Source organism: Besnoitia besnoiti, chromosome IV (genome assembly GCF_002563875.1).
Source record: "Besnoitia besnoiti strain Bb-Ger1 chromosome IV, whole genome shotgun sequence".
Classification (NCBI taxonomy): Eukaryota; Apicomplexa; class Conoidasida; order Eucoccidiorida; family Sarcocystidae; genus Besnoitia; species Besnoitia besnoiti.
The window spans coordinates 2,228,985-2,499,434 of record NC_042359.1 but is presented as its reverse complement, the minus strand read 5'-3'; the positions used below and the strand labels follow the sequence as shown (position 1 = coordinate 2,499,434).

At 57.8% G+C, this 270,450-nt stretch overlaps 42 protein-coding genes and 6 non-coding genes across 48 annotated transcripts in view; 31 read left to right on the top strand and 17 right to left on the bottom strand.

Moving 5' to 3' along the window:
• BESB_054770 (uncharacterized protein) overlaps positions 1-1,602 on the bottom strand; it is a gene marked incomplete at both ends in the record, with an annotated part of 9,550 nt that extends 7,948 nt beyond the window's left edge. Inside the window, 2 exons of the mRNA XM_029363912.1 lie at positions 1-605; positions 1,483-1,602. The exon at positions 1-605 is cut by the window's left edge and continues 7,948 nt beyond it. Of these exons, the coding sequence (XP_029219835.1) occupies positions 1-605; positions 1,483-1,602 (725 nt within the window). The remainder of the gene's footprint in view (positions 606-1,482) is intronic.
• Positions 1,603-5,272: 3,670 nt separating this feature from the next.
• On the top strand, positions 5,273-7,301 carry BESB_054760 (uncharacterized protein; the record flags this gene model as incomplete). Its single annotated transcript, XM_029363911.1, has 5 exons — positions 5,273-5,539; positions 5,903-5,932; positions 6,367-6,498; positions 6,819-6,868; positions 7,187-7,301. 5 exons carry the CDS (start codon positions 5,273-5,275, stop codon positions 7,299-7,301), a joined length of 594 nt encoding a protein of 197 aa, XP_029219834.1.
• A 174-nt stretch (positions 7,302-7,475) lies between these two features.
• BESB_054750 (uncharacterized protein) lies at positions 7,476-7,931 on the bottom strand (the record flags this gene model as incomplete). The annotated part of the gene is made up of 1 exon (XM_029363910.1): positions 7,476-7,931. The coding sequence occupies one exon, from the start codon at positions 7,929-7,931 to the stop codon at positions 7,476-7,478; it is 456 nt and encodes a 151-aa protein (XP_029219833.1).
• A 1,627-nt stretch (positions 7,932-9,558) lies between these two features.
• BESB_054740 (uncharacterized protein) lies at positions 9,559-11,619 on the bottom strand (the record flags this gene model as incomplete). Its single annotated transcript, XM_029363909.1, has 1 exon — positions 9,559-11,619. One exon carries the CDS (start codon positions 11,617-11,619, stop codon positions 9,559-9,561), a length of 2,061 nt encoding a protein of 686 aa, XP_029219832.1.
• Positions 11,620-16,151: 4,532 nt separating this feature from the next.
• Positions 16,152-24,991, top strand: BESB_054730 (putative DNA topoisomerase I; the record flags this gene model as incomplete). Its single annotated transcript, XM_029363908.1, has 17 exons — positions 16,152-16,175; positions 16,677-17,399; positions 17,975-18,099; positions 18,373-18,625; positions 19,183-19,329; positions 19,726-19,875; positions 20,084-20,167; positions 20,498-20,543; positions 20,972-21,058; positions 21,503-21,630; positions 21,733-21,813; positions 22,355-22,600; positions 22,640-22,761; positions 23,196-23,382; positions 23,921-24,003; positions 24,436-24,589; positions 24,935-24,991. 17 exons carry the CDS (start codon positions 16,152-16,154, stop codon positions 24,989-24,991), a joined length of 2,697 nt encoding a protein of 898 aa, XP_029219831.1.
• Positions 24,992-31,842: 6,851 nt separating this feature from the next.
• On the bottom strand, positions 31,843-32,391 carry BESB_054720 (SAG-related sequence SRS42; the record flags this gene model as incomplete). The annotated part of the gene is made up of 1 exon (XM_029363907.1): positions 31,843-32,391. The coding sequence occupies one exon, from the start codon at positions 32,389-32,391 to the stop codon at positions 31,843-31,845; it is 549 nt and encodes a 182-aa protein (XP_029219830.1).
• Positions 32,392-34,795: 2,404 nt separating this feature from the next.
• On the top strand, positions 34,796-35,905 carry BESB_054710 (uncharacterized protein; the record flags this gene model as incomplete). Its single annotated transcript, XM_029363906.1, has 1 exon — positions 34,796-35,905. One exon carries the CDS (start codon positions 34,796-34,798, stop codon positions 35,903-35,905), a length of 1,110 nt encoding a protein of 369 aa, XP_029219829.1.
• A 3,131-nt stretch (positions 35,906-39,036) lies between these two features.
• Positions 39,037-41,102, top strand: BESB_054700 (uncharacterized protein; the record flags this gene model as incomplete). The annotated part of the gene is made up of 3 exons (XM_029363905.1): positions 39,037-39,681; positions 40,163-40,377; positions 40,676-41,102. The coding sequence occupies 3 exons, from the start codon at positions 39,037-39,039 to the stop codon at positions 41,100-41,102; spliced, it is 1,287 nt and encodes a 428-aa protein (XP_029219828.1).
• Positions 41,103-42,697: 1,595 nt separating this feature from the next.
• On the bottom strand, positions 42,698-43,312 carry BESB_054690 (uncharacterized protein; the record flags this gene model as incomplete). Its single annotated transcript, XM_029363904.1, has 1 exon — positions 42,698-43,312. The coding sequence occupies one exon, from the start codon at positions 43,310-43,312 to the stop codon at positions 42,698-42,700; it is 615 nt and encodes a 204-aa protein (XP_029219827.1).
• A 2,857-nt stretch (positions 43,313-46,169) lies between these two features.
• Positions 46,170-51,214, top strand: BESB_054680 (uncharacterized protein; the record flags this gene model as incomplete). Its single annotated transcript, XM_029363903.1, has 2 exons — positions 46,170-50,525; positions 51,149-51,214. 2 exons carry the CDS (start codon positions 46,170-46,172, stop codon positions 51,212-51,214), a joined length of 4,422 nt encoding a protein of 1,473 aa, XP_029219826.1.
• A 2,778-nt stretch (positions 51,215-53,992) lies between these two features.
• BESB_054670 (uncharacterized protein) lies at positions 53,993-67,099 on the top strand (the record flags this gene model as incomplete). Its single annotated transcript, XM_029363902.1, has 18 exons — positions 53,993-54,160; positions 54,659-55,066; positions 55,446-55,549; positions 55,982-56,127; positions 56,470-56,788; positions 57,325-57,627; positions 57,923-58,137; positions 58,524-58,826; positions 59,117-59,752; positions 60,131-60,276; positions 60,882-62,403; positions 62,752-62,837; positions 63,411-63,564; positions 64,023-64,180; positions 64,725-64,952; positions 65,435-65,699; positions 66,093-66,960; positions 67,015-67,099. 18 exons carry the CDS (start codon positions 53,993-53,995, stop codon positions 67,097-67,099), a joined length of 6,114 nt encoding a protein of 2,037 aa, XP_029219825.1.
• A 2,888-nt stretch (positions 67,100-69,987) lies between these two features.
• BESB_054660 (ATPase, AAA family protein) lies at positions 69,988-75,850 on the bottom strand (the record flags this gene model as incomplete). Its single annotated transcript, XM_029363901.1, has 11 exons — positions 69,988-70,146; positions 70,502-70,711; positions 71,157-71,454; positions 71,854-72,059; positions 72,392-72,448; positions 72,707-72,781; positions 73,025-73,148; positions 73,639-73,884; positions 74,397-74,524; positions 74,830-74,966; positions 75,757-75,850. 11 exons carry the CDS (start codon positions 75,848-75,850, stop codon positions 69,988-69,990), a joined length of 1,734 nt encoding a protein of 577 aa, XP_029219824.1.
• A 2,068-nt stretch (positions 75,851-77,918) lies between these two features.
• On the top strand, positions 77,919-78,568 carry BESB_054650 (uncharacterized protein; the record flags this gene model as incomplete). Its single annotated transcript, XM_029363900.1, has 2 exons — positions 77,919-78,035; positions 78,137-78,568. The coding sequence occupies 2 exons, from the start codon at positions 77,919-77,921 to the stop codon at positions 78,566-78,568; spliced, it is 549 nt and encodes a 182-aa protein (XP_029219823.1).
• A 221-nt stretch (positions 78,569-78,789) lies between these two features.
• BESB_054640 (uncharacterized protein) lies at positions 78,790-88,032 on the bottom strand (the record flags this gene model as incomplete). The annotated part of the gene is made up of 1 exon (XM_029363899.1): positions 78,790-88,032. The coding sequence occupies one exon, from the start codon at positions 88,030-88,032 to the stop codon at positions 78,790-78,792; it is 9,243 nt and encodes a 3,080-aa protein (XP_029219822.1).
• A 4,240-nt stretch (positions 88,033-92,272) lies between these two features.
• Positions 92,273-97,208, top strand: BESB_054630 (putative aminotransferase; the record flags this gene model as incomplete). Its single annotated transcript, XM_029363898.1, has 11 exons — positions 92,273-92,362; positions 93,043-93,119; positions 93,579-93,708; positions 94,170-94,259; positions 94,827-94,914; positions 95,050-95,165; positions 95,446-95,502; positions 95,842-95,955; positions 96,259-96,342; positions 96,760-96,840; positions 97,086-97,208. The coding sequence occupies 11 exons, from the start codon at positions 92,273-92,275 to the stop codon at positions 97,206-97,208; spliced, it is 1,050 nt and encodes a 349-aa protein (XP_029219821.1).
• A 2,833-nt stretch (positions 97,209-100,041) lies between these two features.
• BESB_054620 (ribosomal protein RPS15A) lies at positions 100,042-100,797 on the top strand (the record flags this gene model as incomplete). Its single annotated transcript, XM_029363897.1, has 2 exons — positions 100,042-100,274; positions 100,638-100,797. 2 exons carry the CDS (start codon positions 100,042-100,044, stop codon positions 100,795-100,797), a joined length of 393 nt encoding a protein of 130 aa, XP_029219820.1.
• A 4,878-nt stretch (positions 100,798-105,675) lies between these two features.
• On the top strand, positions 105,676-106,662 carry BESB_054610 (uncharacterized protein; the record flags this gene model as incomplete). Its single annotated transcript, XM_029363896.1, has 1 exon — positions 105,676-106,662. The coding sequence occupies one exon, from the start codon at positions 105,676-105,678 to the stop codon at positions 106,660-106,662; it is 987 nt and encodes a 328-aa protein (XP_029219819.1).
• A 2,779-nt stretch (positions 106,663-109,441) lies between these two features.
• BESB_054600 (uncharacterized protein) lies at positions 109,442-111,362 on the bottom strand (the record flags this gene model as incomplete). The annotated part of the gene is made up of 4 exons (XM_029363895.1): positions 109,442-109,610; positions 109,750-109,897; positions 110,226-110,464; positions 110,587-111,362. 4 exons carry the CDS (start codon positions 111,360-111,362, stop codon positions 109,442-109,444), a joined length of 1,332 nt encoding a protein of 443 aa, XP_029219818.1.
• A 4,017-nt stretch (positions 111,363-115,379) lies between these two features.
• On the top strand, positions 115,380-122,793 carry BESB_054590 (uncharacterized protein; the record flags this gene model as incomplete). The annotated part of the gene is made up of 13 exons (XM_029363894.1): positions 115,380-116,636; positions 116,789-116,960; positions 117,192-117,693; positions 118,026-118,200; positions 118,473-118,571; positions 119,348-119,683; positions 119,854-119,984; positions 120,247-120,566; positions 120,678-120,999; positions 121,253-121,373; positions 121,573-121,682; positions 121,786-121,951; positions 122,131-122,793. The coding sequence occupies 13 exons, from the start codon at positions 115,380-115,382 to the stop codon at positions 122,791-122,793; spliced, it is 4,374 nt and encodes a 1,457-aa protein (XP_029219817.1).
• Positions 122,794-124,369: 1,576 nt separating this feature from the next.
• On the top strand, positions 124,370-128,671 carry BESB_054580 (putative phenylalanyl-tRNA synthetase alpha chain A; the record flags this gene model as incomplete). The annotated part of the gene is made up of 12 exons (XM_029363893.1): positions 124,370-124,669; positions 124,980-125,276; positions 125,492-125,636; positions 125,893-126,008; positions 126,184-126,291; positions 126,780-126,886; positions 127,086-127,179; positions 127,439-127,531; positions 127,686-127,780; positions 128,072-128,143; positions 128,296-128,400; positions 128,596-128,671. The coding sequence occupies 12 exons, from the start codon at positions 124,370-124,372 to the stop codon at positions 128,669-128,671; spliced, it is 1,608 nt and encodes a 535-aa protein (XP_029219816.1).
• Positions 128,672-129,858: 1,187 nt separating this feature from the next.
• On the top strand, positions 129,859-131,358 carry BESB_054570 (uncharacterized protein; the record flags this gene model as incomplete). The annotated part of the gene is made up of 9 exons (XM_029363892.1): positions 129,859-130,114; positions 130,176-130,344; positions 130,407-130,467; positions 130,525-130,574; positions 130,632-130,732; positions 130,790-130,834; positions 130,994-131,106; positions 131,164-131,222; positions 131,286-131,358. The coding sequence occupies 9 exons, from the start codon at positions 129,859-129,861 to the stop codon at positions 131,356-131,358; spliced, it is 927 nt and encodes a 308-aa protein (XP_029219815.1).
• Positions 131,359-131,562: 204 nt separating this feature from the next.
• BESB_054560 (ankyrin repeat-containing protein) lies at positions 131,563-133,518 on the bottom strand (the record flags this gene model as incomplete). Its single annotated transcript, XM_029363891.1, has 8 exons — positions 131,563-131,771; positions 131,885-131,922; positions 132,014-132,080; positions 132,170-132,240; positions 132,481-132,536; positions 132,629-132,767; positions 132,873-132,951; positions 133,236-133,518. 8 exons carry the CDS (start codon positions 133,516-133,518, stop codon positions 131,563-131,565), a joined length of 942 nt encoding a protein of 313 aa, XP_029219814.1.
• Positions 133,519-134,961: 1,443 nt separating this feature from the next.
• BESB_054550 (U2 snRNP auxilliary factor, large subunit, splicing factor subfamily protein) lies at positions 134,962-139,100 on the top strand (the record flags this gene model as incomplete). Its single annotated transcript, XM_029363890.1, has 10 exons — positions 134,962-135,080; positions 135,360-135,769; positions 136,120-136,332; positions 136,552-136,666; positions 136,772-136,871; positions 137,376-137,507; positions 137,854-138,015; positions 138,346-138,423; positions 138,595-138,723; positions 138,957-139,100. The coding sequence occupies 10 exons, from the start codon at positions 134,962-134,964 to the stop codon at positions 139,098-139,100; spliced, it is 1,602 nt and encodes a 533-aa protein (XP_029219813.1).
• A 2,070-nt stretch (positions 139,101-141,170) lies between these two features.
• Positions 141,171-142,199, top strand: BESB_054540 (uncharacterized protein; the record flags this gene model as incomplete). Its single annotated transcript, XM_029363889.1, has 1 exon — positions 141,171-142,199. One exon carries the CDS (start codon positions 141,171-141,173, stop codon positions 142,197-142,199), a length of 1,029 nt encoding a protein of 342 aa, XP_029219812.1.
• Positions 142,200-143,118: 919 nt separating this feature from the next.
• Positions 143,119-146,773, bottom strand: BESB_054530 (uncharacterized protein; the record flags this gene model as incomplete). Its single annotated transcript, XM_029363888.1, has 7 exons — positions 143,119-143,214; positions 143,606-143,695; positions 143,959-144,173; positions 144,317-144,414; positions 145,004-145,216; positions 145,517-145,554; positions 145,916-146,773. 7 exons carry the CDS (start codon positions 146,771-146,773, stop codon positions 143,119-143,121), a joined length of 1,608 nt encoding a protein of 535 aa, XP_029219811.1.
• A 2,386-nt stretch (positions 146,774-149,159) lies between these two features.
• Positions 149,160-150,475, bottom strand: BESB_054520 (ribosomal protein RPL29; the record flags this gene model as incomplete). Its single annotated transcript, XM_029363887.1, has 3 exons — positions 149,160-149,222; positions 149,895-149,960; positions 150,440-150,475. The coding sequence occupies 3 exons, from the start codon at positions 150,473-150,475 to the stop codon at positions 149,160-149,162; spliced, it is 165 nt and encodes a 54-aa protein (XP_029219810.1).
• Positions 150,476-154,292: 3,817 nt separating this feature from the next.
• BESB_054510 (uncharacterized protein) lies at positions 154,293-166,297 on the top strand (the record flags this gene model as incomplete). Its single annotated transcript, XM_029363886.1, has 4 exons — positions 154,293-162,134; positions 162,394-163,442; positions 163,976-164,918; positions 165,311-166,297. 4 exons carry the CDS (start codon positions 154,293-154,295, stop codon positions 166,295-166,297), a joined length of 10,821 nt encoding a protein of 3,606 aa, XP_029219809.1.
• Positions 166,298-167,709: 1,412 nt separating this feature from the next.
• BESB_054500 (uncharacterized protein) lies at positions 167,710-175,295 on the bottom strand (the record flags this gene model as incomplete). The annotated part of the gene is made up of 11 exons (XM_029363885.1): positions 167,710-167,831; positions 168,365-168,434; positions 168,737-168,853; positions 169,274-169,539; positions 169,948-170,017; positions 170,330-170,451; positions 170,803-172,422; positions 172,722-172,912; positions 173,671-174,142; positions 174,591-174,677; positions 175,094-175,295. The coding sequence occupies 11 exons, from the start codon at positions 175,293-175,295 to the stop codon at positions 167,710-167,712; spliced, it is 3,339 nt and encodes a 1,112-aa protein (XP_029219808.1).
• Positions 175,296-177,843: 2,548 nt separating this feature from the next.
• Positions 177,844-182,766, bottom strand: BESB_054490 (sterol carrier protein-2 HAD-2SCP-2; the record flags this gene model as incomplete). The annotated part of the gene is made up of 9 exons (XM_029363884.1): positions 177,844-178,134; positions 178,516-178,949; positions 179,205-179,493; positions 179,981-180,151; positions 180,301-180,416; positions 180,746-180,851; positions 181,391-181,710; positions 181,962-182,078; positions 182,727-182,766. 9 exons carry the CDS (start codon positions 182,764-182,766, stop codon positions 177,844-177,846), a joined length of 1,884 nt encoding a protein of 627 aa, XP_029219807.1.
• A 2,358-nt stretch (positions 182,767-185,124) lies between these two features.
• On the bottom strand, positions 185,125-191,634 carry BESB_054480 (ImpB/MucB/SamB family protein; the record flags this gene model as incomplete). The annotated part of the gene is made up of 8 exons (XM_029363883.1): positions 185,125-187,112; positions 187,407-187,618; positions 188,042-188,292; positions 188,597-189,502; positions 189,723-189,785; positions 190,426-190,743; positions 190,983-191,054; positions 191,578-191,634. 8 exons carry the CDS (start codon positions 191,632-191,634, stop codon positions 185,125-185,127), a joined length of 3,867 nt encoding a protein of 1,288 aa, XP_029219806.1.
• Positions 191,635-192,911: 1,277 nt separating this feature from the next.
• On the top strand, positions 192,912-195,419 carry BESB_054470 (uncharacterized protein; the record flags this gene model as incomplete). The annotated part of the gene is made up of 1 exon (XM_029363882.1): positions 192,912-195,419. The coding sequence occupies one exon, from the start codon at positions 192,912-192,914 to the stop codon at positions 195,417-195,419; it is 2,508 nt and encodes an 835-aa protein (XP_029219805.1).
• Positions 195,420-196,578: 1,159 nt separating this feature from the next.
• BESB_054460 (uncharacterized protein) lies at positions 196,579-196,797 on the bottom strand (the record flags this gene model as incomplete). The annotated part of the gene is made up of 1 exon (XM_029363881.1): positions 196,579-196,797. The coding sequence occupies one exon, from the start codon at positions 196,795-196,797 to the stop codon at positions 196,579-196,581; it is 219 nt and encodes a 72-aa protein (XP_029219804.1).
• A 1,337-nt stretch (positions 196,798-198,134) lies between these two features.
• Positions 198,135-204,362, top strand: BESB_054450 (WD-40 repeat protein; the record flags this gene model as incomplete). Its single annotated transcript, XM_029363880.1, has 12 exons — positions 198,135-199,009; positions 199,293-199,532; positions 199,809-199,893; positions 200,289-200,440; positions 201,042-201,188; positions 201,519-201,588; positions 202,008-202,064; positions 202,404-202,542; positions 202,911-202,981; positions 203,423-203,524; positions 203,906-203,988; positions 204,287-204,362. The coding sequence occupies 12 exons, from the start codon at positions 198,135-198,137 to the stop codon at positions 204,360-204,362; spliced, it is 2,097 nt and encodes a 698-aa protein (XP_029219803.1).
• Positions 204,363-204,928: 566 nt separating this feature from the next.
• On the bottom strand, positions 204,929-205,001 carry BESB_057730. The gene has a single exon. It is a non-coding gene; the product is annotated as a tRNA-Glu (tRNA).
• Positions 205,002-205,496: 495 nt separating this feature from the next.
• BESB_057700 lies at positions 205,497-205,569 on the top strand. The gene has a single exon. It is a non-coding gene; the product is annotated as a tRNA-Arg (tRNA).
• Positions 205,570-206,055: 486 nt separating this feature from the next.
• BESB_057720 lies at positions 206,056-206,127 on the top strand. Its single transcript has one exon. It is a non-coding gene; the product is annotated as a tRNA-Gln (tRNA).
• An 884-nt stretch (positions 206,128-207,011) lies between these two features.
• BESB_057740 lies at positions 207,012-207,084 on the top strand. Its single transcript has one exon. It is a non-coding gene; the product is annotated as a tRNA-Glu (tRNA).
• Positions 207,085-210,570: 3,486 nt separating this feature from the next.
• BESB_054440 (uncharacterized protein) lies at positions 210,571-218,567 on the top strand (the record flags this gene model as incomplete). The annotated part of the gene is made up of 8 exons (XM_029363879.1): positions 210,571-210,736; positions 211,030-211,164; positions 211,406-211,479; positions 211,860-212,621; positions 212,950-213,781; positions 214,288-217,054; positions 217,419-217,536; positions 218,316-218,567. The coding sequence occupies 8 exons, from the start codon at positions 210,571-210,573 to the stop codon at positions 218,565-218,567; spliced, it is 5,106 nt and encodes a 1,701-aa protein (XP_029219802.1).
• Positions 218,568-220,575: 2,008 nt separating this feature from the next.
• Positions 220,576-220,648, top strand: BESB_057890. Its single transcript has one exon. It is a non-coding gene; the product is annotated as a tRNA-Val (tRNA).
• Positions 220,649-221,820: 1,172 nt separating this feature from the next.
• BESB_054430 (actin-like family protein) lies at positions 221,821-224,423 on the top strand (the record flags this gene model as incomplete). Its single annotated transcript, XM_029363878.1, has 5 exons — positions 221,821-222,168; positions 222,709-222,760; positions 223,171-223,267; positions 223,459-223,603; positions 224,106-224,423. 5 exons carry the CDS (start codon positions 221,821-221,823, stop codon positions 224,421-224,423), a joined length of 960 nt encoding a protein of 319 aa, XP_029219801.1.
• A 512-nt stretch (positions 224,424-224,935) lies between these two features.
• Positions 224,936-228,574, top strand: BESB_054420 (actin-like family protein; the record flags this gene model as incomplete). The annotated part of the gene is made up of 7 exons (XM_029363877.1): positions 224,936-225,118; positions 225,297-225,830; positions 226,487-226,578; positions 227,241-227,322; positions 227,642-227,715; positions 228,206-228,281; positions 228,515-228,574. The coding sequence occupies 7 exons, from the start codon at positions 224,936-224,938 to the stop codon at positions 228,572-228,574; spliced, it is 1,101 nt and encodes a 366-aa protein (XP_029219800.1).
• Positions 228,575-230,191: 1,617 nt separating this feature from the next.
• On the top strand, positions 230,192-230,275 carry BESB_057880. The gene has a single exon. It is a non-coding gene; the product is annotated as a tRNA-Tyr (tRNA).
• A 3,270-nt stretch (positions 230,276-233,545) lies between these two features.
• BESB_054410 (PHD-finger domain-containing protein) lies at positions 233,546-234,295 on the top strand (the record flags this gene model as incomplete). The annotated part of the gene is made up of 1 exon (XM_029363876.1): positions 233,546-234,295. The coding sequence occupies one exon, from the start codon at positions 233,546-233,548 to the stop codon at positions 234,293-234,295; it is 750 nt and encodes a 249-aa protein (XP_029219799.1).
• Positions 234,296-234,423: 128 nt separating this feature from the next.
• On the top strand, positions 234,424-241,658 carry BESB_054400 (PHD-finger domain-containing protein; the record flags this gene model as incomplete). Its single annotated transcript, XM_029363875.1, has 2 exons — positions 234,424-237,240; positions 237,300-241,658. The coding sequence occupies 2 exons, from the start codon at positions 234,424-234,426 to the stop codon at positions 241,656-241,658; spliced, it is 7,176 nt and encodes a 2,391-aa protein (XP_029219798.1).
• A 301-nt stretch (positions 241,659-241,959) lies between these two features.
• BESB_054390 (uncharacterized protein) lies at positions 241,960-250,005 on the top strand (the record flags this gene model as incomplete). The annotated part of the gene is made up of 7 exons (XM_029363874.1): positions 241,960-243,648; positions 243,973-244,152; positions 244,457-244,668; positions 244,795-244,996; positions 245,236-247,158; positions 247,379-247,450; positions 247,840-250,005. 7 exons carry the CDS (start codon positions 241,960-241,962, stop codon positions 250,003-250,005), a joined length of 6,444 nt encoding a protein of 2,147 aa, XP_029219797.1.
• A 3,597-nt stretch (positions 250,006-253,602) lies between these two features.
• On the top strand, positions 253,603-254,697 carry BESB_054380 (uncharacterized protein; the record flags this gene model as incomplete). The annotated part of the gene is made up of 1 exon (XM_029363873.1): positions 253,603-254,697. The coding sequence occupies one exon, from the start codon at positions 253,603-253,605 to the stop codon at positions 254,695-254,697; it is 1,095 nt and encodes a 364-aa protein (XP_029219796.1).
• Positions 254,698-256,054: 1,357 nt separating this feature from the next.
• BESB_054370 (protein kinase (incomplete catalytic triad)) lies at positions 256,055-257,638 on the bottom strand (the record flags this gene model as incomplete). The annotated part of the gene is made up of 2 exons (XM_029363872.1): positions 256,055-257,123; positions 257,595-257,638. 2 exons carry the CDS (start codon positions 257,636-257,638, stop codon positions 256,055-256,057), a joined length of 1,113 nt encoding a protein of 370 aa, XP_029219795.1.
• Positions 257,639-261,488: 3,850 nt separating this feature from the next.
• BESB_054360 (Tyrosine kinase-like (TKL) protein) overlaps positions 261,489-270,450 on the top strand; it is a gene marked incomplete at both ends in the record, with an annotated part of 12,624 nt that continues 3,662 nt past the window's right edge. Inside the window, 12 exons of the mRNA XM_029363871.1 lie at positions 261,489-261,558; positions 262,253-263,559; positions 263,988-264,117; positions 264,439-264,823; positions 265,072-267,414; positions 267,870-267,936; positions 268,435-268,545; positions 268,781-268,867; positions 269,069-269,161; positions 269,503-269,646; positions 269,904-269,973; positions 270,376-270,450. The exon at positions 270,376-270,450 is cut by the window's right edge and continues 7 nt beyond it. Of these exons, the coding sequence (XP_029219794.1) occupies positions 261,489-261,558; positions 262,253-263,559; positions 263,988-264,117; positions 264,439-264,823; positions 265,072-267,414; positions 267,870-267,936; positions 268,435-268,545; positions 268,781-268,867; positions 269,069-269,161; positions 269,503-269,646; positions 269,904-269,973; positions 270,376-270,450 (4,882 nt within the window). The remainder of the gene's footprint in view (positions 261,559-262,252; positions 263,560-263,987; positions 264,118-264,438; positions 264,824-265,071; positions 267,415-267,869; positions 267,937-268,434; positions 268,546-268,780; positions 268,868-269,068; positions 269,162-269,502; positions 269,647-269,903; positions 269,974-270,375) is intronic.

Below are 270,450 nucleotides of genomic sequence, written 5' to 3'. Positions count from 1 at the left end.
ACAGGAAATCCCCCCGCGACCGCCCAAGGCGCGCGCGCAAGAGTCGCGCGCGCCGCCGTGGAGTTTACAGGCCCCGGGGCATGCGGCGAGGACTCCCCAGCGGCGGCGGAGACATGCGAAGCCAAGGGAGCAGAAGACCGGGAGAGACTCGGGTCTCCGGACGTCGGCACGCGGTCACCCTCGCCGCCTAGCCAGCGAACCGGCTGGGGCACGCGCGTAACGCAAGAGAGGACTGTGCGCTCTCCTTCGTTCGAAGAGAGAGGAGAGGCGAGTCTCTCAACTGGGCTGTCCCCGCCGGCCTCCGCATCCAAAAGCTCCCACGCAGTCTCTGCCGAGGCAGGGAGAGGCCACGCGGGAGACACGGACGGAGACCCCAGCATGCGCAGAGCCTCGCGCGCGTACTCGTTCATCTCCTCTCCTTCTCTGCGGCGCGCCGGCATCAAACGCCTCCAGTCTGCGGAGGACGCGGACGCGGAGGGAGAGGAGGAGGAAGCAGCGGACGGCGAAAACGAAGCAGGACAGGCAGGGCGTGTGCAGCCGCCGCTGCCTTCCTCAGTGCCGCGCTCGCCACTGTGTTCGCGAGCCATGCCGTCTGGTGCGGGCGCCTGCCCAAGTTCGTCCGAGAGAGCAGAAGAAAAGCCAACGAAGAAGAAAGTTCCAACGAGAGCTTGCAAAGAAGGGAGGTGAAGGCGCGAGAGAAAAGGCGAACGCATAACTGCCTTGTCTCTCCGTTCGACAAGTGGCGAGGATAATCCTCAATGACGTGGGGGAAGAGAGGACGCGAGGAATAAAGGAGAGGCACGGCGCAAGAACTAGCATGCGGGAAACAGGCGAAGAAGAAAGAAAGGAGGGAAGCTCGTCGCACCTGGTCGACGCCACAAAAAGCAAGAACTGTCCAGAAAAGAGGAAAACAAGCAGCCTGTACGACGCGCGCTTCTTTTTTTCTCAAAAAGCGAAGCAAGGCTACGCTACGCTGGACACGCCCTAGAGGCCCTTAAGCAGAAATTGCAAAAAAATGCTTTAACGCACTTTAGGGAGTCGCCGTCGTTCAGGGTGTTTGACAGCCTGCTGTCCACACACGCCTCGAGCTTACATCCTCATGAACACAGCCAGCGTCCTGGATTTCGGCACGCCAAACATGAAAAACAGGGTCGCTTCCACAAGTGCCGCAGCAGAGACGACACCGTCCGCTACCTCTGAAATCCGCTCATGCCAACACCGCACGTCTATATGCAGAAGGACAAGTATGCCATATTCTCGGATGTGGAATTCAAAAGAATACTCAGTTGTACGCGACGCTTCGAGAGAGGCTCTTCAGCCCGAACTGCTGAACCAGATCATGGAAGCGTCCCGCAGGTTGCGCGCTGCCTGTGGCAGCATTCGGCGTGGAAAGGGAGTTCATTTTGTATGACAAAAAAAAGGGAAATCAGAAGGAGAGGTTGGAAAGTGACATCGCGGTTTTTTGCTCGCTTCGTCGCACACCTCCTCATTCAGCCTCCCTGGCGCCAGCCCAGCTTGCTGTTCGAACACCAAACGGGAGTCATCGCAGAACGCAGAACTCTGATCGACGAGCCATGTCGATCTGGCGCTGCGGGCCCTCATACCCGCGCAGCACGGAAGAAGAGAGGAATCACACTTGCACAATCGAGACTGAAATCATCACCGCTGTGACGTCACTTTTTTTCCCCTCTCTCTTTCGAAAACGGCGGCACGTTCACAAGTGGCGAGGCGGTGTCCATGCGCTCGGGAAACAGCCATCGAGTGGTGTGCCAGCTGGTGAAAGACCGCGCCTAAAGCCGTTTCTTGGTAGAAATTTCACCTCCTTTTTTGATCGCTTGCTGCTGGAAAGGTCCGTGGAAGAGGGCGAATTTCGCGAAAGAGTCACCGCAGGCCCCCGGCTAGGGAAATCGTCACAGTTGCGCTGTAGCACCCTGGCGGGTGACTAGTGACCGACTCGGCGCGCCCGCAGCCGCGTCCCTTGTGAAGGCGAGGTTTTTTCACGTTTGGTTTTCCGCATTCGCGTGACAAGGGTGGCCAAAAGTCACGCATACAGAGCGACAGTTTCGGTTTTCCACCACAGTATCCCGCTGCATTACGTTCTGAGAACGACAGCCGCGCGGCGCGTCCTGAGGCTCGCGGCAGGCGCTGCGCACGGTTTGCACGATGTCTCACCTGCAGTCTGCTGCGAGCTGGCAGGCACGAAGAGTAGATCTCCATTCCCTGGGGATAGTAAGCAGCTAGTGTGACACACGAAGGCAGCTTCAAAGGTGAGGAATCCACGGCAAAGCCACGATATTCAAAGAAGCAAAACGGAGACCTGCGCGAGGTGGGCAGCGAGATACCACGACACGCGGATGGAGACAGGAGGACCGCAACCGCACAGGACGCGAGTGGACACCGGAGTCATACGGGCCCGGCTGGTGAACACCCATGGAGAAAAATCGGGAGCTTCTTTTCTTTCCCTTCCGAGGAGGTTCAAGAGGCACAGAGTTTTAGAGGAATCCGCCTGGAAGAGACGCCTTTCGCGGCCTCGTCACCACCTCGTCAAACTGGGGTGCGGCTCACCCCTGCCATGAGTCGCGTAGCTCAACGTCGCAGCGCTCCCTTTCGAGCCTGCGTGACGTTGTGTCGGCTTATATACGGGCAACACGTCAACTCAACAGTCCGGTCGACTCAGACAACGAAAACACAGCGTTTCCCGGGCATATCGAGGCGCCTGCAGCAAGCTCTCGTCTGTAAGTCTATTGTCTCTGTGTCTATGAACCATCTGTCCCTCGCACGTCTGCGTTTGTCTGGCGTGAGACTTGACTCTGCTCATCGACCGATCTGCACTCTATAAAACAGCCAAGGTGTCACGGTTGCGTTTCCTGGTGTTCGTGGTCGGGTCGCACCTGGTGTTCGTGGTCTGGTCGCACCTGGTGTCCTTCAGAAGTAGCGCCGCTACTCCTTTCTCTGGAAGACTCAGGTGCATCGACCCGCCCCAAAAAAACTGCGCACGACGCTCCACACAAAGCAAGGCGATCGTGACTCTGCGGAGGAACTGTGTTTTTTGTTCCGCGCTGGCCACCTGCTTGTCTCACCGCTAACTACGCAGTGGGATAGTTCTCTCGTCCAGCGCAGTTCCGCAGCCGCAGCATCCTGGAGTGGAGTCTTCGCCCGGCGACAGGTAGATCTACGCCGTTGACGTAGTCTACAGAACCCGCGTTCCTGATCCGGTGTGTGTGGTGAGCTCGGTGCAGCTGCTGCAGATGTGAGAGATATCATTCGCATCTAAGAAGGAGAGGCAGCCCTGAGCCTGGCTTCTTCAGGGGTGACTGGACGTGCCAAGGGCAGTCTGTTTTTTGGACTTGGGCGAGCCCGATGTCTCTGCCAGCTGGCTGGAAGAGGCGCGAGCTTATTCGAATGAGAGGCGGCCGCCTAGAGAGAAGGCATGAAGCATTTGCTAACATCAGAGCCACGGAGAAAAAAGATCTAGGTCCGTTTCCTCCATAAGTTGCTTCGGGCCGAAAATGACGCCTGCAGGATGTCGAGCCTGGCTACGATGAGACTCGTTGAGATGCCGCAGGCAGCGGCCGCAGCCGTGTGTTGTATGGAAAGGGTCACTTTTCGTCTCGTGTTTGCGATGCTCATGCGGTTTCCAGTTATTGGCATCGACGGTTCCAACTCAGGTAGAGTGCATCTCTGTGGTGTGCAGAGTAAGGCGTATCGAGTACCGTATACCAGGGGAGGGGAAGAAGAGTCACACAGCCACAGAGCGCTGGGGACACACAGCCCGCCCCGCTGGCAGCTCCCATCCGAGCTGTTTAGGCGACCTTCCAGACTTCCTTTCAGTATCGCCCTAAACCCTAAACGCCAGAGGACGCGGACAGATAGCCCGACGAGGTCACTGGCGAGGTAGATGGCGGCAGCATCTGCGTCGCTTGCTGCGTAAGAAATGATGCCTCAGGAGCCGGAAACTATCGTAGAGAGGCATCTGACGGATAAAAATCATGAAACAACCGCTAGAAGCGTGCAGCCTAAAAGGCAGAGCGGTGAAATGTCCCCTCAGGACGCACGTCAGGGAGACACAATCAAGGCCCGTTCCCAGAGTCGCAGGCGACTCTAGGGAGACTGGTACTGAGTTCTCTACGCTTTCTCCCGGCCTCGCTCTCTAAATTAAGTTTAGCCCTGGGAGTCGCGCTGCAGAGCCGACTTCGGGGATCAAAGACACCGAGCTTCGGTAGCCCGAGAAGACGTCGTCACGACCCTGAACCCGGCTGTAGCCGCAACCGTGACAGCCCGGGGGGTCGCCGAGGCGGCGGGGGCAGCGGAGGCGCGGGCCCGCAGTGATCAGAGAACAGAGTAGGGAAACTTGAGTTTCTCCGCAGACGGAAGCATTGTGTTCAATCGGGGTGTACAGGATTTACAGACAGGATGAGCCGAATTCTGTCGGCGGTCAGTTGCTCTGCTTAGAAGACACAGCTTCACGACTGTTGTTCATTCTTGAACAGATCCGTATGCGCGCTAGCGCCCGTATGCCGCCGCGTTGGTCACATATCTCTTGCACCCGTTATAGAGACAGCATTCAGCAAGTCTCTTCTGATTCATTCCATCTTAACGTGCGATGGCTTGAACCTCTTTCTTGATCGGATGTGTGTGTGGCTTCAAATTCTTATGGGAAAACCAACCCAACCGGTGTGCCCTACGCCGCTGGCCGGTGTCTCTTCGCGAGGTGTACATACCCCTCGCGGGCTGCCCTCCCCGAGCTTTCGCTGAGTCTTTTTCCCATTTCTGTACATGTACCTTTTTGACGGCATGATCTCTTTTTTTTGCGATGTTTCTTTGTGTAATCAGGCAGGAAACGCACTTTCCAGGTACCCTTCTGCGCTCTTTTTCCTCACTTTTCTGTCTTCATCTTTTGTTCTTCCCTGCACTCCGCAGGCGTAGTCGCGCTTCTCGTCGCCTTCCATCTTTTCTCGCGTTGTCTTCTCCAATTTCTTTTCTGTATGATCGATCCCCTCCATTTTCTTTCCGATTTCTCTACCGCTTCCCCCCCCTCTGGCTCTGGTTGTGTTTCTTTTGTCCGCGCTTCGTTCCCCTCTTCGGGTTCTCGCCGTTCAGTGGCCGCCCTCCTCTCCTCACAGCCCGTCCTGCTGTCACTCTGCTCCTCGTCTTTCTCTCCACTTCCCTGCGTTTCTTTCGGCTGCTCCTTGGGTCTGCCTCTCCGCCCGCTCTCTGTGTCTGTCATTGCTTGCAGTTTCGTCGCGTCCCCCTTTAACGTTATCGCCTCAAGATGAGCGGTAGAGGCCGAGGCCGCGGAGGATCTCGGGGGCGAGGCAAGCCGCGAGGCGGCCGCGGCTCGCGCCGCGTGGCGACCTTCGAGGAAGTCATAGAGCGCAACGCGATGCTTGAGCGGCACGAGCGCGACTCCGAAGAAGAAGAGGAAGAAGAGGAGGAGGAGGAAGAAGACGAGAGCCCCGGAAAGGCCAAGTTCAAGCGACCTCTTGACTTCCTCAGAGAGCAGAAAAAGAAGGAAAAGGCCGACAGCGGCAGCGACGATGTACGTGGGGCACAGCCTGAGGAGGGGAAGCACTGAGCCTCACGACTCACGCGTCTAAACGTCGCAGTCACCACACGAAGAACAGATCAGCTGTCGATGCAGATACACACGGATTGAGGTCGAGAGACAGACACACTAGCACGTGCGTACCGGATGCGCTTCGGAAATGCACGCAAAGCGCATATGACGCTCCCCAGCTCCGTGCTCATATACTCGTATACTTCTGTATACATATATATATATATATATATATATGTCCTAAAGTGTACAGCCTCGCCTCTCAGGGTTTGCGCCCAGAACCATGTACCGCTGTTAGGGGGGGTCTCATCGTCGTCGTTTGTTTTGCCTTCTGTGCTCTTGCAGGAGGACGAAGAGGAGGAGCTCACTATTAGTGTAAGCTCTTGATTCCTCGCTCTGCCGCCTGCGCGAGAGGAGAAGTGGGTGTGCGGTAGGCCGCACTCCGCGGAGTCATGCGTGCACCGCTCGACTGGCGTCCCCACGGTGGTTTGGGAGGAGGCTTGTTATATAGTTTTTTTCTATACGCGCCTGCTGAGATGATAAGGTGTCATTCGAGTGTGTTCTGGAGGAGGTGCCTGTGCTGTGTGCTTCCCCCCTCTGTGTCTCTCTCGTGCCTTCCTGCTGTCAAAACGTGCGAGGGGGGGCACGGCGTTCGTCTCAGCTCCCTAGCTCCGGCGCGTGCGCCCTCTCTGCCTGCGAGTGCCTGGCGTTCGTGGAGGTTCTGCGAGTTTTCGGGGGTGCCTGTTATTTGCCCTTGCGTGGCTTCCGCTGCGTGTGACTTCGCTCTCTCGCCTGTATGCTGCTTGCAGCTGGGGAACATGCGCCTCTCGACGGCCAACCCCAACCGCGGCCGCAAATCCGTTGAGAGGACCGGCGTAGTTGAACTGAGTCGCCGTGAGCGAGAAGAACTCGAGCGACAGCGGAGACAGCGGATTTACGAGGTAGCCCTGCATCCCTTGGCCCTGCGCGGGCTCCGGGAGTCGGCGCTTCCCCACCGGCGTCTTCTTAAGTTTTTTTTGGCTCTAAGTGTGCATGAGGGCTATTCAGCGTTCCCAAGTGCTCGCCGTCGCGGAGGCCAGTAGCGGCGCCCGCCCGGAGGCGGACTGAGGAGGAGGAATGAAAAGCTGCGAGTCGCGCCTCGGCTCTCGCGCAGCCAGGCGCGCTGGCGTTCCTTTCTGCGCAGGCTGCATGTGATGCATACGTTCTGTATGGGGGCGTAGCTCTCATGCGAGCAAGATTTGCTGTGTTGTGCGGCCTCCAGAAACTCCACGCGCAGGGGATGACGGCGGAGGCGAAGGCAGACCTGGCCCGGTGAGGATCCGCGGAATGCCCGTGTAGGCAGCTGAACGGGAGGCGGCACATGATTCAGTTGTCTGCATGCAGAGGCGCATTGGCGTGGAGGGTGAGAGATAGTCCGATGTAGGATGCAGCTGGAGATCTTTTTGGTCGGGCACCTATTTATGTGTCAATCTTTGCGCTGTTCTGACGCCGCTGGCCAAGCCCCACAGACTGTCTGAAGGGGCGCAGGGGGGAGGTAGCGGAGCATGAGGCCTTTCTACTAGGCGATTGCCTGCTGCCTGAGTCCACTTTATTTTTTCATTTTTCCTCTCTTTCTCTGCGGACTTGCAGACTCGCCGAGGTCCGGCGGCGGCGTGAGGAGGCGGCCCGACTACGAGCTGAGAACGCGGGGGGTGAGCAGAGAAAAAGGGTTGAGAACCTTTCCAGTCTGTGTACAGGCTTCTAAGGAAGCCGACAAGAGACGCGGCGCGATTCTAGGCTCAGAGGCGGATGTGGATCTTGTGTGTGGGTCGTTACTGCGCTGCAGGTGTGTTTGCTCCGAGTCCCCGGTGTCGCTGAGCAGAGCTTTTCTTCTCGTTTGTTTCGAGCCCGCTTGGTTTTCTGGGGTGGCGTTTGGCCTTCATGGTTCATTTTGATTCTTATGCTGTGTCCGCGCAGAAAAGCCTAAGCGTCGCGCTGCTCCCCATCCCCTTCGCTTCCCGCTGGCGCGGTTTTCTTTGTCGCATCGCCTCGGGCGACTGCGAGTGATGCCTCCAGGCGCGCGCCGGAGAGCAAGCAAGTGGATAATGAGCTGGGACGTGCCAGCAGCACTGCTGCATACAGACGCCGTGGAGAGGCGGTCTTCGAGACGATTTTCGAGGGTGGGGGTCCCCTTCCGTAGTCGCAGCTCAGGAGCGTGCTTCCTTCCCCGCAGCTCTGAGTTGTCTCGGTACTTCAGTTGTACTGGTACGCGGCTTTGTCTCTGCTTGTGTCTCTGCGTGGAGGCGTAAGTGTCGCACCACCTCCTCTCTTGAACAGTTTTCTGCGCTCTCAGGGGCAGCGCTGTAAGGAGCGCCAGGAGGAGGGAGGAGGTCATGGGGATTCCGCCGAAGAAGATGCGAGCGATTATGCATTTGAGCTTTGAAGATGTGCCGCCGCATTTTGTGCGTAACGCCAGGGCGGGGGGCAGGCTCTCGTGCGCGACCTGAGAGCGCGGCAGGTCGGGTGAGCACGCTTCCCGTCTCTTTGACACAGCCTTCGCAGCTCTCTGCAGACCTCGAGAGCCATATGAAAAAACCTGAGACGATTGACGGAGCCATATGCGCTTCTTGTGCCTGTCGCAACGCGCGTCCAGCGCTCCCTACAAACTCAGCGGTGTGCGGCATGCGTGCGGTCGTTTGTTTCATCATTTCATGGCTGACGCGCGAGTCGTATCTCGCGAGTGTGGAACGACGGCCTGTAGCGAACAAGGCAGACACAAGAATGGCGGTAATAGAACCGGGCAGACGTACCACGCAGAGAGAGCGAGCGAAATCCCTGTTTGCAGCTGTGAGGTCTTCCCGGTACTGCAGCGTCTACTTCGAGGTGGAAAACAAAGTGGCAAAGCCAACAGCGAATCTTGCAGAGTTTTCTCGTGTATTCTGCGCCGGTTGTTGCCAGAGCTCAAGCACATGGGTAGATGCCTCCCACCTGTCGAGCGGTGAGCTCGCAGCGGCGAACAGCACAAAGCCGTCAAGAATACGCGCGGGGGATAGCAGCCCCCACCTCGCGCTTGGTGTTGAAGTGAAGGTTGCGGAGAAGTTTCAGGACCTGCTTAACTGCGTGAGCCTTCCGCGCCTCACGTATCAACGGGGTTCACAACTCGTTGCAAGTGTTGCAGTCGCAGTTTCGACTGACTCAGGCATTCCTCAGCGTTTCCTACAGTCCGCACAAGCTCTACACACTAGGTGCGTCTACCGTGAGACACTCGGCTATCTCGTTGAAAGCGTGATTGGCAGGAGTCGGCTGGTGCGAGCCTCTCACCCGAGGCCTAGCGGACAGTCTCCGTTGCAAGGCGGCTGGAATAAGCCTCCGGCCCCCGCTCTAGCACCCGATTCATATCCGTCAGTAATTATCCTCGCTGTCACATGCAAGCGTCGTAAGTGTGCGGCGAGCACGGAAGACCGTCCACTACGCCGCTGGGCAAGAATGCCCGCATCCAAAGGAGAAGTTGTCAAACTGGTTTCTACTCTGACGGTTAACTGGTTTAAGACATTCCGTTTGCGTGCGTCAACCGCGGCACTCACCACACACAGAGAGCGGCGAGCTGAGCGACGCAGGCATTCGTTGCTGACCTACACCCACATGTACCAAAATTTCGAGTCTGTCCGCATTACACGTGTAAAACGAGACCTCCACAAAAAGACCGTCAGGATGAGGGACGCAGGGCGCCGCCCCCGGGGCCGCGCAAAGGTGCACTGCAGAGAGCGACCTCTGTGCACTTTCTATTGCGCTGTTAAGAGAGCTGGGGCCTACATGTGGCTTCGCACGTGGTGGCTAGCGCCCTTGCTCGTAGAAGGTACACATGCGTACGCACTTTTGACGCTCCTCCAGTCTGCCTGCCTCGTTATCTCCCAGGTAGCGACCCTCGCTCCCTTATCTCCCAGCTTACTCTTGACCTCGCCGACGGCATCCCTGCCGTCTCTTACCGCCTTCATTCTTGTAGGCCCTGCCCCGCTCCTCCTTCACGCGTCTGCTACGACTTCGTGCAGGAGAGCATTTATCGCCTCGGCGGTCTCCTGCGGCTGGTCTACATGGACGGCGTGACCGGCGCTTTCCAGCGTCAGCCCGCGAGCTGCAGGGAAGTAGTTTTTTATCGCGCTCCAGTGCCTCGCTGGATCCACCCAGGGCGAACAGAGTCCCCGCACAATCAGCACAGGGCCCGTATACGGGCTGGGGGGCTTATGGAAGCTCTCCACCGCCGCGTGAGCTTCGCGCGAAGTCGGCGGGGCGGAGCTGGACGGAGAAGGGCGGCGGACGCCCCCAGGCACAGCAGAAAAGGCGGTCGAAGGAGTGAGAGGCAACGAATCCGACGAAGAGTGAGGCTGCGAGGACAGGGCGGGAGCAGCCTGCGCAGAGGAGAGAGCGGCGGGGAGATCCCACCTCAGGGTTTTGTTGCGGAAACTGTCGCGCAGGACAGGCGTGTTCATTTTCCATCTCAGCTTCTTGACCGTTTTGTAGCTTCTCCGGGGACTCTTCACGCGCCGTTCTGCCTGCCCACTGTGGAGAGGCGCACAGCAGGCCCTTTCGCCTTCCTCTCCCCCGTGTGGCGTCACGTTTTCTTGGATCCGGCCGTCTGCTTCATGGCTTCTCTGCGTGGCGCTCCCTCCGTCCGCGCTGTCGCATCCGCGCTCTCCTCGCTCCTCGCTGCGCGCGTGATCCTGAGGGCAGCACGTCTCTTCTTCCTCGTCGCGGTTCGCAGGCACCTCCTCCTCTGCAAGCAGACAGAGCAGGGAGCGTGCGCCTGCGCCTTTCAGCGCCGGGGCAACCTCGCCGAGGCGCTCAAGAGCCTTTTGTTTGCTCCCGTCCCCCACGAGGAGAGGAGCCGCGACGAGTTCAACGAGGTCGCGGATGTCGTAGGGGCCTGCGCGCGGCAACGGCCAGTCGTAGTAATTCACAGGGCAGATGTCGAGCGCGACCACGCCCGAGATGAGCCCTGCAGGCGCCCGCAGCGCCGCCGCGAGCGCCACCTGCCCGCCCAGGCTGTGCCCTACCACGGTGCATCCCCGCGGGCGCTGCCACACCGAGGGGCGAGGGGGGCAGCCGGAGGAGGCGACAGGAGCAGTGGAGGAAGCAGAGTGGTGCGGAGGCGCGGCGCGTGCTCGGCTCGGTCTCGCCTGCATGCCGCAGGAACGCGCTTGGCTGGGCTCGGCTTCACAGCCTGGGAACTCTTCCGCAGCGCGGAGAGAGCTCGCCTCTGCGTCTCGGAACCCGCCCCGCGCCGGTCGCCCGCCCCTCTCGTCGAGCTCTCCCTCGGTGCCTGCGGGCCCCGGTCCTGCGCCGCGGGGCCGCGAGAGGCCCAGCTCACGCTGAATGAGCGCGATAACGTCGGCAGCCATGTCCTGAAGGAACATGGAGGAAGTGAACGGCGACGCGCCGTGGTTCCGCAGGTCGACCGCCAACACGCGCTCCGCATGCAGCTGCGAACAGAGCTCGAGCATGTCGTCTCCGCAGCGAAACATCCCATGCAGCACCAGCACCAACGGGGCCCGCCGAGCCCCGCGGCTCGCCACAGGAGACGCGCCAGGCGGACTTGCTGAGCCTGAGGGAGAGGCAGGCGACAGCAGTGACGGCCCGGAGGAAAGCGAAGCGTGATGAAGAGTCGGAAAGACTTCCTGGTAGGCGAGATCCACCGCCCTGGACAGGGGGAAGGAAGGCGCAGCGAGAGCGGGTTCACGCAGATCGCCCTCCGACTGGGGCGTCACTCCACGATTGGCAACGTCCTCCGCCGGCGGGGCATTGGATGGCGACCCAGGCGAGAGAGCCGGGACAGCCAGGCAGCCGCCAGGAGAGACTGAGCCTTCCGCAGTCCCTTGCTGACCGGCAGCCTGGATGCAGGGGCCGATTTTCTTCTCGGGGAGACCCACAGGGAAGCAGCGCGCGTTCGCGCGGGAAGCACGGCGACCCTCTACTTGGAAGGCAAGGCAAGCCGAAGACGCAGCTCTCCGCGCACACGCTCCCGTCAAGGCCGGGGTCTCCTCGGTCCCCTTCTCCTCCTCGGCGCCCACGCGTGTGGGGCCCCACATCTTCGCAGGGCGCCAGAGACACCGGCTGGCCAGAGCCCGTCGGGGATCCAGCGCCAGACGCAGAGACATGCGAGAAGCACGAGGGCAGCTAATCTGCGGAGCGAGAACGCTGCCCTTTGAGCGAGAAGAAAAAAGTCTAGGCTGCTCGAAGGCGCGGGGGGATGCGCCTGTGCCGCTCAGATTTGTGACGGAAAGTATCGATTCCAGCGGGCTCGAGGCCGCTTCCTGAGCGACGTCCCCTCCAGCTGGCGGGCGAGCACCGGCCCTGAGAGACGCTGTGAGGAGGAGTGCGGGAGACAGGACACGCCCGCGGAGAAAAGAAAGAAAGCGGCTAGGTTGCTCCACAGTCCGATTCGCAGGAGCAGCGGAGGGGAGGATAGCAACGCCGATGAGCGGACACCGGGACGGCGACCCAAGGGCAGCCGAGAAAACGAGCAAAGACGTGGCTGCTACGAACCACAGATACGGTGCTTTCGAAGACTTGGAGCGACAGACAAGCCCGCTCTGCGGGAGGCAAGCGAAAAGGTGAGCTTTTCGAGCTTCAGGCCTTCCTGTGGAGAGCCGCATCTATGCGGAACGAATGACGCGACGAGACGGAGGAATGAGTACGCGTGAAAGGTCACCGCCTTTCTTGCCGCTCTCAAACGCACACGGAACGTCAGTCCCAACAGACAGAACCCTCACGCCGCAGATCCAAGCCGTGCGCAGAAAAAGAAGTAGGCAAACAGACTCACATAGAGCGACGGGAGACTCCGGCTCTGAGGGGCCCCAGCGCGCGAAGGCGAAGCACGCAAAAGAACTCGGAGGGGGTCACCAGACGAGCGTCCAGCGAGTAAGTAGACTGTGGCAACACCCTGCAGAGTCACGGAGAGGAGCCGGGATTTTGAATTCTACTCCTCTGCAACGGTAGATAAGCGCCTCATGGACGAGTGCGCGGGAAACTGCGTTTTGGTGCCGAAAGAAGACCCGCGAAATCGCTCGACGCCTAGGGCCCGGAGCGTCGCTGAGTCGGCGCCAGTGGAAAAGCTCCTACGTGCCACCCGCTTCACAAACAAAAGAGAGCGAGAGTCAAAAAACTGATGTACACGCAGGGATGCAGAAAAATACTGGTCGCCCTCCAATTTGCATCCGCAGCATAAGTGTAGGTGTGTCTATCGATAGCTGCAGCGAGCAAAGAGACACCCCGGCGGTGAGGGGTGGACCCCGCTGCTGGCGTTCGAAGTCTACGAGGGCGGAGACTGCAGAAGTTCGGGAAGCGGCGATTTCCCCACAAGACCACGCCCGAACTCACGATATACGGAGAGAAAACTCGAGCGGGAGGGAAATGAGGCGGGAGGGCGGCGACAGGTGTCGCCGCCCCCGCAGGAGGCTCTCTGAGGAGACACGGGAAGACAAGCCTCGACTGTAAGCAGCAGCAATGCGACGAGAGGCGGAGCGGGAAACAGCGGTTTTGCGATGTGAGTGCTAACGTGGAGTTCAGGAAAGGTGCCAAGTGGGGACATGGCGTTGCGAAAGGGCAGTGATGTGCGTACGAGGACAAAAAATTCTGCGGCCGCATACAGCGGGCGGCACCGGCACCGGTGGAAGAGACAGCGACGTGGAGGTCGTGCACACGGCAAGAAGGACTTCCCCCCTCCTGGCCTCTCATACATCGCCCACTCTGCCGCTAGATGCTCACTGCTCGTGCAGAAAGAAAGCCGATATCAGCTGTATACTCGTCGCTCTGAGTTCTCGCGAGGCTTCGTTCCGCAGGGGAGAATGGCGCGCCTATGGTAAATACGCGCTTTTTCGGTCCCAGTCACATACACCTAAGAAATCCGTAGCGATCGAAATGCGGCAACTTGCACCAGGTCCTGCTGTGTTGCAGTGGTCCCACTTCGGCGCGTTCTCCTAAAGAGCGAAGCAAAATGCAGCCGGTGGACTGGGCGTCGAGCGAGGCACGGAGCGGCTCTGCTGTTGCGCACACTTGGGGAGCGTCCTCGTGTGTCCCGTCAGTGTCTGGAGGTCAGGACTCTGCACACTCGCTCAGCTGGGCTTTTCGCTTCCGCCTCCCGCCGCGCACAGGACCGGGCGGCGTGCAGCAGCACGCCGCTCGGTCCTGGACATGCTGATTTCATTAAAAAGGTGACTACTGGGGCATCGCTAGGTCGTAGTCTCGCCGCGTTTCGCAAGCCGGGGGCTCGGCGGCGTTCTAGCTGACAGGACTGCAACGGGCACCACTCTCCATCGCCCTCTCTGGAGTCGAGCGTCTACTTCCCAACCTCGCTCGACGTCTCGGTCCCCACTACTGGTTCGTACACTTCTGCAGGTGTTCGTTGGAAGCTCCGCGCGACTTCCGCGCAGGGCGGGGGGTTCTTGCAAACACTTGCAAGCGCCAGGCGAGGCGACATGTCTGTCGTGTCGCAGTTCATCAAGGCAGTCTGCAGCTGTTCATGCCTGTTCGCCTCTGCCCGCCTCTCTCTCTTGTGGTGTGGCGAACAACGCGGCAGCGGGACCACGCCCTTCACACGAGGGAGAGGACAGGGAGTCGAGGTTAACGCGCCAGAGCACAGATGCCGCGGTGAGTGCAAGCGGTTCACTGAGCTCTCCCAGGCTCCTGAGATTACGTGTCGTCTGCACCGCCTGCGTGTCAAATGGAGTGTTGCAAGGACAGCGTCAAGCGAGGTACGTGGCCTAGAAGTCTGTGAAGCACCCGTGGAGCGCGCAACAACAACGGACAGACGACGGACATCCGATGTTGCACATCATCGCCACGCTGTACGGACTCAGCCGCCTAGCAGTGAACTGCAGCAAGTATGTCTCAGTTGCCCCGTGTGTCTCGCTCCTCGCCCGCGGGATAACAAACGTGCACGCGAGGCTCGTGGTCCCCCACGGGCGACTATTTTGATGCGTTTCGCGGTGGCCTTTCGCCTCTCTCTCCCTCGCCCCCGAAAGATGGACTCAGCGATAGCCTCTGACGAGGACTGTTTTTTCCCTTTCCCGTTTTTAGCGTGAGCGGAGCGAAGCGGGCCCAAGGCAGGCCGAAAGCCGACTTCCAGTTCGTCCAATTACTGTATGTTTTCGTTCGCTGCAGGCTCTGCGGCAAAGGGGCTTGCTTACTGCCTGCCTACCTCTGTGCCGTGTTCAACGGTTGCAGCAAACTAGTAGGGCGTCGTTGTTTTCATTTTCCGCTCCTGCGTCCCCCACAACTCACGAAAGCTCTCTCAACGCTGTAAAAAAATGGGGATCAACGATCGTCTCTCCGAACTCCCGCAGGGGTTCGCGCACGCAGGAATGCCCGTGTTTGCCTGAGACACGGCAGGCCACGCACGCCCCCGAAATTCCGTTCCGCACTCTACCCCTGAGCGGCTGCTAGGCCTTGGAATTTCACAATGCCTCGCAAGAAGCGGTGAAGCTTGCCAAGCGAGATGGCTCGCGGCAGCTGCGAGGGAAATGCTCAAGCAGACGGCATAGCTCTTCCGCCGTTCGCGGCGGGAGGCCCTCCAAGGTCGACGGGAAGGCGGTGTTCGCCTGGGTTCGTTCCTTTCCCAGAGTGGCGAGCTCGGAGGCACTCCCTCTGCAGATATGCTTAAAATGAGGGTTCCCCGTTTCCAAGGCCTCGCAGAAATGACGCCGATCATTTCCGGGAGGGCAGCGCGTGGCAGAGTTTAGTTGTGTGCTAGGTTGGACGCCGACGGAATCACGCGAGGTCGGCGGGCGGGTTCCGCATGCGAGTGTTTCGTTTTCCTCTGTCTTCCTGTTAGCCGCCGCCAGTCGTCTTTTCTCTCGAGGCTCCTTGGTACCTCGCTTCTCAACGCGCCTGCTTCGGCGCCTTCGAGATCTTTGACTCTCAAATCTCGTGGGCGGTGCGCCAAACGGCCCTGGGAAATCAGATTTGCGGGGGACACCGTAGCTCGGCCAAGCTCCCTCTTCTTTTCGCGAATCGTCCCTCCTCGCAGCTCGCTGCAGGGCGCCGTCTCCCCAGTTTCGCTGCGAAAAGGGGATCGGATTTCCGGTAGTTCTGCGTTTCCTGCTCGCGGTCAACGTGAGAGATCTTTTCCACGCGGGAGCGAGCCCCTTTTCCGTGCTTGGCGCCCTCCCCGTTGCTCAGCAAGCGCGCCAGGCGCTGATTTTCCACCGTTCGAGGTTTCTCCGCCACCTCGATATCTTCTTCACGAAACGCGACTGATGCGCTTTTTCTAATACCTGCCGGCTGTCCCTACAGCTCGCGGGATCTCTCCCCGGTCCCGACGGATCTGTGCGGCGATCGCCCCTGTCGAGCCGCTCCTTCTGCACCACGCGAACGTCCCTTCAGCGTCTTTTCTGCTCCTTGTTTTGTTTCGCCGAGCGCAACGCGGGAGACGGGCACTCCTCCGTCTCCCCCTCGTCTGCAAAGCTTCTTGTTTCGCGCACCGGCTCGGTTACCGACTGTTTCCTGCTTTTTCAGGGCCGTGCTGATCTGCACGTCTTCTCCGTCCCTCTTCTCCTGTCCCCTTGTTCTGCGGCGATAGCCGCATTTCCTCATTTGTATCGTCTTCTACGCTTCGTCCAGCATGGCGCCTGGGAAACGTCGCGTGGTAAGTTCTTGATCTTCTTTGATCTTTTCTTCCACCGTGGTCCGTATCCCTCTAGTCTAAAAATGGGGGGGGGGGGGGGGGGGGCACTATGTTACTCCGCATCTTTCTCTGAGAATTTGGTTCATGTTCTTACTAATCCACTGACAGACTCGCCCCTCCTTCAGATCTAGCCGTCTTCTGTCATGTGATTCGACTCGTTCCCTCTCTCCTCGGGTCGAGATGCCCGCCTACACTCGTGTTTGTGTGTGCCTGGTTCTTCCTTTACTAGCTCCACTGCTCTTCGCTTCAGTTTTTCGCGTCCGCGTCTATTCTGTCTCCCTCTGTCCTCGGCGGCATTTTTGTCGAGCTGACTCCGAGAGATGGTGAGGATGAGTTTGCTTTTTTTTTCGTGTGGTGCGAGTTTTCTCCCTTTGTTTCGGAATTCTGCGGGCTCGGTGTTCTCCTTTTGACTTTTACCGTAATTTTTTCGTTTTTTTTTCATCCTCTGGGCGCCGTGTGCAGCTTTTGACCGACGACGAGTCCTCTGGCGAGGACGCGCCTCTCTCGCAGAAGGCGAAGCGTTCACGTCGGTCTTCGGAACTCTCTTCTTCGGTGCCGCCTTCTCCCGCGGACGAAGGCGCGGGCTCGTCGGCAGGCCTCTCTCCCCCCATCCCCGGCGTTAAAACAGAGCCTGCTCTGCGAGACGACCAGAAACAGACTTCTTCGGTGCCTTCGCCTGCGGGTGTCACCTCTTCGCCTGCGGGTGTCACCTCTTCGCCTGCGGGTGGCCGCTCGCCTGCGCCTTCGAACGGGATGCCGACAAAGGCGCGGGACGAGGGCAGGCCTTTCGCCGCGCGCCTCGCGGCGGCGGCGGGCCCTGGAGGCGCCGCGACCGCGGTCGGTGACGAGAAAGGTCAGACCCAGCGCGACGAGACAGCCACACAGCAAGTCAAGCAGGAGTTCAAGGAGGCGGGTGCCGCCGCCGCCCGTCAAGCGCAGATCAAGAGGGAAGGCAGCGACGAGGGGAAAGCGAAGTCAGAGACGCTCGCCTCGCGGGCGAGAGCCGCAGGCCCCAGCGGCGCCCCCCGGGGACCGAGTCCGTCGCCCGCCCGACTGGCTGGCTCGGTCAGTCCAGCGCCGAAGAAGAAACTCAACAAATACGTGAAAACGGAGGAGAACTTCGAGCCGATCAATCGCTGGTGGGAGCGAACTGAGGCCGAAATCGAGCGAGAGCAAGAGAAGCAGGTATGCCGCCCGAGATCTTTCGGACGGGGGGGAGGGGGGGAGAGAGAGCGGGAGAGGGGGGAGTTGCGCCATTGGCAGGACCGACTCCTCAGAACTCAAACAGAGTCTCTCCCGATGCGATTAAAACCGGCGTGACTGGCGCCACGATCAGGCCTCTGCTTCCTCCACGAAGGCGCGAAAATGCCGTCAGTTGGCTGGGAAGGCGCTTCGGGTCGCAGCACAGCTGGCGGTGGAGGCCGCTCGCGCGTGTTGCGCTGTCTGGGTTGCGGCTCGTCCCTGTTGCGGTACCTCGAAGTTTTTTTCTCGAGCTCCTGACGAGGGCGCGGGTGCGCGCGAAGAGCCGTGGCGCCCTGCCACGCGTCTTCTCGAAGTTTGCTGGGGAGCCAGGCACTCAGCGGAAGGGCGCGGAAGTCACGCATTTCCCCCAGCGCTTTAGTTCTTGCGTCGGAGCAGATGCGGGGAGACACCCCGTGGGGGAAAGGAGGGTTTGGGTTTTTTCGTTTTCTCGGGCTGCAGCAGGTCTGCTGTGTTGGGAGACTCTCTAGTGAGACGCGTGTCTGCGGTTTGTCTCGCAGTGGTCATACCTGGAGCACAACGGCTTGATGTTTGCGCCTCCATACGAGCCCCACGGCATCGCCGTAAAGTACAAGGGGGAGACAGTGGCGCTCCCGCCGGACGCGGAAGAAGTTGCGAACTTCTGGTGAGTGAGGGCACCGCGTTGGTGGAAGTGCTTTCCAGTCTATCGGTGTCCCCTTTTTCGGCATGCGTTCGTTTGTGTCGCGCGACGCAGTCCTGCGTTGGCGAGTGCCTCTCCTACGTCGTCCCGCGTGGGGGGGAGAGGTCTTCGGGTGTCAGGTGCACGCCTCTCTCCGTAGGCTTCTGGGGGGGTGTGCGAGTTGAGCACCTGCCGGCACGCGCGTGCACGTAGGTGCGGAAGTTTCAGGTCAAGACAAGCGTGTCCGTGGCTTTACAGGTGTGGAGTCTTGGAGAGCGACTACGCGACCAAGACGCGTTTCATCGAGAACTTTTGGAAGGCCTTTCTGCGGAAGCTGCCGAGAAACCATCCCATTCTGCGCGACGAGGGTCACGCGAACGCGAAGCAGGCCTCGGAGTACGCCAGCGGCGAGCCTCTCTCAGGGTTCGCGGCCTGCGACTTCTCGCCGATCAAGGAGTACCTTGACAAGCAGAAGGAACTGAAGAAGGAGATGACAAAGGAGGAAAAGGAGGTTAGACTCGCGACGCAGGAGCGTGGTGGGTAAAGGGGCCCGCGAGTGAGGCGAGGGAGAGGGAGGCGCCCGGCGGAGGAACCCGCGACTCAGCGAAAACGGAGGCGCGGTGCAGGAGACCCCAGGCAGGGCACGCCTTCGACGACAGAAGAAGGGAAAGAGAGAGACTGAAGGCGGCGAAGGAGGGGAGATACCGGGAAGAAGAACCAGAGACGGGCTTGTCTCGAGACAGACACCGCTTCCCCCGAGGGGGGTGGGAGACGAGGAAGCGGGAGGGGGGGCAGTCTGTGGATCTGCGCGCCGTGTGCGTTGGCTCCTTGATGGCAGCCGATGTTCACCGCGGGACTTTTCGGCTCGCGGTTTTGCGCGCTTGCGGTTCCGTGTGCTCTCTGCTTCCCACGGGTTTAGCGCGCGGGGTACCAGGCCCGTAGAGCGGGGAAGGGCGCCTATGTGGAGTTGACTTTCGCGTTGTAGGCCCTACAGTATGTGACTCGAGGTGGCTCCCGCGCAGCCCGTTGCACGGCGACGGCTTCGAGGCGTTTATGTTCTTGCTTCAGGTGGTGAAGCAGCAAAAACTGCAGGAAGCTGCGCCGTACGCGTACGCGCTGGTCGACTTCATTCGCGAGAAAGTTGGCAACACGAGAGTGGAGCCTCCTGGCCTCTTCCGAGGACGCGGCGAGCATCCGAAGCAAGGCATGCTGAAGGTAGGCTAGAGGAACGTGCAGAGAGGGGGTGTTCCTTGCCCTTCGCGGCCCTGTTGCTGGTCGGTCTCTAGTCGGGCGTGTCGTCTCCCCCTGCCTACGTTCCTCGCTAGCGCGTGAATTCCTCCGTGTCGCCAAGCTCGCATCTGTCTCCGCGGAAGGACTCCCACTCGTTTACCAGCCTTTCGGCACTTTTCAGCGTTCGCTTTCGCCGTCTCGTCTTCGTTAATTCGCCCCGCTCCCAGGGGTCGACGGGCGCTCGAGTCGCCCGCGGTCCGCCACGGCGGCGCGGGTCTGCGGTCAGGCGCGCACACGGCATCGGCCCGTCGCCGACCTCTCCAGGACACGAAACGGCCTAATAAGTCTTGAGTGTGATACCGAAATGTCTGCTCTCTTCAGCGCCGCATTTTCTCTGAGGACGTGATTCTGAACCTCGCCGAAGACGCGCCGGTGCCGCGGGTTGCCCTTCCGGGTCACGCGTGGAAGGACGTTTTCCACGACAACTCAGTCACCTGGCTCGCCTTCTACCGCGACTCGATTAACGACCAAGTTAGCTCCGAAGCTGCGCACGCAGAAATCGCAGGCGGAGGCCTGCGCCTCGCAGCGCAGTCTTTCCTGACTCCCCGCAAGCAAGTATACATGCATCTCCATATATATATCTGTATGTATACATGTATATATGTGTATATGTGTGTTGTACGAGGGAGTGCATGCAAGGCCTTGACTGCAACGTTTCTGCGCTGCATGTCTTTCGCAGGTGAAGTACATGTATCTGGCGGCGCAGTCGAAATTCAAGGGCCAGCAGGACTTTCTCAAATACGAGAAAGCTCGGAAACTGAAGGTACGGCAAGCGGCTGCGTGTCTGCGTACGCGCCCCCAAGGCCGCGAGGAGGCGCATGCGTCTCGTAAAACTTTCACTTACGAGCCTGTACTCAGGCTGGCAAACTTAGGTGTGGATGGGATACCGACAACATGCGTAGTGATTTGTGCGTGCAGAGGGCAAACGGTCAGAGTTGGGTTTGGGGGGGGGGGAGGCGGGGCGCCTCGACGCACGCGAATATGTGTATGCATACACAGGTGTATGGTTGACAGGAAACTCGTGTCCGGTTGACAAGAAGCGGGCAGGTGGACTGCAAATGGGGGCTTGCAGTGTCGGGTGCTCTCTCTGCAGCTCCACGTCGATCGCATCCGCCAGGACTACTTCAAGAAGATGGAATGTAAGACAGTGCGCGAGGGTGTGCATGGCGCCGTGTAGATGTCGGCGGTGACACGCGTCTCGTGTACGACTGCCGCAGGCGTGTCCAGCTTGTCACGCCTGCGGTTACCGAATTCTACGCTGCCGTCGCAACAGACTTATTTGTTCAGTCAGGTCTGCCGCTGTGCATTTGCAGTCGAGCTCCTATGTGAGTGGCGAGCACCGGTCTCTGCTAGGGGGCGCCCGTCAAGAAGCTGGCGGGTGTCCGTCGTTTTGCGTCACGTCTAGTCGCAGGTATATATACATGTATGTATGTACGTATATGTATATGCATATATATGTATATGTTTTCATGTGTATATATTCATGCGTGTACGTGGCTGAGAGGCGCAGATTTCTATCCGGTCCACGTCCAGCATGCGTCTTCCCTTTCGCTTTTCGTGTTTTCAGCTGCAAACTCCCTCGACAGGCAGCTCGGCACCGCCACGTACCTGATTGATTTCCTCGCCCTCAGAGTTGGCGGCGAAAAAGATACAGGTATATTCGGCTGCTGGCGGCGTTTTGAGAGTCTGCGCTGCCTAAAAGTCTACACCGGCCGCTCAGAGGGTCACCGTGACCCGTGTCAGTCGATCGGCGTCGCTCAGTCTCCTCCGGCAGCGAACTTTCCTTTTCTTGCGCTGCAGTTCGCTGTAGCCGAGGGAGTCCTTTCTTCTCAGCAGCAGAGTTGGCCGCCGGTTGACGCCTCCTCTCTCATTCCGGCTTGAGGCAGACTCTCGTCTCGCCTGCCGTCTCCGTGTTTGCGGCGCTGTCTCGGTTTTGGTGGGCGAGGTTAAACAGTATTCAGTCAAAGAGGAAATCAACTTCATGGAAAAGACTAACACAAAACTTATTTGTGAGATTACTGAAGATTTGATTAAATTAAAATGGGACATCGCACGCGAAGAACGCTCCTCTCTGTGTTGCGTGCGCCCGCGTGTGCAGATGAGGAGGCGGACACGGTTGGCTGCTGTTCGCTGCGCGTGGAGCATTTGACGTTCGACACGGCGAAGCAGGAAGTCACTTTTGACTTTCTTGGCAAAGACTCCATCCGGTACTTCAACACAGTCAAGGTGAGCGGGGAGGGAGGACGGCAGAGGGTCTGACGCATCGCGGGGAAGAGGCCCTTTTTTTCTCATCTTTACTTTTTTTTTGCCGTCGCTGTGCTGCGGCAGATCCACCCTCAGGCGTTCAAGAACATCGTCGGCTTCTGCAAAGGCAAGAAGCCTGAGGACGACGTCTTCGATAAAATCAACGTAAGTGCCTCGCTCCCTGCCCGGGGTTCCTGTCGCCTCCCCCTCACAGTACTAGTTCACCATCGGTTACGTCAAAGTAGCTACTTTTACAAGGAAACTCATGTTTAATATCAACTGGTTGTTTTTATTGACTTTGTTTGTCCAAAGCTTGGCGAACGCAAGACCTTTCTGTGCGTCTGTCGATCTCTCGCTCAGCGCGCGGCTGTGTGAGCGCGGCGGCGCCGTCTTTTTGTGCACTGTCTCTCACTGCGTCATGCACGTCGGGGAAAGCATCGTTGTCGGATTGCAGGGGCGGCATCAGCGCGTCGCTAGGCAGACGGCGAAGTCCAGATTTTTCCCGCGCGTCTGGGGAGCCGAAAGGAGGCATCTGTCCTCGATCGCGGGCTTCCACGGACGCGCCGGCGCCACCGCCTGTACCGTGCGCAGGGGGGTGTTTAGCGTATGTGTATCTGTATGTGTACTGGTGCCCACGTGTGTTTTCGGCGTCTTGTGGCGAGACGAGAGAGACAAACGTTTTTGCGGTCGGCTGTCTGTCGTGCAGAGTGCAGCGCTGAACAACCACCTGCGGCAGTTCATGCCTGGCTTGTCCGCGAAGGTCTTCCGCACGTATAACGCGTCGATTACGCTGCAGAATGAGCTTTACAAGTTGGACCAGGCGCTCGCTTTGCGCGCGGCGGAACTCGACGGAAAGCCCGGCGCCAAGAAAGCGAAGAAGGAGGCCGTGAAGATGCAGAAGAAGGAGCCAGAATCCGACGATGAAGACCAGCCGCTGGCGGCGGCGGCCGCTGTCAAGGAAGAAGAGGCTGGGGGCGCGCTCCTGGCAAAGAAGGAGAACCCGCAAGAAGAGACCGAGGAGGAGAGACGCAAGCGAGAGGAGCAACTGCGAAGCATCACGTGCAACATCGCCAATGTCGGCGAGCTCATTCAGTTCTACAACGACGCTAACAGGTGCGGAGGGGGGAGAGAACCCACAGAAGGCGCGGGCGCCGCTGCAGCCTGCGTCGCTCTGGCTGCGGACCGATGCACGGCACCTGCGGGCCTCTGGGGAATCCGATGCGCGGCGTTTTCCGCTTTTTAGGGACCTTTCCAGGCCTACAACAGAAGAGAGTGTTTTTTCTGATCGTGTGTCCGGCTGCGTGAATCTATACCCTCGACAGACGGGTATGTTTGATATCGATATAGATAGATACAGACAGACTGGTATACGAGATATATGCAGATGCATACCGATATATATAGATATATGTGCGGGTTTTTCGTGTTCATGTTACGCCGGCGGGCAGTCGAACGTTCGCCAGCGTTTTCGTGCCCGGGGGAGGGGGACGCCGGCAGGCTGAGGTCTCTCTGCGAGACGACGCGGGGATTGTCGAATTTTTCCGCAGGGCCGTGGCTATTCTCTGCAACCACCAAAGAAGCGTTCCTAAGCAGCACGCTGCGAGCATGCAAAAGATGGAGCACCAGCAGCTGATGCTGGAGGAGGACATTCGCGAGTGCGAGGCGTACCTCGCATACCTCAAGAAACCTGCGTCGAAGAAGAAGGAGCACTTCAGCTTCGCGTCGGACGTCAAGGTGAGGAAAACGTGGCTGCCGAATCCGCGGGGAGGTCGCCGTCAGAGCGTCAGGCGAGAGGGCATGTGGCAGTTCTCCCGAAACGTTGGGACAGATGCGCATATAAGTATATATATATATATATATATTCATATGTGTTATATTTGCGGGTGCGATATGCGTGAAGACGTGGGAGGCATGCCGCCGCGTCCGCGCTTCCAAGCAGCGAGAGAGAGGTGTGGCAGCGTGTCGCGAGGATGGTGAGGGGGCGGATCCTGGGCAGCGAGGACGCTCGTGAGGCTTCACGTGGTCTGCTGGACGGTCGTTTGGAGCCTCCGGTCACTTCTTGCAGCAGAAGCACTGCGGCTCTCGTCCCGCGGCGCTATACAGTTTTGGTTCGCGTGCGTCGGGGTGCGCATCCAGTTGTGCTGGGGAGGCATGCAAGAGGCTGAGAGGCGTGGATGACGCCGAAGACGAGCGGCGGCTGCGTTGCGGCCTGATGAAGCGGCTGAGGGCTTCCACCATGGGGTGCCTCGCGCGTTGTTCCGTGTCTCAACAGGACTTCCAGGGCAATCCGAGGAAAGCCGTTGTGAAGGACGGCATGAAAGAGGATGTTTGCGCACGGCGGCTGCAGGCGCTTCTGTAAGTTTCGAGGAGATGCAGTAGGACAGTGGACGCGCAACTCGGCTCAGGTTCACAGGAGGAACGCGAGACAGCCTGGAAACGCACACCCACCGTGCGTCTAATTAGGGAATTTTTAGAACTTGCAGATAGTCCTGGTCAGTGAGGCAGGTCACAAGACCGTAGTTTTGTTTTTGCAAGAAAAGGAAGAGTTCAAGCTTTACCTGCAATCGAGTCCAGAATCCTTCGAAGCGCTTTAGAGTCTGTAACAGTAGTAATCAAGACGGGGCGGCAAACATTGAGACAGCATAGGGGCCCGTCCTGGGACCTGCGGGAAGAAGTTCCTTTATCTTGCTTTGGTAAATCTGCATTTGCTCCGGCTGAAACTCTCTGTCTCCTCCTTCTCCGCCTCGCCCACGCAGCTCTGCCTGTTTCGAGCGTATGGGCCTTCAGAAAGCGGCGCGCAGACCATCTGTTGAAGATCAAGCTGAAGGACGACAACAAAACAGTCGCGTTAGGCACCTCGAAGATCAACTACATGGACCCGCGCATCACGGTTGCGTTCTGCAAGAAATATGAAGTCCCCATCGAGAAGCTTTTTAACAAGGTGAGGCTTTCTACATGAGCGCTGCAATGGTGCCTGCGGCGAACGCACCATAGAGTCATCCTGGTCTTTGCAAAGTCCTGCGTCTGAAAAATTTCCCCCGCCATATCAGCGCACGTACAAGGCAGGCTTTCACGGAGATAGGTAGATGTGAGAAGAAAGCTGCCTCATGTCCGTTCACGAAAACGTAAATAGTCTTCTACTTCTGTATATTGAACAGTGCGTGGTTCCCGTAGCGTGTGTAGCTATGCAGTGCAGATTCGCTTGAAACGATCTCCATAGAGCGCCGCCGCGTTCTCAGAGGAGAGCCACAGGAGGAGACGAGTCTTGGCTGTGATGTCGCTTCAGAGTTTGCGCCTCAAGTTCCCCTGGGCCATGTTCGCCAAGTCGAGTTTCGAGTTTTGAGGCTTCTTTCCTTTGGCGCCAGCCTGTCTCTTCTTGCTGAAATATGCATGTGGCATTCCTCGAGACTCAGTCACCTTCCACGCTGTGAAAAGCTAATCGACCCTCTCTCCGATACACGTAGCTGTACAGACGCACACACTACGCAGCTACGAATCTCCGCCCGCGTAGCTCCGCAGATGCATGCGAACGCGAGGTGTGGGCAGGCGGTTGCGACAGTAGGATACTAGTGTGTGAGCTCCGTATTTAGGGAAAGCTACGCTGAGCATCCATTGTAGGACCGGAAGATTTGCAAGACAGTTTCTGCCTATGTATCCACATGCAAACGACATACAATATACGTATGTCTCCGAGTCTAGTTCTACCTTCGTCAAATACGCCTCTCGACAGACGCTTGCCGTCGCGGTTGTCCATTCCTTGTGCGTCTCAACAAAAAAATTAGTGTCGTTCTGACGTGTGGTAGTACAGCGCACGACGCGTTTGCGATACATATATTTATCGAAACACGGGCAACCAGCTTCTTGGCCGGGCGTGTGGGCTTGGTCGCTTGAAATTGTGCCTACCAGCGGAGGAGCAGACGGGGAAACCGTCTATTTGTTGTTCCTGTTAGGCATCTCGTCCTGAGAGAACGAGACGTGAGAGCACTGGTGAACTGTGGAAAAGAGGAACTGTCGCGGCTGCTCTGTCCGTAATGCGGTGGCAGCACGTCAGATGGGGAGATCTGTCTTCCGCGTGTATCGGTTCCTTGAAATTGAAGCCAGTTTCGCTGGGTGGTAGTATTGGCGGTAAAGTGCGTGTGTGCTTATGTCTAGTGCTCTGTGCAAACTGATCGAAGGAATGCGGAAGTCAACGCGTCTTCCCTTTCATCTTCCTTTTGCTGGTCCACTGGTGTGTTAAAGTGGACGGATGAGGAGAGTAAAGAGAAATGTTTCAACTTCTTCTGTATTTGTTTAGAGGAAAGAGAATATCGTTCTCTCGAAGGGGTGCATACGCCGCTTTGGTCGGTTCGTGGGAGACGGTCGTGCGCATGGTCGTCTGCCTGTCTTTCTCGGTAACGGGGAGTGGGCGGTACTCCGCGCTTCTTGCAACAGTGCGTTTAATATCTAAAGGTGCGTGTTGACTTGCTGTGAAATAAACGAGTTGAATTTGCCGCGTCGCATCGTCGTCTGATCGGCGCGGATCTGGCGCGGTTGCACCCCTGTTTTCCCAGTCTCAGTTCTGGGTTTCTATGCTGTCACTGCACAGCAGTGGCGCACTGGCTCTCCGCCGTGTTCACTTCTGAGGGTGCGGCTGACGCCTGCTGCGACTTGGGTGTACCACTACCGTGAAGATATAGTCCGCTTATTCAGTAATTGTGGCCTTGGAGTGTCAGGCTCCTCGTCGTGGAACTTGTCCGCGTTGTGCAGCTGTGTGGGATGCGGCTTTTATTCCGTGGGGGTCTAGAGGAGGCAGTAGAGACTCCGTATATGAAAAAAAGCTGGAGCTCAGTCACAAATCGTGTTGAAGCTCCTCGAACCAGCAGATCTCCCACCATTGCCAGGGAGATTTAGCGGAATGTTCAAGCAGGCGGGATCGGACGTACCAGTTCTCATACTGCTTTATACAAAATGGCAAGAGGTACATACGCCGCGGGGCATGGGCGACAGGGGGGGAAGCGCTGGGACCGTGAGTAGTAGTTTTGAAGGAGGCTTGTCACTAGTTCCCATTTGTATATTATTAGAGCCTACGTCTGACGCATCTACCATTTCCGCCACGTCCCACTAATTTATTCGCAGATCATATAACCCCACTAATCCATACAAAAACATAGAATCCTATTTATTTTGATTATATTATTCCGTTGTATAAAACAAAATGAACCTCAATTAATATTTGAAAAAGTAAAATTTAACAATTGATATTTTCTTTAAAATTGCGAAACTGCAAAGTTTTTCTATATCTTGTAAACAAAAACTTCTATAGTGCTTCCAAATTCGAATAGCATTTCACAACTGTCTCCATTTCTTCTGATAGTTTGGCAATATTAATCGACTCGAACTTCTATACAGGGTTGAATACATGTTATTCTGAACGAGGCTAAGGCACACGGAAGAAAATTCTGAAGTCCCTCGAGGAATAATTATTTTATGAGTCCAACTAACAGCATTTTCATTCAAAGAATAATTACAATAATTCTTAATGTTCTTGTTTTTTATTCTAATTACAGAACCACGAGCTAATTCAGAGTATTTAAAAGAGCTCCTTTTTATTGCAATTGTGAGTTTAGATAATTTTTATAGATAAATTCGTTATAGTAGTATTACCTTCAACTTGTAAATGCTAGTTCGTTTATCCAAACATAGTTGTTTTTCCCCAATTTTGTTTATCTACGTAAATGATTAAATAGTCGCATTCTGTCCTGTGTTTTGAAGTGAATTGTCTAGAACTAGTAACATTTATAGTGTATAAGTAAAACTGAAGACAATATCCTTTAGACATAACCTTTCAGCTACAGTTAAAATATACATATATCAGCGTGGAAACCTGAATGAAGAGTGGTAGATGAAAGCTAAACAAGAGATTACAGAAGTATTAACTTATGATTAAAATATTTCTACTCCAGCATATTCAAGAGACATGTTTGAATTACCTCAAAGGATTATGTTTACAGCGTATATCATTGTTTTATTTTAGTCAAAATGTTTTCGAGCGCTAATGAGATAAAAAAGACAAACATGCTTATTAAATCGATATCTCTTGTTTTAATTTATTTGTGTTGTCGAAGAAAACAGCTCTTTATTCAACTCTAGTACTTGTTTTGTTGTTTTATAATGTCAGTAACTATGCCTGCACGTTTTATGATTTCTTATAACCTTTTTCTAAAAATCCAGAACTGACAGGTTTTTTCTGTAGCTGGCCACGTTAAATTTTAACAAGAATCCAATACCTGAGAAACCCAAGCGATTGCAATGAAAGGGCATACCGCATTGATTTAGCTGGGGTCGAAGCGTTAGCAAATTATTGTAATTGGTGGGAATAAAGCTCCTATACCCGAACCATAGTTACATTATTTCCCAGACTATATGCAGCTCACTGCCATTTCATATTATCCCTTGGCATATTTAAAGATTTTCATATGTATACAAAATGTGCGAATATCATGACCTACACTTTGGTCGCTGCCTGCGAGTACATTTGAAACCTTTAGTAAAATGAATGCGTTTTTTGTAGAGAGTAGAAATTTTTGCTGAATTTTTGCCACATACTATTTGCGTTAGGATTTTTTCTGTATATATTATCCATGTAGGTACAACTGAATTGAAAAGGTTGAATAGGAACTGCATACTACATCGTTAAGTTTGGAAAAAGCTCGAGTAACTGCCGAGTGATAGACTGCAGAACAAACGCCGCCTCAAGGAATGGTCCATGTCCCACAGAACGGAGGAATAAGTAGATGAAAAAGAGGATTTCGGCAGAACTGTAGCGTTCTTGTGCATCATCTTGTCTCTGTGGAACTTTACGTCAACAACCGTGTGTAAGACAGTACAGCTCGATCCCTTCATTTGGACCCGAACTTTGGTGGTGCGGCAGTTCGTGCGACGGAACGAGCAGTGCGTTGACTGCGAGATCCCGAGGAGAGCGTAATCTTAGTTAGCGGAGCATTTATGGCCTTTGAAGAATATATACGGGGGACCTTATAGTGCAACTGCCGTTACCGCATGTGAGCCGGGCTGTCCAAAAAAATCGGGAAGCTGGCAACCTACTCCCCCGCCATGGAATTGGTCGCGAGCTCCGAGGACAGCAGATGTCCGCGCAAGAGCCCAGGAGGGCACATTTTTTTGTCAGGAAGGTGCGTGAAACATCGTGCGACTAGCGCGGGAAGTCCACTGCTTCCAAAGATTTCGTTAGTTTCGGGTGTTCCCGGGCTGCGCTGAAAAACGATTGCGAATGAGTCGGCCTACGTCTGCGTGGCCTCGCGGCTTCTGAAAGACACGCGAACAGTAAAGAAGGCAGGAAGGCAGAAACACGTTCACGTCGAAACCATCTTGGGATAGAGCCACCCAACCCAACCAGCATGAACCCTAAACTCTAAACCCTTGCGCCCCCACCCCCCGCCTGGTCCCCCCTCAATCAGCCACCTTCGGAGACTGTGGCGGAGCCAACTGTCGTGGTTTGGGAAGCCTTGAGGTGGTGGTCCCAGTAAGGATTTTCCGTTTTGGTTCTAACTCTGTCGAAGTGGGGAGTAAATTACTCATGTGGAAAGACTATTTGCACAAGGCCTGGACCAAAGAGCTGTCTAGAGCAGTGGACTGACTTTCAGAAACAGCTCCCACTCGGCCAACCCAGGCATGTAGTGAGTATGTTAGCTAACATGTGTGGCGCTGTAAGGGATGCACGGGATGTACAGGGTATATGAGATAGTATCCGCCGTAGCGCCTGCAGACAGGAAAGATGTACAATTTGTCTAGACGGGGCGTGGCGCCATTCTGGTAGAATGCTGGCACAAGTTTAGCGCGCGTGTAGCAGATGCCGATGCATGCAGAGAGTTACCGACTGCGGCTACTTACGCAGCGGCTAATGACAATGGAATGTGGTGGGACTTCGCTGTTTTGGCTTGACAAAACTGATGAAACCGCGGTAGGGCAAGCTGACTCAGGGAAGCCGTGGGTTCCAGCCTAGAAAGTAGAGTTTCGTACAGCCGCTGGGTACGTCCGTGGGATGGTGCCACTGGTGTACGCTCGCCGTTTGTGAAAAAAAAGGATCCACGGTCGTCCGAAGCTTAATGACCGGGATCTGCACCCGCTGCATGCTCGTAGTTCAACGCTCCTGGTACACCTCAGCTCCTTTTCAATAACGTCAACGGCTGCGTTCACTTTAGCGAGATACCGCTCATGAGATACCGATGACGACACCGTACCCTGGGGGGCGTGCACATGTCGCTTGAATTCCTAGAATGTTTCGGTTTGCCTAGTCACGCAAAAGATGCAGGCAACGGGTACTATGTGTCACAAGTTACCATCTCAATAGTTGAGAGTGTGAGGCCGTTAACTTCCCACCTCTGACAGTCACAGCGGCGAGGCCGGGAAGATTGGGGCCGGCCGAGGATCGCGGCACGCGCTTGCTGGTCCGTAAATGCCCCTCGCCTGGTAAACTTTTATCACTGAGGTGCTACACTGTCCAAGATAGAAAAGAGGCAGTTGTCTCCCGACGGTTCGGCGGGCGTCCTGTTCTCCAGCTATGCCGGCGCTGCACGACGCACTACCCCGACGTAAACCGGCCGGCATCCAAATACCTTGTGCCAATACGAGCCACGAGAGCTGTAATTCCGCATACGCCCCGTTCCAGACTTATGTGAACCCCCATACTTGTTTCTGGACTGTGACGAATAGATGAGCTCGTGCCCGACGTGTGAGCAACACCACCCCCTGGACTGTGGATATGTGAATGCGACGATAGTGAGCTACTCACCTTCTCTGCGTGTAGATGGCTACCTCTGCACACCGTCTGCAGCAACCCGAGGACTACGGGGGCGACACGAATCCAGCCTGTCATCGCAGCATTAGCCTAGCTTCCTTGGCTGTTCCTGTGCTGACTACATGAACCATCAGTGCTACCCTATGGCACCATCGTTGCGTCGACCTGCGTCGCTGGATGCAAAGTCCTGAGGGTGTGTCAGCTTCTGGCCAGTGGCAGCAAGAACGCAGCAGGCGTGTAGGAACAGTGATCGGCCAGACGGCTCAATCGTGCATCATCTCGAGTTCCCTTGAGTTCTTGGCTACAGGTTTAGGCAGCCACTTCGCTACCAAATGCACGATTGAGTGCAGCTGCGGCATGCGAATTTCACGAGAAATTTAATTTACCTTTAACAGGAATGCCTTTTACGGATAACAGGACCAAAGCTGCTGCGGCGCCACACGCTCGCAGAAGCCAGTACCGCTGCAGATGAATATGTGAAGGAAAAATCTCGGGTCGCCGAAAGAGATGTGGGGGGAGGCTTGCAGATGTCAACCTGACGGAGGCCATTATGAATCAAAAAATCCGGGCACTACGGGCATCAGCCCATCTTAACAAACTTTTAATGAGGTCGTTGTTACTGCCCGAAAAGACACGGCGACCCGTTATGAGTAGTCCCATGAAGAGGCCCCCGGGACCTCTTCTTTCCACTCGCCAGCAACCAGGCCTTGGTGTTGCACTCTATTCGGGCATTCCGCGTTCCTACGAACGAGCCATCGCTCCGAGGTGCTTCGGCTGGCGTGCGTTAAGGGATACACAATGACAGCGTGAACATTTCATGCACAAGTTCGCGCAAAGAGCCACTGAATTCATATTTCGCCTACACACTACTCCCTTGACCAAAGCACTTATCCCCCCACGTCTCACCAGAGCGCGTGGATGCAGGCGGGGGGACAAACAGACGGCAATGCGCCCCTGCACCTTTCCTGGTACGGCGAGGTCAAAACAGTCCCTTCCTCGCAAAGCTGACACAGCCAACAAGGCTGCACATCTCCCCTTGAGGCGATTAAGCCTTCGCGAAACTGAAACAGGCAGCAGAAGCTCGCCACACTGCACCTAGCATCGCTTCATCTTAACTTTTCCCGACCCCAGTGACAGGCTGGACACCTCTGCATTCAAAAGATCTTCGCGTGGCCCTGTGTGGGACGACTTCGATTGCCACACGCGAGGAGACGGATAGAGTGCCGATATCACCTGAAGCCCTGACGCGTGAGGCGGCCCAGCGTCAACGTCAATTCGGCTGGTTTACGGGTTACGGTCCCTTCGTCTTCGTCTGCCGCATCCATAACAGTCGCACAAGATGCCTCCGACCACCGCAAGAAGGATTTGACAGATCGCCTTCGCCGCCAACATACCCGATTCTACGCGCTGACCAGCGTTCTGAAATTTGCGCCCGGCGGCGCCTCCTCTGTCAATAACGTTATGGTGTAGGACTGATCTCTGGCTTTACCATTTTCAGTCTTCTTGCATTGGAACGTGAATGTCTTTGAAACAGGGACGGTGGAAGGCACATTTAAAACTGCCGGTGACACCTTTCCGTCGCCACCTGTCCACCACTGATGCGATGCGGGCACGCCTGGGAAGAGGGCGGCTAGCGACGTGGCCGTGGAGCATTCAGCTTTGGTGCCCTCGCAGACCTGCTTCTTTGCACTAAAATCGCTTGGAGACCAGCTCTGTGCGTCGTTGCACTCGACTGCAACTGTCCATCCAGGATAAACGTGGGCGACGTTTTCTGTGCCCGTCCCCCGAATGGTGCTGAACCAGACAATGTTATACTTTCCAAATGGGTACTGTAGCTCCTTTCGCGCGTTCTGGTAATAGCGTTGTAAGTCGGTATGCGCAGCGTCACCAACTGATTGCCGAGCTGCAACCGTCATGGCCAGCGCCGATAGAAGGAACATGAGCACCATTTTGACGAGGGAAGGGTACGTACGTCTCGCTGCGGCTCTCCGAACGACCCGCGAACCAGACCCAGCGCACACCGTTTTGACGGGGGCACCCGGAGGGTCAGTTGCCTTGTGAGAGGAAACCATCACGTTTCTGAGACACTCGAGAGGGCTTAAATTTTATGTGCCTTGTAGACGCGGCATGGCACCAAGAACGGACTGGGGGCCCGCGCAGAGAAAACAGGGAGGGCCCTGGCATGCCCGGGATGTATGGCGGTAGTGGTGGGGAAGCATACGAGAGAAAAGGCTGCACGACTCCGGTTGGTGTGCTGAAGAATGCTGACCGTCGCAACGAACATAGCAACTGGAAGAAAGCGCAGCGGTGGAATGTGTCCATTGCAGTATGTTCAGTGCAATCTAGAAAACTACGCTCTTTCGTGCTCTTTTTCCTACCTAGCCGCAACGCGCTGGGCGGAGCTGGGCGTCACAGCTAGCCGCCGCTGCATGCAGCACCAACCCGAGCGGCTTACGGGGTCGCCAGCCTATCACGGAGGCCAAACCCGCCCGCAGCTTTCCACGTAGGTAAGGAAGAAAGGCACCAATAATGATCAATATTGGAAAAAACCTCCCACAAACTGGATGCACCACAGGCACCAACAGCATCAAACAGCAGTCAAGCGTGCCATTCAGAGACAGGAAGACGACAACCCCTGCGACAAGGCGCCCTGCTCGAAACCCAGGTGCCAGCTTTACTGCCCCCGTTATAGCACTGTGCGCAGGAGGCCCACTTCTGGTAGTTTAGGCGAGTTAGCCCAACCTTGTCTGCCTGATACGGAAAACAGCTCAAACTGTTCCAGACTAGACCCAGTGGTGCTGCCTGTTCCGCCCTGCGTCAGATAATGCTGACACCGCGCACGCTCACTACGTGCAGCTCTTTATCAGTGTGGGAAAAATAGGCCTTCTGAAACAACGTTGTCCAGCGCCGAGAATGAGTTGCGTCGAGTTTCCAGAGGCAGCACGGCACCACTGCAAAAAGCAGCAGTCTCCGCAACCGTGGGGGTCGACCCCGCTGCCTAGCCGAAGACGGGGAACATCTGCTGTGGTGCGCGGGCCTCTAGTTCACTTAGCAGCTACTCGAAAGATGCCTAAATTCTTCACTAATTCGCTTAGCAGTCACCTGAAAGACGCTTAAATTCGCATTTACCCGCTTGTGGCAGGCCCGCCCGCGCCTGCTTCCACGTTGCATCGTAGAGGTTTCAGAACCCGCCACCGACGCCGGGGGGACAGATGGTTGGCGGACGACGGGGGGACCGGGGGCCTCGGGCTGAGAGCAAAGAACCCTACATGAATCGATCCGCTGCTAAGTATGGTCTTGCGGGCGTAGACATTAGTTTGAGGTTCTCGCAAGTAACTTTGCTTTTTTTATGTTTAAGGACCAAACGGTCCACCGTATTTGCCGTGTCTTAGAGGTACTTGGCATCTTTTTACCACAGAAGCGGGGAGGAAAATCCCCGAGACGCCCCTCGTCTGGTCTGCGGTTGATATCCTAGCTGCGAACGGCCGCAAAAGGCTCTAACGTCGCCAGAAAATGACCTCCCCTGTTGATTCCGGGAGCGGTAGAAAACTCGCGTACACTGCTTGGCTGATCCCACACGCCTCCTCCTGCCCGCCCCCCTAGGGCCACAGTGCAGAAGCTTGGTTTTGGTCCCCCCCCGATTCTGAGACAAGGCACGGGTGGGACGATGCCGACTCACAGGCGGTGGGCGAAGCCGCCGGGGGCGAGGGAGACGGGGTGCACCCGCGTATCGATTTTGGACTTGCACTGCCATGCTCGGGTTGGACGCAGGTGCAAACGAGGTAGCTGTGTTCCCTCGATTGTTTCCTGCTCGTCCCGTGGCAACTGGACGCACAGGATGATCTACCGCTGCGCTGGCGTGCCAAATCTCTACGCCAGAAAAGTTTTTCTGAATAATTCGTTCAATCTCCAGGCCTGTTATCCTTGAACGTCCACCCCCGTTCAGGGAACACGTTTCCTCACCCGATTGTCTCTATCTTGAAGCGAAAAGTAAGTCGCACTGGAGCACCAACGGAGAGGGGGGGGTGTGGTCCGAAACAACCGATTAGACACGGATCACAATCGTCAGAGCCTGTACTGTACCAGCGCTTACGTAAACTTCTCCATCTGAAGGAATACTAATATGGGGGGGGAGGGGGGGCGCACTGCCTCTTTCCTCATACCGGAAAACGGAATCTGTTGTAGCCCGTCGAAAGGTGGGGCCGCGTTTTTTCTAAATCTAGCCCCTGTTAGCTACAGCCCCTCCGCGTCCTTCCGCATTCCCAGGGCTGTCGAGTGGGGCTTCTGTTTCATGAGAATGTTCCTGCTATGGTGTGCTGTTTCAGGTGGACTCCTCCCTTCTCACACCCCAAAATGAAGTCAACCTTTGTTGTCGTAAGTCTTTTCGCTTTACTCGCCTTCGAGGAGGTGGCGGCAGTAAGCCAGAATTCTTTGGTTCGCGATATTTCTCTGCACAATGGCAGCGACACAGTGGAAACCTCTATGGCGGAGGTTGGGAAGAAGAAATTGTGGGAAGCAGTGAAAGATGTGATGAAATCTTTATTCATGAAGTTGGGTCTCGTTGATCAATGTGCGGAAAAGAAGAAGAAAAATCAAATCCCAAGCGCGGCTGCGGGGGATGCACCAATCCCGACGTTCGGCTACCCTGCTTTTGACGTGACCTCGGGCGCTGCAATCTTGAGAGGTCAGGCGCCACTTTCTTTTCTCGAGGGTCACATGCAGCCGGTGAAGGTCGGTGCGAAGGACTGGCTGGTTCAGGGTACTGCCGACGACATTTTGAGACTGTTCTTCTGCTTCGAACGGTACCACGTCATAGCCGAGAAACTGCAGGCTGACGGAACATGGAAAACCGAAGGCGATGTCGGTCCCTTGTACGTCCAAATCCAATCAACGGCTAAGTACGGGGGCAGTCCTCTCGAAATCCTCGCCGCGTATTCCATTGAGAAGCTCAAGGCCCAGATTGAGACGTGGGGACCACTCGACAACGCGCTTGGGAGATGGTGGGAGGAAGGCGCGAACGCTGTGAAGAATGGCTACGACATCCTTGGAACATACAATTCATTGAAGGAACGCATCCCCAGCCTCACAAAAGACTTCTTCGGAAAGACTTGGAACGACGTTGCTAAAGCGAAAGGACCCAAGGAGAAGATGAAGGCTCTTGCTACATTTTTTACGCTGAACGACGAGACTCGCGCCCTTCGTGAGGAGTGGGAGAACCTTGACGGTGTGGACAGGGACAGAAAGATGACGGTCTACCTTACTTCCTATCCGTCACACAGCCCCACTATGGCTACTTTCGCGTTCAAATCGAATGTTGCCACGATGGGAGACGTCGCAGCTGTTTTACTGGCAGCAGTGAGGGATCCTACGGTTGACAATGTCGTTAGGGGCCTGGGTTTCGCCAGGAGAAAATTGAAGAAGATGCTGAAGAAGGAGAAGGAGGAGAAAAACGAATCAGCTTAATCTTTGGATCCAGCAGCAAAGTTCTGGCCGTTTTGCGCTGTTTTAGGGCGAGTGAACCAAATGTAGTGTCTCTCCATAATGTAGGCAGCAGCTGTAAAACTACACCGCGGCACCCGGGTTTTTTTGTCCGTCAAAGGTGGACACGCTCCTGCTCCCGTGAATCTGCTCCGGTCGATGCGGCGGGACATTTGGGCTGCAGCGCCTTCGCGTGCTGCGGCCAAGGTTTGCGGTGAGCTTCGGGTGTTGTTTCTTCGTTTTGCTTCAGTGCGTCCTGTCTGCCCCGCTACGACAAAAGTTTTGTCGTCGCTTGCACCGTCGTGTGGACCGAAATGCTTTCCATGCAGAACTCCGTCTCTTTCAAGAGTTCGCTGAATGCACGACCAACCGACCGGAGTACCGAACAGACACAGTGCTGTTCGGAGTCCACCCCTCGCGAGCGCTCTCGCATGCGGCGCGTAGTACCAGTTCACTTTACAGTTCTGCAAAAACGTAACCACGGACGTACATAGTACACTTGCGCAACAAAGGAATATCAGTGTCTGGTAGGAAGAAGCGCAGGGCGCCTGGCTGCTGAAGTTGGCTTCGACGTCTGCGGCATTCAGCGTGCTCGATGCCGCTAGTCTGATCCTCGATGCACCGGAGGTGGAGAGGGCTGCGGTAGGAATCGCTTACTTGTCAAGATAGGTAGCAACTTCAGAAGCAGACGCCACTGTCATGTGTAGTCTCAGAGGCACGTAAAAGCGCTTGTGTGAGGCTGGCTAGCGTTGAAGTACCACTTCTGCCAGTGATACATGCCGGGCGAGCTGCGGCAATGGCAGCACTGGGCTCGCGTCCGGTGGGGACAGAGATGTTCCTTACGTTGGTTCGCCCTGCACGTTTTGAATCCCTGAGCTGACGGTCAGCTTGCCATCTGTAAGCGAGCATGCACACAAGAAACTGCGAGCTGTGCTTGTCCATCCCCTCACGTAAAAAACCGAGATGGGACGGCTGTTGTTCTCTGTTGTACGCGAACCCTTTACGAGGTTAACGCACACCACACCACACCTCTTAAAAGCCCAATGGGTTAACTGGTATTATTTTTCTTCCTTTTTGAAGGCCGCGTAATGTTTCCACGTCTGCTCTCGTCCATCCCAGGGCGATTCTTCGCTGTTTGGTAAAAGACAGCTAGTATCGGCACGGAAGAAGCATCTGTTTTCCCTGTTGATGACTGCAGTTCCCTCGAGCGTCCTTGATGCTACCCACGTGATAGCGCCCGTTCTCCTCCCCTTCAGCGACTTTAAACTAAACATATGTCAACAAAAATCCGACCCGCGTATTCCGTACAGACTAAAATCTTGATGGCGCTAGGCCTAGCTGTGACCTTTAGGTCCTTAATGCCTGCTTTGTACGGAGAATCTGGCAATTCTTGCACCAATATATACATGATCTCAAGTGGCAGAAGCACGCCATGTCATATGCAAAGTCTGAGAAGACATGACCGAACCTGCGATCGAAAAATGCATCTTGATATGAGTTAATATTCGTGGTTCATCCGCATAGAGCTGGTTTCGGAGAGTAACGCCGAGCCTGGTAGGGTAACCCCGCAGAGAGATGTGTGAAGCCGGACCCCTCAAGCGGCCACTAGGGTATGCCATTCCGGCTACATTTCCTGGAGCCAAGGTGAGGAAGCTGCATAGTGATACTTTGCAGATGGACCCCTGCTGCGCTCAATGTGTCTTGAAGGAGCGATGGATGCTACGGTTAGTCAGGTGTTATGGGAGAAATTTTTCTTCTTACTCGTCATGAGACGAATCACTCGAGTAGCAAAACCGCCTTCAGCGCGACAACGCAGCCCCCTGATCTCGCCATGTTGTGTGGAGGCCAATAACGGACGACTACTACACCCCATGGAAAAGCACAGGTCGGTGGCATGACCCAGCCCTGCGGCAAAATGGAACGATGGAGCTTTGCCTTCTGAAGCCTCTCCTTCTTTTGCAGATAAAGACGGCGTGAGATCTATTTTTCCACTTGTGACAAAGAGCATGGGCGTCCTCGCCCAAGAGGCGCGAGAACGCCGTCAATCGTCGACGCGATTTTGCGCAGCGATCGGTCCCAGCAGCCATGCACGGAGTTTAACCGGAAGCGGGAATCAATTCAAAAAACTGATTCCCACTTTGAGATAGCTTATCTCGGTATTGCTCATTTTCAACGCTTTACTGGGGCGGATGAGGACTCGGCAGTCTCTGCTAGAATTGTCTAGCGGGTCCAAGCCCCCCCCTGACGTTGCTCAGTATTCCCTCTAGCGACAATTCGGAATGTTTCGCAGTCGACAGCATCTTTGCGGTCTAGTAGTAGTCTGCCATTTGTTGTGTACCTGAACAAAATTCTCGACGTGGCGCGGTTGATGCGTGACTGGGTTATTTCGCGAATCCGAAACGACCACCTCGGCTTCTATACAGTTGCTGCTGACTTCCCGCAGTTGAAGTCTGCCTTCGTTTAGTGTCTTGAAACCTCTTGAGGCTATTCTTGTCTACGGATTTGCACTCGACGGCTTGCTGCTCACTTTTGAACTGCCCCGCCGATCCGAATTTGCACCTTTTGCTCCCTTGTGTCCGCCAACACCTGCCTCATCCATCGCACAGCAGGAAGGCGAGCGAGCCCCCGCTGCGAGTATACGACTTGATTTCAGAAAAACTTTTAGCGGGGAGTCCACCCTTCGAGTTCATGGTACACCGCCCTTCCTCCGTATATCGTTTGTTGCTAAAATGCTTTAGCCTCCACGCATTTTTCCTCAGCGTGCACTGCCTGATCCCCTCTACCGGCGCAGCATAGAACGAATTGCACTACGTGGTTGTTCAGGCTGAAAAACCTCGTTCTCTGCATGCCTTCCCTCTCCTTTTCCTTCCTGCCGTTTACTGAAAGAACGTCCGATACGACCTTGAGCCAGGGTTCTGGAGTGCCTCGTCCAGCAGCACCTCTGCGCACTTTTCTTCTTGTCTCTGGACACGGCGGAATTCGCTGAGTCTGGCGATTCTCTCGCTGCAGCCGCCGTTCCGCGTTCTTTTGAGGACGCTCTAGCTCTCCAGTTCGGGAGGAGACGGCCTGGCTACCTGAAAGTCTGCAGAGGTGCAGTTTGTTGAGCACGCGGAAAGATGGCGGCGCCCAGGGCTCGCGCCGCCAGTGGGGAAACCTGCGCAGCGTCTCCTGACGCAGGTGCGGAGTCGGCGGCGAATGTGCACGAACAGTTGGAGCTTTTGAGAGCAGCGGCGCCCCGACTGTCACCGCAGCCTCTGCTGCTGTGCTGGCCGCCGTCCGCATGCAGCCGCGCCCCCCAATTCGGACTCTCTCCCGCTCCTTCCGCCCTTCCCGCTGCTGCTGTTGGCTCGTTTGAGGACGTGTTGGCTCTCGAAAAGCACGCTGCGGTGTCTCAAGTGAAACGGCAGGAGCGCGTCTCCAGCTCGCTCGCCCACGCGCTCTTTGAAGCTTTGAGCGCGAGGGGGGAGAGCGGCGAGGCCACGGACGCGACGTTTGACTCCTTTCTCCGCCGACTCGCCGCGAAGGCCGAAGCGGCACTGCAAGGTGCGCAGCGGTGCGACATCTGCGGACGGCACGGCTGCGGCGACGAGGACTCTGTGGGGGAGCAGGAGGCGGCCGCATCGGCACCCGGAGGGAAACGCAAGAAAGCGAACCCCAGCACACCGCAGAGGAGAGGCAGCAGTGGAGCAAAACACGCCGCACTGTGCGTTGTTCCGCTTCTCAATCCTGTCCGCAGAATTGTCAGCTTGACTCCTCCGAAGGTGAGAAGGAAAAACACTAACACATGAAGAGAGCCGCACAAGGGGGGGGGGGGGGGCAGGGGAGGGGGAGGAGTAGCGGAATGGGCGAAGCGGGGGTCCACCATCTGACAGAGCGTGTGCGGAGACTCAGCGGTTGGAGAGTTCTTCTTGCCTGTTTGTATGCAAACGCAAAATCGAAGCTGCGCTGCAGAAAGCAGATAACGTCTGCCCAGCTCGTGCCTGAAGCCTAAGCGGAGCCGCAGGGTTTGCGTTGACCTGTGCGCAGAGGGGGTCGCAGGGTATTCGTTTCCTGCCTCTGACTTTCATTGCGACTGCGCTTCGCTGCAGCATTTGCTCCCCGGCGTCATCGCCACTTCAACGTTCAGCTGTGCCGAACCGACGAGCCGTGGCTCGCCGCCTGTGACTGAGGCAGTGCGCAGTCTTTTGCTTCTGTCCATCTGCTGCGGTCTACGTGTGTGCGTCCCTCTCGTCTTCGCTGCAGCGCGTGTGCGAGGCGTGCTTTCGCGTCCTGCACCTTCCGCAGCTTCTCTCCGTCTCTGTGGCCTCAGTCGTCTCCGGCGCCCCGCTGACTCGCTCGGTATTCTCGGATGTGCTGGAGCACTTTGCAAGCGTGAATGGATACACAGACTTGGCTGTCGCGGGTGCCCGCCTGCAGCAGGCGGTCTCCCTCGCCTTCAGTGTCTCTCTGCTCAAAAGGTACGGAACTGAGGGCTGCTCGAGGCCTCCACGCATGCACACGCTGCGACAAGGAGAGGCTCAACCAGCGAACTGCCCAACCGCCTCACCGCTGGATGGAGTAGCGCTGTGGCGATCTCCAGTGTCTAGTACCATTCGTGGACTCTTTTGGTCTGACGCTAAGCATGCAGTGAGGGGGGGAAGAGGGGGGGGGCGGGCTGGTGAATGTGCTGCGACTCTGCATGCGAGCTGACGTGATCGCGAGCGGCTCTCGCTGAGAGCGGTTGTCTATTTTGCGTGCTGCGTGTCTGTTGCGCAGGCAGGTGAACTGGCGACTGGAGAAGCTCTCGAGCCCGTCCCTCGACAGTTTTTTCTCTTCGCTCGCCGCGTGTGCGCCCGTTATCTCGGGGACGGACGACGGCGCAGTCAGTGAGAATCGCCTCCACCGGGGGGCTGCGGAGGAGAGCAAAGCGAAGCGCACGGCGTCTTCGGAGGGCTCGACGCAGGCGAAACGACAACGATCTGCTTCGTCTGCGCGCGTTTCGATGCAGACGGATGACGGGGGAGAGAAGGCCCTGGCACAAGCACATATTAGTCAGGCCGGCAAGCGAAAGGAGACTGAGAAGAAAGCTGGAGTTCCGGCTGAACGGAAGTCTTCCTCGAGCGCCACCTCGACTCCCGCGGCTCGCCAGAAGGACGGACAGCAGCAGCGCAAGAACCCCAAAAAGAGGAAGCAGGCCACGTAGCCGCAGACAGTGGACGTCTTTCCACTGTGTCTACTCTTTATCTGTGAGAGGTCCCCGCGAGGGCGACGCGTGCGCGGTGGATGTCTTATCTGCGTGCTGATACGCTGCATGCCGGCGTCCGGAGGGCGTCGATCTGCGTGGAAGCAAAACTGGTTTTCCTACCTGCGGGAGCATCGCTTAACCCGAAGTAGCTAGCTATTCGGCTGTAGAAACTGTGAAAGTTTGTCGTAACTGCGGAACCCTACAATACTAACGCGTCCCTGGCTTCACTGCCGCAATCCGCCACGGGTCACTCCACCAGCAGTGGGTAAGGCCCTGTGTGTGCCTGCGTTTCAGTTCGGGCGTGGGTATCACAAATTCAGTTTCGGAAGTGAGTATGCGCAGCAGGGAGTCGTGCACACGGCGGAGAAACGAGCGGACTTCACGCGCATGCAGCCTGGCACAACATTGTTGGCCTCCAGGACGGCACTCCTGACACACCGTAGACACCATCACCTGCCGCCCCCCCACCTATTTAGAAGAGCGGCGAGGGCGAGGCACCTGCGCACAAAAAGCCCCTGCGTAGATTCCGAGCGGCTCGACTGCAAGCCGCTTCCCCCAGCGGCGCCGGACGTTCATTTTCGTACGCAGCCGCCAGACTGTGGAAGCTCCCGACCAGGGAGCGGCGTTGCGCCTGCAGGCGAACCCGACGCCGCGCATCAACGGGCGAGCACACACCGCGTGAGCACAGGGACGCGCCTCGGGTCTCGCGACTCCGAGCTCCAGCTGCATTTACATGCTGGAGCGACAACAAGTCGACCGTGTTGAGATTATCGCAAGCCGTAGAGTTCTCTTGGCGTGCAGGAATTGACTAGTAAACAAACGAGCTAAGGAAAGAACGCGGGAACCCAGGCAACGGGGATCTACGTGATGTCACTCGGGACACGGCGACACATGGGCGTGTAGCAAACGGCTAAGAGAAAACAGTCGTCGAGTGGAGATCTTCGGGGCGCCTCGAGGGCTGCTGAATTTGCCCACAACAGCCTCGTGTCCGCTTGACAAAAATTCCTGACATTCTTGGTCCAACCACGACGACCGCGACCCTGAAAAGTGAAGAAGCTTCCCTGAAGCCTTGCTCTCGAACTAAAAATCCTTCTCAGGGAGCGCGACGAACAACCGCGTACGCCTTAAAAACGGTTCATTAGGAAACTGAGGGGCTTCACGTTTGTGACTCGTAGACAGACGGTACGAGTCAAATGACAACTAGGAGAGCGTACGAACTATTAGGAAACATGGAGAGGAGCCCGAAACCGAGAGGACTCTCATAACGCGTCGACTGCCAGGGTAGAGCACCTGCTCGATGAAATCTCGCTTGGACGTAGCATCATATGGGGACTTCCTCGGTGGTCTGCATTCCCCTTCTGACTATGATGCGCGAGCCCTGGAGGGAGAGACTGCCTGTACTCAAGTTGCCCGTTGCCAGACCTTGAGAAGTCTCGTCACCCTCCTTCGCCGCTAAGTCCACAGCCGCCATTCCGGACTAGAAAAGGGTTGCATCCGGGGACACCGGGCGCGGAAGAAGGCACCATTTTGAGACAGACTAAGCGTTTCTTCGATTAGAGCCACGCGATCGGGCGAAGAGCCGTGACCGCTAAAACGAAGAAGGAGCCGACGAGAGAGAGGCTAGTCGCCCCACTGTACGCGGATGGGTCAGTCCCCGCCCACATTTTGGCACCTTTTTTTCCCGGGCTGACGGTGACGTTAAACTGGACTGTCGGCGATCCGTTGTTCGGGGAAACGCAAGCGAAGCTGAATACTGTCGGCAAGTTCACCTGGTCCGGAATCGTGATCTTGAGAGGCGCATCGCCAGAAACACTCTCCCCTGAGATCGCTTTAGGATTCCGGGCCAACAACGAAGCCAAACTGACAGTGCAATCAGGTCTGCAATTCACTCCAACCGCCATGCACACTTCTGGGGGGAACTTGGGTGGAGAGGTGCCCTTGGCATTTTTGCACCAGACCGAGAGCACGTCACCCGCATTCATCTGGATACTATACGAATCTGTCACGGTCTGCTGCAGTAGGTCCCCTTCGTATGAGAAAGAGCCTTTCCTGGTGAAGTCTGCGGCATCAGCTACCGAAGGCGCAGCATCTGGCTTTGCGAAGAAGACGACAGCAAACAACAGCGCGACGAATCTCCTCGCGCGGCTTACTTCCCGTTGGGAAGCCATCGTGACGCGTGTTTCTCGGAAGAGGGGGAAGAATATGCAGAGAGCGCCGCCGCTCGCATATACGACTGAAACAAGCGAGGTCGGGAAACCATACTCATGATTTTGCAGAAGAAAATTCGTTTTCATGCCCAGCTAGCAAACAGCTAGCGACACTTCGTAGAATCGACGATATGCCGCCAGCTCATCGTGGGAGCATCGCGCCGCCCTGCCGTCCCCCCTCCCCCCCCCCTCACTCCTCCGCTGCCTCTACTTCGTCCATCTCCGAGCCCCCGGGGAGATGGGCGCCCCTTCGTTGGACTCCTTCAACCCCATCTAATTCTCTGCGAGGGAAGGAAAGGAAGAGAGAGCGGACTGCCAACATCTTGTAGTGTTTGAACGGACTTTGCCTTCAACGGAAAAAACTTGGGAAGGGGGGCTTGCGTGCAGAGCAACTGGCTCTGGCCGCCGTGGGGTGCAAGGCGAGCTGTTGACAAACATTTGCGCGTAGTTGTAGTTGTCGCACAGTCCTTCCAAGATGCACGCCCATCCCGCGGGAACGCCCCGCCCTAGGAAATAGGCTCAAGCAGGAGCTGCGTCACTGCATGTCCATAACTCGCCTTCAGCCGACACTGAGGAGGAAGAGGGAACGAGCGAGGCTCCAATGGCTGCTCGAGTACAGCGGGCTCCACATCGGCGTCAAGCCTAAAGTCGCGGATCGTCTGGACACAAAAAAACTGACGCACCCTCGTCTACTGGCATAAATGGAAGGTGGCAATCAGGTCCGCTTCTCTCCCCTCACAGAAAAGGCTGCAGTCTGACTTTCGACGGAGTGGAGCCACCAGCTTAGTCTGGAGCACCCCCAGCGCCCACCGAGGTTACTGTGTGGTAATAACGTGCGTATGTCTCCCCTCGAACTCGGGATAGAAGTGCCAAGCCTGTTTATGGTGAATGCACCTTGGGGGAAAGGCTACTTTGATATGGCGCTCGCGCTTCGAGGCGCATAGGTTTGGTGGCGCGGCTACTTCTCAACATAACATGCACGGTAAAGAACAGCTGGATGACCTTTTATTAAGGCTTATGCAGAGTGTGCCACGTGCACAAACTGCACTCATGCATGTGCACATTTCCTTATCTTTTGGCCTTTCGTCTTCCCTATCGACCACGCGGAAGGACTCCTTCAAGCACCAGCTATAGTGGACAGGCTCTCCTACCTGCAAGGCGCGACAGTCCACCCAGCAAGGTCGTGAGGCGCCACACCCACGCGTGTGCTAACCCTCTGTGTTCGACAGACTCTCCTCTCCACCAAGCAAGAGGAGCACAGCGACCTCTTCTCTGATTGCAACTGACCACGACAGCCTGATGACCCCCTTGCATGAACTGACTCCTTCTGGGCAGGCCCGGAAACTCAGAGAAAACACGCATCCGACGAGGCCAGGCAGAGCCCATCTTCAGTCGACAGTGACAGCCTACTTGCCGGTATATGTGTGCAATCCTGCTTGCCACTAAGACGCAGGAAGGGACAGCTCATCTTGCCCCCCCGCCGCTCTCGCCGCATGCCAGGAAACAGATACGTCGAACAAAGCCAGTGGCACAGCCGCGGATTCAGAGAGAGGAGCGGGGAGGAGGAGAATGTCTTCTTCCGGCTTCCAGTTGTTCCCAGAGCCACCCTGCGTCATTCACCGAGTCGGCGTAGAGCCTGGCAGTGCGAGAGCATCGCACGGCTCGAATCAGAGCGGCTGCCGTCAAGACGCCGACAAGCGTACCATCTGAAATGCCTTTGTCCTATAGCATCTCTTTCCTCGCGAGGTTATTAGCGCCATCCAATCAGCCGGCAAGTTCCCCCCTGCGATGCTCCCCCCCCCCCCGGCGTCGCACCGCCGTCTCCAGTGGTACGCTGAACAAGCCGCGGGCTGCTGCTGGCAGACCAGCAGCCTAGCGGCAACCCTCCAAACAGGTCTTGGCTTCTCCCTAGAGAACTGTGCGCTTCGAGGGGGCGTTGTCAATATCCTTACTCGCCCTCTCTTGTGGAAGCATTCGCACAAATCGCATAGGCGAACTGAGACAAATAGCCCCGTTAGCGTTCCAGTTTTTGGTGACAGGGAGTCATCGAGCGTGGCGAGACTCAGCGAGCGCCGCTGCATGCACAGGAACTTTTTTCGTGTTCGCAGCGGGCATTCCTTTTCAGGCAGGGGCCTTAGTTTCAGTTTACCTTCATGTCTCGAGGCCTGGCGTGCGGCTGGTCTCGAGCGCGACCGGGAAGGACTTCAGACAGGATCGGTGTGCCTCTCTCTTGCCACCAGGCTCCTCGTCTTGCAGCGAGAATCTAGGCTGTCTCGTGTTCTTGGGACGGCGAGCCGAAATGATACATTCGTTGTCTTAGTTTTTACCCGTTATTTGCGCGTTTTTCTGTTTTCGGTGTCTTGCTTCACTGCTTCTGAGTCATGTTTTGGGGTGAGGCGGCGGCTTTGGCGCTCGTCGCGAGACGGGTACGCCGCCGTCCGATTCGAACACTCGGCTTTCAATTCATTTCGTGCTAGAGGACGCAGCAGTTTCTTTCGTTCTTGACATTGACAGTCGTTTGCTCACTCTCTTTCAGGCAAGTTGGCCCTGCTCTGCTATTGCGACAGGCGCGCGGCGTTTACGGTTTTCTCTTTTCAGCTTTTGCCTGGTATTCCTGTACAGTTCGGGCGCTTCGCGCCGTGCGTCGCGGCCACCTGCACGAGGCGTTTTTTTTTCTCTTTTCTGCGATTCCTTGCGAGGTAGTAAATCTCTTTGCGGTCCTCGCGTTCTGCCTAGAGCTCGTCTTTTTTTGCGACCATGAGCGTCGCCCGCGTATGCAGCCATCTTTCGCCCAGTACTGCGCGGGGAACCAGCCTCGATGGACGGGCACTTGAGAGGTTTCGGGGGGTCCTCTCCACCTCCAGACTCCTTCTCTTACGCCCCGTCTGACCCACTTTCAGCTAGTCATCCACCCCGTGGCGCGAGCAGAACCCCCGCTGCCAGAGTTGGCAACCCCCCGAGCCTCAGCGAGGACGCACCCGACGGCCGTCGCCTCGTATGTTCTCGTCACCGGGAGTGGTGGAGGGGGACTCCGTCGCTATGGGCATCGCGGGATGGATGCGCCAACTTTTGTGCACAGGTCTGCAGGCCGATGGCACCAGCACACAGCCAAGAGGTGCTCAGCGCTGCTGGCGACTCGTTCCTCTCTCGAGCGGCTGCGGCGTACACCGAGTCGCGCGACTCCGCTCTGCGCCGGTCAGACGACGGACAGCCCTTTTTCTCTTCTCATGGACGCAGCGGGGATCCACGAGACTTCGGCACGCGACGGGGTTTACACGACGCCACGGGGGAGAGAGATCTCGTTCGTATTTCTTCCCTGCCGTCGTCTATGCCCTCCATGCGTCTGCCGCCAGGCTGCAGACGTGGACAGAGCGGCGCCGCCACGGGCTGCTTGCCGCGCACGCCAGGAGCGGAAGGGCACGAGACACGCAAAGGCCACCCCCTGTCGGCTAGTCGAGGGCACTCTGCCGGCCTCGCACACCACCACGGGTCGATGTTCCTCTGGGGTCCGTCCCACACGACCGCAGAGCCGTGTGGAGACACCTCTGCGGCAGTCGAGGACTCACGCAGTGCAGAGCCTCTCTCCGCTACACGCCTGAGCCAACCCCGTGTGTGGTATGCTGCCTCGCAGCGTTCAGAGGTCTCTTCGCCTTCGAGCCCGCGCCTGTCTTGTCCGCGCTTCCCGTCAGCATCTTGGAAAACAGACGAAACATGCAGGGCTGCCCCCCCGGGGCCGACGCATGTGTCATCCGCCTCGAACGACCCGTCGCTGTGTGCGTCGCTCCGAGCATCTGTGTCATCTTTCCTGGAGCTCGTGTGGCTGTGCGTCTCCATCTTCCGCGCCTCGCTCGCAGTGTACGTCCATGGAGTGCTGGACTGTTTGTCAGTGCATCGCTTCCTGCTCTATTGCTTCCGGAGTCCCGTGATTTGCCAGAAGTCAGTGTCATGTCTTCTGCTCAACGGAGGCCTCTTCCTCGGGTTGATCCAGTTTTTCACACACATCTTGATGCCTGTGATCGCTGCACTTTGCTCCTTTGTCATCTGCTTCCTCGCGAGTCTCTTCTCGCTTCTCTCTTCGTACAACGCGGCGCCGGCGGAGACAGGAGCTGCGTCTTCTCCGGGGTCGCCTCTTCTGGGCTCCGCAGTTCCTCTCCTCGGCTCGCACCCGGCTCCTTCGCCTCGGTTCCCTTCTGGGTCTCTGTCTCCCGTCGGTTTCGCTTTCTTTTCGTTCGCTTCGTCGCTGGGCAGCCCGCTAGACGGCGGGGCGCCTTTCTCTGCAGGCTCCAGTCTCGACGCTGCGGCTTCTGTTGTTGGGTTCCCCCCGAGCGCGTCGACCTTCCCAGAGGCCGCTGGCCGCCCTGGGGCGGCGACTGTCGCCTGGCTGGTTCCACTTGTCGAGTGCACGCTGTGGAGCCTCTTCAGGTACCTCATCTTGTATCCACTCTACTGCTGCAACAGCCTATTCAATTCTCTGTGGTACCGAGACATAGCAGACACGGCCGCAGCGCTGCTGCTTCAGGACGAAGCGCGGCTGCGCAAAGCGAGAAAGAAGCGATCGGCTGAGAAAGCCGCTTTCCTGTCCCGACCTCCTTGCGGCGCCCGCGTGGTGGCGGATGCGGCTCTGGCTGCGGCAACGCTGGATGCCATGCACGGCGAAGAGCCAGGGGGAGCTTCTGCGAGGGGGGAGAAAAGGGGTCTTGACTCTGCGGAGAAAAGTGAGGGAGCGGGACATGGACCGGCTCTGTCGCGCGTCTACCGCGACAAAACGAGCTCCTGTTCCTCGCTTGCGGTTTCGAGCCCGCCGATTTCGTGTGGGCGAACGGTGTCTTTGTCTCCGGAGTCTTCCAGAAGGGAGCAGGAATTGCCCGTCGCGACCTGTCGCGTCTTTTCCTCGGGGCTTCTGCAGGAAGCACCAAAAGGAAACTGCGGAGCGTCACCTGCGCCTGCGGCTTCGTCGGGCTTGTATGGACCGCAAGAGGGAGAGACTCTGCCTCGGCGCGCCGTTGGATTTCTACGAAGCTTATGGACGTGGGATGCAGGAGTGAAGCAGAAGAAGGGAACAGCTGAGGAGGCGCCAGAAGCAGCAGGAAAGGGGCACCCTGAGTATGCCCTCATACACCGGGCTCCGGATTCATTTTCAGAGGGGCCTTCCGGGGGGGCTCCTGGGAGACAGGAGTTGCGAAACGGCGGGGAAGAAGAACTCGAGCCGCGGCGAGGCGTGCTCGCGGCTTCACGCTTTGACGACGGGGCGGGGGATCCTTCTCCTTCCTCGTTTTCCAGCAGAGAGAAGCCCGAGGTGACGCAGGTGGAGGCCCGCGCAGAGCGGCACGACGACATCTTCTCAAGAGTTTCTGCTTTCATGTCCCTGCCGTGCATCTGGCTCTCGCCCGCTGCCAGCATGACGTCTCCGCGACTGCCTCCCGTCTCGCCGTCTTCCTTTTACTCCTCGTCCTTTTTCTCTCCGTCCGCGCCTGCACCTCCGACCGTCGGAGGCCCTGCGGCTGGTGGCACCTCGCCGTGTGAGTTCATCCTTCGTCTGCTTCTCCACTACGTCTGGTGGATTGCGGCTTCGGTCTTTCTTCCCTTGATTCCGTTCATCGGACCCCCGCTGTCTCTGATCAATCTCTCGTGGCTCTTCGCCTTCTACTGCTTCGACTGGCACGACTATCTCCCCTACACGTCCTTCGCGCCCTGTCCTGTCTCTTCCCCTTCTGCGAATGCGTCGCCACGTGCGTCGTCTTCAGCCGCTTGCAGGGCACGCCGCGGCGGGGCTGAGAGCTTTCTGCTGATCCAGAACCAGACCGAAGAAGCTCCACGTTGGCGAGGTGGTGGCCTCTTTAGCGGCAGCGAAGACACAGAATGTCTCCAGTCGGGTGCATACGGCACGGCACTGAGGCGACGACGTGGTGCATCGAGTGACGCCCGGCACGACCTCGCTCGGCTGCGTTGCGCGTCTATTCCTGCTTCGCGGGACGAGAGAGACGCAGCTGCCGCCTGTAACGGAGGCAAGCGCCTCATTGGCGCTCCAGTCGACGCGAGTGATTCCATCCACCTTTCGTCTTGTTTCTCGTTTTCTCCGTTCGCCCAGCGGCTGCCTTCAACCCGGGCGTCCTCTCGGCCCTGTTCCGCGGCGCAGGGTCTGTGGCGGGCGACGGAGACCCGCGGAGAAGACAGTGGACCGCGGCAGGTGCTTCCTGCGCGACTGTTGGGTTCGTCTCTCGACGCGGGTGTCGCCTCGTTCCCTGGGTGCGACAGCGAGCGCAGCGAAGGCGAGGAGGTCTTTGCGAGGCGTGTGAGTGCCTGGATCGCGCGCCAGCGCAAGTCTGTGGAACCGAGAAAGCACGGGGCTAAGAGGAGCCTGTCACCTGCGATGAAGATGCGAATCCAGCGTCTTGTGACCCTCGTGTCCAGCAACCGAGGGGAGACCGAAAGGAGAGCAAAGACGACAGGAGACCAGCTGCATGCCGCTGTCTCCTATGCCTCTCGCTCCAGACGCGTGAGCCACTCCCGGGCGATTTCGTGGGGAGGCGCGTTCGCCCAGGATTGTCTTTTCGTTGATTCCGCATCCGCGGACCGCAGCAGCCATCTGCGGCGCAACGTGCGTGGCAGTGTCGCTTCTGACTCTCTCCCTGCTTTACCTTTTTGTGCACGGACGGCTGCTTCGGACGCGTCTCTCCCGGCGACAGATTCGGGCGGCGAGCGGTCGCCGCGTTCCCTGAGGAGCGGAGGAGGTGGTTTGAAGTTGTCTCGGGGACCACGATGGACTCGCGGCGAGGACGAGGGCAGGAGAGGGGCGTGGAAGGAGGACGCGGCGTGCCATCCGGAGACGCGCATTTTGTTTGTGGGCGAGATGCGGTCGCGGCTCAAGTATTTCGAAGAGCATTGGCTTTACTTCGCTGGTTTCGGCCTGCCCGTTTGCCTTGTGCAACTTGTCTGTTCGTCCTTTGTGGACTACGGCGTGCTCTCCATGCTCTTCCCCGTCTGCATCGTCACGTCGCTGCATGCGCTGCCGATTCGGTGGGTCTCCCGGGAGGACGAGTCCCTTCTGCGGCCCTATCGCCTCTTCCACCGCCTGCCGATATTCGCTCCGATTCAGCTCCTCACGCGGCACATCCTGCGCGTGTTGGCGCGCTACTTCGCCACTACCGAGGAGGAGGGCGGAGCCGGCAAACTTGTAAGGGGGTAAAGGGATGCAGTCTTGCGTCTGCGACGGACCCCTCCCGCCGCCCACAGACAGGATGGCCCGCAGGGGCCCGCACGCCTTTTTGGGAGACGCCGAGGACTCCTGCTCGGGGGCGGACTTCCCTCTCTCGCCCTCTCTCGATTCATATCTAGACATATATATATATATATATATATATATATATATATATATATATATATATATATATTTGCATATGTAGATGTGGATGCGCGTCGACGCGCGCGCTTCTCTTTTCAATACTCGAGGACGGATGCTCAAATAGCTGGCGCACAGCCGAGTCTGTGACTTCTAGAACTGTCTGCGCAGACGTTTGTACAGTTGTGTTCAAGCTCGCGTCTGCTAAAGTCCTTTCCGTGCGCAAGGGTGGAAATCTGCAGCTGCTCGTAGTCTCCGTCTCGCCTCCGTTCCAAGTTCAGCAGGGAGCTGGGCGACTTCTGTGCTGGACAGCGGGCTCCTCTCTTCTCCGGAATCGCGCACACTGCACATATACACATGCTCAAATATATATACAAATATATGCATGTGTACAGTCTGCGACTGCGGTTGCGTATGTGCGGGAAGGAGTGAGGAGTTGTGGGGCGTGCATGCTGCAGGCGCCACAAGTTCCTTCAGCTGCGGCTGAAGTCGGCGTTCTCTCGGCTGGGAGGCTGTTCATCTAGGATTACTTCGCGGCGGCATTCCGCATGCGCGCTGATTCAACGCAAAATTCGTTCGTACACCTTGGCGCCTGCGGTGTCTCCTTTTTCCGTGAGTAGACTCATCCCGCCGACATGCTGTGCGTTCTGGGTGGCCGTCGCCTGCGTGGATCTTTACGTACCCGTGTCTCTCTTTTCTTCCGCTTGCTCTCTCCAGGCAGGCTCTCGCCTGCGTGTGTAATTGGATCTCCACACATGTGCGCGTCGAGATGAATTCAGCGTCACCTACCAGGACGCAAGGGAGGGGCGTAGAGGCGAACGCGAGCCTGCTGAGCGTCGACTTGCCGGCGCACAATGCGCCTCGAGGGCGGGCACGCGGCGCGGGGGCTGAAGCGAGTTGCAGTTCTTTCGTGTATCTGGGCTCCTGAACTGCTTTATCCTTGTGAAAGAAACGAGGTGTCTACTTACCAAGTGAGGGGACTGACTTTAGAAGGAGATTCATAAGCTGCTCGCCGCCGCGAAGCCCACAGCGGGTTTTCATCTTCCCTCGCGTGATGCACGGACACTTTTGACACTGCCTCTCCCATTTCGCCTTTCAACTTTTCTGCAAAGCACTGAGCGACGGCTGCTGCGTAAGATACGATATGTCGAAAGGCGCTTGCGGCTGATGTGAAGTAAACACGTCCCTGCCTTCAAAGCGTGGAGCCAATGTAGCTGCCGCGCACTGTCACTCCCGTGTACTGTTATGTTGCCACAACTATAACTTCCTGTGCACAGTGCCCGGTGTCTCTCTCAGTTTTCGGGCCTCTCCTGCGCGTCTGCGGCTTGGAAGTGTCTCAAAAACCGTGTATCTTCTCACGCCTTCGTAGCTGACCCGCGTCCCCGTAGACAGCAGTTCTGAACGTACGCGGATGCCAGAGCAAGCACTCTCGCAAGTCTCTACTGGGGTCCACTCTGTCTGTTGAGAAGCAGCCTGGACACAGCCGCCGCTCTCATTCGCTCCGAATGCTGACGCAGCACAGCGAACCGCCGACCGACGCCATGCGGCGACGGCGCCTCTCACTCCGCTGGAACGTGGGCGCCTCCACGGTGGCACGGGAGCACCCCGGAGGCGCCGACAGCTTATGCTTATCAGTTTTTTGTTGCCAGGGTGAACCCCTCGAGCGCGCCGCTTAGCAAGGCACCACACACTGCAGTGTAGACTCGTGAGCACCCGGTTGCGCGCCCCTGACCGCAGTGACTCACCTAGACGCTCTCTGTCTCAGCAGGGAACACAGAGACGGCGATCGACTCTCCACATAGCGCGGACGGCAGACAAAAACATCACGGCGTGTGAGCAGCAGAAGGAAACATGCAGCACGCAAAGAGCGACGAAGGCGTAGCGGGACATGAAGCACAGAGTGTGGGGAGGAGCCGACGAGGAGCAGCGGAGCGGAAACGGGAAAAACCAGAGGAGGTACGAGCAAGAGAGAGAGAGTGGCGCGAAGGAGCATAACCGAGGCGAAGCGAGAGGCAAGGCCGAAGAGAAGTAAAGAGGAGGAGACTGTAGATCAGGACGCGCTGAGGCCAAGCAGCGAGGAGCGCGCAGTGGCGGCCTTGCCAACGGCGAAAAACAGAGACAGGCGGAAAACACGAGAGCAAATGAAGCCAGAGAAAAGCTGCGCGGCGCAAATAGAGCGACAGGCGAAGAGGAGGACACCAATCAAGAAAAGGAGAAGATGCGGTCCCCATGCTCTGGGGCTTCGCTTGTCACAGACGCTTGCTCGTGCGTCTTGCGAGCTGGCGCGCGGATCTTTTCTCGCGTTTTTCCCTGTGTCAACAGGTGTGTTTCGCGCTTCTGTGGTCCGTTTTTCCGCCAGGATTCTGCCTTTTTTCGGTCCCTTTACATTTGTCTTCGTTCACGTTGCGGGTGGAGAGCGAGCAATTGTTTTCAGGACTGCCCTCCTCATTCAGATCAGCCGCACGCTCGTTGTCGAGGGTAAAAGGCAAGAATTCCGGGCGTCTATCGCCCACGGGTCACAGCTAGGAAGCGAAGTGAGACGTTTGTGAGTTCTTCTCCGGTTCTTTTCGGTTTCTCCTCATTTTCAAACGGACTTTTTCCTTCTTGCGTGTCTACCCCGTCATTCTCTGCAGCGTCTTCGCAGTGACAGCTTGCCAAAGCCCCAGGGCTTGCTCGCGGCGAACTTTGCTCACCCTTCTCCGCCCTCTCGAGGACTGGAGGCTCCGGTCTTCTCTCTCTGACCCCCATTTACGTTTCCGCCCCTCTGCGGCCTGCTTCTTCCCATCTCCTGCTTCTCACGCCCTTGCTTCTCCGCGCCCTCCGGTGCGAGGGCCTTTTGGCCTCGTGAGGCTTGCGAACGAGACTCTGCGTGTCCCCCGGAATACGCTGAGGCTCTCGCGAGAAGTGCGCCTTTCCCTCCTGCTTCCTCTGTCCTCCTCGCCGTATCTCAAGTCTAGGGTTCCGGATTTCTGCTCAATCCGGCTGCTCCCTTCCTCCCTCGGTCCCCCCGGTTTCCTCCAGGTGACTTTTCTCTCCTGGTCGCCGCGTCCATCTTCTTCTGTTCTCTCTCAGTCCTGGAATGTCTCCGCCCTGCTCCTCCTCTTCTGTGCGCGGCTCGCCAAGACGTGCTCGCCAGGCGACTTTGCGAGAATGACTCAACGGGGCGGCGCCGTCGCGTCCTCCACGGATCGGCGTCCATCGATGCCTTGAGCGACTAGAGTTGCTCCGGCACCCTTCGTCTCTCCTCCGCCGCGTCTTCCATCTTCTGCTTGTTCGCTCTCCCACATCCCGTCTACGCTAAAATGGATCGCCAGTCTCAGGCTGCGCCGCAGTCGGGCGGCGGCCCTCTCAGCCGGGCAGTGGAAAAAGGCGAGCGCGCCTCGGTGCGCCTGCCACCCTACAAAGACGAAGGCCCCTTGCACGGAAGGTCTTCGGAGACGATGAAGCGAGCGTCGTTTCGGCGAGAGCAGGTGAGGCGCAGAAGAAGCAAAAAACCGCACTGAGGCGACTCCGCCAACGGTCCCCCGCCAGGGGGCTGACGGGGCGCGCGAGGCGCCTGCCTGGTAGCGCGCACCGCAGCCCTTCCCCGAAGCGATCAAATGCTGGAAAAGCGATCAAATGCTGGAAACTGCGGAGACCTTGGGGAGTCGCGACTGGAGGGGAAAGTCGTCTTCGAGACCTGTGCACCTCTGGCGCCGCGCCGATGCTGTCGTTCATGGGCTTGCGCCTCACTGGAACCCTCTCTGCTTGCGCCGTTTCATCCGCCCCTGCCTTGCGGCTTCTGGCGAACCGCTTACGATATGTGGACCTGTGGCGGCGGTGCGATATTCGCTTGAGACCCTCTCGTTCGTTTCCTCTCCGTTCGCGGCTCTCCATCTCCCGTCTGGAGGTCTGGATCCTTGTTGCACGGCACACACAAACACGCCTCTGCGCTCGCCGCCGCGTTTTCGTTTCTGCTGCTGTCGCAGGGCGAAGGCGATCACACTCGCGCGAGTTTTTCGCTGCATCCGTCCACGTCAATTTTTCGCCCCTTCGGCTCGCGCTGGACTTCGGTGCGCTTCCCCGACGGCCTCGGGAGCCACACGGGCGCGGCTCACCCGCCGCCTGACGAGGAGAAGGAGGAGCCGGACTCCGACGCAGAGGTCGACGACACACCGGCGTACGTCCGCGCGTGCTTGAAGTGGCTCAAGACGATCTTTCCCGACCCCCATCCGTTCTACTGGTTCCTCTGCGCCTTCTGCGTCTGCGGCATGACGGTCCTCATAGGCCTCGGCGACGGGACTAGTCCCGACCAGAAGGAATACAGCCTTGGCATCGCATCTCCGGGGTGGAAACCAGGAGACTCCGCCGAGGCAACCACAAAGCCGCCCGAAATCGTGAGTGAAAGTCGAAAGCCGTGCAACTCACTGCCCGCCGGCCTACTGACATACACAAGGACGCTGCGCAGGCGCCTGATGTGCCTCCCGAGATCGAGGTATATTCGCAGATACGACGCCCGAGCCATGCAGCAAACAGCGCCTGCCTCTCTTTCTCTCCCAGCTATTCCTACAACTGTCCACTTGCCTGTGGTACTCTATCTATCTATGTCTATTCATATCTATGTCTTTATGTATATGTTCATATCCGTATCTATCTATCTGTCGGCAGTGTAGGTGTCTTGGCGAGCTGTGGCAAGCGGGTTTAATGGCGAGGAGTCGCGTGTCTCTTGGTCGCTATGACGCTTCTGACCTCACTTTCAATTTTCTCTCTGAGCAGATCGAAGACGTGGATATGCCGGAGATCCTGGCGCGAGGCGGTCTCGCGTACTTCTACGTGGTCTGCACGAACATTGCCTTCTGGCTGGGCTTCATGCTCCTTCGGTGAGAAACCAGAGAGCACAGTGTGGAAAGCAGAGGGAAAACAGTATCAGGAGACAGCATACATGATCGCGAGGCGACGGAATGACATGCAACGGAAATAGGACAGAGCTGACGCGTGAGCGTCGGCACAGCTTCGCGTAGCGGGGAAATGAAGAAAGACGAAGAGAAGACTCGCGTTCAGACAGGCACAAGAGATGCACAGACGAGAGACCACATTTCCGATAAGCAGAGCCAGGATGGAGGCCAGATGGCGGGAACCAGTCGCGTGCATGCCTTTGAAGTTCCGTCTTTCGTTTGCGTCCCCTCTCTGGCTTGTTTTTGTGTCGGACCTACGGGGAATGTCCAGCGAGCCTCGCTTTTTTTCTGTTTTCGGTTTCGCGCGTCCTTGAGCTGCCGTGAAAGAAGCTCGGGTTCCGTGTGGTGTTCGCCCAGGGTGTTGGTCATATTCGGCCTGTTGAACCTCGTCTGCTACGAGATGCAACTCGCGACGGCGTTCACTGCGACAGTTGATCCGGACATTTTCAACGTTATGTGGAGCATTTTCTGCTATCTCTTTTGGCTCAACAACTCCGCAAAAAGTGAGTGACGACCCGCCTGTACGCCCGCTCTCCTCGAAAGTCCGTCTCGCGCTCCATAAGGACGGCTCTTCCGCCGCCTCCGCAAGTGTATCCATCCCTCATGTATATGTATTGATGTATATATGTATATACGTATGTGCGTACGTATCTGTACACACGTGCGCATGTGTACGTATATATATGTATATAAAAAAAAATGCAGGTGCGTATGTGTACGAATATCTGGAAAATATACCTACATGGAGGCGAAAGCGTTTTTTTTTCTCTGCCGCCGTCGCGCTACCTCTCTGAAAGGCAATGTACCTACCGAGTCCCTGCTGCTGGTATTGTTTTTTTTCTCAGCGAACCTCGTGTTGGTGGCGAAGAAGAAGGCGAATGTGCAGCCTTTATTGTATTTTCGCTTCTTTGGAAGTGACTTTTACTTCGACACGACTTCGTTGGAGATCATATACGTGAGCAACATCACCATGATCATCCTCAGCTGCCGGCGGCTCATTCTCTCGCTGATGATCTTCGTCTTCGAGCTCGGATTCCTCATGAACATGAACAACCAAGCCGTGGCCTACTTGAGCCGCTACTCGCGCCTGCGGAAATTCAACATCAAGTGGTGCGTCCCTCTGGACGCCCCAACGCAGGCGCCGTCCATCCGGCACATGACTGCGTCTAGATAGATCTTCGCGTGCGCGATACAGCTATGTATTCGCATACCACGCATGCGTGCATGCATGCCACACTCCTGTTTGTGAAGGGGAGAATAGGACTCAGATGATTTTGTCAGACGCGATGAGGAAAGGTCGCCAATGACAAGGATCTCCTGCGAAGGTCGCCAGAGACCGCGCATGCGATAGCAAGTATCACGCACAGGGACTCTGCATGCATTTGTCTCCTTACTAGTATGCGTGCTCGTATGCATATGCATTCCCGGGGGTGGAATATCAGCATCCAGGTAAAAAGTCGGTCAGCGTATTTCACTTTGTATTTCCATGTGACTGGTGCCTCTCCAGCCATCAATTGAGATGTGGCTACATGCAGAATGCACACGGGCGTCTGGTACTTTGAGATCATGTTGACGGCGACACGGGAAGTGTGTTCCAGAAAAAAGGGATGTTTAGCCAAGAACTTCTGTGTCTGCATGTATTCGTGTCAGGGATGGCTCACGTTGCGTGTCGTTGTCTGTTCGTTCGTGTCTCGCTTCAGGTGTTCCTTCTCGGCTCAGGACGCGGCAGTGTCGGAGTCGGATGGTAGCGACTTGGAGCGTTTCCCAGAGCCCGAAGAGTCCGTGCGTTTCTTCCTGGGCGGCGACAAAGGCGACGCGCACGCGAGAGGGCACTGCTCGCGCATGTCTCGACATGCTGTTTTGCGCTTTTCGCAGTCGCTGCTGACGCCTGAGGGCGACCCAGGGCAGACGCTGCAAGCGAACCACTTGAGCGACGGCTGCGACGAAGGCGCGGATGGCAAGAAAAAACTGCTGCCCGCGGGCTCCAGACGGGGCTTCCCGGAGTGAGCGAGACACAGGGCTTGAACTACGCCGGTTCGAGAGGGATTTGTGCACGCCGCCACGTTGCCCGTGACGCCGCACGCAAAGCTTCTGTGACGCCGGTGCTGACTGACACCGTAGGGGGCATCATAGGCGTCGAAGTGCACGGAAGAGGCAGTTGCTCTTTTTTCCTTTTTTTTTGCCCTTTGTGAGTCTTTCTATCCTGGTCAGATACCAAACCCCATCCGCGCTTCCCTTTCTGCTTCGCGAGTGAAGCGGCTCCGCCTTGTCGTGTATTTTCTTTCGTCTGGCATTCAGGAGGGGCATGGGGGGACGCGGCGGGGAACACCCCGCCTCCCGGCACTCACGCGCGACGCTGCGGGGGTCTGCGACGCTCCTGCGGGCTGGAACGCTGCTGAGGGCTGGAACGCTGCTGAGGGCTGGAACGCAGGCGAAGGAGACCGTGACAGGGCAGCTGTGCATTCGCCACGGGGCGACGGAGAAAAGGCTTCGGGCCGAGTTCGACACCGACAGTAAGGGCTCAGATGTCTCCGCTTCTTCAACGGGACTGCGTGTCCATACACTGCTCATATAGATCGACTCGCGCAGGTGACGTACAGAATACAGAACTGTTTCTTCGCGGCCGTACGCGTATCGAGTCAATCTGGTGCACCTCCATATCTGTGCCTGTATGTGAAATGCCAGCTCGTGCGTACGGCTGTGTGTTGCACAGAGGGCTGGGCTGCGTGCGCGACCCTTCTTGTCCCCCGATTGAGTCTTTATCTCTTCTGTCTGTCTGTTGTGTGTCGATTTGACTGTGCACGTCTGTGTGGCGGCTCAACAGAGTCTGTCTCGCCTGCATCTGCTTCGCGTGCGCCGCCTGAGTGAGAGGCTGTCTCCGTGTGCGTTTTGTTTTCAGACTTGCCTAGGCAGCTCCGCCAGGCTTACATCGAGAAGAGCCGGACGTCGAAGATTCGCAACTGGCTGCTGATTCACTACGTGTACGACTACCCGCCGTGCCTCTTTGTGGGGTCGCAGCGCATCGAGTTGACGCACAAGCCTGTGGCTAAGCAGGTGGCGGAGCATCTCTTCACGGAAATCGTTCGAGACCAGACGGAGCTCGAGGATGCCAGAAACCTGTCGAGTGAGAAACACCGCACCCTCGACGCCATGCTGAATCTCGGCGAGGGGGACAGCCCCCGATTCAATCCCGCGAGAAAAGGTACACGCATTCTCGCGCCGAGGCCTCACAGCGATGCGCAAAGCAACAAGGCCCGTCCGGAACGCCATGTGTACATTTGTACAGCTGCACCCGCGTACCTGCGCAATTCAAAACTGCGGGGCCTGCATGCGTGCTTGCCAGCGGTTATCGCCTCTCCTGTCCCAAGGTGAACTCCCGTCCAAGAGGCGCACCTCCGCGCTGTCGTGGTCGACCCCCCCCCCACACCCCCCTCCCCCACTGCCCTCCTCGTCGCGCTCACCTTTTTCTCCCTGTATGCGTGTGTTCTTCAGACGATCGAAGCGGCAGCTGCGTGTGGGCGGATCGGCCGGCGGCGTCCGCGCCATCTGCCTCGTTCTCTGGCAACTTCGCGGGGGACTCAAGTCTTATCTCAGAGGGCTTGCATGTGTCGTTTTCCCGCGAGGACTCGCTGCGCGCCGGCGACGACTCTCCAACAGGGGCTCCCACTGCAAACACAGGCCTGCCGTCGTCCGCCTTCTCCACCCTGTCGCCGACTTCGTCCGCGCCCGTGCCCTCTGCGTCGCCACCGTCTCCGCCGCTAGCATCTTCGCCTTCAGCGGCGCCGACAGAGCCCGCAGGGGTACAGCAGGAGGCGCCGCCGGCAGAGAAGGCGCCTGGAGCGGAGCAGCATGCTGCCGAGGCGCGGGTGCTTGCGCACCTGCCCACCGACCCCGCCTCGTCCTCCTCCTCCGCCTCGTCCTCGCCCATGATGGCGCCCGAGGGCGGAGACAGGCCCGCCGAGACCGTGCCTTCGCTTCCGCCTGCCCCCGCCGCGACTGTGGCTGACGCGGCCGCAGCGGCCGGACGCCCTGAGGGCGAGGACAGGGCACGAGAAGAGGAACGCAGGGTGGGCGACAGGGCGCCGCTGCTGCAGAAAACTCCATCGGAAGATTTCGAACCGCTTGAAGGTAGGAAGGACACAGCCTCTCGTGGGGAGGCGAAGGTGCAGATCTGGAAAGACGAATGTTCCACTCTGTGAATAAAGGACGCACGAGCGGCGCCTTCTGGGGGAACAGTGGCAGAAGCGGCTGAGATACTGTTTTCGCTAAACACCGACGAGGAATTTCACAGAGAGCCTTGCCTCACATGCATCAGAGTGCGCATTCACGCGTGTTGACGGCGCTGGAGAGATATGAGCCAGAGAAGGCACCTGCCTGCTTTTGAATAGTTTCTGACTTCAGCGTACTCTGGCCTTGCTGTGAGAAAGACGAAGCAGAGCTGCAAGAAGACGCCGCCTTTTTCACCCGTCGGCGCGCCTTGCCTTGCGTTTTTTCGTCTGTGCCCAGGCGACTTCGATTTCCGCGTGCTAGACGCACAAACCGCGAGACTGCCTGAGCACTTGCGGACGAAGCACTTCGATACCCACACGCAGTTTTCTATCGCGGTTCGGCCGGACCAAGCCGATGTCGACGCGCATCTCAATCGTCAAGCGGTGAGGCTCGTTTTCTGCGTTTCCTTCTTCGTCGCGCGTGTTTCCTTTTACTGTGCCTCGACCGCGCTTACTTTTGCCCCATTCTTCCTACTTTTTTTTTCTGCAGCGCCTGCAGCGCGGGCTCGTGTGCAGGTCTGTTTCCCTCTGCCTGGCACATATGGTCCTCTGGAACGCATGTCGTCAGTTTTTTGCTGTACCACCAAAGGATTCTTTTTTTCCGACTTCGTTTTTCTCTCGGTTCTTTCCACATCTCTCTGCCCTCGATGCGTTGAACCATCGCTTGCCTTCCCTGCCCTGCGGACTCACTGCCGCCGGTGAGGGCGTGGACAGCCCCTCGTCTCCTCCCGCGTCTCTGTACGTATTAGCCTATCGGTGCATGCAGTGAGCCCGACTAACCGTGACGAGGTCGGCGCGTCTGCTGCACGGGCGGTGGCGCCTGCCGCTCGCTCAAACGCGGTTTCGTGACTGCGACTTGACAACCTGTCTCGCATGTACGAATTTGAATCCCTCTTCCAGCCCCTCGCCGCGTCTCTCCGTTTCGGGAGCAGCCGCGTTCGTTGCTGGCGAAAGACCTGCCGTTGTCTTTTTTTTGCCTGTCTTTTCAGGAAAACCCTCCTCCGCCTTTGGCAGTTCCTGAGGCGCGCCGACCCCGGCGCGGGGGGGGCCGTGGCGGCGGCGCCCGGCGCGCGCGGCTGGAGGTAGGGCCTCCGCTGCTAGTCCACGAGGGACGCCCTCCTTTTCCGTCCGCTGCGGCGCCTTCTTTCTCTTCTTCGCCTTTGCATCAGCGCGTTATGGAGGAAGAAACGTCGCCCGTCGTCGCGCAGGACTCGTCGCGGTCTCGGCCGAGCCCGCAGGCGGCGCGCAGCTCTGGAGGACAGGACTGGAAGGGCACGGACGCCTCGGGAGCCTCGCACGAGGCGCGCGCCGAGCGGTGTTGCGGCTCCACCGAGAGTTCGGTTTCTGGCGACCGTGCGCAGAGAGGACGGCGCCGTCGTCTGTGGGTGGCGAGCGCCGACGCCTCTGCTGACGACGAACAAACGTGCCGCGTCGTCTGCGAGGACTTGAGCGACGCGCTGTCTTCGTCAGCATCCGAAACCGAGGACGGCGCAGAAACACGCTTTGCGAAGAGGGAGCACTCGTGGCTCGAAGACGGCGCGTGGAAGCGAAAAACATGGACGACGACACTCGGACGCAGCGCTCGGTTCACACAGTCCGAAGACAACAGCGAAACGGGTCGCGAGTCGGACGAGGAGAACAAGGCTACGAATCTCCTCCTAGCGCCCTATGTCATGGATGCGCGGCTGCGCAGTGAGCACGGCTCCTGCTCTGCGCCGTCTCAGGGCTCAGCCGGCGACTCCGCTGCGAGAGCCGCAGCGCAGGTGCAACTGGCTGGGCAGTGTGCGGCGCCCCAGAAGCGCGGTAACCTGATGAAACTGCCGCAGGAGCCGCCGCGCGGAGAGACAACTCGCACCGCCAGGCAACGCACAGTCGATTTGTCGCAGTGGTCTGCGGGAGGGAGTGAGGCTTCGCTCCCGCTGGCGGAAGACGCGTTCGCGCAAGACGAATTCGAGATGCCGCAGGCCCCTGACGGGAGGCGCGGAGACGCAGCGCGGGGCTGGAACGCGCAGGGGGGCGGGCGAACGGCAGACGTCGAGATGGTCACTCGCCGCGGCGGAGGGCAGCGACCTGAGGACGGAGGACGCCGGAAACGCTTCACAGGGGGGGCTGCATCGAGTCAGTTCGCCTACCTGCCTTCGCGGACGCACGCAGCAGAGTTTGCCGGCTCTGCCAACGCGTCCTCGGAGCCGACGAACGCTCTGGAACCGGCTGGCGCCGCGGGCCTCGAGCCCGCATCCGACGGCAGCTGCCCGGCGACGCGGGCTCCAGAGACCCTGTCTCCAGGCGTGCCGGCGGCGGGAGGAAGCTCTGGGAACTTCTTGTCGCCGAAGCTGTTGATCGGCGAAGAATTTCTCAAGCCTCGCGGGCGCGCGAACGCAGTTTTCGTCTCCGGGGGTCATGACAGCAAGAAAGAGGACCCAGAAGACGCGGCGATCAAGAGAGAGTACATCGAGCTGTTCATGCGTTCCGAAGAAGTGGACGAACTGATGAAACAAGTTGACTTGGCAGGTACCGCGCGAGACACTCCACACGCGGATCCACAGCCGAATCATGTGCCCGTTCCACCGACCTGTCTTTCAAGCAGCGTTTCCGTGATGCGCGTTTACTGTGCTTGTGCGGTCCCCCAATACCTCCCTTATCTATAGTTAAATATATATATATATATCACGGTACATAATGTCGACGTGTACAGATGTGGTGTCTGCCCGCGCACACCGAGGGACACGCCAAGTACATTTCTACAGATCGGGTTGTTTTTTACAGGTATATATGTATAGTGTGCTGTTCGCCGCTAAAGCCCGCCGCCATGCTCTGACGTCATCAAGCAGCGGGTGTGTTTGCCTTTTTGTCCTCTAGGGCATCGGAAATTCAATTTGGCCATGTTCAAGAGAGCGGTCGTCGTGCTGTATTCGATGCGCAAGAAGCTGCTGAAAGCTCTGAAGGTAGGCCGGCGGTGGTCTGTTTGTCTCTGCCGCGTCTCTTTTGCCTTCGTCCTTGCATGTCTGGTCGTGTCTAGACTATTTTCTCTTCCGCTGTTCCGATTATGCCTCGGTGGCGTGTCTCCCTTCCTGCGTCGCGTGTTTCGTGTCTCGCACCTCCGGGGATAGCAGGCTCGCGAGTATTTCTGCTCTCCCTCCTTCAGTCTCGGTGCGTCTCAACGGGACTGTGCTGCGCTCGTGTGCCGACCTTGCGCGAGCTTTCTTCTGGGGGTCTCACCTTCCGCGGTTCTCCAACGTGAGTCGCGGGTTTCGGCTCGCCCGCTTTTTTCACTCGCACGCACACGTATAATAATCGACTTATTCGCATGCAGGAAGGTGCGATCCTGCACGCGCATATATATATATATATATATACGTTTGTGTGTACATGAATCCATACGTGCATACTTACATGGATGCATACATACGTGCATTGATGCATAGATGCATACATGTGAGCATCGGTGACTTGTTGGCGACGAGTGAAGGCACTGGCGTGAATTTTGAGGCCGCGTGCTGCTTTGTTTGTCTTTTCAGAGCCAAGCGAGCATAGCTTCGACTGTGAGCCGAATGATTTCGGTCCTCCTTTGGGTCGTTTCCTTCATCATCTTCCTGCTTGTGATCGGCGTCAACATCAATACGGTCATTGTCTCTGGAGCAGCTTGCCTGTCTGCGATCATCGTCGCTCTCAGTAAGGAGTCTCCCAATGAGAAACAGGAGAGAGAGAAGTGGAAACACGTCGTGAAAAGCAGTGGAGAGAGAAGACAAGGGAACAAAGAATAAATCTGTAGCGATTTTCTTCCCTGTCTTCCTCCGGTGCTGCGTCAAGCAAATGCCTTTCTATACGCTTACAAGGAGGGAGACTGCAAATGCGCCGTCCTCCGTTTAGAAGGAGCACTCGTTCGTGCATGGGTGCGAGTGCTTGTCTGCAAAAAAAAAATTTAGACCAACTATATATATATATATATATATATATATATATATATATATATATATATATATATATATGTATATGTATATATGTATATGTATATGTCTTTTTTTGTACACCGCGAGCTGCGTGCACGTTTTCTGGTTTCGAGGATTTTTGAGAATATATCTACGTTTTTTCAACGCGACTATCTGGTGCGCACTCCATTATTTCTTCAGGCTACTTTTACCAGCACTTCGTGACTGCGGTGATCTTCATCGCCGTCTCAAACCCGTTCAACGTGGGCGACCGCGTGCGCATAGACGGCACCGAAATTCTCTACGTCCGCAAAATTCGGACCTATACCACGGAGTTCGAGACAGTCCACGGCCGTCCAGTACGTCGCTCTCTGCAAGGCAATCAGCTTCCTTTTCCGGCGTCCGCGTCTCTCGTTCCACTTCTTTCTATCTGCGTGTGTATCCGTGCCAACTTTCGCGTGGAACGCCTGCGTACACCGCCGATGACGGACTGGGGCAGCGCATGCAGCACGCTGCATCCAAAGCGCAGAAAAGCAGCCAGAATCGCTCGGGGTCCTGTATTTACGCCGTTGCATACCTATGTGAATATATATATATATATATATATATGGGCGCCTGAGTGTGTGGATACGTAGTATATATATTTATATTCATATGTCTAAACATATTTTTAGAAGTACGTTTTTACGTCTATTAAAGAGTCCTGTCAACTCCAAATCGACGGCGCGGCTCTTTGGAGGATGTGCCTGTCTTCTATTCCAGCCACGTCGGGACCCGTGCGCGCCTCATGGATGCATGCGGCTCCGAGCGTTTTGTCAGCTGTTCCTTGCTCCCCGCTTTTTTTTTCAGGACCTCGCCGTCTCACTCCCACCTGCTGTCTTTTGTTCCTGTCTTCTCGTTCAGATTTTCTACAGCAACGCTGTTCTCTTCAACCGGATGATTACCAACGAGTCGCGATCGAAGAACTCATGCTTGGAAATTCCTCTCTCGATTGACATTCGCACGCCAGAGGGCGTGATCAGGCAGCTGCAGAGCGCCATGCAGAAGTACATGGAGAGCCACGAACTCGAATTCGTGAAAGACACTTTCAGAATGTTTGTCACCAGTGTGCAGCCCGGACGCCAAATCGATGTAAGAAGACTTCCTCACTCCTGCATGCGCTGAGGCATGCGCATGCACACCTTCCAACATCCGCATGCATCTACATATATTTATCTATATCCATTCATTTCTATGGCATATTTGTATGTGCTGATGCGTGTCCGAGCTCTCGAGTTCCCTGCAGGCGCGGCGTGTATTGACGCGCGCCCGCGTGCATGCGGCTGTGCGACCGCCCATAGACGGCTGCATGCGTGTCTGTAGGTTTAGCGAACACTGCGGGTTTTCTACAGATGCGTCTGGTGACTGCGTCTCAGACTTGCTTTCAAAATTCGTGGCGTCTGGGCCTGTCGTGGTGCGCCGTTGCGCAGTGTAGAGGCGGGAGGCTGTCTGTTTTGCTCGCGTCGTCTCGTCAGCCGACGCTAGGATGTGTTTTGCGCTCTACCAACTTCCCCCGGCGGCTTCACACATTCGTGTTGCGTGGAGCTCCCCTTCGTCTGCTGTTCCCCGCTCAGATCGCCTTCTGGATGACGTGTGTGGAGGGCTGGGGCAACTTCTTGAAGGTCCTCCGCACGCGCACGGACGTCTACTTTTACCTTTTGAAGCAGCTCTCGCGGCTGCACATCTCCTTCCAGCTGCCGCTCCAACCCACGCACATTTCCTCGAACTCCTTCCTCTCGATCGGCACAGACAGCGGAGGAGGCGCCGGCGCCGCGCGCGTGCCCTTCGCCTTATCTTCTATACCGGCGCCTGCAGAGAGAAAGGTCGTCAGCGCTGCGGGTGGGAAGCCTTTCCAGACGCCTTGCAAGCGTTCGACCTGTCTGCAAGTGCCTAAGACCTGCGCATCTATCTGCCTGTCTCTATCTTTGTGTATATCTCTACTGCGATCTACGCATTTATGTGTGGCGGCTCTCGCTTCTCTCGTTTGCATGTGGACATGAGCACGTGCTACGCTAAGGTATGACTCACGTATTCCGCATGCATTTGCTCGTGCATGTGGGTGCGTGCCATCGTACTGACATGCATGCGACTTCGCCAGTGTGCTCACGCATGCCTGCACATACGTACGCCCATCTGTATTCGTATCTACGCCTCCTTCCGCCTCCGCTCCGCTCTGAAAACTGCGGCGCCTTTCCATAGTCTCTCGTCCGTCCTTCTGTTTTTTGCTCTCAGCGGCTACTCAGCAGTTCCAGAATGCGCCGACGCACGCAGCCTCGCTTCCCATGGATTTCGCGGCTCCAGAGTGGAGCCCTCAGCGTCCCTGGCAAGGTGCCTCTCCGTTGTCTACCGCAGATCTGTGCAGCTGCGAGAAGGACTGGTGCGGTGCGTCTGGCTATCCGCTTTCTCGGTGTCGCAGCCCTGGATTTCCAGCTGTGGGCGCGCACGAGGAAGACGACAGGAAGGGAAGGAGGGCATTTTGGGAACGCGCCGGAGCCCTGGCGGCCGGTGTGCTTCGGTCCGTCAACGCCTCTGCGACCGCGTCCGCGGCGCGAGCGGCGAGCTACATGGGGCTACATGGCGACAAGGGGGACACCTGCTGGCGCGAGCTGGCACGGGGTGGCGACAGCGCCTTGCGCGGCGGCGTTTCGCCACGCAGCACTGCGGGCTGGCGCGCTCACAGGCGGCGCTACGTTCCAGCGCCCACGGTGAGTTTCCTGGAAGACGCGAGACTCCCAGAGGGCCGTTCGCCAGCAGAGACGAGTCAGGACGAAAGAGCTGTCTTTTCGTCCTGTTGGGCGTCTCCGCAAGCTGCGGGAGCTGGTGGAGGCTCGAGGGCGCCTTGTTCGAGAGAGAAGGGGGTACGGAGAAGGCGCGGACAAAGAGCGCGGAGAGACGCGGAGGACGAATTCGGTTACTCGTCTTCATCCTCCCTGGCAGGGACTCGCCGTGCGGACACGCGCACAAGAGAGGTTAGGGCGGCGGCTGCCTCCGCGGACGGGACGGTCAAAAGGAGACATCGCAGCCAGCGGGAGTCAGCGCGACGCGAAGGCGAGGTGCACAGACGCAGCCGAAGATGCCTGTATCCATCGTCAGGAGAGAGGTAAAGCGTGGGCACGCGTCGCAGAGACAGCGCGTCTGGACGCGTGTTCCTCAGGAGACCGGTGAAGAACTGCGCTTGCAAAAAGCAGGAGAATGAAGACGTACTTGCAGGACGAGAGCGGGAAGTCTTCGGTAGTTAAAGGCCCCTCTTTTCGGAGCGCACGGACAATAGTGTCTGGAGCTAGGTAAACACACCAAAAACTGTAAACAGCGAAAAGCGAAAATTGCCGAGAGGCGATCACGAGGGCTTACAGAGGGAAACAAAACCCCACCTGGCTCCTCACCGTTAAGAATGAGAGAGATTAGGGTTTGGTAGAGGCATTTCTCCAGACTCGTCTCTCCCGTTTGCTCCTCGTCTCATCGTCCCCTGCATGCTGTTCCTGGGAATGGTAATGCACGTTTACATATATTCCTATATGTATACAGGCACGCGGGTGGCAGTGATGGAGAATACAGCATTCTGGATTGAAGGCCCTCTCCCCATCTTTCTTCTGTTCTTTCTACGAGTTCGCAAATGTGGTATGTAGGCAGGAAAAACATGAATACACATAAATTTTAAAAAATATCTTACGTGCGAATGTGGTACTGGAGTACGCCGATATACTTAGATTGCTGAAGAGTTTTATACAGATGATGCAGTTGCCGTGATGAAGAGAAGGAACCGTCACACATCGTCGCCCGCTTGCCGTCGTGGAATTCGAGCCACCTCCGATGACAGCGACACTCGCGTCAGCTGTCTCATGTATACATACTCGTATACTCATCTACGCATGGAACGACAGGCGATGCATACACCTTTTATGTTTGTTTCCACGAGTGTGCGCGCTGGGGAGACGCCAAAGTTGTTTGGCTCCACCGTCTGAGATCCGTTTGCACTTCCGCACACAGCCGCGCGCCGGGGCAGAGTGGTTGCGCGCCTTTTGTCACACGCTTTGCTGCGTCGCCGGAGCGACTTGCAGGCTTGTCACTTGTCTGGTGTCAGGTGGTTTTGGTTATGGGTATCTGTAGATGCATTCGTGTGTTGGATTTCTGTCCACTGGCTACGCCCAGACATCTGAACGCGTATACACGCATGCAGATCTAGCAGGCATCCCGTCATGCACAGGTGGGGTCAATATGCGTCTACATATATGTTCCTTTGCAAGCATGTCGTAGGAAGTGACTGCACTGCGTAGCTGGTCGACAAGTTTGTCGCAAAAGCATACACTCGCACCCGTCAATGAATCCGTGTTGTATGTACATGTCCCGTGTGGGTCGGCTTGCGAGTGCGTGCAGATTCTCGTGTCCAGTGTGTCTGCAACGAAGCGCAGGGTGCTGCGTCTTTCAGCGATGCACTGTTTCTCATCGTCGTCACCGTGTTTAGGCCTCGCAAGTACGCGCACGATGGGGGAGTATCCGCGTAATGTCATTAATTTGTTTTTTCGCCGATGTGACTGCGTATTATGGGCGCATATACACTCTCTTGTCACATCGGAAGCATCGCCTTCTCGTCATTTTCCGTGACCGAATTGCCTTTTCACTTAATAGCGGGCATTCTGTCCCAAAAAGCTCGTCCCTGCGCAGAAAGTGACGTATGCGCAGAGTCGGCACTACGCACATCTGCAGTGCGTCTCGTCACAATCCAGTCGGACGCGCTCAGGGAAACATTCAACGTGGCGTTTCCCTCTGTGCGACGAAACGCCGGGGATACGCTTAGGTAGAAGCATGCGTATATCGCGATACGTGCACCGCTCCACCAGCGAAGAAAGAGACGCAAGACGCTCATCGGGAGGGGGATAGATAGATTTATTGATCGCTCTGCGCACTGGTAGGGTATGTATGTTTCGGGAGTTGCACTTCAGTGCATACACCTTGGCACGCGTGCGGGCACTACGTTCCAGTGCCTCAGCATCCTGGTGCGAACGGCTAGCCGTTCTTTCACTCACCGAGGCCGTCAGGCTGACAGTGCAGAGGAGAGTTTCTCAGTGTCCGCGATTCTGTTCTTTCCTCGCAAGAGGCTGACCTTTTCAGCTGGCTAGTTTCTCGATATATGCACGCGGCTCGGAACTACTGGCGACCGCCTCCAACCGTCCCGAATCGCTTCGTTGCGCTGCTTGGCACACCAAGCTTCTGCGGGGCAATCTCTGAAGCATGACAGTATATATATATACATATATGTATGTATGTATATATGCATTTTTGTAAGGACAGAGAACCACACCCTGGCACGTTTGCAGACCGAGTATCCACACATTTACGCGCGAAGTGGCATTCACTTGCGCTTAAAAATGAGCGTATGCCGTTGACGTTGTGTGGCTGCATACACGTATCTCTGGGCCTAACTGCGGCAGAGGACAGCATGCGCAGAGACTGACCACGCACAAGTGCCGGAACGCGCGCGGAGAAGGCGGAGACACTCCCTTCTTCGTTTTTGTCGCACGGAGGAGGCGCAGAGACCCAGGACGCAAACGAACGCAAAGGCGCAATCAGGCTCTCACCAGCCACACCAGAGAAGAGCTTCTGAGACGACAGCAGAGGGAGGCGGAAAAAAACAGACGTGGCCAGAGAGGGAAACATTCTTCGGCAGACAAGCGCTTCAGCAAACGCGGAATGGAAACACACGAAAGTCCATTCAGACGACAAAAAGTTTCTTCGTTGCTTCACACCTTCAGTGGAGTTCCTTCGTCAAGGCTGCCAGGCATTCACGACGACATTCTGCGGTCCTCGTATGCCGACTCCCCCTCTTCCGACTCGCACACGCACAGACAGACAACTACCTGCACATTAACAAGCGTATGGATACGCACCTACATCCACCTAGGGTCCCTTCTGTCTATTCATCCAGGATGGATGCACTGCTACTTTGTAGTTTCGAAAGAGTTCACATCGAGGCCGCGCTCGACGTCTACGCAGCGCAGCCGTCTTGCACACCGCCCACCACACAGATGCCCGTCCTGCACATTCATCCGCGACACACTCTCGGACGTATACACATATATATCTGCAGTCGTGACCTTTGGTGGGGTTCCTTTTCTTGCTACACACTCCTCTAGGCGTCGGCGAGCTTCTGCTCGCGAGAGCGGCGCTCGATTGTGTCGATGTCCTGGTCGAAGTGCGCCAGCTTCCACGAGAGGACCGTCTCTGCCATGCCGCGGGTCAAGGTGTTGGTGCCGGAACCGAAAACTGCGGCCTGGAAGGCAATCACGAGCTGAAGAGGGGACAGAGAGACACAACTGAGACGCATGACCAGGCAGACGGCCCCCCGACAGAGGAAAGGCACAAAAGAAATGATGGAAAAACTCTGCGGCTAGAACAGTACCAGGACGAGAACGAGGACGGCGCAGCGACGAACGAGGCAGGCTCTGGAGAAGTCCCGAAAAGCGACAGAGACGCCGAGGTGGCGACACAGCTGAAGCTGGCAGCTACCAGAGGAACCGCCAGAAACCAGAAAAATAGTGCACGGCCTAACCTCAGGCTGACGACCCCCCTGACACAGCCGCGGCTTCCTCCACGGGTTTCAGCTGGGGCTACGTTTCCTCCGCCTGTTGTTTGCTGCGTCTTACCTTTGCGAGCTGCCGGCCTGAGAATCCCTCGGTTTTTTCTGCCATTTCCTGCACAAAGGCGTCGTCGATCTTCTCGTCAACGACTATTTTCCTTCCCGTCTTTGTGGTGCGGAAAATGTACTCCTCCAGAAACTGATTCAGCATGCGCTTCCGCTCCTCGACGGCGGGCAAAGGGAATTCAAACTGCTCGTCGACGCGATCTAGAACGGCCTGCGAACAAACGGATGCCTCGCGCTCCTGTGCTCCATGTTCATTCTGCCAGCCCAGTTCGCCCTCGCGCTCCATCCCTCGCTCTGTCTGCCACCCCATTCCGCATCCAGATTCTGGCTACGCACGTCAAACGCCTTCCTCGCCCTGCGTGGCATTTCGCAACGACACCTGGGGCATGGCATGCACGCCACATTCCGCGACACCTGGAACAGCGTTCGCCTCGGGCCTCTAGCGCCCTGATCTAGCATTTATCTCCGTGAGCGACTCAGTCACAGCCAGAGACCTATTAGGATTCGCACTGCACCTTTACATCGGCGATCCCCTACGGCCGACACGTTTTCTTTTTTCTGCACGCTGCGTGAATGCGCGCTCGCCACCGCCTCTGCTGGCGGAGGACGCGCCCCCTGGGCGCACTCGCTGGCGCCCGACGCGTCTGGCTGCCCACCCGATCCAGGATTTCGCGGCAGTTGGTGGCGAGGACGACGCAGAACTTGTCGCTCTCGGTGCCGGTGTGGTGCAGGAAGGCGGAGATAGCGTTCCGCGCGTCTTCAGACATCGCGCTCGCGCTGCCGCGGCCCTGGCGCAGGAAGGCGTCCGCCTCGTCGATGAAGAGCAGCAGGCCTTTGCGAGACTTGTCTGCCCACGCAAACAATTTGTTGACCTCGCTGGGGCCGTCTCGACCAAGTGGACCCACGTCGCCGCCCGTCATGATCGCGTAGTCCATTCCAGACTCGCGCGCGAGGCTGCACAGAAATCAACGCACAGCGGGCACGCAGGGAAGCACCACGCATGCGGACGCGCACGCCAACCTGCCGTAAACACAGCTACATACTGCCCTGAAAACGCATACCGCGCCCGCGCTCGCATATCAGCGCGCAGACACACAACTTCAAGCGAGACACGAAGGTACGACGGGCGCCTACAGAGAGCCGGACACGCCACCGCTTGGAGCAGCCATGCTCATACATACACGTATACATACACATATATATATATATATATATATATATATACATATATATACATGCATAGAGATGTGCCGGGGAGTAGGCGGACACGAAGGCACTTAGGTGCTGATATGCCCTAGAAGAGGAACGTGCCTCTAAACGAATGCTGCTCGAAGCAGAAGTGAATCTCATTACGTTCGAGCAAAGAGCGTCTTTCCTGTTCCGGGAGCTCCGTAGAGAAGCATGTGGCGGAAAGGAGTGCCGTTTGCCTTGGCGGAGATGAGAGAGTTAGTCGTCCACTGCAGCCTCTCTGCAAGCTCCTCTTCGAAAACGATTTTTTCCTGGAAATCCTTCTTCTGCACCTTGCCGCGGATGAAACGAAGCGGGTTGAAAAAGGATTTCTGAAACAGAGGAAAGAACGCAGCGACACCGGCAGGTCACACAAGGCTGGTGATTGCTATATCTCTGTGTATTCGAATCTATCTCCCCATATATATATATATATATATATATACGTATATGACAATTCTGGGAATACAAACACATACATATACACGCCGATGAACTGTGGTGCCCAGGTAGAGTCACCGATCGAAATATGTACACAAACGCATCGCAACATGCGTCCGCGTCACGACGCATACCTATATATACACATATGGATGTGCGCCCGAGGGTGCCTGAGACCATGGAGGGAGACAGCCAGTAGATGCCTGTCAGGCCGTTCGCTTACGGAGAAGACCCAGCGCGACGTTTCGCGAACGAGAGGTGGCTTTCCGAGGCGCGACTCCTGAGCCGACAACAAGAAAGAGTTCCTCTCCGCATGACATTCGGGGCTGCAGGCAACGTTGTTGCCGTAGGCACTGGGACCGCAGCAGGAGGCAAAAGAGAAAATAATGTCTCCCTGCGGCTGCGCATACCTCGTGAAAGCGCATCTATCTGGCTTTCCGCCCTCTTTGTCGGACACGGACACAGCGGAAAAGCAAACAGTGCCTGTGCCTGTTTGAACAGCATATCTGTTTCCCGAGGCGCTGGAAGAATCGCTCACCCAGTAGCGCCCCAAAAGGTGCGCTCCCGTCCGCGCGCCATAGACACCGCATGCCAAGGCCGTCAGACTCCCAACCTGCGAAAACAAACAACACACTCAATTCGCCGCCAGCGCTGCGCCTCCTCTCCAGCCCTTTCGCACCTTGCTGCGGGTGCCCCCCTTCTTTCTTCTCCGCTCTCGCCCGTGCGTCTCCGCGCTAGGCTGCGAAATGCGCCACGCCGCACAGGAAACGCGCGCGACCCGGTCTGTGGACTGGTTTCCCACAACGGCTGATCGAGCTGTTTTCCCCTTTCTGCTTCGTTGTTCGCAGAGGCTCACCAGAGTCGCGAGGCGACTGCGATCGCTCATGAGCTCGTTGAATGCATTGCCGACGCCTGAGAAGACAGTGTGGAGCGTGTCCATGCGCGTCTTGCGATACTCCGCGGCCTTCGCGCGCAGTTCGCTGAGTCAACGGACAAAAATCGGAAAAAGCGACATCGATGGAGGCAACAGAGAAACACGCGCCTACGGCAAACTACCCTTAGACTCTCCAGTTGCATGTCCATCAGAAAAACAAACCCCATCGCGTAGTTGAGCCGACGACACGCAGGGGGGCTGGGACACCAATGACATTCCCAGCAGGCTCAAGTCATCAAAACAGAACACGTATAATATGTATATACAATATACAAATAACTGATATAAACAAGTACAGATGTGAATATATTCAGCGGATGTGTGTCGTTCTGCGAATATGCATCCGCATAGATGCCGAGAGAGGGCAGACAAACTGCAGCCAACAGAGCGCACTCGACGCGGGAACGGTCGCTATACAGCCCCAGGCGGCGAGCCACACACCCAGCGAAAATCAGTCGTTTCCGCATTGGCCGTTTCATAAACCGCCATCCAGGGTCCTTTGAAGCCTCGTGTCCTGTTTTCTTTCGCCAACTTACCGGAGATGAATGTCGATGTTTTCTCTCTCCTGCTTGATGCGTCCCTTGGTTTCTTCCTGGATTTTCTCCCGCATGATTTCGCGCTCCATCGCCTTCTCTTCGCGCATCTGCTGCCGGCGCATCTCCAAGAGCTCTTGCTCCTGACGCTTGCGCAGCTCCTGCTGCCGCAGAAACTGCTGATGCTGCTGCTCGAGCCAGACTTCGTTCTGTTTCTGCTGGTCCTGTAGTTTCTTTTGGTAGGCCTCGCTGAACGAAATACAGAAGAAAAACCAAATCCACGCGATCTTTCTCTGACCCAGTATCTCCAAGTCTCCCACGCAAAGCACATCCCACAACAAAACGAAGCAGCCGGCGACCGAGGGTGACGCAGCCACCGTCTCAGCGCCTTTAGCCGGTTTCCGCGTCTCTTGCCGCACACAGCATCCTCTATAGGCTTTCTCCGAGAAGAGTATGTACCTCCAGGTGAACTCCGATGCTTAAATAGACGTTAAACAGAGCTCTCCCCTCTTTAGCGAGTCCGTTTTGGGGTAGCGGAGTCTCCGAGTCTAGCATAATTCGTTCTTCCTGGGCTACTGGGTTTCGGCCTCAAACGCCCCGCGTCCGCGCCGCTTCTGTCTTTATTGTTTATCTTCTCTCCACGTCTTCCGATTGTGTGTTAGCGGCTACGAGTCAGCCCAACAAGCGAGTTTTGGGTTTTCCATGAAATCTATTGGTAAGCAAAGGCTTTCTACAATTTTCTGCATTTTCTGCTTCCTTACGCCTCCAACTGCGCACGGTACTGCGCGGTGACGCGCTCCTGCTCCTGCGCGTGGTTAATTGTCTTGCGCCGCTCCTCCGCCTCAGTCCGGGCGTGCTCAGCTTGCGCGCGCATGCGAACCGCTGCCAGCTGCAAAAGAAATTTAAAAGTTTGCATAGAATCTCCCCGCACATCGGCTCCCGATGATGGCCTCCTACGAGACGTGGCGCGCGCCGCAGCGAACCTACTTCGCGGTTCTGAGATGCCGCGCCCGTTTCCGAGCTCATTTTGTTCTACTGTCGTTTTTCTCCCTCCTTCCCTGGAGACTATTCTTCCGCCTAGCCCTTTCCTTGATCGAGGCGGGCGCCGCGCTCGCCTTGATTTCCTTATCCGAGTCAAAGTCCGCTGGACTCCCTCCTGCCGCGGAGTATTGCGCCTTCGCTTTTCTTGCTTACCTCCTCCATCTCCTTCTGAAGCTGCTTCTGCTTAGTCTGCTCCTGAAGCTTCGTGACCTCGAAGGCCTTCGCTGCGTTCGGCGACGAGTCGAGCTCCTTCAGGGCCTTCGCGCCGCGCTCCAGCGCAGTGGGATCGACTGAAAGAGAAAAAAAAAACAAAATTATGAAGTTTCGGAGGCCCTGGCTACAAGCAGACAAAACATGAGGCACGAACGAAGATCCTCGGTCTTTCAGAATCGCCGCCGGGCTGCCCTCAGATTGTGGAAAATCCACGCTGACAAGTCGCGAGAAAAACGTTAGCGAGGAGACAAGAAGAAGAAGAGAAATCTACTTTGACGTGCTACCGAAAAAAAGAAAGGGAAGGCGGAGTCAATCAGAGCGAAGAGGAGACGGTAGCCCTACCGAGAGGTTAGGGGCGGCAACAGAGTAGAGAGCTATAGCCGCTTCGCAACACAAAAGTGAAAAAGGCGGATTGCACACCGGAGTTGAGTAAAGATTTGGCATTAGAAAAGCAGGCAGATAGACACATAAGCGGGCGCACACAGGAGAAGAAATCGCGGCATCCTGCGACGAAAGCAACGTGTCTGACTCAAGCAGCGGAGTGACTACACCGAGGCGGAAAAGCGACGAGCGAGGGAGGTCAAAGCAGGAAGAAAGCCAAAAGAAGTCGCGACACTCGCTTCAGAAGAGAGAAAGAACTTCAGGAGAGGTGAGGAACGCATACACAGATACAAAGAGCCTGAAACACCGCGACCTGTGTCATGCCCTGCCTAGAAGCGGACACAGAATGGGCGAGCATACAGCAACCAGAGAGCGTTGCCTGGTATGCGTTCTCCTGCTCGTAGTTTTATGCGTTGAAGCGAGAGTCAACTAAGAAAAGACACTGGAACGCAGTCCATGGGGCGCGAAAGAGGAGAAGAGACTTACACTTTCCAGTGATATCTTCATCCTTTCCCGCGCTCGGCTTGTGCGTCGGGAGGGCTGCTCCCGAGGCGCCGGCTCCAACGCTAGGGAAAAACATTTTGCGGGCGAGAGATAGCGAACAAAAGCGGCAATCGCCGAGCGAAGAGACGGATATCGGAGCCTTTACGGTGTACGCGAAGGACGGAAATGAGCAAAGAGACGGGAAGAAGACCTGGGGAGCGAAAGGCGAGGAAACAAACGGCGACAGAAGAATACGTGTGCGAAAGTAGAAGACAGAGAAAAACGGCGGGGCCTGGTAGAAAGACAAACTGAGGCAGATAGGCGACAAAGGCGGCGTTCGAGGAGGACGCTCTGGAGGAGAATCGAGGAAAGACGACGGCAGAAGAGGAACTCTGATGCTCAGAAACAAAAACGATAAGAACGACGGGAGAAGGAGACAGCCCGAGCCTTGAGCCTCAGCAGCGACCGCACGGGGAGACCGGTGCTTCTTTTCTCACATTCGCGTGAACGAAGCAGAAGAGACAAAAGAGCGCCGAAGGAGGGAAGACGAGTCTACGGAGAACGATCCCTCGAAAAGCCCGGCGAAGAAAATTCTAGCCAGGAATTCTTCATCTGCAGCGACAGCAGCAGGAAAACTTCGGGCTGAAGATTGACACTGCGAAAGAGGGGCTGGCCGGAGCAGCCGAGAAGCAGACGGGTGCGAAGAGAGAAACAAGGCAGAAAAAAGTTGACAAAACGAAAGAGAAGCGGGAAAGTGAATGCAGGCAAAGTGGCGGATGTGTCTCCGTCGCTGGCGCGGTGTCTCCTTGGAAACAGCGTACGCTTTTCTCGCCGCATCGAGCATGCACACGCGGTCAAATGTGGGGTCGAGGAGACGCAGGGCGCCGACAGTCCCAAAGAGATCCAGAAAAAGAAAAGAAGCCCTCAAGGGGGACTGAAGGAATAGCGCTGGTGTCGCCGCTGCTTTATCTCCTTTGGCGCAAGGTCGTATGCAGTAGCAATCCCCAGAACCGCTGGAGTCCCGTCTCTGCGAAAAACTCGTCGGCGCCGGAGCAGAAAACACACTGGAGCCCAACGCCCAGCGGGCATTCCATTTTAACTGCTCTAGGGAACTGTCCACGCCTAGCGAGGCACTCGAGCGAAGTCGCAGTCGATCGTAGCTCTGTACAGGGTTCACGATCGTTGCTTCGTTGCCTCTCCCACAGAGCTATTTACTTTCCGCTTCTCCAGACTTGTGACTATTTCTCGGTCTCCGGTTTCAGATCTGCAGTCCTTCTTTTGAGCCCCCCAATGACTAGAAATCGAGCATCAGCGACCATCCCTAATGTAGCGTCACAAGCCTCTTGATCCACGAGTTGTCTTCCGTTCCTGTCGATAGGCACATCTCTCTCTCGGTGATAGTCAACACCGTTTTTTCCTTCTAGTCTTCTCGATCTCTACTCGTTCTTCACGGTTCTTGTCGCTCGCGCTTCCGCTCGACTCCCACAGATCTCGTTTTTGAAGTTCCTTTCCCTTCCACGAGTGTGCTCACTTTGCTGCTAGGATAAGCACCTTTTTCTGGCTACTCTCCGCGAAATGCAACCTTCGAGGAGAGGTTGCATTTCGCGTGCGTGCGTCGATTCCAGCACCCAAAAAAGGCGGCGTGCTTTGTGAGGGCTCCACAGAGAGATATCCTGATTTCCAGGAAAGCATATGCGCATACACGAGCTATGTTCCTGACTGAACTGCTGAGGCAGACGACACTCGTCTCTCCTACGAGTTCGGTTATGCCAGCGCATGTATAAATAAGGCTGTAAGGCAGATCTTTGCACAGGATCTTCCACATAAAAAAGGAGAGTTGTCGTCGTCTGTCGACATCGTCTCTAAGAACGAGTGGCCTGTTTTACACGCTTCAGTGAGCTAAACAAGACACCGCGAAGAACCTCTGAGGCAGGCTGAAGCCAACGCTCACGGGCAGTAAGAGCCTCGAGCGTGCCTCTCTCTGCCTTTCGGTTGACAACGAGTAGCGACGAAAAAACTTTAAATAGAACGCAAGCTCCCAAAGTACAGAAACAGTTTCTGTTACAGATCAAAAACACCTATCGCCTGCAGGCATAGTGCGCGAAAGCCAAGCGATCAGAGGGAAAAAAAATAATCAAAATTGCACAACCCCTTAGACCCCATAGATGCACTTACACGGGCGGAACAAAGAACCCCAGAGCAGTGCGAGTTCACGCAAGCTCCCTCACCACAGTTCTGAAGACAGTGAAGTCCACAAGCTGCCCTCAAGCGCTGCCTACAACGTCGGCTCATTACTCCCTTGTTCTTGAACAAGATTCAGTTAGGAACGCCAGTTCACCGTCAGATGTAATACGTGAGCTGGGTTAAGAACGTCTGGAGACAGTGTGTTCCCTATCTACCATATTATCTAATTGGTTTAATTTTCTTACAAACGGCTTTTGGTTTGATTGAATTATCGCACCCAGATAACTCCATACCAGTGAACCGGTTCGTAACTCCGCGTTGGTTCCTGAAGTGGACTGATAGAAAACCACCTGTAATGACTGAAAACACAGTTCACGACTGTGCCGCGAGACGTGTGTGCGCGGCAGCCCAGCGCTATTCGCCGTTCAGACTTACTCCAGGCTCCACTCTCCGAGGTGCCACTAGTTCCCTTCAGTTTGAGTTCCCTGTCGGCGAACTCTTCTTGGTTCTTTGCCCATCGTGTTTGATCGACCTCTGTGCGAGAACGCTCTCTGTGCCTCTCCGCGCCGTCCATTGCCCTCTTCTCTCTTTCTGCCCCCCCGTCGGTCCGTCAGAGAGCTCGCTCGTGTAGTCTGGTCGTTCCTGCTTTTCCTTCTCTCACCTCTTTCCCTGCGCTTCGTTTCTTCCTCCTGAGGCCGCGAGAAGTCTACGCCGTCGGCCGCTTCCCACTCGCCCGCCCCCTTCCCCGTGTCCGTCTCCCTCAGATTTTGAGTTCGTCTTCTGCGCACTGCTCCCTGCCTGTTCTCGGCCTCTGTCTGCATGGTATCGCCGTTCCCCTTCACCTTCTCCTTGCTACGCCTCCTTCTCTCTTCCTCTTCTTCCTGCCGCGCGCCCTTGACCGCTTTCTGGCTTCTCCCTCCGCGCCCTTCTGCCCTCGGTCGCCCTCCGCCGCGTGTCGCCCGTGGCGGCGCCGCTCTCCTGCCTCGCATGCGCGCGTCCCTCCGCGTCTCGCTCGGCTTCGCCGGGCGTCTGTGTCGGCGAGCCTTCGATTTCGTCGAGAATGACGTCGAGAGCAGCCATGACGGCGACGCGCACCTGCTGACTGGCGCTGCGGGTCTGCTCCGCCCGCGGCAGGAACGGCGCGATGTCGCGTATCGCGAGAACGACGCCGCGGCGCCAGACCTCAGCCCTGGCGACGGCAAGTGCCAGCGTGTAGCGCGAGCGCAGGAGCGGAAGCAGGACGCGTCTGTAGAGCAGCGAGGTCCGCCCCAGAGAGGCGTTGATCAGCTCAGGCGCGAGATGCGAATATGCGACGCACGCCGCGGAGGGGAGGCGACCCAGAGGGTGGAAGGACGAAGACGAAGCGGAGACCCGCGCGACGGAACCGCCCCGAGGAGACGGCGACAGCCAGGAGGAAGCCACCAAGGGGACCGAGGAGGAGAGACGTGCGAGCCGAGGCGGAGACAGAGGGTCAGAAGACTCCGAGGCGAGACGAACGGCCGAAGACGGGACCGAAGAAGACGAAAAGGAGTCAGGAGACAGCTCTTCGTCTTGTGCGCCGGCGGAGAAACGCGGAGAAGAGGGGGAAACGCGCGCGACGCAGATCAGCGGCTGAGCGGTGAAGAAGCGAGGCAGAGCCGGAGGACGGCACTCCTCGTCAGCACCCGCCTTGCGATCGAGCGCAAGAAACGAGGCAGACGAGAAAACACCGACCGCCGTCAACGCTTCCTCTCCCTTCCCCAGCTCCCATTCCCTGGGCGGAGGCAACGAAAAAAAAGCTTCCTCGGGCTCCCCGCTGTTCTCTCCGCTCACTCGCGTATCCTCAGCGAAACCCAGCGCGCGCAGGAGGAAGGCAAATCGACTCTCCTCTTCAATCCTCTTTCTTTGCACACGCCACTGCGCTCGCTCATCTGAGGGCGGAGTCGAGGGAGAAGGGCAAGCAGGCGAGGCCGAGGCAATCACCGAACTTGGAGAATGGAAACAAGAGAGGGACGACGCGGCGAGCGAGCAGAGAACGAAGCGAAGCCGGGGAAGCGTGAAGCGGAGGACGCGGATAAAGGCCGTACGACATAAACTGCGGGAAGCGAAGAAGCGACAGCAAATCGCTCGAGCCTCTTCGCCGAGATGAGAAGACGCACAGGCGGAGGGAGGACAAGAAGAGAACTGGGGTTGAGGAACGAGGAGAATTTCGAGAGCCTCTACGTTGACGAAGGGGTGAAGGCGATTCAGCAGGCGCCCGCTCCGCTTGAGGCGCGTTTTGGTTGAATTTGGACCGCCTCCCCGCAGCCAGGTCGCTGCTTGCTTCTCTGGCTCCCCCCTGCCTCGCGGCGAGAAGAAAAACGGTTTCCAGCTGTTGAGAAGCGTTTCCTCGTCTGCGTCTCGGCCGCGCCGTCCAGGCAGCGTCGTCGCCGTTTCTGCGCCATCCCTCTCTTCGCCACTCCCCGGTAGGTGTTCCGTGCCTCGACGCCCGTGGAAGAGAGAGGAGGCGGAGCGCCGGAGCCCCGCGAAAGCGTTCGAGATTGACGAGGCAAGGTGGTCGACGGGAAGAGCCGAGTGCGAAAGTCTGCTCCTACTATTTGAGCGAGAAGACGAGCTGTCCCTTGTCTCCTCAGAAGACGCCCGCCCCGCCGCGTCCCTCTGTCGGCCGAGCCCGTCCCGCCTCCGTCGCTGCACCTCCGCCGGCACGTCGTCGCTTGTCTCCGTGTTCGTTTCCCTTTCGTCGCCTCCAAGCCGCCACGCACGCCCCCGAGTTGGCAGCTTTAAGAAGGACAGGGACCCAAGTCGCCAGCTGCGCGCTCCTTCTTCCTCCGAATCAGCCGCTCCCTGCCGCCTCTTCGCCAGGGCAGAGTGCGAGGCAAGCGGCCTCGGCGACACTAGGGAGCGGCTTGTCGCCGCCGCTCTCCCCCGGCGGCTGCCGCGTGCGTGCGTCTGCGCTCTTTCGCTAACTAGGAGGCGTCTTGCGTCTCGTTGCCTCGCAGCCTCGTCGCGGTTTTCATCCCCTTCGCGGCGACGCCCGCGGCGTGGAGACTGCTCTGGAAACCCTGACCCATTTGGGCTTCCACCTTGCGCGCGGCGGTCGTTTGCGTCGCCCGGCTGGAGGGGGCCTAGAAGCAGCTCCGCCTTCTGGAGCCGCTGCTCAAAGAGTGTCCTTCGCCGTCTCTTTGGCGCAGCGAGAGCTTCTCTGCGTTCGCTTCCTCCTGCGCCTTCGCGGCTCTCCGCGCCACCATCACCCCTGGGGCCGTCGTCTCGGTTTTCTTCCTCGTCGAGGAACCGCTCGCGCCGCAGGGACCCCTCCCAGCCCACGCCGTCGAGCTGCTGGCTCAGGAAGCGGAGCGAGAGCGCAGTCGGCTTGAGGCCGATCTCCTCCTTTCTGAACTGCCGCATCGTCTCCATGTTTCGTGAGCGGGAGCGCGCCAGAGAGACCCTCTCCCCCTTCCTCTCGGGCGCGTCGCCACGGCCTGAAGTCAACAAAGCAGGCGGACACGAGAGCGCGACGAACGAACTCACCCAGCAGCGAGGCGACCGGGGGGGCACCAGGTCGCCGCCTCTGTAGGGCGACGCGTCAGCCGCGGCGGGCTGCCGAAACTCCGCCCAAGCAGCAGAAGCCTCGCATGTCCCTTCCACCTCCCGAGCCCGCTCAGGCGACGGGGGAGCAGAGGCCGCGGCACGCCCTTCGCTCCCTCCGCGCAGACGAGCCCACCGGCTTCTCTGCGACAGCTCGAGGGCGTCTAGCGGACTCCACACGCCGTGCTCCACGAGTGCTGCCGCGGTCAACAGCCTGAGGAGCCCAGCGAACCGCCCCGCCTCAGTCGCCGACAGAGAGAGACAGGAAAAAGCTTCTGAGCCTCGCTCCGACCCGAAGAAAGGGCGACTCCCCGAAGGCGAGGAACGAAGAGCCGGATCAGAGAACGCGCTGCGCTCTGAATCTGCTTCCAAAGACCCAGCAGCCGCCCCGCGCCATCTCGGGTCTGAGTCAGCTTCCTTGGACGAAGAGAGAGATTTGGACAACGACGACGCAGACGCAGAGGGCCCCACGAGGCCGCTTGCTGCTCCAACCCCGCTGGCGGGCGCAGCATCCACGAAGAGAGGCAAAATGAGGCCTGCCGCGCGGTGGCGGCACAGCTGAGAGGAGAAGAGGGAAGAGGTGGCGGGGGAGAAGAGGAGCGCCAGGGTCCGAGCTGTCTGCACAGTTGAAGGCGGAAGGACGAGGGAAAAGCGCGGCAACTTCGCCACAAAAGAGTGAATGAGCTCCGTGCCGAATCGCCGGTAGGTTCGAAGGCCGCTGCACACGTCCAGATACTCATGTAGCCCTTTCCAATACGCCAGGTCCTGCCGGTGTCTCCTCCCTCCTTCCTCCCATCTCCCTGACCCCCCGCACAGGCTCCGGTCGCTCTCGCCTTCGCTCCCCGCCGCTTCGTCTTCTCCCTCCTCGCCCTCCCACAGCAGACTCAACACTAGGGGCGGCTCGCGGCAAGAAAAAAGAGACGAAGGAGTGCACGCGAGTGAAGAGGAAGATGAGCGAAAGGAGCGGGGAGAAGGTAGACGGGAGGGCGGCAGATGAGGCGAGAAACGCAGAATGGCAGACGACGGAGACGAAGGGGACGATGAGGATGAGTGAGGCGCTTCGCCTCGCCAAGCGAACGAAGCTTCTGAGAGGATCGAATGAAGCAGAGGATTGAAATTCATGACCTGGAGAGACAACAGATTCAGAAAGGCAAAGTGCACCGACAGTGTATGCGAAGCAGACGACCGCCTTTCCCGTCCTGTGGCAGGCGTCCAGTCCGGATTGGAGCCCAGAGAAAGCCCAGGCCGCCGTTTTCTCTCTCGACATGTGCGCGGTGTCTCCTCCGCGGCTGCGCTTTGCCAAAGCAAGCCTGTGGGAGCCGATGGAGGCGCGGATGAAAAAGCGAACCTGCGCCGCGCAAGGTGAAGAGGAATACGTTGAACGCCGCACGCAGAAGAGTCGCGGGAGGACGGAGAGGACCAAGACAAGCGAGCAGAAGAAGCTGAGGAAGTAGCAGGGGGAAAGCGTAGAACAAGGTGACGAAGAGAAGGCGCGCACAGCTGAAGGAAGTCCTGAATGGACGGTGAAGCGAGTGGGGTGTAGGGATCTAACAGAACAAGCGAAAAGCATGACAGCCAGCGGGCCTCCACCTCTCGTCCACGCTCTCCGTTCATCCACGACTTCAGCAGCGGACAGAGGAAGTCCAAAGGAGACGGCTCCTGACAAGAACTGAGAGGCGGAGGCGATGCGGCAGCAGACCGCTCCAGCTGCGGATCCGCCAAAGCCCTGCCGTCTCTCCCACTTTCCGCCCCTGCTGCAGCGTTCTCTCCTGCAACAGCGCCGGCGACGGCGTCGGTGTCGAACAGACAAAAGGGAGAAAGAAACGCAATCTCCCTGAGGGCTGGAAGCCTCTCGCTCCACGCTGCACTCTCTTGCCCCTGCTTTCGCCCAGCCTCTCGGCGCCCGCCAGATGAGGAGACACTTGCGCTGCGCGATAGGGCGGACGGGCAGGGAGACGACGGAGGAGCAAGAGAGGAGCTCCTCGGCGAGCACGAGAGAGCCAGGGCGGCGCCAGCAGCAACCGCGTCGCCGAGAGCCAGTTGGACGAGGCAAGGAAAAGAAAGAGACGAGAGAGAGGAGGAAGAAGAGACGCGAGAGGCGGAGGGGGACAGAATAAAACTCAACAGCGACAGATACGCCGGCAGATAGGGAGAGTGCACATGCCCTTCAGCGCCTTCAGCGCCTTCGTAGCAGTCTTCTATCGTCTGGAAGCCTCCATCCGCGTTTTCGCGTTGCAAACGTCCTCCTTCGTCCTCTCGCCCTCCCTTGTCGTCTCCCTTGCCTGCGTCTTCGCTCGTCTGCGTTCGGCACTGTCTCCCGCCTGCGCCTCCCGACCGCGCGCTGGAGCCCGCAGAGCCCCCGCGAGGCGCAGGATCGCAGAAAGAAGACGTCGAAAAGACGCGAGGAGGCAAATCAGAGGAGGCAGAAGAAGCGAGCGCGGCCTGGGCTCGGTCAGAGAGAAGAAGCTGCGCCGACAGCGTGCCACCAAGCTCTACAGTTCCTTCTTCGTGGACATCTCCCTCTCCGCCGGCAAGCTTCTCGCCCCTCGCAGGAGTCACAGAAGGCCGACAAGGCAGGAGAGAAGAAACAGACAAACGAAAAGCTGAGGGGGTGGAGACAGAGGAAGACGAAGAGAGCGAGCGGACCGCCGACAGATGTCGGTGCCAAAGAAGAGCAGGAGACAGGAAATCAAGTGTGAGAGACTGAAGAGAACTGCTGCAGCTACTGAGTAAGTACTTCACTAGGAAAAAAGAGACGCTCGTCTGGTGACGAAGGCACGCCAACACCTCCGCCGCTCCACTGCTCGCTAGTCTGCTGCGACTTCTTGCGCCGCATTGCTCATAAGAAGACGGAGGCGAAGAAGACGGCATGTCACGAGACTTGGCGCCGTTTGCTCGCTGCGCGTGATACACCAGGAAGGGAAGAAAGACAGCTGCGTCGAACCAGGGGGACCGGTCGGAGACCTCAAAGTGGGACAAAGCAGGAGCTGCCATCACCACACAACCTGCTCTTTGTTGCTTGTCTTCTGCGCCTGCATGCGGTTTCTCTCTCTCCCTCTCCCCCACCAGCAGTCCTCGCTGTCCTCTCCGGGCTTCCTCCTCCTTCTCGCCCTCGTTCGGCGGCGCGTCCGTGACCCCCCCCTCCCTCTCTCTTGCTTCATCGTCAAGCCAGCTCCGGAGTGCCCACAGGAACGATATGCGCACGCGTTCAAGCTCCCTGTCCGGTTGGTTTTTTTCCTCTGCATTTCCTGCATCTCCTTCCTCGCTGTCGTCTCCATGCGCGCCTCGCAGCCTTCGCTCTTCGCCCTTCCACGGATGCCCACCGGGAGTGAGGACTGCCTCTTCCGCGCTTAAATGGCGCTTCTTTCTCTCCCTCGCGACGCGGACTCTAGCCTCTTTGCTGGCGCCAACGTGAGAAGTTCGCTTGCAAAGGCAAGGAGAGGCGTGGGAAACGGAGTAAAAAAGAAACAAAAAGAGCGCAAAGGAACCTCGGATAGAGAAGGCGAGAAGCCGCGGAAAGCAGAGCTCCCTGCCCGCCTCTGTCGCTCCCCCGCGACCGCGTTTCTGACCCGCCCCTGACTCCGGGCAAAGAGATATTGGAGAGCGCGTAGAAACAGAAGTGGAACCTTGGAGCGAAGAACAGAAAGGAGAAACTGGGAGCGGACGAAGAGGGCGCGGAAGAAAAGACGTCAGAGGCGACGCCAAGGGACCAGAGGGTGGAGGAGGGAGAGAGCCCGCCGCGGAGACTGGCGATGACGACGCAGCGAGGAAAGTTGGGACACTACTCGAATGGAGAGACGGCAGCAAGGGCGGAGACTGGGGGAGCACAGAACTGAACAGCGAGTTCGTGTCTTCACCTTGAATCTGCAAGGAAAAGGACTCGATGGTGTGGCGGCTCGCGACGAAGCAGGAGAAAGCGCCCTCCAAGATCGCCACCAGCCTGTCAACCAGCGACGCAGGCGAAGAGGGAAGGGGCGAACGGGAGGGCAGCGAAGCGGAAGCAGGGCGACAGGACGACGACGCGGCGCCACTGCGGAGCCGAAGGAAACTTTCTCGGCGGATGCAGATCTCCAGGTGCGCGAGGCGCGTGGCTCTCGCGAAGATCGCCTTCACCAAGTTGGCGGGCAGCGCCGCCCAGGAAGCAGCCACCCGAATGTGACTGAAGGATGCCTGCGGAGAAAAGGTTTGAGGGAGTTTCAGTCCACCCTCCTCTAGTTCGTATCGAACGTCGGAGGCCGTCCTTTTTTCGATGAACTGCAAGAAGCTTCTCCATTCGTTCTCCACTGCCACTTCCCCCGCCGCGCTCTCTCGCCGCGCACCCTCCGCCCCAGCTTCCTTCTGGTCAGAGCCCTCCTCCGCTGTCCTGCCCTCGCCAGCTTGACTTCCGGCAGGGGTCGCCTCGCGATGACTGGCTTGAGCGCTACTTCGCCTGAGTCTGAGACTCTCTGAAGCCGCGGGCGACGCCGCCGCGCGCCCTTTTCGCGCAGCGCCCTCGGCATCCTCTGCGGTCAGCACGCTCATGAAGAGACGCTCTTTCTTCTCCCTCTCAGTCTCTCCCCCAGTCTGCTCCTGCTCGCGGGCCTCGTCGCGTCCAGGAGATCGCGAAGGAGAGACAGCTGCGGAAGACGCCGGCGTTGCCCGCGAGGCAGCCGGAGACGCAAGAGACGAAGACGAGCCGCAGATGAGGAGACGAAGCGCGAAAGAAGACGCGGAGAGAGCGAGAGTGTCGCGAAAATCGAGGAAGCGCGAGAGGCCCCCCAGGCAGTGAGCGACCCAGAGAAGAAAAGGGAGCGGAGACGGCGAACAAGACAAGCACCGGTCGACAGAAGACAACGCCTCAGCCGCGGCCTCAAACGGCTGTGCGTTACTCACCATAACGCCTTCCCTGCGCCCAGCTGCTTCCACCGACCTGACAGCTAGCGCGAATCCTTGCGCGTTCTTCTGATCTGCCACTCTCCGGGCACACCTCAGTTCACCGTTTTCTCGCTCTCTCTCCGCTGCCATACTTTCCGGTGGGTTCTTCTCCGTGCCCCCCGCATCTTCTGCCTTCCCTCTTCGCGCCGGTGTCACTTCTTCTCGCCCGGTGCTCGCCTCCGGATCTGCCTCGCATCCCGCTCTCTGCGTCTCTGCGCAGGGGAGCTCGTAGGGACTTCGTGGAAGGTCCTTCCGCGCGCCTACAGCTCGATCAGCCGACGTCAGCGACGAGGAGGAAGAAGACAGCGAGGAGAAGGAGCACGCAGAGAGATCCCCTTCTTTGTCATTCTCATACACCGCCGCGGAGGAGGGAGAGAGGGAGCCATCGCACGAAGACGCAGTCCGACAAGAGAAGGGCGGCGACAGCGACCAGGCAGCCGACAAGGGAGGACAGGGTGAAACGGCAGAAAGGGCCGTGAGTGCATTGTTATTGTCCGTTTGCAAGGCTGCCTCTCGTTTTCTCGAGGGGGAAAGCGACGCAGGCCGCGCCCTGATAGCGCGGGAATCGCCAGAGCGGTAAAGCGGCGCGGCTTCGTCCGACGCATCAGCGTGCGGCTCGAAGCCCGCGGAGCCAGCCCAGGGTGGCTCCCTCACTGAAGTCTTCTCGCCAAGAAATATGTCCTGCGGTTGCTGTCCGCTGCCCGCCTTTTCACGCTGCCACCTCCCGGGAAAAAGACTCGACTCAGATTCCAGCCTCCGGGCCTCTCCCGCGCCGGCATCCGCGCCTCGATCAGCGTGGTCCCCCGCCTCCGCCTCTGGTGCCGCCTGGCTACCCTCAGTCTCTTTCTCTCGGCCGAGCTGCGCTCCCCGCGTCCTCCCGTCGGGCGCCGCGTCTCTTTGTCCCCCGCCGCGCTCGCGCGCGTCTTTGGTTTTTCTCTGCTCTCGCTCGCTGCGCAGGTGGGCGCCGCCTGGACTGTCGCTGCCTCGTCCTGTCGCCGCCGTTGTGCGCGGGCCTGCGTGTGTCTCCCTCCAGGCCTGAGGCAGGCACGGCTCAGCGGATGCGCCAGTCGTCTCCCCGCCTGAGTTGCGCCCTGGCGACGACAGCGGCGCGGCTTCTGTTCTTCGCTCCAGCGAAGCCGGAGCCCTCCCGTCGTCAGCGTCACGGCCAGCCAGTCCTCGCGCGTCGCTGGCTCTGTCTTCTTCGCCCGCGCTTGGATGGGCATCGTAGTCATCCTCGGCAGCGCGGATGGACCCCAGGCGAGGCGCAGGCTGCTCCCCATCTGTTCGGCTGGGCGCCGCCTCCGCGTCTCCCGAGGAAGCTGCGGAGCGCGCAAGAGCGTCTAGGTGAGCCCCCGACGAGGCCAAAGGCTCTGGGACCAATCGGACCGACGGGCGAGGCTGTTCGCCGTAGTTCTGCCTCCACGCGTCAGAGGACGACAGCCGGCGATCGAAGCTCGTGCAACGCGACGAGGCGTACGAGGAGGCCGGCTCGGACTCCTCGGGGATGCTTTCGAGGATGTGCGCCGAGTAGCACAGCCTGCCTTCCTCGTCGAGCCACGAGGCAGGCAGCACGAAGGAGGGCGCGCGTTCAGACTCGCTCATCGTCGCGAACTGCATTGGTCAGGAGACCCGCAAAGACTTGCGTTTCGGCTACCCCTTGCCGCCTTGAAGGAGGTTTACTACGGTCACATCATCTCGCTCGGAAAAACCGGCGGAAAGCCTCTGGCGATCCACCTGGGGCACGGAACTCCTCTCGGCTCGAAAAAGCGTCGTGTACTCCCCCCATTTTCTCTTCCCAGTGGGAAGCTGAGAAAAACAAGATTCTTTTCCAGCAGGCTGCCTGTGATTCGGTCTCCTTTGCGAAGAGACCGGAAGACCTGTTCCGCCAGGGTCCTCCCTAAAAAAAGCCCGAAATTCTTGAACCCGCGGGCTGGGCAGCGCTTCTGCAGAGAGAATACAGAGGCTTCTCCTCTGAAATGTGTGTGTGTTTATTCGATTTGAGCAATTCTCCGCTCCGCCAGCACATTTACACATCTAGCGCATAGCCCCGTATGCGCGTCGATTAACATGTCCATACGTGTTTTTGTGTGTGATTCTGGGCGCGAAATCGCGTGTGAGCACGAAATTAGGAGACGTACGACTAGCAAGAGGCGTTTGCAGACAAGAACTCACATGTGTAGGTACGAGAAGCGATACAGGAGGGACTGGGTGTGAGTCTGAGGGCAGAGCGAAGTTCTTGGATTCGTGCAATCACCTAGCGCGAGCGGCGGATACACGAGTCCATACTCCTTGCGTACAGCTGCAGACACGAGAGGACAGCTCGAATCTGCCACAAGGAACTCGCGTTGATCGGGCTGTGTAATGCAGGAGCTTCACAGGCTCGGCTGACGGGAGGGCTGCAGCAACAAAATAGCACGGAAATAGCTCGCCGGCATCCAAGCACTGGCGAACCAGAGACATGGATCTCGCAGAACACAAGGAAAGTTAAAGAAGCTAAACACTACACGGGGTGAACCACGGACGGCACCGGCCGAACTTAAAAAGCGTACGCTGCCCTCCAGTCAGCGACGCTTGAGAGAACTGCCTCCCGTGTCGAGAAATAGCCACAAAGAGATGAAATTCCTCCAAGCCCGAAAGCATAGTTCCACAGCACGCATGCACACGCAAAATGGAAGTCTAAGCAAGGAAGAAGGCAGAGGGAAATGGAACAAAGAGCGTCAAATCTTCGACGTCCGTATGAGCGAGCTGCAGCGTGCGTCTTCTCATCGCTGTGCCGAGAACTAGGTCGCGTGGCGCTTGCCGCTGAGCAGATCCAGGCCCGGCTTCGTGAGCGCCTGTTAACCGGAATTAAAGCAAAAGTCGGCCTTCTAGCAGTGGCGTACGTCGACTCAGAGTGTAGTAAAAAAAATAAAAGCGAGAGACAGCAAGGGCCAAGAAGTCGTGGCATGTCTGGTCGTTCCCCCGCCCGAGCACGAAGTACGACCGGAGCGGCAGCTCACTTGCACAGTGTCTCAACAGAAAAAGAGGACTACAAATAAAAAGCTTCTAGCCACGGAGAGTGCCGGCATTATTTGGAAGCAATCGAGACTGCTGCGGTGCCGCGGCTGTGTCGCGTTGTCTTGCCCTCGAGAGATGAGAGACACAGCGGCTCTAACCGCCAAGTCATCGGCTCGCCCCGAGTCCGTTGACTGTGGCGCGATCTGCGCAGTGGAAGCGCAGCTGAGCAAGAACATGAAAAGCTGTTTTCCGTGCGTAGAAAGGAGAGGATACGGATTTAGCCGTGGTGCAGGGCTCAAAGAGAACGTAGGACGACTCCGGCACGTACCCTGACAATCACACTTCACGGGCAAGTCGCGGAAGGTGAATCTAGTTCTACGGCGCCCGCGTCCACAGAGTAGAGGGAACAGGCCTGAACGGAGTTCACCCCAGCTTGAAGTGCTGTAGTTCGCGAAAGGTACAGATACGCAAAAGTGGACATATATATGCAACTGTAGGTCTACGCACGGACACGCACAACATATATGTGAGGCTGTTTTAGTAAACTCCGCGTGGTCGTGGCTCTACCGTTTTGCGCTGCGGTTATCTTTTTACCCAGTGGTATTTTCACCCATTCCGAGTACGCACTGGCGCAGTGGAACACGCGACACTCATCAACGGAGTGTCACGTGGAGGCTGTAGAACATGCACATGACAGCCATACACACAGGATTCGTTCTTTTTCCATCAGAGCACATACCATGACTTTCACACCACGAAGGAGGGCGCTTCGCAACTCTCTCTGTCTCTACACGTTGGCTGATGTGGCAATCTAAGACTGCCAAAATGTGTTCCACGAGCAGGCACCGCCGCGCAGATCGAGCGTACCTCCACTTGCATCGGAGGCTACTGGAAGCCATTGTGAGTGGTGTGGATCTTGAGGAGCGACGAAAAGAGTCTGACGGAGGCGCACTCAGCCTAAACGTCAGCAGACGGTACACTGAGTGATGCGTCTGATTTTGAGACACCCGAATAGTAGTCTGTACGCTTCATGCTGTCGTCACTTCTGCTCCAAACAAAATAGGGAAGTACCAATGCTATAGCTTTTGGTTTTGCGCACCAATCGAAGTGCGTTCCCTGTCGGGTATCTCACTGAATCCAAGCTGCTTCTGTGTGGTGACAGGATAACAGGTCGTCTGCGGCTCAAGGTCGAGCAGTCAGCAGTGGCGTTTACATAATGAGTACATGTACCCTCGGAACAGCTTATGTGAAAGGTTCTTCTACGCTCGCCCACGTCCTCAGCCTAAATAGAACAGAGGACTCATTTCTCCTCAGAAGAGCCTGTACAGAAGAGGGCGAGAGTTGTTACCCCTTGCGTAGCTAGGTAGGGCAGACAACAACATTCTGTCGGAAAGAGTCGGGGAGGAATGCTGCCTCCCGACAACGTAGGATACCTGCATCTCCCTGGTTCGTCCGTAACTCTTTGCGGGCGTCTGCAAGCATCTACATTTTGCGCTGCAGACCTCCGGTACCTGCTGTCACGATTCCTGTCCCGCCTCTCTCCTAAACTTCAGCGACAGCGTCTACTCCTCGCTGTATTTCCCCTGCTCTCGTTTCTTTCGTTTCACCTCCTCTGGCGTTCTTGTAACTGCACACACGCGCCCTCTGGTCGATGCTCATCTAAGTCCCTGCCTCTAGGTTTTTCTGTAGCGTGTCGAGCCTTGTTCTCTCGAAGTGAAGGCGCACAATTTCGCTCCAGGAAGCAACTGTGCCTTGCAGTGTTGTTTCTTATAGAAGAGCCCCGCTCTGCTTCTCTCTCGTTATATCGAAACCTACGCGGCAGAAGGCGGAACAGGACGCAGCGCGGTCGCGCCAGTGGTTGAGATTTCGTGGGCTGGCCGCAAGTGGAGCAGGCGCATAATCAAGCTTCTTTTGATCCGCAGAGTTCGGCGGATAGCGAGTCGAAAAAGCCGGGATGCGTGGAAACCATGGAGTGGACGTTTCCTGGTATCCACAGCATGTCCTCGGCTTGGGGCAGCGAAGCGGAAGATGCCCGAAAAAGCAAACCCGAGCTTTCCATCTTTTTATACAAGCTTGGACGTTGTTTCTAACCCTTTTCTCGTCAGCAAAACGGCGCCGAAAGCTTCGGGCGCGCGTGTCGCCCAAACCACGTGCGCGGCTCTCTCTAGTTCGCAACCGCTGAGGGGGGGGTTAGTCTCTTCCCAGTCTCTCACGGCTCCCCCCAGTCGTGTGTTTTTGCAGCCCCTAGACAGCGAGGCGCGCTGCCGTTTTTCGCAGGCATTTTCCGAGGAAGCTTGCGCTCTACACGGCGCCTCTTCCTGCGTATTTCTCTTTCTCCAAAGCGCGTCCCGGAGCTCTCCTTGGCGCTCCGCTGTTGTGTGGGTCTCGCGCCTTCTCCGCTGCTAGCGCAACTGCGACAGCTCTGTGCAGGCCTCGCTCTCGCCGCTGTGCGTCTTGTCTCTTGGTACCACCCCCGTGTGCCTCCGTCGGGTTGGTCTATGGCTCTCGCGTAGTTTCTCTCGTCCAATCTTCCTTTTCCGCCTTCCGCTCGTTGCCTCTTCGAACGCGCGAGACACCCCGTCGTCGCCTTCCTCGAGTTCGCTGCATTCCGGTTCGCTGCATTCCGGATTTTACGCGCTGCATTTCTTGCTTGTTGCCCTTCGAGTCCGTCGAAGTAGCTCAAAATGGCAGGCGACCACGCCAACGGAACTTCCAAGGCCGTCGACGGCCCGCCACCAAAGAAAATCAGATACATGCAGACAAAAGGCCCCCCGCCAGCGAGCAAGTGAACCTCCGTCTCGGCTACCCGTCGCCGGAGGAGCTTCCCATTGAAGGCTTGCGCAAGGCGACAGCCGCAAAAATGGCTGAAAACGACCCGGAGTTCTTCATGTATGGCGTCCCGGAGGGATTCCTTCAGTTCCGCGAGAGTCTCGCGGGCTACCTGAGTTCGGTGAGCACCCGAAAGCCAAGGCAGCAGACACACAGGCAGTCGGCTTGTGCCTTCGAAGGCCGTTTTTGGGAAGCAGGCAAAGAGAAGGCGTGCGAGGGGCGGACGTAAAGGTTACTCCGCATGGGACTCTGTATAGTTATATATATATATATATATATATATATAAAAGTTATATATATAAGTTATATATATATACGTTTTATATATATATAGTCCAAAAGGGGGGTCCTGAAGAGGGCCAAGAGACAGCTCGTTACAAGGAGGGATATGGCAGGCCGTAGCGAGTCGCGAACAGCGCAATCAGTCGAGTGAAACTCGCAGATGGCTCTTGGGAAGTTCCTGCTTCGCCTAGCGTTTTCGAGGTAGACTGAAGGCAAAGGAGGCAACGGACCGAAAAGAGTGAATGCCGCGAGGTTCCTATCCCAGTTCTTGCCATCTGGCGCCAGCAGGTATCCCAGGCAGACTTTCCAGCCTCTTCTGGGGCATACCTGCTTCACATGGTATTTTGTCTTCTCACTTTTCGTGCCCGCAACTTTGGGCCTCGGCGGCTACGCGGTTCTTCAGGTCTCTTCGTCGCAGTTGGCTCCCCTGGTGTTCGTACGTTTTCACGGGCTCTGTGCGTCTTCTCTCGAGGGCTTTGTGGAGCCTCTCTATCTATCTCCGAACTGTCTTTTGTGCAGGAGTACGGCTTTCCCGTGGACCCTGACCATCTCATGGCGGTCAACGGATCTGCTGGGGGACTGGATCTCGTCTGCAAGTAAGGCTCCTCCTTCGAGGTTACACCGCTACCAGAAAGGTTTTCCAGTTGCCCGCACGCTGAGGCAATTGGTTTGCATTCAGCCTCCGGTGACCACCCCGCGTTCCTAGCGCTCCTGCTAGCGGCAACGTGGCTCCTGTGGTCCCCACCTTGCCCCCTGTAGTCTGCCTTTGTGTGCTGTCATTCCTCGTTTCCATCGTCCTGCTTTTCCTCGCTACGCCTGCGTTCCCTCGCCGTTCGCGCCAGTTTGGGCTCCGCGTCCCCTCTGTTTGACCTCTGCGCGCCCTTTTTGCACGTTTCGAGTCGACAAAGCATTGTCGTTCGGACTTGGCTGACTGACCTCCCCCCTGGACTTCCTAGGCGCTTCTGCGCGTCTGTGCCTCTCTCTGGATGGACTCGGCGACCTCGCCGTGCACTTCACTCTGCTTGCACCTATGGCGCTGCGTCTGCGCTCTCCAGAGTCTACACTCAAGCGGGGGACGTCGTCTTCACGGAGAACCCCACGTACTTTCTCGCCTATCCGACCTTTCGGGACTTTGGGCTCAAGCCTGTCGAGATCCCGATGGACAAAGACGGCGTCAACATCGAGGTGCGTGCCGACTGCCTTGCGAGGAACGGCGCTACGAAGGCTGCTTCACGTCCTTTTGGCAGCAGTCGCTACCAGTTCTGTGTACGCAGTACATATACGTTACACAGAGATGCATGGGCTCGATATGTGGAGGCTCTTTCGTGTTTTGGGGGGAGAAGAATGCAGAAGGGCGTAGTCGTGCGCGGAAGCAGCACTTCAGCGCAGTGAGGAGGCTCCCACGGCCGTGATAGAAGGGGTCGGATGGCTTTCTGACGAAATGTCTTCCGTGTGATCTCTGCGGATACGCACCTGAAGTGGACTCCTTGCGCGGAGTGGGTGTCCGATGAACACGCGTCTGAATACGAAGCCACACTGCCGGTCGTCTGGTGCTCTGCCCCCCTCCCCCCCCCTCCCTTCCCTCCTACCCCCTTCGTGCGAGCTTCGCTTCTGCGGGTAGAATATCGGGTGTATGCGCGCTGCAGGCCTTCGAGGAAATGCTTCTCAAGCACAAGCCCAAGTTCTTCTACACCATCCCCGTGGCGCACAACCCCACAGGGCGTACGACTTCAGTGGTGCGTAATACTCGCCTCCTCTCTCGAGCGTTGTCTCTGCCATCGCGGGCGGCGCCCAGACTCTTTAACCACTTGCCATTTCTTTATTATCTATTCCTCGCGTGCGGTAGCTCGCCGCGAGTGTGCGTGTCTGCAGAGAGAGACGGGTAACTACATTCAGGTGTGCAGTGACGCTCCCGAGTGCTTGCGGATTCGCTCGCTGTGCTGTAGTGGGCGACAGGGGCGCGCGGGGTCCGCAAAGCGTGAACGCGAAGACGTGGAGCGTTTTTTTAGAGTGCCGAGGGCGCGCGAGGAGAGGGGGACTAGTACAGGTGTAGATCTTGAAGGTCCTTGTTTACCGGATCCAAGTTCTCTTGTACTTTCATAACTGTCGTGTTAAGTGCATTAAGTGTAGTGGTATGTAGCGTATACTAGAAAAACCAACGTGAAGCTGTACGAATATCATGACGTTCACTTTGGTAGGCGCCTTCTTGACGTTAGACTGCACGGTGCTGCCTCAGCGTATAACAAATCCGACTGCCGAGTTTGCAGAACGGCGAGTCTAGGGGTGTCTGGTGATGCCTGCAGGAGAAGAGAAAGAAGATTGTGGAGCTGGCGGTCAAGCACAACTTCAAAATTGTTGCGGACGAGGTGTACCAACTGCTCTGCTTCGAGGGTAAGGATCGCAGGTGCCTTCACTGGATGCCGTAGCCCTGTGTCGCTAGGCGGGACTTCAGCGATTGCAAGTGCCTTCTTTTTGTCGTCTTGCCCGGGAACTGGAAGTTTTTTTTCGGTTTGCGTCCGTCTGCAGGCGTCGACGTGCCGCCGCCCTTCGCGGCGTTCGACCACAAAGAGGAGCACTGCGTCATCTCCATCGGGTCCTTCAGCAAAATCCTCGCTCCGGCTCTCCGCCTCGGATGGCTTCAGGTGTGTTTTCTGGCCCCCCGCCTCGGCTCTGCTTCCTCGGCGGGGTGACGCCGCGTGCGCGTAGCAGCTTCTTGGTAAAGCGAAGTTGCAGGCAGTCGTGGCTACATATTTATATGTGTAGAGCAGTTGCAGTGCGGGAGCAGTGCATTCGCAAGCTTTTTGAGGACGCGCAGGCGTCTGAACTGATATGCGGGGGGAGGGGTCGGTGCAGGTGCGCGACTAAATCTCCACGTGCGAGTGAACACTGCCTCGGGGGGTGGGTGCTCTCCGCTCTGTTCAGGCTCACCCGTCGCTGTTGAAGCGTCTCCTTATGTGCGGTCTCATCGAGTCTGGAGGTGTAAGTCGCGTGCGCAAGGTTTGCAAGCTCTTGACAGACTCTGCACTGCGCTTCAGCAGCAGAAACGTGACGCCGTAGTCGCAGGCAGGGCTAGGCAGGGGCGTGGATATGCAGGCCCCACGTCTGCGCGTACAGAATCATACGCGGACAAGTGCGCGGGAGCACTCGAGAGCAGCCACCAGGAGCCTGTGCTCATGGCAGGCGCAGGCGATGAGTGGGGAGAGGGAACGTTCGGAGACAGCGCGGGAGTCGCAAATATTTCTGCGGGCAGACTTGCCTCCGAGTTATCTTCTTCGTCTCATATTCCGGCTCTCCTGGACTGCCTGGTCGCCTCTGCAGTGCCTCAACCCCATCATCTGCGGTGTCGTCCAGAAGGCCATTGACCTGGGTATTCTCCAGGACAACGTCGTCGCCACCCGCCGCGCTCTCTTTAAGAGATGCGACAGACTCAAGGTCCGGAAGAGGGCTGCTAGTGGCGTATGCAAACGCGCGGGCAATTCCTGAGGCTAGGCATATGCATTCGTTTTCTTGACGTCTGTGCGGCCGTGTGCACGGGGTGCACGCATATTCATCTAGGCGTCTACTAGCGCAGTCAGCCCCAGACAGCGAACGAACAAGTGTCTGTGTGTCTAGAGGGACTTCTTGTCTGATACGAGCCGTACCCACCTTCATCAGAACTTGGCACGTGGGAGGAGGTGGGCAGTCGCAGAAGTTCCAGTTGTCTTCCTAGCGACTCACGTGTCGTGCCTTTTGCAGGCATCGCTTTCCAAATACATGCCGACGGAAGCGACGTTCGAGGAGCCTATTGGCGGCTATTTCCTGATTGTCAAGCTCCCGCCGGTACGTTCCAAGTGTGGCTAGAAATTGGACATTTTCATCCACTCTGAGTGAAGTCTTAGATTTGTGCGTAAACATGAAGTGCTACCCAGTGTGCAGATGCACGAGCGCCGCAGGTCCACGAGCTCAGTTGACGGCGATGGGGTGATTTGCATGTGGCGTAGACGGTCGCGGGGGGGGGGGGGGGGGGGGGGGGCGCGGGACGCAGTGCTTAGAATCTCGTCGTCTGTAGGTGTGGTTGCGTGGTTGACGTGGCAGAGTGACGTACTCAATACGCAATAAATAAATGTTCACGTTGTTCCTCCTCTGTGTTGGGAGCTGACTTCTTCGCTGTTTCGTAATGGACTGGTGATATTCGCGCGTTGACGAAATCTGTATTCAAGATTCGTGATTTCTGCGGCCTTGTCATTACTACGATAGGGAATCATGTCGTTGGATTTGCTGGAAGAAGCAAACAAGAACCACAAGGTCTCTTTCCTTCCTGGGACAACGTTCGGAAAGGTAAGCCCCGCAATCTTTCCTTGTTAATCGCGCTTTACGGTGTAGGCATCAATCCACACATCTCTGCGAGGCTGCATGTTCCTTTTCAGGTGCCTGTGGACACGATGGTGTGGGGTTATCTGTGAAGTCTTATTGAAAGGTGATGTGTAGGCCGAGCCCTTAGTCTGTCGAATTTAGACTCACCCACCGAACATCTTTGTACATCCTTGTGGACTGCGCGTTACGATGATCTTTCGTTGCCTCAGGGATTCGATGACTACATTCGCCTTTCGTTCTCGTACTACAGCGAGGACGACATTGAGACCGGCGTGCAGCGTATCGCTGAGGCTGTGAAAGTGTTGATGAAGAAGCAGAATGGATCAGCATAAACACGAAGATACGGAAAGGAGGATCACTCACGGAAAGGACCTGTATCCAAGCATCTCATGTCGCCGTGCAGATTTTTCTGCAGTACCAGGCATAGCATGGATTGTTTTTCAGGCTGGATTGTACGTTTCTATAGACGCAAAGAGACATGTGCGGCGGCTGAAGGAAAGAAGCGAAATTACTTCCCGTAACTTCTGCAGGTTGTCGGCGGTGATATGTGTACGTTAGGCTGTGTAAAATAACACCCTCATATGTCTGTAAATGTGACCGCTCTTGGTCTTGTCCCCTGTGTACAGTTACAGCAGCGGAAAGACCGTTGCCGCGCGGATGTATTTCCCGTTGTGTCTGCGCGGCGGGCAACTTTTTGTAGCTGTGTGGTTGCTATCGTTACATACTAAGCAGCAGTTGTTTACTCAGTATTGATGATAACGAACAGTACAAACTGTTCCCATTTGAGCGTACGTGCATAGACGGCAACGTGAAGTGACACCTCTGCGAGCACGCCGCACTAACCCTGAGCCTCCTCGTGTCCCTCGCCCTCTCCCCGGGGGAAGGAATAAGTCCGTTTAGAAAGGAAAGCTACGTACTGGGGATGGTTTTGACTGGGGGCTTTCTCTCTCCGGGGCAAGTCAGCAGCGACACTCCAGCAGCTCAATACCCAGAACCACCAGGTTTCAGCATGAGTGATGTTGGAACGAAGAACACTACGCATTGTAAAGGAAGCAGTGAGCATCTGTTTGGAGCTATAAGAAAAAGATACATGCGCATCTGAGAAAAGCGTATCACAAAACGATTGGCCGGGTCAGTGTTTCAGGCATCCAAAGAGAAAAGTACTGCAGCGAAAGGGCATGTGATGTCGCGCTCTCCTTCATAAGTATAGATTTCGACGTGCAATATCATTATGCGGGGCTCTTTCGTTACCCACATCAAACGCCCTGCTACGCAGACCTAGAATTTCGGTTGCCGTACTTCGTTAGCTCGCGCATGGTAATCGCGCATAACCGTGTTTGTGTTCAACATATCTTACCAGCGGATTTTCATAGTCACATAGCTCGAGACCTCATATACGCCTAGAACAGAAAGCTCTCTGCGCCTCCGGCTGCAGTTGCACGTCCCTTGGCAAGCACGTTTTTGCAAGGATGGTATATAGTTGTGGGTCATCCTCTTTTGGGCAAGCGCGAGCTCCACAGCTCTCCCCAACTCTGGGTATATATCAACTTTTGAGGACTATCTCCACGGCCGTCTATATTAAGGCATTGCGAGATAATCAGACACCTGTGATTAATGGCGGTATGCCACCTGGCACGAAAGCACACCTTCGTGTAAGTGCCACTTGGCGGAAAAACGCAACGTGCAGCTATTCCCCATTGCGTGGAATCGTGTGGCGTGGCGCACGTGCGAAGACGCCAACGGGCTGCCGTCTCGAGTCGGTTCGTGGGGGTGTGAGTAACGGTTCAGAGTCAGGAAGCAGCGGAAGGGAAGCAAAAACATCCTTATTCGGCAGCCAGTGGCTCCGGTCGTGGTGTTCTGCCTATATGGAAGATCAATGTTAAAACCGGCGACGTGATATATTCCTGTTAATCCCGGCTCTACCCCCGCCGTCACCAGGGGTTGCGGCTCACCACCACATAAGACCACTGTATATACATACTGTGTTGTCATATAACAGGCGCTGCCGCTTGGGTGATGTTTACGGCCGAAGGAAAAAAGTGAAAAGACATCTTTATGCCTACCGGCCGTTTTTTCTCTTGGCCCCCTTTTACTAGTGCTGCGCTGGGGCGCATGCAAATTGCCAGCGCACGAGTAGAGATGTCGCCTGCGCGAGCAGTGGTGGCGGGGGAAGATGACGACGATCTTGTTTCCAAACAGAGACTTTTGTTCCGGAGAGGGGCCGCTGGAAAGGGACTATCCTGTGTCACCGGGTGGTCACATCTGCTGTTAATCTGCTTCTTCTCTTTTCCAGTTGTTCCTCTCTCGTGTCGCCAAGGTAAGCACACTGCGGATTCCGTTCGTACGCTCGGGTGTTTTCATTCCTGTCACGGCCTCCCGATTGGTTCGGGCGCGAGACGTAGTGGGGTTCCTTAAGTCATGCCGAAAAAGCTGCGCGAGAGGATCTCCGATTTGAGAATGTTTTCAATCGATGAATTCCGTAAAACTTTTTTGTCCGTTGCTCGGGCCTGTTTTCCCCCGTAATTCTCAAATGGTACCCGCGAGAGACAGGGCCCCAACATGCTCCCCACAGAGTGAAAATAGAAGTCTCTGGTCGCGCTGCGCCGGCAATGTATCAAGAAAGAAGCGACAATTTCCTCATTTCTTTCGTGTTCCCACTTTTTTTTGCCTCTACGATGCGGATGGGGGTTGCTGAGGAAAGGGAAAAGGGGGGGGGGGGGGGTCGGGACAACACGGACCGGCATGCGGCCGCGCCCCGGGACGTGCATTTTCTCATAACAAACGCCGTTGCGCGACTTGTGTGATGCTGGCTACACTTAGTGTAGCTATTTCCAAGGGGATGTCGCTGTGACGGGTTTTTTCGGTTCTGGTGATGTATGAACTCGCTCTCGCCCCCCCCCCCCTCTTCCCGACCCGTATCCCGTATCCTCAGGCCAACTCTGCTACAGCGTGTTGTTCAGGGGGGGTATTTTTACTAGGTCGGTACACCTGGGCGTACACGTTTTTAGTTTACCCCGTTTAGTACCTCTTTGATGCCTACATCTCAGTTGTCTCATCATCAAGGAGGATAGCAAGTCTCCGCATCTTCGCCCAACAGTCGGCTTGTTTCTCCCGAACCAAGGTGTGTCGTCTTGTCTGTGTGGTCTGCTGTTGCCTTCGAAACAGATGGTGCGCATGAACGTTCTGGCAGATTGTCTGAAGACCCTCGTCAACGCTGAGAAGCGTGGACGCAGGCAGGTCCTGATCCGGCCTTCTTCCAAGGTCATCATCAAGTTCCTCCAGTGCATGCAGAGGAGAGGATACATCGGCGACTTCGAGATTGTGGATGACCACCGAGCGGGCAAAATCGTCATCGAGCTCCTCGGCAGAATCAACAAGTGTGGTGTAATCTCCCCCAGGTATGGACTTCATCTTTTTGGAGACAACCATGCAAGTGGCCGGGAACGGTTCTGTGACGCGTTGTCTGACCGATATTCTCTGTCTCGCGCACTCCTACGGTGTGCCGCACGTATCGATGGACGATCAGCTAGGTGAATGGGTGTGAATGATACATAGCATATGTGAGAGATTATCGCGTACAGTATCTTTGATGCCCACGTGTGCAGACCCAGGTTAACTCACTCTCCGTATGGGGTGTGTGGTTCCATTATTCAGTAGCATCTTGTTATCTGTGCATCGGGCTTGTTTCTCTCATTGTGTGAATGCGAGTTTGCGCAAGAAAACTTTCTCGGCGCCGGCGTGCTGCTTTTTTATGTCCACAGATTTGACGTGCAGGTCGACAAGATCGAGCAGTTCTGCTCTAACTTGCTGCCCTCTCGTCAGTTTGGTCACTTGGTGCTGACGACTGCGTACGGCATCATGGACCACGAGGAGGCCCGCCGCAAGCACACCGGAGGCAAGATCTTGGGCTACTTCTTCTAAGAACATAATTTGTTGATACTTGTTTCTGTCAGGGTAATGAAACTGTGGGGTGTCTGGTGTGCTCAGTGTTGATGGTGTAAAAAGACCTGAAGCAACTCGCTGCCCGCCTAACACCGTTCTTTTTTTCCCTCACTATTGTCGCCGCTGCGTCGAACTACTGGCTCCGCCCTGAAGCGCAATCGCAGTCTTCCGGAGCACAGAGTGGGGACACACTCGTTTGAACGACGCTCGCACGTCGTCTTCAAAGCGACCCGTTCAGTGAGAGGGAACTCAGGGGAACGGTCTTGAACCGGGCAGGCGTCGCGGGCCCTCAGACTATGTAGCAACGCAGGGGGGTTGCAACAGTGTTTTGTACCAATTTGTCGACGGCACAACCGACGTGGGTCGTTTCGCGGTAGAGCAGAGGTGAAATAGAGGAAAGGCCTTGCAGACCCTACTGTCTGGTGTCTGTTGTTACCACAATGTATAACAACAAAGACGTGCTACGCGGTGTCATTCGCGGTAAAGCACCAAGTGTTTAAAGCGATCAGGGCCTTCTTTTGCAGTGCTACGGGATAGGGACTGAGTGTTCATCGATACAAATTCGTCCAGGACCGCCACAAACACTACTTTCTCACACAGTACGAAGTTCCGCGCAGACAGCTACCCATTCGGTATGCAGAGCAGCTGCACAGACAGTAATAGACGTCGAAACAACGTCTGCGAATAGGCAGCTGGTTAAGTTAAAGCGCTTCTCCTTGTAGGATTTCGTGGCACCCGTCGGTCTCCAGCTTTGCATCGTTCTGAGACAATAGCTCATCAGCACCGCGATACAACGGGTGAAAGCGCGTTCTCCCCCCGTTACAACGGGAGCGCAGTGACACACGTCCGAGGCATCCATCTGCATGTAAATGGAGGCAGGTCTGTGCTTGGCGTGTCGTCCGGTCTAGGGAGGCCGCACCCCCTTTGTGCTACCAGCGTACTTTCTGCTAAAGGACAAACGCAACCGCTCTGTGAAGGACCACATGGTTTGGCAACGCTGCACTGTACGGATATTAACCGCTTGGTGGCTATTGTTGTCTGGCCTGCTCATTGGCACCGCACATATGCTCATATATTCTAGGCTTGCGAATCTCGCTTGTCGCCGTCGCTATTTCTCCATGCTACCGGGCGTCTGCTCGACGAATAAAAACCCACGAGCGAGAACTTGTCTGTCTACGAGCACAAATCACTCTCGCACGCGTGTCGACCACCGCACCGTTTCGTCAGCACATGACAGTGTTCATGCGTCCTTATGATCGCGGCAGTACGTGAAAGAGGAAAAGGTGGTTGCTCCCGCGAGCGCCACTTGTCACCCCCCGGGGAAAACGCCTATGCGGGGTGCCGGGCGTCCACTCCGACGATAAACAAGTTAACCAGGTGATTTTCGAACTTGTAAGGTGGCACAGGAACTCTGTCTACCGTTTCCGAGCACTGCTAGTGGCGCACAACCCGTAGCAGTCCCTCCTGTTCCATTAGTAAAGGTAACAGCTTGTTACAACCTGGACCGCTAGTCACATTTTGATCCTCAGTTTTGGCTCATGGCATTTCTTGCCGGAACACCCGTAATATAGGCTGCGCTCGCCTACGTTGTGAACTGAGAAACGAGTTCAGGCTGCATGTCCCGAATTCAGCGCCGAGACTGCTTTGTCCATGAGCAGCCAGAACAGAAGACATGAGTACCGTGCCGTCGTTGGAACAATCACTGGAATGAGCCATTCCTGGCGAAGTGTCTCCGCACCATGCTGATAGAACCCAGATACCGCGATGAGACTGACACAACGTTGACTGAGATAAGGTGAATACTGCTTTTCAATTTGACAACCTCGTGCACATCTGTACATGAGACCGCGTCTAAAGCGTCTTCATGTCAAACGTAGTCCTCATACATGGCAATATGAACCTTCACGCACGTTCTTGTCAGGACCACCACTGGCAGAGACCGGAAATCCAGACTCTCCAAGGAACGTACACGCAAGGGGGCGCACGTTCTCGTATATTAATGGGCAGGCGTCAAGTTTCCTGCACGACCCTGTGTGTCTTAGGCTTGTTTGCACCGGTGACACCCCAGGTGTCGGGTCAGGTTTAAGCCGACGCTGAGCAGTGGACTCCTACTTTCGCCGAACTGTAGCCACCCCAAGTGAGAAAACGCAGTACAATCACGTTCGGCGTCGGTACCGTCCCTGGAAGCCAGCTTCTGCCTTCAGCTTTCGACGATGGGGCGACAGAACGCAGCTATGTAAGTTATTCCACCTCGCCTGCGACAAAATCCATGTTCCCCTGAGGGCAGGCATTCGGTCGTGAGCAGTGGCCGAATGTGTGCGAACGCCATTGTCTGTTTCATACTTTGATTCAATAGCTGGACCGGCTACTCGATGAGCACAGCGTCTGGGAGCGTGGGCATGGAAAGCTAACTCGGAAGCTCAGAGACACCAGCTGCGGAGAGACCACACTGTTTCCCTCTCTCCAACCAGAGAACACGAGTAAAAGCCCTTTCTACCCTACGCCATTTTCGCAGCAATGAACCGCTGGTAACGCTAGGGCTGTGTCTGTCTCCTCGCCTCTCGTCTGCCCACAAGCAGTCCGAATCCAAATGTCGTTTGAAGCGGGCGACAGAACCAGAGGAGCAGGCATTTCGGGTGTGCAGGAAGGTTTTGCTACGGGTCCGAACTGAAGCTCAAAATGTGACAGATAATTCAGGTTGTGTGGAGGTATGTGCCTCGGTCGAGGGAGAGCGTCGGCCATACGAGCGGCCTGCTATTGCTTGCACACTCGATTGGCGTGCAAACAACAGATACTTCGCCGGTTTCATGCTTTCAACGTGCCACCAAATGAGATCATCTCTACTTTCTTTTTTAGTATCAGGAGACTGAGAGAGACAGAAACCTGGAAGAAGAACCATTCTCGTGCCCTCTCCTGGTAGGTCGGACCTCCTGGCGGGTGTAGGAAGACCCGAAGCGTCAGCGATCCGGTCTCACCCGCGGCCAGCTGCTAACCGGGGGTCTTCCTGCGATTCGCTATCGGGTCCCCGCGCCGACGGAGGGCGAGTGGCTGCGGAAGGGACAAGCAGTCCGGCCCGGCTCCGGGAAGCGCGACCTCGAGACTTCAACCGTACCCGAAAAGCCTGTCGCCAGCGGTCCGGACGTGGGTAGTGCTGTCTGACGGGGCTCTGCTAGCTTTTCGGGCGGTTCGTGTGAATCTGCTGACGTAAACAAATCGCGCGAAGAAGTGACGGTGATATCGATTACAAGTGCGTCTAGGGGGGTTGTGAGCGGGATTGGTCCACTGCCTGCCAAATCGATTTCGTCGGTTTCCGAGTACCTGCTGCGTGACCTGCCGAGAAGGGATGGATCGTGGTTTGTTCTGTTCCGACGCGCCGCTCTTGTGTGAGGCGGACGACTTCGGAGATGAAGTAATAGAGCGAATGATGCAAGCAGAAATGAACCAAGAACACTCCCAGGTGTTGTTTTGGGCTGCTCACTAGCAGCCGGGTGATGGCCTTAGGTGCTGAACTGTGTCATAGACCTTTCAGCATATGTCTCCTTTCGGGTCCCTTCTACTTCGTCCGTCGTCCAGCGCCGGCCCCAACAGAGACTGAGTGCGTCACTTGTGTTGCGCCTCCCATACTGGAAGCGCAAGAAGTAGTTCAGCTTACATTTGACCCATCCGGAAGTAAAGCTCTAAACGGATGCGAGTGGCTGCATACGAGAGAAACGGAAAAGACTACTTATGACTGGATGCGTCGCAACTCCGGCTTCGCATCTACACCGGTAAGCCATCGAGATCTAGTTTCGATCCACGCGGATTCCAATTCTCAGTGTTGTTGTTGCATGGGGAATCCAGCGCGTGCATATTTGCCCTAGTTGCAGTACCCTATGTCTCTAGGAATGATGCACATGTGCAGCCCAAGAGGTTCTGTCCTGTAGGCCCCTCTCCAGGAGCGCGCCACTGCGGGAATACGGGATACCGCGGCTCGGAACTAGCGGCGCCCTTAACGCTATCCAGAAAGATGCATAGTAGTACGTGTCTGTCTCCTGTGCTGTCTGCGTTTGCGGTCGTAGGCGCCGTGCACCGCTGACCGAAGGACGCCGTACTCGTACTCCGTCAAGACTTGTTTTTGGCGACTGCGCTTTCCCAAAGGCCTTCCACCGGCAGAAGTCATCGTCTGGTTTTTCCTTCAAATGCTGTAGGCCGGCCACTTACGAGTGCGCTGTCCTGGGGGATGTTCCACAAAGGTGGTCGCAGTCCATCATACGCGGTGGACCTCGGGCAGGTCAGTATTCCAGCTGGACACAAGGTGAAAGGCTCGTGTCAAAGTCGCAAGTCTAAGGCAGACTTCATTGTTTGGCAGCACAGGGTCGGCATACCCTAGTAGAAATCTTGATATGGGGCGTGGCATTTATTCTCAGAACGTGCAGCAAGTCACAGTCCTTGGACTGGTGGAATCCGCTTCAGACGTGCGAACAGAAAACGCACGGAGTGCAGAAGCTGTCGCCCCCAGCGCGGAGTCGAGTGTCTCTCTGCACCGGCTCCCATCTGCAGGCTTACTCCGGCTTCCAGCTTCCACACGCACTGCAGTTGCGACAGTGTCCGCCGGACAGCCTCTTCAGCTTGCGAGGGATCGCTCGCCGAGGCGTTCCCGCTGCGTGTTCTTCACTCGTCCACGTCAGCGAACAACAAAACGCGAACGCACGTCTTGGTGACGCGAAGAAATATCGTGATGTGTGCGTCGGGGCGGTTCAAAACCTCGGCGCATGAGAATACACGGATTGGATCGTCGGTCACCGCCCATTTCGGAATCGCATGCATTAGCCGTCCTCCAACAGTCGAAGCGCCGGACGGCGACTGTTCATAGGCGTGATGGAGAGCATTGTGTGCGAAGTGGCACAGAAAACTGTCCTTACCATCGTTGACGAGTTCATATCTCTAGGCGAGGACTCTCCTCTCGACCGTACCGCTGAGATTCTACAAATCGCGTTGCTGTCGTGCGAAGCGAAAAGAGCAGCTGCCAAAGGTTTCAGCAGTGCCCGGGTCTTGTCAGGCTCTTCCAAAGGAGGCGGTGTGATAGTAAACGGGCGAGTTCTGGAGGATGGTAGGACGACAACCGCCGATGTGGGCTCTATCTGCGCGTCAAGGAGCAGCTCTGGTGGCCAAACGTCGGGAGGGACACGCCGTGGACAGTCAGGACCGGTACTTGGTGGTGGGCTGCATTTCGCCGCACCCCGCGTGCTGGTGCCACCTGAGAACTTGAAAAATCCCTCGTCATTCTTGAAAATATACGGGGACCCCCTCTGTTTCGCAGGATCGCGTGGCTTGGTTGCCGGTTGTCGAGGGAACTGGAAATGCACCAAATGCGGTACGGTAAACTTCCCTCGGCGATTCCGTTGTAAGCAGTGCGACGCAGAAAGGGATGAAGAAGGCCACCGTATCGTGCTTGAGTATGCGAAGAGCGTTTATCAGCAGTATCTGGCAGAAGGTTTTTGGCCAGTTAATCGTGGCGACAATGACGCGCCTCCCGCGATGACTCTCTACGCAAGCCCGCGGGCGTGCCGTCGCCTCAAGAACACGGCTGGGGGAGAGCCTCACAGGTGGCGCTGGAGACGCCGTGGAGCAGGCGGCGCTTGTAGCAAAAGCCAAAATGGCGGAAGCGGGTCTGCTGCGGCCGGGACTCCAGCGAGGACTTCCAGAAGTGATCAAGACAACTCTAACTGTAGAGACGAAGAGATAATCTTAGCACCGCGCGACGGTGGAGGTAACAGATTGGAAAGCCGCAGAGACGTGCATGTAGGGGGCGAAGGAGAACGAATGCTTGCCCGTGGAGACAGCATCCAATCTCAGCGGCGATAAGAATCGAGTTTTTGTGTATTGGGACGCCAGACTCTTTAATGGACCCGCGCCACCGGTGAAGCACCTGAACGTGGCAGCACCTTCTCCACCGCCTCGGCAGGAGCAACTTGGAAGTGAGACGTGCTTAGTTGTGCTGCCGAGGATCTGAGCGAAGATGTCGGCCCTTTCTCCTGAGAAAACTGCTTCCGCCAGATGGTGGTTGCTAGGCTGCGTTCTCGAGCTGAAGTTTCCGAGGCCGTTGCAGAGTAGCACCGCCAACCGAAGTTCATGAGGAGGCATTTCGACACTTGGACAGAGTGGTCACCAGCCGAGCTTGGTAAGGCCGGATAATGGCAACATGGGCAGCATCCCTGCCCTGGATTTGCCGGTTGTTGGCGTTTCGAATCAGAAGAGCCAACTGTCCTTCACGTGTGAAACCTTATTTTTCTGTGGGAATAATACTGCGCCAGAAGCGTGCACGCGAGTTCAAGTGTTGCTGGCAAAACGACCCTGCGGCATCTCTACACAGAGTTCCCTCAAGCTCTTCTTCAGCAACGTGCGAGTTTAATTCTTTATGGTGCGGAGTAGTATCTTATGACCCTGAAGCCTGCGGAGTTCGTATTATCAGGTGCCTGCATTTGCAGACAACGCAATAATGAGCAGAGAACGAGCGGCGAGTCGTCACCTGATCTGCGAACAGCTGCTAATCCCGCGTGACATGATAAGCGAGGGACGCTCCTCGCGGAGAAGAGCGTCGCTCGCTTGAGGGATGGCTCACGGAAACAGGGGCGTTCTCGATAGGATAGCAGCTCCCCGTCGCAGCATTTTTGAAAGAAACCATGTTGAATGAGTGACGGACGGCTGCAGAACGGATGTTGTCCAAGAATGCGTCTTCACAGAAGGACAAACCAAGAAAACGTACTCGTCGAAGCTAAACGCTACATTGCCGGTTCTTTGTAACCAGCACGACGTGTGGATTGGCGGTCTGTGGAACCCATTTAACGATATTGCCGATAGCTGGCCCTTTTGGTGAATCGGGCCGCGAGATCGCAGAATATTTTTTTCATACGAGGGATGACCTGATCTCCCTTGAAGACACGCGTAATTCTTCTTTTTTCCTTTGTTTCCATTGAGTAGTGTGTTCGGCGGGATGCACTGTTGCCCCTTCACGAAGTTTTGCTCTTCATTGCACGCCGTGGTACCGACAACGCAAATGCGGCCTCATACGCCCTTACAAGGTGGGTTTGGCATAGCTTCCGTGGGAGACGGTGCTCTGTTGATCCGTTCGATGTACAATAGCGTAGGGAATGTACTGTTTCGGCGGCTTGCTAGGCGTCAGGGGCCCTGCCAGCGGCCTGAAGAGGCCATGAGAAGCTCCGCAACACGATTGTCTATAGGTTTTCCTTTTCTTAAGCTGGTGTTGGAAGCTGTCCCCTGTTTCGGGTGTGAGAACTTGTGAAATTTCTTTGGAGCCTCGTGCCCCTGTCTGGGTTTCGAATACGGTTGCAGTTTTGGCTTAATAGTTGGAAGGAATGCATGCCGAAAATAGAAACACAGCGAGGAGTTTTTTCGGATGTGCGCCAGTTCGTGAAGTGCCTGCACATAGCGCTCGACCTGTTTATCGAAAGCTTTGTTGAACGGGTGATGAAACAGCGTGTGCAGGCGACTGCCGCATCGCTCGATCACTGTGGTGTGAGCTTCTAATACGGAACCAGATTGCACTGTTTTTGAGTGAACTGGATCACATGCTTCGGCAGACCGTGTTTCCAAAGGGCGTCTCTGATGGCTCAGAAGGATGCTGCAACACACCGTCGTGCCGCATTTAAGAGTGCCATCGCGGTACTGTAAGTCCAATGGTCGTGAGGCATCCCACTCGAAAATTACCGTATCTACCGCGGTAATGCGCGGTGGAAGCGAATTTCATACAAACAGATAACGCATGAATTGCATTGTTATCAAGAGCGGCTACCCGTCTGCGATGCTTGAGCTGTCATCCCCCGGTTCCCGCCAAGACAACGGCCACGAGCTTTTCAGTCTTCCCACAATATAGCTGGCATTGATGCGTTCTATTCTGTTTTCCATATCGGCGTATGAGGTTCTTTCTTGTGCTGGCAAAAAGGCGTACAGTTAGAATAGTAGTGTCACACTGCTGAACTAGTTCCTGCCCGCCATCTCATGATATGAGAAGGTAAAACGCATGCCTTTGGTGAAACCCTTTGCAGTCGGCGTGCGTCCACGCTATCAGCAAAGATTTCTGTCACCTGCGCTGCGGCCTTCGGTAGCGGTCTACTCCTCCCGTCCTGCGTGATAAAACCGCAGCGGCCCGGCGCAGAGCCTCACATACGTCGCTACTCGGGACGCCGTAAGAACGCCGGCAGCGATAATCAAGACAGAGCCTGTGGGGAATCCGCCATCACAGACATGCGTGGCCGTATGCGAAGAATGATTTTTCATAAACAATTACTGCTCACACCTGCTGTTTCCGCATGCTGGCCGCGGCAACATCGCGCACGGCAAATGTGAGAGGATAGCACCGACGCCGACAGAATGAACCAAAGCAAGCATTTGACTGAGCGAGGCTCCAGAGGCGACAGCATGCAGGAGACCGGTAGCTGTCAGCAAGAGTTGAAACACGCTCCCCGTTGTACCACGCAGGTCCTCGACATAACCTATGCCATCAGATACACATAATACAGCGTACACTTGGTGCCTGCGCTTGATCCTCGAATTTAGACATAATATAGCCGGCCTGCTGGTGTCGCTGGTAAAGGGGCCCGCCATCCAGTCTAAGCATCAAGGGTTAATCATCAAATAAGCTGTTTTTGGTCGTCGGCCCGCTGTCGTCGCCAAACAGAGAACTGCGTGCAACTTGCCCACTTATCAGACTGCTCATAATATTCTTCCGTTTCGCATCCAGTTCCTCTCGTCGTCTCTGTTCCTCTGCTGCGCGACGGGCTGCTTCTTCTTGCCTGTGACACCCAACAAGAAAGCAGCATGACTCACGCGGTTAGGGAATGCCAACCCCAACCGTTTACCAGCTTCAGCATATTATCTGAGTCATCCGCCGCGACATCAATCACCCATAACTTCCTGAACTGAAAGACTCACTTTCTTCTTTCTTCTTCTTCCTTTCTCTTCCGTTCTTCTTCCTTCCTTCTTTCCATCTCCCGCAACTCCTCTAGACGCTTTCTTTCCAGGGCTTCCGCATCTGCTTGACGCTGAGCGGCAATGGCGTTACGCTGATCTAGATACCGATCTGAACATTCAGGCAAACAGAAACGTGGCAACTTCAGATTCTCGATACGCTGAGTCAGGGGACTGAATTCATTGCTGTCAACGCCCGACAGCGAGGCCCTCGTACACACTACTATGGTGATGAATATATCGCGCAGAACGCAACCGATACAGTGTCCGAGGAGCCGCTGTACGTCCGAGGACGAGGGGATGCTGTTTGCGCCAACGAGACAAAACGACTGATACACAGGGTCTGCGCTCAGACGCATCTCCGACCCTCTTTCTCTCTTTACGGTTATGAAAATGCACGTTTCCCCGCTGAAAGACTATACGAAGCCTGGGTATATGACCTGAGTACTGAGCGTCGGCGGCGTTGTAGCGCGCTGATCTTGAACCCGCCGTAGGCGCCGCCGCATCTTGCGATCGCTCTCTCGGGAGTGGAGGCGGCACGATGCGGCCGCGAACGACATTCGTCGTTTCTGGCCTCCCGTCGCGAGATCTACAAACAGAGGAATTGACGGAGGACTGCCTTTCCGATGGCGACAACCCGTCGTGAATCAGGTCCAACTTGGTCGACATTTCGTTAACCCTGTCGCATAAAACAAGCGCATTTGGGATAGCTTCCGGATTCGCCAAACGGTGGACACTGTGGCAACAGCTCGACAGTGGAGGCCTCCATAGAGGAGGTATAACATCGAGTGAGCTACTTACAGCGCAGTCAAGTGCTTCATCTGAAATGCTTGCTCTTCAAGCTGCTGCTGCATCATCTGCACTGTTTGGTTCATTTGAGCGAGCAAGCCTGCGTCCCCGGGCTTCACAGGAGCGGCAGGGAGGTTGTCAGTTCCATGGGGTGGACCGAATACGCCTTGGCACTCGGCGCCGAAATCATTACTTCGAACATCCTGAGCTCCACCGTTGCGAGCGCCAAGCCCCGCGCTGAATTGAAAGGTGGTGTTCTCTTCCTCAAACATCTTTTCGCATGTCTCATCTCTGTAGTTGTAGGCACAGATGCGGTGGGAAGAAACCGAAGCAGTGCTTGTTGGTACTGTGCCCGTTTCCAGGCGTGCACACATAGTCGCAGCCGAATGGTTATTGTCTTTGAGCAGAGATATTGTTCCACTGCCGCTGCGACTCGACATATGGGCGCCAAAAGCTGCCTTGATGTGCCCATCTACGCTGCTTGAGAAGTCAGACCCGCGACCTGACTTCTGGAAGGTAGCTGAGTCGCCGGCAGCGGGGTCACCCAGGGTCCGAGGGGTTTGAGAGGGAACTGAACTTCTGTGGTCTCCTTCTGAGTTTGTTTCCGTAAATTGTGTCTCTGCCTGAACGACCTCGAAGTCACAGAGGTCTGGCGCCTCCATCGAGGGAAACATGTTTCTGCCCTCTGGGACTAGCGCGGAATCTGTAAGCATGAGGTCATCCCTCTGGTTGCCGTCCGAGATGCCCTGCGGCTGATCCAGTGCAGGGGCCTCGTCTGTTGACACCATTCTGGACTTGTCAGTGCAGGAAAAACACGTTACGGCTCAACCGGCTAGCCTCCTTGCTTCGCAAGCAAAAGATAGACGCACGAAACTGGACCCTCGACGGACAGGCGGAAAGACGCCGACCGAGAGGGCAGGAGCCTTTTAAGGCGTAAAACAAACGTTTGATGTAGCCAATAAATACCAGACAGTGAAGTTAGGAACCAACTACATCGACAAAGTGTAGAACAATCAAACAAGCTGGGGGATCGTCACTGGAAACACCCCCAATTCTCGCAAAGTGCATGTGGTCACACGGACTTGGGCACAACAGGATGCCACTCGCCAGTCTCAACACCAAGCCTAGGAAAGCAAGATAAACAGTAAAAGACAAAACAGCTTTATTCTAGAACGCCATGCAAAGAAGACAACTGATGCATTCACCACCGAGGGCGGAATGCCGCTCGTATAAACCTCAGAGCTGGCTGATGGCTGGACACGCTGGCGGTCCGTTCTTCTTCCAGCAGCAATTTGCAAGACATTCCACATGCGTCTTGCCCAAGAATACCGTCGTGTGACTATTTCGGTTCGGACGTATGTGCGAATGACAGTGCGCTGTATCTGCTCGCGTAGTCGCTTCAATACCGTGGAGGGCGGTGTCAGTACACGCAACGGGGCCAAGGCTACCGCCGGTCGGCCAGTGCGCATGTATAGAGTCAGCTGCGCAATGTCGATTGCCGATCACGTGGCAGTTCGCAGCAGTCGGTGCCGGCGTGCATACACGATGGATGAATTTCGGCTAGACGCAAACGCTTCCATCCTCGTTTTGCTTTTATTGGAAGACATTGCACCCTTGTCATGGCTCTGACTCTTTATGACCCCTGCAGTTCACAAGACTAGGGCACGCCCTCCTCCTACGACTGTGCTAGAGAAGATGCCGCGCTGCGCAGACTTCGCGATGCCTTCCCAACGTCCCCATCTGTGAGCCGCATTTGCTTTTTCGAGAGGAGGGCCACCTCGTGGCTCGCACCGGCGTATGTCTTGCGAGAAGGAGCGCCGCTGTACGCAGGTTAACAGTCGGCGGTTAGCAGCGGTTGAGCTACCACGGTGCGGCACCTCGCTGCTCGTGCAACACAGCGGTGAAGAATTTAGGCTCGGCCGCTGGCAAATACTACGAAAGTGAATGCATAGTGAGGATGGCTTGCAGGATTTATGTAACTGGTGCGGATCCATGTCAGTGCCGCACGCGTCTTCCGTCTGCACTCCCCACAACCTGCGCCTTCCGCTACCTATGGCGTGTAAGAAGATATTTTTGTCTTGCTACGCCGCCGTAACAGTATCTAGGCTCCCAGGAACCCAGCGATATTCTGCACGTCGGATACGCCCGACAACAGCGCCATTTATAAAGCAACGCACTCAGCAACCTTGGGTTGTGCAACTGAGACGAACTAAGCGCTCGGTCGCGCCGAAACAGATGTCTGAACATTTTCAATAAGACGCAAACTTATAGACCGCTATCTGGACCACAACCGCGCACCTGCGGGCTGACAGAAACCTGGCGGCACACAAACGTCTCGCTTGGGGCCTCCTTTTTCAAAGCTTGGATTGTCACAGTTCCAGCCGGCCTTGGTCAAGTCCACGATGGTGTCACATGTGACAAAGAGGAGTCTCAAAAGCATTTGTCTAATATATGGGGGAATGCAATCAAACGGCACCAAAGCGACTCAGGCTCCTTGTTGTAGCGACTTCGACTTCTCCGTTCTGACAAGTGTCTTTGAAACAGCCTGCGCGAGCTCCTTCTGCTGCCGCAGCATGGCTTTCTTCAGCAGCTTTGCGTTAGTCAGTATTTCGTGACTATCTGCTTGTCCGACAGGCTGGCCGCAAATAGTACATTCTTTTCTACATTCTCTCCTAGACAAACATTCCGCTAAACTGGTCGCCTCTACTTCTTCACCCCCATGCTTATGACGATTTCCGCAGGGCTCTTACCAAGCTAGATGGAATTCGTGACCTGAAGTGAGGAAGTGTCTTACCGCTTTGTCCTCATACAGGCACAACGTCTTACCGCATTCGAGAGTGAATAACACAGGAGGCCCCGGGTGCAAGGAATCTGCCTTTTGCATGAGACACTTAACAGGACTCTCAAGATCAAAATCTCTTTCCCCTTCATGAAGCGGCTTACAAGGTTACATATCTCAGCATCCTGCGGCTCCCCCTTCACGACGGCCGACGGCACATCAGAGTGTGGTGCAGACTGAACTTCAAGCTTGCACTGTTTTTTCGGTGGAGCCAAGCCCAAGTCGGCAGACACTGACTCGCAGTCAGAGGCTGCAACGGAAGGACGCTTTCGCTGCTCTCAATAGACACTTGCGTTCCCGGAAAAAAAACGCAGGAAATTGAGTATAGAGTCACCTGTTCCTTCCCTGGCATCTTTCTAACTTCAGGTCTCGTAACCCGCGTTTCCAGGTCCTTGAGACTCTCCGGGGGGCGTGTATCAGTGTGACATGCTGAACAACAACGGATGCGCTTTTTCGTTCTCCGGTAAAGCTGCGCTCAATACTTACTTCCCATTTTACTCAATCCACAGGAATTCATGGAAATGTCGGCCTGGGGTCCCCAACTCGGGGCTCTTAGAGTACATGCCCTGCTGCTAATATAGTCGCAAGCCGCAGCCGCACAGATTCGCTGAATATGCGTACCGTTTCACAGAGGAGGGTACTAGAAAGCGCAGTGGAAACCTATTCTTGTTTGTATGTGGCAAGACCCCCTGGAGAACTGACACAGACAGGAGACATATGTGTGAAACATGGTGTGAAGCAACGTCTTCATGCACCTCTAGGCGAAAGACGGTCGCACTCCAATGGCATACTCCCGGAGGTGAGCGCTATCTGCAGCCAGAAATAGCCCGGGCAGACATAGAGGAAATGAAGCTGTCCTACGGTTCCAGAGGGTTTCGTCGTCACAGCAGAACCGTCATTCTGATCTAGTAATACTGGGAGCTGCGGCATCTGCCGCTCTGACGGTTGCCGTCCTGGAGTGGAAGAGTTCGTCTTCCTCTGTCGATGTACAACAGATAGAAGCTCCCTCAGCTCCTGTGCACTGGCAAATATGGAGATGCGTAAGACCTTTCGAGTCGCACGAGACTGACTGGCAAGATGAGTTTAAGCTCGGCGCATATAGTGCGAAGGTCTGCAGCGAGGGCTGCAATGCTGCACGAGGCGGTGTCCATGGTTTCAACAGCATCTGGCATTTGCTGTTGCTGAAAAGAGTCTGCTGAAATGCACTGTTGTTACAGAGCAATTGATGAAAAAACGAGGTGGCTTCAGCACAAGAATGAAGATTGCATTTCCTGCCGGCCTAGCAGAAACCGCGTTATCGAGCGAACACACCGCGTGCGTGACTCAATCGACACCGCTGCACCTCGCATGTGTTGTGAAGACATCCCCCGGCGTATTGGCCAGGTCGGCTGTCTGTACACCAGCGTTCGTTTTTCCTATTTTTGCGGCGTCTGTCATGTCGCAACAATCGAGATCCTTATGTAACGGCCCCAGCTCACATTGTAAATAGGGGTGGAAACAAACTCAGAGTAGATTTTCCTCTCAAGTGACCATTTGCAAGTACTTCCCGCAGATCATAGCAAGAAAAAACACTAGTTTCTCCTGCAACTTGGCTTCGTTTGACTTTCTGCATGCGTTCCAGCGCGCTTCAACATAGTAGTGGATGCATGAACATGGGCGCGTAATCGAGAGGGGACCTCAGGCATCATTGTGGATCAGATCAGAAGTGGTAATGCAATATAGAGAAAGACAGGATGAGTATCACCATATGTTCTAGTAAGGGTGCTAGCTTGTCGCCGAAACTAGACTAACAGAAGTGTTGTGATCGCATGCACCGTAGCTAGGGCATGCATGCGGATGATTTCCTGTGTTACACGAGATGGTTCGACGTATCGACTCTAATCCCCACCTCCTTTTCGGATCTATTTCATTGCCTACACTGACTGTAGGACTCTCCTATTTCCAGAGGAGCGAAACCAGTGACACGATGGCGTCTTTTGCGGTCAGGAAAAAACAGATCTTGTCTGGTCTGGATCTCGATGCTGGCGTTTCGGGCAACGAGGCTGCTGCTGGCAGTCTTGTCAAAGAGCAGAAGCGCAGCGACACAGGGAATCCTTCCTCTTGTGGTTCGGATGCGTCCGCGCTAGTATTTCGCAACAAAAGAGGGGAGGTGGAAACCCCCCCCGCCTTCTACAAGCCTGACAAGTCACTGAAGGGGTCGGTTGATCACGACTTGGTAGGCATTTGCTACCTCATCAACGAGCATCCGCGTTACGTCACAACAAGCTCATGCAGCGGCCGAATCAGCATTTTCCAGCATGGCCCAAAGGGACCCAGTGGAAATTCTAAGAAAGGCGGAAAGCTTATCTACGCAAGTCATTCGCCAATTGAAAAGTCGCAGGCGACAGTTATCGTAGAGCGGCTTCACCGCGGTGAACGCCATTATTCGACTAAGGGCAAGACTGGCCGCTCGTCGGGTGAGCATGGTACACGTGATGGAGGTTATCCGTCTGATGGTCTTCCTCATGCACCCCCTGCGTCACATGCGGCGCCCTCTGAGGAAGTTTGGAAGGCCGACTCCCACTCCGGACAGGCGACGGTTGACCTCAAGGTTGAGCCGTTCGTTATGCACATAGAATGCGCTGATCTAGAGGGCGCACGGCAGCTGCTAGCAGCTGCCACAACGTGTGGCCTGAAACACTCAGGCATGAGCGCAGCTGGCCCAAAACGCTACATTGTGGCTGTACGAGGCAGCCAGCGTCTCGAGACGCCTGTAGCAGTCTGCAGGGCAGATACTTCCTCTGATGCTGCGGAGACAGAGCAGGTTTCCGGAGGGCAGACTAACGCGTGCGAGTTGCTTGTTCCCTTAGATTACCTGCAGTTTCTGATTGGTGTGTGCAATGACAAATTGGCTCTGAACTTGATGCAAATACGCAAGTTCGAAGCAAAGCTGGAGGAAGCTTTTCGCCGCAATGTTACAGGTGTTGACCGGAGTGTGGGTTGCACTGCTGATTCTTCGGCCAATGTCCAGCATCGGCGCACTTCCAAGAAAAAGGGCTATGGGCGGAAAAGCGACGGGGCGGCTCGACAACATGATAAGGGCTGTCATGCTAAGCAGAGCTCTTTGTTGCCATCGGACAGTACACGGCCGGCCTCCAATGGTGTGGTGGCTGCTGAACGCCCGTTGACTGTGAGAACATCCGACACCTCCCCCGTTCTGACCCATTACGAGCTTGGCCACGAGGTACGCTACGGAACGATACTCTTTCCGTCAAACGTTCCTGGCTGAGGCACTGCCTTCGAGGCAGCCCAAATATCTAGGAATTCGGTTTCTGCGTCCGTGTGACATCCAGTGGACACGTCGTTCTGTGCATCTTTGGCTTGAAATGCCTGCAGAATTTGGACGACCGACGGCGATTAGACCTATGGGGCTGCGCATGCGGACTTGAATATCCATTTCTGTGCGTTTTCGGAGGGTTTGCGCGGAGCAAGAGGTCGGACAGTCTTTTGGTGTACAACTTGGAGACGTCCCAGTGGCATTCCAGGAAGCCGTCGCCTGCTCTACAAGGTAGGCGCAGGCTTTCATGTCGAACAGGCCTGTGGTCGTGGCGCGCGTGACGTTGTCTCAGCCCTTCGGTCTTCTTGATGCGGACCTTTTGATGCTGGGATGAACGGGCACGTGGGAATACTGCTCCGATACAGCCTGCCTTGTCTGCACTCTCTCGACGGGTGTGAGAGGCAAAGTAGCCTTAGGGTGCTTATTTGCGTACTCGAACTCTGATTGCCGTTTCCTGATCAGGACCAGGAGCTCGGGTTGGGCCATCTCTCCTACCCTTGGGACAGGGGCTCATGCTCCTCCTGTTTGGCCGTCGGGGTCCCGAGGATCCATGCTCCGATGTGTGGCTGTTGGACACGCACAGTTGGGCCTGGCTCCCGGTTCGCTCGTCTAGTCACGTGCAGGATTCCGGCAAGCCGCCCAGTTTTTTCTCTCCGGAGGCAGAGTCAGGACACGCTGAGGCAGCTGCTCACTTCGGCGTATTTCAGGGGCAGATGGAACGACTCAGCCACACACCCTCGGGCCATGAAAGTGAATCCGTAAAGCCTGGCAACCGTTCTGAGGGTTGCCAGCCTAGAGGACGGTGGAGGCACGCGGCGTGTGTGAGACACGTTACATGGACGAGAAGCGAGCGGGGCGCACGCGGCGAGGCAGAAATATGGATAATGGGTGGCGTCAGCGGTGCGAAACCAATCGGTGACTCTGTCCTGGATGACTTATGGAAGCTCACCTTGCACGTCGATGTGTAAGTTGCATGTCCCTTCGCACTACCTCACGAAAATCATCATTCCTGAGCTGTTTGTTCTGTGGCATCACACATTAAGAAGCCTGCATCGACAGCGGCTGTACCGTGGAGCTGAATTGGCCAGGTCTTTTACTTACTTTGGGGCGTCTTTCCTTCTTGGGTTTGGCATCGTTGCTTACAAAGCCGAGTGAGTCTTTCCCGTTTAAAGACAACGGAGTAGTGCACCGACGTGGAGGTGCTGATACAATCCGAGGATCACAATCGCCAGTTATCTCGCCTTCCCAAATGTTCCTTGTTCAGCTCCGGTGTGTTTTTGTACCGTGACGGCTCAGGGTGAACGGGTCGCAGCGTCGGGTGGAGCCGCAGAGTCTCTGGACTCTCGTGCCCGGTCGTGGGGATTGCCCCCCCCCAATTCATTCTTTTAGCATGGTCGCCTCCTCTACGGACCTGTTTCTCCTTGGCGGCATTCGAGGCCACGCGAGCGACGAAGGGCCTCTCGCACTTGAGGTAAACATACAGGCGATATGAGTTGGACCTCTGCGCGATACAGCCACTATGTGACACGTCCGTGACGAGCCAGGTCCCGCCCAGCACGAGTTTTCGCGCCCGCAGGAGGCAGGAAAGTGGTGAAATGCAGTTCGTGCGCAGTGCATCTTCAGAGTGCATCGAGGCGAGGAGCGCCCATCATGCGATTGAGTCATTCGGCTTCACAAAAGCCCGCGTGGGCCTGCTTGACGAGCTTTCAGCATACTCTTTTCGGTCTTTCTGCCGTGCCGCAGACACTGTACGTCTTCAACATCGACTCGGGTGTCTGGCGACGTCGGCGCACTGCTACAACCCCCTGCACCCCAGGCACTGACGACAAATGCGAGCCCTTGGTATGGCGTGTGGAGAATATTTCACTAATTATAGTCTGTTTTTCCCGACACAGCGCGGTCCGCGCAGCAAAGATATCACGCTGAGTTCTCTAACACGCCACGGGAGTGTTAATACTTGTCGTCGGGAGTACCAGGAATGAATCCAGTCCGGACTGGCAAAGCCTTGAATGCCTGAGGGTCTCTCACGATGCGGCGCTCCACGTGCTGTGGAGAGATACCAGTATGCAGCTTCGTGGACAGAATTTCTGACCTAGTGGCATCCGTAGCATGCACAGCCCGTGCCAAGAGTTTCTGTCTCCCCGTGTTCGTGCAGGGATCTTGCGTTAGCTCTCGCGCCGATGGATCCTCGGTAACTCCACCGGCACGATTTTCTCATGTCGCCCTCCCAGTGAATAGCGCGGAAATCGGCCGCCGCACTCATGACAGAGCCGCTGCATCGTGCGCTCCGGCGACTCACGCTGTGCTCGTTGGCGGCTGCGACGGATCGCAGCCGCTAGGCGACGTGTGGAGCATTGAGGCAAGTTGATAAGCGAAACTTTTTGCATTCCTTCACGATGTACTTTCTTCGTAACAAACAGATCTATGCACAGTGTGCGTTCTGACAGGCTTACATAGTCGGGCAACCTGGCATGTAGGTACCAGACTGGCAGAGCCTGATGTAGATTTCATGCCCAGACCAAATTTGCGCGAAAAGCTCCCATACCAGGGGAGGAAAGAGTGTCTGCTTTGCGGACAGGTACTTGATTGCTGAATACTTCGGTGTGGTGTATTCGCAGCTGACGACATTGCAATGGAAGTTTGTGGGAACACTTCCAAAGTCTGATCAGTCGTGGAGATGTCGGCTGGGAGCCGCTTTTTCACCTCGTGGTGCAGAACTCTTCCTTATTGGAGGCGGTGGCATCTGCTTTACCTTTGGCTCGCACGCAGACCCGCCAGTCGCTCTGAAAATGCCGCCATGCTTATGGCAATCGGCGGATGACCCTGCTGTGAGTACGATTCTCGAGGGCCCTGTTCCGGTCTCCCGGAAGAGCCGTTCCACATCATCGGGGCGGTCGTTTCAGCCTGCATTTGCTCCTGCCCGGTTGCATGGGATCTTGTTAGTAGTTCGAAGTGTAAGCGTGATACACGGCTGCGATTTGACAGCTTCCGGAAACGGTTCTGCGAAGCGGAGTAAACGGCACGCACAGGGTCCTCACGTCGATGAATGGATCAGTCAACTTTTCAAGCTGATGCTAAAACTGCTTCTGGCGCTTGGCTTCCTTCGCTTTTGGCGCCTTTGCAGGGGTGTGTAGAGCTGACGAAGCAAAAAAAGGCCGCCACAGCAGAAGCTGGTGAGAATCTCACCGGTTCGCTTGTGTCAGCAACCAACTCTCAGGCGCCTGAAGAGCGAGCAGAGCCAAGCAAGACCGGCGGGTAAGAGCTGCCTACTCTCAAAGACAAAGAAAGCATTTTTTGGGCGCAGCCGAGGGAGCGGGGTGTTTGAATAGTATCCCACTTGACCATACCAAGTCGCTTACCTGCCAACTCCAATGAATGCCGTTTGCCATGAGCGCCTTGTGCCACCAAGCATGTGTTTCACAGTGTCCTTTGCTGGCTTGCCTATCCTCTGAAGCGTAGCAAGATGACTCGTTAAACGCGGCCATCTTCAGCCACCTGCCTGCCATTTCCTTCTCAGGCACGACAAAGCAGGCGGCCCAAATGCAACTTTGCGTGCTACGTCGGATTGCTGGCTCGCTGTTTCGAACGCGCGCGACGTGAAACGGATCAAGACGGTACTTGAACAGCTTGGGATCTACGATAAAGAACGAACCATAACGTCTGCGACCCATACTGTGCTCTTGGGGAACGCGAACAGCGATCACTTGGGTCACAAGGTCGGACCAGGATCTCACGCGGACGGAGAATTGAGACTGATACCCGTCTGTCGTGAATTCGACGTTGACGCGGTTCTCAGTAGAGGCCTTCGTTCTTTCGCTCCAGAAGCGTCTTCCAAAAGTACGTGCTGCTGTCGATTGACCTGCGGTTGACCAGACGAAGGAACTCGCACTCGATCATCCGCTTCAGTGGGGCGCTCTCAGGTTCTGCTCTTTCTCGCGTACCCTGCAGAGGAAGCACACCTTGGTCCGCGGCTCGTCAAGTATACTGTTGAAGGGAAGAAAAAGCAGCCAACTTTCGCTTTGGACCTCGCCATCGTCGACAGCATTATCGCTGCTGCGCAAAAGGTGTCACCGGCTCCGGAGTTCCTCCACAAGTGCTCCGAGATGCGAGAGTCGCTGCTGAGCAGAGCAGGCAAGACGCGCCAGTCGCCGGCTGAGAAAGGACGAACTGCAACAGATGCGCGGGCCCTTCCTCGGAAGTACGAAAGGCTTGGAGGCGTTGTGCTCCTTCCTGCCGGCAGTCTCGAGGCGGTCAGAGCGTTCCTCGCAGAGTAAGGCAACGAAGCCCCCCGCTGTAGGGCGCTTGGCGGAACGCAGGGATAGTCTGGAATGCGCAGCACTGCGGTGTAGCTGTGCAGCACTTGTCCCTGGGGTCCGGAACAGCTGCGGCTTGCGGAAAGGTGTGCCTGCCTCGATACACGGCGAAGTGACGGTGACTGCCTGACGCAGCCCGACTCGTTTTTCTTCTGGAGGCTCAGTTGTTCTCTGTTGGCACGTGCCCACGCACCCCCCCGGTTTCTGCAGGGCAGGGAGCGAAAATAGTGAAAAGATCGAGCGGATCCTGTGGGAGCTTTTGGCCGGCAAACTGAAGGCGGACACAGTTGGGCTGCAGGCCCCGATCCTCGGCCCGAAACGCCAGAGCCAGGTAGGGCACATGCTTTTTCTCTCTGCCTCTAGACACGGCAGGATTCCAGGCCACACAGGTGTCCGTGCTGCTGTCAGGCGCGTGCCCATGCCCCCCTGCCACTGGGTGTTTCCTCGAAGATGCCGAGCTGCGGATATCTAAACTTCCAGGAGCAAATGGCGACTCCCCTCGGTATCTTCCCGTGCGACTGCTTCCACAGGTCCAGATTGTCTACGGCGGAAGCGGCCTCGTCAATCACCAGGAGAACGGAGTAATATACCACTTTGACGTAACGAGGTGCATGTTTGCGTCAGGGAACGGAACCGAACGGTAGGTTCGCAGTAGGTGATACTGCAACACCTGTGGAGAGCAAAGCCGTCCTGCATGCGCCAAATGATCGCAGCACCCCAATCCGCTACTCCGTTGCCTTCAGGGGGCGGTTTGTGAATCTCATTCGAGCAAGTGAATCTGCCGAGCCTGAGATTGTCGTGGACCTTTTCTGCGGAATCGGATACTTTTCTCTCTCTGCTCTCGCGAGCGCTGGCGCCGACAAGCTGAAGCATGTCTACGCGTGCGACTGGAATCGCGTTGCTCTCCAGGTGAGCGGAATCGTGGACAGAACCCCGCGCTCTGGAATGATATGGTGTCGGAGGAGGGCAGAGTCCAAAGGGTACATTACTTTTCACAGCCGCGTGCAGGGTGGAACACCTCTATTCACGGTAGTTCTCTACGGAGATTGGAGGTTAGTCTTTTCTGTGTTGTCAATGCTTGTTTTCAGTTCTTTCAAGCGGCACTGGAGCTAAATCACGTGGATCCGGGACGCGTCACTTTCACGCTTTGTGATAGCTTCCAGACGCCTCTGCGAAGCTACTCACACGCTAACTGTCCGACAGAAGATCGGAATCCTAATGGGCTGGGATCGCCCCCCGCCTCACTGCTGGGTAAGGCTGACCGTATATCGCTTGGCCTCATTCCGTCCAGCGAGCAAGCATGGGGAACAGCTCTAGCGTTGCTCAACAAGACTAGAGGAGGTGTACTGCATGTGCATGGAGTAGGTCCGCTGGAGTTTGTAGAAAGGCCGGCAGACGCGGTGCGCGTTGCTTGCCAAAACGGTCAATGGAGCATTACGGGTCCTCACCTGAATGCGGGGCCTGGGGAGGTGGTAAAATCGAGCCGCCTGAAGTCTTCTGCGGCGAAGTACAGCGTTGTGAAGGGGCAGAAGCTGTACCTTGGCAGAGATATCGGTGCGGACCTCACATTCGCGCAGCAGGTTCTCCGAAGCCTGGCAGAAATCGCGGTAGCGGATTTCCCGAGACAGCTTGGCCACGATCGGGACTGCGCATGGGTACTGCGCATATCCCACGTAGAACGCGTCAAGTCATACGCTCCAAAACAGTACCACTTTGTTGTTGACGTGTCGTGCAGGCCTGATCCTGCTTAGGCCAAATCATGTTGATGCATTCACTTGATATTTTACACGAACTGCCGACATTCCCTCTGGTCCAGCTCTGCCTCTTTCATCGGAAATGCTTGCCCCATTGGAGCCTGCAGACGAGGTGGCGCAAGCCACGCCAGTGTCCGTACTGTTTCACTTCGCTAAATTGGGAAGGTACGACTTTCGAAAAAATGAAGTAGCGTGCCACGCGGATCCGCCGGACCGACACTCTTCGGAAATTCAGACTGCTGCCGCCAGCGTCGCAGCAACCTGGTGTGCGTGACCAGCGGCGTGGACAGAATACTGCCCCTCTGATGTCTAGCCGTGCGCAGGCGAAACCATACAGGTCTGCTGCCTTGTGGTGAAATACAAGCCGAGTTGGGCTTTGAAAGAAGATACTGGGCACTGTCTGCATGTGCTCCGGGAGGCAGAGGGCCTCATGGTCAGCACGCAACCGGAACCTAAGGCATGCCGACCTCTCTGTATATGTAGCACGCTCATATCCGGCAATCAGTACTAGAAAGGTCTGCACGCGAGACGACTTCACGGGCGACGTCAAAGGCCGCGGGGCCTACGTTTTGTATCGCCTTCATATGACACACCCAACCCACTCCACAAGCCTTTCTCCTTTTTAACAGGGGACACCTGAATAGCTGGTGTTTCGGCCTGCTTACGAGTTTACCTGTGATTTGAGTTGTAGAGGGATATGATCGGGACTTTGGCGGGAGCAATGCCCTTCGTTAGCTTCTATTATCGCCCACGTTCGCTTCCCCTCTACAGTACTAGTGAGGCCGCCCCAGCGGGCGATTACGTCGAACAGTTCGTTTGCTGCGACGCCTACCTTCCGTTTTCACAGACAGAGCGAACTAGTGCTGAGGCTTGGGCAAAAACTGGCTGCAGGTAGTGTATCCGCAGAGATCTAGTGTTTTGAGTCGCACACAATCCTACTGTCGTGTGCAGACCAACACGTATCTAGGCGGCCACCGCACGCACACGATGTTTCCACAAACTGAAGAGCCCAGTTCTCGCAGCACACCCGTCAGACGAGAAGACTTTGCTTGCCACCTAACAAGGACGGTCGTCTGCGTCGTTGTGCTTTCGATATTGAATTTCACCGCAGTTGTCACTGCATGCAAAGGCTGCATGCACGCGGTCCGGCGCGCTCATCCTAGCGAGGGCGTTAGATCCGGGGCCTTTGTCAGGATACTTAGCATTGGATTATCCGTTTTCGTGTCAATTAAAAATCTCGTAGCTGCTTCCAGGTGCCGGGGACGTGAAATAGCCATTTCCAAAGAACGTAGGCCACAGCGGGCGTCCGGAGCCATTCTCTGGATATCAGGTCTCGGGCATGCATGAGAGAAGCTGAAAGCCTGGGTTTTTCGTGTTTTCATCCTTGGACATGATCCCCATTCGTGACCTGGAGGTGAAAAAACGTGGACTGCAATAGCGCCTGCGTGGCTCTGTGTGCAATTTCACATCCGAAGCAGCGGAACTGGCTGTGAACTAGTTACTTCTGCGCGGGGGGTGTTGCGAGCGACAAGACTGTTGCAGCGAACAAGGGGCAGTACTTCAGGTTTTCAAGATGGCTGACTCCGCTTCAGCTGCGCTGATGGACGATTTTCTGCAGGCTCTGGATACAGAGCTTGGCTCTCAGCCAGTCATCAGTACACTGGACATTACTGGAAATCCAGCGTATGCGACGAAGTTCGGCGGCCATGACAAGATCGTTGGACTGGTCAAGTCTCTACAAGCGAATGAATACATTCTCGGAGAGCAGGCCGAGAAATCCGTATGGAATCTAACAGGCGAAGGCCAGTTGTATGCAAAGGAGGGATCTCCTGAGTTCCGCCTTGTCATGTGGATGAAGGACCACGGAAACGAAGTGAGTGCTTCAGAAGTTTTAGATCAACCGTGCATTCGGGAGGCTAATCATTCTCCAGTTCCTCCAGGGAGGGTCCTGGAGAGCTACCTACTCTTCCTTTCGGGTCGGTGTGTGGGCGGGCTGATCTCGCTACGTTAGGCAGGGGCGTATATATGTATATATTCATATTTTCTTCACTGGTCTTTTCTCGGAGACATCCATACGTTGCAGGTGTGCTATGAGGAAGAGTTTTACTGTCGCCGGTTCACCTAAGGATTTTTGCTGTTTGGTAGCAGTGCCTTCGACGGTTTGTGGGCGCGTTTTGCGGCAGGAGGGCGGCGTAGACATGGCTGTTGTCAAAGCGGGCTTCGGTTCCGAGGCGGACGTGGCTGTTAGCAACGCGATGAAGATGCGGTGGCTGCAGATCGACAAGGCCACAAAGCTCCTCTCTATTAAGCAGGCTCCCCAGTCAGACAACGTTAAAGTTTTGCTCGATGCGGTTCAAGCACAACAACATGCCTCTGCTGGTGCCGATCAGGACGACGAGGCTGTCCTGTTCAAGCGCCTCTTGGACCTTGCAGCGCCGTCGACTCCAGAGAAGACGCTCCAGGCAAGAACACATGAAAACGTGTTCACGATGCGGAGAAGCTGCAGGCGCCGGTGTGACCACCTTGCAACGGTTGCGTGCCCGGCTGCGGCAGTCCGTTCCCAGCGACAGCTTACATGAGAAATCGAGAGCAACCGCGTGCCCGCATCAACGGACATGGGCTGCGCACGTATGAGAAACTCGCGGGGAATCACATCCAGGCTGTGCGGAGCCTGTGGTCGTGTGATGCGGGTCAGGAACTGAAAAAGCGCAAGTTGGTGGAACTGAAGAAGGTGAAGTACATTAAGCTTCAAAAAGGCCCCAAGTTCTCTCTGCAAATGATGAAACCTGTTGCAGACTTGACAGCAGAACTTCTTATTGGAGATGAGTGGGAGCAAGCAAGTAAGCCTCAAACCGCTTGACGAAGTACACAACTGGTTACGCAGTCTTATTCTGATTTCTTGAGCTTGCTCCTCGTTGCGGCGCATCCTGTGCTGTACGTTTTTACGCATGAAGAGAGAGACGACGCATCGGGTGCCAGCACTATCGGAAGAGACGCGCAAAAGAAGTTGGATTTAAGAACCGTCAGCGTCGTGAGAACGAGCGCTGAGCTAGCGACGCGTCGTGTGTGTTGATGCTTCGTGTGGGCCGTCCCCAGATTTCAAAGAATACAATTTCTTCGCGTCAGGGAAGAAGATTCGACGTGGCTCCGTCCACCCGCTGATGCAGGCGATGAAGCAGTTCAAGCATATTCTGATGTGCATGGGCTTTGAAGTGAGTGCACTGGACGATCGGCAGCAAGTCTATACGCCCAGGGGGGAGTAACGCCGCCCCACCTTACAGGCCAATGCAGCACGAGGTGGCATTTTCTCGTTTCAGCCGGTACGCGTTTGGAGCTGCGCTGGCCTAGTGTCTTCGTCCCGTATGCGAATTGCTTTGTGTGTCTCAGGAGATGCCAACGAACCAATATGTAGAGTCGTCTTTCTGGTGTTTTGACTCCCTCTTCATGCCTCAACAACATCCGGCTCGAGATGCACAGGACACCTTTTTTCTCCAGGTAAGTATCCCTTTTTAGGGTACTCACGTCGCGTTATTGGTACGTGCCGGTCAGTATTGGAGCAGCACTTTTGTTTTACTGCTCAAGCGGGGGCTTGCCATACGCACTTAGCGTTGGCACGCTGCCGACGAGGAGTCTCTTAAAAAACTAGAAGCGTGCGTTTCCTGGCAAGTGAACCATGACCCCGGTGAACTAGGAGCGGAAGTTGTCTGCAACAGCGTTGCTGTGAAGGGTGGGTGAATATAGAAGACAAGCTCGTCTACATCGTCGCGAAAAGTGTGGCGGACGACGCGGTTCCTGTGTGAGCCAAAATTGCTGGAGCAGTTGTGCTGAATTGGTTGATTCGCTTCACGGAAAGGCTTTAACTACGTGAACGAATAGACCCTCGAATAGTGTGCCAGGTCAGATGCGTCCTACTTTCAGAATTTGTCCATCAGTCGTTCGGTGTTCTCATCGCACGGTCCCCGCATGCCGGATGTGGTGGGCAGGCTCCGAAATCCAGCGACTCGGATAAGATTCCGCGCATGTATTTCGACAGCGTGAGAGAGGTGCATGAACACGGGGGCCACGGCTCTATCGGATGGCAGTACGATTGGTAAGTCACATCCGTTATCTCAGCAAAGAGGCAGCCATCGGCAATGGGATTGCTGAATCCCTTCAGCATTCTGAGTTGTGTGTCACGACTCCGTTAGCACTCCATGGCAGCGGCGGGGTAGCAACACTGAACGGGGTAATGGTTCATATGTACTGTGGAGAGGTCACAACGGGCACATGCTTCCGATGTGTGTATACAGGTCGGTAGATGAAACAATGTCAAATATTCTGAGGACGCATACGACCGCTACCTCTGCGCGCATGCTGTACAAACTCGCTCAAGAGTTCAAGAAGGTGAGACCCGCATGAAGGGACAGCTGGGCAAGCAGCACATGATAAACATGATGACAACGAAGGCACACGTGGGTGCGATTCCTCCGCGAGAGACCTGCGACGACGGCTCCAGACGAGAGGCCGCACCCGTCAAAACACAGGCGCCCAGACGCGTGTTTGGGGTGTCGCTTCCCGCTCAGCAGGCAGGCTGCGTCCCGACGCATCCATTTGGTCGTTGTCAGTAATCACGTAGTCCTTGAATGCCGCGTTTTCTATGCAGAGTGGCGTCTTCCGCCCCCGCAAGTTCTTCTCCATTGATCGGGTGTTTCGAAATGAAACGCTCGACGCTACTCATCTTGCAGAGTTTCATCAGGTAGGCATTCGCGGCTGGTGATCGCTGCTGATTGGGGCTGGTTAAACCCATTGACCTGCCCAACCGCTGCAGGCTCTTGAAATATCGGATTCACACGTTCCAGTGAATGTTCAGACGCGTTCGCGCGGGTTATATTCCTGCGCTTTTGTTTTAGGTAGAGGGCCTGGTTGCGGATCGTGGCCTGACTATTGGACACCTTATGGGGGTGATGGAAACATTCTACAAACAGATTGGCATAGAGCAGCTCAAGTAAGTGCGCCGTGTCGACATAAGTCACGTCCTTCAGCATGAAACCTTCTCCACGTTACCGGTTGTCAGCGCTACTGTTTGGTGGGTTAGCTGGCCCAGTGCTGAAGACAGAGGACAGATTGTTTGACTCAGTCACATGTGCGAGGGTTGCTGTTACTGCTTCGGCCTGGCGATATAGTTAGATCACAATTGACGTTTACAAATAACGGGGCGCAGGAAGCGCGGGAGGATCAGCACGCTCTCTCCTGGTGCAACCGTGCTGCGTGCGGGGCGCATGCCGAATCTTTGCAGGTTTAAGCCCGCGTACAACCCTTACACAGAGCCTTCGATGGAGATTTTTGGTTATCACCCAGGACTCAAAAGGTAAGGTCAGGCATCAGTGTTTCTGCGTCAGAGATGATCTGATTCAAGGGTTGTGCACATTGTGATCACAAGCGGTCACTTAATCGCTCACCATGATCAGGCTGTCTCGAGCGAATGTTGGTTTGGCACTCGTTGTGCTGCGTTCCCTGCAGATGGATAGAAGTCGGTAACAGCGGAATTTTCCGGCCCGAGATGCTGCTTCCCATGGGCCTTCCTGAAGACGTGACTGTTATTGCGTGGGGCCTAAGTCTAGAGAGGTAAGGAAGCGGCGCGTCCGCTGTGCGTGTGTGCGTCCTAAGCAGTTCCCCGGTCTTTTGCACCGGAAATTAAGTGGTGACAGGCAGTATTGTGCGACTAGAAGATTCATAGTCAGGGTGCGAAGGCTTTCCGAGCTATGCGCAAGTCATGTTGTTAGATGGCGTATGGTACCATATGTTCTTGTTTGTTTTCAGGCCCACAATGATTCGCTATGGAATATCCAATATTCGACAGCTTATTGGTCATCGGGCAATGTTAGGACTCGCATAATTATATTTCCTTGGAAATATATGGTAGTGCACCGCCTACTTATCCGGACATGCTTTACTTACCACTTACTGTCCTGGGTGTCACCGCAACAACTCGTCTTCAAAAAGTATACTGATTTCGGATTCTTTGTTGCTGGGAGCGCATACTGACAGTGCGGCCGCGTGGCCTCTTCCGCGTGTGTGTTTGTCTCAGTCAAACTGGCACTGGCTCTGCAGGCCTGTTGTACACGCATGCAATATAATTACTGCGGACACCTACATCCATCATCGGAAAACTGCGGAACACGCAGTGGCCGGCGCCGAAACGTGCGGAATCGCATATCAGCTAAAACGCAGACCCACTTATGGGCTGGTATGCATTCTGCCCTTAATACACTTACCGATTTTTGAGTGAAACAGAGGTAATGGGTAGTGTGGTCTGCAATGAGTTAACTGTTCGTCGGTTTATGTTCCGCGATTAGCGCAGCCCCCCAAGCACTGTTCTTCCACCATCAGCTTGCTTGGCTAGGACGGCTCTCCGTATATTCCGTTGGGAGTAAGGACGGTGAATGAGCCCATGAAACGAGGAATAATACCACAAGTGACACTCGCACTACAATGAATCGCACACCGTCCGTTTCAAGGACGCTGAAGAAAGTGCGGCAGCAAGTGTGCGCGTAGGGCGAGGAGGCGCGATAGGATGACAAGCTTTTTCGATAGTCTCTTTCCGCACACGCTGTCGTCGCACAACACCATTTTATCGGCACAACAATCAGTACAGCTACGCGGCCTGAAATCAGGGACAACAGGAAGAGCACAACGGAAACCGGTGAGGAAAGCTATAACTAAGGAACCCCAAATCTCATACCTGACGAAAGTGAACCAACGTCATCAGCGAGTGGCAGCCCCCATAGGCCTTAGCTACGGGGGCGGTCACGCAAACCATTTCCACATTTGAGCCCAGCTTCAGTTACAAACGGTCGAGGAAGCAGGCCACTCAGACACACGAAATTCCGGCTGTTGTGGAAACGGAAGGCACTGCGGCAATGAGATCAGCCGACCGTCGAGTTTCACCACGGCAACGCAAGGCCACCACATCAGGTGAGCACACTGTCGTTACAGTCTATTCGGCCCGGTTACTTGCATGTGCCCTCAGTCGCTATTTTACCCAAAGTTGCCGTCTCGTACCCCGTGTTTTACGTTTCGGCAATGGGAAACCACATACTCATTGCGGCGATTTCTGCGTCCCTGGTCACTCACGTCAGTGGCCAGGTGACGTCAGCGCATTCCGATGGATTGATTTCCGGCCCGTTTCCAGGGGTCGAAGGGGAGGCGCCTGTTACAGTAACTGCCAGCAGTGTCATTGATGAAATAGAAAAAAAGATCCCCGAGATAAACTTCGATTTGTTCACAACGGGCGCTCAACTACAGGCAAATTCGATAGTGTTCGATCGGAAGGAAGCGGGTCGGTACAGTGCTGGTACACATCCGCCGTGCATCTCGCCATTTTCTGGTATGACATGTAGGACCGGTGAAACTATCTGTCGACAACGACGATCTGTTCCTCTCTGGTTCCCACGCCAGTCTTATGAGTGCTGATGCAGCCACGGATACTCTGAATTTCGGAAGCCACACCATTATCAATGACGGCCTGGCTGTAGACGGCCCAATCACTTCGAACGACCTAACGGAATGGTAACACACGTGAAATCAATGCCTTTCCCATCTCCTGCATATGGGGCCACGGGGGCGTTCAGGTGGCTGTGGAGTCTCAATACTTTCGACACCTACGCTCTAGAGGGCTTCTGGACACCTCAGGTTAGTGTCGCCCTCCAAATGCCAGCGGCGCGGTAACTTGTTCCGATTCGTGACCAGGAGTTCAGCACTTGCGGAACGAATGGCGATCATTTCCTCGGGGGGCACTGGTACGTTACTAGTGTTCTATAGTAAAGCACGGGTCACCTCTTCGAAACTCCTGTCAGCAAGTTCGCGGCCATGAAAGCAACTGGGACGTATCTGAACCTGCCCCGACACTCCAACGTGAAAATCCGTGCTCGTGTCCACTTCTTCGACCAGTGGACCGGTTTGTCAGCTCGCATGTAGTACATCACGAGCTATTTCACGCCCCTTTCGACCTCAGGGCAAAGCGTGTACATGAAGCTTAGAAACACCATTGTGTGGACAGGTATGGAGACTTACGCTCTTGCTCCGCAGCATGTTTAACATAGGTCTTCCGTTAGCCTCACAGAACTGGTGCCCGAAGGCAAGTTGAAGAGCGAAACTTTTTAAACTCAACATGCTGAACAGATGGTATTCTCGTGGTGCCAAACAGGGATTTACGCAGGTACTAAGGCTAATCCCCGTGATTGCCGACGATTTACCGCCCCACTTTCTTCTCAGGACTGCGCCAACCGAGGTGTCGACGTCTGTGGCCATTCTTATCCAGACACTCTTTCTGTGAGTTGGTGTTATCTAAGAACTGAAACTCCTAATGAGTTACGGCTTACTTTTCAGAAGTCTCTAGAAGTAGCTGTGCCACATTCTGCTCCATTTCTGGCAATCACCTTCGGAAGGTAAACACTGGATTGCCAGCGGACGTTACTTCTTGACTAAGTTACTTATGCGACCTTCGACAGCACGTTTGCAGATGGCGCAGACCCGTGCACCGCGTCATGGGGAGTTGATGACATTGCCATCTACCTTCAGTAAAACAGTATTTCGTTGTATGTCTTGTGTTGTTCCCTGCCAATCGTATAGTTAAACGTTATGCGACCCCATACTCCTCAGCTACGAAGCATGACTTGAGGTCTACCGCAGCACGCCAAAACAACCGTTGCACTGTCTCAATAATTCCATCCCGAATACGAGCGCGAGTTAGCAGTGCACGCTGGAATCGCAATAGCTGGCACAGGACTACGCCGCACTCGAGGCCGCGATCATCTGCCCGAGCTCTGAATTATGCGTATTGTTAGCTACATCGAGAACCGTTTCACCGTCGTGGGTTTGGAGGAGCACGTCAGCATTCCCCCTCAGGAGTAATGAAACCACTGCCAAATTTTCGGCAACAACCGCCACGTGCAGAGGTGTTTCCCCAGAGTTGTCTTGGGCGTTTACGTCGGCGCCTGCAGGTAGCATACCATCGCAGTGATGAGCCAAACTTATGCCCGAAAGCAGGGCCTGCTCCGATCCAGTTCTATGAACGCTCATGTCCTTCTGCCGCTTTGCGATGTCTCACCGTTCTTAAGGAGCAGATCAACGACCTCAATATGACCTCTGAGAACAACAACCCAACAGGCGCCACACTGGTGAAAAACTGATCCGCGTTTCCAATGATTGACCACGGCCTCAACTCAAGTCCTCGTACCTGTCCGCTGCCAAATGAAGCGCTGTCATATCATCTTCATTTCTTGCTTTGACCAGTGCCGGATCCTCTGCAGGAAAACACGAAAAGACGATCTACGCCGTGAGCGTTTCCGTCGCTGGCCTGGCTGCCTTTAAACTTCGTTCGATGATCACGTACTGCCGAGGTCTTCGACGAGAGAAGTAATGTCGCCGTTTGCCGCGTGCCTAAAGAAAAGGCCTGCTTGTGACCTGCGAAAGAGCACTCGCAGACATACAGTATCCGGTAAACAAAGACCTTCAAGATCTAAACCCACCGCTCCGCTACAAGTGAAGGTCACACGTCCTACAGGAGATGTTGTGACAGTGCGCGTGCTCCGCCGAGCTCGGCGAAGTGCGGTGCGTCCACGGCTGTGTGCCAACTTGGGGCGAGGGGTTTTTCTGACAACATAGCACCATGCACAGCGCGTGCTTTAACAAAGTGTAGCTTACAGTTCGCTGTCATCTCGCTGCTCGACATGCCTCAGAGAGCTTTGCGGCCTTCCCATCTGCACGGACACACAGAAGACCTCAGAGTCCGAAAAGTGAGAAGCTTCCGCGTGACGATAGATTGCCTGCAACGACTGCATATGAACCGTACCGGAGCGCTTCCTGCAGCCACATTCGTTTGTATCGTGCTGATCTTCGATGCTGCTGCGGCACGGTGCTGGTTGACTGTATTAGTGTAGTCCTCCCTCGCTTGATCCATAGTCATCCCTAGGCAACGGCGCCATGCTTCCCTGAAAAATATACACGGAGAGTGTAACCCTCACAGACAGATTAAATACAGGAACAAAGAGCAAAGGGCTAGCTCACTGGGGCGAACACTACAAGCTGGGCTCTACCATTTTGCATGCCGGGCCAGTTCGACCATGGAAGGCTCGGCGTCGGCGCAGTCCCCCACGTGGGCTTGTTTGTACAGTCCTGAAGGCATGGCGTCTCGCATATTTGCATCGGATTCGTTTTGCGATGATCTGTATGCCAACATCATATCGATGGAATCCAGTCTCGAGATACCGAAACAACCAGCCCGCCTGAGTGCAATGCCTCAAACCCCCAGATTCAGCCTATCGAAATAGGCTGTGCGCAAGATTGAGCATTGTCGTTATGTACAAGTAGTCGGACTCCACCAGGTAACCAGGGGCACCACGCGCCATATGGCAGAAAAGAGAATCGGAAGTCTCCTGGCCGAATGGGACGTGTCGTACCGTAGAGGTGTAGCTGGTCTTCGACAGGAAGTCCTTTTCCGTGGGTAGACACCCACACCGTCGCTTCTTCGAAACTATGGCATGTTGGGTCTGATAGCTCGTGTTCTACGTCGACCGCCGCCGTAGCGCTTTCAAAAGAACAATGGGGAGCTATGGCACGAGAACAAGCTGCGCTCAAGCGTCTCAAATACTGCATCCAGTCTACCCTCCAGACGAGACGACTGACCACCGCGCAAGCGACAGCGGAAATAAAAATGCTGCTCAGCTGTGCAGACTTCCACATTCTGAACGGCGAGGGGTGTACGACAAAGCCTGGCTCTGGCGAGAACAGTGCTCAAGCATGCGATATTCTCGAGGCAGAGAAACGAAGAGGGCGGTGCCGATTCGACTGCGCTCCGTCAGCCTTGCCTTGACTATACAAGTTCGTCCATGTACAGCTTCACTGCCCCACAGAAGCCACTTGCCAGAGACTGCACAGTTTGAAGAGGTCGCCGTGAGAATCGCTCATGAATTGCTCCATAGTCGAATCGGTGGTACGGTGGTCAACGGGCACAGGCTCTTCGCACAACAGAGACGGACGAGACCAGCTCAACTCGTCAGCACCGGCGATTTGCACACAGTGGCTGGCTCAGCTACATTTGTACTCAACGACCGAGGAGAATTTGTACTGTTCTTGGATACCATCTGAAATGGTGAGAAGCGGCTTAAGGATATTCCCCTTTTTTCGTCACATAGCTGGTCTTGCCGTTGAGCGCAACTGCCCGCATGCATAACGCAAACTGACGCCATGTTTTTTGCAAGCAGAGATTGACGTGTGATGGCAAGCCGCTTAAACGCGTGATCCAGTAACCTCTCACTTCGTTGTGTAAGCTACACATCATTGACTGGGGCCGATGACAACAAATAGCTGTCTAGGCGCTATACCTGACTGACTTGTGGATGCCCTCCGCCTCTCAGCACGCGCCTGGTCAGGAGCTCGAATGAAGCAGCAGTTTCTGTAGATTTGACCTCTCCAAAATCGACAGTCATCGTCTTCCCGCCTGTCTCGCGTTCAATCGCTGCTCGTTCACCAAAATACAGGGAGGGGAAGTCTTGTCGTCTTTGCAGTTCAGGGCGAAGATTCCACATTTTCTTCGACTTGATCTTAACGGGTGCTTGCAATCCTCGTTTGTTTTCTTAGTCTCTGTTTTCCTACAATCAGTTTTCTTAGTCTCTGTCTACCAATGCGCAAGACTGCCTGCGTTGCAGGGCACTCTCTTCCGTGGATTCACATCGCTTGCTGAGAGCACAAACCGAAAAGGACCATGGATCCATCTGACGGCGGCTCGCGTAGGCGCTCCCGCAGCCGCTCCACGGGGGCCGACCGGAGCAACGGACGAAGTGATAGCTACAGAAATGTATCTGGCACGCCGGATACCGGGCGACAGCGGCGAAGCAGGTAGGAGACTTGTGTTGGGGGGCTTTGCGCTGCGAAGTACTGGGGGATTCTCCGGCAATGCCGTGGATTTTGCGGTGTGGGCGAGAGTAGCGGGATGTGCCGAGACCCTTATGCAGCCGCATCTATCCATAAAAAGGACCGGTGCAAGCCTCCCTGACGCCACACGAGCCTAAAATGTCGCGATATTTACGGCGACTGGACCGCACTGCGGAGCGGAAGGAGGATAAGCATCTTTGGCTTGTGATTCCCCCACTTACGTGTTGAAATTCGGTCTAAATTTCGCAGAATATGGTCTGTAGTATATGGCGTACGCTGTTCTATGTGCGCACGGCTTGCGGTTCCCCCGTCAGCATCTGCAGCAGAATTCAGCAGCATACACCGCCGGCGCCGCTCGGCGTCGCAGGGCGGTTAGAGTCGGAGAGCTCGTCTCCACAACATTATTTTGAGCTGCAAATACAGACACTTATGGAGCGAGGAAGGGAGATCGCTGCCGAGGTCTTGCCTAGTCGACGAGGCCGCATGCGACTCCTGGATCGTAGACCCACCTTGCACTCCGGCGGAGGACTGTGTCATAGTGGCCCTGGACGGCCTCTTCATTGCACTCCCGTCGCTGACGGCTCAGCGCTCGAAATCTTTGTGAGTTTCACACTGAAGGGCTTGCGTGTGTGTCGCTGTCTGTGTGACAGGTCTCGGAGCGCGGAGCGGAGTAAAGTGCGAAGCAGCAAATGGGACATACGCGTGGCGCCTAGCCCAGCGTCTCCCACGCTGTCCAGCACGAGCTCTGCATTTGCGATGCCCACTTTGAAAGACACTCCGCGCACCGTGTATACGGGGCCCCTGGTCCTCGGGGCTGCCCAAGAGCAAGCCGCTGCAGCGTCCGCCGCGGCGGCCGCCATCAGCAACACGCTCAACAGTCGCCTCATGCCCCCGCCGCCTTCGGCTCCCCCTCCGCCTTCGACCCTTGCGGCTGCCTCCCAGCCCCCCGCCAGCGGCCCTGCGCCGGCCTCCGCAGCGCCGAGTGCGGTTCCTCTCAGGCTGAACGACTTCGACACGGATCGCAGACAGCGACGTCTCTACGTGGGCAACCTGCCTCCGGGTATGCGCCCGCGCGTCGGGAGATCTCGCGGGGAGGACGCGTGGCTCCACGCACGCAGAACCAACGCCTTCGCTCGTCGCGGGTCGTCCCGTGGAGCCTGGACTCGTTGGAAGTGACTCGGAGAGCAAGAAACAGTTTCCGCTTTGCGTTGGGGCAGCAGTCAACTCATCGCCATTGCAGCCCCTCCGATATCTCATGTGGAAAGCGATTCGATTTTGCGTCGAGAGGGAGGCCTGTTAGGGTTTAGGGTCTACCGACGCTCTGTGAACTTAGGGGCGCCCTTTGCGGGGCGTGGAGGACTGAGGCTTTGGATTCTCTTTTGCGACGCACGTCCTGACTCTTTTTCGCAGGGTCAACTCAGCCGGATGTCGTGGGCTTCTTCAACGGCGCGCTGCTGGCCGTGAATGCGCAGACAAATTTCGTGCAAGATGACCAGAACGGCGCGACGAGCGGCGAGAAGATGCTTCCAGTCGAACGCTGCGAAGTCTTCAATGAGTCGTCCCGGTTCTGCTTCGTTGAACTGAGAACTGTCGCGTACACCATCTTGGCCATCAGACTCGACGGTAAGCGGCGTCGGAGAAGCCTCGAGGGGGCACGGGACGCTGAACCAGGAGGCAGCCGCGCGGTCCCGCTGTGTCGTAGAGAGCAGAGGGCAACGCGCCGCACATGAAGCCGACGCAGGCCGGTGTTCAGCTGGGGTGGACCGCACAGCGAAAACATGGTTTGGGCGCATGCAGAGGTGACATGTAGATTCGCTTCTGGTGCGCTTCTGCTGTCGACAGGCATCAACTACAATGGCTTTTCTTTGCGTGTCGGGCGACCGCACGACTACGTGCCGCCAGCTGGAGGCGACCCAGCGGACCACGCGTACATCCCCCTACTCGACGACGCGAAGAAGTGAGTGTCTTCTCTTCTTGTGGAGAGGCAGGAGCCTTCACGAACCACACGACAGACAGATGCATGTACTTGCGTCACTGGCGTGCGTTCCGCGTCCCTCTGCAGAATGAAAAGGGAGAAGAAGGAGACTCCGGCGCGACCTGACTCCGGCCCTGACAACAAAATCTACATTCAGAACCTGCCTCCTGAGATGGGAGAAGAACAAGTAGGTCGCTCACGCGGTGGTGCAGCGAGGGAGCGGCGGAAGCTATAGTCAGATGACGCAGGTGTCGCGATGTCTGTGCTGCCGTAAACGCACTCGAGTGTTTAGATTCGCTGCCCGCGTGTGCTCACGTGTCTACACTTCTATAAATCGTTCAGAAGTATCAGAGAGGAAAGCCACACCACGTGCGAAGACGGAAGTCAAGCTGCGAGCTTGATTCGCTTGAGGAGGTTCCGCTTTGCGAACATGTCAAGGGGGAGCTGGGTGGTTGGTTTTTGCGTCTGTCAGCCACTCGTTATCTGACGACTGTGAAGTCTCAAGCCTGAAGGAATCCGGTTTCTTCATGAACCTTCTGCGTGCGGATCGTCCCGATTGTATGAGATCTAGAGGGAAACAACAGGGCTGAGCGAGAGTCACCTGCAGCGACGCACACCATCCGTGGGCTGCGGCTTTGTTTGCTTTCGTGGCGGGCATTTTCTCTTGCTTCGTGCGTGTTTGCGTCCCCAGGTTCGCGATCTTCTGGAGCAATTCGGGACGCTTCGAGTTCTCAACCTTATTAAGAATGTCCAGACGGGGCAGCATAAAGGCTACGGCTTCTTTGAGTATGAAGACCCCGAGGTCACCGACCAGGCTATCCTCGTAAGTTTCGCGCGCCGAGTAAACCGTTTCAGAGTCCGCGCATGCGCAGCATACGGCGACAACGGCGGAAATCCGATGGAAATTGCTGCGGGACTCTTGCCGACGCCCTCTGGCATGTTGCGCAACACGCGACAAAATGCGGCGTACTTCACCTCACAGAAGGACTGCGCTGCCGCGCGCATGCCCCGTGTGGCGGTCGTTCATTTTCAGTGCGACCCACCATTTGTAGGCCTGTTGTAGGCATTCTCCAGCGAATTGGGCTCCCTGCAGAGCCGCTGCGTCTTTCATCTGTTGGTCATTTGGAGCTCTCTGGATGTGCGTTCGATTCTCGATTCTGCCTTTGCAGGCTCTCAACGGCTTCGTCTGCGGCGCAAACATCCTCAGTGTGCAGCGCGCGAACTTCTCTGCGACGGTGGTGACCCGAGATGTTCACCGAATGATGCCGGTCACAAACCTCCCGAATTCGATGACACAGAAACTTTTGTCTGATCCTCTGGTCGCCGTCCAGGTGCGGAGAACGAGCTGCGCAGACGATGAACTCTGACCTACGTCAACGTGGACAGAATTGCACTCTCGCAGGCGCCTTCCCCGTGCCGCGTGTCTGCTGTTTTTAGTTTTCCTCCCTTTCTTGTCATGCGCCCACACGTGCAAGCTGCGACATTTTGCGGAGTTCCGTCGCTTCTGCTCCTTTGTCTTGCTCGTTTTTTTCTGTGACAGCTCTGCACGGTTTCCCTCTGAGCCGCTGTGTCACAACTCCGTCGACTAGATGATTCCATGCGGATGCCGGATAGGCGGTGGACCTGACCGAGCCGCGTGTGAGTCTGCGATTGTTTCGCAGGTTCAGGCCGCGCGAAAAATTGGGGAACGGCCTTCGAAGGTCGTCCAACTTTTGAACTGCGTGTACCAAGAGGATTTGGTAAGTCGTGTTCTGCATTCAGCTGCCGCGGGGGTGAGGTTTCTTTCAAAAAGTGGAGCACATCCGAATTGTTTCGTGGCGGGAACGGGTGTCAGCGGTGAGAGTGGACAGCGTAGGCTCGTAGCCTGATAATAGCGCGTTTTCTGGGGTCGCTGTGGGCGGTCTCCGCAGATCGATCCAAAGGAATACGAGGCCATTTACGAAGACATAAAGCAGGAAGCCGAAAAATATGGGGCGCTCGAGGAAGTACTGGTGCCCAGACCGAATGAAGACTTGTCTTACCGCCAAGGCGTCGGCAAGGTGAGGCTCCGCCACTGGAAGCAGAGGGGTTCATTCCTGCCGCGCGGCAGACGCAACGAGGATAGGGTAACGCTTTCAACTAGGCTATAGGGCCAGCAAATGAAAATGTCTGCGGAGGAACTGAAAAAATATACTCCTTTGGAAAATGTTCATTTCAACGACGCAGTCGCCGGTCGTTAGCGACTGGAGCGTTCTGAAGGAATTACGCATTTGCCCGGCGTTTTTGTTTTCAGGTCTTCCTGAGATACAACGACGTGACTGCGGCGCGGAAGGCTCAGCTCATGCTGAATGGACGCAAATTTGACGCGAATAGGGTTGTATGTGCAGCGTTCTTTCCGGAAGATAAATTTGCAGAGGGTCGCTATACGCTCACGTGAAAATAGCGGATCAAGGCAAACTGTGGTTTCCGATCGCAACCTGCTTTTCCGGTTCGCGGCCTACTGGTCTAACGTTTTCTGTTTCAAGTATCTGTTTCCTCGTGACTTCCACTACGTGCGACCCTGCCCAACTTACGAAGTGGCAGACGCACTTCAGTTCGAAGGATGGACGCTCACAGGGAGCCGTACACACTTTAGAAACAGGATACGCAGCAAAGGCTAGAGGCGAAGCACCATGACCCATACACATATGAGGCAGCGCACTTCTCGGACAATTTATAAGCACAGGTGATGCTCACATGAACTGCGGCTCACCGGACCTGCAGGTTCTAGTTCAGTACAAGCAGCTCCGCATGTTCTGGGCAAAGGCAGAACAAATAGGTGCTTTCGCCATCTAAGAACTTTGGTGGTGCCCTATGAGGTCCACGTCAACACAGGTTCGCCAAATGGCATGGGAAAGTCGTCACATCCACCTTTGATGGCGTATACGGACACACACAAGTGATACCTACACGCTAGGTGTGCTCCCGGCACCAGCCTGTGTTCTGCCCAACTCATCCCTCAAACCTGGGGTCGGATCGTCCAGCACAATGTCCATTCTGAGATGCGTGCTCACGCGATTGCGTGGATTGTATATTGACTCTCGCTCGCTCGTGCAATTTGTCATACGAACACTCAGATACACTAATCACGGGTGGTGATGGCGCTACAGCAAAGTAAAGCCACGCCTTGAGTATGGCTAGAATGCGACCTGATTTATCCAACAAACAGCTAACAAGCGACACGGACGGATGCCCCAGTTGTGTCTCACGTCGTTCTCTTGTTTGCCCTGTCAGATAATACTACTCGTCGAACTCACATGCATGCGTGAAATGGACTCAACCTTCAGTACCGCATGCCAACGCGGAAAAACCACTCTGCTTACCGCACGAGCGAGCAGGGCTCTCGCAGTCACGGCTTGAAAAACGCAGCAAGCTGCGTGCCCAATAGAGACACGAGTCCCGCCTTTTTCTACGGATACAGTCAGGTGAATTCAGAGAAGGCGAGACGGTCAATCGAGAAAGATTATTCAGAAACGGATCTTCACCTAGAGAAAAGCATTTAGACACGCCTGTGCATCCGCAGCGGACACAGTCACCCGCCGCCGACCGGATGTGAGGGTGACTCCTGGCGCTCGCTGGAATCTTTTCGCTGTCTAGCGTGACGCGTCCGCGACTATGCAGATCCTGAGCCCACGGAAAGCAAATGAATCGAAGCAAAGATGCATTTTCACGTCCGCGCTTCATTTTTGTACTGTGAGAACTGGCGCTCAAGCGCTCTGCGCATGTCGCGTTCTGAGTAACTCTTGAGTTATTTAGGGGCTCGTCTTCTTGTCCGCGGTTCCTGCGGCCGTATTCGTTTTCGGGAAGAGTAACAGGGATTCCTCGTCTCTGCTTGCTTCTTCGTTCCTACTCTCCCTGTGTTCTTGCTTGCTTTCTCATTTTTTGAGTTTCTAAATGAAACGAAGGAGAAGACCATCCGGGGAACTTTCGATTCCATGCGGATTGGGGTTATCTGACTTTCGGCGTGTGCTCGTTGTGGGTGAAACGAGATATTCTTTCCGGGGGTCGCTGCCGAGTGTGAGGAGTATTGAGGATTTATACTCCGCCTCTTCACTTCGGGAAGCTAGTCACTCTGCTGTCATTTTTCGTGGATCCCGTGTTCATTCGACCCTACAGTGAACGTTTAATTGTTCGTTAGATTTTGGGCATTGGGAGCTCTCTCTTGCGTGAAACCCTATGCAAAGGGGAGCAAGCGTTTCTACTGCTTGTATGTACATGGCAAGTGAGTATCGTTCCGGCATACATACCATCATATCTCTGTTGCAGCAGCTCTGATGCGTTGTTCGTCGCGGACTGCGCAGGGAAGGTAATGTGGACACAGACAATTCTTGTGCATACCCAGCTCATACGGGCAGTCTTCCCTGCATGTTTTTTCTCCTGAAAGTCTTGGCAGCATCATTTTCCCTTTTTTCCCAAGGGAAAAGTGTTCGTGTGTTCATTCGAGTTAATTTCAGGGACAGCTGTCAGGATGGGGCGAGCACCATTTTCCGTTAAGGCCTTGTGCCTCGCACCGTTTACGGCGACGGACTTCAAGGCTGCTGTCTTTGGGGGTTTGTTTGGCGGTTTGGCTTCTTTCTTGGTCACTCACCTGCTTCTCGAGTTGACATTCAGTCCAGTTTTCTCGACGTTTTTTGCCGTTCTACTGGCCTCAATCGCCGTCCTTGTAATTCAGCGTGCGCTGGCGATTGACCCGCCCGTGCCCCCCCCAGCTCTTGCATATGATGATGACGAAGACGTGGTGGAGTCGGGCACAGACAAGTCGCTTCAGAACATGTACTCGACTCAGGTGCAAACGCGCAGACTTCTTTTCGGCTTCGCAGCGATGCTGCTCATCAGTGCAACGTTTGCAGTCTTCGTGGACAAAGCGTGGTTCTCCAACATCAACTGGGTCATCAAGATCCCCATGTACTGTTTGCTTGGAAATACTCTCTGCTTTCTGCTGGTCTTTGCCGGCGTTGATATAGTCAACTTCTACTACGATGTAGTCTGGTGGGAGGGCCGGGCGAGCGCATGCGGTCCCGGCGCGGCATTCGGCGGCGCCTTCGCGGGTAACTCGGGGATGCCCGGCGGAGCGTCATCCCCTTCACTGCCTGTGCACAATTCGTCGCAGGTGTGTGTGTTGGTAATCGGTTCCCTCCTTCTTGGGAGCGTTTTTGGCTTCTTTTATGGCCTCTTCGACCTGGAGGATATTCACTCGTCCGTGCGCCTGATTCAGGACAGATACGTCTGTGTCCCGATTGCCGTTATTATCGGAACGTTCACAGCAGTCATTGCCGCGAGACTGGGCAGAGCATCGAACTCTGAGGGCTCGCGGATCGGTGGCACTGCAAGGTTAGCTGGTTCAGGGCTGGTGAGTGGCGCAGGCTCCTCAGCGGGATCACCGAGCAGGACAGCTGGCGGTCAACACTCCTCCGCAAACGACGATTTCCTCGATGACGAAGAAGATGAGGAAGATGCCACGTTTTTCGGACAGCAGTCTCGCTCTCTGGCTGCCTAACGCGAGCGAGATGACCAGCGAGGTGTACGCGGCTCGGAGAGGTGGCTGCGGCATTCTCTCGTGATACAGTAATCCAGTACGATCATGCACACGACGGCTACCCGCACGCACGCGTGCGAGATATAGAGGCAGTGTTCCTTGTGCGCTGGGGGCGGATCCGGGCGCAGATTTTGTGGTGGAACGGCGCAGTGAAAAATGGACGATGTGGTCGCGCGGAAGGCTGTGTTCTTCTTTATCGAAAGTGCACTCGTTCATTCTCTTCAAACTGACAGGTAGTGTTCATCCGGCGACGCTTGCCACAGGGCTGGCGACCGCATGCGTATAATATATACAGGCATATATGTGAGGGAATTTGAAAACCAGGCGTGCCGTCTGAGCGCCGCCGCATGGATACATTCTCGCACGGAGGCACCGGTACCCAAGTAACAGCAGCTCAAAAAGATGAGCAAGCCCTGCATGTGGCAACCTTTGACGTACGAGACAGTGCATTTGGGGTGAGCTGAGAACCTGACTGAGGGGTATGCTATACAAACGAAGCTGTTCAGTTATCGGTTTCATGCGACAAGGTGGGGATGACGCCATCACACTACATACAGATGATCCAAATCGCCTTGAAAAGGCATCAAGAATAAACATGGCACGGGTAACACGCTCCAATTGCAGAGAAAAAGTTGTTTACGCTAGTGCCGCCGGCGAAGAATGGAACGCATTAGGAAATGTCCTGGAGAACCATGGGCAGCCATGGAGCCCTGGATACGAGAGGACGCTTGCCATTTAGCATCCACACACAACCTAGCCTCGGTATATTCTGATTTTTTAGACGTAGACAAGCTTTCTGCGAAGTAGTGGGGACATGTCCTTCATGCTGCAGATCGGCGTGCAACTGGCAGTTCGATTTCGCCACTGAAGCTTGGGTACTTCAATATTCCATCTCGTCCGGGGCCAGTTGAGCGCTTTCGTCGTCGTGCATCGATGGCTCCTCATGATCCATGACAAGAGGCACGAAGGTCGTGCGCTGGCAACAGAAAGCAGTGAACGACACGAAAAGGCTTCCATTATAGAAAACGAGGGATACGATATGGTTTTGGGGCCCTGAATCCAGCTACACGACTGGGGTTAGCTCGTACTACCGACTCTCCTTCTGCAGGATAGGAGCCGATGAATGGACAACCGAATACGCTCCTGAAGGACACCTGACACTGAACCAAGCTTCGCATTCACGACCGTGGCGCAGGCAACTCGCTGACACATACGCTACACACATTGCGAGATCATTAGTCTGTGTCTCTCTCTTCCCTCTTATCTTGGACGCCGTTCTTCTTCTCTTCGACGGGACGGCGATATGCGTTTGAACCATGCTAGAAAGCTGTCACAGGGAGTCCCCTCCGCGACGGTGCGTTGCTTACCTTCGTTTCCTGGCCGTAGGAGGCGATCCATATACCCGTGCAGGTGCTCATTACTCCCAGAAGGTACAACACCAAAGAGTTGGTGTACTCCTGTAATAGAGAACACACACAGCTGGTGCATCGTCACGGGTAGGCACCGATCGGAACTCGACCCGGTTTCTGGACCGTGCGTTTGCTGGCTTCATTCGGGCGTCACACTGGAGGGATTCCATCGAAAACTGTTAGTGGAGAGTGCGGGATGAGCCAAATAACTTCCTCGGTTGCTGCACGCAAGTGAGGGATGCCAGGAAGGGTTTGTTACGAACTTAATGCACGCAAAAATAAACCTATAAAAGTCTTTCTTGAAGGCTTACCGAGAACACCCAGATGCCGCCGAGACTGTTTAGGCAGGCAAGAACGCCGTTGTACACCGGCGAGACGAAAGAAGCAGGGTATGTCGACAAGCTAATTGATAAAAATACAGCTTGTCCCAAGGCGGCGAGTACCGCAAAAGCAGCAAAGATCCACGTGTATGGAAGAGACCATAACTCTGGAGTCTGGAACGCGTCCGTCCATAGAACAACTGCTCCTGCACGCACACACAAACACACGCATCCACGGATGCCTCTCAAGCAATTGTAGCCCAGAAAAGGTGCGTCGCTGACTCTCTGCATTTCCACTTTAGTTCGTCTCTGTTTTAAAGGCGGTAGGGCCCAGACACGCCGTTCTTACCCTTGCCACAGATATTCGAAATAGCGCCGAACAGACCGGGGAGTAAAGCGGTACATACGGATATTGCAGCGGGGTGAAGCTTTGCCGAACAGATAAGCCTGCGAAGACAGCACACACACTGCTTCCAAGCGGCATGAGGGACAACAGGCCAACGAACGACACTGAACCTTCGACAGGACCCGGCTGAACTGGGGAGTGCAAACACAACCACAAAGAACTGAACGAGCCCACTCGGCGTCTGCGAAGGTGTTGCGGCACATGCAGTTTAAAGGCGTCGGTCCGTCACTGAGCGCATCAAGCTGCAGATATATGTCGCTTCCAAAATGCCGAGAGACTCTTTAGACAAGGAATGGTGTAAGAAACAACCCAATCACAGAGCACAAGCGGTCAGAACTTCCAGTCTGACGTCAGAAAGACGCCAAATGTCATCCGCTGGTAGCCGTCAGTTGGAGAATTGGAAACTTAGGAGAGAAAAGGCTCAACTCCACCGCATGGATTTCTAGCAGCAGGCCACGAGCGGCTGAATGTTTTATATACCACTGTGCGCATCTGGCGCAGCAGAGTTGTTTGATGGTCTGCTGTCAATCGCTCGCGGCATAACGGAAACTGTGAAATTGTGCCCCGAGATCACAGCTCTCCTGGGCCTCTGGCACACTGGAGAAGGTACATTCACGAATGAGGACTCACTTCTGCGAAACGATGACCGTGATAGCAATTGCGGCACCGGCAACGCTAGAGAAAATGACAAATGCGACTCCGTTTACTATAAATTGCTGGGTGTCGTCGGCGTTATGGCCGAAGATAACCACAATCGTTATGCCGCCGACAATCATCAGTCCACCAATGACGTCGCGCCATCCTAGTCTCTCCGAAAACAGGAAGTACGCAAAGACAAGAGACCTGGTGAAGAGCACACAAGAAACGGTACAATGTGAGAATCCATGGCTGATTATGAGAGCGGGAATAGGCCACGAATGAGGAGCATCCACCTGACAAATCGTGCTATCGAGCTTTGAATCCCGAAAAACCCACGACCGGATGCAGAGTCTATTGCTCCAGATTCAGCTGCACACGTCTTGGTGGGATGGTTGGCAAGCTAGCGCTATTCATCAGCAACTGCAGTGATTTGCTCGTTAGCTGTTCATAAACATGCGCGGTAAGGCTCATATTTCGCTGCACCGGATTCGAAGGTCTGCTTACCCGACAGTGTGAAGCCCACCGAACAGCGCCACGACGGACTGCAGAGAGCAAGAGGATAGACGTATCTGACACGGATGGACTAGTGAATTCCTGGGTCGCGTACGCTGGAGGAGCTCGGCTACCGAGCGTATATTTTGGCAGGATATCATAAATAGTGACACACGAGCACGCAACAGGGAATCTACTCCGGGGTGCGCCAATATGCTCACGAGTGTCTGTGCGTGCAGTGGTTGACCCTTATTTATATGCTCAGGAGCACGCATAAATCCTACAAAATTTGACGCATGTATGATCTACGATATAGTATGGTGACTACCTACGTGCCCATATTGGCATGCATATAGCACCGTTCACTGAGCTGATCCACACGCTACTGGACAGACCCTCCCCTCTGCTTACCACTGCTGTGAACCGGTAGGAAACGAGCGTGAGGAAAGGATTCAGAACGGCGCTCAAAAACATTCCTAGAATCCAGAGAGGTCTCAGATGGAAAGGGCGACCCCTGCCATTTCTTGACATCCCTGTGGCCTTCCTTCCTTCCCTCTCCATCACGAAGGAGTAGCGGAGGACGCAGTCTCCTAACGCCCCCAGCAACGCGGCTACGCCAGAACAAATGATACCTGCCCACCATAGGTTGTTCCTTGAAATTAGAGCAGTCAGGGTCATACTGCCTAGCGCCGCGCTGGAAGGCAGACCTTCGCTTAAATTCACCGCTGACCAGCCGTGGTCACTAGATTGGAACATGCGGCGCCCCGTCAGGCCTTCGACGATAACAGGCAAGTTTTGCCGTTCTCCCATGTGAGATGGATAGCTATCCGTGACTCGACGTTTTAGCATGAGAGGCTGCCCCCGGGGATGATCGTCCTCGGTCTCGACATCCTCTATCGAAGATGCCGCCCCGATGGGACTCACGGCGGTACCCACGAACCTGCCATCATCGGCGCGGCTCCGGCCCGAAAAAGTGGTATCTTCAATAAAACGAGGGGAGGGAACGTCGTCTACGCCGTTCTGCGGATCCACTGCAGGGGGATAATGGCGCGGAGAGTCGGCTTCCTCATGATCCGATGACGCCCCTTGCCCATGCTTCACTTCGCCAAGGGGGCTAGGAGTATCGCTGCCTCCCGTGGAATGTTTAATGTACCTCTCTAGAGTCCTCCAGAGGGATGACAGAACGTGAATCTTTCTGCTTGCAATGTCCACGCTGGAAACTGACATCGCTGCATTAAACTCTTGGATTGGGTCCGGGTTTGCTGACATCGTCTGCTGTAACATTGACATCCCGCGGCTCTTTTGACGAGAGGAAGGGAGGCGGAAGCTTCTCCGCCTCCGCTGCCGAGGTGAGCTTTCATCATTTTCTTCACGTGGCAAGAATTTGTATGAAGCACCTCTATAGGCGAGGTGTGACCTCAGGTCGTCCCTGTCAGACAGTTCCATGGCCGTGGTTATGCCTGCAGCCCTGCCGCGGCCGCTTATTGCGCGAGGAAGTTGACTGGGCCAGAGAGGACTAGAAAATTCATCAAGCGGTTGCTGGGGTAGCCTGCGTCTGCCATACCGTCAGTCAACAGCAACCACCCAGGCATTTCAGCGCTCCGTCGGACGGCCCGCCAATGCGCATCTTTCTCTCGCCTGCCGTCACGTGCTGTCCGATGGAGAGCAGGCCCAATATCAAACTGAGGTGGCCCCTACAAGAACATGCTCGCCTGAACTTCGTTAATGCAACTCTCGTATGGATGTCTCAACGCTTTTGTAATACAAGACACACCATTTGGCAGACACGAGAGCTAAATTCGCGCCTTCGTCCGGTCGCAGATTCAACAAGACACCGCACTACCAGCCCAGCGGAGAGAGTCGAGAACACGGAAGCAGCCCTTAGGCAGATGTCATACAGTACCTCACCACATATATGCAAAGACGTATGTACGAGAGCCTGAGCACCATTCGGTTGTTTTTACCCGTCCAGGCCCGCCTACATTTACATCCGCAGCTGCCAGCTAACCAAGGCGCGGTGCATGCTGGCCATGGCGGGCAGCCATTCAAACACAGTGCCACACACACTGGCAAGCCCAAAAAAATAAAACATGCGACAAAAAAATCAAATCTCACGGCAACGGAACCCAAATAAAATGGATGGGGATAGGCACAAGTTTAGCCATGGGTGAGTTGGGGTAGGACCTGGGGTGTCCTGCAAAGCTGAGCTTGAACGTGCGTCGGATTCGCGAGGAGGTACAGGGAGACGACGGCCCTTACGGGAAAGGATCGAAGATCTCACGGGCATGTTAGCGTAAGCTGCTGGTTTTAAGCATCACCTATGTTTTTCCGGTAGACCTACCAACGAATGTGACTGAACGCAGAACACAGCGACTCCTGCCGGTAGATCCACAGCAGGACGCCTACTTACAACGAAAACAGTATTACGAAGGCTCCAAGATTCCCCGAGACTACCCGGGACCGTATCCAGAATAGAAACGTTGCTTTATTCCATTGTCTTCCTCACAGCACAAAGAAAAGCCGAAAGCGTTTTGAGGCGGCGGCGGGGGGTTGCAGAGAATCACGTTATCGTGATTCGCTTTGAAACAAGAATGCCAGCTGGGGGACACCTTGCCAGTCGTTCTGTGCCAGCGAGACCCTGACGATCTGTCGGTCTGCCACTTTCGTGAATCCCAACAGGTGCCCGTCACGTGACTGATCTTCTGGTGACAGGGGGGCCATCGTGTCACGGACATCTCAGAGGATGCGGCGCTGAAGCTACGAGAGACTGACACTCATTTATTCGCGTTTAGACCTCTCGGTCCGGTTACATGAACAGCTGCAGCTGCCAGGGCGAAGAATTAAATCCGGAGTAGCGTCGGGTACGACTTCACAGCTTCACACTTGCCCCTCACAAGGGAGGCGTACTGGAAGCACATCTGTCTGGGACAAGAGCCGCCCACAGTGTGATGCTGACCTGTTAGTTTTACTTCAATTGGGCAGACGTTGTTACCGCGCCACTGGCATTCCCTCACCAACCAATTAACTAAGTAACTTTACCGCGCGGCGCCCATCCTCGTGGCGAGCAGCCCGGTCGGTCAAGCTCCGCTCTCTCCCACGGTAATCCTCTGAAGGTAGCAGCTACTAATTCAGTGCCACACACCAAAGCTGATGCGGCTGCACTGGGTTTTGTTTTTCTGGGAGGCTGGATGCATGGCCGCTTGCACGTGCAGCCAGCTGGGGTCTCACATCGCTGCACAGTCGTGAGTAAACTTGTTCTCCTTTGCAGAACTGAGCTGGGAGCATCCTATTCGATCTGCGAGTACTCAACATTTCGCTGGCACTGACGTGGTTTGCTACAGTCAAAACAGAGACCTCAATAGTGGCTATGTGTTCTCAGCTGGTGTGCCGGCAAAAACGCGGTGCGGTGAGAAGGTTTAGGGTTACATACAAGCCTTATACAGTTCTCTATCAGTTGTCACCACAGACACGAACCGCACTCAGAGAGCCTTGCTCACGTCGTCCAGAATCCCTGTTGAGGTCACTATGAATCTTTGGTGGACAACTTCCCCCTAGACGTCAGTTCCTGGTTTCACTGACAAGCTCCGCGCACGCGACGTTTCTCACCCAGTGTCGAGAGGACACTTGCTGACTGCACAGCCCGGACGGCCCCAGCTTATTCGGACTTCATCATGCCCCTCTTGCACGCGCGCTGGTTGCGCAGGAACTTCGGGCACATCTGCACATACAAACAGGAACACGACCGAGCCGTACTGCCAAAGTCGCTCTTCTCAGAAAAAAAATTTCACGCAAACGGTATCCACGACCAATGTCCTCGACGACTCCAATGAGAAAAACACAGCAAAGCAACGTTTTCTGCTGGATCACGCATCCTCAGACTGACGTGCAAGTTTTCCACATTGCTGCGGCTCAGCCCCCGGAGACCGGGGTCGTAAGTTGTCATCACCGGGTGTGATCGATTCAAAATCGTGGCTTCTTTTTCGAGGAACGACCGTTCCACACGCAGTGCCATTCGAATCCAGCGCTGCATCACTCACGGACGAAGCACAGATCTCGACACGTCAAACATACCGTACCAAAAAAGACGCCAGACACGACAGCCGAATCCTGGCGTACACATGCAAAAGTTGACAGGCAGTCGGATACCGCAGAACTGCGTGCAAGGTCCGCTGATCATGAAGAAATGCCGACTCAATCGTGTCTCTGTAAACACCTACAACGAAAAAAAAATTATTCTCCTTCTCCGGTAATACGTATCAGAGCACAGCCCTTATTCGAGTTAGATATCTATCCACTCACGGAAGGGGGAGTGCTTGTCGTATGTACCAGACGGGCGGAGGGAAGCGGACAGCCTTCCAGAGGCTTACACCGAATCGATAATCCGACTTACCCCCTTGGTGGACATCTTTCTCTTCCTCTGGGGCTTTCTGATACCGTTGCGGTGAGCCTTCTTGTTCTGCACAAACGGAATACCCAAACACAGAAAGCAAAGAATGACTGGCAGCAAGGACGTGCCCACCATGGACGCTCCGCGCAGCGTTGTAAGATTGCCGCCTCCGCTATGTCCGCCTATTCGGCCTTCCCCTCGCGCCGAGGAGAATCTCCAGAGGAACGCACAAAAATACAGAAACGGTGCGTGCGGACTTCCTCAACAAGAAAACGACGCGGAACACCGTTACCCTTCAAGACCCCTGTGCCCCGAGAAGAGAAGCATTCTCTCGCATGCATCGCGCCATCTTCCGAAAAAGTTTATCCGGCACGTACAATGCAGACCCTCCCAACAGATCAAGCTTCCCACATGGGGCGAACAAAAGATTCACGTCGAGATATGGCGGGCTGGCTTGTGTTTTGTCTTTATCGTCACCACGGAGAACGCAATACCCTTGTTCAAGCGCACCGTGCCAACGGGAGAAAAAATCCGAACTATCTCCCTACCTGGTTGTGGTTGGTGTGGTTCTTTGATTTCGCCATTTTGTCGACGATAGATTGCGAAAAAAAGCAAGTCAGAGAAGCACGACCACAAACTTGCCAGGCGTAACAAATCACAGTGAAAAACGGTATACTAAACCCCCCACCTTGACAGCGCAGCGACGTCCCTACCGCTTTACGGCGTCATGTCGGAAAGGCGTAGTCTGGAAACACAGCTGTGTGGGGCTGCGCCGAAGTAGAACTCACGGAAACAGTCGTCTGCGCATGCAGAAGGAACTACATGCCCGTTTGCGTAAAATCTATCGAGGCTTTCTGAGCACACTGCTGGGGTCCTTCCGGACTCTAGAGAACGATTGTTAAAGGGACAGCCGACTGAAATATTTTTGCGTCGATGCAACACGAGTACTGGTACTGCATGGAGCTGGGGCATCGGCAATAGCAATGTTCCGACACAAGACGAAGGAAATAGGGAATGAGACAGAAAATAGTGTGAGGACGGGTATTACTCGGCGCCCGCTAGTTCCTGACCTTCTTTTGCCATGAGAACCGTGCTTGCCCATCCGCGAACACTGCATTTTTATCGGGTAATGTCGACAAGCCTGGCTGACACAGCTATCCGCGCCTGTGTGCAGGGGATTCCTGTGCTCTTGTTCCTCGAATATGTTGCCACCGCGCGGACAAGGAGGGTCTCAAACTGCGTTGCCTCTGCATTGCGAGCGAACAGGCTTGGAATTGCTCGACAATTTGCGACAGGCAAAGCATTATCTTCCGTTAAGCTTGGGAAGTGGGCATGCATCTCCCTTTCTTGCAAGCCTTCCGTCCAGTCTACGTATTCTGCGAGGATGACTGCTGTCCAATGTGAACTCTTCGCGCACGTACAAACACGTACAATACGGGAAGGAACTGACCATACCAGCGCGGCGTGCTGACCTGCGGTGCTGGCTCAGACACACTCAGCATAACGCATTGCCCCGTTTCGGTTGACAGAGTGTAGGAGCCCTGATATTCCGCATTTGCGAGATAAGGGCTCTCTTTAGCTTCCTGCCTCCCCAGGTTGTTGCGCCTAAGCAGCCAGCTGGATGACATATAGTTGCACAGCGCTGCGGTTAGAACTGCTGCCAGAAAGGGACAAAAGATACGGTTCCTAAAGCGCACCATTAGCAGAAGGTACTGTTGAGGGCGAACGCCAAGTGAGGCAGCTTCGAGACTAAGGGCTCTCGTGGTTTCCAGCTGACCGAGCTTGCACCGAAGATCTCTGTGTCACAAGACAAGCGATGCCCCACGGGAGAGGCGCACTCTGCCTTATTCTGAGACAAATATAATGCGCCGGTCCCCGATTAAGCCACTGCCCACACTAGGGGCGATGACAGTAGCCGGCAAACTGAGACATAACGCAAGTCTTTTTTACACCTCAGGTTGTATTTGTGGTCTGCAGCAACCTGTTCAAAGTGATCGACACAAGATATGCCTGAGCTCTGGAGTTGACACGAACATTTCAGTGCATAGAACATGCTCCGAGGTGTTTAGGGCTATACACGCTCAATGCGAATTCTCTTCTTGGCTAGCGCGCCTTACACTTACATGGCTTTCGCTAAAGAGGACAGATTGCTTTCCCCGACTATGGCGTCGGTTACCTCGAGAGCGTCGTTTCTGCCATCGGGGTATAATACTGCTCTTTTGAACTAATTGCCTATTGAAAAGCTTACTCGGGCGTACTAGGTTACAACATTCTATTGCCCTATACACAGCGCTGTGTTTACGGTAAATGCAGCGTGACGTCTGCTCTACCGTGAATCCTGCATACAATGTATGTATGACACAGTTTCACTTCCGCGGCCCGCCTCCGCAACACCTGTTCCGGCGTTTATTGTTCGCTCAGAGTGTGACGGACGACGATCGTGAAGGAGATTTTTTGGAGTCGCAGCCCCCGCCGTCCATCCATGCAGTTGTCGTCAGTCGCTGTTACATGCAGAGAATCTTTAAGTAACTCCAGGCGAAAGCACGCAGCGTAACTACGCCCGTCAGAAGCAGGGCACACAACATTCCGCTGCTGTCCAAGAAAGCTTTCTTTTTAAGCGAACCACGTCAGTGGGAGGTCTATTCGCAAGCGGAGGCTGTAGTAGTGTTCCCGTGAGGCGTGCCTGGAGTTGAGGAGCAAGGCAGATGCACTGCGCGATGCAGCCGCTGGTGGATGCTTGCGAACTTGCCTACGATGCACATCAATACAATAAGCAGCGCCCTTTTGCGGTGTTCGGAACGAATGTGTCTCTATCCTCCTTCTCAATGACACGGAATCACCCGGGCCATTCGGGACTGAGGGGAAGAAAATGACAAGCTCGGTGAGGTGTGTAAGACTCCGAGCGGGCAGACGAGCCAGGCGCGTGTTCGAACTGATGGGTGCCTTTTGCGGCGCGTTTTCAGTTCGACAAAGGGTGGATCCACACAGATTGGGTGAATCACCACAACGCTCATGCGACTTGGTTGATACAGTGTTTTTTCGATTTTAAGTTGCTGTAAATCTTCTCAGGGCTCTTGGTCGTGCGTGACTAGGTCAACGCCGGCGCTGCACACCTAGCCACTCCGTCAAACCCCCCAGCGGTAGAGTCATCGTCCGGCGTTCCTCGTCCCCCATGGTTTCCTCTTTTCCGACATAACCAACGAGGTGACATGATAGACAAACACACGTGGATTTCTGCTTCTGCACGCGTTTGGAGAAATTCACAGCGTGCATTGTTGCGTTCCTTTCCTGGGATCGCGGCGCGCGCTGCTGCGCTGCCTCGACTTGGGGAACACCCTTTCGCTCGCCCTGGGTTCTGAATTGTGTGCGAAAGTGCACGCCATCCCTTCTCACCCAGCGGGAGGCTCCGTGCTGACTATGCTTTCATTAAATGTGCCGAGAGTCAGACTCTAGTTAGCCAAAAGAGTGCAGTCTGACTCGCTTGCTTTGTTTGTGAGGCAAGGCTGTGCGACCCTTTTCAGGCGTGCTCGCTCGCGGAATTAGAGACCCCTGGAAGGCTCGCGCAAAGGCACGGTTGACTGCATAGAGGTCACCTGCTTCTCTCCTCAGTCATGGCATTTCTCCTCATCTGTGCTCACACATGAATGCGTGCGGGTTTCAATTTGTTCCATACGCCTAGATACCTCCACACCGTGCGCACTTCGCCTCAAGTCTTTTTTCGTAAGTTCCCGGCCCTTAACGGCATTTCTTCACCGAGCATCTGAAGAGATCAGACGACTCGTGAGCTCTGCACCCTGTACGTGCAGTAGATTTTTGGAGATGTGCCGATTTCGCTGCTCCCTGCGCACAATATTTTCGCGGCGCTCAAGATCTGCAGTGTCGAAGGCAGCAACCTAACCCTTGGAAAGCAATCCTCGCGGGGCACCTCGAAATTGTCTTGGACTCGGACAGCGTCTTTTTTTCCTCATGGCGCTCCGGGATCTCCCACTGCTGCTGTATCACACCGCTGCATAGCGCCTCCGCATGGAAACCTGTTGTCGCCAAGGTGATGTCTGGACGCTGTAGACAACGCAGGAACGCCTACGCTGAGTAAAATTCGCGTCTCAAGGCCTCTCTCTCGATCTCTGGAACCCTCGCTAGCGGAAGGAGACGAATCCCTGCTGCCTGAAGCTCCTTCCCCACCCCGCCGCGTGGTTTCGAATGGCGTCTACGCCGTAGCCGGAAGGAGAGCATGCCCCGCCGCAGCGGGTTGCAAGCGGATGTCTAGGCCGCAGACTGACACTGCATGATCTCGCGGTTCACCGCAGACAGGCAACGCCGAGAGTGGCCTTCGGCAGAAGGCCCTTCTACCGTGTTTCAGCTCATTCGGACCCGGGCCGTAGAGACGGGATGGCGACAGTGATGGAGGAGACTCCGCGGACGGCGGCTGCCGTTCGGCTCTGCGATGTCGAGCCTTCGTTAGGCGCTCAGGGAGATCATTGGGAGGTCACGATGGCTGCTGGACAGCAGGAGGTCGCACTGGAGACTTCAGCAGCATCGGCGCATGAAGCCTGCAGACAATGCCAACAAGAAGAGACCGGCAGGGCGCCTGCGGCGGCGCAGGCATCGCCCCTTCATGACCTTGCGCCGTTCGTTGATCGGACCGGCCCAAACACAGGGCAAGAGATATCAGTGGCCTCTTGTGTCACTCGAGATCCGGCGGGCATTTTTAATCCTGTTTGCTGGGCGGACCGCTATCGCCAGCGCTTTGTCTCACCGCTCCACGTGCCAGGGGCGCCTGAGCTCTCAAAGAAAACGCGCAGACGCCTTCTCCAGTTCAACATTGTCGATCTCGTGGATGCGACACTTGACGCGCTTGCTTTCCAGACGTCTCTCGCATCTTCACTCTTCTTACCACGAGCCCCGGGGCTCAGCGCCTCACGCCCCGAGGCTCCCTCTTCGTTTCCCTCTCTACATCCACCGGCTGCTGGGAACGCGTGCCGGGACCCGCATGCCCCCCCTCCGCGGAGCGCACCGGCGTTGCCTTCGGGCCTGCGGAGATCAGCCCGCGACCAGAATGAAGCAGAGCCAGTCGCCCCACAGGCAGACCAAAAACATGCGGGCGGTCAGGAAGGAACCTCGCCGATCTTTTTCAGCGAGGGAGCTTCTTTTCAATCTCCATTTTCGTCATCACACCGTCGGAGCCGCCCTTTGGGGGGACGCCGAGGTGCTCAAGCCTCTCCAGAAGAGGACGCCGAACACCCAGCTTCGCACGCCCTTCAGAGTTCGCGGCTCGCCCCCGCTGTCGCTGCGCCCCTTCGGGCCCTAGATGCAGCGGCCGTGAACAACTGCACTCCGGGGCGGGGACCCGCGCGGCGTCTGTCTCCTCGTCCGAAGCCGGGTGCCCGACTCGCCGCGAGACAGAGAGACAGAGCCCACGACTCCGATGCCCACGCCTTCCTCTCGTCTGCGTGCACCCACCCGGTCTACGAGCTAATGGCTTTGCACATCCGAGGGGCCCCCGCTGAGGCTGCGACGACGAGGGACGCAGCGCATCGCGGGACGTGTCGGGAGGGCCTTCGTGCAGGCCCTGAGTCTGACGTCGGTCCTTCACTTTGCGCAGCCAAGTCAGCGCCCGCGCATGGAGGCGCTCGCGCCCTCCACGGTCCCAGCGAAGGCCTCCAAAGCTGCTGCATCCTTCACTCGCAGCAAGGCGCCGATCTCGGCGGTCTTCCCGCCCACTTCGTCTCTTCAGACGTCCTTTCCAACGTGACCCAACAGCCCGCGACATCGTCACAGAGCGACGGCAGACCAAGCGCAGGCGCGGGGGGCGAGGAGCGTCGCAGGGCGTGTTCAGAAGCAGAGAGAGACGCCCGAGCTATGGTCAGCGATTGCCTTCGCCCCATGCTGCCAGAACTTCCTGAAGGAGCCTCGTCTGCTCCATGCGCCGCGCACGCGTCGCTCGAGAAGATCGCAACCTCGACAACGAGGGCTGTGGCCGAAGAGAGACTGCGGGGAGGGCCCGGAGTCTGCGGCACCTTCTGGAGGCTTGCGGGAAAGGCGCAGCTCTACCAGGTGCCCACACCCGAGGCAGGCGCGGAGCTGCGGGATCGAGAGACACTTTGCCGTGTGCCCGATATGTCCGCTTTCATCGCGTCTGCGCCTGAGTGCGCCGCGCCCCTTCCTCACCACAGCTTCTCTGGATTTGCCTCCTTCGTCGAACTGCGCCGGGTAAAGTCGCGCTTCGACCCGAAAAACGCGAACGGGGCGGGGCAGAGACCCCGCGGCCTCAGTGTCGCTGGGCTTCCCATGCTGAGTACTGCAGCGCCACCGCCTCTCGCGGCTGCGCTCCCGAGCCTCGACGCGTTCCGCGAGGAGGTGGAGGCGGCGGTCCGCCTCCCGGCCTGCATGAAGCCCGAGCAGCGCCCCACAGGACACTGCGGAGCTGTGGGGAATTCACGTCCTTCGGGAAGCATGTTGACAGAGGTGAATCAACACGAGGGCCCCCATACGAACTGCAAGCGACCCGAGGCGCACAAGAGAGAACGCGGCGAAGTCGCAGTGGAACCAGAAAGCACCTGCGTCTTTCGCGAGACTCGCGACGCAGACCCAGGCGGTGGGATCGCCTCAGATCATGCGTTGCGACCGCCAGAGGGCGAGGAGTGCGCAAGGCGACTTCCCTCCGCTCCGCATGCCTCCGCCGGCGGTGAGGGGCGGCTGCAGGCGGACGACGCGGCAGGTGAGGGCACTCGGCAAACGCGCCCCGATGAGGTGGCGTCTCCACGCGCCGGGAGGCCTTCACACGCCAGAGGACTGAGACATCGCAGCGGGGCAAGCGGCTCAGAGCGAGCAGAGGAGCCATCAGAGGAGCGAGTAGAGGCGCATGCCAAAGCGCGTCTTGATGGTGGGCCCCCTGCGGGTGCCGCCGGGCCTGTCGCATCAGATAAGCGCCCTTCGACAACAGGCGCGCAAGGCGGTGCGGCAGGCCCCTCGACGAGCGGAGGCTGCCCGGTCTGTTGGCAGTGCAGGAAGCCGAAACCCGTTGCGGAAGTCTACCATGTGGCGATCATTGGCGGCGGCATCGCAGGCATCATGGCGGCGAGTCTTTTGCGGCTGTTCAACTGTCGCGTGGTCCTCATCGAGGCGTCTCAGCGCCTCGGAGGGCGCATCCACACGCAGCTCCTTCCTGCTGTGGGGGGGGGCGCCCCCGCCGCGACCGACGAGGCGTCTGCTATGGGGCCTGCCTGCGCTGCCTCGCCAGCACCCGAGGGCACCAGATATTCAACGCACGCTCGGGCTTCATGCGCGACTCTTCGCAGAGGTCTGCGGACTGCAGTGGCGACGTCTGCCGAGGCCGGGGGCGCCGATACGAAGCCGAGCACGCCTTCGAAAGCGATCGACTCGCGTCCAGCTGACGCGAGCGCGGTCGATAAGAGAGTCGCGAATAAGGGCGAGAGGGCGAGGCACGAGAAGGACCCCTGCCTCAAGGACGACGGCGCCCCGGGGCGGAAACGATCCAAGTACTGGGTGTTCGTGGAAGAGGACTCGGAGGAAGAGGCCCGCGGGGCGCTTGACCCGCCACGCCGTCGACGGGGCGCAAATGACGCGCATACGCAGCCTGACGCTCCGCAGAAGAGACGCCGGAAGGTGCGGGCGGACTTCCAAGACTTTCTGGTCTACGACTCGAACGGCGGGGCCTTCGGCGGGGCGACACCGCCCTCAGGAGGACTGCCGCAACGAGTCGCGCGCCACCGCGGCTCGCTAGCAGCAGCTGGGCGAGGGAGGGACGGCGCCGCAGACCGCCCCAGCAGCGGCAACCGCGGACGCCGAGCGAGCGGGCAGGCAGAGGCGACTGCGGAGGGGGTGCGGAGGGCAGCTACCTCGCCGCGGCGAAATGGCGGCGCCGAGTCCGCAGGGCGCAACGGGCGCGAGCGCTTGGAAACGGGAGTGAAGACCGGCAAGAAGCGCGTTTCGCGGAAGGACACTGCACCAACCCCGGCCGCAGATCCGATCGACTTCTCGACTGGCGCTTCCTCCGTGTCTGGCGCCCCGTCTCGCTCAGACTCCTCTGGCAGTCGACAGTCTCCTCTCTGCCGCAGCGTCTCACCCCCCTTGCCTGATCACCCTCACACCGCGACGCGCTCGCTTGTCGCCGACTCCGAGGGCGCTTCAGCAGCTGCGCCCGAGCGAGCAGGCCGCCGAGGCGCGCGCTGCGGGGACGCGCCCTTCCTGCCCGTGACGGAACTCGGCGGCGCGGCGCGTCCCCTGTCTCCGCGCAGCTGCAGCACCCAGGCTGGGACCCCCTGCCGCGCCCCAGCTGCGCTTCCTGCCGTCCCAGTGGATCTGGGGGCCAACTGGCTCATGTTCGACATGGACGCTCCACAGTACGTCTGGCATCTGGCGGCGCGCTTGGAGGTTCGCTCGTGCGCCCTCTGGGGGCCCGGGGGCAGCCCCGGCGAGAAGGCGGGCGCGGGCGGCACCAGCGGGGCGGTGTGGGAGCCCATGGTCTTCGGCACGCGCTGGCTGGACGCGCGCGGAGACCCCGTGCCCGCGGGCCGCGTCACCCTCCTGTCTGACGTGAAGGACGCGGTAATTGAGCGCGCGCGCCAGGGCGCCGCCGATGCAAGGCGCGAGAGGCGGCGCCTGGCCGCGAGGCCCCAGCAGCCCTCGCGTCTCCCCGCGCGGCGCCCGCCTTCGCCGAGCGACGCGGGAGACAGGGGCGCGGTGGTGGAGGAGGACGCCACAGTCGCAGACGCAGCCAACGACAGGCGCAGGCAGGGGCGCCGCGCAGAAGAGGGAGAGAGGGACGCGGCGCGCCGAAGCCGAGCAATGGAGGGAGCCGACGAGGCGAGCAGGGACGCTGAAACAAAAGGCAGATCTGGGCGCGCGGCGGGGGCGTTGCTGCGGACTGGGGGCTCGAACTGCGCAGGGTGGAGCCTCGCGGATGCAACTCCGCCGGAGGTCTCGAAGGGACGAAACGAGCTGGAAAATATTTCACCAGTCGAGCCGCCAGCAGACGTTTCGTTCGCGTCTGCCAATGCCCAGGCGCAAGCGGTATGCGACGCGGGAGAGGCGCGAGGCTTGAGCGGCGCAGGCGGCTCATCTGCCGGCGACGCAGGCACGCCGAGGCAGCCGTTTGTTCCATTTGCGAGGCCATCTGCCTTCGGCGCTTTGTCTCCCTGTGCCCCAGCGGCCGGTGGCGCGGGGCCCCTGTCTGGGGGAAGTCCCCTCTGCGATGCGTCGCAGCCCGCGGATCTGAAACACCTTCCAAGTGTAGGTCCTTCGCCCTGTCCTGCCCCGGCCGCTGCACCGCAGGGGGCTCCCGGCGGGTCCTTCCATCCCCTGAGCGCGCTGCTGCCCCCGCCGATGCAGGCCCTTTGTCGCCAGTTCGAGGCAAAGATCGCGGCCACCAGGCAGAAGGCGGCGCAAGAAGGGCGAGGCCCTTCTTCCAGCTCGCCAACTCCCACTGACCACGAGACACGTGCGCGCATTCTGTCCGCGACGCTCCAGTCTCCCGTGAACGCGCTTTTCTGCCGCTTTCTTCAACAACTCGCGCTCCGCGGCCTCCCGCCCGCCAACGCCCTCCCCAAGCCGCATGCTGTCTCTCTCCCGACGCCCGCCGGCGCCCCGACCCCTACCGGCACCGGGCCCGCGTTGGGCTCCTCAGTTTTGGGGCTCCCCACGGCCAGGTCCCTGCCCTCGGCGACTCTCACGGGCACGTGGGGCCCCCCGCCAGGTCTCGACAACAACCTTTCGCCTCCGTCCAGCGGCTCAGGCGGCGCTCCCTGCAGCGGCTCGCCGTCTGCCCCAGGGGCGCCGCGTCTTCCCTCCGGCAAGGCAGCCGCAGGCGCACATGCTCAAGGCCCCGCCTCCGAGCCTGCCGCGACTTCTGCAGCGTCACTGAGCACAATGACGGCGGGTCTGAGCGGCAACAAAACCCCTGGTGCGTTGGCGGACTCGCATGGAAGCCCCACGAGCCCTCGCGAACCGCGTGAGGCGCTCGACGGCGCCGCCATCGCATCCGCGGCAGGACGCGACCCCGCAAAGAATGACTCCGACCGCGTGCGCGCCGAATCAGAAGCCGGGCGAGGCCTGCAGCCCGCTTCTGCCCGAACGGGGGCCGCGGGCACCAGTCTCGGCTCTGCGCCTGGAGAGGCCTCGGGGAGGCCGGAATGTGTGCTGGCAGGCGACGAAGCAAAGCTCGTTCAGCTTCTTTCAGCCCCCATTCCGCCTTTTTCGCCCGACGCTTCGCCCACAGCGACTGCAGGCGTCGGCGCCGCGCCGGCCGCGCGTTTCGGTGGCGCCGCAGCGGAGACGGTGGGGGCGCCGCTCGGACCGAGGCCCGCTGCGCTCCCGACTTGGGCTGCTGTCCCCCTTGCAGCGGGGCGGGCGGGGCCACCTGGCCCGACGCCGGGGCTTGCCGCGGCGGCGCCGAGGGCGCTGGAGGTGGGGCGACCGCTGCTGCCGGGGAAGGCCGTTGCGCCCGCCACGGTGCAGTGCCTCCTCGCTGCGTCTGCAGCCCGCCTGGCGCCCGCGTCGTCCGTCAGTCTGGCCTTCCTCGCGGAGTCGCTGACGCAGCCGCTCCCGCCCAGTTCCTCGTTGAGAGTCCCGGCCCTGTCGCAGCCGGCGCAGGGCGGCTTCTCCGCGCGTCCGCAGCAGTATGGAGACACTTTCGAGAGACTCGCGCCAGCCCTCCGCCGTCTTCACCGCCTGCTGCTCGCTTCGCTCGCCTCGCCACTCCCTGCCGCCTATTCCCTCACGCCCTCTACTCCAGCGGGCCCTGCAGCCCTCACCGCCGCTGCCCTCGCCTCCCGCGCCGGCGCTTCTGCTGTCTCTTCTGCACAGGCTCCTCAGGCGACCGCAGCCGGTTCGGGCGCTCCAGGCGCCGGGGCCCGCAGCCCGCTGGGGGACGGGGGCCGCCCAGGAGAGGGGAACCGATGCGGCGGCGGACAGGAGGGCGGGCTCGTGGAAGACTCCGTGCGCGCAGAGGCGGCCGCGAAGGCGCGCGAGCGCGGGGCGTGCGGCGCGCCCGGTTGCCGCATCGACTGCAGCAACTTGAAGACTGCGCTGATGAGCGCGTGGCGGTGCGTCCGCGAGCACAGAGACTTGCCTGCGGGGCTGGCGAGCTTCCTCGAAGATGGTGTAGACCGCGCGCGCGGCTCGCGAGAGGCGAAGACACGCGCTGGAAAAAACGAGAAGACAGCGGGGCGCTCCAGCGGTTTGCTCGCCGCGAGCAGGAGGCCAGACAAAGCCACTGAGGGCCCGGAGGCCGCGTCGAAGACGCCGAACGGGGCGCGCATCCACTCAGCGTCTCGTGCGCGGCAGCGGGCGCCTCGATCGGGCGACACCAAAGTATCTGCGCAGACTGAAGTGAAGAGACGCGGCCTGGCTTCGTCGCGGAGGTCATCGTCGGCTGCCGCCTCGTCCCTCACTTTCCCGCCCGTCAGTGGGGGACTCGTGGCGACGCGGGGGGTGAGGAGGAAGCGCCGAAGAGTTGCGCTGGCGGAGGAAGACGCCGGCGCGGGTACAGAGTGGGACGCAGGGCGCCGCGGGGGACTCGGGTGCAGCGCGGCGTGGGCCCCTTCGGCGGTCGGAGAGGCGGCGATGCGGATGCCGGCCCAGACGCACCGCCACTGGAAGAAATCTGATGAGGAGGTGATTCTCAAGATGCTGCAGCGCTCGTTCGGCTACGTGGCTGACTTGAGCGAAGTGGCCGCCGACGAACTCCTGGGCGCGAGCGAAGAAGACGTCGAAGCGGAGGAGGAGCCCCACGGGAGTGTCTCCGCCCTCCGCGACCGTCCGCCGGGGGACGCGGCCAAAGCGGCGGCGGCCGCGGTCGGAGGCGAGCGCGCGTTCGCGCTGCGAAGAGACACACGCGCCCCTGGGGAATCGGTGGAGACGCGCGGCGGCGCCTTCAAGCTTGCGGCATCAAGACGCGGAAGGGACAGCCTGGCGGGCGCCCGTGGATGCGAGGGGCGCCGAGAGAAAGGGGGTCAGACGCGAGGGGACTTGCAGCTGGGCTCCAGCCGAGAGGGCGCCGACCGCGAAGAAAGCGGCGGACGCGAAGAGACAAAGGGTGAACGAAGCGCCGTGAGGCGGGCGGCGCGCGGGCGGCGGCCTTTCTTCCCGTTTCTCTCAGCAGAGAGCTACCGGCAACTGGGCCTTCGAGAAAACATCCTCTTCGCGCGCCGGAAATTCGAGGGCGTACCGACGCCCCATCTCTTCGAGCCTGAAGCGGCAGATGGCGATCGGCTCTTCACGGATGTAAGCGACGCCTTCTCAGAAAGAGGCCGCTGGTTTGTGAGCTTGCGGGGCGCGTGCTGAGGCACTACACCTATTCAAAACGGACTTTCTCGAATCCGGGCACGTTCTAGCCGCCGCGTCGTTTCGCGTAATTCTACTGGAACTCACGTGCGTGCGTTTGGAGTCGTGTCTGTGTTGCTGTGACCCCCAGACCCCCTTCGTGCGTATCTTAATTCACGTGTCTCGAGGCGTACACTGCTGTGCTCTGGTTTGTCCTCAGGGATACGCCTGGTTGCCGACGCTGCTGGTGCGCACCTTCGGCCTCGCGGAGCATGCCCTCCTCGGCTGGCAAGCTCGCCGCGTTGAGCTGATGCCTCCTCCCCTTTCCTCTTCTTGCTCTTCTTCCTCTCAGTCGTCTGCTCACATCTCTTCGCCTTCCTCTTCTTCGTCGCCCGATGCCGAGTCGCCGGTGTTGCAGGACTTGCAGAATGAGTGCGCGGCTGCTGAGTCGCACTGCGAGACAGTCCGCAGCGCGTCTTTCGAAGCGTCCGCCTCGTGCGCGGCGCTCGTTTCGCGCGAGACGACGGAACTTTCGCCGCTTCTAAGCGACCCCGCCGCCTCCCGAGCTGGCGCGGCGGGACTCGACACCGAAGAAAAAAATGCAAGCGATACTCCGACGGCGCGCGACGTCGCGGAGGCCTGCGACAGCCTACGGGCCTGCTTGGCTGCCTGCGACCAGCGCGCGGAGACCTCCGCCGCGGGCCTGCAGGACAACCACCGGGCGTACGCCGAAGCGCGGAAGGCGGACGCGTCCTTCTGGCCGTGGATTGGCTTTCCGTATCGAGGCGTGCGCATCGGCCTGCAAAGATACACTCGGCAGGAGGTGGCTGTCGGCGAGGCAGAGCCGCGGCGGCGGCCTGGCGCAGGCAGCCACGGCGGCGCTGCGAGGCAGAAAGCAACGAAGGCCGATGGTGCAACAGGAAGTCGCCGCCCGCCTGACGACGGAGCGACGTATGTGAACCTTGAAGAGCTCAAGGTACCTGAGGCACGAAGAGAGGAGCGCGGAAACGACGCGGAGGAGGAGAAGGAAATGGAGCAAGCGGAGGCGTGCCGCACGCAGGACAAGCGCGGGACACAGACTGAGTCGGACTGCTGCAGGTGTACGGACACCCGAGAGGTCTACGCGATGAAATGCATCGTCAGCGTGCCGATCGGCGTTCTGAAGAAAAACGTGATTTCGTTCCAGCCCGCGCTCTCAGCCAACAAGCAGAACGCCATAAGGCGCTGGGGTGCAGGGGCCCACAACAAAGTTATTCTTCGCTTCACAGAGTGAGACGCCGAGGAGCCTCCCCCCCCCCCCCCCCCCCCCCCCCCCCCCCCCCGTTGCAAGAGTGAAGCTGGTGGGAGCGGGGTCGTACACAGGGAGGGAAGCTAGATTTAACGGGACCGGAATCGACACACACTTCAGTAGTGGCTCTGAGCCTACGCGAGGCATGTATCGATAGATGTGCAAATATATGTGTATATATAAGCATATACCTGTATATATCTATCTGTATAACTATATCTATTTGTCTATCCACCCATCTATCTAAACCTCCACGTGTCTATCTATTGATCTATCTGTCTTTTTATTTATCTATTGATCTTTGTGTACTTATCGATCTATCTAGCTATCTATCTGTACATCTATATCATTCTTTCTGTATGCATTTATACATATATGTGTATCTGTGTGTATCTGTATATACGGGTCTTCGTCTGCGGATGCCTCTGTCACCTGCGGCTGCATGCGGTTTCTACGGAGCCGCCACGTTGCCTCGCATGCCGCTTCCTTTTGGTCTCTTGCGCGCGGTTCGCAGCGTCTTTTGGCCGCCGTCAGCTCCGTTTCTCAACCCGTCCTTCACGCCGCTTTTTCAGTTCATGAATCTGCATGCTTTCGGCAAGTCGAACTGCCTCGTCGCCCACAGCTTTGGGAATTACGGCTGGCGGCTGGTGGGGCGTGCGCGCGAGCGCCGGCGGCGGCGGAGGGACGCGCGGGCTGGGGAGGTGACGAGCGCCGCACAGAGCTGCGGCGACCACGCGAAGGCCGAAAAAGCCGCAGGCGAGGCCTTCGGGCCGCCAGTCGCGCAGGTGGAGAGGCGCGTGAAGACCGAGAGGATGGGCGCGTCTCTGTGTGTCGAGTCGGCACATGGAGCACGAGGAGAAGGCGTCAGACGGACGCCGCGAGCCCGCGAGGCGTTGGCCGGTTCCCGTGCCTCGTCGCGTGCTTCAGCGTCGTCGTTTCCGTGTTCGCGCAGATCTTCCAAGCGGCGCTGCTCAGGTTCCGGCGCGGCTCGCGTCGACCCCTCTTCGGGTGTAAGTACACCGGCGCACGCGGCGGCGAGCCCGCGGCGCCGCTCCAGCCGCCTCGCGCGGCTTTCGGCGAAAGGCGAGAGTGTCCCAACAAGTGCGAAAGTCGAGTACGAAGCTGTGCAAGCTCTGGCACCGCCGGCCGACGTCGAGAGGAGCCAGGATGAGGGTTTTTCCACCTGCGAAAAAGACGCAGAAGAACAAGGGGAAGAAGACACCGCATTCTTTCGCGACCACTGGGCAGTGTGGGAAGAGACGCGAAGAGACGCTCCACCCGGCGGCGAAGCACTCGAGGCGCGGGCCTGCGTTCCCGATGAAGACGTCGTGGAGGAGTGCTGCCTCGTTTTGAAGCAGATGTTTCGCCTCGCGGAAACGCCGCGGCCTCTGCAGGCCATCGTCACCCGCTGGGATGAAGATCCGCTCTACCACTGTTCCTACGGCTTCGCCTCAAAAGTGAGTCGATCTGAGAGTCTGCCTCTCGAGATGCATGCAGAAACTAGTTTGCGTTTAAGTGACTCGTGTAAACACAAACAGAGAAGAGAGATTCACGTTTCTACGGGTCACTTCGCTGGCGTGGATTGCCCTTCCCACCTTTGCCGCAGAGCTGCCTCGCTCAGTCCACGGCCAAGGCAGTGTGCGCGCCGCGAGGGTTTGATCCTGTCCCCCGGGCAACCGCATGCCGAAGCATTCGTTCGAAAACGCCTTTCCTTCTCGCATGCGGCTGAACGGGCTCGGCAGCTTGTGGTTACTTGTGCGTACTCCTTGCTGCCACGGATTTTCGGCTTCGGCTCAGCCTACACATCTTTCTTCCGCCTCTCTGTCGCCTGCCTCTTCGGCTCCCGCAGGACTCGCGCGAGGGCGACCAGTATCTCCTCGCGCAGCCTCATCCCTGGGTGCCGTCGTTTCCGCTGCCTCTGAACCGTCTCGCCTCGACCGCAGACTCGCCGCCATCGCCTTACTCTGCGCACAAGACGCTGGACCTCCTGCGGCAAACCTCTCTAAGCACTGCCTCGACTTTCCCACCCTCCTTGATCGTTCCCCCTTCTGCCTCGTTTTCTGCTGCTTCGTCGTCTTCTGCTTCGCCTTCTTCTTCGTGTGCTCCTCCCTCTGCATCTTCTTCTGCTTCTGCATCTTCTTCTGCCTCTGGTGGCGCGGGCGCGCTCGTCGCCTTGTCTGGCGCGGGTGCGGCTTCTCGGGAGGCCGTCTTTTCCCCTAGTTTGTCAGACAGCTTCGTATTTTTCTGCGGCGAACACACGAGCGACTTCGGTCAGCAATGCGTTCACGGCGCGATGCACTCTGGCGCACGCGCCGCCGCCGAGTGCCTCGCGTCCCTTCTTTCCTGCGAAGGCGTGCCCTGGCTAGACCCCGAATGGGGACAGCCCCCCGCGGCTGCGCCTCCGTCCTCCTCTTCCACCTCCACTTCCTCCTCCTGTGCTCCCTCTTCTTCTTTCTCGTCTTCGTCTGGGGCTTGCGTCTCTGGCACTGGCGCGGAGGGAGGCGCAGAGGCCGCAAGGGCCGCAGGGGCCGCAGAGGCCGCAGAGGCGGCGGCGTCGAGAGGAGGGGAGACGCACGCCGCATCGCTGAAGCGGAGCGCGGCGGAGGCTGGAAGGCAGGCGGTGGACGACTGGCGCACGTGGTGGTTTGGGACAGACAAGGCGTTCGTTTTTGGGCGCGACGCAGACACGCTGCACTCCGCGCCCTTCGACGTCTTCCTGCGCCCGGCTCTGAGCCGCGAGGCGCGCGCGATCCTCGTGAACCGCAGACTCGCCGAGGGCCTCCGCGCAGCGCAGAGCGGCAGCGAAACGCCCATGCAGAGCGCCGGTGGCTGCTGAAGGCTGAAAAGGCGCGCGTACGCCCTAACAAGCAGAGATGACAGTGGGCGAGGCGAGGGCGGGGCGAAGCGGAGCGAATGCGTGGAACGAAGACGAATCTACCAAAAAAAGGAAAAACGGCAGAGCTGCATGCGAAGAAACACTGACCACGCGGTCAGTTTTCCGTTTTTCATGTAGATGGTGCACGTCGGGTGAATATTCGCATAAATATATACATATACATGCATATATATATATATATATATATGATTCACATGAGCGGTCGCGTCTGTCTGAACGAGTCAGTGAGCTACAGCGATGAATAGGGAAGCCCAGTCGCACTCTCGCCGGGCTCTCTGACAAAGAGCGTTGCAACACATTCAGGCTGCAGAGTCTTTTCGACTTCTTTGCGCCGAATGGATGCACCTCGCATTCAGTGATAGGTGGGCGCCCGCATATAATATATATATATATATATATATATATACATATGTTTGTACGACGCTTGCTGCGCGTACTGCAGAGAGACTTAGCCACCTTCGGCTGTGTACCGCTGGAACTCGAATTGCACATGCGAGCCGCCCTCTGCACTCCTTACACGTGCATTTACCCATACATATTTATACATATATATGTATGCATATATATGTGTATAGTTTTACTGCGTGTGTTTGCGAGAGAAGCTCTTGGACGGATCCTGCAAGCGGGGAGAGGCCAATGCGCCTCTACGGCCTTGTTGCGGCGCCCCCGCCTGCAGGTCTACAAGAGGAAGCGACTTGCGTCGTCTGTTTGAGTCCGCTCTCGACGACGAGAAACGCGAAACGACTAAACTGGTCAAACCTTTACACAACTGAATGTATTGTATCTTCACCCTGAAACCTTTGCAGGTATCGTCCGCACATATAGAGACCTATAGAGACATATATATATATATATATATATATATATATATATATATTTGCATATATACGCGTATATATGGACATCACATCAACAGCGACCTCGTTCTCTTTCTGCGGACTGCGCGGCCACGCGCATCCGCATGCATCCCCCGAAATAGACACGCGGGCATTTAACTGTATGTACCGGTGTGCATGCATATGCATCTGCTTTTTTCCAAGCGACTGCGATATGTTTCGCCTGGTGCGGCATGCGCGGGTTGCATCTCGAGTTCTCTGCGTCGCCTGCGCCGCGAACGCGCCTGACGTGAACTCTCCCATGCTTCACTCTGTCGTTATCTAGACGCTGAACTGTCGGCGACCGGATTCCTTCTCAAATAGCGGTAGACTCCGCCACGGGGGTTGTTTCAGTAGGTTCGCTCCGCGGCCTTCGAAGCTTAATCAGGGCTTTCGGGGGAAGGCGGGACGCGGGGGGGTGGGGCGTCAGGCGGTTGAAGAGATAGGGAGTCGAGAGATGGCGAACCTCGGGTCTCTCTAGATATCTTGCGGCGCCTCCGTAGACCGCGCCGGGCTGCTGCATCGACTGGTGCCTTCGTCGGGCGCGTCGGAAAGGTCAGTGACGTTCGTGCTGCCGAAGCTGCCGCTGTCGCCTTCGTCTGCGGAAAAGACGAGGTACACGAACCGTCGTTTTTCACACACATTTCAAAGCGGAAAAGTGAATTCGACACACAGCGCTAGAAATCTGGATTCAACTGACGCTACGGTAAGCGGCGGAGCCGCGACGTTGCGGGGGGCGAGGCGCGCCGCCTGTGAGCCAGATCGTAAGACTTCCCGACTTCTAGACACGCACATACATACGTACATACATACATACAAATACATATGCATATATACATGACAACCCACAGTCTGTGTGTCTGTATACGCGCTGCGAAGTGTGCACGCACCCTTATCCACCTACGGGAACACCAGATCCGGCTTCACATATATATATATATATATATATGGATGTATATATGTATATGCGAGTCTGATATAGAGTCCGCAGAATCTTTGAAAGACATGCAGAGGGATAAAAACAGGCGTGAATATGCGGGCATCTGCTGATTCGCAGCATGCATGCGTGGCAGTGTATTCACTCCAGAGACGCAAGGCTCGCGCAGAGAGTGGAATCCTCTCTTTCGCTTACCGTCATCCCAGTCATCCTCATCGCTGCCCTCTGACTGAGAGTCTGTGTACTCCGAGCCTTCGTCAGAAGACTGTAAGTGCGCGGAAAAAAAGGGTTGAGACACCCGATGGAGGCGACACGACGAAACACACAAGAGAACTAAACAGAAATGAGACAGAGAAGGAGCGACGGGCACGGAGGGCCGTGACAACAAGACAAAAGAGAGAGAGATAGAGCGAGAGAAAGAAGGCAACGCAGCGCGCAGAGACTCTGCAGAAGGCGCGAGAGCAAGACAGCAAGAAGGCCGCAGAGCGGAGACCGCAGAGCTCGCGGACGCGAAAGATCTGCCAGATTATCTCGTTGACACCAATCTGTCCCAAGTCCCTCGCCTACTTGTTCATAGGAAGGCTCTTCGTCGCACCAGCGCGTGTTTAGCGGCACGAGCTCATTCGGCGCAAACGGCGCGACGCGGCCGTCGAGTGTGCGACACCAGACCAGCCCCCCGCAAGCCTGAAAAACAAAACGAAAAGTCATCCTTCGTCCGCCCTCAAAAAACATATATATATATATATATATATATATATATATATATATATATATATATATATATATATTTATATATATAGGTATATTTGAGCAGATGCAGGCACGGGACGACTGAAGGGTGCGCGGCCACGGCGTGGAAAAGACGCTCGCGCACACACGCAAGACACGCGCCGTCGTCGCTGTACGGTAGACAAAAAAAATCCATTTTTAAATATAGATACAAACGAATAAATATTTGTACATATATATTATAGAGGGCCGATATATGCGCACGTGTGGATAGCCGCAGCTGGCGAGAGGGGGGTCGCGAAGGTGTCTAGGGCGCTGCAGCTTCTGAAACGGTTTTTAAAGCAGAAAAACCTCACGCGGAGGGTGAGCACGCACCGCAATGACTTCGAGGTAAACCTTTTTGCCGCCGACGTCCGCCTCCTCTCTCTTCTGCGATCCCGCGGCCGCCTCCTCGGCGTCCGCCGCGCCGCCAGCCTCGCTTTTGGGCGCGTCTTCGCCTCGCTGCGTTTTCCTCATCTCAGGGTCCACAAGCAGCGCGCAGTCTCCAGGGAAGAAGAGGAAGCGACTCATCGGGCACACGTCTAGCACAGGCACCGTCTCCACGCGAATCACGTCCTCGTAACCGCCGCGCGCGTATTCAGCTGCACCCATGAAAGCGACAAACATAGACGAGCCTGTGGCAGCCTGCCCCCCCGCGGCATTGAGGAGGCGACACGCACGCCAAACACACTCTCGCGCGCGAGGCAACGAGCCCGCAGGCGCCCGCCGCGCCAGCTCCCGAATGATGCTGCTTTCTCGCTCCTTACCGCTGCCCCCCCCTCCCTCACGCCTCCGGCTCCACCACTGCGGGGCGAAAGGATGCAGCAGTCCTCGCGAGAGATCCTCTGTCCGCCGGCTTCTGCTTCCTCTGTCGGGTCCCAGCTACGCGTGAGCGTGGTGGCACGTATTGCGCGACGTTGCGTCATCGTCTGCGCCGCGCGCGCGTGGCGATCTCCAGCGGGCTCTGTCGCAAGTTGTCATTTCGCTTCTCCACAATCCCCCCCGCCTACCTGCGGCTTCGGCGTAGAGCGCGCCGCCTGCGAGTCGACTCGAGGACTGGGGCCGGCCGCCACCCCACACCTGAGCGCGTCAAACAGAACGCATGCGCACACGCGCCGACGCAGGAGAATCCAGCACAGCACGCCAAAACTCCCCTGAAAAAACGAGACACGGAAAGGCAGCTGAGAGCCGGAGACAGACGCGACTGCGTGTGCGTCCACAGGGCGCACGCGAGGCGCTCTAGAGCTACGGCCCGCGGATAGATTTCGAAATGCAGCCAAACGCTCCTCAACGCGCTGGGAGGACGTCGCGCAGAGAGGTGTTCAGGCGGCGCGGAACAACGAGAGACTGGGAAACCGGCCGCGCGAGGGCACCTCCTGTCCGAAAACTCACTGCAATGCCGAAGCGCCCGAGCTGCCTCTCCATCACCTCGCGGAGCTTCTGCGCCTCTACGTCGCCCTGCGTCTCTTGCCGTGTCTCCGCCTCGATCTCCATGCGAAGGCGCCGCGCGCGTTCTGACGGAGAAAGGAGTCTCAAAACCGATGAATAAGAAAAGTCTACAGCCCCTCCGGCGTTCTCACAGAGAGCCTATACATCCACATATAAATATATATATATATATATATACAGAATATACATAGAAATAAATATATATATTTTTTGAAGTGCACAGTCTTTGAGGCGAGAGTCATGTAGATATGCATGCGAGTAGGCGGTCACACATGAGGACATGCGTTCGGATTTTGTTCTGTTGAGAGCCCATGGCGGTGGATCGGTACGCGCACCGGCGCAAAGGGCCCTGCCAAATCGAAACGCGGCCGCTTTTTTGGAGGGTTTCCAGCGGCATGGACACTGTGCTTCCTTACCGAAGAAGGCATCGGGGTCTTTGAGCCAGGCGACGGTAGCGGTTTGAGCAGTCTGATCGACCCGCACAACGACACCGACTTCCTTGCCTACGGAGCGCGCGTTGGCTGGGTTCCGCGAAAGCGTGCGGAAGGAGGCGACGGCCGCTTCGCCGCGGAGCGCCATCACGCAGTTGATGATGCCTTGAATCTGCTCGGGGTCCAAGTGCCCGCGGGCGTTCCCGTCACTCCAAGAGCCCGCGGAGCCCACGCCGCCCTGCGAGCCCGCGCCGCCGGGACCCGCCATGCGAATGAACTCAATCAGCTGAAACAGCTCGCGGCGGCGCAGCTCGCCCTTGAGCATCCCGCCGACCAGTGCATGCAGCCGCGCCGGCGCCTCGTCCTCGGGCGACAGCGCGCGGCTGCGCAGCCGCGCGCTGCGGAGGACGGGCACGCGCTTGTAGATGGGCACGCTGAGGTTGCCAGGCCCGACAGCGTCGTGGAGGCATTTGAAGAGCTCCTGCAAATGCGTGACCGCCTCGCGGACGCTCGCGCCTGTCACGAGCCCGGTGCCGCCTATCGACTGCGCCGTCGACGCCAGGAGACGCGAAACGTGCACGCCGGGAAGCTCCTCCGCTGGGCTCTCGTAGCCCTGCGAGTCGCCGTTCGGCGCGTCCTCCTCGCTGCCACAGTCCTCCCACGCCTCCGCCTCGTCGCCCTCGCTCTCCTGGACGACGCTCGCGGCCCCGCGGCCGTCCCCCTCGCGCGCCGCCCGCGCCCCAGGGCCCGCCTGTCTCTCGCGCCCCGCGAGGTCGCGCCGCGGCGCCCGACGGACGCGGTCGCGGTCGTGGTCGCGCTCTCGGCCTGTGCCGGCGCGCCGGCCTCGTTGGGGGTCGTCGAGCGCAGGGGCGAGGTCGAAGAGGCTGGCGGCGAGGCCGTCGGCAAGGCCCATCTCGCGGCAGACTTTCGACAGCGCGCGAATGACTTCCACGGCTTTGAGCTCCTCAGGCACGCGGGTCGTCTCATCGAGCTCAGTGCCGCCAAAGTAGGGCGCAATCCACCAAGGCGGGCCTGCGGCGCGCGCGCGCCGCTCGGCCTCTTCTTCCTCCTGGGCAGCGCGATCAAGGTCTTCTTGCCGCCACTTGCGCGTGACGTACATATGCGGCAGAATCGCGAGGTTGACGACGTATTCGGCCTGCGACAGCGGCACGCGGTCCACGTTAACCGGTGTCAAGGTACACCCCAGCTCGCGGGAGACACTGCCGTCCCCCCACAGCACGTAGCAGCTCGTCGCGAGGCTGGCGACCATCCCTAGGCGGTACAGCGGCGCAGCAGGCGGCGCGCCGCCTGCAACCGCCGCCGCCGCTTCCGCCCCTGCGGCGCGGGGTTTCGCGTGAGGCGAGGAGGCGGGCGGGGAGACGTTCTGCGCGGGGGTGGAGGCGGAGGCGGGCGCGTGGCGCACATTGACGTAGACCGGCTGACCCAGCCGCAGGACAAACTGCTGCAGTGGCAGCAACTCTGAGCAGTCGTGCTCGCTCGCCTGAGACGCCACTGGGTGCGCTGGAGGCGCCGAGGCCCACGACTCGCTGTTCTCCAGCAGCCAGTTGACCTTCACGCTCCGCACCGCGAAGGACTTCACAACGCCTGAAAAAACGAAAGTAAACGCCCCCCACCAGACGTGACGAAGATGAGCGAGAAAGGTGGAGTGCGCAGCGCACACTCTGCTACCCGTGGCGGCTGCGAGCTTTTCAGCGCCCCGCAGGTCGCCAGACGCTGCGTCAGGAGCCAAGCGCGCGCCTCCTCTCTCTCGCCTCACTCTCCGCTGACTCCACTCTCGCTCTCGCTAGGTTCGCGTGTCGTGGTGATTCCTCGCGAGCTCGTTTTCTGCCTCTGTGTCAGGTTTCTCTTGTTCGTTTTTTCTGCGGTGTTCGCGCTCGCCTCACCCCGACAGAGGCGACTCGCGCCGGCGGATTCCTCCTCGTTCTGCGCGCGCAGATTCCGCCGCTGGCGGGCCTGCAGCTGCTGCTGAAAGCCCCGCAGCCACTCGCCCGTGACGTATACGCGCTGCGAGGGATACATGCCATAGGTCTCGATCGGGTAGCCTTGCCGGGGCTCGGGGCGCACACCCTCCATTCTGAAAAGAAAAAGAGAGAAAACAAAAAAATCGGAATCGCCTGGGAGGGGGGACGAGGAAGGATCCTGCGACGCGAAGCGGCGGCCGCCGGACAGACGCAGCGAGTCCTAAGCCTTCACACATGCGCCACTTCGAAACCGACAGGCAAAAAAGCCGCCCTCAGCGGAGAACGGCCTTCAAGTTCGCTTCGCAACACAGAACAGAACGGGCGAAAAGGAGCACACAGCCGCATGCAGCAACACACATATATTCCACACGTCCACACAAATAGATCGAGCTGCAGCCGCCGTCGCGCATCGATTTCCGGGCCCACAGCCGCCACGATTCGCGTACGAATACTCTCGTCAGGATAGAAATGCGCGCAAATGTTGGTGTAAATCCTCCGTCTGACGTGTGCCTTCGCGTCCTACCTTCCGCTGAGCCGGGGCCTTGCGAGTGCCGCCTTTCCGCCTTCGCGGCCCTCCAGACACGCAGCTGTGGCCATCTATGCATGCGTCTAAATATACATAAGATATATAGAGATACATATAGGTAGATAGAGACAGTGATAGAGGCAGAGATGGATATATAGACCTAGATAGATATAGAGATATAGATACATATAGAGATCTAGGTAGATATGGAGACCTGGAGAGATATAGAGATATCGATAGATATAGATACAGGCACATAGATACATGTTTAGATATATTTGTGCATATGTTGACGGCTTTAGAGTCTCCTGGCTTGCCGCGTGCGGCTTCTGCGTGGCGGCTGACCCGTATTCGAACGTGAACTCATGGCCCGAGTCGAGCTGAATCAGGTAGTCGACTTTGCAGCTGACGACGGCACCGAGGTGCCCGTCCTTCACGACAGGCGTTCCAACTTCGAAGGCCTGGAGCGGCCGCAGCAGCGGCGGCGCGTCTGGCAGGGGAAAGACCTCCAGCGAGCCGATCTGGATGTCTTTGACGCACTCCACAGGGCCTTCGGCCTCGGCGTCCACGGCAAGCGGCAGCGCCGCGGCGGAGACACTCCTCGGCAGGAGGGCGCCCGATCCGCGGGTGCGGAAGGCGGAGACGCCGCGCTCACTGTCTCCCTCTGGCGACGGTGCCAAGCCGCTGGAGCGACGCGAGGCGCTCCTGCCCTCGGAGACGAGGCGCACGTCTGCGCGTTGCTCAACCTCGACTACGAGACCCAGACTCTTCCCGTCGGGCGCCACCACCAAGTCGCCCGCGTAAAACGGGCGATCGACTGACCGCAAGACGAAACAGGAGAAAAAAGACAAACTCCACAGGGGGACTCACGGACAGACAAACGCGACACACAGAAACCCACGCATGCATAGGGACTCCTCCGTCCCCCGACGAGACGAACGGGCCGCCGCCAGATACAGAAATAGACATATCTATTTATATCTACATGCAGATGCATGAGAGGTATATCTGTCTTTCTATATCTGTCCAACTATATCTGTCTATCTACGCGGCAACGTCTCCGCACGGCGTGCAGAGGAGAGACCTGCAAGGTCGCGCTGGCGGTTGTCCCCAGCGGCAAAATCCCTCCAGAGCAGCCCCGGTCCGTCGTGAGTGCCTGATTTGCTACCCCGAATGCGCATCGCCGCACCGAGAGCCGATGCAAAGTGAACTTTGCGTCGGTTTCGCTCGCACGGATTTAGCTAGACTCCACCTGATCCGCTCACCGAGCTCAATTTGGTCTCTGGCGATGTTCTCCACCGTCCCGTCGGCCCAGGCGACCTGCACCTCGTGTGCCTCGGGGTTCATCGAATCTAAAAACACGAAAAAATAGCTGACAACTTCGTGAGCGCCAGTCACCCACTGCGCTTCCAAAGCACACCCTGCGCCGCGCGACGAGGCAAGCACGAAGCAAACGGGACGCGATTCGCGGCGCGGACGACCTTCGGCCTTTGAAAAAGCGACAAAGACCTGGAAGCCCACGGGACGCACTAGATGTGGAGGAAGCACACTAACATCTTTCAGAGACTCAGAACTGGAAGAATATACAGAGCTGAAAACAGCAATACAGAGGCATGAGCGGGAAGAAACACCAAAAGGGGGGGGGGGGGGGGGGCGCTGCCCCAACGTGGCGGCATCGACTGATGAAAAGGAGGCCGCAGTTGAAGAATTCTTCGGGCTCGGCGTCTGCGCGCCCATCCGAAGGTAAGAAGTCTATGCGGCATCGCACCTGGATCTTCGTCTTCAGATCCGTCAAGAATTCCGCGGTACGTTCTCACGACGAGGCCCCTGGCACCACCCGGAACGATCAAGCCCGAGGACTGCCGTCGTGCCTTCTTCTGAACCATGTCATCCAGGTCGAAAGCTTTGAATAGCTCTGTGGGAACTCGCGGCATGGCTGCCACCAGTCGGCTGTGCAAACTGGTCGCCATTGTGCCTAACCGTGGGTACTGGACAGGGTGAAACGAGTATGGAAAACAGGGTGGATGCAAACCGAGCTAAATGGGGGTTGACGCGATGTAAGTACACCAGAGGGCAGCGTAGACGCAGAAATTTGGATACCGCGGAACAGATCACCTGTGGCTTTACAAAGCTTCGAACTGCCGCAGGGAGCCAAATAAAGGGAATCCGCGAGCGTGGTACCGCTGAGAGCTTTTCCCCGTGTTCGTTGAGTCACATGCCTCCACTGCGTTCCTCGCAGCCGACTCTCGTCACAGCGGCAACCCGTGCGGGAGGCGTAAGATGGCACATCTGGGCATGATATCAAATCGCCGGTCGAAAAAAAATTCAAGTTGTAGGCTGTCGTGGAAAAGTGCGAGGGTCGAGGCGGGGCTGGCCTACGAAATAGTGGCCTCACGTGTGAGGACGTGGAATTGAAGAACATCAGCAAACCGGGGGAAACTTACAACGAGTTCCGCGACATACAATGGAGCGGTTCGTTGAGAAAAGAAGCTCAAAAGAATTCCCCCGGGAAAGTAAACCACAACGTAAGGGTCCTTTGTGACATACACTGCTGCTCACGCAGTCTCCTACCAAATAGCGCGAATACGATGAAGTTAGGGACGCCCGCGGCGCCGGAGCGAATGCTTTCTCCCTTTCTCAGCTGACAGGCGTGGGGAATATCACGTGGAAAAGAGATGCAGAGAACGGCGCAGAGCGCGAAGATCCGGCGTCGATCTTCTTTTTCCCTAGTCGCAAACAAGCCGCGCAGCGCATGCAGCGCGTCCGACATCTCCGCATTTCGCGTGTGCCACAGGACGCAGCGTTCCACGAGAAAGAGACCCGCGGACGACGGCTGTTTCAGAGTGTCTCTTGTGCATCTTTCCGTGTTCCTCTACGTCATCCGCGAGCGAAGACTGCCCCAACTTTTTCGAACTTGCGAGCGCGGTACGTCTGGGGGCAGCTCGGCCAAGAGGGAGGCACCAGACCCGCATATGGGGCTGTATCCGCGAAAACCGTAGGATATTCGGCAGCTTGAAAGTCCATCCTCGTCCCGTGAAGAAACAGTCAAAATACGCTAAAGAAGGTTACAATCTCGCGGTTTTATATCAAGGCAACGGCTGCGTGACGCGGGGCTAGACGGCATCTAGGGGGGACGGACTAGGAAAAAAGGGAGCTCGTCAAGCGTGACTAACGACGGGTAGACAGATGTGCTGCGCAAGAGACGCATTTCGTTCTGGTCAATAGCGCCTCTATCCATGCTCTCTTCTGAGCGATTCGGGCTGCCACGATCCTTGCATTCCCTCCGGGTCTCGGTTCGCGAGCTCGCCAACCAGGAGCGGAACAAGCTGCGTGTCGTTCTGCTTTCTCCAACGCTCTCCCCTCTCGCCTGCCCAGTCGCTCGCTTTTGACATTTGCCCTCTGTAGAGAAATCTCAAAGTCGGCGGGGAAACTGTCACCAGTGCACAAAGCGTCGCATTCGGTATCCCTTTTGTCTCAAGCGTAGCGGTGGGCCCCTCGCTGAACCAGCCTTTTTATACCTCGCATGCGTGTGTCCGGTGTGAACGACTCTTCCGGCAAGCTCCCTAGCGCCGGAACGTCAAAATCATTCTTGGGTGGGAAGGCATGTCTTTGCTCACGGTCTCTACAGAGCTCTCACGCACATGAAGAGGCTGTTGACGAAAAAGTTTCCAGAGGCACGGACTCACACCCGAGAGTGTTGAGCCGGCCAGATCACCAATTCGCCGTCGAGGGAGACATTTCACTGTTGTTACGGATACCGGGACTCGAGCGCCTTGGAAAAAGAGAATGGATACAGCATAGGAGGTACCTCGGGAGACAGGAGCGAGCGCCACCTGGGGTATCGCGTGACACCGCTGCCCCAGTTTAAATCAGAAGTAGTAAGCCAGGTCCGTGTGGAAAGAAACGTTTCAACAGCAGAGGCAGAGAATCGCCTCGCTGGTTTTTGAGAAAACATTCCATCCAGCCTTCCGCTGAGCGGTCGTCTGCCGGCGCACATTCGCTGCAGCTTCACTATATCCAAGTATGTATTCAACTATCACGTAGGTTTCACACGCCTCTAGAGTTTCACAAAAGCCCTCTCACAAGCGGACGCATGGAAGAACTGAAGAAAAAAACACGCGAGACGTGTAGGTGTCCAGACAGGAACCGACGCACTCGCTGCCACAGCGTGGTAGCTTAGGAACGAGCTACAGCTCCCAGAACCGCTTTCAACTGTAAGATACCCGACGAGTGCTCCAGGTGTTTTGTCCAAGTGTCCAACTGAGAAGAAGGGAGAGCGGAAAGTGAACCTACAACCTCCCTCTCGAGATTCTTGTGCGCACTTACATATCTCGAAAAAGTTGACGACGTCGCCGTCTCTACAGGCAGCCACATGCGTGTGCAATTAGCGAAGCACTCTACTTGACTATCTCACGCGATGTACATACAGATTCGGATCCGTGCATTTCGAAGCGTGTTAATATCCGATACAGGCTCGCATCGAGTTGGGAGTTAAGCTTTGAATCTGCGCTTCCAGACTTAGAGGCGACTGGCCTTTGGAAAGATGTCAGGGGTAAACTTGAGCGCTGCCTGCATCGAGCCCTTCAGCTTGATTTTCCCCTGCATGAACGCCAGCTGAGGATTCATTTTGCCGGTCGCGAGCTTCACGAAATCGTCGTCGAGAAGGGTGATCGTGCAGTCAGAAGTGACTTTCGCGGTATCGTCGCCTTCTTCACGAATGGACGGAGGGATATTCTTCAAGTCTAGAACAACTTTGACTGGCGGCGCGCCTTTCTTCGGAAGAATATTCAGCCGATAAATGCTGTTGATCTGCGGATGTCAAAAGAGATCATGCCCAAAGCTCGAAGACTGAATTATATTGTAAATGCATATAAATATAGCGAAATCGCATCTACGTCGCTGGTAGGAAGAGTAGGCGAATAGAAAGTTGCATGCGCATGAACGGCTACTTAGACAAGTGAGCGCATACTTTGTATTTCCCCTCAAAGCCGGGTACGCATAGATCTGTCTGTTTATCTATTGTAGCTAAATGCACACCTACATATCTATATTTATATATATATGTTGATATCCTCGTCTCTGTGTGGGGCGCAAACGGGTGAGATTGGCTCTCAGAGCTGTTGACGCGAGAGAGATTTGGGTTTGATCGTCTCCTTAGACGACCCTCACATTGATCTCTTGCGCTCTCACCCGCTTGACAAGTTTCGCGCCCTCGGACGTCTCGAGGTGTTTGCCCATGATTTCGTAGAGAGCCATGCTTTTTAATTGCTTGGCTTGAGGAGACGCTGTCGCCTTCGCGGGTTGTGCGCTTGCGTCTGCGGAGCCCTTCGTTGGCTCTGTTCCCTCCTTCGTCGTCGCTCCAGCAGGCCCCAAGTTGTGTTTCCGCAAGTAAGCGTCGACTGCTTCCCCAGCGTCCTTCATCTCCACCATTTCTTTGGTGATTGATGGGAACAAGCCAGGCGTGAACTTCGAAGCTTTCTGCATGCTGCCCTTAATCTTCATCTTGCCCTGCAAAAACGCCATCTGAGGATTCAAGGTTCCCAGGCAAACCGCCACGAAGCTGTCCTCAGCCATCGTGAAAATCACGTCCGGGGAATTCTGCAGACCCGCCTCGATGCCTCCGCCTGAGACAGCCAAAACGTCTAGCAACGATGCGGAGGGGGAGGTGGGATACGAAAACAGAGAAGAGAAAGAAAAACGCGTCTAACCATACTACGGGAGATTGTATATATAGACATGAAGGTGCATCTGTAAATGGATGACCACAAGCACTCTACATATGTGCCTACAGCGCTCTGTGAGGATTCATATGAAACATTTATGAGCCTGTTGGCAGAGATCACTGTTTGGTTAAATGTGTTGAAAAAAGGCTGGTTTACCCGTGCCGCCCTTTTTGAGGTTGAGCGACCAGGACTTGGTCGCCTTGCCCTGAGTGACGTTAAACCCGAAAACACAGTCCACTTTATCTTGGAGCTTCTTTCGCGCGTCCGGCACGTTTCTGATGTACGCATCCATCAGCTGGAAGATGATGTCCGCTTTGCTCGCTTCCTTCTGGTTCCCTCCGGCAGAGCTGTCGGCTTTCGCAGTCTCCTTCGACGCCGGCTCGGCCGTCGGGCTCGCATTCTCTTCGTTTTTGTTTGCTGGGTTATGTTCCAGGCGCTGAGTCACCTGCAGACAGAGAGGGAACAGTGCAATTTTTTTTCTTGAAAACAGATGTATGAAGGCACGCACGTATACATATGCGAAGCACTTGCCCGCCACTGAATCTCTCCAAGAATCCAACAAGTATTTATACGTCTATGGCATGCGTGCTGCAGGTATGTACATACACCTCTGTATTGGCTTCGGTGAGGCTGAATGCCTTCGTCAACATGCAATATTACCTGCGCATACGCCCGGAATTCCGCCTATGGACGCCTCAGCGCTGTCGAGAGTGAGTATTCATCCGCCAGCCCCTCAAAAGCTGGGAAAAGGGAGGATTGACACTCTTGCGGCAAACGCTCGTGCCTCGGTTGCATAACCATCTGCCTGTCACCCATAGTTGCTCCATTGTTTTGTTTTCTACCTCGATAGGCATGTTAGGAAGCTCGAGTTTCTCCGTTTGCTACGACAAAATGGGTGTTTGTGTCAAAAACCATGGAAACGGGGCACGCACCATCATCATGGAGTCTTGAAGCGAAGTCGGGTAGGCCACCTCTCCAGTGAATTCCGTGATTCGCTTCCACTCGCGAGAGACGTCGTCTGGGCTAAAGGGAGGAACAAACGAGTGGCCTGTGTTGCGCTGCCAGCGCACGCTCGCCACCCACCCGGCGCCGACCTCCAGAACCTGGGTGCATGCGTACAGAAAGGACACATTTTGGAAGTGTAAACACAGGAGAGCGAATGACTGCGTGCATACTGATTCTGCAGTAGCAGTACGTGCGTGAGAGGTGCACAAGGTGATGTGTTTTCCGAATTCGGCTGCCGTGTCCCTACCTTGCCTGTGTCACGACATTCCTTGCTGCAGAGATAGGCCACTAGAGGCGCCACGTAGTCTGGTTTCAACGCCTCGACGAGCTCGGGCGGCATAACCGTCGCGGTCATGCGCGTGCCTGCAGACGCGAGAAGAGTTCGCATGGGAACGTGAAGCAAAGGGGGAAACTCGCAACGCACACGTACACGTCAGTGTGAATAGGCAAGCCATACCGTGACATTGCTGTATGTATACCTACACACGACATTATATCGGGTGCATTAAAATCAACCCCAAGCCTGCTCAGGCATTGCAGCGCAGATGGCAACTCAGAATGCACATCAAGATAGAGGCACGGCACAGAGATATGTATGTTGATGTGTACGCGAAAACAATGCACATGTGCGCATGTGATACTCTGCGGAGTGGAATGGTTCCCAGTTTTTCCTGTGCCTTGCTTCTGCATACCCGCAAGAGGAGCGATACAGTTCACGAAAATGTTCTTCTTCTCTCCCTCAAAAGCGAGAGTCTTTGAAAGGCCAACCAGGGCGGATTTTGCGGCTGAGTAGTTTGCCTGAAGCGAGAAGCACCAGAGTTAACAGGGCTGACGAAGGGGAACGTTTCGAATGAGGAAGGGCGACTGCTGGGTGCACGCACGACACATGTGAAACACGGACCGTCACAGCCAGCTCATTCGCAGGCCTTATCTCAGAACTTCAGTATATTTAAGATAGAACAGACTTCACATATAAGTGTCCATATAGTCTCTAGAGATTTTCACCTAGCGGACGCCGGACCGTGAATGCACTGACACACAATTCATTCTCCTATAAGCAAGTCCGCGAATAAATCTACGTTGGCCTCTATTCTCACGCCAGCATCATGGCATCAGCGAACCGATCCTGGCGGCTAAGTACATGCGCAAATACAGTGCAGAAAGTCACGCGACTTCTAGCTTGCGCAGGGTCACGCTTGACCCGCTTCATCGCCTATTCAACGCAGATGGGTATCCCTTCAAATTCAAACAGGCGCGTCAGCATACTGCAGTCCTGCGTCTCGTGTGAAGATGCTTCAGCTCAGAATGCGCGTGCCCCGGCTGGAAACGTTGCTTACTTGTCCAAAGTTGCCGTACAAACCGGCAGCGCTGGCAGTCATAATGATTCGTCCGTACTTTTGCTTCTGCATGATGGGCCAGACTGCTTTGGTGCAAGCGTAGGCCCCCTTGACGTGCACGGCCATGACGAGGTCCCAGTCTTTTTCCGTCATTTTCATCAGTGAAGAGTCCCGCAGGACACCTGCGTTGTTGATGAGAATATCTACGCGACCAAAACGCGACATCGCGTGGTCAATGATCTTCTGGCCTTCGAGGACTGAGTCGTAGTTTGCAGCCGCTTCGCCGCCCTGCTTGCGGATCTCGAAAACCACTTTGTCCGCTGGAGGCTGGGCTGCGCACACAGAAAGCAAATCAGAGCCCCGGAACGAACCATATGAAACCAATTCCTCATTGCCCTGGTGAGCGGGAGTCCCGTAGACCGCTTTGGGTGTTGCGGACGTATCTGAGGGATAAATGGCAAAGGAATGGAGAGCTTGCGATATGGCAGCCTCGTGCTGGAAACGCAGAGGACATACAAAATCGAGGGTGAGCATATATGCTTCGCAGACAAAGCAACCTTCGGCCTATTACCCTTTGAAGTCTCATTGGCGGCACCGGAAAGAGCCGCGCCCACGTCGTTTACGAGGACTTTCGCGCCGCGAGACGCCAAGAGGAGCGCGTATGCTCGACCTAGACCTCCACCTGCACCTGGAGAGACAAAAACAGAAGCGGAAAGGCGCACGTTGTCTACCATGGAGGTGCAGTCGACGATGCGTTCCTTATCCTTCGAACACGTGTGAAAATGTACGCATGTTTTGATGCGACTCATATATGTGTTCATTCATCGACTTCATCAGGTCACAACACCACGTTTCTCACATCTTTACGGCCTGCAGTCTTCTGCCACTCGAGGCGTTCTGCCGGACCGGCGTCAACGTTAGTATCCGCAAAGAGTAAGAACCCATCTCTGCATCCGATGGTGAGATGTACAGACTCGCCTACTCGCTTAGCGGCGGTGACACATACGGTTTAGCGAATCGACACACTTTTGGCTTGGCTCTGTGCAGAAACGATGAACCAGTGGGAGCGACAAACTACTGGGTCGCCGAATCATTCTGGGTCATCTGTTCGGCAGGCTAGGTAGCCAAATCGGACCGCAGCTGTTAACGTAACCAGACCTACATGCTGAACCCCACTCGGTATAGGCTCGACAGGCTCGCACACACTCCTACCGTGGCACACGCAACTTCACCCATGGAATAATGCGTTCCGAACACACTTTGCTGGGAACGACACTGTCCTTATGAGACGTCCTTACACCGATGCTCTGCGGTATTGTCGCGACGCAAGACTTACCGGTGACGATCGCCACCTGCCCGTCAAAGCGCACAGGCATTTTGAAAAAAATAGGGAAAAGAGGGGGTTGAGGGAGTGTTCGCCAACGGCGAAGAAGCCACGCTTTTGAAGACGAGAGTTTGCTCGACAGAAAGTACTCGAACTCTCGTAAAGCGGCGGAGTATTAGCAACACAAGTTCGTGCCAGTTTCCGAGTTACTCAGCAAGTCAAGGGACGGAGCGAGTGTCCTGGTGAGGCATCAGATCAGCGAGACGCAGAAGCTCGAGGCCCAGACGGCAGTTTCGATTGCTGTGTGACACCCAGACTGCTTTCCATACAGCGCTGAGCTATTTCTTCAAACGACACCAAAGCAAAATATCTCTACCGACCCGCCTGAATCAAGTGCACTGAATCGCTGTTGCCTGCCCCCGAATCCGCACAAGGCTTACGCACACTGACAGAAAAAAAGTCTATTTTGCTCTTCTCCCCGCTGGGCGTTTTTGGCTCTCTGGTCGGCGCCTTCGGCCAAACGATGTACGGCAGACCAGTGGCGGCCATATCTGAGGGAAGCGGCTGCATAACTGTTCTGCTGTTCGGCACATTTCGAACGGGATAGTGCAGCGTGTGTGTGCTTTGGCCACAGAAGAGAAGAGAAACTGTTTCATTTACAGTGTGACCTGCCCTAAAGCGTTCTTTTTATGGCGGTCTCCCGGGCCACTACATATAGGACGTTGCTGAGCAATATCCGTCCCAACCACAAAGCACAGGGGCGCCGCCAGTGGTTCCTCACGACCCTACAGAGCTTCCGGTTACAGTCACTCATAGTTTCGGGGCTTGTTTATGGAGAGCCGGCAACACATACTCCAGTATACGGACACGGCAGCACACCTTTTCCGATGCTCAGTTCCAGCAACAACTCCCCCACATTTCAGACTGCGGTTTGTTAGCGGTGTTCGATTATCGGCGCTGAGCGCCTTAAACGTTGCATTTTACCGAGACTTGGCAGCGTCAGTATGGAGATACACATGTTGACAGCTACCTATGACGCGTACACATACGTTCAAGCGTGCATGGAAAACAGTGAAGCCGCGCACTGTGATCGCAGGAACTACATGGACAGGCCGCATTCGCGTCCACAGTAGCGTAAAAGCGACTCGCGTGGCTAGTATGAGATTGTCGTTTACACTTTCAGCTCCCTTCGACAATTCCGCCAATACGCAATCACACGCGGGTACCCGTGAGATTCGGTCGCCACTCTGCTGTCAAAAATCCTGGGTGACGCGAGCAGCTTTACGACAACCAAGGCCTTTGCAACGGCACCGCAGAGCGACGCTCAGATGAACCGCAGGGACATGCGCTGAACCCGTGTGGTTCTTGCCCCTTCCAGGTGCGTGGTTGCTTTTCGTAGTTCCCGCGCTGCCGCCGATTTAAGAACTCTAAACCATGTCTTTTCCGCTGCATGCTTTTTCGGTTCACGATTTAGGAATACACAGCCCGGCCTTCCACGTGTGGCGGAGAGCGCGTGACGACTAGAGAGATGCGGTACGCGTGTCCGCTGCATCGTTTCACAAACTTCATCCGTCGCTACCACCGTGGTAAGGAGACGCAATCCTGCGCTGGGGACACAGGGCTACGATGTGTGTTTTGTAGAAGGTTGGAAGCTCGCGTTTGACAAGACACTGCGACAGCGCGACAAATACTACACACGTAGTCATCGTACCCATTCTTCTCACAACAGTCGCTTGAATTATGCATCCCAATTTTCCTTTTTTTCGCTGTGCAGAGCACTGTGTGGGCACGCCAGACTATGCGGCGCCCCGGAATAAACTTTGGTAAAAAACTGAGAGGCGGCGTACCAGACGCTTCCTGTGTGGCGCTCTCCAGCAACTGCCACGCACACACTTGCCACAACGCGAGAATATGCGACAAAGTAGGAAGCTCAAACGTCCCTTCCCAGCGTACGGACGTGGCGAGAGGCGCGTCTGCCCATTGATAGACACACGCACATATTCCTCTGTATTGCATTGCCAAGTTTTCTGCGACCTTGCGATTCTTTTCTACTGGTAGCGATGGAGACGATGCGGCGCTTCGGCGCCTGCGACTAGAAAGCGCCCGTTCAAATAGGAGACACACCGGCGCTTTACCTTGGGAGAAACGCGCCTTGCACCGCCGGCTTGGGAGATAGAGATATGGGCTTCTGTCGATAGACCTCGTTTCACGCGACTCATTTTTCCGCCTACAGGCGCGTTTCAAAAGAAAGGGAAGCCGCAAATATGCTTTGCCGCCTGCGTCTGCCTCCATCTTTTGAGGCCCTGATGCTGGGGGCTGTGTGCGATCTCCCGCGACGCCCGCCCTGCGTCGCGCCTGTGCCTCGCCTGCCACCGGTTCAAGCGCAGGCGGCTGCTGCGACTGTGGAGCTTTAGCGCCTCCCTTTCTTCGCGTAGAGTCGCTTGCGTATGAAGGCGTCCAGCGTAATTTGGTTTTCCTCCTCGAGCAACTGCTGCTCTCTTCGCAGGCGCTCCTGCACGCGCTGACTCTGCGAGGCCTCGATCTGCGCGATTGTTTGCGAAGCCATGGATGCGAGACACTTCGGATTCGTTTCTTGGAAGACGAAGGCCGCCATGTGCTCGTCGAGATGAACCTGCAGATCTGACAGTTTCACAAGCGTGTTGCACTGCCGGCAAAGCACAGAGTCCTCACGCCTCTTGGGGCGCGACAGAGGCGCCTCCTCCAGCGTCTTCTGCCTCAGGCGCCCCTCTGCATGCGTCCGCGTGCTCCGCGGCGACAAAGAACGAGAGGGCGACGCGCGCGCCGACGCGGGGGACGAGGCCGCTGGCGCCACGCAAACGGAGCCGGCCTTGCCGTCTGCCTCGTCGCCCCTTCCTCTGTCGTCGAGCGCGATCTCTGTCTCTGAGTCGCTGCTGACTGGGATCGTCTCGGGCAGTCTGCTGCTGTCCTCGTCGTCCACCAACTCCGAAAAATCGCCGCCCAGCGACGCTTCCGCCTCCACGAGGGGCGGTCGCGGCGGTGAGCTAACCACCCCCAGGAGACCGGGCAAGGCGCCCGCCGGCGAGACCGCGGAAATCAGCCGCCGCCTCTCGCTCGTCTGCGGCCGGGGAGCCTCGCACGCGGCGCCGTCGCCCGCCTCGCGCTCTCGGCTGAGCTCGCCGCGCGCGTCGCCCTCGGGGGGGGACGGAGCCGCGCTCGGCGAAGCGGGGACGCGCTCGCAAGGCTGCGTCTCCATTTCGTCCTGCGAGTTGTCTGAAATGCACACCACGTCCAGGGAGACGCATCTCGGCTCGGCGGGGAAGTCCTCCACAGCGAGCGGCCCTTCGCGCAGACACGGAAATCCGTCGTCCAGGTCGTCATCCGGTTCGCCCGCGCACAGGCCGCCGTCACGCGAGTCTTCTGCTTCCTCGGTGTGGGTGATGTCGGCGACGCATGCGTCCCTCCCGAGGCCGCCGATCAGCCCGCCAGCGGCCCGGAGCCCTTCCGGCGCGTCGGGCTCTGCTGCAGCAGCCTCCCGCGCGCCCCTCGCGCCCTCCGCCGCCTCACTGCAGGCAGCGTCCGCGGCCGCGTCGCGGCTCTGCCCTCTCGAAGGCGTGGCCTTCCGCGGCGACAACGCGCAGCCGACAGCCGCGCGCGGCGCTGGGCTACCCGCTGTGCCCGCCTGAGGCATCTGGGCACTCGGCACCTCCCCCGCCGCACCCCCGCCGCCGTCTCCGCGGCCTTCCGCCTGAGGACCAAGCACGCTCGGGGTGGCCATTCCAAGGCCGCAGTCGGGTGCCGCCGTCGCCTCAGCCTGGCTCGCGGTCTCCCCACCTCGGGAGTCGAGTCGCGACGCGAAAGCGTCGCTTTCGCGCGCGCCTGCAGGGCGTTCGGCTCGTTCTTCTTTCGTGCCTAAGTCTGTTTTCATGTGTGCGTTGGACAGGCTTGAACCCCGTTGAGCAAAAGGACTTCGGCCGGCGCCGGGCTCGCTCAGGCCCACTGTCGCCGCCGCAAGTCCCTCCTCCGCCCCCGCTCGCCCGTCCTCTCCCTCGGCTGTTTCGCGCCGCTTCCGCCTCTGCAGCGGCGACGCCTCGGCCTCCCCCGGCGCAGTCTCCCCGGCCCCCGTCTCTGCGGGGGTCCCCGCGGACTCACGGGGCCTTTTCCTGGCGAAGAACTGCGTGATGCGGGGTGTCGCTTCAGGTAGAGCGTCCTCGAGGAAGTCTGAGACCGCGATGCCGATTTTTGAGCAGTTGGGCAGCCCCTCGGGGCCCCATTCCCGCGCGAGACGCAGCAAGGCCGCCAGCGTCGCGCCCTCAATCTGCTCCAGCGTCGGCGCCGCGCGCGGGGAGCTCGCAGGCGCGAGTGGACACGACCGGGAGATCTGATTCCACTGCGGCGCGCCCGTGCGGTAGTAGACAGCTGCAGCAGACAGACATCCGCAGACAGACAGATCCCGCCAGCTAAGGTGACGCGCGTGCGAAAAGAACCGGATACAACAAAGAAAAGAGACAAGAACAGAGACAGTGACGAGCCGCGCGGAATCCAAAAGGCAACCCAACACGCGCGAACCCCCCCAAAAACGCGCGTCGCCCCAAGCCAGCACCCCCACCCCCTGCCGATACACGAGCTCGCTTAGCCTCGAGAGACAAGGGGCGGGCGCGAGGCAGAGAGGCGCCTGCGGAGACGCCTGGCTGCATTAGGGCCCAGACCTACTCAGCGTCTTAGGGGTGCGGCGGTAGGACACGAACTCCTGCTCGGTGCGCCGCTGCAGCTCCACGCAGAGACCGGACAACCACTGCGCGAGGCCGCCTTTCTCAGATGCGAGGCGCGCAGGATTTCCCGCGTCGATTGGGAAGGACTTGAACGCGAGCATCGACTTGACGCGCAAGTTCGGCTTCACCGCGTCGCCGCCCTCCAGGTCGCCCCTGAAAAGAAAAGCAGAAGACAGCAGACACACATCAGCCTGCGGCGCGGCTGGAGGGCACGAGCCCGCAAAACCAAACAAACACTCGCCCCGTTGAGAGACAGCGCCCAGAAGGTGCAACAGCGGGCGACAGGCACCCGAACGAAAACAGCTGCGCGCGTCTGCGAAGCCTTGCTGGCCGCCTCCACGAGCGCGAGGACCCTAATACGACCGCTCAGGGCGCAGAGAGAGAGACAAAGAGACAGCCAGAGAGAGACGGAAGAGGGACGAATAGAAGGGCCGCCGCGCATGCGGAAGGATTCCCAGCGAGAAGAGGCAAATCAGCTGCATGGGCCCCCGACGAGAATCCAGAGGACGAGCGAGGCAACGCATGCGACCCGCCAAGCGCCGGCGCGGCAAATCCACGAGGCGGCGCCGGGCGAACCTGAGCATGCTGAAAAGACTCGCAGCCTCTTCGGCGCCGAGCTTCGCCTTGAGCACCTCGAGCGGCACACTGAGAAGATCACCGACGCGCGAGGAGTGGGGGAAAGCCTGCGAGATCTTCGCCCCCTTTTTGCCGCGCAAGCCCTTGAGGGAGCGGAAGTCGAGCGGCGCCAGAAAGCGCTCGGCTAGCGCGGAGGGGACGAGGACCTGCCGGTCAGGCTTGAACTGCGCCGACGCAGTCTTCGCAAGAAGCTGAAAAAGAAGAGACATAGACAAAGACAATGCGAGAAGGTGAACGCGGGAAGATGAACGCGGAAGGATGGACGCCACCCGCGCCGTCGTACGAAGCAGGAGTGAAGGCGAAGCAGGACGAAACCCGCAGACGCAGAGACCCAAGAGAGCGGGTGCGACAGAGAGGTCACGCGAGGCGACTGGAGAGACAGCCGAGGCGAGTGGAGGCCAGAGCGGAACGAGGCGAAACCTGAGAGAGACGCTGCGACTCCTGCGCAAGGCGAGGCGGCAGCGGCCGAACGCACCGCCGCGGCCCCCCACTTACCTTGCTGCGCGCCACCGCGCCGCTCATCGTGAACTGCGAGCGCTGCTTCACCGCGGCGCGTAAGCGGTAAAGCAGCACGCCGCCGACGAGGACCCAAAGCAACTCGAGGGCTTGGGCGCCGCGGCTTCGCACCTCGTTCAGAAACAAACTGAAAAACAAGTCGACATCCGGGGGATGCGTCTGGTAGCCAGCTTGAAAGCTACACTCGCGCGGCCAGTATGGCGCCACCGAGGCCGCGGGCGTAGAGGCGCGCAAAGCGCCTTCAGAGGGACGCCAGACGCCCGGCGACGCGGCGGCGGAGGCCTCGCCTCCCTGCGCGGGCGCGTGCGTCGCAGACAGCGGCGAGTTCACTGTGGGGGCGGCGGCAGGTGGCTCTGCGGCCTTCAGGCGAGGCACCACAGCGAGGTTGACATACGCCTGGTCGTCCAGGAGCTCTGGCAGAAAGACGCCGAGCGCCTCGCGGATGTCCTTCCCCCCCTTCGTGCCTCCGAGCCAGGCGAGAAGCAGCACGGCCTGCGTCTGCAGGTCAGGCAGCGGAGGCGCTGCCTGCGGTGACGACTGGGCTCGCAGAGTGGGCTGGGGCGGAGTCAGCGCCGCGGTGCTGAGCGCGCAGTCGCGGTTCGCGTCCGCTACAGGAGGCGCCGACCCTCCTGGCGACGAGAGGATAGGCTCTGCCTTGGTCTGCAACGCATGTGCGCCGTCCCCCTCGGGAGCGCCGCAGGCGTCCAGGCGCGACTCAGGAGTCTGCAAGGAGGACGAGCCGCGCGATTCAGGGGCTTGAGAGGCTTTCAAGTGGTGAAAGAAGGGCGCAAGGAGCTCTGCAGTTTGGCTGGTGAGGTCGAGATACACTTCGTCGATCGAGGCGCGCTCCACGCAAGGGCACTGCTCCACGAGTAGCGAAAGGACCTGCATTCAGCGATGAGATCGCACGCCGAGACCGGACTGCAGATGACATGGAGTCCGCCTGATTCTCCAGCCATGAGCGCGAGCTGCAGCAGGAGGAGAGGGGGGAGTCGAAGTCGCAATCTCGCAAATCACCTGAAGCGTTTGAGGGAAAGAGATGCCGAAAGGGCCGTGCCGGCGCGCAGCGACCGGGCGGAGAAACGCGAGTGTCGAGAGATCTTACTTCATCTGAGGCCAGTCTGTATCGCGCCAGCGACACCTTGTCCGAGCCTCTATTGCCCGTCGTCTGCGCAAGAGAGACAAAACAGACGAGAAAACCCCTCGACGCGACGCCCAGTCTACCTCCCCCGAGTCACGCGCCCACACGTCGCTGCGGGGGTCACGAGATCGCCACTCCACGACTCCCAATCGCGACAGAAAAGAAGGACGGCAAAACAGCGGCTGAGACCGCGACAACAACGCATGCCTTGGACAGAGAAACAGACGGACGTATGCAGACTGCTCAAAAGACGCTACGCCGTCAACATTCTGTTCGGTGTGGGTTTACAACGTGCTGGGGAAATGAAGGCCGAGACTTGAACTGATTTCTGCAGGCCGTATCAGCAGCGGCGCAGGCAGTGTCCTCGCGCACATGTTCAACGCGACCGCGAGGCAGCCCCATTACCGAAAGGGCAAATGCGAAAGCTAAAGCGAAGCCCGGCAAAAAACACACACGCCGCTGGCTACAAGGGCCTATGCACATCCCTACACATCTACACACATGACTACATATATATATATATATATATATATATAAATATAAGTGTGTACATCTACATAGATATAAACACACATGTCTACACATGTACATACATAGATATACGTTTATGTGTGTATATATCTGCACATATATAGACTGACACATACTGAAGCTGTGCTCTACTTACGAAGTCGGAGAAGGTGACTTTGGCTCGTTTGTCGCCGCGAAGAGCGAGGCACGCCGCGCGCTCGAGCGGATTTCGGTTGTCTGGTGGACCGTCGGGAGGCGGCGCCTCTGGGGCCTCGCACGCGCAGCCAGGCGACGCAGAAGACGCGGAAGAAGCAGCCCGGGGAGCAGCTGCAGACGCCTCTTCTGCCGCGACGCGAATTACGTCAACGTGAACGATGTGGACCTGTGGAAACTTCTGCGAGATTGCGCTGCAGCGGTCGCCGCGGCGAATGCCGAGCCGCCGAGCCGGGTAATTCACCGCAATGGCAGACTGCCACTGAGCGCAGAATCAAGGAGACACCTGAGAGAAAGGAAACTGGAAACCTGCGCCGAACAGACGAGGAAGCCGCCAACAGCGACCCTGCACTCGGCGCACACTGTCGCTTGCCAGCTCGAAGATAAGGACACGAACAACGCACACGCCTTGTTCAGATCATCGCCCCCGCGGGAGCGCGCGACACGGGTGTCAGAATCGCCGACGGGGTGTACGTACACCTGAGGAGACCAGCCACGCACCTGGCGAACGACGAGAGGCTCGGATCGCGGGATCCCCAGTCGGCGGTGCTCCACTTGGCAGTAGAAGCAGTCCTACAAATCCACAGTAACGAACGACTCTGGAACCTTCATCTGAGAAAGAAGAGAAACTATCTTCTCCCTGCCGCAACGTATGAGTGTCGAGGTGTATGCACAGGCAGGGACAGACAGACATAGACATGCACGCAGAGGAATTGCAGACACGTTTCCACGAGGCTTCCTCAAAGGTGGAAGTTTCTCGGCGCCATGGCCGCGTTAGTCGCGAGGCGGCCAATGCTGAGGCACTCGCGCGCTTAACCCTAAACGCGTGACGACGTAAATCAAGTAGAGGAAGCAGGTGATAGAGAACTCGTGGAAGATGACATGACAGAAGAGAAAGTGACGGCGTTCGCGCCCGAAAAGAAAACGAAGGACCTTAGAGATCGGTGCACAGCGGGGCGAATGGTGAGCAGGTCTACAGATGCACGACATAGGAGCAAGGCGACGAAGACAGGGATGCCTTTTGGCGCGTCTTTCGGCGCATCTTCGGAGGAATCGGTGCTGTGTCTCGAGAGAAAACTGAGTACGGGGTTCCTACCAGGTCTACGTGAGCAAGGACTGGGACGTGGCACCGCGCGTCGCCAAGCGTCGCCATCCTTTCAGAGAAGCCCTTCGAGAGACTTGCAGAAGCGCAGAATAGAGAGAGGCGAGGAGAGAAAGGCGAGACACCAACGCCGACTCAAGCGCGGGGCGACTCGCAGCCAGCGAGAGGCCGGAAGCAACGGCCGCCGCGAAGGAGGCTGGACCAAAAGGCTGCGAGAACTGGAAGGAGAAAATGATGAAGGAAAAAACTCCTCTACTTGCGAGACTTTAGTCCATTTTCCTCCCTCTGCGCGAGACACGCGCGCGGAGACACGAAGCGAGCGACGCTTCTCGGTCACCGAGCACGACTCGAAAGGCCATCAAACCACGCAAACACAGAAGAAGAAAGAATATGCGTGATGGCCGCAAAGCGAAAGGACAGAGTCGAAGGCGACGGTGCTGCGGAGGGACTGCCTTGTCTTGTGCGGACATGGTTGCTCGACAGTAGCAGCTGTCTCCCTTTCTTCTTGTATGCGCAACCTCGCGGAGTTGGCGATGCCAAGCGCCCCTAAGACATGCGTCTCAGCCAGGTTTCGAGACGCCCGCGAAGTTATCGGCGCCCTGTCCTCCAAGGCAAGCATTTTCGAAGCGAAAAACTCCAGACAGAGAGCCCCAGTTGGTCAGCGAGCGCCTCCATTCTCCCTACACACGTTGTGTCTCGCATGCGTACGGCCGCATGCGCCAACAGAAGGCGCTTCGCCGCAACTCACCAAACCTGTTGAGCTCACACGACCTGTAGTACGTTTTTTTTTCCTTTTGAAGCTACCAAACGGTTTTAGAATGCCTTCGGCGTCGTCCGCCCTTCTCTCGCAGGAGGCCCGTAGGCGAACGCGTCGCTTAGTTGCGCCGCGGGCCGCCACAAAGAGGATTCTGCGCGGCGTCGCATGCTGTCAGACGTTCCAGCGAATTCAGAGAGCGAAGTGAAGTGTGAGCGCACTCAGGCGTCGTCGGAAGGGCACTGCGTCCAGTGGAAAATGACGAGGCAGACGCAGAGTTAGCGTGCCGTGAGGTGTCGCCTGCAGGCGTGTTGAACAGGACGCGCCCGCCACGGTCCAACCGAGGCGACGTCTAAACTTCTCGACTGCGCGCTTGCAGTCTGCACCTCTTTCGTGCTTGCCAAGCCTTCCGTTCGCCTCTTTTTGCGACGGCTGTCGTTGCTGTTTCCCCGTGTTTTGTTTTGCTACTGCGTCCTTCTCCGTCTCCCTTTCCCTCTCTCTCTCTCTCTCCTGTCGTCGTGGTTGTCTGCTTTCTGAATGCCTTCGTTGGGTTTCTCCAGTCACAGTCTGCGGGATGTCAGCGTCTGCCCTCGACGCGCACGCGCAGAGGATCTGCGAGGGCCTGCAGGCGAAGGGCCTGCTGGCGACGCCTGAGTGGACGCGCCGCGAGTGCCGAAGGTTGCTTTCTTCTCCGCAGTCTTCTCCTCACTTTTCGTCTGCCTCTTCGACCTCGCGCGGCACACTCGCCTTTCCCGACCTGACCGAAGAGAAACTGGGAGACGCTTTTCTGCGCTCGGAGTTTGCGGAGAGCGCGCAGCCGTCGCTCCCGGCAGGCGTCTGCGCACTCGAGCGGGGAGCGCTGGAGGGCGTGCACTTGTTGGAGGTCTTGGAGGCCGCGAATCTGAACGAGAGTCGCAAGGCCCGCACGCGCCTCGCTCCGAGCAAAAACCGGTTTCTGAAGGTAGTCCTCAGCGACGGCCACACCAGCGTCGCAGCCGTGGAGTATCGACCGATACCGGCCTTCAGCGAGGCTACGCTGCAGCCGGGAGCGAAACTCCTCGTCTGCGGCGCGCCGCCAGTCCGACGGGGGCTCGTCTTCCTGCAGCAGGCCCACGTGCGCGTCGTTTGGGGCGGCGCAGCCCCAGCTGAAGAGGCGGCGGGCGCCGGAGAGGCGAAGGAAGAAGCGCCGAGCGCAAACCGCGCCGGCGGCCGCGTAGACGCGAAACGAGAGACGGTGGTGGCGGAGCTGGACCCCACACGTCCTCTCGCAGAGCGTCCCTACGCGGCTTCATGCGCGTCTTCTGCGGCGGCCGCAGAGGACCCCACGCCGGCGATACGAAGCGAAAAAATTCGGCAGGCAACTCCGCTGTCCAGCTCGCGAGACGGGAGGCAGCTTTCGCTTCGCAGTGAAGTTCGAGGGTGTTTCGTCCCTGAAGCCGCCAGTTTTGGCCGCCCGCCTAGCGAGCGACTGCGAGGCGGAGCCCCGAATGGGGTCGCGAGCGAGGTGCACGTCTCGCGACCCCAAACCGCTCTCTCGGGAGTGTCGGCGTCGAGAGTACATACATCTCGTCGCCATGGCGGCGACGCCATGGCGACGAGGTGCGCGCCGACTGCGGCCGACGGCGCTGGGCATGGGGTACCTGGGGGCCCACATGCTGGCCCTGGCCCCCGTGCTTCTTCTGCGTTGCCTGTTCACTTGATGGAGCGAAATCGCACGGCTGCCGCCCTGCCCATGGAAGACGCAGACATCGAGGAACTCGCCGACCTCGCCCTGGAGGACTTGGAAGACCTCGCGGTCTCCGGAGAAACATTTGCGGGGGCATTCGACTCGGTCTGCGTCGTGGCCAGCCCGAACAGGGATGCTGCTTCAAGTGAGGCCAGCTCGCGAGAGAAAGCGTGCAGCGGCGCGACGTCCGCTGCCTCACACAACCCAGCGCTTCGTCTCGCGTGTGCGGCTTCGAATCCTGCGCGCGCGGCGACAGGTCCTGCGGGCGGTCGGCGGGTGTCTGTACACTCGGTCTCGTCAGAGAGTGCAGAGGAAGCAGAGGCGGGGGCCCGCGAGGCTCGGGCGCCTAGACAGGCGCGAGCGTCCCCTCTCCGTGAGGCTCCAGCGGAAGACTTCGAGGACGCGAAGGGGCGTCGGCTGCCTGTAGACTCGAATTCGTCCTCTTCGTCGAGCGAGGCCTGCGTGGCAGCTCGCTCCCCGCCTTCGCTCTCGCCGTCGCCCGCGCCACCTCGAGGCCTGCCGGTCAAGAGCCGGGCTACGCGAGAGGAACCGCCGTCTGAGTCCGAAACGCCCAGCATGAAAGCCTCGGCGCTCTCCTGCGGCAGAAACGCAAGCGGCAGTCGGGAGTGGTGGGTCTTCGCGGCCGTCACAGATGCCAAGTGGATGACAGGAGTGCGAGAAATCCAGGGGCGAAAACGCGTGTACTCGGAGAGAGGGCAGTTTGAGAGTGCAGCCACCGGCCCCGCGCCTGGTCGCCCTGCAGCGGGCAAGTGTACGTACACCGCAGGGGGGCTGTGGCGGCTGGCGCTGTCTGATGGCTCGCTGAGCGGCTACGTGGCGTTTGTCAGAAACGATCTTTTGCCTGTTTTACTCCCTGCCCTGTGCGCCGGGGGCGCCGATGGAGTCGTGGACGCGGCGCACTCGGCGCATTCTTCTCCGCTTGCGAGCGTTTCCCGGGAGGTGGTGAAGCTCGCTCTGCTTTCTCTGCAGGGTCACTTTCGGCTGACAGGCGCAGCTGAGACGTCCCTCTGGCCCGGCGAAACCCTGAAAAAGGAGCCGCGCGTCGCCTCAGCGTCCGCCAGGCCGCCGGCGACTTCTCCGGAGCCCGAGGGGGCGCCTGCTGGGGCCACGAGGGCGGGGGGCGAATTCGCGTGGCTCGTCGTCTCGGGGTTTGAGACACACCTCAGCGTGTCTGACCTAGACAGAGAGCTGTCGGAGCTGCTGGATGCCTTCGATGCACAGTGCATCGACTTAAAGTCCTCTGCGCAAACTGGAGGCAGCGCGCAAACAGCGAACAACCACGAGGCCAAAGGCAGAGAGTCACCTCAGGCTCGAAGCTCTAAGGGCACACACTGAACGCGGCGACGGGATTCCCGCCTTTTTTCCTAGGTTCGCTGTCAGGTTGCCGGGAGAAGAACGACTTCCACACTGAAGCCTGCTCCTTCATCGATTGCTGCGTGCGGATGCCTCTCATCGTGGTTGCTCCCGAGCTGTAATTGCACATATTCATCCTGGATATACAGGCATATATCCATATATATATTTTTCAATACTTGATGTGCAAGGACGTCGAGGCATGGCCTGCAGTACCGTGAAGGACTTTTGCCGAGGACATCGGGCCCATCCACACGCATGTGAACCTAGATGCTTCACTAGACCTACCTAGCACATCGGTGCACGCATTCACACATGTATGTATGTACTTATTTATTTATGTCGTGTACGACTATGTGCGCATAGTTGCCTCTGTCTACGGCGCACCGCAGACGCGACTTCCGTCGCCCCAATCTGCGCGACGCGAGGCTGTGTTTTCGGATTGCATTCTACGCAGGAAGCACAAGCCCATATATATACCTGCATATATATATATATATATATATATAGCATGCTAGCCGTCTAGTATATGGTGCGAAGACGCGTTGGAGTCGCCGTCAGCTTCTCGAGAAAAATTTTAGCCTTCTTTTTGCATTTCGTGGATAGAGAGAAAGAAACGGCAGCCATGTAGGAGTTCCCTGATTAAAACGAATCCGGTTCGGGGGAGCACTAAACATGCCTTACTGTCGCCGCCGCTGACACGTTGAAAGCACCCAATGATCCCAATGAAGCGAAAAAAATCTCAAATTACAACACTCGTACGCAGGTACTGTACACCGACTTGCATCTCTGCGACACCGGCAGAGATAAAACGAACACTGAAGCGCCTGACCTGGCGCTTAGCGGCCATTCGTCGCTGCATATCGGCTGTCGAGTCGGACTCTCAGCACTCTTGTAGCGCATCTCCGTAGAAACGGAATAGGAGTGCCAAGCCTCACAGTCTCGCCGCAGCAGAATCCTTCACCATTTCGCAGTGGTCGGCATTCCACCGTTTCTCCTCGCCTCGACTCCAAAGACGCCAGAGAGGACCGATGTTTTTTCAGTCCGCAACTCAGCATGCCCGGTTGTCTGCCGGTCTGTCTCCGCTGAAAAGACGGCGCATGGCGGAGACAAGGGACAAGCAAGAGGTGACCGAATTCTCCTAGTTATCTCCATATTCAGGCTTCTTCGGGACGTCGGAGCAGGCGCTGGGGTCGGCCTTCGAGTCCTTCTGCGGCTCCTGCAGCCGCTGCGACCGCGCAGCTCGCAGGGCCTCGTTTTCTTCCATGCGCTTTTCGAGCCAGGGCTTATAAGCGAGCCATCCGCCAGCAATTCCCGACGTCACCGCCACCCCGAGTTGGACGAGTTTCTGCGGAAACATCTTCGCCAATAAACCGTGTTTCCCGGGCTCGCCAGCTAGCGGTGCACCAGGGTCACTCAGGTGGCCGCCGTGAGCGGTGTATGTACACCCGCAAGTTCCCCAGAGTCCATACAGTGACAACACGACTCAAAACAAAACTGGTTGGCAGGAATGTTTAAAGACCCTTAAGATAGCGGATTCTTTTCAGAGGAGTAAGTAGGCAGCCCCGACGACTCGGACAAACGCGAAGACTGGACCGACGGCAGACGAGTCGTCTTGCATGCAGCATCCGGGAAAGTCGTCGTCGAGGTGTACGTACAATGAAAGACGAAGGGGCTTGACGTCCTCCAAACTGCAGCGAGAAGAGCAGAAAATGGAGATTCTGCTGCCATGACACCAGCCGTGTCTTGAAGGCCCATAAGGCTGGTACACGGATGCAACCGATGCGAATGAAGGTGGGCGAAGCTGATTTATGCAGCGAAACGAGATTTCAGCCTGCCGAGCCCTTTGCTGTCTTCGAGGGAGAAAACAGCCGAAACAAAAGTGTGACGAGACACTTGGAAGCGCAAACGAGGGGCCAGCCGGGGCCTTCGTTTCCCAGATTGGTCTGAGCAGTAAACTCGGAAAATCGGCGCATGCATGCACACACAGAAAAGTCCCAGCGGATTTCATCTGTTCCGCTCGTCGATTGTTGTGGGGCAACGAAAAGAGGAAACGCGAGTGAATTTTACTCTTGCGCGCTTTTTCCCTTCGTTCCCTATGTCCTCTGAAGCGGAAAACTCGAGAGGAGCAGTGGGGCCTTCAAACGGTGTGAGTCTCGTTTCTCTTTTCCGCCACTCTGTCCCTTTTTCTGTCGGCCAGTCTACGCAATTGCAGCTTGAGAGCCAACAGATGCTGGTCGTTCTTCCCGCGTTTAGCTCTTTTTCCTTATCTTCGCTAGTTCTATCTCAGCACGCACTCTACTTCTTCCTCCCGTGCGGCCTTCCGTTTGGGCTCCTGCCTGCTCAGGGGCTGCGCACATCGAGCGGCTGACTTCGCGCGGGTCCTTGTTTCTCCGTTGCATCTCTTGCAGGTTTTCTTCTCCTCGAGACGAGTTCGCCGAGAGGGGGCAGCGGCGCAGGCCGAGCTGCTGCCGCGTGTGCTATAGAGACTCGGCGCCGCTCAGTAGACTGGCAAAGACTCATGCCCGCCAGCGGCTGCGCGGAGTGAATTGGGAGGAGAGGCCTGCGTCGGCTTCTTCGCCGCAGCAAGACGCTAAAGCTCCACTTCTTTTCCGCTGAAGGAACCAAAGGCTCCAGAGTGTTTTGTGGCGCAGTTCGTATCTTCGGATCGTCCTCACGCGAGGATCAGGCTGGACGATGGCGCGTCCTGTGGCAGGGGATGATGGAGGAAATTTGAAGGGCGCGGAGTCGCGGAGAAGCAAGCGCTTCTTTGCGGCCGCGAAGGCTTTGGGGGATGCCGAGGCTGCCGCGTCGTCCGATGGGGAGGATGCAGCGAAGACGAAACGCATGAAAGTGAGAATCCAGAGGGGCGTCCGCGCGGCTGCGCCCGAGTCGGGAGCTGTACATACACCCGAGGAGACCAAGCGGCGGCCAAAACCGAGTTCCTCCGCAGGTTCCGCGGCGGCTGCGTCGTTGATCCCTGACGAAGTTCGGGAACTGGAGAGCATGCTGTTTGGCGCCAAGGCGCGTCCCGCGGAGGCGTCTCGTCCGGCGAAATTACGGAAAAAGCAAAAGACCGCCGCCCGCGCCGCGGCCGAAGAAGAGGAGGCAGACTCTCGCGCTGCCGGCCGCGCCGGAGACAATACGCGGCCCCTGAAGAAGCGCCGTGGAGAGGCGAGCGCCGCGGATGGCGAGGGCGCTTCTGGGGCGTCGCCCAGCACGGGGAGGGAGGAGCGAGAGGCAGGGGACGAGTCCTGCGAAGGCGCGAGTGACGACGAGCGCGAAGCGGGTGCAGCTCGGCCTCACACTCGCGCCCGCGCGTGGACCGATCCAGACGACAGTCGCGTCTCGGTGAATCTGCGAGTGAACCCAAAGCTGCGCAAGCTGCGCGACACCGAGAAGGACGAAACCGTGGACGGAGAGAACTACCAGGCGCGCCTCGCCCGGCTGCACAAGAAGCTCGTTCAGAGTCGCTCCAGCGTCAGCTGGGTGGAAAAGGCCCGACAGCGGAAACGCAAGGCTGAGGAGAAAGGGGCCTTCGACGCCGACCAAGCCGCGGGCTCCGATGCCAGGTAAGAGAAACAACGCGGAGCGTGGGCGTCGCCCCCGAGAGGAGAGCCTGCAAAGCGATGTCTTGAGACAGCCGTCGACTCCGGATGGCGTGACTCTCCCTGCGCCCGCGGTACGAGGTGAGGCGAGCCACGATCGATGCAGTGGGGGCTTCACGAAGGCGCGACGCAGACGCGACGTCTCGTGACAAAAAAAGCGGCTTTTGCTCAGTGAAATGGTTTAGGCCTCTATTAGCTATAGTTCTTTCGCTCTGTGTTGCGGCGCTCTTTTCTCGTCTTTTTGCAGCGACGCGGAAGCGACGGGAATTGCAGCGCAGCTGACGACAAAGACTGGGCAGAGTATCGCGGGCATTCAGAGCAGTTCTTCGGTGCTTTCCTCGAAAGGCCTCGCACGGCGTCTCGCGCGCCAGGAGAAGAAGGCAGGCACGCTGCTCGCTGACGGGAGAGAGGGAGAACGCAGCCTGATCGCGCCGCGAAAAATCATCATCCACCGACTCGAAAACGCCAACAAAGCGGAACCCAGCGGGTGGGTCACGCGACTTCGCGCGCGTCTGCAGGAGAGCGGCGTGTATGTACACCGCACACCGGTCACCGTCGCTCCGTCACTCCCCGCATCAAAACGCGTGTTTCCGCTGATCTCTCTGGGCGGGCTTGAGGGAAGGCTGTCGGTTGATGTTTCCGCGCGGGAGAGGCTATTTGCGGCGTGACCAGCTTCGTGTAGGAGTTTGTTTTTTGATCTGTAGCGCCGCGTGTGCGCCAAAGTCCAGTCTGGCGGCGTGCGCGGTTTGGATGCGTTTTGCAGAAGCACGATTGCTGCGCTCGAGTTCCACCCCCGCAGCTCCCTGCTGATGACTGCCGGCCGCGATCAAACTCTGCGCCTCTTCTCCGTAAGCTCGAGAAAACACACATCCGCCAGGAAACGCGCCTTTTTGTCACTCTCGTGGCCTGTCACCTCTGCGCAGGCAGACAACCTGCACGCACCCACTTTGTAAAAAGGGCCTGCCTAAGGCGACCTCCCCGTCGCGCATATGCGCACTTATATTGAATGTATGTATATATGTATATAAATATATATCAGGGACTCTACAAAGGTGCGCGGGAATACATATGTACACATATGTATATATATATATATATATATATATATATATATATATATATATATCAGTAGATGTGTATGGACGCAGCTAGGCTGAGATGGGGCACACATACGCTTGAGCGCAAGAAGTAGCCCATTTGTGCAGACGTGGACGCGTCTCCGTGTGTGACGTGTGTTGCTCAGGTTGATGGAAAGGAGAACAAGAAAGTTGAGTCGATTTTCTTCCGCGATTTCCCGATTCTCGCCGCGCGGTTCACGCGCCACAACCACGGAGGCCAGGTCCTCGCCATTAGCAACGCGAATCGCTCACTCGCAGAGTACGACCTCGAAACAGGGTATGTGATCTCAAAACTCCAGAACTAGCAAACTCAGATGGACGCTTGGGGGTTCCTGAGGCGTCGCGTTGCCTGCGCCACGACCGGACGCGCATGTCCAGCTCGCCGGGGCCTTCAAGGGGCCTGCGTCGCTCACAAATCGGGTGGGAGTCCTCTTAATTAAAAGTGAGGCAAGGCGCTGCAGCCCGCAAGCGGCGAGAGGGTGCCCTCAGGCGTGGCTGGTTCAGAAGTCTTTCGCTGACCGGGTTGACTCGCGTGCCTCGTGTGTCTGGATGGGCGGCTGCTCCACAGGAGTGGGTGACTCCCCACGCCTCGCGCGAGGCCTCGGGCCTTGTGACATGACGGGCGCCGACCTTTCTCTTTGGTGTCGTCTGGCGTTTTGCGCGGATTTCATTGTCGCGTCGCGGCGGTGGGGTCTCCGGTTTATTCCGCACCCCGCTCGCCTTTATTCATGCGATCTCAATCTAAGCTTTTATCTCATATCTTCGGGGTCTTTGTCGCGCTTGTGTGGGCGGGCTCGCGGTTGCTTCAGCTTGCGCCGGGCGGACTCGTTACGTCCCACGGACTCAAGCAGCGGCTGTTTGGGGTGTTACCTTCACAGGAAAGTCGAGAAGATCCCAGGCATCGCAGGCCGGCAGCAAGAACGCTGTTTTCACTTCCTGGAGATGGGAGGCGGGCGAGGTGCCGACGACGCAAGCAGCTTCCTTGTCACGCACACCACCTTCGCCGTGGCCTCTGCGGCCTCTCAGTGAGTCATGCACAGAAACAGATATTCCAGCCCTTTTCGTGCCTCACGCGAGATACCAAACAGGCCCTAACACACCGGGCAGAAGCGCTGGTTTCGCTTCACAAGGTGCAAGTCAGCGATTTAGAGTTTAGGGGTAGGGTGGCGTATTGCTTTTGCAGGACAGAGCACTCGCTTTGCGGCGGTGGCGCGTAGCAGCCCGTCCGCACGTGGATGCGAATAGTGGTTTGTAGGGTTCAGGTAGAAGCTGAAAGGCTGGAGGGCGCGGGGCGGGGGAGGGGTCGCTCGCTCTCAGGCGTGCTTCACCGCGACCGGTTGGTTTGCTTTTTGCAGGGATGTGCTGCTCTGCGACGCACGATCGAAGCGACTTCTCAACGTGTTTTCGATGAACGCAAACGTTGCGGTGAGGGGTCACCTGCCCGATGTTGCAGCGCGCGTGACCGCCACGGATGTGCTGCAGCAAGGGGCTTTCGCGATCGCGGCGGAGACAGTGCACAGCGGGAGGGGGGGGGGGGGGGGGGGGGGGGAGCTCGTGAGCGGATCTCTCCCTCTGTCGGGTTGCATCCTCCGCAGGCAGATGCACGGAGGATCTTGCGAGAATACTTGCAGAGGTCACCTTTTTGAGAGCTTAGAGAGTTCCAAACGTGCGAGAGTCGCCAGCAGGGCGATACATCTGTATGCCCGTGGAGTGACCGCTGCGTTTCATAGCCGATGGCGGCGCCGCACGCGTCCCTCGAGCAGCCGCTGAGCGACGGCCGTACGCTATCTCGGTCCCTTCGTTGATTATTCTTTTTTTCGCTTGTTTGCCTCTTCTGCATGCAGGCCATTGCGTACCACCCAACGAAGGCGTCAATCTTCACCGCAGACAGAGACGCCTTTGTGAGTCATCGGGCTGTCGGCAAAGCGCCGCTTAAATTCTAACCTTAGCCGCGCGAGGCAACCGCTCCTCCGGGGTCTAGTAGGATCAGTGGCGGCGTTTTCGGCGCTCACTCAAAACTGGCACCGGGCGTCGCGATCTGTACAGGAACCGCAGCCCGCTGCCAGCCTCGAGTGTAACATTTTTCGGGTGCCATGTATATATATGTGCGTGCACACGGCTTTATATTCGCTTACGGCTACGCAAGGACAAGGGCTGGGCTATGTGAATGCCTGCCGCGAATGCGCATGCATGCATATCATTTCTTGGTTGTCTGCGGTGTTGTGCGTGTTCCTGTGCAGATTTATGAGTGGGACCTCCGCGCTGGCGACTGCGTTCAGAAGTTTCAAGACACGTCCTGCCTGCGCCTGACCTCATTGGCGGCCTCGCCGTGTGCAAGTCTGTCCTCCACCTATCAGCCGTCTTCTGTCTTGGCTACCGGTAGGTCGCAGCGTCAAACTGGGGAGGGGGGGGGGGGGGAGGGGGAAGCGGGGGCTAGAGATCTCATTTTGCGGGTGAAGCAACCGCGTTTTAGGATTTAGGGTTAGGTTTTAGGTTTATGTGCACGTTCGCTCATGCCTACGCATGGGTGTGGCTCCCCGAGATCTAGGAGCTTACCGAGTGCTTCAGAAAAGCCAGGATACCGACGCGTGTGGGGACGTCGGCTGTGGAGACAGCCACATGTGTAGCGGTCGGAAGGACTCGCACGGCGTGGCGAACGTAGAGGTGCGTCATTCGGTGGCAGCTGCAGTATATCTTGGTTAGGCCTGATCTCCCTGGACTGTGCTGCGTCGGTGTGTCCTCTCTAGGATCGAAAACCGGCTACATCAACCTCTTTTCTCTCTCCGCTGCTGACTCCATTTCCAGTCAACCCGTCAAGGTAGGCTCAGTGGCAGCTGCTGGAGCGCCTTCCCCGTCGGCCTTGGCTTGGGGCTCCAAAATCCTCCGGGGTGACAAGAAATTCGCAGCATGCGGCTGTAAATGCCTGTGGGGCGGCATACTGCGATCGAGATCCCTTCTGTGGTCGCGTTGAGATTCGTTTGCTGCGTGGAGGCGCGGCGCTTGGCAGCGGAAAGGGGGCGGTCTCCCGCGTCTGTGCGAGGCGCGCCTTCCGCGATTTCGGTAGGTGTCTGACTTCTGTCGTATTCTAGGGACTAGAGTGTTTCTGTGTATGCGATGTGAGTGAGCGACTCTTCTTCGAATACGTTTCGTGGAAAACGCATGTATCTAAGGGTCCTGCGAGTTGTCGCGTCGCGCGGCGAGCCGCCTTCGCGCCGCGGGCCCGACTCATTTGTGTGGGCTTGGATTTCGGCGTGCGCAGGAGCTCGGGAATCTGACTACTGGCGTCAGCACCCTCGCCTTCCATTCCTCCAACCAGTTGCTCTGCGTGGCGTCGAGGTGGAAGAAGGACGCTTTGCGGCTCGTAAGTCTGGCGTTCCCCATCTTGGAGGCCCTTCGAAGCGGTACAGTGAGGCTGAAAGACCGGCGCACGCAAAATAAGTTCGATCGGAATCGACAAAGTGCAAAGTTGTTTTATTTCAGCAGGCCAACGGGGAACGGCGGATCCATGAGGGTTGCGAATTTAAACCGCTCGAGAGGCGGCAGCACGGGCGTACCCGGGGATGCTGTTTGCGGCGAGCCCCCCAGCTGTTGAGGAGCTCGGCAGGCATTTAACGCGTAGTAGATCGTATCCCTCTGGGTTGTAGATGAGTCTTCGCGACGGGGCCTTTCCACCGGGCGCTGCGAAGTGCAGCCGGACGCCTTACAGGTCTGTTTCTAATTGTGTGTCGCTTTGCGTGTTTAGGTTCACTTACCCTCTCACACTGTTTACCAGAACTGGCCGACGGAAAAGACGCCGCTGCGCTATGTGACAGCCGCTGATTTCAGGTGAGTGGCCCTGATGTGCAGCCGGTCGTCATTCGCGCTCGAGTATCGCAGGTCTTATTTTGATTTGTGCCTGTTTGAGACGCCTTTGCTGTTTTTTCGTGCAGATAGTGCATATTTCACACGGCACACAGACACTCCTTGTGCGACATGGCCCCGTGACAGATTTTTATCCGTGTAGATTTCTGCTCCGCCGTCGAAGTCAAGATTCCCTGTGGATTGGGAGAGCGCTCAAGCGAAATGGCTTCTGATGTGTGACTCGTATCCCTCGTTTTTGTGGTGTTCATGCGGATCTTCTCAGCTGCAGCGGTGGTCTGTTGGCTATCGGCAACGATCGCGGACACGCATTGCTCTACCAGATCAGGCATTTCCTGTGAGCGCCCTTCGGCGGCGCAGCCACACGTTTGATAGAGTTAATTTTGGTGGCTGTTGCACGTGAAGTCCTTTTTCCTTCCGATAGGAGAGGCCCACGCGTAGATGCCCAATTTCGGTGAACTAACCCTTTACGGACGTTATAATTCCTCATAATTTTTGTTTGCAACTCGCCTGCTTGTAGCGCGCTCGCACACAGGCTGTCGCAGCACTCCAGAGTCCTGACACACCGGACATCTCTTCTCACTGATGCCCAGTACCTGCACGACGCTCCATGCGTAGCCAGTGGCTGGTCCTTTTTCATAATGCAGTAACACGGTTGACGATGATTACGCTTCTAAGCGACACTGTCTTGGCAGTCAGCGACTCTCCGGCAGCCCCCATGAGTTCCGCCGCCAGATTTCAACGCTCGGAGGACGCAGATGTCAGCGAGCGTTACTTGTTCTGTCTGGGTTTAGTAGTGGCATTATCTCGCACAGTGAAGTCTCCGCCCAGGCAGCTGTTGAGGGCGGAACAGAAAGTGGCGTTAGTATTCGCTCGGATATTGCATCAGGTGAGTGACAGAAAACAGTTCCCACGGCGGGACTCGAATTCGGGTCGCCCGGGTGAAAGCCGGGTATCCTAACCACCTAGACTACATGGGATAGCACAGCTTGTTTGTCTATGGAAGGCGAGGAACGACGCAAAATGGCGACGTCTGGAGGAGAGATTAGGTCTAGTTTCTTCCGGGATATGTCTGCAGAGAGTGGCAATTAACGGAGTGTTAAACGCCGGAGCGAACATGCCCCCCCTCCGCCCCGCCCGCACGTCTCACCATTAGCTAGAGGCTCCTTCCGGTGAAGCGACATTGCCGACTGTAGTGGCGTCTGCAGGCGAGAGGTGGAGAAACTTGCATTCACCAGCAAGCTGCTCGCCAAACAAGAAACGTATTCGTCGTGCCACCTTCGGTCATAGCGGCGTAGACACTCCCATATCGGGGAGCATCATTCGCAGGATAGAGTTGACTCTGTTGCGAAGTGTTGGCGCATCGACATGGCTCAGCAGGCGCAGCGGAGTGGAGACCAGCTGTACGGTGATCAAGGCGGTGGTCCGATATCCGATTACGGAATCGCCCGTCTAAAAGGAGTCTCCATCTTTAGGCACCAGTGGCGCAATGGATAGCGCGTGGCCCTCCTAAGGCCAAGGTTGTGGGTTCGAGTCCCACCTGGTGTGCACTGTTCTAATGCGCTCTGCGCATATCTGAATTTCATCGTCACAGAAAGATGTGATATAGACCAGTTTCGTCCGTTGAAACTTGGACTCTCTGGTGCTACTTTGTTGAAGACAGAGATACGCTGTGTGCCTTCAGACGGCTTGTAGAGTACATGCTTCTGTGAGGGGGCCCTCCTGGATGCGTGGCTACTACGGTGTCAGTCGCCCACCAATGATGAAAAGATGAGGCTGAATCACGGACTTGATTTCCGCGGTCCAGACAGCTGGCTCTCAGTAAAGACAGCGGGCTTGGACTGCCCAGAAAGAGAACAGCTCAGGCCGCTTAAGATGGTACATCACTATTGCCAAGCGCGGAATCGCATTCCAGCCCACACAGGGAACCAGACGGGCATGTTCAGCAGTCGTTGCGGTTGACAGAATTGGGCACTTTATTAAAGCCGACAACTTCGACGTGGAAGCGGGCGCACCTGATATCTGTGTGCCTTCGGTTCTATGGTGTAGTGGTTAGCACTGCGGACTCTGAATCCGCCGACCTGGGTTCAAATCCCAGTAGGACCTCTTTTGCGATCTTTCCTCCGGTCCTTTATTTCTTCGAGTCGTTTAGTACCAGCTCGTTAATTCTTGCAAGATTCGGGAATCCTCTCGCATTGCAACGCCGTCTACTGTGTACATCAAGCGAGACGAGCTCCATCCTGAAATTAGAATTTCCTTTTTCTACGATGACAGTTCGCAACGCAGTGACGCGCTTCGCTGGCAATCTGTCACAGAGAACGAATGTTGAATCGGTCGTGAAAATCCCAGAGAAGACGTCGCATACAGGCACGAGGCAGGACTGGGATCCAACTGACAGAACAGTTTTAACCGGTGGCATCGCAGTCTGAAGCCGACAAAGGAACAAACGAAACATGAAGGCCGTCTAGACTAGAAAACTGTTTGTTGATCGCCATATGCGGCATTGTTATTAAAAAAAAAAGCTGATGCAGCACAGGCGATGCAGGCTACTAATGCACCTAGATGCCACCACACGGTAAGACCCCTGTCGTGTCACATTCCTCATCGAATACCAGCGAACAAAGGAGTTTGAGTCCCACCAAGAGTGCACATGACGACATTGTCGCGAATACAGGGTTTATAACTGCAGACTGCCTAAGGAATAGCACGACAAACTGCGCAGCGTCCGAAAACTGAAAAGACGTCTTTGAAAATAGTCGCGTATCCAGCTTCCATTTATTATTGTGGGTACAACGCCAAATGCTTAATGGATTTCGGCAGGCAATGCATCATGACTATCACATCTCCTTCCCACACAAACAATATCTAGAAGCGTAAAAAACTGACACAACCGCCAAATTCATCCACATAAGCGGAGTATTACTGTGTGCCGCAGACGGTTCCCATTCGTGTTACATGGGCACGCGACGGGCGCCGATGTGCAGCTAACATCCCATGTAGTCTAGGTGGTTAGGATACCCGGCTTTCACCCGGGCGACCCGGGTTCGAGTCCCGGCGTGGGAACGTTTTGAACTATAACAGTATTCTTGAAGAAACTCTTTCCCTCCTGTCTCTGTTGGGATATCACCTCCTCAAAGTACTGCTTGGTAGGTATGACTGGTTCTTTTAGGAATTCGAACTGCCGAGATGACCCCGTCCGTGGGGGTCGGTAGAAGTCTGTTGCTGTTACCTCCTCTGGTTTCGAGATGCGTCGGTTTGAGTCTTCAAAGCCTTATGGTGCAAGAAGATCACGTGATCCATTGTGTCTTATTACCCGTGAGTCGTTTTCTCTCTCTGCTCGCTCCTGTCCACAGTAGGCCCAATCTCACAACCCTTCCCCCTTATCCGTGATCCTGCCACAGTCTCGCGGGGCGGGCTCCCGAGGGAGCGCTTGTGCAAGGCCTGCACGGTCGCCAGGTCACGAGGAGCTGGTTAAGTAGCTTTCAGCGCCAGCCGGTGTGTATCTGCCACCTCACGACGGCTGACTCCTGAGGCAGCGGGCCCCCTAAATTCGCTGCGCCGGGGATTTGCTGCCTTAAGGGGCTGCATAACAGTGGCTCGAAGGCACCTGTCTCCCTGCCAGACGCAGCCTTTCCTGCTCTGCGGAGCTACCGGGCAACAGAATAAATACAGGAACCGCTTTTCTTTCGAAATCGCCTCGGTATGCGGTATTGCGGATGACGGTACGACAACGGCGTGCGATGAAAAAGCTATGCAGCGCTCGCGCGGTTCCTGTTCGCGCGGGAGGCGGGCGAGGACCTTCCATCCATACGGCCAGTGAGATCGTCATTTCAGATGCTCACTCTGCCGGATTTATAAAAAGGCTTGCCTGACGGTGCGACGCGCTTCCCTTCAAAGAAGTGGGATCAAGCCTCCTCAGGCGAAAGGTTGCCAGCCCTTGCGCAGAGCGAAGAAGCGGGCGCGCAAGGGCTGCTGCACGGCTGGAAGATTCTGAATTCTCGTGGAAGTCTATCCCCCTGTAGCTGTCTCTTTTCTTCGATTTGAGGCGCGGCTGCTCCACAAGATGCCTCGCGGCCAAAAGCGCGGGAAAAAGGGTGGTTGCTTGTCACGAGTGTGCGGTCGAGTTGCCGCCGTGCCGAGAAATTGAGCCCGCGTGGCGTGGAGCCTCGAAAAATCACTGGCGAGACGGGTACGCCTGAGGTCTTCTTTGCACGCGCGAAAAAGGCGTTTCGCTTGCCATGAGGCCTGGACGGCGCGCCTCGAAAGTTAGGCGAATGACGCAGTTCTCAGCTCTTCTTGACGGTTTTCATCTGTTAAAGTCGAGTTACTCGAGTGTACAGGGGGCCGGAACCTCGACGCTTTTCCTGCGTTTTCCCTAGAGTTCAGCGCACAGCTGAGAATAGAGCGGGGCCGCCTGGTGTTTTTGCCTGTCGCGCACACGCGCCCCAAGAAAGTGCGCTGCGGATTTTTCCCGTTTTCCTGCAGATGCGTGAAACACGCTGGGCTCGCAGCCGCTCGGCGTTCGCGGATAGGAACCGCGTCGTACTGATCGAGATCTTTTCACAGTCTGCGAGGCGTCCCAGTCCTGGTCGCTGAAGTTATTCCTCTGTATATGGAGCAGAAGCGCGCGGAACGCGGGTTCGGCGGGAAATGCAAGTCCCGTAGCTGAGTTTGCCGTCGCCATCATTATTCCTTCACCCACCTCTATCTCCCAACTCTGGCGGTCGCTCTCGGTGTGCCTTCTCTTTCTCTTCTGCTTGCCCGCCTTGTTGCCGTGTTTTCTTCCTGCTTTTCCGCTTTGTCTTTCTCTCGCGTGACCCCCTCCCCCCCCAGGGCTCCTTTTCTTTGTCCTCTCCCCCAGCCGCGCGAAGCTCGCCACCTCGCCAGCTATCTGCGGTTTTTAGAATTCGTGCCTCTCTGTTTTGCCCCGCGCGTGCTCTCTTCTCCTCCCTCAGCTTTGCTTCTTTTTCTCAGGGACTTGGACAACTCTGAACGCCGCGAGTTCTTCGCGGGAGAGTGCGTCGTCGCTTTCCGCGTATCCGCAGCGGAGGCGGGCCGCGGTGACTGCGTCTCCTTCACAGTTTCTCGGTTCTGCCGCGAAGGAGTTCAGGTCCCAAAACTCGCGAGCGCATCTTCTGCTCCCCTGCTCCCAAGGTCGCCCTCTCCTCTCTCTATCGCTCGCCGCTTCTGACAAAATTGTGCTGGAGGTCTGCCACGGCTCCTCGCCCTCAGCCGCCTTTGCGGCGATGCAATCATTTTTCCATCCAGGGGCTTCAGCGCCACACGAATTCTTGAACAGAAGGGCGCGGGAGGAGAGCCGTGGAACATCTGAACAGAATCAGCGACACCCTCCTGACAACCTGGGCACCAGGCCGCGCGCAGGGGCGGCGATTGTTGCCTTTTTGCCGTTTCAAACGAGAGCGAATCACTCTCTCGCCCCAGATCCCAGATTCTCAAATTCACAGAAGAGGGGGAAGACGCCACAAGGTCTTCCCGCACGGAGGGGCGCACAAGGCCGTCGGCAGCTGGTCGCGCGGCGCAGTGAAGCTTTGAAGCTCCTCGGACTTTGCAGATCGGTAAGCAACAGAACAGCGCTCGCTCCCTCTACTTCTCTGTCGAGATTGATCACCTTGTCAGTCCTTCCCGCGCCCCCCCCCTCCCTCTCAGCCTCTGGCCGTGTGTTTGGAATCTCCCGTCGTGCATCCGCGTCCGGCTCTTTTCGCAGGCGTGTTGGCCGCGCTTCAGGGTCTGGCGCGTGTGTCTCTCTCTCTTCTTTCTGAGGAGTTTTGTGAGTGTTTTTCCGCTCCTCCGCACTCGCGTGTGCTCTGTTGGAGACTGTGAAACGCGCCTGCGTCGCCAGTAGAAAAACACAGCGGCGCAACAGCCACTTTTCGCGGCTTTCTGTGTCCACACCTAGGGCCTGACCATCTTCTTCGCCTCATCGTCTTTTCTGCCCCATCCATCTGTTCGTCGGTCTCCACCCTCGCTCAGCACGCTCCTTGCGGCTTTCTCTACAGTGCGTATCCTCTCTTGTGTCTGTCTTCTTGCAACGCGCGCGAGTCTTTTGAACCCGTCTTTGTACCATCTCCTCGCTGTGCATCGTTGCGGCGGATGGCAGCTACACTCGATAGTTGCCCGCAGCAAGCTGAGAGTGGCTCCACACGCCTCCTCCGCGGAGGCGTCTGCCTGATGCTCGCCTCGCGCTCGTCTCGCATCTGTCTGCTTCTCATTCCATAGAGAGATTCCTAGTTCGTCTCCAGCGTGTGGCCTTCTCCCCGATTGCTGTTTGGGTTCGCGGACTCTAGAAGAAGCGCTAGTGTCGTGTTTGCTTGCGCGTTCGTTGTGGTCCTCGGTCCCCTCCTCCCCGCTGCATCCGCGGGCCTCTTGCGGTGCGCCTTCCTCGCCGCTGGAGGCCTCGAAATTTCGTCTCTCGCGCTGTTGTTCCGCCGCCGGAATTCCGTCTCTGGGCAGTCTGACCCGTGCGAGAGGAGCCCCTCCCCCTTCCTTCTCTCTCAGGCTTTGTGTCGCGTCTGTGTGCGGCGTTCAGATATGGCGTTGAAGAAGCTGCACACCGAGGTGGATAAGGCGATTCGCGAAGTGCGCGCGTGCCTGGAGGCCTACGACGAGCGCTGGCAAGAGCTCCTGGACTTCAATCGGCAGTTCGTGGAGCGGAAAGATCACCTCGTTGACGAAGCCAAGAAGGAAGTCGTTCGAGGTAAAGACCCCCGTCTCTCGCGTCTGTCGCGCGCCCCCAGCTCTCCCCGACGGGGTTTCTGCCTCATCGGAGCTTCGTAGAAATTCGCTTACGTAAACCCGAAACTACCTCGGTGTCTGCGTCTGCGTGTGGCTGGCGACGAGTCCACGGGGGTTGCGGCGTCTCGTGAGCGCTGCGCTCGAGTCGAGGCAGACTCGGCTCCCGCGTCGAGTTGGTTGTCGCGGTTTTCGCGGTCTGTCGTGTGCCTTCATCGCCGCGTTTTTGTTTCTGTTTCCCTGCTTGCGGCCTTCCAGGCAAGAAGCACAGCGTGAGAACTTCGACTCTCGAGCTGCTCGACTATAAACATGTTAACGACGCCAAGACGCGAATCGAGGCAGACCTCGAGGGGGCGCTGCGGAAACTACACAGGCTCAAACAGCAGCTGGCAGGTACGCACACACTGAGCTCACAAAGGCAGATATCAAACCAGGAACTGGCGGGAATCGCAGCCACGATTTATAGTCGTGTATATATATATATATATATATATATATATATATATATATATATGTACATGGGATATCTATGTATATATATATATATATATATATATATATATATATATATATATATATATATATATCTGTCTGTGTATATGCTTGTTTTTCGTGTGTGGATGGATATGCACAGACTGGGTTCACAACTACAGCGACAGAGACATCCGAAACAAGGATACGTTGACAGAGCTGCGGAAAAGCATTGAGGTAAGTTTTCTTTGTTCGGCCTTCAGCGGTCATGCCTCTCGGTTTCTCGGTGATTTCTGTCGCGCTACCCGAGCGCTCGAGACTGGACTCCGCTTTCATGCGCTGCCGCTGACGGCTTAACCTCCCGCAGTCGACTCCATATAGGTGCATCCATGCCCTTACACCTAGCTAACTATCGATCTGTATATTTTCTATGCAACTGTGTACTTATCTTTCCATCTGTCTATCTACTTATGTATCTATCTGTTTAAGAATATATCAGCGCAGATCTGCGGGCGAGGCAGTGCGTCTGTGGCGCTCGTTGCGTTTGAGTCTCGCGGGTGCATAATTCTCCTCGTTCTTGGCACGATTCCCACGTTCTTCTGCGTGTTGGGCTTCAGCTGCGCTACAAGCGCGGGCGCGTCTTCTACTCGCAGGGGCGCAGTTCGCAGCCCTCGTCGCTGGCCGGCGGGGTCGGGCGAGGGGCCTGCGCACCCCTGGAGGCCCCGAGCGCGCAGTGGATTGTTGGGCTGCTAGACTCGCTCGGCGTGCAAGTCGAGGCGTGGGAAGGAGAACTCGCGGCGCTGAGGCGCGAGGAAGACGAGGCGGCCGGGGGCTCGCGGGACGCAGGCGCCCTTCTCGGACGCAAGCCGCGGAAGAAGGGCGGCGCGCGCGAGGCCCGCGAGGGCTCCGAGGCCTCGGGGCTCGCCCCCGAGAGCGTGAAACAGGAGCGCGTGGAGCAACTGACGGCAATGCTTGATTTGCATCGGTCTCACGTGCGGCACCTGGAGCAGCTGCTGCATGCGGTCTGCGGCGAGGAAGTCGATGAGGAAGATGAGCGCCTGGGCGAGCTGCGTGACATTCTGGAGCCCTACGTCCACGACAACGCCGACCTCGCTATCATCGTTGCAGAAGACGTCTACCAGGAGCTTGGCCTCGTGTCCGGCGACAAGGTCCGCAGCCCGCCCGACGACGACGCCGTCGCGACCGCCGCCGGCAGCCGCCCCCCCTCCCCAGACAGCTCGCGCGCTGGCGGCGAGCCGCGCCCCGCGACCGCTGTTGAGGCCGGAGCAACGCGAGAGCGAACTGGCGACGACCTGGGCTCCGGAGGCGAGCGCGAAAGCCGCGGCGCGGGGGCGGGGGAGGAGCTCCGCAGTCGCGCGGTAAGTTCAGCTGTCTGCATGTGGCGTTTGACGCCGAGCGACCGTTTCAATGCCCACTCAAACCTGACGTCGGCGCAGCTGCTATGCGCGCCCCCGGAGTACAGCACGTGCTCCTTGTGTTACAGAAGTCACACATATACATTTATACACACAAATACATATATCTATACATATACATCTGGGCTGTTGCAAATATGGAGTACCTCAATGTTGTAAAGTTCTGCAGTCTTAGTGCTGGGGGCCAGGGTAACGGGCTGCTGCCTCCCGTGTATTTCCCGCGGATTCGAAAGTGTGTGGGGCTGACATGCGTGTGCGGTCTGTCACGCAGGGGACTCTGCGGCATCCTTCGCCGTCGTCGGCGCCCCCTCTCACGGGCCAGCTTCCGCGCGCATCCTTCTCGGCGGCGGCGGCCTCTGCAGTCAAACTCCCGTCTTCGTCTTCTTCGTCGTCTCTCGCGTCGCGCGCGGATCTCAGCGAGCGGCCCCGGGGCGCTGCAGAGCGACAGAACAAGCGGCCGCTGGGGGAGAGACTTGCAGCTGCTGTCGTCACCGCATCCGCCGCTTCACCCTCTCCAGCGGCCCCGCGCCCTGCGGAGCCCCAGGCGAAGGCGGCCGCGGCTGCGCGGCCGCGCCCTCGGGGCTACGCTGAGGCGCTGATTTTCTCGATGCAGGGGTCCTCCGCGGCGCGCACGGCGCCCGACGCGGCGGATTTCCCCGCCCTCTCCGCAAACGCGTTCGCCGTGCCGGCGCCGGAAAAAGAGAGAAGGCGCGGGGGGGCGAAGAAGAACGCGGCCGCGCCCCCTGCCGACGAGGCGCAGGCGCGCGCGGAGGAGTCCGCAGGTGCAGGCGTCGGCGCGAGAGGCGAGAGGGACGCGAGGGACAGTTCGAAGGCCGCGCGGCTCGAGGAGCCGCTGCGCGAGGCAGCCGGCGCTGGGCGCGCGGCCGCGGAAGGCGAGGGCAGAGTCCCCTGGTGGGACGCCGCGGCTGCGACACGCGACGACCACGAAACGGTGCGCAGCCCGCTACCCTCTTCGGCGGACGGAACGGGGGGCGGGGAGGACACGCACCGCAGGACGGAAGGCCTCGAAGATCGCGAGCACGTCGGCGTCGCCGCGAGGCTGGACGCAGACCTCGTCGTTGTGTCAGCAGAGAGCGCCTCGGGTAAGATGGTGGTGGAGAGAAACGGGTTTTTAGCCGGAAGGAAGCGTCCAATATATATCTGATTGTCCCAGCTCAGATGCACAGATGGACAGAATCAACTGCTGTGCGGTTCGTACCTGCTTGACTCCTCATTTTAAGCAGAACTGTAGTTTTCCGCGCATGAAGAGCTGGCGAGGATCTTCCAACTGCTGGGGTTCAATATCCTACTTCATCAAGAGTATTCCACCTCGGTTATGGTCTAGGCGTAATACTTGTGTTCCTCTTCTCACTCATCCTAACAGCACGCATGCAAGCCGCCTCGCGGGACGTGTCGGTGCCTGCGGAGGTGCCTGCTGCGTCTCGCGCGTCTGTTGCGTGTTGCGTGTCTCGTGTCGCGTGTCGTCCTTTCTTCCGCTCGGCGCTGGAGTGGCAACCGGCTCTTTTTGCGTCCTGTCCTCCCGCGTGTCCTGTCTCTCGAGTGCCGATGTACCGTGCAGACCTGGCGTCGACTCGTGTGTTGTCTTCAGGTTGGCTTTACGGCTACCGGCTGAGCTCTGCGCAGCCCGGCGAGAGGCCGCAGTTCGGTTGGTTTCCGCCCGACGTCCCCCACGTCTTTGCGAGGGCGCCCGCCGCGTCAGGGGGTCCTTCATCCTCGCGGAGCCCGTCTCTCTCCCCGGAGACCGGCCACCCAGCGTCGCACCCTTCTTTCTTCTGGCCCGCGGTGGAGTCCCGCCCCGCGGGCGACGAGGGACCGCTGCGGGCCCGGGGCTCCGCCTTCGCGTCTCCCTTGAAGGTAGAGGCCCCAGCCTCGCGGTCTCTGGGTCATGCGTCTCATCCAGATGTGGCGTTCGCCTCCTCTGCGTCGGCGCCTTCATCCTGCTTCTTCGGGCCCTCCGCCTGTCCGCCGTTCCTGCCCGCAGCACACGCGGAGCAGCCGCGCCCCAGGGATGCGCACTCGCGTCCGCGTCTGCCTCTCGGGTCGGGGGCGGGTTCCTTCCCCGCGGCGGCGCAGGGCTCGTTGCCTGCCGCGGAGAGCCGCGAGCCGGTGTCTGCGGCCTCGCTCTTCTCTGCGGCCTTCGGGGCTTCGTGCGCACCGCCCCCCTCCGCCGGGTGTGCAGCACCCCTCAAGGTAGAAGGCCCTCTAGCCAACGCGGGGCGCCTCAAGGGCCGCGTGGAGCGGCCCAGTCGGGAGTCGCCGTGGCTGTCTCTCGATCCCGGGGCCGCGGGGCTCTTCCGCCCCCCCGGGTGCCTCGCCAACGCCTGTCTGGAGGCCCCCGGCGCCTCCGCGCACGCCGTCCAGCGAGACGCCTTCCTCCTCGACGCGGGCGCGAGCGCGCGGCACGCCGCAGCGGGCGACGGCGCAGCGGGCGACGGCGCAGCAGGCTCGCACTGCACGTTTTTTGCTTTCTCGCAGGCGAGCAGCCTCCCCGCCGGCGGCGCCCTGCCCTCGACCTCTCTCGCGAACTTCGCCTCCTCGTCCTCGCCCGTCGCCTCGTCCTCCACGCACAGCGGTGGTGCGGGCAGCGGCGCCGGATGTCTGGGCTCGCCCCTGTCCTCCAAGTCGTCGCCGTGCGGAGTCACTACGCCACAGCACGCGGGGGGGGGGGCTTCAGGCGACGGCATGTCGGGGCTAGGGGGGGCATCTCAGGCGGCATTCGCCGCTTCGTCGGCGCCCCAGCACGAGCGCAGAGCGGCGGCGGCGAAGGGGCGGGAGGCGACTGAGGGCTGCGAGCCGACGTGCCCTTTTTCGCCCTTTTCTTCCGCGGCGTCGTCTTCGGTGCTACCTGTGTCCGCGCTGAAGGCGCCGCCCCTGGGCGAGTCTCCGCTCCTCGGCAAGGCCGAGGGGTTGAGCGTGTGCGCCAGCGGCCACGTGGAGGCGCAGGCGTCGCGGTCGGCAGGCGTCTCCACCACCTTCTCGGACTCTGCGCGGTCTTCGGGGCTCGTGGCTCGCGCCACGGGTGACTGCGAAGGCGAGAAGGCCGCACACGGCGCCAACGCGTCTGTCGCCGGCGAGGAGGGAGACAGTCTCCTCTCGAAGTCGCTGCTGGACGGGCTCGAGTGCCTGGCGTCGCCCCGCTCGGCTGCGGAGGACTCTGCGCTGCGCGCAGACCTCGACGACGTGCGGCTCCCCGGCCGGCGGTGTGTCTGCTCGGATGGCGACCCTTCCTGCTTCGCCTTCCCCCTCGGCGCGCCCGCCTTCTCGTCCGCCTCGCCCTTTCCGCTCGCGGCGTGGCCCGACAGTCGCGGCTGCGGGGGTCGGGGCGTGCGGGGCGACGAGGAGGCGCGGCGGCGGGCGTCTGGCGAGCTCTATGTCTCACGGTCGCCTGAGCCGCTCAGTCCGCAGCGCGCCTGCTCCCCGCCGGCGTCGTCTCTGTCTTTTCCGCTTTCAGGGGCGCCGCTGAAGCGCGACCCGCCGGCTGCGGGGGACTGCCGCGGCGCCCCTCCAGAGGCGCCGTGGGCCGCGGCGGAACCGGCCGCCGCGCGGCACGACGCGGGGGTCTGTGTGAAGTGCCTCTACAGCGTATGTACGGTGGTGCATGTGATTCCTGAAGAGGTGGAAGTGCGCGAGCTCAGCTGGTCGTGGCATGGAGAGCTCGTCGTGCCGCGGCGGCGGCGCGGAGACGCGAAGCGCGAGGAGGCCGCATCCGAGGCGTCGCGGGCTGCCGCGCATGCAGAGGGCGACCGCGGCGTGTTGGCGACCGCGGCGGAGTCCCGCGCCGAGGGAGGCGCCGCGCAAGACGATCGACGGGCGGAGGAGCGGGGCGAGCGGATGCATCAGTCGAGGGAGAGCGCGACGGCGGGCAACAGAGAAGGCGATCGCGAGAAGATGAGACACGCGACGGGGGCGGAGGCCAGGCAGGACGCGCGCAGAAATGCGCGAGACGCAGCGTCTGCCGCTGCACGTTCGCCGTCGGCGTCCTGCGCTTCAGAGAGAGAACGAGACAAGCAGGGAGGGGGTACCCTCTCAAAGGCCTCGCGCGCCGCTTCCTGCTCATCGCGCGACCTGGGCAACCGCGAGGCGAGCGCCGACAGCGCAGGGGCGGCAGCGGGCGAGGAGTGGGCGCGGGGGGCTGCGGCGTTTGGCGACCGACTCGAGGCACGGGTGCGTGATTTAGCCACGGATGCCGCGGCTGCGTCTTCGCCTGCGTCTCTGGCGTCGCTGGCGGTCTGTGAGGCCTGCCTGGCGAGGCGCCCACAGACGCTGCTCACCTTTGAAAAGGGAGAAAAAGTCGAGGTCCTCGTTCACCATCGCCAGGGCTGGATCTTTGGGCGCATTCGAGACCAACCGCACAGGTGAGAGGCGGCGGCAGCAGCGGAGTCGACCGTCTCGCAGCAGCAGGATGAGCTGCGGATTCTGCACTGCCTCTGCCGAGGCGATGGATTCCCTGCTGGCGTGGGTTTGGCCCGCCTCGCACACACAGGGTTCCTCGTGCATGCATATTTAGACATACATTTAAGCGTGCATCTGTCTGTGCGTGTATCTATCAGCGCATGTGTATCTGTCGTGTGGCTGGCGAAGCAAGGCGAAGGAATAGGCGTGTCGGCGCGACGCTCTGTGTCGTTGAGACGCGCGGTCTTTTCATGCGACGGGACGGCAGGAGCTTCGTCTCCCATGCAGGATCCCTTTGTCGGAATCTGGGGTTGCATGTTTTTACAGGCGCGGTTGGTTCCCCGACTACATGCTGCAGCGCCCCGAGGACGTGTGCACGCCGCTTTCGCACGAGCAGCTTCTTTTTGCCTGCAACTTGCCGCACCTTGTGAGTCTCTCCGCGTGCGTAGGACGCCCGCCTGCGGCTGCGTCTCGCGCTTCGCGCGTTTGGCGGCGAACAGGAGGCGAAAGTGCCTCATGCGGACGGGTAAATTCTGTCTTCCAGATTTGAGGGCGAGCACGAGCCGAGGCTACGGTCGTTCAGTTTGGAAGCCGCGTGACGCGCGCGGCGCGGCATCGTGAGCAACTTGCGTTCCCGGGTTGCCGTGTGTCCCCGTTCAGGCGCTGCAGCAGTAGGCTGTCGTGGGTACGCCTTTGCGACGCACCCTTCGCTCCTTCAACGGCATCTGCGCAGGCGTGCAGACGCAGAAGGGCCGCAGGCGCAGTGGCAGTTAACACCCTAAACGCAGCGACGACACGCGGAGGTGGCCTAGGACATTTTGAGGGCGCGTCGCGGCGAGGAGTTCGCGCGTCCACGATACAGACTGCGTCTTCAGGCCGGCGAGAGTCTGCAGAAAGAGGAGCCAGGGTTGAGACCTACCCCGAAAGAAAAACACGATTGACTTGACGTTCAGGAAAATGTCTTCTCGACGCGAAGCGACAGCCGCAGCTTGCCAGCGGGGGCGCGGCCGTTGGCAAATATAAGGGTTGGGTGAGGCGGAGGCGAAATAGGAAACTGCACACGTGCGTGTATCTTCTGCGCCGTTCGCAGTCCTCTTTTTTGTCGGGGGGGGAGGCGAGGAGGGCAGAAAACTTTTTCGCTGAGAGCGGAGGAGGAGCCCGGAAGTCGCCGGACGAGCGCGCCCGGGGGGCGGGGGCGGCTTTGCGCTGGCCGCGCGTGTTCAGGGACCTTGTACAGATGTCTCTCCGGGAGGCGGCAGCCGTCGAGGAGGCGGGAAGGTCGCAGCGAAGAGGCGCGGCAGGGCTGCGTGGGCGAAGCTGCCTCTCGCTTTCCGCGTCGTGAGTGGTCGTCGCGCAGCCTCGTCGTGGCCTGCAGAGGCGGTCGCTCCCGAGGCCCCGAGGAGTGGAACAGGCGCGGGGAAACGTCCGGAAGAGGAAGGAAGACGCCGCTTCAGGGCGGGACAAAAGGAGGTGTAGTGTTTCCAGTGAACGCGTTTCTATGTGGTGTGGAAAGTGAGCTGCCTCTCGGCGACGAGTCTCTGTGCTGCGTAGCGGCCCCGAGGAAAGCCGCTTTGCGTTGCAGGCACTGCGTGTCTTCAGCGCGGCGAGCGCTTTCGTGTTGAGGCACTGGGACCCCGTTTTTTCTGTTTTTGTTTAGCAACTCGTAGGACTAGGCATCGAACCCTGTTTCTCGTGCGACCTCTCGGATCTCGCGAGGTTGGTGCGCTCCCTCCGCAGAGCGGCGAAAATGACGCGCGCCACGATGGCGTGCGGCGCTTTGGAAAGGAGCGACTCTTACGCGGCTTGAAGAATCCACGAATCGGCCACGGCAGTTGAAAACTCCCAGGGTGTACGTACCCCCGGGGAGGACAGCCCACATGCGATATGGATTCTTTTGTAGGGTCTGGTTTGCCTAGCAAATGTGTCACAATCAGGCGCAGTTTATCCCGAAATTATGCAGTTATATAAATAAATAGATATATATATATATATATATATATATATATTCAAAGCGCTCGAAGATCAGGATGAACACCTCCTGCCTACCTTCGCACACGGGTGTTTCACCACGATGCTTCTACCGGAGAGCTTGGTATCCATTTTTCTGCAGTCGGTTCGAGCTCTTCCGTATGAGTCGCCTGAATGCTACAAAAGAACTGACAGCTGATCCGCTCTCTATCGTCCGCCAAATCCAACCCCACGTGGAAAAAGTTTGGGCAGCTCTGATGATCTAGTACGTATAAATATGGGCGCACGTAGTTTCAAATTTATTTTTGCAGTCTGCGTAGTGAGATTGCCTATCCAAGGGAGGCCCCTGCAGAGAAAAGCGGCAGGATAAAGGTGCATGATTGCTTTTTCTGGTTTCGGTTTTCGTAACGCAAGCCCCCTTCGCGGCAGCAGTCGCACGCAGGGACACACGGTGGTCTACCTACCGGCCCAGCCGCATTGGACCTAGTGTCGGAATTCAATTTTTTTTGGCGTTGCCAATTCTGCAGAGCGACAGGCAGCCGTGAATACACGTGTTGCACATCAAAGCGATGAGTGGCACCTCCAGTGGACGGTGGGCGCTGAATACTGGTTATTTCAGAAGGCCTTTGGTAGAGTCTGTTCATGAATCAGCAATAAAAGAATACGTGCGCATACAGGACATGCACTTATTGTATGGGATGCCGCTCTCCAGTTCCCTGCCGCGCTTGCAAACTCAGGAAGGGTTCACTTACCCTGATGCCGTTTAACCGATCGCCAGGCTGCCGACGCGTGTCGCCGCCGCATATACTCCTTGCAGACACAAGATGCCTCGGTCGAAGAATCAACAGATGCTGCCCTTATCGTTTGCGTCCGTCGGCGTGCGGAGACCCAAGGCTATGTGCGTACGCACGTTGTCGAAACTGTATTTGGACTGCCTTAGTTGAGGGCAGCTCTTGACTCTGCGCTTTGGTTGCTGGCATGAAGTCCGAAGTGCATGCGTGTTGGTGAACATCCCCTTTTCAACAGCGCAGCCCCCAACACCCATACATATAGTTACATCGGCTTCCGGAAAAGGAGCGAGGAATGAGACCAGGATCGATGCTCCTAGTCTTCTGTGAGTTACGATGGAGACTGAGAGGCAGGCTCATCATGACGCTCCTTATATCGTATGCCCTCAAACTCTCTCTGCTCCCTTGCTGCGTCATAGACTATCCGGTATGCTTCAAGGAGAAAAAAACGAGGGCTAAAGAGTCAGAATCAAATAACATCCTACGAAGGGGAACCATTAACTGTGGTGTTCTGGCTACATTCGAAAACACGAGACATATCTCAGTGTCGACGCACGCGCGAAGTAGAAAACGAGATCAAGAATAGCCGATCGTGTAACGTGTGACGTGCCGCCTGCGACACAAGCTAGTCCTCCGGAGCCTGTCTGACTCTGCAGCAGCCTCTGCCTTGCGAACGCAAACCCAGGAAAAGCGCGTGGGGTCGCCACGCCATTCCGATTTCCTCTTAAGCGAGCATGGTCTAGTGGCTATGACGCTCGCCTCACACGCGAGAGGTCCCGGGTTCGATCCCCGGTGCTCGTACTTCTTATGCGTCACACCGAATTTGTTTGCCAGGGTTTTCGTGACGACTTGTATCTCTTCGATGCAAATGGAGTGTTTTCAGAATTGGGCTTTGCTGGACGAGACGAGGTGTGTCCGTATCCGTGTACGCGGACCTCGCTAAACGGAGGAAGCGCGGTCGTCTGCCACTTTCTCTCGCAACCTCAACGCTGGACCCTTAACATTGCAGTCGTGAAAGACTAACGAGTCTAGGAAACGAGGCATTCTCTTTCTCTTTGCGATCGTGTCTGCTGGGTTCAGTATTATGTGTTCGTGCAGTGTATGTACACCTTTTAGGCGGCGCTCGCGGATTCACGAATAAAACTCGGTCTACGCCATTTGAGATACACGTGACAAATAGAGGGAATGCCGCTCCACTCTGAGTGTTGACTCATGCTGTCTCGACAAGAGCGCCTTTGCCGTTTTTCTGATTTGTAGGGCGCATGAAAACAGCTGGATTCATGGAGAATCGATGAGAAGGTGTGCCATACTGTATGCAACGCGACAAGCGTCTGACTTCGATGCACGGGTGCATGCACATAAAGGAAAAAACTCACAAGACAGCACAACTAAAGTGGAATTTGAGGGGAGAAACCAAAGAGTCGCTGTCTTTCTTTGCATCCTTTGTTCGTCCTCGGTATGTTCCAACGGAGCAGGCACGACAAAAAGGCCCCTTCATCGACTCTTCGCTCTTCCTTCGCTGCTCTCGTCTTTTGAGCCAATCACAAGACATCGCGATTTTCCAATGCAGAAAAACGAGAGCCGGAATGCTGCCATTCTGTCTTTCTTTCCTTTCTCATTCCCGCTGCTGTGCACCTCTGCTACTTCTCACAAAAAGCTAGGCGAAAACACGCGTAGATGACTGTGTGTAAGGGCATTTAAAGGCAGGCGAGTCTGCCGCCGAACGACGAGTTTCCGTGTAGGCGTTCTCATCGTCGTTCTGATGAGTCTGTCATCGAGGTCTCCTCGTAGCACATGCGGACGCCTCCCTAGACAAAAGAAGTTCTTCGCGCGTGCGTCAAACGGAATCAAACGCCGCAGTCTGGCATACAGCAACTTCGACGCCCTCAAGTTAGTGGCCGCGGTGTCGGCGCTATGGCTTCAATGCCCCTCCTCTCCATTTCTCTCGCTTCCTTCTCCTCTTTTCTCTGATCATGGCCTCCTCGGAGTCACCAAATTCTTCTTATCCTTCTCCTCTCGCGTCGAGCTCCTCGGCCTCGCCTACGGGGCAGCCACAGTCGTTCTTCGCGTGGCTGCGCGAGCGACAAGAAGGGCAAAGCGGCGAGGCCCGAGGCGCGAAAGTGGAGGGCAAGGCTCCGCGGAAGGGATTCTTCTCGTGGCTCCGCGAACGCGAGGAAGACGAATCGATATGGCAATGTAGCTGGGACGTGCCCTCCGCGTCCAGCAGAAAGCCGAAAAAAAATCTCGAAAACGACGCCATTCTCATCTTCGATCTGGGCGCTTACAACCTCCGCGCGCACGTTGCAGAGCGCAGAGGCGAGGTATACAACTGCGCGTTGAGTCACAATCTACACACGGAGCTGCCTATTTTTTCTCCCTTCCTCCATATATATTTATGTATCTATCTATCTGTATATCTATCTATCTATCTATCTATCTATCTATCTATCTATCTATCTATATATATATATATATATATATATATATATATATATATGTATAAAGGGTTTACGGTTATATATAGATAGATGGGTGTGCATGCTTTGATGCTTTGACCTGCACAGGTGAGCTCGTGTTGCGGCGGCGCGCTTGCCTCTCGACTGTGTGTTTGTGAGGATGCTGCGCAGCGGACATTGTCGGGAGTTTCAGATCTCACGCGTCCGGAGACTGCAGTTTGAACTTGCAGCAGCGATGCACGCTGTCAACGAGAAGGGACACTTTGCAGGCACTGAATGCCGAGTGGTGCTGACTTCAGGGGCGCTCGTTGTTTTCGACGAAGTTGTGTTTCCCTGCCCGCCGGCCTCGTTTCCTCTGCAGAGTCTGCGACGGCATGTCCACGATTATGTCCTCTTTTCTTTCAGGATGAAGAGCAAAGCTGCGTGCTGCCTTCCTGTGTGCGGCGGCCCTGGTCAGGTTCGTCTCTCCTTCGTTTCCCTCTCTCCGTCCTGCATTCGCCTTTCTCCCCTTTGGTGGTTTCATTCGCATCTGCATCGCCCTGCGCTTTTAAGCCTTCGTTTTCACTCTTTGATGCGCCTTCGACGATTCTGTTGCGTGGCGCGTCTCTGCTTGTGTGGCCTTGCGGTGTCGCGGCGACTCTCGCCTCCTTCCTCTCCGCACTGTTTCGTGCTCCCCTTGGGTGAGTGCCTCTGGATTTATCATTCTCGCTACCGCCTCTGCTCGCTGCATCCGTCCACTCTTGCGCTTTCAGTTTGTAGTCTGTTTTTGAAGCTGAAAGAACTTCAAACGAGGACAGCGCTCGCAGCGGGACTCGCGAGCTGACAGCTTCTTTCTCTCCTGGGGTGCGCTCGTCGTTTTCCCTTCAGGTGACGGCGGCTATATGAGCGGTGTCGAGCGCGGTGCAGTGCAGAACTGGGAAGAAGTCGAAGAGGCCCTCGTTGACACCTTTGAGAATGTCATGCCGTAAGTCCGAAGGCGATAAAATCGTTCCTGTTTTAGCTGATACACATCGATGCCGCAGCCGAGTCCCGCGTGCACAGCACCCGGTTGGAGAGCATATCTCTCTCTCTCTCCTTCGGATTTCCTCGCGGCTTTCCCGCGCCTTGAGCCCATCCGGCTTTCGAGACTGCTTTTTCGCTTCTCTGTCGCTGCAGAATCGGCATCAGCAACGCCTACGCGGAGGGAGTGAAGCGCATACTCTCGTGTACCAGCAGCCTCCGGTCGCCGTCGCACTTTGCCCGACTCGGCGAAATCGTGTTTGAGCTGCTCGGCGCCGAGCAATTCCTAAACGTAGACCAGGTCCGCACAGAGCCCTCTCGAAATATACATATATATATATATATATATATATATGCACGCCCACTTGCCGCTCTCGAATGTCCTACACGTTCATATATATATTTAATTTTTTATATCAATTTTTATAGATGCACTTTTGTGGTGCGCCTCGCTTAGGGAGTCGTGCCGCCTGTAACAGAAGACTACCCCTCGTGCACATGTAGGCTCAACTATATATGTATAAATATTTTTGTAGGTATGTCTAAGATATATACAATCACATATATTGGCAGACAGATAAAGTATAGAGGTGGATTTTACATGAATGAGCACGAGTCGGCGTATGCGTCTGCGTACTCTGGCCCGTCGGGCTCGAGAGCGCGACTTCGGCGCCGTGCGACGGCGGCTCAAGTCAGCCTTCCTTGCGTCAGTCTTTTGGGCGCGTCGTCGCGTGGCTCTGTAATCGTCTCTTCCCTCCTTCCATTTCAGCATGCGCTTCCGTGGTGCCTTTCGGCGGCTGCAGGACTTGCTGTCGGCGCTCGCGATCTGCGGCTGTAGCGCCCCCAGCGCGAGTCTGGCTGGCGAGGCCCGCGGCGAGGATCCGGTTCCCGAGGCTGCGCTGCGGCTTTGCCAGCAGATGCAGAACTTCACTGGAGTGATTGTGGACCTCGGCGCGATGACATCTCGCATCTCACCGCTCCTGTCGGGCCTCTCGGTCTCCGGGGTCGCCATCGAGCTGCCGCTGGGCGGCATCGACCTCGACAGAGTCGTTCAGGACGACTTGCTTCAGCAGCTCGCGCGCGCGAAAGCCAAAGATGGTGAGGGAGGGGCCGCCTTCTAGGGCGCTGCGAGCCAGTCACCCAGGCGCCACGATGAGAGGTCACGACAGAGACAGCGACTTCGACGCAGCCCTCCGCTTCTCCAGTGCTGGCTTCAGTCCCCACGCAGTGCGCATCGACACATGCGCGCTCAGGGGCATGTGAGCGTCGTCTGTTCATGATTTACGATTAAGAGTGGCAGATGCGACTCGAAGCCAACATGCAAGAGACGCCGACGGTCACCCCCGAGCCGCCTTCTCGCAGCCCAGGAGACTTCTATGTGGTTTCAGGCAGTGCTGGCGCATTCTTAGCACGTGTAGAAACACTGTTCCAAACGCGAGAGTTGTATCCGTATATGGCTACTTCAAGGCATTAGGTAAAGGACCATAGGTACTCGACGTCCGTGTACTTACTGCGTGTCTGGCCAACACATGTGCGCGTATGTGTATTTATGTGTATTTAAATATACATGTATATACATATACGTATGTGCCTGTGCGACCGGGACTGTCGCGCGCCTCTGCTTGTCGCGTGGATGTGCGCGGATGCAGTTGAGGTCAAACTTATTTGCTCGTGTGCTTCCTCGTTGGTTGGTGAAGGGGCTGGCGGCGGCAGGCGAGACGACGTCATCCAGGAGGAGGCTGGTGAAGCTCTTTCGCGCAGAGCGGCTGACGACTCGACGCGGGCGGCGGCGCTGCGACGATCCGCTGTCTCGCTGGTAAGCCCAGACTGGGGCTTTCTCTCGTGTGTGTCTCTCTCCTCCGGCTCTAGGTGCTTCCTTCGCAGGAAGATCTCCGCCGTTCGCCTGGAGGAATCTTGAGAAGGCCGCTGGGCAGGCGCAGAGGAGAAAGCGTACATGCGTGCGCCACTCGCGCTCTCCGTCATTGTGTTTGCAGGCCGTCGCGCGCGAGGGAAAGGAGCAACTTGCCTACTGCGTCACAGCGCCCGCGGCGAGCGACTCTGCGAGTCACGCAGTTCTCTCTGCAGAAGTCGCGTTCTGCGCCGCGCGCCCGGCGAAGTTCTCGGTGTACGTACTGCCCACGAGCGCCTGGGGCGGCGCCGGCGAGGCAGGGGCCGAGGGAGAAGCAAACGAGAGCGGGGACGACTCGCACTCGCCGGTGTCGACTGCGTACGCGTACAAGTGTCCGCGGCTCGTGGATTCTCAGTTTTCCTCACCGAGATCCTCGAGCCGAGCTTCCGTCGCGTCGCTCGCCACCGCGTCGCGTGACCTTCAACGAAGACACCGACCCCGCGAGCGGCGCGCCTCAGGGGGCACAGCCGCTGCGTCGCCTGGCGCGGGCGGCTGCTGCGAGAAATGGACGGCGGAGACGCGCGAAAAGGAAAGGAGTTTCCACTCCCTCACGACGTCGCGCGTGCTCGCCGCGGAACTCTTCTTCGATGCGACGCTTCTCAGAGAGCACCGGCGCCGCGTAAGTCCCGAGGCGAGGCGAAGGCGGGCGTCTTGAAACCCGAGGCCACTGCCTGCGGCACCTCCACGCCGCTCCTGCTCTATGCGTGGCGTGCAGAGGGGTATGAGGCCAGTTGTTTTTTTGGGCGAAGCTTCGCACGCGCAGCCGTGCGACGCAGCTGTAGCTAACTGGCTCGACGCGTCCTTGAGGGAATCGAGCTGCGCCAGAAGCGACCGCGACAGCCTCCCCCCCCCCCCCCCAGAGTTCATCGAGCGGCAGCTACCCGCATCGCCTCCGCCCACGCTTCTGCGCCATCCTTCTCTCTTCTATAGAGCGTCCTGTCTCCTCTCCACCTTGCGAACGGCGCGCGAGGACTTCGTCGCGCCACGCCTTCGTGCCGAGAGGCGCGCTGCTGCAGAGAGTGCTGCAGCGCCGTCTCCTCTCTCTCTGCGCGTTGGGGTTGCTGCCTGGTTCCTTGTTGCATTCGCGGCCGCCGATGGGCGGCTGCCGAGCGTCTCAGTGGGCGCGTGCCTCGCGTGTCTAGGGTTCAGAATTTAGAGCCCGTCTCTGGGGTTGAGGACGCGGATCCCGGCGTCAGCGCTCACGTATGGCCCGAACAGGGGGGCCTTTAAGGCTTCTTGTGACTGCGAACTCGCGTGACTGCTGTCGATTTTCAGCACCACAATGGAGGCTTGGACGAGCTCGACGTGATGACGCTGCCGGTTGCCATTCTGTCCGTCGTCGAGGCGTGCGGCCTCGACCTCCAGCGGTGAGCGCAGCACTGAGGCCGGAGTCTTCCAACTCGTTAGCGAGTCCATCCGGCTCCTCGATTCAACTGAAGCTCTCTGCGTGACTGCGCATCCCCGCACAGTGTGTGCCGCCTGCATCCATCCAGAGTTGCGCAGGCGTCGATATACAAACACCTCGAAAGTGAACCTATGTACCAGCGGTATATATATGCAGGCTCATACAGATACATACATGTATATACATATATATGCATATATGTGTGGGCACGACTAGGTTCTTGTTCGAACGAAATCGGTGGCCTCCAGATGCAGACACGCGTCTTCACGCGATATATGTGAATGCATAAGGTTTTATGTCTTAACAGATATATATATATATATTTGTATATATGTATGTACCTGTATGAGTATTCGCGTGCGGCGTGGGCTGCGGGCCGTTGGCATGTTCTGAAAGCCTCAGAAGCCCTGTGGTCTATATAGGAAAACATGATATAAGTGTAAGCCTGAGAGAGATATATCTTTGATGCATATATATATATATATATATATTTATATATATATGTATACGCGGTAAAATGTCAGTCCGACATGCGCAGATTTTACGATTTGCATCAAGCCAATTTGGAAAAAAAAAACTTGCGAGTACTCCATGAAGGATAAGCGCATGTGGCGCGTGCCTCAGGGAGCTTCTTGAAAATATTCACCTCGTCGGGGGCTCATCCTTGATTCCGGGCTTGGCCGCGCGACTCCAAGCGGAAGTCACGGTGAGCCACATGTAAACATGAAAGAACATGAGTTGGTAGGACAGTTACCAGAGAGGCGGATGGGCGCGAAGCGAGGCGCGGGGGCGCGTCTGTAGCGTTTCGAAAAACACGCTCTCTCCTAGAAAAGAAGCGAGAAGTGTATGTTTCTACAGTAGGTGAGGACGCCGGCGCCTGCGCCTTCAGGCCGCGCGATTGTGTCCTCTTGGGGACGCAGCGTGGCTTGAGAATCTCGTTAGCAGAAATACGATACTGCGGCAGCCAAGCGGGATTCTGTTGGTGGCCTTCTTTCTCGTCGCTTCGCTCTATTTATCTTCCGTAGAACCTCATTCGCCGGCGGAAGGCGCACAGCTCGATCCTCCCGCGGGTGCACACCTTGCCTTCTGCGCTGCAGCTGTAAGTCGCTCTCGAGATCAGTGAGTCGTTTCACTCAAAATGGGGTATGAAAATTGGGGAGGAGCCGCGCAGTATGCTTTTTCACTTGCTCACATGCGCTGCGAAGAGGACAACGGGCACGTGTCTGTTGTCGTGCAAGTGGGCAGCGACAGCAGAGTAGCTTCATCCTCACGCGCCCTTCTACTTCATCCAGAGCTATGTATTGCCAGACGGACTCATACGTACCCACATATATATGTATGAACATATATATCTGCGTACATGCATATATACATTCTATATATACAAATCCATACGGCAGTACGTGTGCTGCACGTGCCTTCGTTCTCGTGGGCTTGATGCGAACCCATGTATTCGCTCATCGTATCTGTATATGTATATTTATATATATGCATGTGTTTTTCAGGCGGTACTCAGTGTGTATATATACGTGTGTCTTTTAGGCGGTATTCGCTGTATTATATTCTCTGGTGTATTCTGTACGGCGCAGGCACGCCGTTGCTGCCGGAGGCTTTCGGTTTGCACTTGGGCCTCAGTTCGACCTCAATCACATTAGTCGCCATCAGGTAGGGCATGCGTCGCAGGTATTCTCGTTTCTCTTCGCGTGTCTCGAGTTTCCCTCTTTTCTGGAGCAGTCGTGCCTCTGTATAATCGATGTGAGCTATACAATTTTGGTACGCGGCTTCCTGTCGCCCTTGCTTTTACCGCGTCGAATTGCCTCCGCTCGGTCTCTCTCTGTCGCGCGCAGTCTCTGTATCCTTTTTTCTCCGTTGATGTGCCTCGGGACGTGTCCCTGCAGTACGAGGAATACGGGACTTCGTTTCTCGAGCGCTTCAGCGTCAGAGGTCGACTACGATGACAACCACAAGCCACGCTATACATATATAGATAGATAGGTATAATTACAAATATGCATTTATATATGTATCGATCATTATAAATCTGCCCTATAGAGAGGCCCGTGTTGGTGTATGGACGCGCTTGCATGTGTCATGGAGTGAACCCAGAGAACTGTTTTGTTCGGCTGGCATGAGCAAGTGACCGGTTCAGTCGAGCGGCAACGCATTTGAATTTTTTTTCTATTGTACGTCCTAGCGTGGTGAAACCGGGTGGGGTATGCTCGCCTCGCGCTCTCATCTTCGAAGACGCGGAGGAGGCTTTTTGCCGCCTTCCCCACGGTTCTCCATAAATGAAGCACTTTTTCTGTCTACGAGTTCATTTTGTCTCGACGACGAGCTTGCGAGGTCAAGCTGTGTGCCCAAAAACGCTAGGTTATTTATTTGATTTTGAGGCATCCACCGGAATCTAATCCAATATGGCGAAACGCCAGAAGAGCCTTAGAGGGAAAACAGACAGCCACACATTCACCGTAGCAGGACGCGACTGCGAAGGCTTTCGAGTTTCTGAGTGGCATTCACACCACGACGGCTGACCGTATATATGCGTAAGGCATGCGCACGTGAAAACACAGATCTGTCGTTGCATGTAGCGCTACAATAATACAACACTTTTGCAAAATAACAAAACTTTCGGTATTATTTCCAATATGTAGCATTTTAGTACCAGGATCAGACTTTTGGAGCTGCCTACAATTTAAAAGAAATTCTAATTGTAAATCGGACAATTGTTTTGCAAGAAATAGTTTACAAGATTGATTTGAAAATACATTTTTAGATAGATTATTGATTTTTAGTTTAAATTTATCTATAAAAGAAATACTAAAAAAAAATTAATAGTCAGAATTAAAAACTTTGTGTGATTTAATAGAAAAGAATTAAAGCCATATTATAGAAGCATACTAATTTTATTAAATACGCGGGTCGGAACTTACCCGACAATGAATTCCGCTACCGTAGGACCGTTATAGTTGCAGCCGCTGTTTACTATAGGATATTTTCAAGTTATTATTGATCTCATCTCAATCTGCACCCGACTTAAAAAACTTTTATCCACACAAAACCCTCGTTTAGTTGTGAAATTATATAATCCTCCTCCTCCTAATTGATTTCCTCCAAAAGCCTGGACTCAACGGAAACACTTCATCGACTCGCGACCGCCTTCGGTGCGCACCAGGTTATACGATCGGCGGAATGTAGATGCTTCAGCTGCAAACGGCTCAAATCCCGCTTAAGGTCGCCTGTTTGCATTCGCGTGTTCATACAGGCACAAGGCGTGCCTATAGATAGCCATTTAGGAAGCATCTCCGGATACGCACGCAATGGCTCGAAGCTTAGTAGGTCTGGAAAGCTTATGCATTAGTTGTTTCTAAGCAGTGGTAGCGACAGTGCCTTAAACCCATCACGCTCAAGATTTGCCACCTTCTCATGTCGCGTGGAGTTGCTTGGGTCGTCAATCGCAGGGAGGATGCCATCGCAACGGCTCCGTGAGCGAACGTGCTGCCAGACTCGCGGAGAAGGCGATCGAACGCCTCATCTTCAGTAGCAGGCCGATCGAGGTTCGCTGCAACCAGCGCTTACCGGTGATAGCTCAGTTGGTAGAGCGGCAGACTGTAGACGACGCGGAAATCTGTTGGTCCCTGGTTCGATTCCGGGTCACCGGACTTTTTGCTCTTTGCCAGCAAACTCCTCACGCATAAATGGTCCAGGAGATGAGCTCTTCAGACACACGTGGAAAGACATTTCTTTCGTACCGATTGATTCTTAATCCGTAGTTTCGTTGGCGTGGCATGTCAAACAAGTGACCCTGCATATCGAAGGCTGGACTGTTCCGGTGCGACGTGACACTTACGTGGGGTACAAAGGGCCGTTAAAGCATCCGATAAATCTCCATGTTTACGTAGGTTTCGCCCGATTTATCAGTGTTTTGTATCCCCTTTTTTCCGTTTTCCGGTTACTTCGGGCTCGCGGCAGGTACAGCCTTGCTGTGTGGGCTACCGTGGCTTTGTAGGAAGTAAGCTGCAGCTTCGTGGTCGATTTCGAAGGACCCCGTTGATTTCTAGCTGTCAGAGTACGCCCATAACGGGGTGCTACTGGATTTCCGACTTGTCTGATATCGAGTTCGGTCTTGGCTGTGCCGCGCTCGGTGCCAGGGCGAGAGTGGGCGGCCACAAGACAAGAGTGCAGAATGGTAGCTGCCACATTCTCTTTAGGGTTTAGGGAGAAGCTTGCGAAACGTTATCGAACGGCCGAACACAAGATCTAACTGCGTCATGTTGCCGGCTTGGTTCACGCTGACACCTGCGGCGTGACCTCGAGGACCCCTTGGCTGTCTTTCTTTGCCTACAGGCTCATTCCGCCTGATGCTGGGAAGTGAGCGTGTATACACGTATCTGGTATCAGTACGTTTGAATACACGGATGTGGGGAGGGCAGATGCTCCGAATTCTGCTGCTCCAGGGGGCTGACCGCCTCGCCCTAGCTGGGGCGAGTCCGTACTTTCACCCGCGGACCTCCCGCCCCTATTTGACCCTTCAAAGTGGACGGGCCGTTTCTCAGTCTATCGGGGCTTCTGAAAACATCCGCAAAAACCAACATCAGAAGAGGCTGTTGTCCAGAGTGAAATCGAGCGGTCACCACACAAGGAGCCCCCCCGCCTCTCGCCCAGCTCAGGCTCGAGGTCTCTCATTTGTTAAGCAAGAAGGCACCGTTCTCGCTGAAAGGCTGCCAGCGAAACCTCGTGGCCTGTGAGCGGATGTGGATGTCGTCTTGGACCGACACACGCATCAGAGTTTCTTGTCTCGGCATTCGTTAGGGGGTGGAGCTTGGCGCCCAAGGTCCCTCTTTTGTCACAGCCGAGGACCGGTCTTGTGCCGCCATCGGCCCCGCGCCTTTCGGCGTATATGCGGTTTCATTGTTGACGGGGTCGTCCGTATCCTCTTTGCCTTGCAGCTGCCTCTGTTTTACATCCATCTCAACCCTGACACGTTCTGTTTTGCTTCTGGCGAAGGCCCTGTAACGTGCAAAGATACAGGGCAAGTTGTTTAGTGCGGAGTAGATCGGAATGTCGCCGGCTTAGTGCCAAGGTGGGGGGGGGAGGGGGAGGAGGGTTTGTCACACTGGAGGAGCGGCGCGCGGCCTCGCGGGGGTCGTTTTTCTGTTTTTGGTGACAAAGAGAGGTGTTTGCAGACGAAATTTCCTCCAGAGTGTCCCCCAGAGCAGAGTCGAAGGCAACCCTGTGCTGGGGAGGCACGCATCGTTTTCTCAGGCGCTGCGCCTCCTCCGTGTTTTTCTCGTGCGCGGTTCGAGCCACGCAAACAGGCAAATCGGGTGACGCCTGAAGCATACTTCTTGCGCGCGCGGAGCGCGAGCCTAGGTGGCGAAGAAGTCGCGCTTCACCTTGGTAACCGTTTTTCTGCTTTTTTTTGTCACGTTACGGATTTTGAATTGAGGAAGGCGCTTTGAGCTTTCCCGACAAGGGTGCCAGACGTGCAAACTCAGGGCGATCATGCTGGGTTTCGGCGCGGAGCCGTATAAGCCTTTTTCACTAGAAATTCAGGTGCCGAAAAATTCACAGATGCCAGACGAACTGTTGCCAACATTCGACAGGCGCGCCCCACTACTACTAGGCGCAAGCTCCGACACTTTCCTTGCCCCTGTTTCGTCGGCATCAACGGAACGAGCCTGTGAGCGACATGAATGTTAAATTCAGAATTAAATGCATCCGTTCGCAAACTCAAGGCTCGAGGGAGAAGAACCTACATCCGCGCTGAATCGTGCTTTTTCGCCCCCCTGCGTTCCTTTTCTCGACTGTCTGCAATCTCCCGGTCGAAAGTTTGCAGTGGCGAGGGGTTTCTCTCGCGACAAACTTTATGTTTCGTCTCAAGAAAAACCAAAAATAGTGCGAAGAAGATGACCAATTCCTTGCTTTCTCCTTTCCGTGCGTTTCCCCCGTTAACAAGCAACGACGGCGCGGGGCAGCGCTCAAGGACTTCGTCTCCCGGCCTGAGCTTGCAGGATTTCCTTCTTTCGTAAGGGTTTTTGTTTGTCACGACGGGCTTTTTCAGCTTTTTTTTCGCTCACGTTCATCGCTCCTGTCTCCTTGTTAGCCGACTTGCACGTTTTCTTCTTTCGCTCCGCTGAACGCGGCTCAGCGGCCGCGCCCCTCGTATCTTCGCGTGGAGTCGTTTGTGTGTTCGCTAGTACCTTTTCTTTCCCCTCCTCTTTCTCCTCAATCGTTCCTTTTCGCTGGCGGACTCTTTTTCGCGGGATTTCGCGGCGCGTTCGCTGGGGCATTGCATCGGCCCCAACGCCGACGGCTGCCCTCAAGTCGTCTCGCCCCGATTGTCTCTGCCTCTCCTTTTTCGTCTCATTTCTCTATTTTTCTCTTTGTCGCTCCTAGTCGGTCACGTCGCTTTCTATCGTTTTCTGTCTCCGTCTGCCGCCTCGTCCAGTTGTCTCCTCTGCATTGTCCTTCGTCTCACGCCTCCTCTGTGGCACCCGAGCCACGCTGTCTCGCATCTAGGCAAGTCGACTGCCTGTGTTTGAATGCGAAGGTCAGAGGGCTCTTCTTCAGGTCAGGAAGGGATGGGGCGGCGTCTGCAGCACCGAAGAATCCCCCTTTTCGCCTTCGACGCTCAACGGTGGTGAGGAAGTTGCTGACGGCCTTTCCTCTCTGCGCACCGAGAATCCTGCCCCTGAGGGATTTGACACCGCGGCCAGCTCACTCGTTCCCTTCCGCTCGCCAGCGGTTTTCCTGGGGGAGTCGCGCGGCCCTTAGCGGCTGATGCGGAGAAGCGCGGGCGGCTGTAGAGACGATGCGACGTTCCGCGTTGCCTCCCTGCAGCTCAGCGCTTCAGTCGCGCCCCGCCCTTTGCCCCGTCGTCTGAATCCGCTTTCGCAGGAAGAGCTCTTTTTTGTTTCTGGCTCGGCAGCATGGTGCCCCCTGGGGGCGCGAGCCCCGCACAGGTTGCAGGCGAGGGCCGCGGCGAGGGCGCTGCTTCCCCGTCGTCCGCGGAAACGTCCGTGGCTGCGCACAGCTCTCTGAACAACTCGTATTTGTCTTCTGGTCTCGCCTCTAAAGAAGCCGCGTCGTCGCCAGACGCCACGGCGGAAGGGCCCTCGGCGGCCGCCTCGTCGGCGGATGCCTCCGCTTCTGCGGCGCGCGCCGCGACGCCCTCTTCGTCTTATTCACCGACTGCCTCAGCCTCTTCTCGCTCGAAACCGGCAGGAGGCGCGGATGCAACCCGCGAGCAGGCAGCGTCGGCGGCTGCGCAGCAGTCGCCTGCTGGAGGGCTAGACGAGGCCGACGCGCCCCGGGCGGCCTCAAAAGACTCCCAAGGCTTCCCAGTCCCCGATCCCCTGCGCCTCGTGGGCTCTGCGGCTGCGCCCGCCGGCGTGCAGCTCTCCTCGGGGGGGGCAAGCCGAAGTCCGCCGAGGACGCGGCCGGCGCCGCTGCTCGGCCTCGCTGCAGCTCCTCCCCGTCCTCTGCGCGCGGGGACTCTTCGCCCAGGCCTGCTGCGTTCGGGAGCGGCTCCGCGACCGTCTCTCCGGCGAACGCCTCGTCGGCGTCCACGTCCGGCGCCGTCCCCCCGGGCGTGGCCTCGGTGCCGGCGGCGGTCGCGGCCCCAACCCCAAACAGTCTTTTGGAGAACTTCACGGCCGTGGCTTCGTCGGGGGCCCTGACGAACCCGTCGGCGGCGGCGCTCCTTTCTGCTGCACTGTCTCGGTCGCTGGCGCAGCCTCTGTCGTCTTCACCCTCTTTCGTCTCGCCGTCTTCCTCTCCCTTCTTGGTCTCGCCTTCTTTGAGGAACATGTACTCGATGCTGCCCTCTGCCTCCGCCCCCGCGGCGTCGTCCCTCCCTGGGGCAGTCCCTGCGCTCCTGACCGCCGCGAGTCCGAACGCCGCGGGCCTTCCCACCGCAGGAGGCAACACTGCCGCTGCGCGCTCTGCGTCGCCCTCTGTCGTCGCGTCTAACAACCTCGTGGCTGCGGCGCTACGTAATCTGCCTTCCTCGTTCGGTTTGCAGCCGCTGCAGCAGCTTCAACCGCGCTTTGTGCCGCAGCAGGCCCCCGCCGACGGGGCGACTGCGAGCCCCTCGCCCTCTCCTCCTATCTCCTCCTCATTGCCCGGCGTGGCTTCGGCCTTGTCCAGTCGCCCACCGTCGTCGGGCGCGACCGCAGCGGCGGACGCCGCCGGGGTGAGTGCCCCCGCCGCGGCGCTCTCGCAGAACTCTCTCGTCCTCAGCGCGGCTAGCGAAGCCTTAGGCGCTCGCAGAAGGAGCTCGGGGGTCAGCGCCCCGGGTGCGACGGTCTTTCCTGCCGCTGCGCCGCCGACGCTTCCCGCAGGTGCCACGTCTTCCTCCTTGTCGTCTTCGCCCTTCCTCCTCGGCAACCTCCTACAGGCTGCGCTCCTGGGCGCCTCCACGGCCGCCGCCGCGCCCGGTGTATCTGGCTCTTCGCCGCATGCGGCGCTTCTGAGCTCCCTCGCCTCGTCTCTGCCTGCAGCCGGAGGCGTGGCAGCCGCATCCCCCTTCGCCGCGCCGCACTCGCGGTTCTTCGCATCGCCTCAGGGCCTCTCGAAGGTCCCCCCGGCGGCCGGCGGCGGCGCCTGTGCGAGCCTCAACGGCGCGGTGGTGGTGTCGCAGGCCGCGCAGCCGTCAAACGCTTCGCCCCGCTCCGCCGCAGTCGCGGAACCAGGCGCGGGCGCTGCAGACGCAGCAGCCCGAGAGAAAGACGAAGCCGGCGACGCGGGGGCGTCCCGCGCTCAAGATGCTGCCGCGCCGGGCGACCGCACGGCTCTCGAGGCGGGGCGGCTGTCCGTGAGCAGAGCGAGACACGGGCTACCCGCGCCCGCCTCGTCTGCTGCCACAACGGCAGCAGACGAGGCCGCGGCAGGCCAGCGGGAGCTCGCCGCGGAGGCGGACGAAGACGCAGTGTGCAGCGTGTGCGTGATTGGCGAGTGTGAGCAGCAAAACAACATCGTGTTCTGCGACGAGTGCGGCTGCGCAGTTCACCAGTTCTGCTATGGCGTCGTGCAGATCCCCGAGGGGCCATGGTACTGTTCGCTCTGCACCTGGCTGCGGCGCAAGACGCAAAAGAAGCGCGATGACGGCCGCGCTGCGGCGGCCCGCGGCGAAGAGTGGAGCGCAGCTGCGGAGGGCGCGACGGACAAGGCGAGCAAGGAGAACGCGACAGGGGCGCCCGACTCCTCTTCTGCGTCCGTAACGGCCACGTCTGCGGCGTCTGGCTCGCAGCCGAGCGACGCGGCGGCTCCGTCTGCGGCTTCTTCTGCGGTAGCTCCGCCCGCGTCGCCTCCCGTGTTGTGTAAGTTGTGCGGCAAGGGAGGCGGGGCGATGCGGCGGGGGCCTGAGAAGATCTGGGTTCACAGCTGCTGCGTCTTGTACTGTCGCACGGGGCCGCAGTTCCGCCGCACTCTGCAGCTGGACGAGCCGATTAACATCCGCCAGTCGCTCTCGGTCGCGCGCGCCATGTCGTGGCGCTGCAGCGTGTGTCAGAAGCGCGAGGGGTACCCGATTTCCTGCGGATTCCCCGGATGCACCAGGCGCCAACACGTCACCTGCGCGCGCGCCGCGAAGTGCGTCTGCATCATCTCCTCGCTGTGGGAGGGCGACGTCGACGGCGCCGGCCGCGAGCGCGTCTGGAAGGCCGTCTTCTGCCCCGCACACAACGACCCTGTCTCCATTCAGTACGCCAAGGAATTCGAGCGCGAGCGAGTCTTCTCGCGCTCGCCGCCGGCGGCGCCCCAGACGGCCGCCGCGACGCCGTTCGCGCATGCCACCCCCGCCCTCACGGCGGTGCTCGTGCCCCAGGCCTGCGGAGACGACGCACAGGGTGAGACGCAGCACGGCGAAGGAGGCGGAGGCGAAGGAGCCAAGCCGAAGGAGGCGTGTTCCTGTGGGGGGGGCCCGGGCGCTGCGACTCAGCAGTCCAACGGCGTGACAGCGGGGGAAACTGCACCTGGCGTGAAGGAGCAGACAGGCGCGGTCGACGCCGCCGGGGGCGCAAAAAAGGTGAGGGACGCAGCGTCTGCAGAGGCCGGACAGGGAGACTCGAAGGATGAAAAGGGAAGCGGAGTTCCTTCTGGTATGGCTGGAGACTGTCAAGAGGAGACGAAGGGCCTCAGACCAGCGCTGTCCCCCTCTGGGCGCTCCGCCCGGACGCAGGCAGCCGGGGCGGGGGGGGGGCCAGGCCCCACACAGACTCTGGGCGTATCGTCTGCGGCCGGTGCGGTTCAAGCGGGGGGCGCTGGCGAGAGTGGATGCGCCACAGCGGCGGCTGCCGCGCCGCTGTCGTCCTCGCAGGCGTTGCCTGGCAGCAACGCGTCGTCTCAAAGCTCCTCTTCGTCATCGCTGCCCGCTGCGTGCGCCGCGCGTGGCGGCGCGCCGACCTCGTCTGTCGCAGCTTCCTCGTCTGCGGCATCCGCTGGGCTGCCTGCGGCCCTCGCATCTGGTTCGTCTTCGTTTGCGCAGAACCCGCTGTCTCTGGGCTCTGTCCTCTATCCTCAGGCCTTCGGGGCCGCCGGCGGTGGCGCCACTGGCGACTCGGGGGGGCCCTATCCCCCGAGCTCCTGCTGCAGAAGCAGCTGCTCCTGCAGGCCTTGGGCGCGGGTGCGGCGGGTGGAGCCCAGGGCGGGGCTGCGACCGTGGGGCCGTTCTTTTACCCGCAGGTGAAGCCTCAGGGGTTGGCCTTCAGCGGCTTGACTCCATCGGCGATTGCGCCGTTGCTCGAGCCTCTCGTCGCGCCCTACGCAACAGCGCAGCAGGCATTGGGGAAGAAGGAGACTCCCGACGGGCAGCCACGACTTCCAGGCGCTGCGGCTCCGGCGGCGGGGGCGGGCGGAAGCGTGTTGCCCGGTCTCGCTGGCGCGCCGCTTCTCGCGAATTTCGCAGCGGGCGGGGTCGGCGGCCCTGGGGACATGCGCGCCGCAGGCGTGCCTCCCGGTCTCGCGCTGCCTTCGTCCTCCCTCGTGGCGGCGCCTCCCGGCGCAGTTGGAGGCGCCAGTCTTCTGGCGCAGCAATACCAAAACGTTGCGTTCCGGTCTCAGCAGGCCGGGGTCAACACCCCCGTCGGGCTGCTGTACCAGAGCCTGGCCGGCGCCGGGGCTGGCCTCGGCGGCGTAGCCCCGGGGGCGCTCGGCATCGGAGGCCCGCAAGGGGCGGCGGGCCCCGTAGGCACCCTGCGCGCGGCTTCGCCCGGCGCGCAGTTTGCATTTCTCACGCCGCAGCAGCTCTTGGCGGCGACGCAGACGCGCGTGGGGGGGCAGGCTCTCGCGGCAGGCGGCGCGCTCCCCGCGGGGGCCAACTGTCTCCTCCAGCCCGGGGCGGGCGCCCTTCCCTTGCGCTTCCCCGGCGCGGCGGACGGAGTCGTCCTCACTGGGGGCGCCCTTCCCGCGAGAGGCGGAGAGGTCGCCGGCGGCGCCAGTCTGAATGGAGCGCGCGAGAGAGAAGGAGAAGGCCTTCCCGCGCAAGGCGGTGCGTCTCCGGGGGCCGCGGCCTTGGCGTCGCGCGGTGCGGCTGGTGCCCCTGGAGCCGCGGCGGGACGGGGAGAGGCGAAGGGAGACGCCAGTGCGTCTGCGTTTCCTCTCGCATCTGCTTCGCTTCAGACCGCGCAGGCGCCGCTCGCGTCCGCGCCGCCGCAAACGCTGTCTGCATCGTCGCTGACAGCCGTCGAAGGCCCGCCAGGAGCCGAGTTAGCGGGCGCTCCGCCGCCCTGTGCAGAGGGGGCGACTGCAGCGTCGCCGCTCGCGGTGTCGCATCTCGCCGCGTCGCCCCATCCATCGCCGCCGCTGAAGGCGATGGGGTCGCTTCGCTCGGGCGGGAAGCGCGGGGGCCGCGGTGGCAGGTCGTCGCATCGCTCGATGCTCTTTGGGGCCTTCAGGAAGTCGCAGGCAGGCGTGGGCGGCGTCGCAGGCGGCACGCGAGCGAGCGGCCTGGCGGGCGCTGCCGCGAAACACGGCGCATTGAACGCACTCGGTCTCGGCGGCGTGGAGGGCGGCGTGGGTGCGGACATGCTGTTGGACGGCTCGCTAGTGGCCGCCTCCTCGTCTGGATCCCACGGTGTGCATACCCCCGGGACGACGACGCGCGGGAGCCGCGTGCAGTGGGGCCGGTTTGACGCGCTTTTCCGTCGAGTGCCTGTGGGGCCGTTTGCACAGAGCATCCTCGAGACGCTCAAGAGTTCGCAGGAGCGCCGCGCGGCCGCGGAGGAGGCGCGAGTAATTGAAAAGATTCTCGTCTCGCCGGGGCTGCGCCCCGACGTTGACACGCTCACCGAGCCGCCGCTGGAAGACAGAGAAGTCGTGGAGAGTCTCCTGGAGCTTTACGTCCAGCAAGTTGACGAGGCGCTGCGCCGCGCGCGCGAGCTGAAGCGCCGGGAGCGAAAGGCCGACCGCGAGAAGAAGCGAAGAGAAAAGGAGCTGGCGAGCGCCGAAGAGCGCGCGGCGAAAGACGACGGAGATTCGCAGGAAATCGCGTTGCAAGCGCGTGACAAGCAGACCGAGACCTCTGGCGGAGGCGGGGCGGACGCTCGGCCGAGTGACCCTCGAGAGACGACTGAGGGATCTCCTGGGCAAGAAGGAGAGCAGGGACCCAGCAGCAAAGGGGTCGACGAAGGAAGCTCAGCAAGAAAGCGTGGCGCGCCGGATAACGTGGCGAGCTCGTGCGCTGGCGAACAGTCGGGCAGCGAAGCGACAAAGCGGCGGAAGACTGAGGACGCGCGTGGGGAGCTCTTGCCGGCAGAGCTGCCGTCGCCTGCGCCGCAGGGGCTCTCTCTTTCGAGTGCGGATAGGCCACAGGAGAGCGGAATGGACGTGGCGTCCGCCGTGGCGCCGGAGCTGAGTGCGGCGGGCGGTCTGTCCCCCCCTGCTGGCCGGGCGGGGACGGGGGGTGCCGGCGAGGAGCTGCCGGGAGAGAATAAGGAAGGCGGCGGGCCTGCTGCGCCTGCTGCGGAGACGAAGAAGCGCGAGAGGCGGCACGCGCACTCTGGGCAGGACGACGATCGCGAGGATGAAGAGGAGGTCTGTTTGCCTTTCACGGCGCTCGTCGACTTTGGGCCTGTGGCCGCGTGGATCCTCTTCGAGGCCGTCCCTGGCGAGCCGCAGTCCGCGGACGATTTCGAGATCTTAGAGCGCCTCTGCGCGAGTGGCTGCCTCCGCGGGGCGGGGGGCAGCACGGGATCTCCGTCGCCGCCCCAGTCGCGCAAGACTTCGTCTTCTTGCCTCCTCGACGCGGGTCTCCCGTCGTCGCTCGGCATGGTCGGCTTTCCCCCGCCGTCTTCCGCGTGCGCGGGAGCCCCGGGGGGCAACGACCGCCATGCGTCGCCGACGGGGCGAGGCGGGGTCGGCGCCGCCTGGAGAGAGAAAGGCAGCTCGGGCGCGAAGGGGCTGCTCGCTTCACCGCGTTTCAGGCCGCCTGCCGACGTCCCAAAAACGCCCGGCTCGCCCTCCGCGGGCGTGGCTGCAGCAAGCGAGCGCGCCGGCCGGCGCGGCGCGGCATCGCTGAAGGGTTGTGACTATTTCTCCCAGAAGGCCGCGCCGGGCGATGAGGGTCACGCGGGCGGCAAGCGGAAAGGCGACGCGCGGGGGCTCGCCGGCGGCGAAGCAGCAGAGGCCGCCCCTCGGCGCGGCCATAAGCGCGAAGGGAAGGAAGAAACCGCAGGGGGGCGCGAGGAGGAGGATGCGCTGCGCGGAGCCCTGTCGGGAGAGGGCGAAGGTGAGGGGAGCAAACCAGAAGAGGGCGCCCGGTACCGCCTTGTCGTGAAGGCGTTCAAAACACTGAGTTTCTACCAACTGACTTACTGCAGACGACGCCTGCAGCAAGTCTTCCTCAGGCCACATCGCCACCCGCTGTACCGACAGCTGCTTCAGGTGGAGGCGCGGCATCGGGAGCGACGCGGAGAAGACAGACAGACAGAGGTGGAATTCTGCGACAGGGTGCAAACCGACCGCGAGGAAGGCGACGCGGAGAAAGACCAGAGAGTCTTTCCGCTGCTGCAGCTCTCCAAGATGCTCGCGGACCATCAAATCACCGCCACCTCTTTCCTCCCTCCAGACAAGGGGCGGCACAAACATGGAAAAGACGCTGTCGCCTCGCCCAAGAAGGGCGCCGGGGCGTCGCCGACTACCGGCGTCAAGACCGAGATTGCGCCGGGGCGCAATGCAGCGGCGGCGAGTGTCTCCTGGGTCACACCGCTGGAGGCCGGGGGCGGCAGCCTTGGGCCCGACGGGGGCGACGCGCAGAATCTGTCCGTCGCCGAGGCCGCTTCGCCTGCTGCGCGATCGAGCGCCGTTGAGGAGGGTGCGCAGAGACGAGGAAAGGACCTGGCGCCAGCGCCGGCGCAGAATGTCGAGAGCGCGGGGCAGGGCGGGGTCTTTGCGAGTCTTCGTGTCGACGAGCTGGATGACAGAAGCGTGTCGCCGCTCCCCGTCACGTCGGCCCCGAGCTTCGTCTCTGGGGGAGCCGCCGAGGAGGGGAAGAAGGGCGAGGCGCTGCTGCTCCACGATGGCCTTGGGATTGCGGCGTCGCCTCTCCACGCGGGCGCCTGGTCGCGCGTCGGCGGCGACGCCGCGGCCTCGTCCTCGCTGGCTGCTGCGGCCTCGCCGTCGGCGGCATCCGCCCGCGCGGCCCGCTGGCCGCCCGCGCCACGCCCCCGCGACTTCCTTGACGTCGAGCCGGAGGGCGAGGGGCAGTTGGGCGCCGCGGGGCAGGCGGGCGCCTGCGTCGTCACGGTCGGAGGCCATCGTTGGTTTGTCAAGCCCTGGGGCTGGAAGGAATCGCCCTACGCGAGCCTGGTGACTGGTGCTGACGACTTCGTCGGCTTCCAGTGCGCCCAGTTCCTCCAAGTGAGTGACAGCGAACCGCCTCGGAACAGAGGGCGGGGGGTGAGGGGGGGTGGGGGGATGAGAGAAAGAGGAGAGAGGAGGGAGGGAAGGAGCAGAGGGCGAGCGGGGACTGTCAGGCGGGCGTTTGGCGGTACGCCGAGGTTTTGTGGCGGTGCTCAGTCGCGACCGCTTGTCTGCTGCAGCTGAGGCCCGTCTTTCTTCTCCGTCGCAGAGCTGCCTGGGACGAGGAGTGCTGGATCGGGTTTGTTTCGCCGCGAAGTGCACGCGTGCCTGGCGTGCAGCTGTGTCGCCTCGTTTTCTCGATCCTGCGCGTCGTAGTCTTTGTTGTCCTCTTGTATCTTCTTGTCAGGTTTCCTCCGTCTTGTCGCGCGACTTGCATCGCCTTAAGCTGCATCTCCTGCAGTCTGTGCTCGAGGAGAACCGGCAGCCGCTGAAGCTCGTGGAGCGTCCGCAGTGCTCCGATCGGCTTCTCGCGCGCTACGCATCGATGCACCGTTGGTCGCAGCTGCGGCACTACGTCGTGGAGGGCGTCAAGGACCTCCCGATCCCCTCAGCCGCGGCGGCGCCCTCCCCGGGGCCGCCCGCCTCCTCGGCTTGGCGCCGCGGGGGCGGCGCTGCAGGACGTCGCGCGGCAAGTAGTGCAGCGCCGAGCGGCAAGAACGAGGACGCGGCGAAGCTGTCGGCGGCTGCGGGGGCCGCGACCGCGACGGCGGCCGCGGCGCGTGGCGGGCGGCTCGCGAAGGGCTGCAACAGTCCAGAACAGGAGGAGCATCTCCTCACGCAGCGCCGGCAGCTGTGCGCAGCGCGGGCGCTACGCGTGCCCTCCTTCCCAGACGCGAAGACCTGCTTCCTGCTTGCGCAACAGGAGAAGTATCTGCAGCAGCTGGGCTGCCTGTCGGACTCGGTTGCGGCCTGTGCGGCGGTCGCGGGCTGGGGGCTCGGCAGCATGGGTCTCGCCTCGTCCGCGGGCGCCGAACTCGAGCGCCGCTTGCTGCTCAACTTCCCCTCCTCGCCCTTTGGCGCGGAGTGCGACGCAGCAGCCGAAGAGCGCGACGCGTCGCCGCACGACGCGGACAGATTCGCCTCCGCGGCGCATGCGTGGGCTGCGCGTCACTCGCGCGAGAGGCGCCAGGAGCGGGCTAGGAAGCGCGAGGGAGCCGGAGCCGCGGGCGGGCCTGAGAACGAGGTCTGCATTTCTGATTCCGTTCTGGCCTTGTTCCGCGACGGGCGCCCCCCCGAGGCTGAAGGGCCCGGCGACGGCCGCGAGCTCACGCAGCTCCTCAGCGAGTGCGACGCGAATCTTTCGCTCTTTCTCGAAGACGAAGGCGAGGAGGAGACGCGGAGCCCGCAAGGACAGCCGGTGCTCATGGCCGGCGGCGTCAAGAAACTTGGCGGTCTCGACACCGCGGGAGACGCGCCCCCGGCTGCGCCTCCAGAGGAACGCCCCGCCCCGGGCGCAGAGACTGGCGAGGGCGCGGCTCGGGCTCAGGGCGTGAGCGGCGGCGACGCGCAGAAGGCGCCAGGCGACGGGGCCGCCGTAGCCGCGGAGGGCGGAGCAGCTGCTCAGGAGAAGGAGACAGCGAAGGACGAGAAAGAGGAGGGCGACGGGGGCACCGCCGCGCCGTCTCCGACGTGCGCGCAGGCGGCCCGCTCCGCCCCGACCGCTCCATCCGCCGCTCAGCGCCCCTTATCGCCTGCGCCCGCGTCGTCGCCTACACCCGTGTCATCGCCTGCGCCTGTCTCCTCGCCTGCGCCTGTCTCCTCGCCTGCGCCTGTCTCCTCGCCTGCGCCTGTCTCCTCACCCGCGCCTGTCTCCTCACCCGCGCCTGTCTCCTCACCCGCGCCTGTCTCCTCACCCGCGCCCCTCGCGTCTGCAGGCTCGCCGGCGACGACGGCGGTGACAGCCACCGGCGGCGGCGTGGAGGCGCTCTTGGGGTCGATTGCGGGCGCGGGCTCGTGCTGCAGCGTGTGTTGGTGGAGTGAGCGCAGCAACTTGAATCCGATGTTGTCCTGCGTACGCTGCCTCGTCCCGGTTCACAAGAACTGCTACGGAGTCGGGAAGATGGGGGAGAACGTCGAGGGCGACGACTGGATCTGCCGCAGATGCGAACTCGAGAAAAAAGGCCTTGGCACCCAGTGGCTTGTCGCCTTTGTTCCCATGAAAATCCGCTGCCAGGTGAGAAAAAGAACGATAGAAAAGGCGGTCGTTGCTTTCATGTTTTCCAAGGTGTGCGATGCGTATACATATTTATATATTTAAGTATGTCATATAAATATATATATATATGGGCACGTGTTCAAGGACTCCAAGTGTGAGTGTATATTCTTGCGTATGCATATAGATGTATTTTCGCTCGGAGGGCCGCAGGACGTGTATGTGAATCTATATATCTACCTATACTCATATATGTGTATATATTTCTATAAATTTATATTTGTATATTTGCCTTTGTCCGGGCCTGCGCACTGCATGTTCCGCTTCCTGCACGGTTTGTTTCAGATTTGCGGCACTGGCGGCGGCGCGCTCAAGCCGACGACAGACGGCGGGTGGGTTCATCTCTTCTGCGCCCTGTGGCTGTTGCCTGAGGTCTGGTGCTGCGATTTCTCTGCGCTGGAGCCTTGGAGCCTCGAGCGCGTTGACGCGTGGCGCCGAGAGGCGCGCTGCAGCCTCTGCGACCAGGTGAGCAGTCGCGGCGTTTCCGTCGCGAAATGTTTTTTTAGAGAAAGCGTCTCGAGGGCCCGCGCAGTGTGGTGCGGCGCGTGGGAATGGGATAGCCAGACGGAAGGTGCGAGACCAGAGGCTTCGGTGGAAGGGCGTTCAGGCCGATGCGGGGCCGTGATGGGGGAGTGGTGTTTGGGGGCATCGATAGTCCGGTTTTTTTTGTTTCTTTTATGATTTTCTGGCGAGTCTGTGTCGCCTCAGCTGCGCGCGAGGATGATTGTTACGCCTGTGTTTTTCTTCGCATTTTGCAACTTTTTCTCAGGAGGGCGGGGCTTGCGTGCGCTGCGCCTGCGTGGGCTGCGAAGTCTGTTTTCACCCGATGTGCGCGTGGCTCGCGGGACTTTACTGCGAGGCTGAAAGCCTCCGCGGCCTCTTTTTGTCTTTCCGCGGCGCAGTCGATCGCTGCTTCCCGCGCCTCGTCATCAAGGCTTTCTGCTTCAAACACTGCCCCGAATTCCTGCCCGACGGAAAAAGGTAAGCGAGAAACAACCAACCGATCCGACAGAATATACGTGTATAGAAGGTAGGTGTAGATATATTTTGATTCATTTATGCTGGGTCGCAGTTCCTCTCTTCGCATGTTGTCTACCTCGCTTACAGGACAGCGGACGAGCGAGGTCCTGGGGAAGCTATAGCCGGCTTTTTGTGCGGCCTCGAGGCAAGGGCAGCTATGCGTATGAGTGTATGCCACCTTGTGTGCATGTTGCCGGGGATCTCGCTTCTCGAGTTGCTCACGTATTTTGCCTTTCGGTTTTTTTTTCAGGCGGTCTTCGGCCGTTCAGAGTTGGCTGCGTCTGCGGCGGTACGTGACACGCGATCATCGCCCGGATTTGTTCAACGCAAACGATCGCAGAAGCGGCGGCCTTCTCTTTAAACGCGGTGCGGGTGGCGCCCGCAGAGGGAACAGTGCGGCGAGCGCGGCCACAGCGTTCACGGCGCAGAATCGAACGCGGGCAGCGAGCGCTGTGGTCACAGCGTCAGCTGCGACTACGAAACTCGATGTCGCTCCTTTTCCTCCCCCTGCGGCTGCCCCGATCGCAGCCGCCGACGCCCCCAGACGGCGCCGGTTGCGGCTGGGGCTCCAGCGGCGGAGACTGTCGCGACCGCGGTCGGAGGCGCGGAGGGCCCACTGGAGATTCCGGTGGCCGAGGGCGAGGACCCGAAGGAGGAGGCCGCGAAAGACGCGGGCAGTCGCTCAACTCCTCCGCCTCCACCCCCCCGGCTTCGCAGACGCAGAGTTCCTCGTCGGCTGCCGCCATCCCAGGGGGGCGAGGCAGCGGCGGAACGGGTGGCGAGTGCGGCGCAGGGGTGGGCGAGGCGGCAGACGCCTGCGGCGGAGGATTTTTGACGCGCAGCATCTTGGAAGAAAGAGATCTCTACGACGATCACTCGTGCGCTGTTTGTCTCCTCCCGCGGGTGACATGCACGTCCTCGAATCCCTTCTTCCACTGCGAGCGCTGTGGCCTCTGCGTGCATCGCCAGTGCTACGGCATCCGGAAGGAGCATTTGCCTCTCTATTTGCGGCCTGACCTGCTGAGAAAGATCAAAAAACGCCGCGTGGGGGCGCGCGCCGCGGAAAGCGAGGCGGCGGAGGCGCCCCAGGGAGAGGAGAAAGGACTGGCGAGTGCGGAGGGCGAAGAAGGGACGCGACGCGGCGAGGAAGGAGGAAGCAAAACCCCCGCCGAGGAAGGCGTCTCGCTTCCGGAGGATGCCGGACACGGCGTCAAGAGGAAGCGAGACGAAGACAAAGAAGGCGCAGAAGAAACAGAAGCGACGAGGAAGCAAGGCGAAGGCGGCATGGAGGGGGGCGCGAGCTACACGACGCCGGGAACGCAGCCGCTGGAATTCAGTAAGGAAAGAAAGCTCGAGCATCCGTCCTCCTCGCCCTCCGCTTTTTTTGCGTCGGAGACTTCCGAAGCCGAGGCTGCGCTGAACGCGACCGAACAGGGGCCTGGCCGCGGAGACACGTGTCTCCTTCGGGCGACCGCTAGGGGCGAGGAGCCCCAGCAAGGGGCGAGACCCGGAGAGGACGAACAGACGCCAGCGAACCTCGAGCAGACGCCGGCGCAAGGCGTTCAAGACGCGGACGTATCGTCTCAGGTGCAGGCCGGCGAAGCGGGGGAGGAGGTCGCTCGGCCCAAGAGAAAGCGAGACGACGCAGAGGAGGAAGAAGAGAGTGTGCGGCAGTACAAACCGAAGCCCTTTTTGTGCGAGGCGTGCACGTGGCTCCCTCCCAACGAGAAGCCGTTTTGTCTGCTTTGCCCACGCCGCGGAGGGGCGTTCAAGCTGGTCGTCCCGTCGCTGCCGCCGGCGGTGCCGCCTGCCGTGGCTTCGTCGCCGGCCTCTTCGCCGTCCTCAGGCTCGTTCTCAGCGTTTGCGAGCTGCTGCAGCGACGCACCGGCGCCCGCCTTCGCGCACATGACCTGCTGTCTCTGGGCGCCGGGCGTGGACGTCGCGGCGACGCCCGCGTTGTCGCCGATTGTCGGCGTGGATCGCGTGCTAGAGGAGCAACAAAACATCCTCGTCCGCTTCTTTCGGAAGAAGGAGCTGGAGGAGGCTGAGAAGCGCCCCGCTGAGCCCGCCGCTGCGGATGGTGAGCCCGCGGGTCTCGACGCGGAGAAGGGCTCCAGCAGCGCTTCAGCGCCAAAAGAGGGGCGGCACGATGGCGACAAAGCCGCGGAGGCGGAGGGCGAAGAGGATGCGCAGGACGTGCGGTGCCCGAGGCAGGCCCTCGAAGACAAGAAGGCCGACCCGGAGGAGGTGGCGCTGCCAGACGAGCAAATCCTGCCCTTCCTCTGGAGGGAGTGCGAAGTCTGCGGGTCGGCCTACGGATACTGCACAGAGTGTGCGCAGAAGGGTTGCACGACGTACTTCCATCCACTCTGCGCGCAACTGAAGGGCGCCTTCATGGAGATGACTGAACAACCTGGGCGCCGATTCACTGCGGTTGCCTTCTGCTTGCGAGTAAGAGCAACTGCCCGCGCACCGCCGGCCTCGCACTCGCGCGGCCTACCGAATCTGTGCGCATCATTGTGTCGCCGTAGACAGGAAACAGAGTCTCCTGCGAAACACGCCTCTGTAGAGTGGTGGATTGCAGCGAGACCCTGGGGCACCGCACCCCCAGACGGCTGAGGCGTGCTTTTTGATCATGCTCCGCTTTTTCGCGGTTTCGTTTCTGTTGCAGCACTCGCGCGTGCGCAATCAGATCTCGCCCTCCGTCAGGCTTTTCCTGCGTCTGCGGTCTTTCCTGGAACTGGTAAGACTTGCGCTGCTGGGCGGCGGCCCGGGAGGGGGGGGGGAAGGCATGGGCGTGCCTCACCGTCTGCGCGGGCAGGAGCTTGTCTGAATCGCGCTAGAGGCTTGAGACGCGAATGCCCAGGCGGGAGATCTCACAGAGACGACAGCATGTCCTCTGTCGGGTTTGATGGCGCACACGTGGGGGAAAGGTATCGGCTCGGCAAAGTGGCTGCAACGGCTTGGGGTAGAGGTATGACTCGCAGTGAGAGGGCGTCTACAGCACAAGAAAGCCCCTGTGTGCGTGTCAAGCGCTGCGTGGCGGCACCTTCACTCGCGGACGGGGCGGGATATGAGGAGCGTCATGTTTGGTAAAGTGCTTCGGGCGTGTGCTGCGTGTGCGCTGTGCAGTCGCGGCTGCTTGTGGGGCAGGTGACTCGGCGCGAGCGTGTGCAGCGCCTGTGGCTGCGGAAGCGGCGCGAGCTGCTGGACTCGGAGTTTCCGCTGACCGACTTGGTGGACATCTCGTCCTCCTCGTCTTCACCTGTGGCGCTCGCGCCTCCGTCGCCCGCCGCCGCGGCCTCGCCTCCTGCACTTCCGTCGAGCGGCGAGCCTGCGCCTCCTGCGTCGCCGTCGGCGGCCTCGTCTGAGACGGCTGCGGCGGGCTCGAGGCCTCCCTCTGGAGGCGCAGAGACTGCGGGCGCAGGCGAGAAGCCGCGGTCGGCGTCGTGCGGGCCGGCGGCGACTCTGCTTCCGGACTTTGTTCTCTTCAACGCGCTGTCCTCGCGGACGTTTTCGCCAGACGCCGCCGTCGACGCAGCCCAGAAGGCTGAAGACCTCTCGCTGATTGCGGGGTTCGACCCGAGTCTCTTGTCCGCGGCAGCGCGCGCGGCTGTCGGCGAGGTGCTCAGTCAGCAGACCCGCGTGAGCGAGGCTGCGGCGAGTTCGCAGGCCGCAGAGACGAAACAGGCGCCCGCACCGGCAGACGGGGCGCCGGCGTCCGCGGTCGCAGGTGGGGAGAACCCGGCAGTCGAGGGCGACCTCCGCTTGCCGCTGCAGGCGCCCGCGGCCGGTCCCTCTCCGCTGGCCTCGCTCTCTGACGACGCGAAGGAGCGAGACGAGAGAGGAGAACGAGAGGAGAGCGGCGCGCCGCCTGCAGAGACAGAGGAGGCGCGCGGGGCGGAGGCGGAGAAGGAGGATCCTGGAGACTACGAGCCCGAAGGGGAGAGCGGAGACATTTCGGCGCGTCTGCGAGCCAGAGGGCGACGAGGAAGCGGCACGGGAAAGGCGCCGCTCGCGAAGCTCTTAGTCAAGAAGACGCGCGAGACCGCCAGTGCAATGCCGTCGCCGCGGGCGCTTGTCGCAGCCTCTCCGATGAACCGGGGCCCCAGGGACACGCGTCCCCCGCCGTTCGAGATGAAGATGCGCGACCGCACTCCCGCCTCGCGGGCCGCCGAGAAAGACGACGCGGAGCCTCAGCCAATCAAGGGCGCGCCTTGTCCGCCGGCTGTCTCCCGACGCGGGGCCGCGGGCGCGGGCGATGCGGCACTGGGGGAACGCAGGGCGTCGCGAGAAGAGGGCGAAGGGAGGATCTCGTCGCGCGCACACCTGAGCCGCCACGCGTCGTGTGCGGTCGCCTCTTCGGCGGCGCCAGGCAAAAAAGTGGAGGACGCGGGCCCCAAGCGGAAGGCGAGCGGCGAAGTGCCCCGCGCGTCGTCGTTCACTGCAGCGATCACGCAGTACCTTCACAGAGTGAAGGAGAGGCGCGAGAAGCGCAGAGCGGGAGGGAGACGCGAGGAGAGCGACGGCGAAGAGCCAGACGAAGACCGGCTGCCTTACGTCGACGCGCGCACAGGCTTCAGATGCACGCAGCTGGCGGAGGACGAGCTGCAAGAGCTTATCGTCGTGATTGCGCAGGCGACGAGTGCCGCGGTCGCGGCTGGGCGAGCCGACGAGGGTTTCGCGGCACACCGCAAAGGCCGCCCCACAAATCGCCAGCGCCTGCTCTTGCTGCTGAGCGAGGCGAGTCCGCGGAGCCGACGCGAAGCGATTGGCCTCGCACAGCAGTTGCGGCAGACGTGGGAGGACATTTTGATTGGAAGCGTCGACAAAGAGCTGCTGGTCGTGAAAAAGAATCTGTTGTCGCCGTCGGCGCCTCGCGCGGGCGCCCTCGGTGCGGAGGCCGCGAGCGAGCGGATCATGAACAACGGCACTGCGGCGAGCCCGTCGGCGAGCAAGAGTGCTTCGGCCTCCTCGCCCAGGTCTCGACTGGCCGCCGCCGCGCCCTCTGAAGACGCCTCTTCGTCGCGAACGTTCTTGCCGAGCGTGCTCGGGTCCCCCGCGCACAAGCTGCGCGCCAGAGAGGCGGGCGACGGTCGCCTGCGGAGACTGCCGCCTGCAGTGACTCCGCAGGCGCCTGAAGAGCCCGCCCCCGCTGGAGCTGCAGCAACTAAGTCGACGCGGGCAGCCTCACCACCAGGTAGGCGATGCAGCAGGCGCGTCGCGTCCTTTCTCTCTGTATTTCTTTCCTTCTATCTGTCTCTGCTAGGCTTTGGGGGTGTAGAAAAAGGAGCGTGAGGACTTAACGGAGGAGTCGGGTGCCGCGTGGAGCGAAGAGGGTGATCGTGAGCTCGACAGGCGCAGCTGCGGAGAAGGGGAGAGGCGAGAGGGAAGGGGCAGCAACGAACCAAGCTGGAGCGGCGTATTGTGTCGTCTCTGCTGCGTTGTTTCGAAGCGCCGCGGGCCTTGCACCGCTGTCGCCCGTGATTTTGCTTTCTATTTTCGATTTTTTCCGGATTTTTAGCTTCTTTTCTGAGTGGACGTCTTCGTGTGGTATCTCGCGGAACGTGGGCATCTGATTACGTCTGGGGTGTCTGCTGTTTCTCTCAGCGGAGGTGCGGAGACGACGTAGACGGCGAGAATGATGCCGAGAGGATAATTCTTTTCTCTGGCGCGCTTTCGCTGATTGTACCCCGTAGACGTGCACACACAGGCGAGGCCCCTAAGGAAGCGACGGGAGGCATGGCACCCTGCCTCGAAAAAGAATGCGCAGACATAGAGCAACGAGCAGCAATTTCCCGCGGGGGCGGTGTCGCTGCACCTCTTCTCGAGTCTCCCCCCGGCGTCCACTCCGATTTTCAGAAAGTTCTTCGTACTTCCTTCTCTGCATCCTGGCAGTCTCGCGTTTTCGCCTCGACTGTCTTTCTTGACTCCGTCGCGGAGGCTGCAGCGAACTAGACTTGCATGGCTCACTGGCGCTCCGCAGCCTTCGATAAGCGAAGGTAGGTCCCCCGCCCTCCCCCCCGCCGACTAACAGAGGTGCTTTTCGCGGTCACGGCCGATGTGTGTGCATGCACGGGGCCTCCGTATGATTCGTGTGGCGGGTAGTTTTGCTCTTGTTCTGTGTCGGTCGATCGGCGTCTACGCGTGTGTTTGTGTAGGTGTCACGCCGTGGCTGCTTAGTAAAGCTGCGCATGCTTTGTCTGCTCCTCTGGGGAGTGGAGCTGTGTTGTCGTTCGCTAATTTCGAGAGTTTTCGGGCCGTTTAGATCGGTTAGCCACCGCAGCAAAGGGAAGTGGAATTGTGTCTGTGTGCGTGTTCTGCAGAGAAAGGAGCTCTGGAGAGGCATGCGCAGGCCGATGGCCCAGCGAAAGCGAAGAGGTCGAGGCACTTGCGAGATCGAAGAGAAGGGTGTCGAGATGCGGTTGAAGCAGCAGCAGCTTTGTGATTAAGGACGGCGAAGTGGGATTGGGGGGGGGGGGGGGGATGACGGGGCTTGAACAGCGAATCCAGCGGAGCGGCAGAGAGGATGCTGTCCTGCAGAAAGCGTGTCTTTTTTTGTCGCGGATGAGGCCAGATGTCTCCAGTGGAACATAATTTCGCATCGGTGGGGCGCCTCAGGCACGTGAAGAGACGCGAAAAACGTGAGCGACGCGCGAACAGGCAGGAAGTTCTTGCGTGCGTATCGTTCTTCGGAGAGAGGGAAACAGACAACCGAGAAGTTTGTGACTGACAAATCTTGAGACAGCTCGAGGTGCGCACGCTCGAAGGGTATGCGGTATTTACGACAAAAGACCATACATGATGTCAGCGCTTTTTTGCGGGTGGGGTTTATTTTTCAAAACCTGTTCCGCGTCATCCTCTGCGGCGCAGCGTCGTGTGAGTCTCTTCTAGCAATGAGGAGGAGGGCACAGTTACGTCGTCGCACTGAAAGTTGTTCTTTTCGTGAGACAGAATTCCGGCACAGAAAACGGGTTTATATGTGAAGACGGCAGTTTCAGGAGCTTAGCATGCTCTGACAGTTAGCACCTGTTAAAAAACAGCAGGTCGATTTTCCATCCTGCACGCACAGCCGCGGGTGCCGTAGTTCTCACTGTCAGAGTTTTCTTCTTGCCACCGGTGTATTCACATTTTTTCTGCTGGCGCAACGGCCGAGGTACTGTCGCTGCGAGGACTAGACAGCACGTAGTCTGCAACCAGCCAAGCGGTAAGCAACCGTGGCGGGAGCGTACACGCAATATCTTTACACTGGGCACGGCTCGGCACCAAAAAGTCTGTGCTGTAGAAGCTCTAAAGTCCGCTGCTCGCTTAACAACTCCAGCTACGCTCTCGTACAAAAGTATGGTTCAACGGATAGATCAGCATCTTCTGGGAGCGGGAAGATCCAGAGAGTATGCGAGCGAGAGCCGCAGACCGTCACGAGTCGAGAGGCAAGAAAGCACAAAAGTGGCAGGCGAAGCGCAAGCATCCAGCACGTGCGACGAAAGGCGGAGTATCACGTCTTTGTTCACCGGATCCAATTTTTGTATTGACCATCATGTCAGGTCCATCAAAAGTACTGATATCTAGCGTCCCAATATACTGCAGTTCAGTTCAGATCGAGGAGTCGAGGAGGTACAATGACTTGCAGTCATCTTAGTCCCCGATAGGCGCGGGCGCCCTGCGCGGAGAGTCGCTTACATCGGCCGCGAAAAAAAGGCGCAAAGCTTGAACTACCGAGAGAGCGTTTTCCAGTTCCGTCATGCTTTAGTAAAGAGGTAAAGAGGTTGTTGACGAGAGAAGAGTCGCAAACAGCTTGGTTTAGACCACTGTATCGTTGGTGGTGTGACGTGTTCGCTAGAGTTTCGGGAAAAAGGACAACCGATTGGTAGTCATTGTCACCCCTTAGGATAAAAGGAATACCGAAGCGCTGATTCCCTCGTCTTCTGTGAAGCAGTAACGGGCAATCTCTGGGCGCTTTCGCTCCGGCTCACCGGAGACTCGGTCGTTGCGTGACACGAGTATTGCTGTCGGTGCAGTTGAACGGAAGGTCTGAACCGCCAGGCGAGTCAGATCAGCCGGTCTTCTGGTAGCCTCGCGCTTGTCAATCGAATTGGCGCCCTCGTGCTTGTCAATCGAATTGGCGCCCTCGCGCTTGTCAATCGAATTGGCGCCCTCGCTTTGTCAATCGAATTGGCGCCCGCGCGCCCATCCATGATGTCCTGTTCGCTTTGCCGCTCAAGGCGCTGAGTGGAGAAACCCGCCAGCAAGAATATCGTGTCGTACTAAGTCCGGGCTAACAAGCCAACAGACACGCGGTGTCTGCACGACCTCGCTTGTTACTTCCGCGGGTTTGTATGTCAGGCGCTTGCGTGCCGCAAGTCAGGTAAATTTATTCCCTCTGGCTGCCTCCCCTGGTTCTATGAACGGATGGGCGGGTAGAAGGGATAAAAAAGGTCCGAGGCTGGGAGACACTGTCGCCGACCGGCGAGTCTGCCGCAGATGTCAGGTAGACCGGCCACCCCAAAAGTCCGGTCTTGCTGAAAATGTGCAGCGGATGATTGCCATGTGAAACGCTCGCAACCGTCAGTAGACTCAAGTTTGCTTGTTTTCTAGTGGCAACATCGCCAGCCAGGTAATCTGAAGTGGGGCTACCGTTCCTCACATCGGCGTGAGTATGTCCCGTATGGCTCAAGCGTAGACGGCTGAGGCATTTGGCAGCGCGCTGCGGCTGTTCTGATTCAACACGTGTGTTCGCAACAGGTATTGCTTCGCTCCCCATTACGTTGGCATACAACAGGTCGTCATAACGTAGTTGTGAAAGAGCTTTCCGCCCAGTCTACGCCGTTGTGCGCACGTTTTCCACCGTTTTTCGTTCTACTCGTCGTGTCCGGGACTTCCTAGTGTCTGCACAAAATGGCACGCCTTGCATGTGTATCTGTTCCGACCATTTTTATATTCCTCAGCGTGGCGTTCACTTCCCTGAGGCCACTCGATACAGATCGCCTTGCGGGAGGCGACAACTCGATACACGCACCTCATCTGGTTTTTGGCACTGCGAAGATTCGCGGGCCGCTGGCGCGAGCCGCCCGACGGGGTATCACCCAGCTCGGTCGCAATGTCACTAAATCGGTACGCCGGATTGGGCGACGCGCAGGCCTTCGCATTCTGCAGGAAGAACGCGAACCCGAGGTCGACTCGCGGCCTCTCGCTCACGGGAAACCGACAGCCGCTGTTGCGCCAGCAGAGGGCTTCTTGGGGAAAGGCAGGAGCAAGCATCACAAAAGCCGTCCACTGTCGTCCCATAAAGGCAAGGACGCCACTGTGCCAGATTCATCCTCATCTACTGCGCACCACATGCCGACACACGTATCTGCCCTGGAGCACGCGCACCACCACGAAACAGCAAAGGTGATAAAGAAGCAGCGCCCCCGTTACATTGGACAAACAACAGTTATTGTAGACAAGGACGCGCGTGCTAGCAAGGATGGGGGAATCTCTCGGCCGCCCCGCAAACTTCAGACGGTATACACTCCCATCAAGACGCCTGCATCAGTCACACCCGTCCAGTCCGCTTCGTATCCCTCGGCAGCAGGCCCTTCAGATTTCGCTCGAAGAGTTCTGGGGTACTCACAACAAATGCAGGGACCCGCGCAAAATGGAGCGGTCTTTCCAGTCTACGACGTGGTTGGCTCCGCTGCGTCTGTCGTCAACGGCATGGGGCTCCCCTCGTATTCTTCGAACCCGCCTGCTCCTTCGGGAACTGATGTCTTCGCTCAGCGAGGGATGCCCAGCTACGGTTACCCGATTTTTCCACAGGATGGATTGACCAGCGTAGCAAACAGCCTGGTGCAGACGCTGGCAGCAGGTCCACAAAGTCTACTTCGGAGTCCGTCGGATGCGCCGGTTGCAACCGACTTTTGGGGACTCGGCGAACTGGGCAACGTGATAACGAGAAATACCAACAATCTACTACAAGCTGTGGGCATTGGTGCTTTTGGTGGCTGGTGAGTGTCGTCTAAAGTCGATTCATCTGACTCATGCGGCCAGCATGTGCACCAGGCGCAAGGGATAATCGAAGCGACAGCCACGCGCACTGCGCCGAAACCCTGTAACTGGGTGTCACAGGCAGTGAAGCCAGTCGCAGGCGCGCAACTTCTCTTCGAAAGGGTAAAGACTTTCTCGTGATGTAGGCCTGTGCCTAACGCTGCTACAGTGCCGGGCCTGGAGACCAGCGTTGACATAAACCAAGGCGTTTGGTGCTTCAAGTTTAATTCTGGTCAAAGATGAGTGTGCTTCTGGACAACTCCGTCCAAGGCGGAGTGTGTCGAGCATCGTGTGGCTTCTCGTTTCAACTGCGGTCGTTAAACGACTAAATAACTACGCAAATGAGTGCCACTGGCAGCACAAGTGGTTTCGCCAGAGGCTCACTACTTCCGCAGACGAACTGTGGTTGCGACGAGAACGAGTGTAATTCGACATCCAAACCAACACAGCCTGAACCAACAAACGCGAAATAAAACCGTGCATGTTGTGTCATTTCGCATGACAACATCAGCGTGCCTAGCGTCACAACTCATTTATGAGAAACGAAGCAGACTCCGAAGTGACTGCGGCCCACTAAAACGACAGTGTAACTGCAAAACGCCAAGCTGCTAATGAAATGGTCCCGACACACGCTCATGTGCATACGCACCTCAGCGCGTAATAACGACAGCCTGTCAGATGCATATATGCAAACCTCACGCAGGATTAATGAAACACATGCAACAGAAGCTGTCACCCATGCTCTACATATTGACGCCAAGTCGGCTGGTCCAACGCCTGTACCTATTCCTCCGCCAGAAAGAAATTGAAGTCGTAGCTGTGTCTGGCAGAACGCCTCAGACGTGGACAGCGACACACTGCGGGACATTTGTCAGCGGTATAATCGGAATCAGCCGTACGGCGAGCCGAGAGGTATATCTCGGTTTCATGGACAGTCAACCTACCAGCTGAAGAAACTCCCAGCCCAACAGTATAATCCCGCGGCAGCCGCGGCACATATCTCGCTGACCGCGAGACGCTGCGCTGGTTTTGCGTGGGGGTATGCAGCAAGGGACACTGTTCACATTCCAACAGCTGCCCATCGAAGCACTGTTCCTCTCTCGAAGCTGAACAAATCCACTAAAGTGGATTACCCGACGGTGGTGTGGACTCCTGTTGCCGCGCGCCTCCGCAACCCTCTCCGCCGACGTTCGCAGCCACGACCAGGAGCACACTGGGACGAGAGAGGAACTAGCAACCCTACCATCTCTGCGATTAACACAAGAGTTTCTCTGGCGCGCCGCATTCGTGAGCGTGTACCCTTATCCCTCATCACTGAATGCTACCAGTTTTCACGACCGGTGCTGCCATTTGTAACGTGTGGCTCGTCCCGGAACAAGGGGGTGGCTGCGGTAATGTCCTGAGGCAGGATCCGCTCATGCTCATTGCATATGAGTGGGGCTCGTATTGCATCCTGAATGATGAGTTCCTCTGGTCCAACCTCAATTGGATCAACCGTGCCATCGAGTGGAACGTTGTCAGTGCAAATAAACAACCAAAACGGCATGCAGGTCTTGCCTGTATAGGCGTAGTACACCAGATGCCCCAAGTGGGAGGCTTCCTGAAGCTGACGCTGCCGCCGAGACACGTTCGGCACCGGTCCGTCGCTCACGTGTTCGCCGAAATCGGTGAAAAACAGGTCGCCAGACCCTTCTTTTAAAGCGACTTTCCCTGCGTGACTATCGTCGTCGACCACTCCTGCGCGGTGCAAGGAGGAAAGAATCTCGATGAGGCGCTTTGCCACATACAGCCGTGCTTCACGTGGCCAGCCTGGCACCGACAAGAGGTCGTTCAGCGAGCACTTCATGAGCGGATAGACAAGGACGGAGTTCCATAGGACAGCGGTGCTGACAGCACCCTTTACCATTTCTGGGAAGCCGTGCACACGACGAGCATCACCAATGGAGAGCACCATACCATGAGTTAGGATATTCTCTGCGCCAAAGGCTGCGGCCAAGGCATCACGGACTCTCAACTCCATATCAACTTGTATTTTGGTTCCTTGCAAGCGAGATCGATTGGTTTTGGAGCACGGCGTGTTCGAGAAGTGAATTTTCATTGCGACATCATGCCCAGCCGATACGAAAGTTCCTTTGATGCTTAACCCACAGGCACCCGCCCCAATGATAGGCCCGCGAATAAATTCCTCAGGGGTGCCGCCCGCTTCCTTCTGCTCGAACAAAAAGAGATTCCCTTCGAAGAGCGTCTTCCCAAGCAGCTTGTAGATTGTCGAAATTGAATTGTTCTTTCGAGAACTCTCGGGCGGCAGATGAGCCGCAACCTGAGTCTTCACCCACGCGCTGCCTACTTCGATCCTGCTATTCTTGGAGCGAGGTACTGTTTTGTGCGACCTGAAGAGCCAAAAAAGTAACCAAGTGTGTGTGTGTGGCATACGTGGTACACCTATCCTTGGTGGCGGGCTGCTTCACATCGCCGAAAGAAACATACAAGCCAATGAATGCGAAAAACAGCTATGCTGAATGTGCGCCCACGCGGGACGATCCAGAGGCTACCCTGATACTAAACTGGCCAGTCTGACGCGCTCTGTCCACTCACATGCCCACAGTCCAGGCAAGGACTAGAGCAACAAGACGAGAGAATCGGCGCGCCATAGTAGTTTCTATGCTCTAATGTGAGCCTTGATTGCTGTGACGGAGCGAAGGCGCGAGAAACTGTTTCGGGGTTACTGTGAGACTGGCCATACGGGGAACTGAATTTCGTCTGGGCAAACGCGCGTAGCAGGTGAGGCGGCTGTCATATTGGCCGTCGCTCCGCAAGTAGTGTTGCTCCGCTGTCGCAATCTGTAGAGTAATGCAGCTCACGATTGCGAATCTTCTGTGAACAATTGGAAACGCCGGCTGGTCATTTCTAGGTAGTTGTTTGGGGAACCGTGCCTGCGCATGCAAGACCTCGTCAGGGGCCCTCAGCCGCAAGAGGTATCACGACGGCCTGGGATGGCCGGCAAGACAGGGACGCAAAGGTAGGGAGGGGTGAGTAACAAGGGACAGCAATAATTCTGTGCATGTCTCGTGCAGAGCTCGAACGCGGCCGGATTCAAATTCACGGAAAATTCTCCCACAAGGCAAAACGTTCCGCCGAGGCGCGCATGTGGGTTTTAGGGCGAGCTCAGGGACCCAACATACAGAGACGCTACGCACACAGTTACACTGGTGCTGGTGAGCCGATAGCTACGTCGGACCCTTTCTGAAACGACGGGGGCGGCCTGGACTGACCCAGAGACGTGTTGCCGTCTCGAAGGTATCTGAAGAGCAACCGAAGCGATACGGCGTGCCACGATGCCGCACGACTGGCATGGAATCCGTGCCACTGCAGCCTAGCATGTACGTTGTGTTTGATCTGAGGGGCACGCGAGCCTTATCGTGTCTGTACTGTAATGCACGCAACGGACCTGATCACCCAGCACGCATGACTGTGGAGGGGCCACAGATGCATATAAATCATGGATTAAATGAGGAATACTCATCACAAAGAAGGATATAGCTTGTGTTAGTACCCCTTCAGCGTTAGGGTCCGAGGATACATACAGCCCATGTCTCTGCGCCGCAGGTACGCCACTGACGCATGGTTCAACGGGTATGCTACCCTGCGGTGTAACATCAAGATTGCCAGCTGATGATTGTAAGGCCTTGCCAACACTCGACCATAACGCAAGACCCAGGCACTGTGTGGCACAGCTGTTTGTGTTTCCCGTTTCCAGCTTATCTCAGACAAGATATTACTGTGTAGTTCTGCACAGATAGCGCACAGGGGGTGCACGTGGCGGTAGAAGACCAAATCTAGAGGCTTCCGCCGGCCAGCGCGAGCAAAAACGAGGCAGGTGCCGGGTGGCGAATCAGGGCATTCGTTTCGATATATGTTTCAAGCGTTTTGGCCCGTGCGGCCAAATGGGTGAAGCGAGTTGAGGTTCGCTTTGCAGTTGGTCTTGGGACCCCTTGGCCGTGCCCTCCTGTACTTCTCCTTTGAAGGGCAGGGGTGTCTTCTGTCGACATTCTCGTCCCTATCGTTGTCGTTCAGAACTCCGGTTCCCAAGTGCTCCCTACTACTACTACTACTCATTACTGCGAAGCAGGCAGACAGCATTCTTCGGTATCTCTGCTGCGTCCGGCACGCACCCATACGTAGAATGCCCAAACTGGTCTTCGAACGTGCGGCCCCTGCGGACTTTGCTGGCCTCAGGTGCGCAAATTCCTGCAAAAGAAGCGAGCCACGAGTAGACGCATACCCTGACGGACACCCGGCTTTCAACCCACATGCGTCTTAGGCCGCAGAATAGTGCCAGCGACGTCTCCAACGATCACGAGACAAAGCCCGATGCGGAAACGGCTGACGACGTGTCACAGCATTTTTTAAAAAATTTAAAATCACTGGTTTAAATAATTCTAAACTAAGAATTAATGAAAGTCCCATAGATCTATAAATTAAATCATTACTCTATACGTGAATAGTCGCTCCCTCTATTCTGACGGGCTGCAGAGGGCGCGCGCGGGATGGAATCGGTACTGGCGGTGGTCGGGTACCCGCTCATGCATATTTGAACTCCCTCGCTGGGTGCCGAGGAATCGGGTGGCCTTAGTTCCCGTCAGTGGACTGCCTCATCGGGAGGTCGGAAGGTCGCCAACCAACGCCAGCGGGAACCGACTGAGGAGATTCAGCGGTAAGACCTGTTTTTCTTCCCCCCCAACAGTCGAGGGATCTGGGACCATCGATACTTCACTAGCGTAACAAACGTATATTTGGCTACAACATCCGGGTGGGAGTTCTGAAAATGACTGATCGCCGCTGCATGGACGTCAGGCACCCTGTGTGGCCCGATAAATCCCAGATATGTGGTCCCTCTTGTTTGCGCTTCGGCAGGAAAGATTTCGGTCGCGCTTCAGCGCTCTGTGCCCTCGAGACTGGGGCGTCGCTTCCGGGTGGCGATAAGGAAAGACTACGAACGGAGAGAAAAGCAGAAACACCAGCAAAATCCGCTCGCGTAAGGAGGGAGGGATGGCTTGAGCGTAAGGGCTATACGATAAAGGATGCCTCTGTCTGACGGCGCCTCGTGGACGCAGGTCGTGGCTTGCCGCGCTGAGGCGAGCTCGACGCTACGTGGACCCGCGGAAGGGTCACTGGTCTCTGCAGTTGAAAAATGTCGGTTAGAAAGTGAAAACTTGTGCATCAATTGCTATCAGAGCAGCTTAGCTGGCGTAAGTCTTCTTCAGGCGGCTGTTCCTCCACGAAACAGTCGCTAGTAGCGAAAATGTTTCACCTGCGGGCGACCTGGGATACAGGCGCGGACGCGTCGGACGCGCGTCCACATATCACATCCTCCGGCGAAGAGGCTCACGATGAAAGGCAAAATGCATGTCTTTTATCCCATTTCCGGTGTTAACTGACTCTGGGCGACTCCTGCGCGCAGAGGGTTTAGGTTTTATGGTTTATGCACGCCGCCGCTCACGTCGACGCGACAACCGGGAAAGTGCGTAGCTACGCGGTCGCGGAGCGCCAGCGACCCGACGGGGGGGCGCCGGCACACGCCCCGTGTGCTTTCTTCGCCTTCCGCTTTTTTTGTAACAGACACGCCGTTTCGCGATGGTACAAGCTGAGAGCGGAGGAATTCAGAAAGGGCGACGGAGATCTCTGCACATTGATTCTGCACACAGTTTCTTTTAAACTATCCGCCGGTCCTTTCGTCTCGGCAAAGTCCTTGGTGTGTTACCTGTCTCACGCTGGAACGCATGTCGTCTTGCTCATCCGTCTCCTTGTCTCTCGTTTGCCTTCCGAGCCATTTCTACCCACTTCACCGATAATCTTCTTCAGTCTGCCTGTACCCGCAAAACGAAGTGCCCTACACGGGCTGAGGGCGAAAGCAGACAATCGCCGGATACCTGAGCGGAGGAGACGAGCAGCGGGAACAAACAAGGCAGAGCGGACGAGAAAAGCCAGCACAACCGATATCGGACTTCATCGTCCACTGGCCTTCCATTGACGCCTTCCTTGTCTTTTTTCGTTCTTTGAGTTTTTGTGAGTCGAGTTTAGGTCCCGGGAAGATCTTCCTCTCGCGGAGTGTCTCCCTTTCGAGCCTCTCTGGCCAGGGCAAACCCTAAACCCGATCCTGCACGCGGTTCGCTTCTGGTCGTCTTTTGCTTCAGCTCCTTGTTTCGCTTTTCTTCTGTGGTCGCCCCTTTTTGGGTGTGGCGCTTGTCGCGCCCAGTTTGCCCTCCAGGCTCAGCTCCGCGAACCTCTGTCGCGGCAGCGAGCCGCACACCAACCTCTCCCGTTGATCAACGTCGCATTTCTTTCTTCTGTACTTCCACGCGCGCCCCGAGGACTCTTGGCTGCACCTCTCCCCGACATGCGTTGCTCAGCTCCTCAGAAAGGGCGACAGGCATTTCTGGCCTCCGATGCGCCTCGAAGGTAGCCTCAAAAGTGAAGACGACGGCGCTTCGCACCTCACAGGTGGAGGTTTTTCGGCAGGCGCTGGCTGTGCGCATTGTTTGTCTAGGTCCCTTTTCCAGTTTTCGCGTCTCGCGCCTTTCCGAGTCTGTCCGGCGACCAACCTTCTGTCTACCTCTTCGTCCCGCTATCTTCCCTTGAGGGCCTTCGCGCTTGCCCGCAGCGCCCCACTCGCAAGAAAGGGAGCCGGCGAGCCACTCAGAGCCGCTCGCACAGCGTGTGTGGGAGACGAACGCTCCAGGAGGCCTAAGTTCGCGATGCTGGCTGGGGGCGACGCCGCGAACGGGAGCGGCGAGCCGATCCTGGTGCTTCTTAATCCCCAGACAGGTACGCGAAGCTACGGCTCTGTGCCGGTCCCCGCGTGGGCTGCCTGCGAATGGCGACTCGACGCACTCAGAACCGCAGTCGACGCGCTGCAGCCCTTCTCTCTCGTGCGTCCGTTTGACCCTGGAGCGCGCGCCTCGCCTGAGGCCCATACTGCTCGTGGTCTTTTCCGCCGGCGCCTCTCAGGCAGCGCGGTCGTGCCAGATCTACAAGCATCCGCCTCACTGCAACCTCTCTGTCTCCCCTTAAGACTGCGTTTCCCTCTCTGTCGGTGCGCGCCTCCGTGCACAAGTCGTTCCCTCCCTGCTTTCCCTCCATGCACTCAGCGCGGGCTGGGCACTCTTCTCGCGACTCTCCGTGGGTTCATTCACATGTGATGCTGCCTGTGGTGCTGTAAGTGGTCGTCTCTCTGTCAGGGCCCGCGCGCACTGCTCTCTTTCCAAACACGGGGGCGCCCGCTGCGCGTTTCTGCCTCGACGTGCCCGCCGGCATCCGTCTCGCTGGTTTGGTCCGCTGAGAGCACGATGGGCGCCTGCGCCACTGTGCATTCCCGAGGACCGCCTCCGGTGGAGGGCGCTGGCCTCCCTCGGGCAGTCAACCCGCCTGCGCAGTGCGATGCCGCCTGCCGCCTCGAAAAGATGCCCTTTTTTCTGTTGCGGAGTCGCGATCTATCTTCGCATGCGCTGCCTTTTCTCAGGCCAGACAGCGGCCCCCGCGCCCTCGTTTCCGGCGGCGGCTCGGGGGCCAGCCCCGTACCCTGTCTTCCCGCCGGCCTTCACTTCGCCCGCCGCGCGCCTCTCGCCGACGCGCAGCAGGCGCGTCTCCAAGGCCGCCTTCGTCCCTTCGTCGTCGCCGCTTCGCGCGTCTGCGGCGCCGCCGTCGGCCCCAGAGGCGTTTGCGGCGCCCCCGTGGAGGCGCGCGCGAGAGGCGCCTGCAGCGAAGCAGGGACAAGATGTGTGGATTTTCTATCACCAGCCGCGGCGGCACGTCGCGGAGGCCGAGGCGTCGCTCCTCCCTGCGTCCTCTCTCGCGCACTCGCCGCCGTCGCTGTCTGGCGCGGCGTACAGCTTTCCTCTGACAGAGCGCGCCTGCGCCGCCGAGAGGTCGCGGGGAGAGGATGAGAGCCCGTCGTGCCGCACACTAGTGGCTTCGGGGTCGCGGGCGCCCTCTGCGTGTTCCGGCCTGCCTGTCTCCGCGCCCTCGTCGCCTCCCTCCGCCTTCTCCTCGCCCTGCCTGGCTGCCCCTCGTGCGTCGCTGGCCTCCTCGCGCCCCTCGCCGTCCCTCGCGCCCGCATCCGCCGCCGCGGCGCCTCCGCCGACGGCGCGCCAGCTCCTCTTTGCGCACCAGTGGCGGCTGAACCTCGCGGTGCTTGTAGAGGCCTTCAACGTCTCGCCTCTCTTTTCACCGGGATCTGACGAGGCGCCGAGCGAGCGGCTGCCCGAGGAGGCCCCCGCGCGGGCGCCGAGGACGCCCCGGGGCGGCTCGTCGCCTCGCGGGGCTTCTCCTTCTGCGGGATGCAGAGACCGGGCGTCCGCGTCAGAAGGGACTCCTTTCGCGGGCGGACGAGAGGAGAAGAAGCCGCGCGGAGACGGGGGAGCTGGGGGGGAGGCTAGGACCGCGGGCGTCGTGGAGGGAGCTGGCCGGCCTGGAGAGGATGCGAACTGGGACGATGCGTTTGCCGAGCGACGTATGAAGAAGGCGAGGAAGCGTGTCGCTGTAAAGTACGCGTTTCTGTTGAGAGATAAAACCGAGGAGCCGGAGGAACGCCAGGAGGCAGCCCGCAAAGAGGGCGCGGACGCCGAGACCCTGCGAGGCAGGGAAATAACTTTCGTTCTTATGGAGGACGTCGAAGAAGAGCGGGCGCGACGGGCACGAGAGAGAAAGCAAACAGAAGAACTGCGTCTGAGACTCGATGCATGGAATTGGGAAGCGCGCGCACAGGAGCACCGAGACGCGCTGCAGAGGGTGCAGGCTGAGCTCGATGAGTCGCTTCATCAGCAGCAGGTGCGAGACAGAGGAAACGCGCCGGTCGGTCCCCCCCGCACCCCATGCTGCAGAGTCGTTACCTATATGCGCCTCTTGATTCACATGTATATTTACACGCATTTGAATTCGTAGTCCTTTTGCTCTTCCTCTTTGACCAGTCGCTTTGGAACACGCTAGACCATGAACGCGTTTCCTTCACGTATGCGTTCACGTACAGGAGCACACATTATGTATGGAGGTAGGTATGTAGCTATATAGGTATCTGTGTACGTAGGTATGTATGTACGTAGGTATTTACGTAGGCAGACATGAATGTATCCAGAACTGGCACTACTCCGTCACGTATGGAACGTATAAATGCCCTTTGTGCGATGTACGGGGAGCTAATCGCACAGAGACGCCTGCTTTTGATCCTCTTCTCAGTGGGCGTCTTTCGATTTTCCCAGATTGCCCTGGCGGAGACGCAAGGGTGTACGTACCGACTGCCAAAGCTGTTGTGGCGTGCGCTCGCCGAAGCAAAGGAGTACGAGCGACTTTTCCAGTCGTTCTCTCTCGAAGAGGCCAACAAGCTATACGGTACGTCGTCTCTTCTTCCGCGACTGTTCCGCTCTCACGAGTTGTGCGTTGTCTTTATTTTGGCTTTTTCACGGCCCGCAATGCTCGCGGGCTCTGCTGCCTGCGCGTCGCCTTCGGGCTCAGGCTTGCGCCTCCGCGTGCTTGGAGCGGCCTTCTGCCCTCTCCATTCCTCTCTCTTGCGTCTATTCTCTTTCGCTGCGCGACAACGTCGTCTGTGCTTTTCGCGTGTTTCGAGTCTCCTCCCGCGGCTGTATCCGAGTCCCTGCGCGCCGCTATCCGTCTCCTGTCTCCTTCGCGGGCGCCCGCGTCTTTGCTTCTCAGGGCGACGAGACGTCTTCGCAGACTGGCAAATTGAGAATCAGCGCCTCCGACGCGCGTTCATGGCGCAGCTGCAGCATCAGCAGAACCTCATCCTGAAGCGCGTTCGCGCGAGCCCACCGGCACCCTCCCTTGCCTCGCAGGACGAGAAGAGGGAGCATGCTGCGGCGGTGCCTCCGCTCTCTCGCCGAGGGCAGTTGTCGCCGGCGAAACGCCAGCGCGAAATTGCAGACCCCAGCGAGAAGGAGAACGCAAACAGCTCAGTGTCGCCTTCGTTTGCGGCCCCGACAACGAGCCCCGGCCGGGGGAGAGGGCGATCGGGCGAGGATCCGGAGGGGGCAAAGCATCCAGAAGACGCGGCTCTTCAGGATCAGCTCCAAACCTACAGGTAAGGCGAGATCTATCCACTTTCGAAATGCCGAGGCGGGAAGGCAGGGGCGTGTCCAAAGATGTAGCGCTCCTACAAGCGCAGCGAACTTGACTTGGGAAGCGAGACCCGCCTGCAGATGGAAGCGCACGACGCCGAGCTTACGCGGCAGAAACTCGTGGCAAAGTTCAGTTTTTTTCGTGCCCTCTATGCAGAACTCCCTCACGTCCTCTCTCTCTAACGGGATCACGGTTGTTGTGGCTTCGCAGACACCGCGAGCTACGCCTCCGCCGTCGTCACGCGCGCCTGAAGCGCGGACTGCACGAGGCGCTTCGCGCCCTGCAGTCTCTCTCGACTTCGCATTCTCAGGCCTCGTCTTCATCCGGCGGGCGGCGCGGGGCCCCCGCGGGAGGCGGCCGAGGCTCTGACGTCCGGCCGGCGCGGCAGAGTGGGGCGGGCGAAGACGAGAGAAAGAAAACTGAGCGTCTTCTTCTCGAGCTTCTGGGGGACTCCGAGGACTCAGGCTCCAGCTCCGCAGCGGATCCCGCGCGGACTGACAGCGATTCTCAGCCGCCGCTTGCATCATCTTTCACGTCTTCGTCGGCTTCCGCGTTTTCTGCCTCAGTTGCTTTCTCTCCGCCGCGAGAGCTTGTCCCCAGCACTGCGCGCAGGCCTTCGGGAGCGAGGCGCCCGGAGACAGCTGCTGGAGGTCGCCAGCGGTCACCGCTTGGAGGCGAAGAAATTCCGAAACAGGGTCTGGATGGAAACGAACCAGATGCCGGAATTCGCGAAGGGAACGAAGACGCGGCAGCGGTGACGCGCCGCCGAAGCGGCCTGAGAGCAGACGCGGGCAGCAAAGAAGACAACCAAGGAGAGGAGGAGCGCAGCAGGCTGCGTGACTCGGCGGCCGGTAGGTCGCCCCGGGTCTTGTCTCCCTCGTCTCCGTCGAGGACGGGGGGGTGGGACAGAGAGGAGAGCGACTCCGGCAGCGCAGAGAAGCCGACGAGAAGAAAGACTGAGCTCGCGCCTGAGCCCGCGGATGCACAGCGAAAAGGAAGGCCAGACACGCGTAATGAGCGTGGAGGGAACGGGGCGCGATTCAAAGAGAGCTCGCCCTGCGCCTCAAGCCAGGAAGCGCGCGGCGGATCCCCTGCGTCGGATAACAACTCGCGTCCACCGTCCGCCACCCTTTCTCCCTCGCAGAAGAGAGAAAGAGACGCGGAAGAAGAGCGTCGATGCAAGCGGCGGCGAGAGGCAGAAGGCGCGGACGAGCGTGGGGAAGTCGACGGTTCGGGCGGACATACCTCTCGGCGCATGTCTCTGCATGCGGAAGACCGAAACGCCGAAGCGGCTGGAGTCTGCGACGAAGCGAGGCTGTCACCGCGGGCGGCACAAGATGCGTTTGCTGACGAATGCGAAGGATATCGGGATATAAGGCGATGCACCGGATTGGAGGCCGGAGCCGCCGTCGCGCGCGAGATCTCAGAGAGGGGCTCCGAGGACGGCAGAAAAGACGAAAGCTCAGAGAAGCAGGACGAAGACGGGACTTTGATGCTGATGATGATGGGAGAAGACGACCATCGGCGGCACCGCATCGACAGCTCCAGCAGCTCTTGCCCCGGCGCCAGCAGCGCGAACGCGTCGCGCTCCTGGACTAGGCTTTCGCCGCCGCCCTCCTTCCCATCGGCGTCCTTTTCCTCCTCCCCCGGGGGGCTCGGCGAGACGTCGCGGCTGAGAGCCGCGCCACTGGCGCTCGCGAGCAGCTCTGCGCGAGGGCTGTCCTCCTTTCCGCATCTGCCGCTGGCATCCTTCTCGGCCTCAGGGCCTCTCGCCCGCGGGGCTTGCAGTGCGGCGTCTCCGCCGGAGCCACTCGAAGCGGGCGAAGCGCCGTCCCACGACGGGGCGGGGACCGACAGCGCGCGCGGCGAGGAAGCAATGGAGGGAGACGCGCGCGACGCGAGCCGCGATGCAGAGGACGGCAGTCGCGAATGGACCGCGGCGGAAGCTGGGCGGGCAGAGTCGCTTTCGGCAAGACGCGAAGGCGAGGTAACGGGCGACGGAGACGCGGGGCGCGAGAGCGGCGGAGCGTCTTGCGGCAGCCCGCCGCGAGGGCTGGAACTGAGCGAAGAGGCAGGCAACGACGGGCAGGTGTCAAATGCAGCGATGGAGACAGGACGCGCGGACGCCTTCAGCGAGGCGGATAGCGACACGCGCCGGGCGGGCGAGTTCCCGCACGGCGCAGACGCGGGGAGGCGCCGACGTACCGGCGCACACGACAGGTTGGATACCGGCGCTCTCGAGACTTCCAACTCCGCAGGCGCAGCAGGGCTTCCCGGGGCGTCGTCTGCGTCGCCCTCGCTGTCCCTCCGCCGGCCGTCGGATCCTGGGGCGCTCAGCGAAGGCCAGCCGCGGGAGGAGGAGGAGCGGAGCCACTCCGCGCCGACGGCCGGCGACGAGTCCTCAGCGACCCGCCACCGGGACTACCTCGAGGACATCGTGCAGGTCGACCAATTCGGAAAATACGCAAATATTCTCAACAACTGGGAGACAGTCATGCACACCCCTCTGCCTGAACAGCTCCTCTGGCTCGATGAAACCAAACCCGACCGGACGTACGCAACCTCCTATGCGCCGCTGTCTGTATTCTTGGTCGTGCTACATCCCCGCTCAATACCTATGTATATATATATATATATATATATATATATATATATATATATATATATATATATATATATGTATATGTTTACATATATGCTTGAACAATTTCCTGGTGAATGCCCTCGTCGTCTGTTAGCGTCTGCTGTCCCTTTTTTCTCGAATCATAGAGAAACACACACGTTATATATGTTGGCATTCATGTGTTTAGCCGTATTAGGTACCTTTGCGTTGGCTTTTTCCATATGCACATGTATATATATATATATATATATATATTTATGGCAGGTAGATGGGTATATGTGTATCTGGGATCTCTCTGCGTCCGTTGTGAGCTTCTTTCTTCGAAAAAGAGAGCAGCGGCTCCCACCGTTTGAGTTTGCCGATGGTGCGTATCTGTCGTTCGCAGAATTCGCCCACCAAGCCAGGACTCCTACAGAGACGGCACGCTCTTCATCGAGTGCCTCCACGTCGAGGTAAGTCTGACTCTTCTTCCAAAGACCTAGTTTATCTTTTATATAGAAATATATATATTTGTCTGAATATATGTGCGGGTGCATGCACCTGTGGAGTCTCAGGGCTCGTTCTCTCCCATTCCTGCCACTTACTCAGGTACATGATCCTTCAGACGCAGTCGCTCTGTGAGTCACCTATTACGTATATGTGAGCATGTATGTATTCATGCACAAATATACATGCATGTATTTACTAATTGCAGCAGCCTGCTGATAAATATTCCGTGTGTCTGTCGACGCGCATGATGCATGTGAATACACCACTGGCGTTGCCTGACATTCGCGACGAGGGACAGTGGACATGTATACCAGCAGGCGATTTTCTCTTTTGGGTACTGCCGTGCCGGCATTATCTCGGTTTGTCTAGCTGTAAATTGTTTTTCTTTCTTCTCGGTTTCCTGGGGCTGCGTGCTGCGCCTTTCGCATTCCCCAGTGAGATTTTTGGTTTGTATGTTTCAGTCAAACTTCTTCCGCTTGCTGCGCCGATGCTTCGCGGCCTGTGGTGGAGGCCGCGGACGGCGGCCGCTGCCTGCGGAGCGTCTCCGTGCGTTTCGCGCTCAGATTCTCGAGGTAAGAAAACGCTTCCTTTCTCTAAAGGCGCGGGCGACCTTGGAGCGTGCGCAACCGCCGGTTCCGAGTGGAGCCGCGTCACAACATGGTCGCCGGCGCCGTGCGACAGCAACGCGCTTTCTCGGGAAGACGGGAACCGCGAGTGTAAAGCCCAAGTGTTCGGGGAGAGGCTGCTGACTCGGTGGAGTGAGCGCTAAATGCAGGGCGATCTTTATCTGCGGCGTGCTTCGTTCAGGAGAATGCGGAGCTGTACAGTATGAAGAAGCAGCTGGACGCGAGTCGTTATCGCTTGATGAAGCAGACAAAGCTGTTCCTGGCTCAGGTTCGTCTTTTTTTTGCTCGCAAACAGAGAACATGCGGCGTCGCTCGGCGAGGCCTTCCCTTTGTCGCCGCGTTTCTGTCTCCAATCGTGTTTCTTGTGTTCGCATCTCGCTTATCGCTGCCCCTGCGTCCGTCAAAGATTTTGCGCTCCGCGTGCCTCGCCCATCCGCGAGTGTGAGCGGCGCTTCTTGTCTCTGTTCAGGCCAACTCGCAGTTCAGCAACTTCCATCAACTAAAGAGAGGCTACAGGCTTTTGAACCTCCTCGGCAAGGGCGGCTTTGCTGAAGTCTGGGAGGTAAACTCTGAACCTATTCGGAAGGAGGCAGAGTTGCGTGGCGCTCGTGGAATCCGGAATCCCTGAGTCCACCTGCGGAGAGGGCGAAAGAGGACTAGGTATCTGTCGAGTCAAAGATACAGAACCGTGAGGGTGACTGTGTGACGCGATTTGCTCCTTTCAGTCTGTGTGCTGCCCGCGGCCCTAGCGACATGGATGCAGGTGTACTGTTTTAAAAATGGTCTACGTCAGATGCCCGTGTCCGCGCGAGAGGCAGCGAGCTCGGGATGTCGCTGAACAAAGCCGTGCTGGGGCTCAGACGCAGACACGCTTGCGTTGCAGTGCTTCGCGAGTCTTCTCAGGTGTTTGATCCTCTCACCTGCGACGTCCTCGCCGCCAAGCTCCACGTGCTGTCGTCTGTCGAGAAAGAGAGCGCGCGATGGCATATCGTCAAGCGCGTTCAGAACGAGATTGAGATCCACAAGGACATCCTGCCGCATCCGCATGTAGGTTTGCCCTCGCTCGCTTCGTCGCAGCGGCCGTTCGCGGTGCTTTCAGTCGTTGCCCTTCTCACCAGTCTTCGTTGTGCGTCTGCGAAGCTGCTTCTAGGGAGCGGGCGCCCGTCTCCCCGTATGGAGGGTTGGGGACACCTTCCGCGTGTCGGCGCGGGCTTTAAGCTTCGTCCCGTTTCCAGTTAGACAGCGGACTGTGCTTTTCTGCCTGTTTCGACCCTTTTTGCCGTTGTTCTTGTGCCTGGTTTCAGATCGTGGAAATGAAGGCATGCTTCGAGATGGGCAACGACGTGCTGGCTAGCATCCTGGAGCTCTGCGAAGGTGCGAGGAAAACCGAAGACCGAGACAGACCGCCAGAGAGAGTGCCCTTGCTTTTTCCGTTTGGCTCCGTGAAAGGGGGGCGCGGTTTCATGACCCCAACGCCGCGTCCACACCCGCCACTGCTGAAAACGGCCTGCCCTCTGTGGCGCGCACTTGGCGCTTGCGGGCGCCCCCGGTCTGTTGCTGCTTCTCGCGTTCTGCCAAGGCCCGCATACGCTTTCTTCAACTCTCCCGTGGCGATGTCTAGTCGCCGCCGTCTCCTTTGTCGCGTCTCTCATGCAGCAGCCGCTGGGCGCCCTCCATGTGTTTCCTGCCGCCTGTGAGGATGGCTCCGCGGCTCATTTCTGTAGCCGCCTCGAGCGCCCCACACACTGCTGCTTTGTTGTGCCTCTGGCCGCTCAGGGGGCGACGTCGACCATTTCCTGAAGCTCTCCGGAACGCTTCCCGAGGCGCACGCGGCGGAGTGGACGCGGCAGA